The sequence below is a fragment of the Equus przewalskii genome, chromosome 16 (assembly GCF_037783145.1).
Source record: "Equus przewalskii isolate Varuska chromosome 16, EquPr2, whole genome shotgun sequence".
Classification (NCBI taxonomy): domain Eukaryota; kingdom Metazoa; phylum Chordata; class Mammalia; order Perissodactyla; family Equidae; genus Equus; species Equus przewalskii.
Genome location: NC_091846.1, coordinates 14,801,002 through 15,089,359, shown reverse-complemented (window position 1 = coordinate 15,089,359; position 288,358 = coordinate 14,801,002). Strand labels below are relative to the sequence as shown.

The 288,358-nt window shown below is 38.4% G+C and overlaps 4 protein-coding genes, 2 long non-coding RNA genes and 1 other non-coding gene across 21 annotated transcripts; 3 read left to right on the top strand and 4 right to left on the bottom strand.

The window, feature by feature from the left end:
• Window positions 1-37,899: 37,899 nt before the first annotated feature.
• On the bottom strand, window positions 37,900-49,090 carry CCNA1 (cyclin A1). 6 transcript variants are annotated; one of them, XM_070578761.1, is made up of 9 exons: window positions 48,436-49,090; window positions 47,443-47,631; window positions 43,140-43,386; window positions 42,830-42,954; window positions 42,168-42,391; window positions 40,569-40,773; window positions 39,495-39,608; window positions 38,465-38,598; window positions 37,900-38,162 (listed from the first exon to the last, which is right to left on the bottom strand). In XM_070578761.1, the coding sequence occupies exons 2-9, from the start codon at window positions 47,605-47,607 to the stop codon at window positions 38,111-38,113; spliced, it is 1,266 nt and encodes a 421-aa protein (XP_070434862.1). In that variant the 5' UTR covers window positions 47,608-47,631; window positions 48,436-49,090; the 3' UTR covers window positions 37,900-38,110. The 6 variants fall into 6 exon arrangements, with proteins under 6 accessions (XP_070434862.1, XP_070434861.1, XP_070434866.1 ...); XM_070578760.1 differs by having other exon boundaries at window positions 47,443-47,628; XM_070578765.1 differs by having other exon boundaries at window positions 47,443-47,628; window positions 48,235-48,442.
• Window positions 49,091-49,633: 543 nt separating this feature from the next.
• LOC139076431 (uncharacterized) lies at window positions 49,634-55,591 on the bottom strand. Its single transcript, XR_011528036.1, has 2 exons — window positions 55,468-55,591; window positions 49,634-49,980 (listed from the first exon to the last, which is right to left on the bottom strand). It is a non-coding gene; the product is annotated as an uncharacterized lncRNA (long non-coding RNA).
• Window positions 55,592-61,906: 6,315 nt separating this feature from the next.
• On the bottom strand, window positions 61,907-73,327 carry LOC139076379 (uncharacterized). Its single transcript, XR_011527944.1, has 3 exons — window positions 73,302-73,327; window positions 71,389-71,701; window positions 61,907-62,114 (listed from the first exon to the last, which is right to left on the bottom strand). It is a non-coding gene; the product is annotated as an uncharacterized lncRNA (long non-coding RNA).
• A 37,323-nt stretch (window positions 73,328-110,650) lies between these two features.
• Window positions 110,651-145,689, top strand: SPART (spartin). 4 transcript variants are annotated; one of them, XM_070578013.1, is made up of 10 exons: window positions 110,657-110,976; window positions 113,461-113,595; window positions 120,299-121,110; window positions 124,728-124,925; window positions 127,534-127,686; window positions 130,727-130,850; window positions 135,330-135,524; window positions 136,551-136,709; window positions 136,791-136,881; window positions 144,014-145,689. In XM_070578013.1, the coding sequence occupies exons 2-10, from the start codon at window positions 113,541-113,543 to the stop codon at window positions 144,285-144,287; spliced, it is 2,061 nt and encodes a 686-aa protein (XP_070434114.1). In that variant the 5' UTR covers window positions 110,657-110,976; window positions 113,461-113,540; the 3' UTR covers window positions 144,288-145,689. The 4 variants fall into 4 exon arrangements, with proteins under 4 accessions (XP_070434117.1, XP_070434114.1, XP_070434116.1 ...); XM_070578016.1 differs by lacking the exon at window positions 113,461-113,595 and having other exon boundaries at window positions 110,651-110,976; XM_070578015.1 differs by lacking the exon at window positions 113,461-113,595 and having other exon boundaries at window positions 110,673-110,903.
• A 4,654-nt stretch (window positions 145,690-150,343) lies between these two features.
• Window positions 150,344-248,340, top strand: CCDC169 (coiled-coil domain containing 169). Of its 7 annotated transcripts, none has more exons than XM_070578021.1 (9): window positions 151,724-151,754; window positions 152,364-152,428; window positions 153,476-153,555; window positions 165,714-165,824; window positions 165,907-165,947; window positions 196,059-196,157; window positions 196,371-196,424; window positions 200,933-201,009; window positions 215,926-219,220. In XM_070578021.1, exons 4-9 carry the CDS (start codon window positions 165,797-165,799, stop codon window positions 216,023-216,025), a joined length of 399 nt encoding a protein of 132 aa, XP_070434122.1. In that variant the 5' UTR covers window positions 151,724-151,754; window positions 152,364-152,428; window positions 153,476-153,555; window positions 165,714-165,796; the 3' UTR covers window positions 216,026-219,220. The 7 variants fall into 7 exon arrangements, with proteins under 7 accessions (XP_070434124.1, XP_070434120.1, XP_070434122.1 ...); XM_070578020.1 differs by lacking the exon at window positions 151,724-151,754 and adding an exon at window positions 151,783-151,965 and having other exon boundaries at window positions 152,328-152,428; XM_070578023.1 differs by lacking the exons at window positions 151,724-151,754; window positions 152,364-152,428 and adding an exon at window positions 150,344-150,399.
• SOHLH2 (spermatogenesis and oogenesis specific basic helix-loop-helix 2) lies at window positions 248,132-287,864 on the top strand. The gene is made up of 10 exons (XM_008518623.2): window positions 248,132-248,340; window positions 257,115-257,176; window positions 257,257-257,361; window positions 258,900-258,999; window positions 260,813-260,923; window positions 279,016-279,163; window positions 279,321-279,409; window positions 280,082-280,203; window positions 285,134-285,390; window positions 286,812-287,864. Exons 1-10 carry the CDS (start codon window positions 248,276-248,278, stop codon window positions 286,830-286,832), a joined length of 1,080 nt encoding a protein of 359 aa, XP_008516845.2. The 5' UTR covers window positions 248,132-248,275; the 3' UTR covers window positions 286,833-287,864.
• Window positions 271,914-272,046, bottom strand: LOC139076576 (small nucleolar RNA SNORA31). The gene has a single exon (XR_011528311.1). It is a non-coding gene; the product is annotated as a small nucleolar RNA SNORA31 (small nucleolar RNA).
• Window positions 287,865-288,358: the final 494 nt, after the last annotated feature.

The window sequence follows — 288,358 nt, the reverse complement described above, 5'->3', positions numbered from 1 at the left end:
GTGGAGCTTCCTGGTTAGTGAACACATTGATGGGACAGAAGGGTAATGTATTCCAATTCCACAGGAAAGGGCATGGAATCTCTGCATTCAGGATCCTCCCAGACCTTGCCCTATGTGTCTGTTCATTTGGCTGGTCCTGATTTGTATCCTTTATCAGAAAACTATAATCATAAGTATAGTGCTTTTCTGAGTTCTGTGAGTCGTTCTAGTGCATTATCAAACGTGAGGGGTCATGGGAACCTCCGAATTTGTAGCCATTTGGTAAGAAGTATTGGTGGCCTGGTGACCCCATTTGTGGGTCATATCTGAAGTGGGGGAAGACTTGTTCAACTGGCCTTAAACTTGTGGAGTCTGATGTTAACTCTGGGTGGTTAGTGTCAGAATTGAATTGTAGTACATCAGCTGATGTCAGAATACCATTACAGCAATCCTTAGGGAAATACTTATAGCACTAAACACTTATATTAGAAAAGAAGAAAGATGCCAAACCAATGTCTATAGCTTCTACCATAAGAAACTAGACAAATAAGAGCAGTTAAACCCAATGTAAGTAGAAAAAAAGAAATAATAAATATTGGAACAGAAACCAATGAAAACAACAAAACAAGAGAAAATCAATAAAACTAAAGGTTGATTCTTCTAGAAAATCAATAAAATTGATGACTGCTTAGCCAAACTTATCAGGAAATAAAGAAACACAAATTACTAGATAAGAGTAAGAGCAGTAACATCACTATAGAATCTACAGATATTAAAAGAATAATAGAGAAATATTTCCCACAAATTTATGCCAATAAATTTGACAGCTTAGATGAAATGGGCAAATTTCTTGAAAGACACAAATTTCCAAAGTTCATTCAAGAAGAAACAGATAACCTGAATAGCCCAATGTCTATTGAAGAAAACCCATTTGTATGTTAAAACTTTCCCACCAAAAAATACTTTAGGCCCGGATATCTTCACTGGTAGAATCTATCAAACTTTTAAAGAAGAAATAATACCAATTCTACACAAGCATTTTTTTCAAACTTGAAAAGGAGGAAATACATCTAATTCATTCTCTGAGGGCAGCTTTACCCTGATACCAAAACCAGACAAAGACTTTACCAAAAAAGAAACAAAATACAAGATTAAAAAACCCTCCTGTACATCAAATTTATTAATAACACATTACGACCAACCTAGGTATTTTTTTACTCAATTAGTCTCTGGTCAGGGATGCAAGTAGCTCTTGCCTGTTTAATTCATTTCAATTAAGAAATATCAGAGGTTGTTTGCAGATTTATAGTGTTGAGTCTCAGACTATTGCTTAGTATTAAAAGAATGTATGTGCTTTGATGTGGTAGTTTCTGTGGGCCATAAGTCTGGTAATAGATTTTATCACATTTGAGTTTCCTAGAAAGAACAATTCTATTTTTAACATTCAAAATTCAATGTAATTTGTCTTAATAAACTTTTAAAAAGCACTTGTGATCTAAACAGATGTATATAAACCATTTAACAAAATCCAACATCCATTCCTGATAAAACTCTCAGGAAACTAAGAATAGAAAGGAACTTCCTCATCCTTATAGAGGGCATCTGTGAAAAATCTACAATTAATATCACACTTAATGGAGAAAAATCGAACACTTTTTCCTTAGATCAGGAACAAGACAAAGATTCTATTCTCACTACTTCTATTCAATATTCAACTGATTCTAGTCATTGCAATAATGCAAGAAAAAGAAATAAAAGGCATTCAGATTGGAAAGGAAGAATTAGACTGTCTTTATTTGCAGAAAACATATTGTCTATGTAGAAAACCCAGTAGAGTACATAAAGACTGTTGCAGGATGCAGGATTAATTTACAAAAACCAATTGTATTTCTTTTCAAGCAATGCAATATTCAAAGTTGAAATAAAAAATGCAAATGCTATTTACAGTAGCATCAAAAAATGTTAAGGATAAATCTGACAAAAGATGTAAATGACCTATACACTGAAAACCACAAGGTCTTGCTAGAAGAAATTAAAGAAGACCCAAATAAATGGAGTGATAACACTGTATCTGTGTGTCAGGAGGCTAAATATTAAGACATCAATTCTTAATAATAACATTACGTATATTAACACAGAGAGTTGATTGATATATAGAGTCAACACAATTACAATAAAAATCCCTGGAGGATTTTTAAAAATAAAAATTGAAAAATTTTCTACAATTCATGTGAAAATGCAAATGACCTAGACTAACCAACAATATTAAAAAAGAACAAAGTTGGAGAGCCAACAATACATGATTTCAAGAATTCTTATAAACCTACAGTAATCAAAACAGCATGGATTTGGCATAATAATAGACAAATAGATCAATGAAACAGAATAAAGAGTCCAGAAATACATCTACATATATATGGAAAACCAATTTTTGACAATGTTTCAAAGGCAATGCAGTAAAGAAAGAATAGTCTTTCAACAAATGGTGCTGGGAGACTTGGATATCCAAATTAAAAAATAGGAAAAGAAAAGAGCTTGGACCTGTATCTTGCACTATATACAAAAGTTAACACAAAATAGGTCATAGACCTAAACGTAAATTCTAAAACTTGAAAATTTATAGGAAAATACATAGGAGAAAATCTTTGTAACCTTAGGATAGGCAAAGATTTCTTAGACACAACAATGAAAGCACAATCCATTAAAAAAAAATCATAAATTGGACTTTCTCCAAATTAAAAACTTCTGTTCTTCAAAAGATACTATTAAATCCATTAAGAAAAGATATGCAACAGACTAGGATGTAATTGTTGAAAAGCATATATCTGATAAGGTACTTGTACCCAGAATGTATAAAGAATTCTCAAAATTTAGCAACAAGAAAACAAACAACCCAAAAATAAATGGGCAATAGATCCAAAGATACACAAATGGCAAGTAAATGTTCATTAGCAAAATGCAAACTAAAACCACAATGAGATACCATTACACACCTATTAGAATGGCCCAAGTTAAACAGATTAGACAATCTTTTTAAAATTTTATTTAAAATGTTATTTCAATCATAGTGAAAATGTAGAGAAACTGCAATTCTCATAACCTGCAGATGGAAAACAGGTTGGTAGTTTCTTTGAAAATTAAACGTATCTCTACCATATGACACAGCCATTCCATCCTAGGCTTTTACTCAAGAGAAATGAAAACATCTGTCTGTACAACTTGATATGAACATTCATGGCTTTATATGTAATAGGCAAACACTGGGAAAAGTGTAAACATCCATCAACAGGTAAATAGACAAACTGTGGTATATCCATACGATGAAATACTGCTCTGCAATGAAAAGAAATTAACTCCTGATATATGCCACAACGTGGATGGATCTAAAAATAGTTTTGCTGAGTAAAAGAAGCCAGACAAAAAAGAGTACACACTCTATTCCGTGTATATAAAATTCTAGAAGACATAAACTAACCCTTAGTTTTATTAAGCAGATTAGTGGTGTCCTCAGGATGAGGGAAGGACATGGAAGGATTAAAAAAGTGTTACAAGGAAACCTTTGGGAGTGATGGGATGTGTTCATTATCTTAACTGGGTGATGTTTTCATGTATGTATTCATACTTCACGACTTATCAGATTGTGCATTTAAACATATGTAATTTATTGTGTGCTAATTCTACTTCAATAAAAAATTTTGTCAAACAGTTTCTCAGTCACACTGCCCACATTTCAAGCACTCAATAGTCACATGTAGCTGGTGGTTACTGAGGTGGACAGTGCTGACGTAGAATGTTCCCACTGTCACAGAAAGTTAAATTGGACAGTGCTGCCCTAGAGTCTTGAGAAAGAGCTTTTTGGGAACAGAATAGAGGCAGGTGAAGCAGGGAACCTGAGAGGAGGGGCACCGATGCCAGCAAACAATAGGTTGTGCAGCTTGCCAATCCTGCAACACAGCCAAGTAACGTTACTTACAGTGTCAGCTCCGGGATTTCTGGTTCTTTCTATAATTTCTCAGAACCCACAGATCAGCACTTACGACAGATACCCATGGTCTCTCAGTAGCTAAAAGTACAGCTATCACAATCACTGTAGAAACTAGCCAAGAATTATTAGGTAAAGCTCCATTACTGCAGAGATTGTAAGACAGATACAGGAAGAATGTGGGGTCCTAAGATTTAAGGAGAGAGTTAAACTGCACAAATTGACAAGTCTTAGAAGACATAGCTCAAACAAACACTATTGCTATTAGCACAGTGAATGGATACTGGCAGGAAAACATTTACACACTTTCCCTGTAACAGAATTCCCATATCCCAGAGTCTTCTTGCCAGGTGGCAGTTAGCAGTAAATTGACATGCTGAAAGACTAGCTCAGCCTTTCAATGTATGAGCGATTCTAATAAATCTGGATTTCTGGGCTGCAGCCTTGTTTTGATGTATAGTTTGCTTTCTCTCATCAGTCTCTTGTGCACATTTGCTTTCTGCTTGTCAGTATTTTTTCCCATTACACCAACCTAGAATGTTTTACTGAAACATTGCTACTTAAGGTCTTCCTGGTGTCTGCTACTGTTTGAGAGGTATATATTTTCTCATTACTGTAGAGTGAGGTAAACCCATTTATTTACTCTCTTTCAGAGGGCAACTTTCTCCCTGAACACTAGCACTTTTAGAACCCAAAAATCACTGCTGTTTACCGTCACCATGGCTTCTGCTCTCGACTCAGTCATCCACACAAGAGCTAAATCACCAAACCCTTGAGAAAGAAGGAAGGAGGAACTACACCGCTAGCTCAGTACATGCTACTCTTAAAAAATGCTCACTCTTGGGACTACATCAAACTCAAAAGCTTCTGCACAGCAAAGGAAAGCATCAGCAAAATGAAAAGGCAACCTACTGAATGGGAGAAGATATTTGCAAATCATATATCTGATAAAGGGTTAACACGCAAAATATATAAAGAACTCATACAACTCAACAGCAAAAAAAAAAAAAAAATCCAATTAAGAAATGGGCAAAGGATGTGACTAGACATTTTTCCGAGGAAGACATACAGATAGACAATAGGTACATGAAAAGAATCTCAACATTGCTAATCATCAGGGAAATGCAATCAAAACCACAGTGAAATATCACCTCACACCTATTAGAATGGCTGCTATCAAAAAAACAAGAAAGAATAAGTGTTGGCAACAATGTGGAGAAAAGGGAACCCTTGTACACTGTTGGTGGGAATGTAAATTGGTGCAGCCGCTATGGAAAACAGCATAGATTTTCCTCAAAAAATTAAAAATAAAACTACCATATGATCCAGCAGTTCTACTTCTGGGCATTTATCTGAAGAATATATCACATTATCATATATATATGATGATATATGTATATATATGATATATGTATGATGTATGATACATATATGTGATGGAATATTACTCGGCCATAAAAAACAATGAAATCTTGCCATTTGTGCCAACATTGATGACTCTCAAGAGCATTATGTTAAGTGAAATAAGTCAGATAGAGAACGACAAATACCATATGATCTCATTTACATGTGGAATATTAAAAAAAAACAAGCTCAGAGATACAGAAAACAGATTGGTGGTTGCCAGACAGAGGTAGGGAGTGGGGAACTACACAAAATAGGTGAAGGAAGTCAAAAGGTACAAACTTTCAGTGATAAAATAAGTCAGTCATGAGGATGAATTGTACAACACAGCAACTGTGGTTAACAATACTGTGTTGCACATTTGAAAGTTGCTATGAGTAAATCTTAAAAGTTCTCATCACGAGAAAAAAATCTGTGACTACATAGGGTGATGAACGTTAAATAGACTTATTATGGTGATCATTTTGCAATATACAAATATCAAATCATTATGTTGTACACCTGAAACTGATAAAATGTTGTATGTCAATTATACCTCAATAAAACATATATAATAAATCTTTCAAATGCTCACTCTCATTAATCAACAATAAACACTTTTGGATGTGAGAAGTGATACAGTGTATAAGGGCGAAAAGAGGCAGACAAGAACTGGATAATCGTGATTTTGTTCTAATTAACAGAGATAATAAACTTCCAAATTAAAGTTCTCAGTTTCCTCAAAGCTCTGAGTCATTAGATAAGAATTCAATTAAAGGATGAGTCCTGTTCTGAAGTCTAATGAAGAGACGGTGCTGGATTTTGCTATCTTTCATTTCCTGGGAATGTAAATGTGAGAGAACGCGAATGTAATCCTTGTCTCTTCAAAGTTGATTAGAATGCTAGAGACTTGCCCGCATAATAATGGAAGGGAGACCGTTCTTTGACCCTGTCAACTGAGGTGAGAGCTTTCTCCCCAATGGGAAGACATTAGGAGAACCTTAATCTATTTTTAACAAAATTATTCAAAATTTTAATACTCAGAGTATATCTGAATCTTATTGCACTGAAAAGTAGATTCAAATTTTTCCTCTGTGACTTTACTACTGTCAGCAATAGCAGGAAATGTAACTTCTGAGGCGTCTGAAGTAAAAATTTTTAAAAATACATATAACTAACATTTATTGAATACTTAGCACTAGGCATCATTCTAAATACTTAAATATTAACTCATTAAATCCTTATGCCAATTATTTTTATTGTTATTCTCATTTCAAAAATGAGAAAACTGAGGCACAGGAAGGTTAAACAACTTACCCAAAACCACACAGCGAGTGAGTGGTAGAGCCAGGATGAATTAAATCCTCAGTAGAGATTGATGGAGAAGATTTACACATATACTTTAGCTATGGATGGAATTATTTGACCATGTTGTGCTACTCAAGCTCTACTAAAAACCAAAAATTGACAAAGATTGATATTAAGCTTCAGCTGTATTTTATTCTGAAACGTTTGAGACACCATGCCATTTCCCAGGACTTGTCTGAAGTAGGAATCTCCAACTTTAAAAGGCTGATTATTTTTTCTCCAAATACTTGGGGAAAAAATGCATAATAGAGCCAAAGTTTTCTCAGATATTTGCATTACTTATAATTAAAAATTTAATAATGCAAGTGATAAAAGTATTGCATATAGAAAATTACTTCAATTTAGTTCAGAAAAAAATTCATTGAGAAAAAAGATTGGAAATACTTTACAATGTTAGTAAGGATACTTAGATGGTGGGACTATGAGTAACCTCCCAATGTTCTCTAATAAAAGTATACATTTAAAATAAGTTTGAAATATTTAAACCCTTAAAGGACACTACAGGCTTTTTGGAAACGTTTTTTACTCTACCTAAAATGTTTTTTAAAATCAGATATTAATTGGAAAGAAGGAGAATCTTTTGACCAAAAAGAGTCAGAAAATGGTTGGGAAGAATTATAAACAATCTGGGGAGCTCTGTCTATCCCTGGAGCTCTTCAGGAAAGATACAAACTCTTCCTTCTGGTTGTTTCAGATCTGAGACATTCTCTTCCAATACGGTGATTGTCCTCCGAAGGCCGTGGACATCAACCGGGAGAGTCATTTTCACATTTCATTGGCTCATGCTGAAAGACTGGTAGAAAAAGATAAACTGTCTGACTGAGGAGCAAATCTGGACCTCATCTCCTACTACTCACCATTACCTCCAGTGACACGAAGCTTCTCACAGTTCTCCAAAGAAACCATGCCCTTTACACATACTTTTTTCTTTCCTTAAAATGCCCTTTCTCTACTTTCACATCCACCTTGAAATTTCTTTCTCATCTTCAAAACCTAGCTCATATGTCACCTCAACCTATGTGAAGTGTTTTCTGCCCCCTCAAGGCAAAGTCACTCACATCCACGTTTAGCAGCCCTCCGCGTCCAAGATCTAGCCAACATCCCGGGAGACGATATACCATGCGGAAATGGGTATGTGGTGTAAGATAGACGGAATCCATGGGTCCCAAATCCAGGAAGTACAGAGAAATCAAGGAAAAATAGTCTATGGAAGCCAAATAGTGGAAATGTCAAAGTCTGTGTATTAGACAATCCTGAGAGAAGTGCAGAAGTTGCAGGAGCAGGGGGACTAGGAACCCACAGGGTCAAAGGGAGCAGGAACAGAGAATGTCAGTTCAGTTCAAACACATATACACACTTTCCCTCCCATGACTATTACACAGACTCTCTGATGGATTCTAACCTTTTATTGAACTCAAAGCCAAGGCCTGTGATTCTTGTTGCCTGAGTCTTTCCCTGCGCACCCAATACTGTCCCTACCATCTGAGTCTCTGAGTCTTTCCTCACTTCCCTATGTCCAGAATAGCTGCCTGCACCTGCCTTAGCAGGTCTTCTTGGACCCAACCTAGGCCTAGACTGGCTTACTGTTTGAAGGATGCTTAGCCAGAACCCCTCCTGACCACCCCTGACTTATTTCCTCCAGGGCCCTGCTTTGTTCTTTGAGAAAAAACAAAACCTAATGTCTGAAAGATCCCTATAATCAGTATGAGATAAATACATAAAGGAAATAAATCCAGAAGCTTCCAGAAATATCTTTGAAAAAGCAAAAATATGTAATCCTCTAGTGACCAAGTTCTGTCACCACGACCAAAATATCTCGCCACTATTCTTGACTCTCCATCTGCATTGCTGTCACCTTTTCTTGAAGATGCAATAACTTACCAACTGGTCTTCTCACCTCCAGTTTGACTTTCTTCTGATCCATGGGTCTAATAATTCAAAGGCTTAAGGAGAAAAAAGAAGAAACACAAATGAGTGAGCAGGGCTGAGTATAATTACATATGCAAACACAGTGCAGCGGTGGGTTGAGGCAAAGGAGAAAATATTTGTGCCATATATAAGAGGAACCCACTCCTCAGCTATAGCTTACCGTTTTCTTCCAGGAATGCAAGCCAGTCTTTCTAGAATATCCTACTTTAAATAAAAGACCAAAAGATTCAGACTTTTTTGTAGAAAAATGAAATGAATGTTGGCTCACCCTTTTTCTTTTTTTGATCTGATAACTTCTCCCATATGCCTGAGCTGTTTGAAGTTGAGTTTCTGTCATGAGCAAGCCAAGAGCCCTGACCAGTATTATTCTTTAATGCGCTGTTTACATGACTGTCTCTTAAACTGAAGGGTGAGTTCTCAGGGTCAGGGACTGTGGCAGAGTCACCTCTGTACCTCTGGGCTGCACAAGGGCTGACACCAAACTGGAATTTAATCATTTACAAATGAATGGATAGATGAATAAATATATATCCTTGAAGACATAAGAGCAGAGAATGAAAATCCCACAATAACAGGCAGTAGTGGATTTAGTTCTTGAAATTGTAGGGAAAGCTCATTGACAGAGACACTTTCGCTTCTTCTTCAGGCTCTAAGTACTTTCAAGGAAGGAGGGCTTGCACCTGATTCCTCAAAGGCTGCCATCCATGCTGACCCTCATGAGAATGGGCAGTCAGCTAACACAAAGGGTCAATGCATTCAAGCAGAATGAACGCAAAACTCCTATTTCCTTAGGGTGCAAATTTTCTCAGAGTAAATAGGGAGATAAGGACTAAGTCTTCCCAGACACAAGGACAAATCAAAGAAGCTTCAAGAAACAAAACAAAACAAAAAGCTCTAAGGTTATTGTTTTGAATAATGCCTTGGGTAATAAGATGCAATTATCCTCTGTGCGTTTGTCAGAAGCCACTTCTATGCCCAAAATTGTTCTTCCACTTTGTTTATTCAGTCATTTCTTGCCCACAAGAAAATGCCTGCTGTATCGGATGACCTGCACGGGACTGACCTTGGACAGTTACTGCCAGATGTGCACAAAGCCTTCCATTGTATGTGTAAGAAAGAAATATCCTCATTTCCTTCCCTAAGCCCCAATCTCCCACACCTGACACCCCAGAATGAATTGACGATCACCTTTGGAAAAGGTGCTGGCATGCAGCTTGTTACAGCAGGAGTACATTTATAAATTACCTGGTTGCAGCTTCTAACTTTAAAACGATGAAACCGAGGTCCAGAGAGTGTAGCATCCACCTCAGGCCCCCAGCTAGTTAATGGCCATGCCAGATCCAGCCTGGCATTTCTCGGTATAGTCACAAAACTGAAACTCAAAGGATGCAGTTTTGCTGACCTTGAGGTATAAAAATGCCATTACTCTAAAGGGCATTAGATATATTAGCCAAATTGGAGCAGTTAATTTGCAAGTGAGCAACTTTGGTTTTCAAATCTCGTTATTGGGGGAAATGTCCGAACCTTATAACCAAATGGTCTAAAGCAGTCAAGTCACGACTCCTCTTTCTCCCATATTCAATCCATGCTTCAGAACACTGCCTTGGGAGGTCAGAAGTCCGCCTTCTCCGCCTGGAGCTCAGATGAACTTGCAGCTGAGGCAGTTCCTGCCTGAGCCTGCTGAACCTTAGGGGTGAGAGACGGAAGATTGCTTCCCAAGCCGAGATTATTGTTCGGCACACCAAGTAATAAGGACAGCTCCGGGGAGGCTTGGGAGAACTTTCCGAAAGCTTTTGTTTGCATGAAACTTGGAATCAGAAGGCACTGGAAAAGACAGCTTCAAAGGCATTCCGCTGCTGCTGCCTTCAGTCTGGGCCAGCTCCCTCTACGAACTTCAGGATTTATTTCCAAAGATGTTATGAACACTTGTAATGTAAACTGGCAGCCAGGGCAGTGCTATTGTCTGCTAAATCCTCAAGCTGCTATTGCAGAAAAGCAAGATGCCTACTCCCCGACCTTGGTCATCATTGAATTCGTATCCATCAGTCTGCCACAGCCATAATGCCTTTGGGGATGCCCGGGCAGCCTTTGCAATAGGCAGGTACCTAAATCATCCCAATCTAACGAGCGTCTGGCTTACTTGCAAAGACATCTACAAAGACATATTCCTTCCTTATGTAAGCTGGCCATTCAGCACCAAAAAGAAAGCATGCCATTCACCACCTCACCAAAACCAGGTCAGCCCTGGACAACTCTATGAAGAAACAAGGACCTTTCTCTCCATGTTACATTTTTGTGGCACTCCTCATTTCCTATGCGCCCCTTACTATGATCTCTGTGCAGATGTATTTTCTCAACCCTCAGGGACCCAGAGACTCAACAGCACCCCCAGGATCCCAAAGTCTCCCAACTCCACCCCTACTATCGTAGAAACATGTCCTCCCTTTCAGTGGGCAAATAACTAGTGAATCTGACAAACAAAATTGGTGTCTCCCAAACTTTTGTCATTTCTCACCCATCCTCACAATTTTTGCTTTCTCTGTGAACCATCTGCACTATTATTAACCTAATATTTTTATTTAAATTAACTCACTTTTTAAATATAAATAATTGCTTTAATTTAATTTTAATCAATAATATCTGTCAAATTGCACATTTGATGTGTATTTATTTCAGTGCAAATTAGGAGAAATATATATGTAAAATTATTAAAATAAAAACTATTCATCCATGCACCACTAAAATTATCTTATGTACCTATGGTGATATCTTTTTCAAACTTTGAAAAACAGCAAATTAAATCAAATTAAATTATTGGCTGATATTGGCCTAATGATTTCCTCTTCTGGATAAGAACTGCATTGTAATGGAGACTTTTAATAAGCTGAACCGAAAGATGGGAGGAAATATGGTATGGTGGAAAGCATACAATTTTTTGAGCTGGCGAGAGCTAAGTTGTTTTCAATTTACACAGATTATACTATTTGGTAACATTTTTGTTGCCCTTCCCTACTGAGCCCATCCCTCCTGGGACTTGGGTATGTCCAGTTGTGCCCTCTTCCGGAGCATGGGTGTCAGTCCTGGAACCTCTGGACTCATCAGGCTAAGGAAGAGAGGTTTGTGCCAGGGAATCCTGAGATTCCACCAGGTATAGCATCGCTGTGCCATGTCCCACTCCAGCCATGCCCCTTTCTATGGAAGGATTATACTACATCCCTGTGTCATTGACATTGGGGTTGGCCATGTAATGTGCTTTGGCCAATAAAATGTGAGAAGAAGGGACATGTACCACTTCTGAGCAGAAGCTTAAGAACTGTCGTGAATCCGTCACCAAGTTCAACAGCACTTTTTTAGAGGCTTGATTTCTACCCATGAGTGATCAGTATGTCCATCGGCCAATGGTATCCACCAGTGTGTTTACAAAGGGAATGGAGTATATCCTCTAATCCAATGAGTTGGTTCAGGGGAAGTTGCTTATGAGAACTTCTGCTCTCATTTCTTCTTACTAAAGGTTACAGCTACAGTATATTTACATATTCTCTTTTTTTAGTTATTATGTTGGATTTCAAAAATCAGATTTTTAACTACCATATTATACAGATTCTTTGAATAGCTTACACAGTATAGAATCAAGTCTTTTTTATATTTACAGAGCAATTCTTCTATCACTTTTCAGCCTTTTGGCTAAGATCAAGTGCAGAGAAATTCTTCTAACATATTCAGTCAGTTAAATTCTATAACATGATCATATTCCACCTTTTTGTTTTTACTAGAACTTAGAGTTTCAATTGGCTTTCTAAATGCAATATAGATGCTCTTGCTTCTGGTCTGCAGATCTCATTTAGAGGTGTTGAGGGAAAATAAATTCAGAAAATAACATTCATTTTAAAGTTACTTTGTGTAAAATACATGAAGTTAAAAATCTAGAAATAAAAATTTGTTCAAAAAGAAAGAAAATATTTCTTAGTCATTATGTACCTACCTCAAACATACCCTGTCAAAACAGAACCTTCTTTTTACTTTTAATTTTGAAACAATTTCAAACATAAAAAATAGTGAAAGAATATAAAGAACTCCGGAATATCCTTCATTAAAGATCCCATTCAGGGGCTGGTCCAGTGGCGTAGCAGTTAAGTTCGCATGTTCCGCTTCTCATGGCCTGGGGTTCGCAAGTTCGGATCCCGGGTGCGGACATGGCACTGCTTGGCAAAAGCCATGCTGTGATAGGCGTCCCACGTATAAAGTAGAGGAAGATGGGCATGGATGTTAGCTCAGGGCCAGTCTTCCTCAGCAAAAAGAGGAGGATTGGCAGTAGTTAGCTCAGGGTTAATCTTCCACCACCCCGCCCCCCCAAAATTCCCATTCAGATTTCCCCAAATGTGCCAATGATGTCTTTCATAGTGGAAGGACCCAATTTGGATCCCACGTTGAACCCAGTTACCACATTTCTCGAATCTCCTTCAGTGTAGAAGAGTTCCTCTGTGCTTCCTTACTTTCATGACCTTTAAGATTAGCGGTAGGTCATTTTATAGAATGACCTTCAGTATGAGTTTTTCTGACATTTTCTCACATTTTAACTTCGATTAATTCAGGAGCAAGGTTTCCTTCAGGCTTCTCCACCATGACATTACATTTCACCCTTAGTAATTAATAAATATTTCACAAGGAGATACTTTGAGACTCTAATAAAATCTCCTTCCTCATCCATTTTCACCCACTAGTTTTAGCATCATCAGCATTTCTAGCCTGAATCAATTATTACTATGATGGTTAACAAACAGTGTTTCTCTAATTCCATGATTCCTTTTACATATATTAGTTGGCATTCTATTATAAAGAAAAGCTTTATCTTCTTTCAGTTATTTATTTATATGAGTGTGGATTCATGTATCCCTTTGTTATTCAATGAATTGTAATCCATCGCTGTCATTACTTACTTTGATGCTCAAGTTGTCCCAGGCTTGACCAGGGGAAGCCCCTTCAAGATGGCCTCTGTGTGTTTTTGACAGTCTCACTATTCTTTGAGCACTTCCTTACTTTCTGGTACAAAAAGATGTTTCAAGCTTATTTGTTCTTTTTCCCTGCCCAGCCCTGTAGTCAGCCAATTCTTTAAGGAGTGTTTCCTTTTACTATGTTAGTGGAGAGGTTTATTTAGAAGTCAAGATCTAAGTGTTAGATGTGTTCATTGCTACGGGGCATCCCTGTTACTAGGTTCTTTCTTGGTATACGGTTGTACTGTTTAATTCTAGCCACTGCTCTGAACAGTATTCCAGTTATTGCCCAATATGGCTTTACACTGGGAAATGTGCGGCTTTTGTTTTGTATTTTTTCAGTGTAGATGTTGAACAGAACTAGGAAATATACATACATATATACAAACACACATACAATGTGTGTATATATGTGTATGTGTACACACACGCACACACATACCGTGAGTTCACACAGATACACCCAATTCCACTCCACCACCACTGGGTTCATTATAACTTTCTCCTTTTCCATATTCATACTTTCTTCTCCAATAGACAGAAATCCGACTCCAGGTGTCCTCGACATTTCTACTCATTCACTTAATCCCCCTTACGGAGCCAATCTCCTGATCCCAATAGGCTGCCTCTCTACAACCTCCTTGTGCAGTCCCTCAGCTCCTTAAAATACTCCCCCATGTGGGTACCATCCTCTGCCCAACTGCCTTCCCACCCTACTTGGAAAGAATAAAGAACAGGAGGGAGGGAGGGATGGAGACGGAGACAGAACTCTTCACTGCACTGTCCTCTAAACTTTCTCCCTTCCACAAACCTTCCCATCTCTTTAAATAGCACCACCGCCATCCAGCTACCCAAACAAATGCTCGAAGTCATCCCTGATTCCTCTCCATTTCTTGCACCATGCCTTCTTAACCGTATCTTGAGTCAGCCTACCTCTCACCATCTCCTATTCTTCCCCTACCATTTCTCCCCTGGATTTCTGCAAAAGTCTCCAAAGTGATTTATCCACTGCAACTCTTGTCCCCTTGAAACTGTTCAGTTTGGGGTTTAACTTCAAGCATTAGAAATTTAATATTACAAAGGAGTCCAAGAATGGATTAAATGTGCCAACATGGAGGAAGTTTAGTATCCGTGCCATGCCAGAAATAAATTACTTTTCAGTGGGATCTACTCTCCAATAAAACGCTTTTTCACATATCCGAATAGCAGACTCAAACTCTTTCACTATCTTCTCTTTTTAAGATCATGTTTCTTTCTGTTGAAATAGTTCCATGCAATTGGGATAAGAACCTAAAAGTAATAGATCAAAACAATAATACAATTCCTGAAGTGAACTGAAAACAATCTGTTCAGAAAACAAAATTAAGTGTGTGTATCGGTTCTAGAAGCACACATTAAATACTGCAGAGTGAAGACATTGTTTCTTATGCTTACACCCTCTTATTAATGTTTATTTATTCTACTAATTTCTTATTTATTCAATTAAACTTGTACAATTGCATGAAGGGAAGGAGGAAAGGATCTATTGTCCAAATAACAGAAGATCTATCAGTTTCTGATTCACTCATGCTCATTTTACCTCAAAGAGAGTGGTTTGGAAGTGGGTGCAGCTATTCGGAACAGAATGGATGGTCAGCTTTGGTGGGTACAAGATGCACTTCTAATTTCCTTTCTCAGTACAAGCATCCTATTTTTAGTAAAACTCCAGAATGGCTTCCTTCCTCTTTCGAATGGTGTTGCAGTGTTTTCACTGTTAGTCTTGTCATCTTCAAAGACAACCCTCCCCACATAGTATTTATATCTGGCAGTACGATGATTGAAATCAGCGTTTAATTAATTGCGCATATTAAGCAACTGCAATCACTCATCGATGCTATGAACCTGGAGTGCTGCTGGGATGCTTAACTATTTCAGATTCTTCGAATAAAAAGAATGCACAGATGTTCCATTTTATTATTTCATTTTCAAAGATAACATTTTAAGTATTTACTAGAAGTGCAGTTTGTGAAATTAGATCAGTTTTGCTCTTACACTGCCTGAGATGGAAAAGGAAAAGAAAAAAGGACTTTGGGCCTCCTGGAATACAAGCTGAATGCTGTATAGAACACGAATGCAATTCCTTATCATGCATATCCCTTGTCTGTACGTCAAGATCTAAAAAGTTATTCAAGGGAAGATACATCCTTTCCTAAGAGGGAATTTTAATTTTGTCAAAATAGCAACTGATCTTCTGTGGCTATGGCGACACCTTTCTTACCTCATGAAATTTCTCTGAACAGCCACATAAGCCTTTAGCAAAGATTTTAGCAGATTTTAAATTGAATTACTATAATTCCCTGGTGTTTCTCCCTCCACAATGTAATTATGTTGAATTATCTGATTGTTGTGTGTGTTAGCAGGTGGCCTCCTTTCGGTTGCAGCCTAGGACTTGAGCAGAGAAAAATTCGAGCAGCCATTTCTGTCGCCAGGGCGGACCCAGGTAATGTCAGAAAAACTTTCCTGAAGATATTGAGGGTCAGAATCCCATGCCCCTGAGGATAAAATTTGTAACCTTGAATCAAGAGGCCAACAATAGGCACAGACAGAGGAGACTGGACCACACACATTTCCCTTTCTCATTTTGTGTGGATACGAAAACGCTATGGTAAGTAACATCAGCCTTGACCCTGGACCATCCAATCCACTCTCTACCCCGAGCCTGGATGCGGTTTCTAAACAGATGCAATCATGTTGCTCTCCAGTTTGAAATTATTCACTGACTCTCCGCTGTCCTCAAGAATAAAGTCCAAATTCCTTATCTCAGCTTAAAAACATTTTGCTATTTGGCATCTGCCTATATTACCAGGCTCAACACTTGCCTCTCCACTCCAGCCAAACACCACAACTTTGGGTTCTTAAACCTAGCCAGGCAGGCTTGCTACCCAAGTTATTCATGCCACCTGAATATACTTCCTCCAATCCCACGTGTCTTGCCTGGAGAATTCCTACTCATCCTCCATATCTCTCTCAATGTTTCCTGACTTCCCAAGCCTGGATTTGGAGCTTCTCCTCTGCGTTCCTCTAAAAACCTGCCTTCATCCCTGTTAGAGCATGGATCACATTGCATGTAATTAAACCTGTTCACTTGTCCATATCCTGGATGGGTATCTTGTCCTGCCTGTGTAGTCCAGCACCCAACATAATATTAGAACATCCCAGGTCCTTAATCAACGTCTGCTGAGCAAACTGAAGAATGACTCCCAAACACAAGTGTGTGCCCACCAGTAGAACCTACAGTTATAGACACAATGCCCTTTTCTTCATTTCCCATTCAAAATGGTCCAATCCCTCTGTCAGAACACTGATGTTGAATAAATGTTTTGCAGACCAACTTTCCAAAGTTTACCAAAACTGCGGAGATTTTTATCGGAAGCCTTGGTCTCTCCTTCTCCCCTCAACTTATCCAAACTCTCCCTGACTTTCAAGTAGTCAGAAAGTACCCCCTCCCCTCTATAGACCCATTCCAGACTACTGACACCATAGTGCTTGCTCTCTTTCTTTCGTTCCAATCTTCACAGGTCTTCATTCTGCATATTATAAGTTAGCTCTTTATAGTATCCTATCATTCTCTTATTGTTTTATGTTGAGGCCATTCCCCAATGAAACTGTGATTTCCCTAAGCATAGTGATCAGTTTTTATGCTTCTTATTAACTGTATCATAGAATCTAGAACAATGCCCATTAAAGTGGCTATTCCTATACCTCTTTTTGTTGAAATTTATGTCTTATCATCTTTGTGCCATATCTAGTTTCCCTACTACAGTCCAGATTTTCATCCTCTGTAGCCTAATCCATAGTTCCTTTGACTCTAATATGGGTAATGTGTGTGTTACACACTCAAAATAAATGTTTGTTGTAGTTGATGGCAATGACGATAATGGTTTGTCTTCAATACAAATTTGTTGATTATTTGGTTGATTTTCCACAGCAAATGCATTTTTAATCTGAGAAGAGAAAACCTATCTTTTTGCCCAATCATCTGATTAGTGGGGCCTCAGGAGCATTAAAATTTCATGTCCCATGAAATCTTTTGCATTTGAGCTTGAGCATCTCTATTTGGATGCTCAGGGACCCCAGGGATGGTACCCTCCTTAATAAATTGCTCCTTCTGGCAGAAAGAGCAACATTTCTACTGTGGAACATTTACCTGTAAAGGATTCTTTTGTAATGAAGAGCACACATTTTGCTTAATTTGAGTCTCTGCATAGCAGAAGGCAAGTGGTATTTAATTACCCCAGCTGCTGATGCTTCTTTATAATTATTATATTTATTTTGAGATTTACAGCTGTAATGAAGACATTGAGAAATGAAATCCTGGAACTCTGCTGCAGTCCCAAGATACAGGATTAAGTTTATAAGTAATAATATGCATACACCAACAGCCTAAGATAATAAACACCATCATCACTCTGTTGTTGGGTTATCTTGGGATCTAAAATTACATGTCCTACATTGAGTAATCAACAGCCACAATCTTCCTCTTCCCGTAATGAAGACCTCACGTTGTCTAGATATATAAGCCCTTTTGTAAAGGAGACAAGCAGATGCAGGATGTGCTTACCCCATAGAACATGACAGCAATGACGACTCTATCCTTCTATTGATAAGAAGATAATTTGTCCAGAAATCTTGGTTAGTATTACTATCAATATACTATAATGGAGATACCTGTTCTGAAAATATTGTTGACGCTTATATATAGCACTGATAATTCTTTTACTTCTTTGATAATTACACTGCAATCTTTAGGTTCCTGGTCTTGCCTAAAACGAGGAACAAAGTATAATGTGATTCCTCCCTAACTCCCCCCCAACATTACGAATCAATCATATAATACCAAGGAGAACAGCAGCAAGTTATCCAATATGGCAGTGTTGCACAGCTCCAGGAAGGACCATTCGCATTGTACTCCTGGTGTACAGCACAGGATACTGTACAATATTAATTGAACCCCCTCCAGTTGTGCAACATGGAAGATGTGGACATTTGTTTTCTCCAGGGAGGTGAGCCTCAAGCTGCTTACCCTGTGATTTGGAACCAGATCCTAAAAATGTGTGCCAAATAAGGACTCTTAATTGTGCCTTTTTTCAGGTTAACAAGTCCATTTTCTCACGTATTCTAGTTAGGTTTATCAGACTTAATGCAAGACTAATAGGTAATAGAAAGAAATATAGAGTTGACCTCAAAAAATAATCAGTACTGGTTAACGCAGTAATATTAAAATATTGGCCATGACAGGTGAGAATGATGCATGCAATGTAGATTTGTGCTTAGGAAGGCAAAGAAACCGGTACTTACCAAGTACCTAAAAGCGTCAGGCAGTTCAAGGTATTTTATCTCTTTAAATAGTCACAACCACCCTGTAAGGAAGGCATAATTATCTCTACTTTAGAGTGGAGGAAACAAACTCAGAAAAGTTGAGAAACTGGCACAAGCTCTCAGAACTCTATCCATGACATCACTCTGTTACTCTAGAAAACAGAGACATTTCAAGGGAGTCATGAGTAAACCATAACAGAGCTGTCCAATAGAAATATAAGGCAAGCCACATATGCAATTTTAAACTTTCCAGTAATCACATTTTAAAAAGTAAAAATAAACAGGTGATAATTTAAATATTTTATTTAACCCAATATATCAAGAATATTATCATTTCAACATGTAAGACAATTATTGAGGGTTTTTTCATACTAAGTATTCAAAATCTAGTGTATATTTTACATTTACAACTCATTTCAATTTGGACCAGTGTATATTTTGGACTTACATCACATTTCAAGTGCTCAGTAGCCACACATGGCTAGTGGTTGCCGTATTGGACGATGCAGCTTTATAATATGCACAGTATGTTGCACTAAAGGAAGATTAAACAACAATAATAATAAGCAGTGAGACTCAATGAAGGGTTGCCTTTGCCATATTTCATTTCTTCATTCATCCATCTGATATTGGCTGAGCACCCAATACACAAGCAACTATGGGGGATCGAAGGAAACCTAATTCATAGTTCATACTTTCAGGGAATTCAGAGTCAAATAGGAGAGAGAAGAGAATGAACAAAATAAAAGTGTTTTGGATGGAGAAAGCCTAAAGTGCCACAAGAGAAGCACGCATAGATAGAATGCCATGAGACTTCAGGAGAGGGAGAGGCTCTTTCCATCTGGGACACCAAGGAAATTTGGGGTCATTTAAACTGAAAAAATAAAAGAAGATAGGTAGAGAGTGGACAAAGAGTTGTGAAGAAAGGCACTCCAGGCAGCGGAAACAACTTGAGCAAAGGCATGGAGGTGAGTCAAGCAGGGAGTGTATATGAAAAATGGTAGAAAGTTCTGTAAGCTTGGAGCTCAAAGTGAGTGAAGAGGCAGAATAGGAAAGGTTTGACGGGTAGGTAGTGGGCAGTCATTACAGCTTGTGAACAAGGGACTGATGCCGTCTTCAGAAGTTTGATCTATCGACACTGTATGTAATTTGGAAGAAATATTGTGATATGGTGAGGAAACTTCTGTGACCATCTGGGTGAGAGGTACTGAAGTCATGAACTAGAAAAAAGAGAATGAAAATAAAAAGGAGAAGGCACAAGAAGTACCATTAAAGAGTAAATTAATAGGATAGGCAACTGTGTGGAATGAAGAAGAGGAAAGAGTACAAGATGCCACAGTGTCTAGCGTAGTATTGGTGCCATTAACAAGAGCAAATAATTGTAAAGAAAATAGAGGAAAAGGAGATATTTGAGGGAAGATGACGGCCCAGTTTGGGACGTATTGAATTTTATTGATAACTTTTTATTGGGGAAATAAATAAGTAAATAATAAAGTATAGATACTTGATCTCCCCAAGTACACACTTACAGAGAAAATGAACTAGTGTTTAGGGAATTTGGAACTCTCTCCTCTCTACATCTGTGACCTTAGGAGACTCACATCTCTGTGTCTCAATATCCTCAAATGTAAAATGATGATGATGGAAGTTCCTTCTTGGGGTTGAGTGACAATCAAATGAATAGGTACAGGTAAAAGTTAAGAACTGTGCCTGGTCCAGAGTAAATACTCAAGAAATGCTAGTTATTATTACTATTATAATTTAAAACAATTTTTCCATTTGGGAGATAAGTCAAGACATACTTATTGCTGTGGTAATAAAGGTCTTCATCATCTCATTTCTGCATAGAATTCAGAATCAGCAAAAGCTTCATAGATGCAAGAGTCAGTATTGGTATGGGAATCTGCGTCAAGAAATGCAGTATGCTCTAGAGTAAGTACTAAGTTTAGTGGTTTGATGGAGCCAGCTTGTACCAACTGGCAGGAGCCAATAGTTACATTTTTTAGAATTTTGTTAATTGGTTGTTGAACATAGCCATTACTAAAAATGAAATTATATAAGCTTACAAATCAATAAATAACATTAAAAATAAGGTAATGAATACTTAATACTCATAATTTCTAATTATTTTACTCCATTTTACTATTATCTATGCTTTTGAGGTTATTCTTATCTATTGCATCTATTGGATGGAAATACTACATAATTGTGTGCTACTCCTAGTCTCTTCCCAACATTCAATGATGTCACATTGGTAGCTTGAAATCAGCCATCATGGGTGTATTTATACCATAGAAATTGGCAAGTGCTATAAATCAGGGCTTGATTTATTGTCTTGTTGATCATCTAGAGGAGGAATGGCAAACTACAGCTCATAGACCAAATCTAGCCCACTGCCCGTTTTTGTATGGCTTAGGAGCTAAAAATGGCTTTTACATTTTTGAAAAAATATAAAAGAAAAAATTGTTGAAAAAATTAAAAGAAGAACAAATATTTCATGACATATGAAAATTACATTAAATTCAAATTTCAGTGGACATAAATCAAGTTTTATGGGAATACTGCCACACTATTTGTTTATGTACTGTCTATGGCTGCTTTCAAACAATAATGGCAGAGTTGCATAGATAGAGATTGAAATAGAGATCATGTGGACTGCAAAGCCTAAAATAGACTATCTGGCCCTTCGCAGAAAAAGTTGGCCAATTTCTGGTTTGGATTTAAGGCAGTGGTAAAGAAAGTGTAAACAATGCAGATTAAACTTCTCAAATGTCTATATGTTTGGTCATTACATTGTGAATATTGTATATAAAAAATTGAGGAAATATTCTTCCAGTATTCAAAGTCACTGATAAACAAGTGAGTTCCAACATACATTGTTGTTGTTTTACTTAGTCTTAGTATTGACTTAAATAAAAATATCCACTAACATTCGTGTAAGAGCTATACTCATTTCTCAGTTGCAATTATAGATTGGTTATAGATACAAGCATTAAGCAAAAATCAACAAAACCATTCTGTAAGAATCAATTAGCCATATGGAATTTGCAAAGAAGAGTATTGTGTATTTCATTATTATTTGTAATTCTGTGCTACATATAGTTTACACCAGTACAGTATGTAATAAATTTGTATATATATATGTTTGTCATATATATATAGTCATATATGCCTATATATATATAGGCACATTTTTCCCCCAGATATCCAGTTGTTAAACGTTTAGTTGCACATCGCTGCCTTAGTTCCTTTCCTCACCTCTTCGTATGCTTACCTCCTGCAGGAAATGGGAAAATCCCAGTTGATTAGGTGAGTTGGTGACCAGCTCTTCTGTAGAATATTATTCTGGTGTTCTACAATGACAACTCAGGAGTCTAGGGTCAGGATGAGTCTAAACTGAAGATTCCATCACCCCCAAGAGTCTTTTTCCTAAGACTAGGCTCAAAAACAATCTATTATTCATACTTTAAACAGAATTCCTGAACTGTACCCTTAACTTCCCAGCAGAGTTTTGGCTTAGATTGTTTTCATTTGGAATTCTTTTTTTTCTGTGTTCTTCTTTCTTCAAACTGGCCTGGAATCCTGCCTGCCAGGACTCTTGAAACGTAGAACTCTTTTGATAGTCCCCCAGCGTAACATAAAAACTTGGACACCTTCTCCTAAACCTGCCTTGTAGAATGCTTCATCCTTCTTTCTTTGTTCCAAACAAAGTTACACAAACTGAGACCCTAGGAGCCCTCACTCAAATCAAATGCAGCCTCTGGGCAAACATTAGGTACAAGACAATGGGAAGGACTCCAAGCACTCCTTGCTCTCATTGTGTGTTTCTCTAACTGCACAATGAAAGAAAAGCACGTTCAAGGCCTGATCCAGAACTCGGGTGTTAAGGCGTTCAGCATTTCTTCTTCTGAGGCTGAGATTATTGGGGTCACTCACAGAAAATTTATGCTTATTTTTTCCTTATAGTGCAGCTAATCCAGCATTAGAAACTGGGTGATAATATATTAACGTAAAGACAAATGCATTAAAGCTTTGCATTGGCAGAATTCATAAGAGAAGAATAGGGGCTGGCCCGGTGGTACAGCGATTAAGTTCGCACATTCTCCTTCAGCGGCAGCCCAGGGTTTGCCGGTTGGGATCCCGGGTGCAGACATGGCACCGCTTGGCACCCCATGCTGTGGTAGGCGTCCCATATATAAAGTAGAGGAAGATGGGCATGGATGTTAGCTCAGGGCCAGTCTTCCTCAGCAGAAAGAGGAGAATTGCCAGCAGTTAGCTCAGGGCTAATCTTCTTTGAAAAAAATAAAAATAAAAATAAAAATTTAAAAATAAGAGAAAAATATATTATCTAGTTATTTCCTAAACTAAAGGAAATATGTGCTGCTCATTTAAAAACTGCTTGTTCCACTCAAATGTGCTTCTTGAGCAAATGTGTTTTAGGCATCAAATCAATGTAACCATTTTAAAATTGGAGAGCCAGTTTAAATTACAACCATAATCAAAATTAATAGCGTGACATTTTTTGAAACATTAAGTGTCTGAGAAAATTATCACTCGACTTCACCATGGGATGGTGTTACCAATTGATTTTAAAACTATGCTGATGATCTCACAGTTAGCTTGGCCTGTCATTTACTACCATGTCACATTCCACCTTTCCTCAGCTAACCATGCTCTTGCCAAAACAATGTGAAGCCAAATCTGCTTATATTTTCTCAAACTAAGGAAATACAGGGAGTGTAATGTTTTAAATTAAGCAAGGTTATTATTCTCATAAGGAAGGAAGAACTTAAAAATTGTTCGAACCAACCCAGAAAGCCCTTATTCGTATAAATAAAGCCCTTATTGCAGATACTACAGTAGCTCTGAATATTATATTCCATCGTTTCGGAAATTTCTAATTAAGTAATCATTTTCTTTTCCTTCTCATGGATGACTTACAAAAATAGTAAAAACTAATCTTTCAATATTGTCCAAAACAATCAGATTTCTAATATGGAAGGAAAAGATAGATTCCTTATATTTAGTTAATGAATTGTTGCCCCAAAATACTCTCTTAAGCTTATGAAATTCCTTCTTAAAACTGCTTAATTTATTAGAATGAAGATCCATTTAGTAAATGGCTAACAGTTACATTATTCAATGTGTTGTATACAACAGCAGTAGCCAATGCTTGACAATGGGTTATGATTACAACCTTTACCATATCATAGCAAGAATTTTGAATAATTTACTTATACTAATATAATATCAAGGCTTTGCTACATAGGATGAAAATTTATAATTCCAGAAAATAAAGACATATGTACATGTATATCCACATATGTTGTATATCTCTGTATATTTGTAGATATGCATTCATTTATGTATAATCTGCAATGAACTTGTTTTGCTCAAGTGTAATTCACTTTTCCTGAATTAGACAGATAAAGCAAAAAAAACACAAGACCTTTGTGGCATCATTCAGTTGTTTAGAGTCTGAGTTTCGCGCTTCCTTTCAAGCACCCGACATTTTTGTCTCATTCTGGCAGCCCCATTTTTCGTTCCTCCCTCCTGTTTAGCCAAAAATGAAACCTTGACAACGTGCCACATTCCCCTGAAATCTGATTATAAATCACATCTGTGCATTTTCTCAGCAGCAGGCAGGAGCTTCATATTGGGCTGTAGAAATCTACACAGCTGGAGCTAAACCATGATTTTATTCAAACTCCGCGTGAGAATTATAGGCATAGATAATAAATAGCCCTCTAGGAGAAGGGATAAAAGACAAAAGGGGGTCGAACAGAATAAAGAAATGCAGGCAGAGGGATACAGCGTGGTCTCAGCTGCAAAGATTGGGCCAGAGACTGCTTCCTATCAAATTCCTGTCAGTAAGCTATCCCGGAGTTCAGTTTAACAAACATTTGTTGTGCTTATTATGTGCTGGCAATGATCTAGCTCCAGGGGTACCAAGACGAATAAGACATGGTCCCAGCCCTAAGGAAGCTTAGGGTCTAGTGGATTGATACACAGTGTAGTGAGCTAGTGATGTGCAGAATGCAACTAGGAAAGAGAGATGAAGCAGTGGTCAGGAACAGGATGGGATCAGAAACATCTCCTGAAGGAGATGATGCCTGAGATGTATCTAAAATCACTCACACTGAGGAATAATGAAAAGACAGTGGGACTTAGAACACGAAGAGGATGGTTCAAGTCCTAGATCTGCTACTCATTAGCTGTGTGATCTCTGGCAGTAACCTTAGTAGCTCACAGGTATCACCTCTTGCCCTGTGCAGGCAGGCACTATGCTGAAGTCTTCAAACATGTCCCACCTGATGGGTGATTTTCATTTCCATTTACAGATGAGGAAACTGTCTCCCAAAGACATTGAGTTACTTCTCATAGTCAAGGAATGAGTGAAGTGAGTGGATTTGAGCCATTGCCATCAACTACCACTGAAAACTCTAAACTTACCAAGAATTGGGTTAGCTTTCTATAAAATGGGGCTAATGATGTCTGTCCTATTTAACCTCGCAGAATCCTATGAGGATCAAATGAGATAAGGTAGTTGAAAGTGTTTGCAAAGTGTGTATTCAAGAAAAATACAAGATACTAATTCTTTTTCCAGCCACTATAGCATTGAATTACCAAGCACAATTGCCCCCTCAGCACATGCAGTGAGTGTTCTCCTCAGCCCAGAGCTACAAAAGCTCTGCTGATAGTGCAGTGTGTTTAACATGCAGAGGATGTACTGATTGTACTTTTCCAACCATGGGGCACGTACCCATGGACACAAACCGTTCTTGCCTAGACCCTCCACTCTCAATACTGCACCACTCTCAACATTGTGATACCTAGAGCTCATATCAGTCACAGGAAACCCCACGAGGGTGTTGCTCAGGGAGAAGACTTGCTGGAGGATTCCGTCTGAGGCTTGTTCACCCTCCAGCTCCCTCACACCCAAGCTCAGGTGCTGCTCCAGGAAGAGCAGCTGAGTGCTCCTGGATACTGAACTGGATCTTTCTACAGTTCCTGGGGTTCCTTTCTAGTTAAGCATCCTGGGCTGAAGGAGAGGGGCAGTTGAGGCTATGGTACTGTGATATGGCCAGATCTAGGTGCTTGACCTCTTGAGTTAATGAGAGAGTGGAAGGAACGGAGGAGAGAAAAGCTTTGCGAGCCTCTCAACTGTAAGCAGAGGCCTCCCTCGTGGTCTCTTCCCCTTCCCTGGTTGTGGGACAGACACCTCAGAGCAGAGAAATGGTAACTAGAGTTTAAATGCTGACTTTTCTGCACAGTTCTCAGAGTTCTACTGCCACATAGAGGTCATTAAGTGGTCAAAAGAAAATGAGACTGTGGCAGAGATGGCTCACTCCTCCCCAAGTTCAGTGTTTGTTCCAAATGCATGGTGGAGGATCAAAGAGAATGTTACTTTTAAAAACCCCACTATAAATTTACATAAAGTTTGGCTCACTATTCACTTCCAGCAGATGTGCAATGGTGAGGTCTAGAGTTCACCACAACCTTTAGAGCAAAGAAGTTGAATGCAGTTATCAATTGTTAAAGACTCTAGTCTGCAGACAAGAGTCAAACTTGATTAAGCTCTCACATTTCTGAGTTAGGTGTGGTGGGGCAGTGCTTCCCAAACTTTAATGTGCACCTGAATCACCTGGGCGTCTTATTAAAATGCAGATTTAGACTCAGTAAATCTGGGGTGAGCTCGAGGTTGTAATTTCTAACAAGCTCCCAGATGCTGTTGCTGTTGCCTACCCATGGGCCACACTTTGAGCGGCAAAGCTGTAGGGGCTGCAAAAGTAGATAAAATAGTATTTCTGCTCTTAAGAGCTTGTATTTTACAAAAAAAAAAAAAGAGGGGGGGAAGGGTCTTGCATTTTGCCACAAGATGGACTAATCTCATATTATTGCTTAAAAGTACCAGTGTGAAGCTTCTCAGATTACATTTTTTTAATTGTGAAAAAATACACATGACATACAACCTACCATCTTAACCTTTTTTAAGTGTACAGTTCAGTAGTATTAAGTATAATCACATTGTTGTGCAACCAATTTCTAGAACTTTCTCATCTTACAAAACTGAAACTCTATATACATTAAGTAATAACTCCCCATTTCCCCTTCCCCCAGCCCCTGTTTCCATGAATTCAATTACTGTAGATACCTCATAGAAATGGGATCATACGGTATTTATCTTCTTGCGACTGTCCTCAAGGTTATTCCATATGGTAACATGTGTCAGAATTTCCTCCCTTTTTGAGGCTGAATAATATTCCATTGTGTGTATGCACCACATTTTGTTTGTCCATTCATACATCAGTGGACACTTGGGCTGCTTCCACCTCTTGGCCACTGTGAATAATGCTGCTATACACATGAGTGTACAAATATTTTTTCAGAGTTCTAGTTTTCAGATAATTTTAAGAATCTTTGAATGATTTTCAAAACATAACACCTGAAGTATTCTCCTCTATGCAATATTTATAAGTACCTTGGGACTCAATTCCTTTGGAAAAGCCAGTGCCATGGATTCATAGATTTTTAGCACTCCATACTGTCAGATGTTAGGAACTAAAACTTTAGTTTCTCCTGAATGTGATAATATAACAAAATCACTAAATGCCTAAAAACATATTAGACATGTCTAAGTATTCCAGAAATCACTCTTGCATCAATATTTAACATACACTAACTTGGTGATTTGCATTGAGAGCCTTCAACAGATGACCCCCAGGGGACAAAAGGAAGAAGGTTGTTGCTCGCCTGGGTTGCCCACTCTGGACACCAGGGCAATAATTATGTTGTCAATTAAGTATGAGAAATTAGGAATCTTCCTTAATAACACCTGAAGGATTCTTTTCATTCATAACACTGAAATAATTGGATAAGACTATTAAAGAATTACACAAAATTTACTAACAGATGATTTAAACATATCTGCACAAATCAAATTATAAATAACATGGAAGTTAAAGTGTAGATCAGTTTAGGTAATAATTAATTAATCCCTTTTCCCTAGGGCAGCATTTCCAATCTGTGTTGTTTGAAACATTAGCATTCTTTTACACATTAACAGGTTTGTGTAAAGAACATTTTCTCCAGACAAGTACATTTGGGAAACTGTTTATTCCCCGCTCTTGGGGTTTACAAGGCTTCTGTGTCAGTTTGGGGCCTCCCAAAAGCAGACCCCAAGATAGGACTAGATGTGCAAGAGATTTGTTGGGGAAAGCACCTGTGAGATAAAACGGGCAGGAACTGGAGGAGGCAGGGAGAACCTTCAGACCACATGCCAGTGTGACCTCTGCGAAGGAGAGAAGGGAGAAAGGAGAGCTGGGTATGAAGAGACTCAAACTACGGTACAGTGCCAAGAAAGTATTCAGAAGAGTGTCTAGGAGTCCTCGGGCCAAAGATATCCACCAGAAAAATCCCACGACTCTTTGGGATGATCCTCCACAGTATCCCTGCTGTGCCGGATCATTAGGAGCATCGAGAAGGAAGCAGGGCCTCCTCCATCCCAACACAGTAAGGGATTTCAGAGCATACAGCCAGGCCCCTGGGTCAATTCTGTTCCCCTCAGCAGGAGATCTGACAGGTGCGTTATTCTGTCCACCACAGCTTACTAGCCAGTCAAAGGCTGTGATAATTGCAATAACAGAGAAATCATTTAAAGTCCTTAACCCAGGCGTATTTGACGACAAATGCCTCACCACTACTCACATACACAAGCTCCCCCCACCTCCAATAGAGCACTTCTCAGCATCTCAAGGAGCACTAGGGTCCCCGAGACCACAGCTTGGGAAACACTGCACCAGCGCAGTGACTCCATTCTTGTTCTGATTCGTTTATTGCTCTTGCCCGCCACCCCTGTCAGCAACTGTTCAAAGTTTAGTGCTTGAAGAATAACCTTTTTGGCTTAATTGTGGTTCAGAAAACACAGTTTTACTGCCCTGGCTATTTCGGTTCCTAACTCTCAAATTCAACAGAGAATCTACAGAGAGATGTTAACTGTTACAACCCATGATATGTATTCATCTGACTGTTTCCTTGCCCTGGGCAAAAAGTTAAGCTACTTTTCCTCAGCCTCTGTGTAAGCAGAAATACATGCAGTTCTGGTCTGTGCTTTCTCCATCTTCTCTTATTCATTAATGTGTCTGAAAACAAAGGCCTCCAACTTGGCAGAGTTGAAAAATGGAAGCAACCTGGGGCCCTGAATCACTGTTTAAAGAAAATGCATGGGCAAGCTGGCCAAGCTGTTTTAAGCCACTGGAATTTGGGCCTTATTTGTTACTTCAGCATAGCCTAGCCTAAACTGACTAACATGACAATCCAAACAACTTAGGGTCCATAGGGAGATGTGAACTCTATAGAGCTTCTTTCAAAAACCCAAAAGCTTAGCTATTTGCTGTGATGGCGAGAAGGCCTTTCTCCATCTCCCTCAATTTAGGCAAGAAAGGGGTATCTCCCATGTTGAATGAGTCCCAGAAGAGTCTTCCCTACAATGTAAAAGTCCCTTTCTCTGTACCTCTTTCCTGCCCACCCCACCTCCCACTCCCCAAATCACTGTCCTCATCACCCTTGCTGCCTAAGCTGAGCTCATTCTGGATGCTTTGGCCTCTGGTACTTAACTGCACCATAAGCACGAATATCCTTGCATTAGCCATTCTGTTTCTGCTGGGCCTTGATGAAGGTGTCCCCCTATCCGTTCTGCCACAAAGCCAAACCTTTGGGCCTTTATGTCATCATAAAGTGATTTTTTTTTTTTTTTAGAGATTAAAGAATGAATCATTCAGTTAAAAGGGCTTTTATTTATGCATTTCAAAAGCAAGTATGATTTATGATACATCACAGCACATAAAAAATAAAGCTGTTGTTGCTCATTATATGACAGCTCAGGAAGACTTCTCTTTTGAAAGCAAGACTCTTCCCTTTAAGGCGGATGGGGAAATATGTAAAGGCCAAAAAGATGGCAAAGCCCTGGATCTATCTCTCAAAAAGCCATTGTATTCTCAACTCTCATCTAAGAAATGCCTTTTGTTTCAAGACCCTAATTAAAGTTTTCCTTTATCTTTTAGTTTCTCATGTTATAATAAATGTAATAATTATGAAGAGAATGAACTTTGTACAATACATTGATACCATTACCTTCAATTGTGAGTTCTCCTTTAACATCATTTTATCCAAATGTACTTTGAAAATCTTTATACTTCCCAGCAATATCACTTTACAATTGATTAAACTGAGGGCTAGTGATTGTCTATAAAAAATGTAGTCCATTCATTCATTCATTCAACAAAATATGATCGAATGTCTAGCATGAAGCCAGATGCTAGGAGAAAGGGAAGAGATGTGTGCTCAGGAGGGACGAGAGACAGGTATTCCTCAGTTGTGGTGAGTTTCACTTGACCTGAGTCTTGGGGGGGTGGGGGGGGCCAAAGACTAGCTCTGAAGAATCATCTCAGAGGTAGCCAAGTGGTATAGGGAAGAGGGAGAGGTTTTTCCAAGAGAGATCAGTATGTGGGAGGGAATAAGAGAAGATGGGGAACAAGGGAATAAGAGAACAAGGCCCTTTTAGGGAACTACAAGTAACTTGGCAGGGTTAACTAAAGCAGAAACTGTTAGTCATGGTGGGCAGGGTCTGGCTAATGAGGCACGTGCACGCCCCCTATTTTATCCTGGTGGTGATGAGGCATTGAAGAGTTAGGAAAGAGAGATCATCAATTTCACTTCAGAATACTCTGGAAACTGGAAAAAGGAACCTGAAGAGCCATTAGGTGATTGATGCATATGAGAAATGACAAGGGGCTAAGCTAAGGCAGTGACAGCAGGAGTATGAGGACAGAGATGGATTCAGGCATCAGGAAAATAACCCCTATTATGTGTTGTTTCTATGAGAAATTCTAATTTGACGTTTCATCTCAACTTTAGGCACCTTTCCCAGCCCTTCTCTTGCCCTGAGTATCAGAACTGCCACATCAAATCGTCCATTCCAAACAGATATGTCAGTCTTCCCACTTCTCTGGCTCTTGCTTTTAGTGCTTGAGGGTGATAAAGAAATGACAAGCAATAGGATATATTGGAGTATGTGAGGAAGCCATTTGGTTTAAAACTAATTCGGCCTGATCTTGTTTTTCCAAAAGGGCCTGATGTGGCCTGTTGAGTATGCATTGTACAAATGCTTTCAATATCTACTATGTCCCAAAGACAAGAATGGCGCCCTTCAAGATAGGGATGTAACTTCCTCCCATATTGGTATTTCAAGGATAAGCATCTTTTCCTGGAAACTAAGGATTAATCACTGACCTGCTGTGCTCAGCTTGTGACCACCGACCTGCTGTGCCAGCTAAACATCTCATGACAATTGTAAAAGGTACATTCCTATCATATGTGATGTGTTCCAAGATGGTATATAACCACTCTGTGCACCCCACTTCTTTGGTGCCCTTCCTTCCTTGGTGCCTTCCTTCCAGTCCTCAGATCTGGCTCATAGAAAACTCAACCCAATTTTGACTTATAGATTGAGTACAGATTATTTGTGTCAACAAGGAGGAGGGAATGGGAGAAGAAATAAGGCTGAAATGAGATTCTATCTCATTATTTTAAAGGCCTAAATCCATATTGCCCCTTTCTGTGGTCCAGAATCATCTGAGATAGTGCTATTCTCAATACAGAATGCAGCTCACGATCAACCTTCAAACTTCCTGCCCAACCACCAAGTTTGAGACGTATAAAGTAAATTCTTATCAGCATTTACTTTTTGAAACATTACAAATTTTCCACAGAATTGGGCAGAATTTCAGATCATTGAATCTGGTGTTTCCCAAGAGGTGACACACATACCTGAAGGGGCACAGAAGTTTAAGTGACTCACATTCAGTAGTTATATATTTTAACGTGCATTAGAAAATATGTAACTAGTATGTCACATTCATTATTTCAGGACTATTGCTTCTCAGACGAGGCTAGGTTTAAAATGTCACTGTAGCATAAGACCTAAGGGTTGGTTTTTCTTTTTTATAATGCAAGTACCTGACTTAAGCTTTGATTGCAGAAGCAACCACATCAAAGAGAAATACACTTCAAAGATGGCTGTCTCCCATAAACACACTGCCAGCTACAGACTAGATGAAGAGCAGGCTGCCACCGACCCCAGGGCTCCTTTGTTTTAGAGATTTTTGTTAATTTCAGTAACTGACATTTGAGCTGCTTGGTTTTTTGTCTTCCTGGGCTTTAAATTCCTGCTCTTAAGTTTTCAATTCACCAAGAAAGAGTGAGCTCACAAAACCCTAGGGCCCCACCCTCCACCCCAATAAAAGCAGAACCTCAGGCCTGCATGCTGTCTCTCTCTCTCTGTACCTGTGACTTCACTATGTGGCCCCAGGTGTGTTGTGTAATTTCCAGGACCTGTATGTAATAAACCTTGTCTCTTTCAAAGTGTCCTGATGGTTATTGCTGAGGGTGTCTTGCAATCATAACAAAGAACCACAAGGGCCAGTCCAGCCACAACATTGATTATCCCTAGGCTGAGATTGGCATACAAAACAGTCATTTTAAAGGACACATCTAAATATGGCAGAAATCGTGACAATGGATACATAACTCAAAATAGACAAATACCGATCCAATCAAGTTCATCATTCATGATGAGATTGAAGTTCAGGACACTAAGTGAGATGCCCACTGGCAATGACTTAATGTTCATCCACACTGAATTCTCCTCTCCTCCCAGAGCTTATAGCTAACTTACATTTCCCAGCCCCTTACAGTAAGAATGGGTGTGCTGTCTCCAAGTTCTTTCACTTTCCTCACCTGCCAAGAACAAGAATCTAGTGGGGGACTCTTAGGCAAAGATGGTCATGTGGAAACAAAAGCTCCCTTTTCCTAATACACATTGGAGAGTGACATGAGAGACCAATCTTTAATGTGATGAACCACAGAGATTTGGGGGTGGTTAAAGCAATTAGCTTACCCAAATGCAACTGGCATCACTTAGTTAATAGCCAAGTTGGAATTAGGACTCTGGTCTCCCAAGGGTCTTTGTTAAGGATAAATTCCTGGGTGAAAAGAGAAAAGCAGCACTGGCCTTCCACTGTGTGTGTTTGCCTCTCAGTTTCAATTTCCTTGAAAGAAAGAGCAGCTGAAAGTCGCCAAAATTTCAGAAGGCAGATCTTAGATAACACTAGTTTGAAACCAGTCCTCTGAAGATTGAGATACTCAACTCCACAAGTTAGTATCTGGATGTAATTCTCTTTCATTGTAGACTAAACTGAGACAATCCTTTCCAGTAGGGGTGAGCTGAGTCAGACGAGCCCAAGTGGACCCCATTTCCTCCCCTTAGCACTTGATCCAGACATTTACCTGACTTCTCCTCTCCAACTCAGTTTGAGGCTGGGACAGCAGAGCAGGCTCCCTGATAGTACTTTCACTCTTGAGTCTGTAACTCCAGCATCAGCCGTTCACAGAAACATGGGGGTGCCTAAGATAAGTACCATCCCTGCAGCTGGCCGTTACAGAATCCAGGCTTCTCCTGCGGAATTTGAATGTGAGGACAAACGTGTCCTGACCTACTGCCTCCACCAGCTGAGTCAGGCTCAGTTGCCTTCTCAGTCTTCTGTACTGTGCAACTTGTCCATGCAATTAATAGGAATTCCATTTGGCATAGGGATAGGTGTGTGTACATGTAACAACCGCCACCCAACAGCAGACTCCCTCTGGGGCTGGGGCTTTCCATATGCTATTTCTCCCTTTGCTTACCGACCAGGGGGAAAAGTTGGTTTTGTCTCTGAATGTGATAGCCCATACACTGATGTAAAGATGAGATGTCAGCAACAGATACAGGTCCCTGCTCCCACAGTAACTCTAGATGATTCAGGGAAAGAGCAACCAATGTGAAGATGAAACCTGGGGGAGGTGGGAGAGCATTTAGGGTAAAAATTTAACATGACTATGAATCAGTCGAGAATACTTACGTATTTGCAGTATTGGCTAAATCTATATAACCAACCAACATTCCACTGTGTGTTTATTGCAATGTGGGACAGGCCTCTCCTTCACCAGTAATCTAGTCAATCAAGTTTATAGTTAGCAAACAAATTGATGCAAACAATAATATCTTGACTGATATAAGGAAACACACTGAGATGCTCAGCAGGAAATTCAGGGTGATGGGGAGGAGACAACTAAGGAGAAGCGAGCACGGTGTGAGCTGGCCTGGGTGAAGGCCTACGCTAGAAGGTGAACAGGACCATGAGCTCAAGTCAGTCAGCTTACCTGCCTCAGGAGACTTCATCTGCATGAAGGACATTCCATCCACAGCCCCTGCTTTGACTCATTTACTCATCTGTGTTACTCACTCTCTCCTTCCCATATCCCCTTTCCCTGATGCTTTTCCACCCGTGCCTCTCCATCATTATGACTCAGGCTAATTGAGCACTGACCATTCAGTTTTTTACGAACATCAAGTCCAGCTTTCACTAATGAAAGACATATTAGCAATAACTTTCTGCGTCAAGTACATTCATACACATCCTATGAGACTGAAGGGAAGTCTCCCCTGAGGTAAAAACCAGAACTGGGGGGGGGGGGGGGGACCTCAGGTTTTACACACTGGCCTCGCCCTGGGGCCAGGAGGCTAAATGAAGTCACAGCCACGAGCCCTGAGGAGAATGTCCCATCCCCTCAATCTGGACACATGGAACAGGAGCCCGACAGGAGCACAGGCAAGGGCAGTCTCAGTCAGTCAGTATGGGCTTCAACTCCAAAGTTTTACAGGTAACATAAGCCTAGATGTTTTAAATCTCTCGTGGTGAAAGCTTACTGGGACAACAGAACAACAGGACAGTTTGGGTACATTCAACCTCTTTCTTGGGCTTTAGCACCTGATAACAGGTAGGTAAATGCCATTTCTACTTCAACAAGGGCCCCGTGATTCATGGCTGTCAGAAAGGCCTGAATCTGTCTGAAGCCACAGGCCAAAGAGCCTACAGAGCAGACAGATGTGGCACTCCCAAACCCACAACCCTGTCCAGACCAATTTCCTTTACTGGCAAGCAAGTAATGCATAGAGGTTGGGTAGGGAGAAAGGTATGGAAAAATCAAGAGAACAGATAAATCATGGAATATTCATATACAATTATACAATAGTATAAATAACTAGGATTCATCTTACTCAACACACATGGTCTCAAAATACAATGTTGCCTATAATACATATCACTGAAGGATACGAAAGATAGTCAATAACCATTAAATTTAAAACAAACATTATTGTTTATGGACACATTCCTATGAAATTTAAAAATCTACAAGAATATCACCAAATTCAGGGAAGAAAAAGAATGGGATAAAGGAGGGACACATCTGCTATTCTCTCTTAAACTGGATGAGAGGTACACACGTGACAGTTACATTTCTTTTTTTTCTTTTTTTTGTGAGGAAGCTAACATCTGTTGCCAATCTTCCTCTTTTTGAATGAGGAAGATTGTCGCTGAGCTAACATCTGTGCCAATTTTCCTCCATTTTATGTGGGATGCTGCCACAGCATGGCTTGACGAGTGGTATTATGTCCGTGCCTAGGATCCGAACCTGTGAACCCCAGGCTGCCAAAGTGGAACACGTGAACTTAACCACTATGCCACTGGGCCAGCCTGAAAGTTACATTTCTATTTTTAAATACAGTCATGTAACACATAATGCCACTTTGGTCAACAACCACTGCCTATAGGACACTGGTCCCATAAGATTAGTACCATATGGCCTAGGTGTGTAGTAGACTATACCATCTAGGTTTGTGTAAGTACATTCTATCATCTTCGCACAACAGTGAAATCGCCTAACAACACATTTCTCAGAACAGGGATCCCCTTCATTAAACAATGCATGACTATATACGTATATATAAATAAATATGTTTATAGAACATGTTAAAATCAAGATGACTTAAATAAAAGGAAAAGTACACAACTGTATGAGTAATCTAAATATTTCAGGGACACAAAAAAGTAATAAGAAAAGGAAGTCAAAGTTGAGGAGCAATTCTTCGCAATCAGTGGGTGTGTGTGTTGAGGGGTGGGAATGGGGTGTGTGCAAATGGCTGGCAGCAAAGAGCAGAAGAGTTATTTGTTCCGACCTCTCTGTCCTGTCATGTGGTTTTGTGACCTAAACTCAAGGCTAAATTTTGTATTTAAAATTTGCAAAATAATTCATAATGAAGGACCTACTTCTACAAGGTCCCTTCTAGCTGAAGCAAAACATTTCAAAACAAGAATATTACTAGTGAAAGAAAATGTAATTGTGTCAGGGTCCAAACTGCCACAGTTGGAGACAGACACATTTCACAGGGAGGTAGTCAGCCAATGGAAGCAGCCAGAGAATGAGGGAGAGCTTCTCCGGTCAGGCCCCTCAAATCTTTAGGGAAAGGGACAAACACAGCACTTCTGCTACTAAAGTCTTAGCCAGAACTGCCCCTCCCCCCAGGGCAATTTTAGGGTGCATATACAGCATGTCTGTTCCATTGCCAAGTGCAAAAGGATAGTTGGAAGGTAAGCATGTGTGTGCAGCAAGCAGAAGCATACCCAATCATAAGATAGACTGTGAGATTACCAATTGCTGATCACATAACATAAAAACAGAAAATTCAGTGTTGATACAGATCCTCTATCTCCTTTGTGAAACTTACACAATAAATCACAAAATACTCAGGGAAATGTTGATTTCTTCAATGGAACCAGAAATGGAAACACTTTGGAAATGTATATCTGCAAGGGGGGTAAAAAGGCAATGCTAAAACCTTTTAAGAGCTTGTGGGTACTTTAAAATAAGTCTTCACAAAATACGTAAAATATGGCTGCATTTTATATTCATAATTTCATTAGAGCTTGAAACATAACATTTAGAGTTAATTTCACCTACTCTCATTTTACCAAAACATACCAGTAATCCTGTCTATGTAAAGTAACCTAGAAAACATGTGTTTCCTCTGTTTCTTGTCTCCACAGAGCCATCCGGGCCAAGCCCTGGGGCAGGCCCAGAAACAGAGGCACCCTCAGCACAAAAGGCTCACGTGCCTCTAGGGCCTACCAGTCCAGGGCTACCAACGCTGAGATTAACAAAATTCATACTCAATGCCCAACAACACCACCCTCCCTCAAGGCCAAGTCTACTCTTGATTTCTCTTCCAATCTTTAAAAGAAAGTTAAGTGTTTGGCTGATTTTTTTTTTTTCAGTTTTCCCCATCTTGTATACTATGAAAGGAGCCATATACGAATGTCTAGTGAAGAGAACTGCAGGATCACGAATAATTTAAAACTTCGAGCTAAAGCAGAGCTTAGTATGGCTATCTCCCAAGGGACAAACAGGAAGGGTTAGCTTACTTATTCTGAAGTCCCACTCTATGGTGAAATTTGCTTTTTCTACATCTCAGAGCATCTTCTAAGGCTAACACATATGCTTGATGGGTGACTAAATCAAAACTGAATATTGACATAATGGTATCTGTTTACAAAATGCACGTCATATCCCTGGATTAGAAGTAAATTTAAGATACCCCTCAGAGTTTCTTGATCACATTTAGTGCTCAATCCACTGTCTTTCCTCCCTAGGGTCCTACAGGGAAGCTAGAACAGATAGTGCTTGTTTACATCCCTTCACTAATAATCTGTCTAAGCTTGGAGTTCCTTCCCGTGCCTATTCATGGAGAGCTAGGTGAAGAGTAAAGAGATAGGAAGGAAAACGTCTCAGTGGCCATTTATCAAACATGAAAATCTCTGGATTCCTCACAATGGTTAATGCTAGTAGTGTGCCAGATTTATAAAACCAACTTAAAAGAATTCTTGAAATAGAGATGACATTTATAATACTCTCAACTAAAATTCCAGGCAAGTGTGTCAGCCATGCTAATCAGTAAAGGAGCCTAACACGTGGTCATAAGGCAAGTTGTTTATTCTTCAAAAAATGTTAGACTCTATTCTAAGCTACTAAAGTCTAAGAGAACCTAAATACCTTTACATTTTTAAAAAATATGTCATCTATATTGTAGCAACACTAGTTGACCCAACCTGCAGAAACCTATAAAAATTAAGACCAGTGCTGGTGACGTGGAAGTCCAGGTCTGAAAGCGCTTCAGTCCTGCAGCTTACTGTAGAGGAAGCACTGCAGGGGGTTCCAGGAGAGACACGTGCATGTACCTGGAACGAGACACAAACAAGTTCAGCGCGAGCCAAGGACTTCGCTTCTACGAAACCTTAGTCAGGCCACAGAAAGCTTTCTGGTAGTTTTAACAGAAAGGAAAGAAACTAGCTGACTGTATGCGCTACAAGCTGACAAATTATAAACCTAGGCCTCTCCAAACTGATTTTCTCGATTTAACATCCAACTTTACTATTCCAACCTAGCACCAGATTCATGATTTGTTCTACTTTTAATTCTGCTATTATGACAACCTATTAAAGCTTTAGTGAGCCTAGATAAGGGAATTTCAGGAACTTACTTCGAAGCCTTATACTTCTCCCGAATTGCTTGCTGAGGTCGATGGGTTATGTCAAGGCACGCTTTGTGTAGCTCACTCAGGCAAGGAACGATTTCACTTAATGAATAGCCTGTAAAGGCAGCAAGGGTTTCTGGCTAATCAAGACAAAAGAAAAAATTTCATCATATAACTCTTAAAAGATATCAGAAATCTAAAGATAAAACTGTGAAATAAAGGAAATTAGTTACTTAGTATGTATCTCAAAAGAAACGGTAATCCTCCTTCAGAGACTTTGGAAATAAAATACTAGGAAGAACAGCCAGAATTCTAAATTTGCTCATATTGTATATTTATAATGCTCAATTTGGGGGCAGGTTACTGTACCTCTTCTCTCATGAGCAGGATTTTTACTGGTTCCTGAAGAGCCTCTACTTGCCTGATTGCCCGATTTACATAGAATATGAAAGATTTTTAGCCAAATTCAGAAGAAGAAATAAGTATTCTACAAAATAAAAGTAGACACCCCAGTTCTTTTAGCAAAAAGAGAGCCTTCAGAACCACATCTAGGGGCCCATTTCCAATCTTGCCACCTTCTTGGGCCAAGAGGCAATGCTAATTGCCCTGTTCCCTTGAAAGCCTGACCCAATCTTCTGACCATCTTTAATTGGACCCAGATTTTTTACACAGAGGGAAAAAATCAATAACTTTTGCTTGAAGTGGTCAATGCTTATACTACAAGAGCCCTCCCTGCATGAGGGTGGGCACTGAGATTTCCAGGCCTACTTCTGTTGCACGAGCCTGCCAGTATCATCTCCCTGACTTCCTGCAATCTCTACTCCCGGGAGACTGGGACTCAAAGCCATGAGTCAAAGCCATGATGGCTGACCTGCAAGACTCAGCAGCATGTTCTAGTCTGTTGGCAAGACAACCAGTTTTTCACTAAACTAACTCTCCCTTATAAGAGGCCAGCCCATTCTAAGCCTTGAGAGTTACTGAACAGATTTTAGAGAGGCCTTGAATTTCATCCAGAAAGAAGTAGTCAGAATCTTACCCAGAAGTGCCTGTTCACAGTATAGTTTGCCAGGCAATAAGCTGCTGCAGCTATCAGTGAAGGAAGATATTTCAAGAATGGGTCAGCTTCAAGTAGACTCAGTTCCGCTACGTACTAAACATGAGAGAGAAACTCTCATTAGAATTACACATTCGACTAAGATTGTTACAAGTAAACCTAGAAATGTCAAGGGAACAAATTGTGTCTTATTTTGTTCAACCTGCATCTAGCGATGAGCACAGAAATAGATGTTCAAAATTATTCACTGGGCTAATAATTGCTATGCCTATCCATAACCAGAATAATTTACATTGTAATAAATTTCAATACACAAGTATTTGGCCTACCTGCACAGTAGATGTGATGGGTTCCTTATCTTATACCAGTAGTACAGGTTTATGCTGGTCAGGAAGGTAGCCTAGCTCTAGCCACTGGAGCAGGACTAGAGCCTTCAGCCAATGGCAAAAATATGACCATTTTAAAGCTATTAATTTATCAGGCAAATGCATGCAGTTCAGAGGCTAGAATGGTACCCATAAGAACTTATCAAATTAAAAGAAAGATATTGGGAAATTTATATAGACATTTTTATTACTCTTTGCATAGCACATAAATACCAGTTATACTAAATCATAGTGGTTGAAAGCCAAGTTTTCCAAACGAATACTTTGGTGCCTTCAACCAAAGTTCTATAACTCCAAATGACCAAATACTGCTTCATTACTTAATATGTCAAGATGAGATTACAAATCAAACTACATTTACTTTGTTCCCATTCTCTAAACCCATGAGTTATGGTTTGCGTGTGGCCTGTATTCAATAAGGGAACAGTTTCTGAGCTTAAATTTCTTTTAAGAGTTGGGTGATTAGACAACCCATGCCTGCCAAACGTGACCAATAGTAATGCCTCATAACCAGAAGTCGTGTTCTTAAATTTAGCTCCCTTCCATCACTAAAAAGTTTTTCTGGGCCCAAGACAAAGAACTGAAAAGGACAGAAGACTGGAAGGATGACCGGGGAAGGCTATTTTTTATCCTTCTTAGCACCGATGTTCCTGGAAATCACAGGGCATACCTTGGCCAGGTTCTCGGTTCTGACACACACTCCTTGCCTCCTCAAGTACTGAAGGAGAAACTGGTTGGTCGTTGGCACCGTCAAATCAAAAGCCAGGACTTTCAGGAGCAGGTGTTCCATTCTTAACAGCTGCCGCTTTGTGTAAGTATCATCAGTTATGTAGACAAACTCGTCTACTTCGGGGGGATATATTTCTTCATATTTCCTAGGAAAGGTAAAGAGTTTTGGGAAATAAAGCTGGAACCTGTGGCCCTCCTTCCTGTGCTATCACAACCAGGCCTCTCACACAGCCCCTGCAGACTTCTTTACTTTGTACCCGTATAGCCACTCAAATATTACTAAACGGTACTGCACCGTGAAAATATGAGAAGCTTGTTTCCAGAACAAGAACATGGCTATTACAAGGATATATTGTATTTATGGCTAGCATAGTAACAGAAATAATTTTCAACTGGGAATTTTAGGTTTTGGCCTCTGACACTCTGAAAGATTCTGAATGACAGACATTCAGATAAATTCCTCTTAATTCTATGGACTTCAAATCATCTTGTGGAAAAGAACGTTATGTTCAGCACAATGCTAGGAAAAAATTCCTTAGGTCTTCGATTTTTTTAAAGATCATGTTCAGCTTTCTCTAGTGAATTAATAAATGATACTATTTATCCAAGAGGAAGATAGTGATATAATTTCACTGTTATTAATTTTTGGCTTTTATTTCTACTTTCAGTAGGAAGAATTTTGGCAAGTTTTAGGCTTTAATAACTGGAATGTCTGAGACCGGAAGAATAGAAAGAAAACTACCACCCACCAACAGATCACTCAATTAGAGGCAGTTCAGCTACAGCCCAACTGTTTTTCCACACGATTAGGTATTGTTATGAATGACTGACAGTAAAAGGAACCAACTAAAATGGTTTACTCACTGTAAACAAATAAACTGTTATTATGGGTCATTTGCTAGATCATGAAGATGGCTTTTTTTTTTTTTTAAAGATTGGCCCTGAGCTAACATCTGTTGCCAATATACTTTTTTTTTCTTCTCCTCCTCAAATCTGCCCAGGACATAGTTGTGTATTCTAGTTGTGGTCCTTCTGGTTGTGCTCCTTCTGGTTGTGCTATGTAGGACACCACCTCAACATGGCTTGATGAGCAGTGCCATGTCCGCACCCAGGATCCAAACCAGCGAAACCCTGGGCCAACAAAGCGGAGTGCGTGAACTTAACCACTTGGCCACAGGGTTGGCCCCAAAGATGGCTTTTATATAACCAAAATCTCTTTAAATAGGACTTTTAGTTGTATTACAATATAGCCAAAAGATTACACTGCAAAATAGTTAAATTGGACCCTGAATTTGAGCTGATGGATGCCTTAGTCATGATATTGAACTTGTTGCTATAAATCTTAAACATCCGAATGGAAGCATGAACATGTGGTAAGATTCAGTTTCTCAGTAACTACTGTAACTATAATGATATTTTACCAAAGGAGGCATGAATAAGTTTTAATTATCAAGCATGGCATTTCTTCAATAAATGGGAAAGAAAATCAAGTGTTTTGACAAGCTGCCATTTCACATTATTTAAGCTAAAGAGCACTTACGAAGCCAGAAGAATAGCTGCTGTTCCCACAAGCTGCAGTTTCCCTCTCAGAACAGACATGCAGGAGAGAAACCTGTCCAGGAAGTTGACAGCCAGGTAGAGAGTCTCTGCTCGAAGCTTATATTCTTCTCCGACCTCCACCAGCCAGTCCACCAGAATTGTGCGCATGCCTTCCGTGATGTCCGGCTGTTTCCTCATGTAGTGCGCTTTGGGCCTGTATCTTATCTGTTGGGGGAAAGAGTTTGGATATTTAAATAGTTGCTATATCAGAAAGATCACTCCACAGCACAGTTGCTATTTTTTAAAAACCTCATGATCAAAGATCAGGAGGAAACTGATCAAGAGCCAAATAAATCTTTACCATGATATGGAAGAAAGTGTGAAATTCTGGTTCTGTAATGCAATTAGGTTATAAATAACTTAAAGGAGGGGAAAACGGCAATATGGGTTATTTCTGAGTGAAATAATATATAAACTCTTTGAGTCATAGATAAGTATTCCAAGTAATTACTACTCACCTCACAACTATTATTTTTCATGATACTCTTATGTTTAGACGTCATAAGAATGCCATTCACCAGTGCTTATGGCTGAGAGTTATAACTATCTCATTATTAAGTGCTTGGGGTGCTGAAAATTGAAGTAGAAGTTGGGAAAACTCACTTCAGCTTCTCTAAGGTACTGATGAATTTCTTCAGCATATTCAGTCACATTTATCACATCTGTACCAAAATCTGATGCATCTTCAGACTGGGAATGGAGAGATGAATCTACCAGCATGGGGGAAACTGCAGGGGGTCAACATTTTCAGTTAAGATATTTAATTTAAAAACTCATTTCATCCACTAACCCTCCATAGACAGTTGTGAAAATAGTCATTATTTCATGGTTTTCTCTTGCTAGTTACATGCTATCAAACACTGCAGGCGATTATGAATAAAGGGAACCATCAGCCGTAGGTGAGTCAGATTACCTGTGCTAAAATCCAGCAAGAAGTGAAGGTCTGACTTGAGTGTGCTGGTGTCTACTTCATACGCATCCTCAAATGCCATCCCCTCTCTTTCTGTACAGCTGTCTCTGTCACCCTGCTCAGGCTCATCCATGTAGATATCAAATCCTTGCTTGGCGGGCACATGGACCCCACAGTCAGAGAGCAGTTTCTTTCCAGTTGAAGGGAAGACATTTTCTGATCCAGAGAAACATCTGAGTGTTGTGATCCCCTAGAAAAGGGTTAAGTTTTTTGTTAGAGGCCACCCCAAAGACCATATAGGTGATGCAAACCTGGGTGACCCAAACCGGTAGGCTGGGAAGATGAGAGGAATCTTAAATTGAAGTATCTATGCCTACAACTGAATTTCAGAAAATAAAGCTCCCAAAGTAGGACCACTCCTTTATCTTTGTCTACATTTGACATTTGGGAAAAGAGCTACCTAAAATTTGTCGTCTGCCCCACATATTTATCAAACGGAACTCAAGATTCTAGAAAAAAGAAAAACTATAGCTCTCCATCAAAACGAAATAGGTACCACATGTGGGGAAATTTGTAAATTGCTTTTCATGCTTATAGCATTACAGGATTTTATTAGCACCCAGCAAAGTTCTTGACACATAGTTACTAAGGTCCTAGAGTCTTCTTCCTTAAATAGTTAACTTTTCATCAGCAGGCCTCTATATAGTTCCCACTTCATACCCAGTTGTTTAGAAATGTAATGATTTTAGAAATTCATACTACTAAATTCTCTTACAAGCCATAGAATCTTATTGCATGACATAATGCAGTTACCCTTGGGGAATCTAACTCAATCGCTCCTCCTTTTTCTTTATTCCTATAGCATTAACAATGGGAACAACCGTGTGTGCCCGCTTAGTGAACAAGCACATTAAGGTGAATCATATTGGATGGCCTGCTATCAGATGAACCTGGGCAGGTAGGCAAGCTCTCTAAATCTGAATTATATTTACACAAATGCTATGTCTAGCTACTGTATCAACATTTTACTGTCTATACTTAATCTTGGTATTTAGTGTCCAGGCTACTTCCAAGTTAGTATGTGTTTCCATAACTTTCTCCTCCATCTAGTTTATGTCTAGTCAGAAAAAAATTCTTTATCATAGTACTGGAAAAAAAAAATCACAGGGACTATACACGTCCAAAATCCCAAGTTATTATAAGCAGGTAACATGACTCCAAGTTACTACAAGTTTGACTTTTGCTACATAGATATCTGTACATGAGATGAGACATATATTCATTAAACAAATATTTTCCAAGCATCTACTACATGCTGGACACTGCTCTAGATACCCAGAATTTAGCAGTGAACAAAAGGCTCAGAAAGGACTGCCCTCATGGAATTTGTATTCTAGTTGGACTGAGAGGGGGAAGACAGACAAGAAGAGATATAGTTGGTCAGATGGTGTAAGTGCTTTGGAAAAGAGTAATACAGGGAAAGGAGAGTCATTGCCATTTTAAATAGTGTGGCCAGGGAAGGCCCCAATGAAGAGGAGAGAGTTGGTCAAAGATATGAACAAGGTAAGGAAGTAAGTCACACAGATAGAGGGGGCAAGAGTATTGTGGGCAGAGGGAACAGCACAGGGAAATGCCCTGATGTTGGAGTGTGTCTTAGAGATACAGCAAGGAGGTGATAGGGAAGAGTGAGAGAGGGGGCAGTGTAGGTCATAAAGTCAGAAAGAAAACAGAAGCCACATCATGGAGGCCTTACCATAGGCCATTTCAGTATTGCCTTCTATTCAGAGGTGGGCAGCCACTGGAGAGTTCTGAGCAAAGGACTGGTATGATCGGATTTATGTTTTAAAAGAATCATCCTGGCTGTGTATAGGTATAGAGAGTAAATAAGATGAGTGAAGATGACCAGTTACGAGACTTGCAAATTCCAGGTAAGACACAATAGGGGTTTGAACCAGTATAGTAACAGTAAAGGATGAGAAGTGAAGAGGTCCCAGACATTTTAAAAAGTAGAGCTGATAGTATTTTCTCAGCAAATAAGATGTAGAGTGGAGAAAAAGAAGAGTCAAGGATGACAAATGTTTTGGGACTGAATCACAGGAAGGATGGATACCCCGTTTACTGAGATGAGGGAGACGTTGGGAAGAGCAGGTTGAGGCCAGGGTTGGTGCTTGGCTTTCCACAAGTTTAATCCAAGTGAAGATGTCAGGTAAGCTGCTGAATATGAGCCTGCAATACAGCTGAGAAGTGCAGAGCAGAGATAAAAGTATGAGTCATCAACAGATAGATGGTATTTAATCCCAGGGGACTTGAAGAGATTGCTAAGGGAGTGACCAGATTCAGATCAAATACTATGCCCCGGGGCACTTTTAGAGATTGGATAAGGGAGAACCACGATGTGGAGGAGGAATGGCCAATGAGCCAGGTGGAAAACCAGGAGAAAGCGGTGTTCTCCAAGCTGAGTGAAAAATTATTTCAAGGAATACAGAATGATCAACTACATCAAATGCTGCTAATCAGAAAAGTAAGGAAAGGACTAAGAATTGAGTCAAAAAAGAACAAGAGAAGAACTAGAGACAGAAGAGTATTCACTCAACACTTACTTGCATGCTACCCTGGCCAGGCACTATTCTAAGCACAGGGAATACAACAGTGAACCTGACATCCCAAATTCTCATCCTGATGGAGTTTATGTTCTAGGGGGATAGACAAACTCTCAAGAAATGTTGCTATAAATGGGACAGTCACTGCAAAGAGCTTTGTAGTTGAAAGGTTTTTAAGATGGAAAAAATTACAATATATTTGTATATATATGGGTTTGACCCAGTAGGGAAAAGAAAACTAAAGAGAGAAAGAAGAGTTGCTGGAATGATATCTTTGAAGAAGCACTAGGGCGTAAGGTTACTGCACATGTTGGGGGTTCACGTTGCATAAGAGCAGGGACACATGAGTCATATAGCAGGACAGGGATGGCAGAGTATAGGGAACATGGGAGCACGTGGAAATTCTCTTCTGGTCTCAGGTTTTTAGGAAAAAGGACACAAAGTCATTAGTAGAGAGCAGGATCGAGGTGGAGGTTTTGGAGGATTAAAGAAAGAAGGGAAGGTGTGAAATAGATTTCTAAGAAGGTTGTAGAGGACAGAGCAGCGGAATACAGAGGTAGTGCCAGGCAACATAAACGCTTACGAATTTACAGTGAGCCCAGCTAGCATAGGCATAACTGACAATTCCTAAGAACCAGGTTTTAGACCTGGTATAAAGTTTAAAGAAGTAAACATTGCTAAGCAAATTAAGTTTGTTAAAACCACTTTCACTCAATTTTTTCCAAAGCTTTGAACACATCACTTTGGGTATTTTCCCCACACTAATCAGAGGCCACCGGAAGGGAGATGACTGGAATGGTCAGGTCAGGTCAGTAGATGAGGGGCTTCTATTCTGGCCTCCACCCTAACTCTTTGTGGGTTTTTTTGTTCTTGGGTTTTCTAGGGTTTTTGTTTTTTGTTTTTTTTTTTTTTGCCTTTCTTAAACCTCTTAAATTTTCTCACCTAAAACATGGGAAGGATGCCCAGCCTACCTACTTCACTTGGACTATTGCTGATGTCATTCCACTACAGATGTAGTGGCTTAAAGCCTTAATGAGGCTTAAAGCATCATTATAAGGAGCTTATCTAATATCAGACTTGAGAAGCTTTTTTCTATCTCAAAATTCATTCTTAAGGATCCAAACCCCTCATTTGCATTTAAGAGTCTCAATTTGTTTTCAATCTGTGAAGGGAGGTACCTATGATCCGAGGGCCCATTATCTATTTGCCTAACTGCCCTTTGTGAATACTTCAGAGAGACGTCTGCTCTCAAAGCATACTTTTTGAAATAATCTGGTCTAGTCTGATCCAATCCCCATTCTAACCCTATCTCCAACGAACAGAGTAAAGGTTATCCAGGATGGCTTCAGGCACAGCCTAGATCAGTCTGAACACTGCTCTGACCTGAAGGAACCCCAGCTCCATAGTTTATTTGAGGGCATTCACACTTCCTTGTAGCCCGGCACTTAAATGACTATACATATACTTAATCCGAATAGTCCCTAGACCTATTTCCTTGATTTTGGAAAAATAACAAAATTATTCACTATTTCTAGCTGGAAAAGGGACCCAACAAGATGATTATAAAAAATTCAGTGTCCCCACAGTCCAGATTCCAGGGTTGGAATACTCAAGGGAAGTTTGTAGGTAAAATTGCAAGAGAAACTCACTTCCCACCATGACAGGAAAGCCTATCTGCAGCTTTCCCGGTGCTTCTCAGTCATTACCTGGCCACAGGTCCTCCTGTACTGCCCATTCTCAGTCAGCACCCCTAGCACTGTTCTTTGGGGGGGATCCTGGCCGAGGTGGGCTCTGGTTATCATCTGACAGGCATCAGGACCTCGGGACACTGGAGGCAAGATCACCCCGCTCTTGGAGCTGCTGCAATGCATAGCCTCAGTCGCCACAGGCTGCTGCTATGGGGAAGGAGAAACAGACAAGCCGGTTAGTCAACCTCTTCCGCCAGGGGCTCCAAGGATGCAGCGAATCTCGAGGAGGGACAGCACTCAGACATATGATCTTCCGTGCAATTGAAGTAGGGCTGAAAGGGCATGAGCCACAGGGCGCAAGCAATCAAAGCAGCTTTGAACCAAAAGTGTGATTTGAATCTCTCCAGGCTTTCTTCCAAGACCTAGGTGACGGCTGGAATGAGAGAGACATCCTGACAAACCTCCAAACCGGGATTCTAAACCCCACGTTAACTAGAGCCGAAACCCACAAGCCCGATTCTTCCCCGGCTGCGACGCTTATCCCCCGCCCCTCTTGCAAACAAAAGACCCAGGATACATCTCTGCGGGAAAGTGCGTCCCCTTCCCAAGTGACAAACAGGATGCTCCTCCGCGGCCCTCCTTCCACCAGACGGAAGGCCCCAAAACCTGCTTGGAACTCACATCGGGCCTCGCTCCTCTCAGCCTTATAGCTTTACATATGTTTCGAACAATCAGCAAGGGCACACGAGGATTGGGAATGGGGGCTGCCCGAGGGGGCGGGGCGGGGGAGGGGCGGGGGTGGGAGGGTACCCAGGTGTTAATAGATTCCAGCGGGAGCGCTGGGCTCCCAGCGGCTGCGGCCCTGGCGCTCAGGGCTAATTACTTTCAACCCCCCTGCGTCTGTTGAATCGGCCAATCAGCGGCGCCCCCGGGCCCCGCGGGGGTCGCTTCCATGCCAACCGCAGCGGGCGTGCGCGCCTCCGGGCTGCATCGCCATGGCGACCTCCTCACCTGACACGCCAAGGGCAGACGCGCCGCGACCCCTGGGCGTTCAGGGCCGGGCGGGGCCAACGGGCGGCTGCCCCCGGGTCGTCCTGCGCGGTCTTGCCCCGGCGTTCCCGGGTGGGCGGCCGCGGTCGGTACACGTGTCCCTCCTCGCCGGCGCCCCCGGCCTGAGAGGGAGGAAGACGGCCCACCCCGCGATGGCCGGGGCTTCGGAAGGGACTGTTTCCGTGAACCCCTTCTCCAACAGCCGCTAACTCCTCCCGCTAACGTCTTTTCCGCGGCCCGCTCCTGAGAACCTTGGCTCGGGAGAGCGACGCGGGGCCCTCGGGGCTGCGCAGGCCGCGGTGCACGACCGCGCCCGCCCGAGGGCGCCTCGCTCCCCCGCCCCAGCTCACACGCCTGCACAGCCTCCTAGAGAGAGGCCAAGAAGTAGGAGTTGGCCGGGGCCTCCTAATCCATGGTGGCAGCGTGCCTCCGGTCATTTTGAGTCCTTGCGCACCAGAGGCCGCGCCAGGCCAGCCAGGGTTGCCGTGCATGTGGCCGGACAGGGCGGGAGAGGAGATCTGGGGTTTTAGGGTCGCACGTGGTGCTCGCAGTCCCCACAAGAGGTTTTCCCCGACGGGTTCCGGCAGCCACGGTGTGCAGGGGGTCCAGGAACGCTGAGATAATGGCTCAGGAAGAGGAAGGAACGCGGGTGGCAGCGATGGGACCTGGGATGTTGAGGGGGACAGTGGCGAGGCCCAGAACCGGGGGCTGGGCAGGCGGCCTGGCCACATGGGGAGGGAAATCCTTGTATCCGGGGGTCCATGGCCAGGTAGGGAGGAAGCAGGGAGTCACATAGAGGGGTGGAAGTGAGTGTCGGGGGAAGGGGCCCTGGCCACGCAGGAAAGGAGGAGAGGGTCCTTGACAGCAGGGAGTCCTGGCACCTCCAGAGGTGACAGGTGACTGGCAACTGGCATGCCAGGTAAAAGAATCTTTAATTTTATTATTTTTTTAAAAGTGTGTGTGCATACACACACATTGCATATATAATATTACTGCTTTTTTTTCAATACACATCCTTCAATCTCTAAAGCAGACCCCAAAGACCATTCAAATGGCCACTTTAAGAAATGGTTAGGTATCCCCGCCTTCTTTATTTTGAATGGAAATGACTTAATCTAACTGCCACCCCCCAAAAGAATCCCTTACATGTTCCTAGTAATGTTTTCACCCAGCGAGCTGAGTATGCATTATTTTAATGAGAAAATCGAAGCGTTCTACAGAAAGTGGTGATGAAAGCGTTTGACCGAGTCAGATGTTAAGCGTCAGATGGGAAGCACCTTGGAAATTAGTGCTGGATGCAGGAGGAGCACAAAAACTGGAAATTAGTTTCTATACGTTTATCACCGACTTTGCATACGTTGGGAGGCAGCAATCCCCTTGCATCCCGGAATTCTTATGCCTTTGAATATGGAGGCAACACAGGAGCTCTGGTAACATCTTGGTTGTGGTAACAGATGAGTCAGAGGCAGGCAGGGACCAGATGCTCCGCTGTTCAAGTGCCTCTACCTGGTGGAGGAAAAGAGCTTCTCTGTCCTCTCGCCTCGAGCCGCCTTTGGAAGTCTCCCTGGAAGCTCCGCCCCCCCCCCCCCGCCCCCCACCCCACCCCACTCCCGGCGACACTGTTGTGATTTCTGGGGACGCTGACAGCTTCAGCGGTGAACTCTGTCAGGGATTCAGGAGCAAGTCCTGCCAAGAGCCCGGGTTTCCTTGGCGGGGACAAGATTACCCTGCACTCATGTGACCTGGCCCCTCTGTAGGTCCCTTTTGATCTGGGTTCCTCGACAAAAATGACTGAAAACTTCACACCCTGTCTTTCCTCCAAAACAAAGGAGGCAGCGCAATGTTTGTTCCTGGAGCCTGTCGTTTTGATCTTCTTTTCTGAGATTGAAACTCAAACTGAGAAAGGGTAGCGCTAGGCTTCTGAGGAAGCAGCTGTTGGTCGCTGGGTGTTCCCGACTCAAATCTGGTCACGAGTAAGGTGTCCAGCGTCTCTCAGCTGTCTTTAGTCTGAACATTGCCTTTGAAAAAGAAAATAACTCTCAACCAGATGAGACCCTCGGATTATTTCATACGCCTTTTCCCATACCTCCTCTCATGTGAATAGCTGTGGCCTAATCCAGATTTAATAGCTATGAAATATTATCAGAACATGTTACCATCTTTCTTCTCTCTCCATCCACTTTGTTAAATTTGGCAAAGGGAAGTGATACGTGGCTTATGACTTTATTGTGCTGACTTAGAATTCAGTATTAAATCATTGTAGTCCTCTGGTCAGATGTTAAATTGGAGAGTAATTCAGATGAACTGATATTTCTGTATATTTTTATATTGTGCACGTATACATTCAGATGTTTGTATAAGGTGTGCAGTACTTATATGGCTTTCTTGACTTTTACAAAAAATTTTCACTAAATATTTGTTTGAATGAATAATGATTTATGGCATAAAAACAAACTCAACTGATAAATAGGTGCACAATTTTTGTTAAAAATTTAAATGAAAAACTTGGCCTTGTAATTAAGAAAAATAGGAGCAGAGACAATAGAAAACACTTTCCCACAAATTATGCAGTTTTAGTGAGATGCATAATTATAATTTTGCTATTATAATAAAGTCAGGGTTAGAACTCTAAGGAGATTTTAAATGTCTGCATGTTTTATATAAACTATTCTGTAATTATATTGAGAAGTGAACAATATATTTACTTATAAATACATCTTTAATGTCTAAAATATTTGGTGTAACTGCCATAGAAATATAACACTTTCTTAGCTTAAAAAATTACTTGGTCAGGGGGCCGGCCCAGTGGCGCAGTGGTTAAGTGCGCAGGTTCCACTTGGGCGGCCCAGGGTTCACTGGTTTGGATCCCAGGTGCAGACATGGCACCACGTGGCAAGCCATGCTGTGGTAGGCATCCCACATATAAAGTAGAGGAAGATGCGCACGGATGTTAGCTCAGGGCCAGTCTTCCTCAGAAAAAGAGGAGGATTGGCAGATGTTAGCTCAGGGCTAATCTTCCTGACCAAATTACTTGGTCAGCACTTCTGCCTGATACTCAGTGCTCAGCTAGTTTTGACATTAGAATTAATTTCCGTAATAGGATGACAGCTGAATTCTTTACTAGAGATTTTTAAAACCCAACAGTCCTATTAAAATCGACTCCTCCCCCCTCCAAATTACAGTTCAAAGACAACCTTTTCTGTTTGCCAGCAATAACCTGGCATTTCAGAAGCTCTTATTACTTCTATTACATTTGCTTATTGTAGCTAGTAATTAACCTCCTGTTCAAACATTTCGGTTTTCATTAATTTGTATGAAATCAGGTTGATTTTCAGCATAGGGCTGAAAAAGAGATGAAAAACTAGAAGAGTCAATTGTTTTTAAGGACAGAGGTCCATTTAGGGACGTGTTTTACCTGTTCATGGACTTGCCTCTGCGATTCCCAAGTATACGCTTAATTTCAGAACATAGCTATATGGTAAGATGAGGGACAGATGTTGAGGGTGGAGGGCAATTTGTGATGTTTTAGCCCACAGCCCCTTCTTAAAGGGAAGATGATGAATGAATCAAGTAAGTCCAATCTGAGAAGTAGCCAACAGTTTACTGCCTCAGGAAGCATATATCCTCAGGTAGTCCAAAGTGGATCCGTGAGTACATAACAGGTGAAGGAAGTTTTTGTGAAAATTTGTAAAGTTCTTGGAAGCAACCTGGGTGTCCATCAAGGGACAAATGGATAAAGAAGATGTATATGTACACAATAGAATACTACTCAGCCATAAGAAATTATGAAATCTGGCCATCTGTGACAACATGGATAGACCTTGAGGGTATTATGCTGAGTGAAATAAGTGAGAGGGAGAAAGTCAAATACCATAGGATGTCACTCATAAGTAGAAGATAAAATCAATGACAAACAAACACATAGCAACAGAGATTGGATTGGTGGTTACCGGAGAGAAGTAGGGAGGGGGGAGGGTGAAAGGGGTGATCAGGCACGTGTGTGGTGATGGATTGTAATCAGTCTTTGCTGAACATGATGTAATTACACAGAATTTGAAATATATTATGATGTACACCTGAAAGTTATATAATGTTATGACTCAATGTTACTACAATAAAAACTAATAATAAAAAAATTCAAAAATTTTAAAAAAGGATATTGTGGGTCAGCCAATGTACCTCTAAAAAAAAAAAATTTCTTCTTTATACCTTTTCTTGTTTTCTAACTTCCTTCTAAATTAAAAATACTTTTAAGCTTCTGACAAATTATTTTAATTTATATATAACTAATTTTATATATAATTAAGCTATATGACATTTATTCTTTTTTCTTCATAACGAAAATCATCTTTATAATAAATAAGTTCAACTAGAGAAAAGAAATTTGTAAAGTCACTTCCTCTAAGTGAAAATAGTTTGAATACATACATGAGAGTAGCGAAAGCCTAGTATTCATTCACCTGTGTTACAAATATGTTTTTGAGCATCCATCCTATACTAGGCAGTAGCCGGCTATGGGGCAACAATTGAAAATAATCCTTGCCTTCAAGGAGCTTTTTGTTCCAGGCAAGGAGAGGGTAAATGGATAGTTGTGGTGCAGCATAATTAGTGTTTATTTCACCATGAAGGACACAGATGTATAAACAGGGAGCAGTTGGAGCTTAGAGAAAAGGAATGATACGTGTTGCCGTGGAGATTTGGAAGCAGTATCCAGATCTGATAATAAAGATGATTAGAGTAAAAAAAAATTGACAAGGCAGATGGTATAGTCTACATATATCCTAGAAAGAGAGAGCCCAAAGAACAAGAATTCTCAGCTGTGTTTATCCAGTACCTTCCAAGGGAGAGCAATAAACTGTGATGTCCAAAATAACCCTCAAGACTGTCTCTCGTGGATCTGGGACAGACTCCACAGCAGCTATCTCATGAAGAAGTCAACCTCCCAGGAAGTTGGGTGAGAAGAAGAAGGTTCTGGTGACTTTAGTTACCATGACCCAGTCCCTAATAATGTGCTCAACTAGAGATGCACTATTAAAAATAGACCCCTGTGACTACACAGTTGAGGCCTCGGCCAGTAGCCTCCCCAAGATTCTGCACCAAGAACCAAACTGGGGCTGATGAAGCAGAGGCGCTGAACTTAACCACGAGGCCATGAGGCTGGCCCACAAACATAGAACTTTTTCTTATAGCAACAGTGACTCATAAAGTTGTCTGCATGTATATGCGTTCTTTTTAGGCATTTAATATATTTTCTGACTAAATGAGGCAGCTTAGGGGTTTGTCTATATTCCCAGAATTGTTTCTTATCATTAATGAACCTTTTGCCTAGTCGATGGTCCATCTGAAGTGCATTGTGTTCTGGATGTGAAGAGCACAGCACATTTTCATTGTTGTGAGAGACATAGAGGTTACATAAACGAGTAAGAAAGAGTCTTACTCAAAGTTCAATCTTATAGAGGAAGAAAACAAATACACAAATGACCAGTCACAAGGTAGAATAAGGCTGTTGTCTAAGTCCAGAGAAAGTTCTAGCTAAAATGCAGGTACATTTTCAGTTAATTAATGAAATCAGGAAAGGTTTCTTGAAGATGGTGGGTTTTTTAGCCTTAAAATTTGGATCCGGTTTTGATAGGCAGGGCTTGAGGACTATTTTAGGAAAAGAATATTGCTTAAACAAAGACACTGTGAATGAAATTGCAAACATGTTCTAGGGAATGCTGGTGTTCTATGCCACTGGAGGTTATACTACAGGATGCAGGTTGGTAATGGTGGACAATCAGGAACATTGGGATAACGTGGTGTAGGGTCTTGAATGCCAGAGTAAGGAGTTTGCTGTCGGGCTTTTGAACAGAGGAATGACAACGTTAGAATTATGTTTATAGAAAAACAATATGAGAGCAATGAATGGTCCAAGATTTGGGAGTAGGAAGTGTGTTAGGAAACAATTGCTAGAGGAAATGAAGACATGAACAAGGAGCGTGCCATGGGCAGAGAAAGGAAAAGAGGCTCCATAAAATCATCATGACCATGGAATCTAACATGACTTAGCAGATGATTATATGTTGGGTTTGAAAGAGAAGATGGAGGCAAACATAATTTTGCGATTTCTAGGTCAGGTTGATAGGGGAATAGTAGGGTTGACAGAAGTAGAAATGCTAGATTAGCTGGATTCAGAGGAAAAAGGAAGTGAAGAATGAGTTTAATTCTGGACATCGTAATGATAGAAGTGTTTTCTAGTAAATGTCCAGGACCAGCAACTTTTCCCTTCACCTCCATCCCTGTCTATGTATGAATTATGATAATATTGAATTATACTTGTTTTCAAGGGTTAATGATGGGTTTAGAGGTAAAGGTAGATTGTAACACATATTTCGAGTGTTTTCCTAGTATCCCCATTTATAAAATAATTAACAGGAAGATGATTTTTTCAGAAAAACCCATGAAGAATAATAGACCAACAGCTTCCTATCTGCTGTTTCAAGGTCACACTCTTCCATTCAGGGCGCCCTCTTCCAGGATGATAAGCCCCTTGAAATCAGGGACTGCATCTTCTTCAACTTTGTAAGATCATTTCCTGGCACAGTGCCTAGAACATAGTAGGCACTTAATAAATGTTTGTTGATTAAATGACTGAATAATAAGATGTAATTTACACTTGTTCCATCCATGAGCCAAAGATGACCCCTGTCTATTGGCCCTATATTGTTTACTTCTTCATAGCAGGCCAGGACCATTAGCTCAAAAGCCCACAGGCACCAAACTCAAATTCTGGCACATCCAGTTGTTTCAAAGATAGCCCAAATAATTATAATTTTTAGTCATGTAGAGCCTACCTGCTTTGCATATCCCATGAAATTGCACCCAACATCTGTTAGCCTTAGATAAACAAACCCTGGGACTATGAAAGCCCCCAAGTCACTGTGCCCTTCAGAGCTCTCTGACCCAGAAACTCCCCATCATGCTGGAGTGACATCACCCGGACGTGGAACCTACCCTCTCTGACTCCTCTATTCCCCAGGAGGCCCCTCACTTTCTTCCTCTTTTGGCTGGTGGCCCCACGCTATTGTCTCTGGAAGGTCTCATGGTTGTGGGGTACTTCCCGTCCACGCCGCCCCACGCAAACTTCTCAACGCACCACCGAATAAAGCTCATTGTGTGCTACCGCCACCTTGTGGGCATATCTTTTCCCCGATCAGCTCCCAAATTCCTGAACTCACTGCAGTACTGTGTGTACAAGAGGAAACACTGATTTCTTAAAACTGCTCTCTCAAGCCTCTGTGTGTTTTTTCCTTCCTTGCTTTTTAGTAACTTAAGATTTGGGCACTCGCTGAAAAAATTCTGAGACCTGGAAAGCTAGGAGAGTGCCTGGAGGCCGTTTCGTTACACCCTGTCCTATATAGGTGAGAACACTTGGGTTCAGACATCTCTGTCTTTCAAAATTCAATTCCTGAAAGTGAAGTTTCAAAAATAAATTAATACCCATAAATTCTAATTCCAGGATTTATACCAAGAAAGTGATCATAAATAGCTTCAAAGGTAGCAGTAGTCCGAATAAATATCATGCAGCCATGTAAAATAATGTAGATTTTAAAAACAACAAACAGAAATGTTCCTAATATATTTTATGAGATACAGTAAAAGTTTTGTATGTTGCATTTTTGTTTAAAGTTTCTAAGGGCTTGGAAAAAGCACCAACAATAAATACCAAATATTAAGTAGTTATTTGTGCATCATAGGATTAGCTGATTACAGTTGAATTCATTTGGCTTATCTGTCGTTTCTAAATTTCCTATAATGGGCAATATTAATTGCCTGATAAGAAAAAAATCATTACTAAAAAAGTAAATTATCATGGCACGTTATAGGATCAGACCAACAGCGCTGTCCAATAGAGTTTTCTGCAATGGTGGAAATGTTCTATATCTTCACTGTCCAATACAGTAATGAATGGCTAGATGTAGCTTTTGAGTATTTGAAATGTAGCCAGTGCAAGTGCAGAACTGAATTTTTAATTCAATTTAATTTATGTAGTCACAGGTAGCTAGCAGCCACCATGTTAGTCAGCACAGGAGAGAATATTTGGCCGTTAAGAGAAGTCATACACATTAAGAGACATGGATAGTCTAATTCTACTGTGTAAGTCAATGTAAATGTTTATCTTGATTGCTTCCTCCTTAGTTACTCTTATACCATAATTTGGGATAAAATGCACCAATAAATAATGATACGAAACCATCTATTCAGTGTAGGTTCTTTGAGAAACATTGACTTCCCCATGCAATTCATAGAGAAGATCCATTTGTAAATGAACAGATTTTACCCAGAAATTACATTTTCCTCATTAAAATGAAATGCTCATCCTTTCCCCTGGTCAAGTAATAGTCCAGAGATAGAACCAGAACAACTGAAGAATCAAGTTGGATTCTGTTAACCTTGTGAACTAATCAAATTTTCACCATTTAGTTTTATAAGTATAATTATTCACTTAGGTTTGCTGAATGCTGGACTTTTATAATAGTTAATGTAAATTGCAGCTTAAGCTTCATTTTTGTTACTAAAGTTGTATGTTGAATTTTGTGACCAAATTCATACTCTCCTTCCCTAATTTAAGAGCTCACCTCTCAGGTTGATACCAGTGTTTGTGAAATCTTCATCTCTCTACCTATACTTCATCAACACCCAAGACCTGTCCTTATTTGGGATCTATTCTTTTGTTTCTTGCTTCCTGACTGAGGAGACATTTTATCTGCGGGAATGAACTTCTGCTTTCCAGAAAACAAGTAGTTAATTTATGCAGCATGTGCTCACAATTCTACTTCTTGATATTATTGAAACAAATAATTTCTATCCCCAGTGTCCTTAATTGATTAGGGTTGATTTTGATGGATTCCATAATGCCTTCTTTCATATATTCATTTACTTGATAAAGCAATAAGACTATAGTGGTTAAAAATTCTAGAGTTGCGCTTGTAATAACATTAGGAACATTATTAAAATGATACATTTTTCAAGTAGAAATTTTCTGGGAGAAATCTTTGCCATGACAATGAATATTGAAGACGTACAGCTAGAATTATGAGCTATTTTGGCTTTCAAATCCAAGAGAATTCATGTAGAGCAAATTTCAAATTTTTACTGAAGGAGCCAGAAAGAGTTGCTAAAAAGAAGAGAAATGGAGAGTTTGTAATTCAGGCTGGAGAGAGAGAAAGGAAGCTAGTAAGCTAAAGAGATCAGTCTAACAGCGTGTTGCTATGCCAATCCTTTGGGAAAATAATCAGGAGACTTATTTACCCAGTTAATGAAAATAAGTTCAAATACACAGTGATGAAGTGATGGGTACTTTATAAATGAGACTTGGAAATAAGGGCATTCTCTGAGCAATATATGAGGTGATGAAAATAGATATTTTCTTTGTATCTGCTTGCTTACTTTGAATCCACAGTCAATATTTTATCCCACTAGAACTGAACGATTTTTAAGTTGTCTTTGTTTTGTAGGAAGCTGGCTTTTGATTCTTTTACTAAAGAAATACAGAAAAAACAAAGACATTTGTTTTGTTGATAAGTCCAGAGGAACAATCAATATAACAAGTTGTGAAATCCTGATTAAAGTTTATATTGCTTTCAAGCAAAGATCAAAGAGATAGATAAGGGAGAAACACTCCAAAAGAATTGAATCCTACTGGGAGAAAGAAAGGAGAAAAGCTTCTGAAGCCGAGAGGAACAGCGTGGGCATGTCCCCCAAAATATGTTGGGGTGCAATGCTCCGCCCTCCTTCTAATGTTAATAAACTGCAATCTGTTGAGGATTAACCATCCGTCAGTTCAGCAATAGCAATGATTTCTGTGTGATAAGTGATGCAAATTCTAACCCACATGAGTGGGTTAATAATCTGCAGCAGTGTATTATTCTAAGGGCGCTCCAGGGTGGAACTGATAAACGTACCCATTTAGATTTTGATTTAAATCATTAATCAGAAAGACTTTGTTTAATCATTTTTTTCTACAAGCCATATATCACCCCGCTCTTCATTTTCACTTTGAAATTGCACTTCTGGGGAGAGATAGGGATCTGAGTTATATAAAAACTAAGTTGCACACTAGTTTTTTTCTGAACATTGTCATGTTCCTTTGGGGGGAAATGCATACAACATGTTATCTTTGGGAAAATCTTGTAATTTAAGAATTGAAATTCATTATATTCTCTATATATAACAAATAGGAATTATTTTACTATTATTAAACACTGTTTTTCAGAACAGAAATAGGTATAAACCCCCCAAAATTCTGATTTTCTCAATGGCTTTCTAGATATGCCTCTAAAATACCCTCAAATCTAGCCCTTACTGCTATCTTTGATTTGTTTAACCTATTTGTAGAACTTTTTAAAAGTTTGGATGACTATATTTTTTCATTTAACAACTTTCCATGTTAAGTTTAAATTATAATTTATAAATTGATTATTTGTTGTAGTTATTAGGATGTTTCACAAAATAATAAATATTACCAAATACTTTGGTTTACATTTTTACATCTGATTTCTAAAAGTTCAGGGCTGGCCTGGTGGCATAATGGTTGAGTGTGTGCACTCCGCTTCAGTGGCCCAGGCATCACAGCTTCAGATACTGGGCACTGACCTATGCATTGCTCATCATGCTATGCTGTTGTGTCGTCCCACATACAAAATAGAGGAAGATTGGCACAGATGTTGGCTCAGGGACAATCTTCCTCAAGTAAAAAGTGGAAGATTGGCAACAGATGTTGGCTCAGCACCAATCTTCCTCACCACCCCCCCCCCAAAAAAAATAAACACCTGATATTTTCCTCTGCTGGGTGTCTAAATTTTTTTTTTTGCAGGGGAAGATTCACCCTAATCTAACATCTGTTGTCAATCTTCCTCCTTTTTTTTTCCTTCCTTTTTCCCCCCTCCAAAGCCCCAGTTGTTACAACTATACATAGTTGTGTATAGTTGTAAGTTCTTTTGGTTCTTCTATGTGAGCCACCACCACAGTGTGGCTACTGACAGACAAGTGGTGTGTTTCCACGCCTGGGAACTGAACTTGGGCTGCTGAAGTGGAGTGCGCTGAACTTTAACTGCTAGGCCATCAGGTCTGGCTCATGGGTGTCTAAGTATTTTTTAGAACGTATTTAGAATGAAAGGAAATAGTGATTGCTATTTTCTCTCTAACAGACTCTCAGACCTCTCTTATTGTTAAGCTGTGAGTAAGGAGAGTTTGGATTCATGGCAAGGCTCTAGGCTGAGAATCAGAACTGCATAAAACTGTACAATTTTGTTGTCCCTTCCTATTTGTGTATACATCCTGTCATTTTTCAGTGAACATTTATTGGGCATCTCCTGTGTGCAAGGAACTTTCTTAGATACCAAGGATGTAACAGTACACAAGAGAGACATAGGTTCCTGTTCTCACAGGATTTACAATGTACTCCCTACCTTTCTAACAGTGGCTGTGAATCAATCCCACCAGTTGTTTTAAATTCTATATTAAACTCTAGATTTAAAACAGTGACATTTTGAAATAAACTTTGCTCTGACACAAGAGCCCAAGCTCATCCCTCTGGAGCACATTTGGTTCCCAAGACAGCGAGCATCCTGATGATGCCCGACATGACAGGGCACTGCAGTGACTTCACTGAATTCACTCCTAGAGAGGAGCCACTTCTACAGGTCTTCTGTGTCCAGCCCGATCAGTTAGGGAGCCATCTCTAGTCTGGATCTAAGGTCTCTCTGGCCAAAATTAGCCAGGGATATTTGGAAGCAGGATAGAGCCAGGGCTGTAACCAGGAGTTTAGTGCAACCATGTCCTCTGTGAGAACAGGACTCAGATTCCCTGCTTTCGGTGCTGTTACTTCTCTCATCCTCCTGCCTCCCCCAGCAGTTATAGGCTCCAGTTCCTGGCTGCCCAAGCCCTACTCTTCCTATGGTGCTCAGAATGCTTTTGTGATAAAACTTAGAATGCTTTTGCAACTTCACAAAATATATGCTTTTTACCTTGAATTTTATGAGGATGTTACTTTTGAAACCGGATCCTTTTTTCTTCATCAACCTAAACGTGTGCATTCTTTTATTCATTCAACATCCTTGAGCTGCTACTTTGTGCCAGGCGCTGTTACAGGAACTAGGATAGCGTAGTAAGATAAAATCAGCAAAGTTCTTGCCCTCAAGCACTTACTTTCCACTGGGGAAAACTGAAAAACAAATAAATATATCATATAATGAGAACGACGGGTAAGTGCTGGGAAGAAAATCTAAAGCAGGGTAAGAGGTTAAGGAGTCAGTTGGGGAGAACCTGCCTTTCATAAGGTGGTCTGGGAAGACCTCTGATGAGGTGGGATACGAGCAGAGATCTGAATCAACAGAGAACAAACCCTGGGGCTACCTGGGAACAGAGAGTTCTAGGGAGAGGGACCAGCAAGTACAAAGTCCTTGACAGGGGACATGTTTGGTGTGTTTATTAGTTTGCTTGGCCCGCCATAACAAGATATCACGGACTGGCTGGCTTAAACAACAGAAATTCGTTTTCTCACTGATCTGGAGGCTGCATCCAAGATGACGGTGTTGGGAGGTTTGGTTTCTCTTGAGACCTCTCTCCCAGGTTTGCAGATGGCCGCCTTCTCGCTGTGGCCTCACACGGCCTTTCCTCTGTGCACACATCCTGGTGTCTCTTCCTCTTTTTAGAAGGACACTCTCCATTTGCATTAGGGCTTCATCTTTATGACCTCATTGAACCTTAATTACCTCTTTATAGGCCCTATCTCCAGATGTAGTCGCATTGTGGGTTGGGGCTTCGATATATGAATTTTAGAGGGACATATTCAGTCCACTCAGTGTGTTTGAGGAATAATGATTCAGAAAGAAAATATATCAGCACTGCCATCCAAAAATGGAAATTGGATTTATTATGACTCATATTCATGTGTTTGTTCATTCAGGAACTCTTTATTAAGCATTTACTCTGTGTAAGATACTCTGTTTAGGACAGGGAGATACAGCTTGAACATAAAGAATTTACTGGGGACCAAGAGATGTAATGCTAACCTGCTGAGGACCATAGGACACATCAGATAAGTGTGGTTTACAAGAGGGAGAGACAGTGCCAGTTTTTAATGCAATGCCCTTAACCTTGTCTTTATTTTGTTTTGTTACTTCCTTATATTACTCTTTTTCACTGAATTATTCTTCAGTTACACCCAATGAAAAATGGGAACAGTTTTATTTTTCCTGATAAGAACAACTTTCAAAAAAAAGATGTTTTATTTTGATCTCTATAACCTTTAACAGAAATTTTATTTCCTTAATATTTACTTATTTTATCATCATCATTCTTTTTGGAGCAAGATTTGTACTCTTCTATAACCCATGACCTGTGGATTTTGGTTATCCACTGCTGCATAACAAACCACCCCGAAACTTAGTGACTTAAAACAACAGGATTTATTTTGCTCTCAAATCTACAACTTGGACAAAGCTCTGCTTGATGTTGGCTGGAACAGCTCAAAGAGTGGAGTCATCTGACGGCTCATTCACTCACATATCTGGCAGGTGATCCTGGCTGTTGCCTGGGACCTTCGTTGGAACTGTTGGCAGAAGAACATATACACATGGCCTCTCCAAGGGGCTGGGCTTCCTCACAACATGGCGACCGGTTCAATGAGAGGTTAGAAAGAGAGAGACAGAGACAGAGACTCAGGCAGACACCATATCACCTTTTCTAACCTAGCCTCAGAAGTCACACAGCATCATTTTTATAACATTTTATTCGTTAAAATTGAGTCACTTAGATTGGTTTGTATTCAAGAGGAAGAGAATTAGATACTATTTTTTATGGGAGTAGAGTCAAAGAATTTGTGGACATGTTTTAAAACCACCATCCCATGTATGTGTTAAATGGTATAGAGCATTTCTGTGGCTTCAATGAGTGAAAAGCCCCACGGTAAGGAATGATAATATCAAAGCCAAGATAATAGCAAAAAGTAAATCAATATTCTTTAAGTCAAAACATAAGGCAGATTATTTGTGAAATATGTTTTGTTTTGTGTTTTACAAAATTGTCCTTCAAGAAAAGAGAGTTACTTAGTATTCAAGTCCTTTTAAAAACTCTCGTATGATGTGGGTGGCATTCTTTCAATTACTGTATTTTAATTACAAAGAACTATTTATAAAGATACATTAACGTGAAAAGGTCCCAAGCAATGTTATATTGGCAATTTTAGGTCTTCTAATAGAACCAGTAAAAAGTAAAAAGAGACAGAGACTTTTAGTACAGATTTGGTCATTATTCTCCCATTTAGGACCTCCCTATTGTAAATGTTGAAGTGTGGATATAAACAAGATTATCAAGATCACTTTCTTATAAAGTAATTCAGTAAGTCATTTATCTCCTCTAAATAAATAAATGTCTTAAAAGACAATGAAAAACAACTGTCTTACTGTTTCACTATTGGCTATTTTGTTGGTGGATAAAATTCCCAATTATTGCATCATATGCCAATTCAAAGGTATTTTTATCTCAAACAACTTAAAAATTCTTTTATTTCAAAAGATTTGAAGTTGGAAAACTGTTAGATGGCTCAAAAAGTGACTCTCCCGAAGATGAAGACACGTGTCAAAATGTAAGTGAAGAATTTGAGTAAAATTGTTTCTGAAATGAAAAGAAATATTTCTAAATTGACATATTCTTATAAAATGATTTTAAATATTATATGTAACCAAATTCATATTACATAGTTCAAGTAAACATTGGCTATCTTATTAACATCCATTATGTTTCTATATTCATGTCAAACTAAAAGCTTTTTGTACCTTTCCATTATGAAAATAGAGAATCAGATCCCATTTAGGGTTGCTTTTTCATCAGCATATATAATATTTTTAAATATCAGCTCTCATTAATTTTTTATTCTTGAGTGTAAATTCATGAATAACATAGTCTGTGTTTTTGCTAAATTGATTTCATTTTGCATTGTATCATTGTGTGAAATCTAATACAGATTTTTGTGGGGTAAATGCATTATCAATATGATTAATCTTTGAACATAAGCAACCCAAGACAGGACCATATACACATTGAGTGGGCATTCAATATAGATTCCCCTGAAGTAATTCAGCAAGTCTAATCTAGATTGTCTCAATAAGTAGCACAAAGAAATGATGGGACCCAAGGCAGAGAAAGCTCTCTTCTCGGTCTATGAGGTGACAGGAGCCTGACAGTGGATGCTCCAGGCCATGTTCACAGCTGCTGTCTAGAAAGGCCAAGATCCAGCACACACTATCTTCTATTGGAAAAGAACTACAGCTTGCATACCTGTGTAAACTCAGTTAACACCATAAGTTCTTCTGTGCAGATTGGCATTTTTCTTATGCTGAATTAAATAGATTGTCATGCTTTTCATGCATTTTAATACATATATTGTCATACACCTATTATAATGAAACTAGGGAAAAATATGGTTCCTTTTCTTTTTCCTTGTAATGTTAGAAATTAAAAGAAAAATAAACCTTTTTGCTCACAGGTAGTGATTATGTCTAATGTCTTATTTGTCCAATACTTGGATTCTTGAGATCTAAGGCATCACTAACACACCATCATTCTACTTGGTTACTGTCCACACTGCCTGGAACATTAGGAAGAGCAGAAGCCCAACAGTCCACTCTCTGTGGACCGACAAAGGCAGTCTCTTATTTCTCAAAACAAAGGGATGTGTGTTTTCTATTGTGGTTAAATGTGACTGTTGACTTACTAATTGGTTTTTACTTAAAAATTATATACAATAATTTACTGAAAATAAGTAGATATCATTACCTCTCTTTGAGATGAAGAATTAAATTGAGATTGAGTACCTATACTGAATGAGGATGATTTTTAAAACAGGCAAGAATAAGATCTCTTTGAAACAGGGAGGTCTTGGTCAAAGGGTACAAAGTTTCAATTATGCAACATGAGTAAGTTTTAGTGATCTACTGTACACCATAGTGCCTATGGCTAACAATACTGTATTGTGTACTTAAAAATTTGCTAAGAGGGTAGATCTTATGTTGTGTTATTGCCACCAGAAAAGAAAAAGGAGAAGAGGAAACTTTTGGAGGTGATGGATATGTTTTTGGCATTGATTATGGTGATGATTTTACTGGCGTGTACTTATTCTCAAACTCATCAAGCTGTATACATTAAATATGTACAGTTTTTTTAATATCAATTATACCTCAATAAAGTGTTCTTCTAAATTGGTCTCCTTTCCCTGTGATATAAGGAACACAAATCAATATGACAGTTGATTTGAGTAATTAAATACTATTTCAGGATTAATTAGATATGAAGCTTTGTCTTCCAGACTATTTTGAACCAGTCTTCTTATGATATTCTGCTGGTACAGTGTGTTGAAATATGTCACCCACTAAGACTGTTGGTCTCACTGATAGATTCAGTGCTGACTGTACTATTTAATTCTGTGTTTTTACTCAACCAGTGTCTAAGGATTACAAGACTTTTATGAAAATTATATATTTATCTTTCAAGTTGTCGGTGGCTGAATCTTTACTGTCTGGGAACATGTCTTCCTCAACAATGAAAATATTGAAAAGATGATTAAAGTTTAATAAAACTACCAAGTCAATGAGATTAATCTCTTTAGAGATAATTTCCCTTGCCTGATTTTACAAATGATAAAAAATTCATTTTCCAACATTTATCTGCAAAGCTTTTCAGATTTACTTACACTAAGGAGATACCATAGAAGCTCCAGGAAAAATAATTTAGACTATTTGTGGGCTTCAGAGATTTTTTCATCGTTATTTATTTGCTAAGGCAAAGAAAAGCTTTCTAAAAAAGGTACCAAGTTACAAACAGCAATGTATTATCTAAATTTGCTTTAAAATTAAAAGGGCATGTGGAGCTGTTTTGCTGTTGTTTCTCTTACACAGTTTTCTTGAAATTCCAAAGTCATAGCACGAACAGAAACAGCAGTTGATAAAATGCATGTATTTGGGATAAACTACCGCTGAGAAAGGAAGCTGATAGTGTCTCTCCCATTTTTGTTTTTAACAATGATATGGTGAACGTGTTTTTTATTGAATTTAACAAAAACCTCACAGGTACCTGCTAAGAATGAAGAATAAGGAATGCAACTTGGTTAAGACAGTCTGCTTCTGGTGATAGGGCAGACTGGTTTTTTTTTTTTTAAATCCTCCTGCCACAGAACACCTAGATGCCAGATAACTTTCACAAAAATTATTTTAAATGTGTAGCTGAGATCATACAAACGTAAGAGAATACGTAGGGATCTTATATAAAGAAGAGACTGACATCTGAGTGCTGGTTTAGCTGCGACCTCAGGGTATCTGCACAGCAGGGAACTAGAGCCTTGTTTTTTTAATCATTCTTCTTCTTCTTATTCTATGGAATTAATTTATTAATAAGCACCCTGAAAATCTGCCTGTGTTTCTGCTTTCATGGTTACAGAGAAGGAGCATTTCACCATGATGTGTCAGGATTCCCCACAGCTCCCTGGTGAGCTCTGCAAACACTGAAATGGAAAAGCTGGCTCCTGGGACTGTCTGTTCCTAGCTTCTCTTTAGCCCAATATGAATGAGTTGGTGGTTCCCCAAAGTGAGTCTAAACTAGATATTCTTAGGAGATTTTTGGTCAAGCTACTGCTAAACTCTATCTTGGAAACTAATGGAGAACTCCTGGACAGATCTACAATCTCTACCAAAATATTTACATGAAAAGTGGGTGGTTTTCTTCCATGTAATAGCAATCTGAAAAACTTAAGCGTTACCATCTGAAAATTGGCATACCCTTCACCAATCTATTGGTAAGAACGGAGTTTGTATGAAACACCACAAATCAGGTATTAGATGGAGTTTGTACTAAATGACCTTTAGGGGACAATTAGCTCCTTTTTAGTGGAATTCTTTGCAAGGAAGATATGTATTGGCTTCACATGGTTTAAACTAACAGTTCTACTGTGGACTACTCTCGATGTACATACATGTACATCACTAGAGCCAATTTCCTTTAACAATATATAAAAAGATACATTTTTAGGTGCTAACAGAACAGTTCAGTCTAAGTAATGATATTTATTAGTAAGTATCAAATTGCACTATTGGTCTTGTCTTATCTAGTCTTACTAGAATAAACACTGTATCTGTATTATCCTAAAATACAACTTTTCTCAGAATTTCATTACATACATCAACTTTTATCATACAACTCATTTGTATTTTTGTTCTTTACCAACAAATGACAAGAAAATTATAACCAGACTTTACCTGGTTTTTAAGTCATCATTCCTGATTTCTTTACATATTTAATATGAAATGGTCCAGGAGCTACGTCCACTGTCAGACTTTAGTTCTTTTCTGTGATATGGCATGTATTGCAAAATTAACTATTCTTGCACAAAAACACCTCAAATATAGTCAAAGGAGTCTTGGGCTTTAATTACTGTTCTGGAATAAGAATGAAAGGCCTTAGGCCTGAGCAAAGCAGAGTTACAGTCAAGGCCCCAGCAACACTGGTACACTCAAAAGACCACACCCTCATTAAAGCAGTGAACTAGAAGAACAAATTTGCCACCAGCCAAAGGGAGAAAACCAGCAAACTTTATATTCTGATTCCTGCTCTGCGTAGAAAAGTAAGATAAAAACTGGGAACTCTCACCTGAGAGTTTTTAACTATGACCCTTTCACTTGGATTTGTGGTTCAAATTACACTACCTACAGCAGCCGGGAACCCTAAACATTTAAAGGAGTATCAGGTCGGTAGTGTCTTGGAGCACCCGGCAGAAGCAAATACATGTCTTCTATGTAGAAATATACCCTCAACCCAGAACTCAGGTTTCCCCAAACTAGCCAAATATGAGCTCCCAATATAAAATTGCAAAACACATGGGGAAATAAGCTATGCTGAGCAATAGTCATCAGAAACTCAAAATGGCTGAATAAGACACCAAAAGAGTTCAGATACTGAAATTATCACATGGGCAATATAAAATAAATGTTTACAGTGGCCAGCTGTCAGTTTTAATGTGGTTCCTCTAAAGGTATCAAAAATATGACTAAAGAATAACAAAGTATCTTAAATTACCAGGAAGTTTTTGGAGAAGACCAAATATAACTTCTAAAAATTAAAATATTATCATAGATGGAAGCAACCTAAGGGTCCATTGGTGGATGAATGGATAAAGATAAATTTGGTATATACATACAATGGAATATTTATTCAGCCATAAATAAGAAGAAAATCTTGCCATTTGTGACAACATGAATGACCTTGAGGGCATTATGCTAAATAAAATAAGGCAGAGAAAGACAAATACTATATGTTGCTGACTTATATGTGGAATCTTAAAAAAAACTTGTGATACAGAGAACAGATTGGCGCTTACCAGAGGCAGGGGTGGGAGGTGGGCAAAATGAGTAAAGGTGGTCAAAAGGTACAAACTTCCAGTTATAAAATAAGTGATGGAGATGTAACATATAGCATGGTAACTATGGTTAATACTACTGTACTCTAATGCGAAAGTTGCTAAAGAGAGTAGATCTTAAAAGATCTCCTCACAAGAAAAAAATATTATCAATTCAGTAGACTGGTTAAACAGCAGAAGAATCACAGATGAAAAGAGATTTATTGAAAGCCGGAGATAGAATGAAGAAATTATACATAGTATAGCACAAAGGGACAGAAAATATAAAACAGAGATAAAAGTCACAGAGAATAGAATCAGAAAATCTAATATAACTTGGAGCTCCCAGCAGAGAGAATAAATAGAATAGCACAGAGACAATATTCCAAACTATAAGAATTAGGCCACTAAATTGTTCACTTTAAAATGGTTAATTTTGTTATAGAAATTTTACCTCAATAAATTATTTTAATATGTATTTCTTAACATACATATTTCTAACATAGGTAAGGAAATGTAATATGTATGATATATATCTTAAGAGAGAGAGATGTGTGTGTGTATATATACACATATAATTTCCAGGATTGATTAAAGACAGGCATCCATCCTCAGATTCAGGAAGCACATTAAATTCCAAGTAGGATAAGTAAAAAGAAATGTACAGTTAGAGGAAAAACAGATTATCTCTGAAGCATTGACAATCAACTGACTTCTTAAAGTAACCATGGAAATCAGAATAGGGTGAAGAATATATATCCTCAGGATACTGAGAGACACTCACATCAAAGTAGAATCATTTCCCCAGCTAAACTGTGACTCTAGATGTGAGCAAAAGAAAGACATTTTCCTAAGGATATACTTCAGAAAGAAGTAAAATTATTCCAGCAGGAAGAACTGAGATAAAAGAAGGAATAGTAAACAAAGAAATCTACAAAAGTATAAATCTACATAAATATTATAATATAACATCATAATTCAGGGGGTAAAAGATGGCAAGATTATCAAAGCATTTAATCTACTTCAGAAATTTCTCCTCCATCGTATTCCTTTCTCGAGTCATAGGAATTTTTCAATATCTGAGCAGTCCTTGGATTCATTCTCCAAAGATGTTAACATGCAGCCTCCCGCTTTCTCCCCTTTTCTCCTTTCTCCTTTCAGTACTATAGACTAAAAATTTATAAATTTAGGACTTTTATTCATGTTTTCAACAAACATTCATTGAACACTTGCTATGTGCCAGGGATTGTGCCAAACACTAGAGATACAAAACATCTTACCATCCAGACAGACGTGTGAATCAGTACAGGAAATACAATGACTAGAGTTGCTGTGATAGAAATATCCAGATACTTGGGAGAACAAAGTGGGAGTGATTGCTTCTGAAACCTGAGGAGATTGAAAAAGATTTCATAGAAAAAGTATTTCCAAGGCAGCTGGGGAAATCATGGGCATTCCAGGCAGAAGGATGCATGCATGTGCAGAAAGGATTGGTGTGAAATCAGAAGACACATTAGAGGAACCTCAGAAAAGTTTCATGTGGCCTTAGCATGAAAAAGAAAGGACCAGAACCACAGCTTAAGACATGGCTGGAGAGAAAGACAGGGGTCAGCCCATGAAACACTTGATCTGCCACCCTAAGAAGTTTAGGATTTGGTACAAGCACAGCATCGAATCACTGAAGGATTTTTAAGCTGGGAAGCTCCATGGTTAGATTTGCCTTTTAGATCTATCACTTGCCATCAATGTGGCAGGTAAACCATAAGATGGGATTTCCAATTAACACTAAGATATATAGCCAGTCTGCAGAGGAGTATAAGGAAATATCCAAAAATTTAGGGATAAGGTCAGAAAATATGACCATCTAATCTGAAAAACATAGAGAATTAACAAAATGCTGATGAGATCAGCCAACCTCAAAATACTTTAAACATGTACGTTTCATCAACCAGATAAGCTTAATAGAGATGTAATATACAAATATCAAGGAGACCAGACAGGCTCTTTAACTACCTGAGAAAGCAGGAGGTTAACAAAGAGGAGCCAATATTTGGATGAGTATGTCTCCAGAGCAGCTAAGAGCATTCCTCACCTGCCTTATTCCACTTCTGCGCTTAGCCTCTGATTCACTCTTCTGAGTGGACTCCAGGACAGAGTGCCCTGAGCCACTGGCAGGTACCAAATCATCCTGCCAGTTATTCCTCCCATTATAAATTGATAACTTAATTTTCAGGTTCATTAGTTTCCCTTTTTGTTTGAATAAATCAACCCTCCAGAATTTCATCAACTTCAAATAAACTGGTAATATTTATTTTTCTGATCCTTACAAAGCTGAGAACTATGGATTCATCCAAGATAATGCTCTCCTGCCAGCAAGTTTCTCCTTGGCAAGATGTCTATTGCAATAATAGGTATGATTATTTAAATATCTTAAGAAACACCCCTCCTCTCTGAGGCCCTCCAGGCTATATCCAACTATGAGGCATGAAGAAAAGCATGAAATGATAGAGCTCTGAATTTCTATTCTCAGAGTACTACGCTCAAATTTTGACTGGTTGAACAGCTAGTTGCCTTTTACCCAACAAACCAATGGGGACATCTTATAACTTACAGGAGATTTTTACAGACATGTATTTTGGATCCATGAGCTTTGGATCTGAGAGCTTTAAAATAAATTAGAATCAGGTTCATTTTAATAATTTATATTCATTGGCCAAGGTCTGGAATTCTGTCCATTAGCGTTTCACAGATTTTAATAAAATGTTTATGAAGGAATTTTAGAATTTCCATTGACTCATACTTTCAAAAATTTTAATATTTATTTTTAAATATCCTCAAATTTGTCATATTATAACAAAAAGCAGATTTTAAAAACTATTGAAAGCATTTCAAACACCTTCAATCAACCTCTCCAAGGAAATTCCAACCTTTGCGTGTAATTACATTTCCATAATGAAACCCACATTTCTCTTTAGTTATATTACAAGATATATTTGGTACCAATTATCAGCTTCAGACTGTCCCTGAATCTTGTCACTTTTCAAACTTGTTAATGAGCATAATATTTTGCAAAACCAATGCTTAAAACAAATAATTATCGGACTCGTCAGTCTTTCATCCTGAAATATCACTAACTTGCTATCACATTTGTTCTTCCTTTTCTTATTTCACAACTATAGTACTAATTAGCAAATACCAGCTGCATAGTTGATCTATGCCTCACTGTCCTTTAATTCCTTCTCCAGCCCACACACCATTTTCAACATTCATTCCCTTACCTACGTGAACCTTTGTTCCATTCTGTTACATCCACCTTCATAGTTCCAAACTGGATCAACTGCTGCTGATTTTAGAACTGGTGGCATGTTGTGACAGTGAGAACAAAAATTTGTTCTGGGATATCTGAACATATTGTGGTTTAAGTAGAAGCCAAAGGATATTTTTTTCTGCTACAACCACATTTATAATCTCAGTGATTTATCACTCACCCCTGACACCTTGACTCCCATTGAACAGGGCTTGATTGTAGAGAAGCAGACGATATGAGCACAAGGAGTATACAATTCCACTCAACTCCAAGTGTGCAATTCCATTCAACTGCAAGCGTTTATTGAGCCCCACTCCCTCTGCAGCTTGTCTTGGCATTATGGGCAGTGAGATGCTCCCCTCTCTTTTTAGGATCAAGCACAGAGCATCCCCACCAGCTTCCTTGGTTACAGCTGATGAAAGTCTCAGGAGAATCTCCAGCTGAGAAGGAATTGCTGTACAAGCAATATCTGCCATTTGCAACAATGGGTGAATCTAGAGGACATTGTGCAGAGTGAAGTTAGCCAGACAGAGAAAGACAAATACTGCATCATCTCACTTATATGTGGAATCTAAAAAAAAAAGTTGAACTCATAGAAAGAGATAATGGTGGTTTCCAGGAGCTGAGGAGTGGGGGAGATAGGAAGATGCTGGTCAAAGGACGAGCCTTCAGTTATAAGATGAATAAACTCTGGAGATCTAATGCACAGCATGGTTAATAATACTAGTGTACTATAATAAGAGAGAGCAGTAGGTATGATGAAGGAAGTTAAAGATTGGAGTGAGGAGAAGAAACAGTTATGAACCAAGGAAGGCAAAAGCTGGAAGAGTCAAGGAATGGATTGTCCCCCAGAGCGTCCAGAAGGAACTAGCCCTGTGGACACTGATTTCAGCCCTGTAAGGCTCATTTTGGGCTTTTGAGCTGCAGAACTGGGAGAGAATAAATGTGTGTTATTTTAAGCCACTAAATTTGTGGCAATTTGTTAGAGCAGCAACAAGGTAACTAGTGTACCCAGGAAATGGTCATGTTCAGTTTTCAGCACCAGGGGAGGACTGATATGCCTGTTACTCAGCACTCACAGTGCTTCTGTTGTTATTGTCTTGCTGACAATTTTCAAACATTTTACATCAAGTAAGTCTTATATCAAGTCTCAGGTTTTTCCTAAAGAGGAGGCAAGAAATCTTTGCAAACTATATGATTTAGAAATTTTCTTTCCAAATTCACAGCTACAAAGGGAAATGTCTACTTTTTCAGTTGCCCAAATAAGCAATCTCTTTGGGCTTGGACAAATTTTTAGTTACTCTTTTACTAATTAGCATTCTCATGTTAAGGATGACTAGAATTTCATAAAAATTATTTTTTTAAAAAACCTCAAGTGGGATAGACTCAGTAGATCCTGAAATTATCCTGCTACTCTAAAATCTTAGTTCCAGCAGGGATTGTTTTGTTTTACACAGTTTCACAGAAAATATAAAAAGCCAAAATATAGTCTAGGTTGTAGTTTCTAACTAGTGATCTCATTTTTGCCTCCAATAAATCCTAATGTGATAATTATAGATTTGCCTTTCACCGAAATCCCTTCAGCCAATTTATAATTCATACGGCTGAGACCAAAAGAAAATTCAATTTTTTTCTACAAGGAAGATTGTAAAGCTAATTTCCCTAATGCTGTATAATTCACATAAGCCAAAGTTAAAAGATTATATATATTCAAATTGCAGAATTCTAGTGATTACTTCGCTTTCCTAATATAGTTTCAGAAAGAGAAAAGAAGAGCAGTTAGTTCTATTTGGGGGCAGACAAGTTGTATTACAGGTTAAAGAAGGCAATTTTTCTCACAAGACTTCACCTATGCACATTGGGGTGGAGGTGGGAAAGTGTGTTAGGAGTCAGAGAAACGCCCTAAGAAAGACAAAAAGGACTGTTTGGACTCAGGATAGGAGGAGGATCCCTATTGTGTCTGGCCTTGTTGGCCATCCTCAAACAAATTCCAGAAACTTAGAGTTTTAGGAGGACCTTGGGTCAAGAGTATTTCAAATGAAAACCAAATATAAACTCCAAGAATAGAAAGGAAAGAGAGAATCTCAGGCTCACCCTCATATGTTTACCATTGTAACCATAGTTCCTAGAACAGTGCTTGACACATAGTAGACACTCAACAGTACTTACGGAATGCATGCATGAGTGCATGAATGAATGAATATGAAAGGGGTAGCTTCTCTGAGTATTTTTCTAATAACTAATGACATGTCCAAATGGCGCTAAACTTATTTATTCCTAGTGGAATCTCCATCGCTCTAAACAAATATTTGAGATGTCAATGTGTGTAGGACTTTATCGTCGAGAAGACTTTCATTATCAAAAGATTTTCTTCTGAAGGCAATGACTTCTCCAACTCAGCATGTAACAGTTTGCTGTTCTTTAGTAATGAAGAATCATATTATGATTTGACATTTTTCACAACAACTTGTCATTTTTGAGGCTGCATTGCAGAATCAATGGTCTAGGAGGGGAGAGAGCAGAGCATTTGGATCCAATGGTTTCTATCCCTGTGATGGAGACACGTCCCTAGGACAAGGATGTAGTTATCTCCAACCAATAGATGTCGCATAATGTTCTTCATCATAAACGAGCTGAGGTTTTTGATTAATATCTGATATAGATGAGGAATATGTGGAAATATATGACTTGCTTAGAAATTTTAAGTATCAATTTTTCTGTAAAAGTCTGAATCTATTGAAAAGAAGAGAATGCTGTTTCAAGCAGGGTCTCCAGCCTGATTCCAAAGATGCAATAAATGTGTGCTAGGATCAGGGAACAGTAATAAGGCAGAAGAAGTGTGTTGCACACGCATCTGTTCTGTCAGCCCTCAATGTTGATGGTGAACAAACAGGGCAGCAAAGTTCAGCCCCTACAGGAAGGAGATCTAAGCTAGAAGGAGAGAGTAGAGCATGATATACAATCCTCCAATCACAGGCAGAGGGACAGTTACGGACACAAATGGAATGTGCAAGTATCAGACAAAGTAACATTCCAGGGGGCCTAGATGAAGGCAGATGAAGAGGAAGGGAGCCTGACTGATCAGGCAGATATGGGCTTAAGCATGATTCTGGCACATGCCTGCTCAGGGCGGGGATGAAGAGCTCAAGACAGACACAAGGAAACCAGCAAAGAACAAATATCAGGAATGACATTTTAGGTTTAGAAATGGCAAGCTGATCTAGAAGAGGACACAATCAAGGTTGATCTTGGTTTTGTGAATTTTTTTTATCGTGGTAAAACAGGCATAACATGAAAGTTACCATTTTAACTGTTTCTAAGTTTATTGGGACATAAGCCCTTCCTAAGCCAAGGAAGATCTGTATATGTCAATTATACCTCAATTTAAAAAAAAATGGTAACAGGAACAAGATAAGCATGCCTACTCTCACCACTCTTATTCAACATAGTACTAGAGGTTTTGGCCAGAGCAATTAGGCAAGAAAAAGAAATAAAAGGAATCCAAATAAGTACTGAAGAAGTGAAACTCTCGCTGTTTGCAGATGACATAATTTTATATATAGAAAACCCTAAAGAATCCATTAGAAAACTATTAGAAATAAGCAACACCTACAGCAAAGTTGCAGGGTATACTGTCAACTTACAAAAGTCAGTAGCATTTCTATACCCAAATAACAAACTAACAGAGCAAGAACTCAAAATACAATCCCATTTACAATCTCCACAAAAAGAATAAAATATCTAGGAATAAATTTAACCAACGAGGTGAAAGATCTATATGAAGAAAACTATAAGACATTACTGAAAGAAATTGAGAATGACATAAAGAAATGGAAAGATATTCCATGCACATAGATTGGAAGAATAGACACAGTTAAATGTCCATACTACCTAAAGCAATCTATAGATTCAATGCAATCCAATCAGAATCCCAAGGACATTCTTCATAGAAATAGAACAAAGATACTTAAAATTCACATGGGGCAACAAAAGACCCTGAATAGCCAAAGCAATCCTGAAAATCAAGAACAAAGCTGGTGGCATCACAATCACTGACTTCAAAATATATTGCAAATCTATAGTAATCAAAACAGCATAGTACTGGTACAAGAACAGGCACACAGATCAATGGAACAGAACTGAAAGCCCAGAAATAAAACCACACATCTATGGACAGCTAATCTTCGAGAAAGGAACCAAGAACATACACTGGAGAAAGGAAAGCCTCTTCAATAAATTGTGCTGGGAAAACTGGACAGCCACATGACAAAGTGTGAAAGTAGACCATTATCTTTCCCCATGCACAAAATTAGACTCAAAATGGACCAAAGACTTTAAGGTAAGACCTGAAACCATAAAACTTCTGGAAGAGAATATAGGCAATATGCTCTTTGACATCAGATTTCAAAGGATCTTTTCAATTACGGTGTCTACTCAGACAAGGGAAACAAAAGAAAAAATAAACAAGTGGGACTTCATCAGACTAAAGAGCTTCTGGAAGGAAACCAAGGAAACCAAGATCAAAATGAAAAAACAACCCACCAACTGGGAGAAAATATTTGCAAATCATATATCTGATAAGGGGTTAATCTCCATAATATATAAAGAACTCACACAAATCAACTACAAAAAAACAACTCAATCAAAAAGTGGGCAGAGGATATGAACAGACATTTTTCCAAAGAAGATATACAGACAGCCAATAGGCACATGAAAAGATGCTCAACATCGCTAATCATCAGGGAAATGCAAATCAAAACTGCACTTAGATATCATCTTACACCCATTAGAATACCTGTAATCACCAAGACAAAAAACAAGAAATGTTGGAGAGATTGTGGAGAAAAGGGAACCCTCATCCACTGCTGGTGGGAATGCAAACTGGTGCAGCCACTGTGGAGAACAGTATGAAGAATTCTCAAAAAATTAAAAATAGAAATACCATGTGACCCAGCTATCTCACTACTGGGTATTTACCCAAAGAACTTGAAATCAACAATTCAAAGAGGCGTATGCATCCTTATGTTCATTGCAGCATTATTCACAATAGCCAAGATGTGGAAGCAATCCAAGTGCCCATTGACAGATGATTGGATAAAGAAGATGTGGTGTACATATATACCATGGAATACTACTCAGCCATAAAAAAAGATAAAATTACCCCATTTGCAACAACATGGATAGACCTTGAGGGTATGATGTTAAGTGAAATAAGCCAGACAGAGAAAGACAAACACCATATGATTTACTCATTTGTGGAATATAAACAAACTTACGGACAAAGAGGATAAATTATTGGTTACCGGGGGGAGGGGTGTGGACGGTGGGCACAAGAGGTGAAGGTGCATGTGTATGACAAACAATAATGTACAACTGAAATCTCACTAAGTTATAAGCTGTTATGACCATGATAATAAAAAATGGTAAGTTCAAGAAACCAACAAAAAGATAGCTTGTCTGTATCACAGTGAGCAAGGTGGAAATGATTTGAGATGAAGTCAGTAAAGTAGTCAGAAGCCAGGTCACAGAGACATTTTTTCCAGGTAATTTTATTGGGATTATAACGGTTTATAACATTGTGTGATTCCGGGTGTATATTATTGTTTATCAAGTCCTGAATACACTTCATCATGCTCACCCCCAGTAGTCCGGTTTTTATCCATACCATACATATGTGCCCCTTTATCCCTTTCACCTACTCCCCCAACCCCCTTTCCCTCTGGTAACCACTAATCTGTTCTCTTTATCCATGTGTTTGTTATCCTCCACATATGAGTGAAATTATGCAGTACTTGTCTTTGTCTGGCTTATTTCGCTTAACATCATATTCTCAAGGTCCATCCAGGTGGTTGCAAATGGGGCAATTTTGTCTTTTTCATGGCTGAGTAGCATTCCATTGTGTGTATATATATATATATATATATATATATATACCACATCTTCTTTATCCATTTTATCCATTCATCTATAGATGGGCACTGGGGTTGCTTCCACGTCTTGGCTATTGTGAATAATGCTGCAATGAACATAGGGGTGCATAAATTTCTTTGTACCATTGATTTCAAGTTCTTTGGATAAATATCCAGTAGTGCCATAGCTGGATCGTATAGTATTTCTATTTTTAATTTTTTGAGGAATCTCCATACTGTCCTCCATAGTGGCTGCACCAGTTTGCATTCCCACCAGCAGTGGATGGGTGTTCCCTTTTCTCCACATCCTCTCCAACATTTGTTGTTTTTGTCTTGGTGATTATAGCCATTCACAGAGACTTTAAAGCTCTGCTGAAGATTTAGGATTTTACACTAAAAGTAATGGGAAGCTAGTGGAAGGTTTGGGCAGGGAAGTGACTTGATCTGATTTATGTTTCAAAAGATCATTTGGGCCACATTGTAGAGATTGTGGGGCAAGAGTGGAAACAGGCCCCCGTGTGAAGACCACTGTAGTGGTGTTAGAGATGATGATGGCTTGGGATAGGTTGGAGCAGTATTGACAGAGGGGAAGGAAGAGATTCAGGTTATGCTTAGAGGTAGAGACAACAGAATTTGCTCCTGAATTAAATGTGGGATATCCAGGAAAGAGAGGAGTTAAGGATCATTCCTAGTTTTTTGACCTGAGACCTGGATGGTACCATTAACTGAAATGGAGATGAGCGGCAGAGAAAGCTTTGGGGGCTTGTTACCAGCTCTTAGTTAATATCAGCCCTGGTATTGGTTCCCCTAAAGTGAACCCAGCATATATGGGTTAAAACTAAAAGCACGCATTTCCAGTTCCCTGGTTCTTTAGTTACGCTCATATGTAAATGATTGTTTCTTTAACCTCTGACTCCCTGAGCTATAGAGCCAAATGGAAGTTACAAACTGGTAAAGTCCAGATGGCCTCACGCTGGGCTCCCACTAAAGTTGTGGCTGACCCCAGGACCTTAGAGTTCTTTTACAGAGAACCTAATGTCCAGAGAATATCAAGAAACCAAAGCTTCCCAGGCCTAACTCCTTGGCTTCCTGACATCAGAACCTACCTTCCACCATGGAGATAAAGGACCAAGAACACTCATCTGAGAAATCCTTTGTCTTCTCTGCTGGAAGCACCCCTAGACACAGCCCGATGGGAAAATGCTGACCAAGAAGACCACAGCCCCCCTCCCCTACCTAAAACCCCAAATAAAAACCTCTACCCATTTCTTAACGGAGCACAAGCAACTTTTGGGGCACTGGCCCTCTGCTTTGCTCCCTCTGCCTGGCAAAGTAAAGCCTTCCCTTTCTCTTACAAGACTCTGTTCTCGTTATTTGGATTGGCATCGGGATCAGAGACCCCAAACTTTCGGTAACAGCTTGACATCAAGTGTCCCATCACAGTCATGTTGTGATGGTGTTGTCTATCAGACTTCAACCTAGACATATCAATCAGGCCGTTAACTACATGAGTATGCAGATCTAGAGAGAGAAAGCTTTTTCATCAGCACAGGTGGTATTTAAAGTCATAGGTCTAAGTGAGTTTACTTCACGAGGATGTGTTACTCCAGAAGAGGATGGCACTCAGGACAGAGCCCTGGAGTGCCTCAATATTTAGAGATTAAGCAGAGATGGAAAGAGCAACAAAAAAAGCTGAGAAAGCAGTGAGAGAAGAGGAAAGGAATGTGAGTGTGATGTCGTGAAAGCCAAGGAAAGAAAGTGTTTCAAGGAGAGTGGTCATTGTGTCAATTGTGCCAAAAAGTCAATTAGATAAGAAAAAGAACTGGCTGTATCATTGGTGAGACCACTAATAGGAGCCATGATGTCTAAGAGGATTCTGGATGCAGTCCACTTTCATGTGGTCCTGCTTTTCATTTCAGTGAACAGTTACAGAGAAGCTACTAATTGCTGGTTAGTAGGCCAAGTGAGGAGGTAGAGACAAAAAGTCCTAGAGCTTCAATTGGAGAAAAATATGGAAACAAATAGCTATAATTCAGTATAAAAGATGGTATGAGAATGGAAGAGCGATTAAGATAGAGATTCATGCAGTCCTGGCACTACTGCTTTATTAGCAATGTGACAATTGCTAATTATGTTATTTTCTTAAGGTGGGCCTAGTAATACCAATCCGAGCACATTGAGCCATAGTAAGCGTTTGTAAAAATCAAATACAAAATGTAGGCCAGACTTGAAAATTCCCTGAGCAAGCAAAACCACTTAAGCAATACAAGGGAACTTAATTTAGCTTATTACGCCAAACAAGTGAAACTGAACTTGGACTGCTTCTTATAAATGCTTCTGAAAATCGTAAACAAAACTTAAATTGTTCCCCAAAGTTGGTATGATGTAACCACTTTTAACCAGTCCCCTATTACTAGTGAAGTTCTAATGTTTAACCAATCATTGTAATGAATAAACAGCCTCTGCATTTTCACTATATAAGCTATCATACAACAGTATACCTCTGAGCCTTGTGGGGGACTAGCATTGGCCACCATAAGATATGTCTCTTTGGCATGAGGATTATTTGGGGCTGGTTACTTTTAATAAACTGCAGACAGGAAAGCAACTCTGAAAAGTAGAATTTACTTACCCTTTGTTAAGAGACATTTACATTGTAAAGGAAATCTCCATCTGTAAAGTTGTCTCCCTCTCTGTACCAGGAAGAAGAGTGTATGACATTATCTCTAGAAACTCTTAACCAATGCCAAAGGCAAGGACTTAAACCTGCATTTGTTTACGGTGCTTGTGTGGTAATCTCCCATGATGGACTCCCCCTCCACCCCCAACATCCTCCTTTGTCGTTAGCTAAAGATGATATTTAAGGTGGTGGTTTCAGCCATTTTGGTGAGTTGCTCAGTTTGCCTGAGCCTCTCCCATGTATAAAGCTGTGTTTAATTTTCTCCTGTTATTCTATCTCATGTGAATTTAATACGTTCTCTGGCCAGAAGAACCCAGAGAGGGTAGAGGAAATGTTTTCCTCCTCTACAGCAGCTTGTCTGGAAGTAGGAGTTCGTGCTGTACTAGAAACACAGCAAGTGAAATAGTTGCTCTTAGTCAAGCTTCTTCTTGTGAAGAGTAACTCATTTTAGTTTGTTCCTCAAACAATGTCATGCTGAGAATAACGAGATCAAAATATGACTTGTATTATTTTCCAGATTTATAGGAGTTCAGGTTTGCTCAATTTAAGTTCCATATGTATATTCCAGTGTTCTGGACTATAGACCAATGTTGTTCAGTAAGAGAAATGTCTCTAAGCTGTTGTTTGGTCTACAGTGTAGACCCAGGACCATGCTACAGGGCTCTGTGCATAGGTCAGACAGATGAAATGAAGTAGAAGGTACAAGCAATGAGATGGGGGAGTGGGACTGTTGGCTCTTTGTTATTAGGTACCTTGCAGAAGATAAAATGTTATTGCTCATGAAATATCTTCTTGAATCACACACCATCAACCACAAGCTCTCAATAGGCACACAGAATGTCTTGCCTTCTAGACGCTCAGAGTCTGAAACAAAGCCTGACATTTGGAGCAAAGTGAGGCATGCTATGATGAATTATAAAAGAAAAAATTGAATTTAAAATAAATCTGCCAGAGAGAATGGTAGAGTTGTTGAATCCTGAACTTTCATACCAGTTGTCTAGTAAGAGAATCCACATGCACCTTCAGGAGAAAGAAGTCCTTCTTTAGAGAAAATGCATGAATTGACATATGAGCACAGAAAGCTATTTTATATACTCTGGTTAGTCTCCTTTTCAAAATTCACTCTTTCATGAAAGTTATAAACAGTGGATCGTTATTTAAAAGAAAAAGAAAAAAAGAACATTTCCCTCTGAAGATACAGTCCCTCAGGAAGGCAGTCTGACCACCAGCAAAAAGGTGATTCTGAGCCATAGAGTGAGCCTGGCTTTGAGTGTATCTTCCCCGCCTTCTCAACAATGCCTCAAATTCCCTTTAGTTTAGGGTCTCCATTTCACTTAAAGAGCAAGGCTTTGAGAATTGACACAGATCTCCCCCAGAGAAGTCGCACTTCAACTGATAGCCAGTCTTTCATACTTGGACAAATATCAGAGTGGTCAGGTGGAACAGGGAAGCGGACAGTAAGAAATGTTCAGTGTCCAATGTTAGAGGAATAGGCCTGAAGGCAATCTGAGCATCAACGTCAGACTTTGCTCATTTACGACTTTGCCTGGGGCTAGCACCACGAGCCTTCAATTTAAACAAGCCCACAGCTCCCCCTGCAGGGCAGGAGAGCACGGGTCTTGGTTGATTTTGTTTTCGGTTATCCCGCTGTCACGTACTATTCTGGTAGAAAACAGGATAGGGAGATGACGAATACAAACTGTCTCAATCTGCCAGAATAATGGGAGTTTAGCTGTGCTAGGCTGAACTTGAGTTTGCAAAGCTTGTGAGCAGCAGAATCAGTACACCCAGGAATGACAATCGCTTTTAAAAGACAAACAAAAGTCACATAAAGTTTAAGTAATCTTAGAGAAAAATATAACCCCCTTCTCTTCACCTTAAGACACATTTTGCATCTCTATGACTTTTATGATTTTTAATTCTGTATATGCTTAGTTTTAGATGGTTATAATGAGACGTATACTAACCTTCATTTGATGTTTTATCAATCATTGTTTTGTATGCTTCAATGGCTGCATGTCTATTAAGTTGCTGGATAATAATTTACTCAATCGTATTCATATCTTTGCACCTTGATGTTTTGACCAGTATTTAATCTAAATGATTTGTTTCCCTTTGAATTAATTCTTTAGAATAACAGGCATAGTGACTGGTGGCAGACGTATAGACTTTGGCAGAAGAAAGGTTTGAATTCAGATGCTGACTTTTCTACTTTTAGGCAATGTGCCCAGGGGAATATTAATTATCCTCTCTAAAGCTCAGACATCTCTTCTTTATAATGGGGCTTGTAAGACTTCAAATGATAAAGCACAAATGCAGCATCTAACGTGGTTGCAATGCAGTAACAGCATAAAGAAGGGCAGCTATTGTGCTGCAGCAAAAATTATAAAATGATAAACACATTTAGAACCTGGTTAAGGATAACCAGTTTCTATTATTAAAGATAAAGACTGGTGGTGCCAGCCCCAGGCAAAGTGGTAAATTAGCAATTAATTATAAAATGATAAAACCCAAATACAGCATCAAATATGTAGTTGCAATGTGGTAATAGAATAATGAAAGGTAGCTAGTGTGCTATAGCAAAAATTATTAACTATGAAAATTATTAAGTAGGATGCCTTTCCTGATCCCCCACTTTCAAAACCCAATCCAGTAATCCAGGGAGCACAATGCCTACTCAGTTGTCCCCTTCTCTCTTTCACTAAAGACGACAATTTTGATTGCTAGAATCGAAGCCAAGGTGTCTACCACCATAAGAGCAGGAAAGAAGAGAAAAGGCTCAATGTAATGCAGAGGCTGGGGGGACCGTTTTAGAGTGTTGCCATAGGAATACCCCGGAACATACAGGAAAACTGGAGAGTGGAGGAAAGGGCTTTTAAAAAGTGTTTTCCCTGTTTGTGAATCATATCCCTTTAACTTTCTTCAATGAATAAAAGTAAAGAATGCAATCACTTTTGAAAATTTCCTGTGGCTGCTAAATTTTGCCTCTGGAATGTGACTTTGCTTTGAAAATAAGCAGTGCAGATCCCTAGATGTATAAAAATTAAGTCATTGTCATCATCGTTATCATTAGTGTCTATTCATAGATTTGAGATTACAGGATGAAGGGGTAAAATCGTTTTCATAACTAATAACATTTTTCTATTTAAAAAGACTGCTCAGATTTGCATTGGTCTGGCTCCCTTTCAAAAGAATTGTACCAAACTCTTCCCCTGGTCCTATGTGCCAGGGCCTCCAGCTGGTTGAGATATGTTAGTCTCCAGGTATCCAATCTCTAGAAATCTGAGTATGTGTCTGGGCTTGCTGGTGATGGACTCAGTTAATCTTTGGGGAAGAGGGATGCTTCTGGAGAATGCTATTTTTTCACAAGCAGCAAAGACAAGGCAAGGACTTGACAGCCATTCCCTCCCAGGCCACCTCCCCTGTCCCCCCGGCAGTCATATCATAGGGGGGCATCCTGAAGGTGTACTGTCCCAGCAACATCACAGTGAGTGTATACAACTGTATCACAAATTGCAGAAAGTCTAATCTAGATCACCAAATGATGAGAACAGCAGTTTCAGCCTTGAAGGCATCTAATCCTTAGAAGCTCCTCAGAGGAATTCTGTTTTCAAGCAGAGTTCAAACAGGAGATGTGGTATCTTCTTGACCTGAATACCTAATGAAAAGGTAAAAACAAACAATTAGTATCTGTATTAGCTCCAGGTTACAATTAAATGGCATGCAAAATTTAGAACACCAGCAAAACCATGAGGCAGATCAGGTAGCAAGAGTCATATAACGTTATCAGCTCTGTAAATAAATAATACCCCTGGCCAGAGTAAAATGGTTAGGAAGTATCTGTCTTTGCATTATAAATGGCAATAGAAATGAGGATATTCACACTCACAAAAGGAATGGCCACTCCAGTACTTTAGTCTAATTAAAGAATAAAATAAAATATAAGAAATTGAAAAAAATAAATGTTTGGGTCACCACCAATCTACCCGATAAAAGTCATGGAGTAATACTACAGCTTCTGCCTGCAGTAACAATTCACAGTACAGCCACCAGAGTCAAGGCAATGTGTTGAACAAGCTTTGTGGGACCTTGAAAGGTCTTTAGTGAGATAAGAGATGTTTCTGGCAATGGGTAGTGTCAAGGATGTCATTAAGTGAGTAGCTTTAAAAACGAAATTATTTGACATATTTAAGCCATTTTAAAGGGAGACTTGAAGTTCTATTGAACAGATTAAATTTAACAGAAAGTTCTAATTCGGAAGCAGTAGATGAAAAGAATTTTGGAAAATCCTGAGGTGGAGGGCAACATCTACGATAGCGAAGCCTAAAGGATAGTGACCCTTACCCTGGATATATACACATATACATACACACACACACCACATGCTGCAAATATACGTGCAAGTTTAAAAATATGTTATTAGGGTCACCCCGGTGACGCAGCAATTAAGTGTGCATGTTCCGCTTCGGCGGCCCGGGTTTGCCGGTTCAGATCTCGGGTGCAGACATGGCACTGCTTGGCAACCCATGCTGTGGCAGGCGTCCCACATATAAAGTAGAGGAAGATGGGCATGGATGTTAGCTCAGGGCCAGTCTTCCTCAGCAAAAAGAGGAAAATAGGCAGCAGATGTTAGCTCAGGGCTAATCTGCCTCAAAAAAAAAAAAAAACACAAAACACAAAATATGTCATAGACGACCACAAAGGGGAAAGAAATGCCTTAGTACCTGCGAGGGCCATTGGGTGGGCTGAACTTGGAAGGGCTGAGATGAGTGCCTGGTTTCAGCAAGCTTGTGTGTAATGAAGCTTGGATCTTTTTAGTACCAGGGTGGAATTACCCCACCGCACGGGATCACCAGCAACAGCAGCCCGCTGCTTCCTGCGCTTCCGCTGGCCTCCTCCTGGGTCACTCCTCCTCTCCCTGCCAAATGCCAAGACCCTCTTTGTAGGCAGGGAGGGAAGTGGGAAGGAGGGGCAGGTAACAGAGGAGTGGATTTTGCTTCATTGTCTTGAAATAGTGCCACTAAATAAACCTCTAGAATTGTTTTGGTTTTTTTTGTTTCAATGCTGGCACTCTAACAAGTCATCAGCTTGATTCCTTATATTGGCAGATGAAAAGAAAATAGGAGATGTGCTTACACCTTTAGCATAGGGTATCCAACTTTTAAGAAATTGTCATATAAGTACCTTTAAAAATTATGGCTTTTATTTCATACAAGTAAACGTCCCTTCTTCTCCTTTATGTGATATGCCACAGACTTCTCAGAATAATTTATTCTCTAGATCCTTCTTAGAAGACAGGGACCTGAGAATACACTGATTATAAGGAAAGCATTCATTGAAGAGCGTTTCCTGCAGTTAGAGTTATAAAGCTGTTTCTGTGGTACTAAGGACTGTCTACCCAAATACTACAAGATAAATTTTTTTAAACAGAATCCTACCTTCTACAATCTTAGGTTATATCCTGCTTCAGGCAAAGATGGAAACTTGATACGATGGACACTACACTGTATCTCTAGGAGCAATAGCTAAAAGCATTGCGAACACTTGTCTCACTCCCCTGACCTGAGTGGCCTCCCATTCTTCCATTTGTTTTGTGTTCTGGGCAGAGCAGGACTTCTGGCAAAGAGTTCTGGACCACGATGGCTGAGGGATTATACAGAGATATGTGCTAGTGGTAGTTCTTAATCTGCTGCAAAAATAAAACAAAACAAAGGGACATTGTCATGCTAGATATTAAAACGCAAGTTTTACAGTGGCTTGAAATCCTTTCAAGGAAATGGTCAAGGGAACAGAGAAATCAGTAGACAGTCGATTAGGAATAGATGGAAAGTGCTTTGACAGGAAGAAAAACACCATTATCGTCAGGACTTGCTGACAATTGACAAATAGCAGAGGGGAGAAACTGTTGCCTGAGGCACATCATGACTTCCAGGGATTTGAAGAGAATCGACACCGAGGATCTGCCTCCACCGGAATGATGCTGCAAGGCAGTGGTTCTCCAAGCCTGGCCCCAGACCAGCAGCATCATATCACTTGGAAACTTTTAGACGTATTAATTCTTGGGCTCTGTTTTACCTACCAAATTAGGTAGGTGATTCTAATGTCTGCTAAAGTTTGAGAACCACTGGAGTTATGTTTCAATTGGGCTCTTGTTTCCATTTTGCGTCATCCATGGGTGTGTGTATGCGTGTGTTTAAAACTTTGGAAGAGGATACTAACCTTTAAATTTTTGCTTGCTTTAATCCTGGGGTGTTAGTGAAGAGATTAATAAACACAAAAGTTGTGTCAATAAATAACAATAAATAATCTAAAATGGTAGAAAAAGGCCAATAGGGAAATATACAAATAGTTTTTTTATATTGTTTTGCTTACCAGTCAAGTGTGAGTCACTTGAACTTCTATTGATTTAAAAATCATATCTGTTTTCATTTACAAGGAAACTTAAGGACGTCTGCTACCACCTTCTCACTTTACAGATGAGGCACTTCACTGGGTAAGGATTTATTGACACACCCAGGTTAAACAGAAATTCATGAGCCTGGGTCTGAGGAAGAAGGATCACAAGTAATAGTTTCAGTTGAGTAGATATTCTTGATTCGGAGGGAAAATAAAATATTTACCCACGTTTTATGAAATTAAATGGCTCATTTAACTGTTTTCCCCATCTCCTGGCTGTTGCCAGAGGCTGCTGGCTAAGACTCGCGTCACTGGAGGAACACGTGTTCTCTCAGGAGGCCGTGGATCAGCAGAGGGGACCGTGGCCCCAGCTGCAAGCCTGCCTTTGCCAGGGGAATGAAAGAGCCCTTTCTCTGCCTGTTGCTTCCCTCCCCCATGCCAGGCGCAGGACCAGCAACAGCCCCCACCTTCCTTCTGTGAATCCTTTCTTCAATTCTGGAAGGAAATCATAAGCGACTTGTCCAGGAGGCTTGCTCTTAGTGAGTGAAGGGATAAACTTTACTATAATTATTAATAACTATTACTTTATTTATGCACTACATCCCTCCTTCTTTCAGAAGGTATTTAAGAGGGGACTTCATTTTTAAGAGCTGGTTAGCTGTGCCACCCTCTCCCTGGTCTCAACATCTTCAGAAGGCAAGGAAATGGAGAGTCAGACCTAGATCCATGTCTCAGTTCTTCCCACAGTGCTGAGTTCACTGTCTTGCACCCTGTAAGGGCACCAGGACTATTTGATGGGTTAGTGAGTCAATGTGAGAGAGGAATGGGGGAGATCGGCAAAGGAAAGCGTGGGGGCAATTTCCCCTTTGCTGGATGAATGGCTAGTTCCTGAGAGTTGAATCCTTTGTTTTCTACTCTACTTTGAGGAGTAAAGGTAGTGAGAGCCCACAGAGTCACGTTAGGATCACCCCGAAGTGAAGCATGGTAAAAGAGATCCTTGTGAGCCTCCATGTCCGGACAAAGAGATCTTCCGTATTTTCTTCGAGGAAAGTGCCTTGGGTTTGGAAATGCTCCCAGCCAGAGTCCAGGCAGCCTTCACAAGCGGGATGAGTTATGGTCCCAGACGAAAATGAAAACTCAGAGCTAACAAAAGAAACAGTGGTGGAATCGCTGCAAGATTTGGAGCCAGATTGTGTCGTAGGCCATCATACAGCTAGGGTATCTGCCAATACTGCTGGTACTAATAAAGGTCAATACCTATCATCCCAACGAGTATAAAACTGAAATGCCAAATAAACTCTCCATTGAAATACTTCCAATAATTCTGTTATTTTTTATACTACAACTTTTGTGATAGTTTTTAAGTGACTAAATGAATTAATGTAAGCTTTTTCATTCTGCCTGGGTCTCTTGCTATTTAAACTCTTAATAAACAGTGAAGTGGACAAGACGTTGACACTTGGGAGAAAAAAAGATGGGAAGTAGATGACCTTGGAAGAAAATCAATAGCTGATTTAATTTAGGGAAAAATAGAAGTATTTAAAGAAAAAATTCTGCAATTTATTTTTTAATCATTATATTTGTGCTCAAAAACTATGATGTAATATATTAGGATTTAAAATTTTAGCTTCAGTAATAACTGATTGGAAAATGTAAAACAAACACCTATAATATATATATATAGCTTGACTTCTCTAAATATTGAATTTGATGCATAGTAACCAACTATTAAATTGACAAGATTTTTTAAGTTCTGACACTTCGGCTATCAACTCTATTAGGAAAGGCATATAAACGACATATTAAAAATAACTTTCTATTGGCAATTTTTCTAAAGTAAGGAGAAATAAAAATATCTTGGCTGAGAATCTTAGAGATTGTGGGGAAGTAATATTCTGTTTCCATGATTGAGAAACATGAACTGAATGCTGAAATTTTCTCCGTTCCTTTTTGGACGGCCCCTCTTCCCCACAAGCTTTCCAGATTGGTTTTTGTTTCTATGTAAGCCCAGTGAGGGCAGGGGACATACCTGTGTTGTTTATTCCTATTATTCCTCAGCAGCTAATGAAGTGCCTGACACATGTTGGTAAAATGGAAGGGAGAAAGGAAGGAACAAAAGAAACAATATTTTTTGTTGACATGTTTAAAATATCCTTCGCTAATCATTTCCTTGAAAGAAAAGCAATAAGCCTTAAAGTTTTATAGCCATGGTCATCTTACTTAGTGACCAGTGTTTATGAATAGTAATATACGTGTATTGAATCCTTTTCTTGTTTGTAATATTTAGACCTAAGGCATGTTGCAACAAGAATAAGGAAGGCACAAATAAATTATGCACTGTAAATGTGCAGAGGCAAATGATTATTTATCCTTATTCAGAGAACGTATTATTTTTTAAAGCTTAATAAAAATAATTTTACTATTTGTGCCTATAGTTATGTTTGGACCCAAAAATTTTTAGGATATATTTAATTGAACTAGAACCCTGTACCAGACGACTCCATCATCACACTGGTGAGAGAGAGGATGTCACAGGGAAGCAGAAGTTCTGCTCCTTCTTTGCCTGCTCAAAGAAAAAGGCTGAGAAAACACTGACATCTGCCTCCCTGTTTGCTCTCAGATACCCTGTTCTAGGAGGAGCTCAAATTACATTATTTTAAAACAAAAAAAGTGCATGTAGGTTTCAGCCTTTTATAGCTAATGTATTTTCAGAACTCAGCTGCTCTCAAAATTTCAGCTGGAAGCTGAGTTGAGTATCTTAAATGGAGTCAGTACTTTGCACGTAAAGTGTACTCAAATATTTGACTGATCCTTTAAAATTCCTCATGCAGAATTCCTACTCAGGCAGGAAGTTGGAATGGGGAGATTATCTTTGAAATAATGGGGAAATGTAAAGGGTTACAGGGAGGTGAGCAAGGCAAGGGTAGTAGTGGTGGCAACAGTGGTGACAGTAGTGTGATAATTTTGGTGGAGGAATAGGACAAGTACTCAAGGAATTTGTGGCGTTTGGGATAGATCTCAAAAGCAAAGAGTTGTGGAAAGCAAAGTCTGTTCTGGAACAGCTGAAAGTGTGTGTGGCTGGAGCCATAGAAGATGTAAAGAGAACAAAAGAAGAGAGAGGAGGCTGAGATAGAAAGTCAGACCAGAGTTTATGGTGGGTCTTGGGTACCTTTCTAAAGAGTTTAGGTTTATTCTCTATGCAATATGGAATCATTAAAGCTTTTTAAGAAGGAAAGTGAAGTGAACAGATTGTGTTTTAGACAACTCTGGTCACAGATGGAGAAAGGATTAGGTTAGAGAGATCAGTGGGAGGAGGCAGTTGCAGAAATCCAGGAAAGAAATGACACTAGTCTGAAGTAGGGTGCTGGTGGTGGGCTATTTAAAGACATTTTGAAGGAGGAAGTCACAGGATGTGGCTGTTGGTTTTGTGTGAGAATGCTAAGGAAATCAGAGGGAGAGACTTTACCCCCAAGACACTGGGCACTCTAAGGTGAGGAGATATGTCTTTCGTCCACTCATTCATTCCACAAATATTCATTCACTACCTATTCTGTGTTAGGTATTGTACTAGACTCTGACGCCACACAGATGAAAAGGTATCAACAGTATATAAAATTATATCATTACAAATTACATCATTACAAAGTCAAAGGACTAAAGATAAAGTTGAAAAACTATTGTAACACATATGACCAATATCCTTAGTATAGGCTCTATGGAGAAGTGGGTAGATATCAATAGGCAGTTCTCGGGAGAAGAAACACCTGAAGAGGTGCTTGGCTTTCTTAGTAATCAAGGAGATTTGCATTAAAACAACAACAAAAAAAACATTTGCGGGAAGAGTCTGGCAGACTGATAAAAATCAAGAAGAATAGGGGCCAGCCCTGTGGCTCAGCAGTTAAGTTTGCCCATTCCACTTTGGCAGTCCGGGGTTCGCCGGTTTGGATCCCAGGTGCGGACATGGCACCACTTGGCAAGCCATGCTGTGGCAGGCATCCCACATACAAAGTAGAGGAAGATGGGCACGGATGTTAGTTCAGGGCCAGTCTTCCTCAGCAAAAAGAGGAGGAATGGCAGCAGTTAGCTCAGGGCTAATCCTCCTCAAAAAAATTTAAAAAATAAAAATAAATCAAGAAGAATAATACTATAGTAACGTATCCCAATTTTATAGGCAAGGACACACACACACACACACACACACACACTGGCATGTAGGAAAAATGGAAAGCGTATACATTAAATTGTTAGGAGTGGTTCTTCCTGGACAATGGGGTTACAGATCTGGTGGGTTTTGTTTAATTTTTTGTGCTTTTTTTTGTTTTGTATAATCTTTTAATTTGAACTCTGTCTTACTTGTATAAGCTAAAAATAACTAATAATGCCATTTTTACTTCGGAAAAAATGATAAAGGGAATCAAGTGTACAGAGGTTGGAAAGAGAGAAGTGCCAGCAGCGGGAAGGGCATGTGGAACAGAGTTGGAAGCCTGAGTGTTGGAGAGAGCCACTAGCATTCAGCATCACACAGCATCAACTGCCAGAGACAGCCTGGAAGTCGTGCAAAAGAGTTTATCACTTCACTGAAAAGTAACAGGGAACTAAGTACAGCTTCTCATCAGGAGAGAGACATGGTCCCATATCCCTCTGGGGTCAGCATGGAGAATGGACTGAAGCGGGGTTGGTTAGAGGTCGGACAATCACATAGAGGCCAAGAGATGATGGAACTTCCCATGGCAGGGGGACCCTGGTCTCCCTGTGCCTCAGTTTTCTCAGTGTAAAATGGAAATAAGAACAGCAGCTGCCTTAAAGGCAGATGCATCATGAAACTAATGGAGATCAATTTTCAGCATTCCTCACTTCCACCAGTCCAAGTATTTACTTTTGTAGGTACTAATTTTGATATTTGTAATTTTATTTCTTTAAGTTTATTTTCTTGCAGTAAGAATACTTAACGTGAGATCTACCCTGTTAATAAGATTCTAAGTGCACAACACAATGTTGTTAACTATAGCCATGAGGTTCTAAAGCAGATCTCTAGAATTTATTCATCTTGCATAACTGAAACTTTATACCCATTGAAAAGCAACTTCCCACTTCCCTCTCCTGCCAGCCCCTGGTAACCACCATTCTACTCTCTGATTCTATGAGTTTGACTATTTCAGAAATCTCATGTTGATGGAATCACATAGTGATTGTCCTTCTGTGACAGGCTTATTTCACTTAGCATAATGTTTTTCTTCAAGGTTCATCCGTGTTGTAGCATATTACAGGATTTCTTGATATTTGTACTTTTCTATTCTTTTTCTTTAAAAGGGCCCCTAATACTGTACAAGTTTCAGGCCTCAGGAAACTTGGAGCCATTCCTGACAATGCTCAGGATGAAATGAGCTAAGCTATGTTGGCTGTATGGCACGTGATCCTTATCTGCCACAGGAGTATCAGCTGTTTTTACTATGTGGCGGTGGACTATGGCTGGTGGATACATCTAGGATGATCCCTGGATATTCTGGTGTGGGTTTCAGGGTGCTATTCACCCATATAGAGACCACTTAGCTTAAAAATGAAGGAATACTGGTCCAATTTTGGATATGTTGAAGTTTAAAGTGTATAAAGTACAAAATATTCAGTGGGTGTCCAGAAGTAGCCCATGAAATAGTTAGGTGTAAGCTCAACAGAGAGGTTAGGTTATCAATTTGGGAATTATCCAAATACAAACGATAGCTGACATCATCATTACGGATGAGAAGGTCCACAGAGAGTATGAAGAATGAAAACCGAATAGGGCGCAGGACAGAATCTTGGGGAACACCAACATTTAACAATCAGTTGGATTGTGATGATGGTTACATGAATCTATATAATTTCATAGTACTGTGGACTCCCCTCTCCCAAAGAAAAGGGTGCATGTAAAACCTGGTGAAATCCAAATCCAGTCTGTAGTTGAGTTAACAGTACTGTACAAGTGTAAAATTCCTGTTCCTGGTAATGTACTATTGTTATGGAAGATGTGATCCTTGGGGAAAGCTGTGTGAAGGTTACATGAGACCAGTATTTTTGCATCTTCATTTGGGTCTTTATTTCAAACTAAAAAGTTAAAAAAAAAAAAATTAAAACTAGGCTGCAGCAAAATCACTGTGGATAGCCTTGGAAACGCCCATTTAGACAAGGCTGATCCAAAGTTGCCGGATAATTTTGAGTAAGATATTGTGTGCTGATATTATTTTATGGTTCTTTTGAACAGTGATCTAATTTCAGGCTAATTTCAAAAGAATGCAACCAACTGCACTAGCTAACACAACTGTGACATTCCTGCTACAATCTGTCTCCGGTCAATAAAAGCCCTAAATCTTTATGGGGAAAAAAATCAGGCAGAGGCAGAGGAGACAAGATGGGAAAATTCCGAGAAGGGGGTGGACCAGGCGGCAGCAGCTCAGCCCTTCTCTGTGGCACTGGGGATGCAAGAGAGAGAGAAATGCCTATTCAACCCAACACCTGGTTTATTCCCAGACACGAGGAAAAAGAATTCTATTTTATTCGGATACTTCCATAGAAAAATCAATAAATGAAAAATAAAATCAGATAGATTTCTTTTTGATTGTTGTTGCTTTCAGGAAAAATAAAAATCATCAATAATCTTTAGATTTATCCTATTCTCATAGATCCTAGGAGCGATAAGGACTGTTTGAAGTGATTTAGTTCCATGCTACTCAAAATCTGGTCTGCGGACCAGCAACATGGGCAACCCCTGAGGGCTTGCTAGAAACGCAGCACTTCAGGCACCATCCCAGACCTCCTGAATCTGAATCTGTAGTTTTTAAAGTATTCAGAGGATGTGTATGCATGATAAAGAATGCAAAGCCCCGTCTAGTCAGTCCTGCCTTTCGATGACATTCATAATCACCAACAGAAAATTAATAAAGGGGACAATCACTTCCAGTACTTGGGAAAATAACCTCACATAACCAAAAAGAGCAGTGGAATAAAATATTAATTTTTAAATTCCCTAGGGAAAAATCTCATTTAGAAAAATCTTCCTCTTCCACATTATGGTCTGCTTTCTTGCTATTGGTTTCAGGTTAGTAGCTGAGAGGCAGCAGGCCATGGAGCTTTCTCAGGCACCAAGCAAGCTCTGTGGATGAGCTAGGTGGAGGGGAAGGGCCCACACTTTGGCCCATGCAGCTTCCCCTTGGCCAAGGGCATGAGCTTCCTCTTCACTGCGGTATGGAGGCCGCCTGAGAGAGACTGGAGTGCAGGAAGAGCCCAAAGAGGAGAGAGCCATTAGGGATTCTCCATCCTGGGATTTGTCCCTGTCTGACAGCAATGCCTCCTTTAGAGGGTGATATGGGAATGCATTTTTTTTTTTCAATAACTGAGTCTTTGACAGGTTGTTTGGCAGAGATGTAGTAAATACATTGCACTCAGTTATGACTCATAAGCTCTGTCTTTAGCCAAGCCCCTTCATGACAGCCTCCATTTCTTCTTCCATAATACATGGGTAATATTTGCACATGTCCTGTGAGTGATAACAATGCCCACCTAAAACTAAGGGTCATAGGGATTGCCAAGGTAGTATCTGCACAAGCATGCTGGCAACCAGGAAGCATCACAGAAGCATAAAATATATTTATTATTGATATTCACAAGATCAAGAATTATCTTAAAAACAAAGAGCAAAAATGTTGATTGTAAATATATCTGTTGTAATCAGTACAGCTGGATTATAAGAATGTTGTAATATTATTTATAAAAGCAAATAGTAGCAATAAATAGTAAAGTTTAGAACATTTTCAGTTTCAGTTTTCCATCAGAATGAAAAGGGGGCTTTTGAAGTACGTGGGAATTTTAAAAATAACTGTGGTAGTTAATGTTCCCTGAGATTTACGAGCTATGCTCTTTATGATCTATTAGGTGGAACCATATGAAAGAACTGGTATCAGCACTTTCATATGGTTCCACCTAACATTTGCACTACAGTAAATTTTAAAAATGAATGGCAATTTCCTCTGGTGATGCTTTCGTTTGAAAACTTCATGGGTTCTATGATTTAGAACTTGTTTCTTGGTTAGAGACTTCAGAAATATCACCCTTAAAAAGACAAGTTCTTTTGACTATTTGAGGTTCTGCTTAGTTTAATGCCTTTTGTTCCCAAAAGTTTGAGGTAATACAGATGGCATGCATTATCCAGAAGATTGGAATAGAAACATGCATACTTTGATTTGCTTCCAGTTGGAACCAATTACGTTATATTAACGTTGAAATTGATATAGACAATTTAACTAGGTTAATGTGCAATATTGTTACACCGTGAATTTTAGCTTCATGATAGTATGTCTGTGCCTAATGTAAGAATTAGAGAAATACAGCAACTCCTATGATATTTCTGGGCAGAATAATCTAACTACTACATATTTTCAAGTTATTACTGAACTTTAGAGCGTGCATGGCGTTTCAAAAGGTTCTTTGTCCACGGAGGTATGAAAGGAACCAGGAATAAGAAAGGGTCACTTGGGGTTGAAAGTGGTGACTACTCTAACACACCAACATATGTATTAATGTGAAAATTCAGAACTTAATGGCAAGGGAGGAGGCGGGAAAAAGAATTCTTAGCACTTTATATAAAAAATTTTTACTTGACAGGTTGATTCACTTGCCTATATGGCACAACACACTTCTTCAAAGACTTTCACAATCTAGAAAATGGAGAGAATAATACCCACAGACAAGTTTTGACCGGGAAATAAGGTGCTTTGTACACAAAGTGCCCAGCACAATACTTGGGACGTGGGAGATACTAAACAATTGTTAGTCTTCTCTCTCCTCGCCTTCCCATATGTGAGTTCCTTCTCCAGTGTCCCCCATGTCATTTGATGGCACCTAGAGACACATCCAGTTGCTTAAACTCCAAATCTGAAAAACACACTAACGCCTTCCTCCCCATCCCTCCTCCCCCTCCCCAGCTCCAGAGAACTTATTACAGTAGCTGTAAGACTAATCATTCTGGGGCTGCTGATTTAGTTTTACATATTTCTTTAACAGCAATGAAGGAATTTTCTCTCCAAAGATCAAAAATTTAAATTGCAGTTAAAAATATATATATATACGTATATGGTTTTTAAATCACCCAGGCAATTGCAGAGAAAAATAGCTACTATTTATTCAGCATCCTGGTATGTTCAAAGTATATTTTTAAAATTTAACAACCTTTTAAATAGTGCTACAATGTGCCAGGCACATTTAACTTAATAGAGACAATTTTTATCCTAAGTACTTTACACATACTGATTCATGAAGTAGTTATTATGGTTACCGCCATTTACCAGCGAGAAAATGATGGCACACAGGGATAAAGTAAATTTGCCCAAGATCACAGAGACAACCAGTGGCAGACTCAGAATTTTAACTCAGGCAGCTGGTTTTAGGATCTCTGCTCTTAACGACTCCAACCTGCTGCCTCTTGGGGGGTAAGAGCGTTGCATACATTATCTTATTTAATCGTTGGCACAGTCCTATGAAGTAGTTATTGTTATCCCAGTTATACAAAGGCGAGAACTGAAGCTCTGAGGGTAAGTTGCCCAAGTTTGTGTAGGCAGTAGGTAAAATTGCTAGGATTCAAACACAAGTCCATTTGATAGTCCATGATTCATGGTACATGTTTATTTTTAGAACCAAACCAAAGAAACCATCAAATTTCTAGTCTTGGCAAAATTTTCTCTTTACTAGAATGTTGCAGATTATTCCAAAGTATGTTACCTCTTGGGAATTGGAAAACAACAATAAGACACTGCATTATAGTAGAAAACACTAAAGTTTTAAAGTTAAAGACTGCAGTTTAAATTATAGCTCTACCACTTACCAGCCAGGAGATTTTGATTGTGTTACTTAATGTTAATAAACCCTATCCATATGGTTTTGGGGAGAATTCAAAGATAAGACGTGGAAACTACTCATACTGAGCATACAGTGGTAGTTATTCAAGAAAACATTAATTTCAACAAAATAATCCTGAAAACAATCTTTGGGAATCCTAGCTTTGTCAGGTACTTGCTGTGTGGTTTGGAATATATTACATAAACTTTCTGAGCTTCCATTTCTTCATCTGGCGATGGTCGCGTTATTGATTCAGTGAGAGGTGAAATAAAATGAGGGAGGTAAAATGGGCAGCAGAGGACCTTCCTTAGTTGGGCTTCAAAAAATCACATTTATTACTATTGCCCCAGATTTAATTTTTCAGAAAATTTAATGGAACCTGTTTTTTTCTCAAAGAGCTAATCAAATTCCAAAAGTCTTTCTTTAACTTATTCCAAGGGAGTAATTTGTAGACTTTGACAGTAGGCTTAATATATACGTAGTTTCTGTGGGCTGTACGAAACTGGATTTTGTTAGCATTTTAATTTCTATCGCTTCAGAGCTGTATAAGAAGCACCCCATTGTTACAATCAAGGCTTATGACTGCATTCAGTTCAGCAGTGCTTAGCTGTACTGTGATCTGACACCATAGGGATTTGTCTACGTGTAAATTATGCTAAGGAAATTTTTTGCGTGGCAGAACTGGCTCTTTTAAAAGAAACAGGTATTCTCAAGATCTACTTCTTTCCTGAGTGTGACTTTTTAATAGCCAATAAACTTTTTGTTTGTAATAACAATACCAATTGTTCCCGACAAGCTGGGAACATGGGGAAAAAATAGACAAATTCAAATTTATTTGATTCCTCGTCTTCATATATTAGTCATGGTACCAACTCTTTGCAGCTATGTTAGGCAGATGGAGGTTTTGTAAAGTTTGTATTGCTCTGGGAAAAGAGACTTTATTTTTAAAGATACACCATCAATTAGAAATCCAAACACACACAAAAAGACTGAGAAACACAGACTATTGAGGAAATAGATATGAATGAACAACAAAGAAAGAATTTCAGGAAAGAATTGTTTGAAAATTTTAACTGTGAAAATGTAACCCTTGGTGTATTTTTACAAAGTCTCATAAAAGAGCAGGCTTTTCTTTTCGTGTTTTCCATGAACAGCATCTTTGCTTGTGAACTCTCTATGAACTGATATATTCAAACCCATGTTGAGTGCTGTGTTTCTGGTCATCTGCTATAACACCAGTTTATTTATTTTGGGATGGGCCAGCCCCAAGAACTGAGAGTGCTGAAGATGGAGTTTCTGGATCTAGATCTTTCCATCCAAATTGCCCAAATATTGCCAAAAAAGTGTTAGCTCTTCTGGAATGGGAATCTCTCCAAGACAATCAGGGATGTCCAGTAATGAATTCCTGGTGTCCAGTGGATTTTGCCAGCAATTCATTACGTATTTTTCTTTTTAGCTTCCCCAACAGGTGATATACTCAAGAAGGGGAAGGGGCTAGTGTCTAACTGGTGTTACAGCCAACCAGCACTAAAGATACCCTCTTCTCTTTATTCTCTTTTTTTTTTCTCCCCAAAGCCCCAGTACATAGATATCTATTCTAGTTGTAGGTCATTCTGGTTCTTCTATGTGGGATACCACCACAGCATGGCTTGATGAGTGGTGTAGGTCCACACCCAGAATCTAAACCTGCGAACCCCGGGCCACCAAAGTAGAGTGTGTGAGCTTGACCTCTGGGCCATGGGGCCGGCCCCTCTCTTTATTCTTTTTTTTTTTTTCTGCTTTATCTTCCGAAATCCCCCCTGGTACATAGTTGTATATCTGAGTGGCAGGTCCTTCTAGTTGTGGCATGTGGGACGCCACCTCAACATGGCCTGACAAGCGGTGCCATGTCTGTGCCCAGGATCTGAACCAGCGAAACCCTCGGCCACCACAGCAGAGTGCGCAAACTTAACCACTCAGCCACGGGGCTGGCCCCCTCTCTTGATTCTTATAATCCCTAATTATGCAGAACTTGGAAAACCTTTACAAGTATACGTGAAATATTTAAATATAACTACCATTTTAATAATGTATAAAATGTAACTGTTTTGCTGTTTTATCAAGGGGTTCTTTTGAATTCTATTTACAGGTTTCTTCTATACAAAGACAAGCAGTGTTTAAACAGAAGTTCAAACTTCAGATATATTCTAGTAGTCTTTGGCTGAAGGGCAGTGACATTTTCTCTGAGCCTTCATCTCCACCTCTTGTGGAAAATCTGATGCTCTCTTCAAAACATCCAAAAATTCCCAAGGGGGTGCATAGTCTCAAGGACACCTTTGGTTCTGAGCCTGTGCTTTCTCTAATTTAGTTCAATTCATGGATTGTCTCAGCATCATTCATATATTTGTCTTGTTCTGGACCATGTAAACAAGGTAGAGATTGAAACTCTTTCTTAAATTTCTAGCCAAAACAAAGCACAAAGTACTTTTTGCAAATGGATTCAGGAAATTTAGGCTTTTTATGTCACAATAGCAAAAACAACTTCAAATACAAAATTAGGCAACTTTTTTCCTCTGAGTACTTTGTCAATCTACCATGTTGCTTGGTTTCTCCTCTCAGTTTTCATTGCGCCTCATTCCCCTCTCCACCTGTTGCCAATCTTTGCTCATTTCTAATACAGTGATAGTATTACAAAACGCTGTAAACATTCTTTCATTTATTTGTCTCTTATTTGCCTGTGTGCTCTGGAACTTACTTCAACTCTAAGTGGCTTACCAAGATTTCCTAAAACTGGAGGCCGGCCCCGTGGCTCAGTGGTTAAATTCGCGCGCTCCACTTAGCCCGTTCGGATCCTGTACGCAGACATGGCACTGCTCATCAGGCCATGTTGAGGCGGCATCCCACATGTCACAACTGGAAGGACCCACAACTGAAATATGCAACTATGTACTGGGGGGGTTTGGGGAGAAAAAGCAATTAAAAAAAGAGAAAAGATTGGCAACAGTTGTTAGCTCAGGTGCCAATCTTTAAAAAAGAAAAGATTTCCTGAAACAATACAATTGCTACAAGAAGAATTTTGGAGTTTGGTATTAAACTCCACCCTACCACTCTGTTATGTGTATAAGTACACGGAATATAAGGTACTTCACTGAATAAGCCATTAGCCTCTCTATAATATAATATAAAAAATATAGATGTGGCTAGAACAAAGCCACAAATCAGGTCAGTAAGAAATGTTAAAAGAATTATCTTCCATACTTCAATTAGTAGATTTTTTTAAAGAGTATACATGTATTTTTGCTAAAGAACAGACTGAATATTTTATATGGAAATATGAGTTTTACGAAGCCTACATATGTATCTCCAACTCTGAGTAAGAAATTACTTTGATCTATTTATTATTCAATTTTTAATATGCTGCATTTGCTCATCATCCATTATTTGGTCTGCAAGAGGAAAATTGTACTGTACTAAGCTCATCACAATAAATTATCTTTTGTTAAATGCTTTTCATATACAAATAGTTTAAGGAAGAAAAATGTAAGGAGATCATGGATTGTACACCTAGCCTCATGTCAAACTTTTAGAAAATTATTACCACATTAGCCCTCAACATAATATACTTACCAGGAGTTTGATTTTACACGGAGTCACCCTATTGATTTCAACATGAGCTTGGAGCAATTAGGTTATCTCACCAGTGATAACCTAGATCAGTTCATGAGATGGATGCACTAAAATCTAACTCAATTCCTGTCTAAAGTAATTTGGACATTTTTCATTTTAATGATATCCATAATTATCTGATACACTCTCTGGGTTTTCTAATCCCCCTTGACAATATTATATAATAGATGAAGAGGAAAAAATACAATTATTTTCAGCATGTGCATAAAACAAACAGGACAACATGGATGAAATTGAATCTAGCATAATTTATGATAAAACTTTTAGTACATTCATCTAACTAAAATGCAGGCTTCTACTCAAGAGTCTTTAACATTATCACCCAGGAATTTTAATTGTAATGACGATTACATGTCTAAATACTTAAATAGAGTATATCATACCTAAAGACCACTAACAAGTAGATTTTTCTTCTAAGAACATTTATATTATCAAAATAATGCTATATGTAATATTACTGTTTTTATTAGTGGCACTGTGAAAGGGTTAAAATAGTATTCGCATTTACTCTTTTTTTGTACTGTGAAGTAAATTCTTGATTAAAAGAAAACTTCATCACTCATGAAAACAAAATTAAGTGTTTAAAAAATTATTCAGATCTGCTTAGAACAAAATCACTCTTTGCTAATCATTAAAGAATTTTAGCATGAGAAGAATAGCAAATGTGATTACTAGTATTTATTGATCACCAACCTTAAATGAGTTATTTCTGTTAATTTAGGTAACTATCCTATGAGGTAGATCCTATTGTCACACCCCCATATTACAGATGAGAAAAGAGGCTCACAGTGGTTAAATAGTAGCCACTGTGAGATGAAGGTGAATTCCAGCTCAGGCACTCGGATTCCGGAACCAGTGGTCTCAGGCACTCAGCTACAGTACGTGATGTGTCTACCCTCTTTAAAGCGGGCATGCATACCACTGGCGGCACGCCAGGACTTTAAAGGACAAAGGAATTTCCAGATACTCAATTTCCAGATTTTAATTTCTTATGTGATATTTTCTGGCCTCTCTTCTCCTACTTCTCTTTTCATATTGAAACTTCTCTCACTTTATACAGAAATGCACAGCTCTCACCTCCCCAAATCTTACTCTAGCTCTTTGCCCAGGGTGTAAAAATCCAAGAATATCAATTAAAAGGAAAATTCAAAGTACTACTTGGGGAGAAAACTCCCCTAAACCACCATAAACCTAACTTAGGCTTTCCTGTCTTTCCCTGTCTTAGACATCCACACTGCAGGTAAAGGCCTTAGAAAAGGAGCGGCATTTTGCGGGGATGTTACTAAATCACTTATATTGTAGAGTGTGGGGAGGGTGTGAAAAATGGTAATTTTCATTTAAAGACCTCACCCACCTCTTCCAATTCTTCATTGTTGTTAGAGAATGCATTATTTTTTGAAAAGAATCCGTTGAGGACAAAAAACAGGGGAAATATGTTGGAAGTTGAACATTAGCAACTGGTCTATAACCAATTCATACTTATGCTTGGATGCCCAGGTGGAAATGACCAAGTCAAATCTCCTTGCAAACGTGCTAATTGGACAAGGTACATACTGGTGGAAGGATAATGGAGAGTCCTTGTCCCTGAAATGCTTTTAGCAGGGCATACCTGGTCTATGCAGATGGTTTAAGGTAACTAAACCTGGAATTTATGGATGCACATGGAATGGCCCACTGGAGAATATCAGTGTCAGCCATATAATTATCTTAGTATAAACTGGAGATAGTTCCTGACTGAAATAGTTTTGTTAGTGTAACTGATACCTGGCATGCCTTCCATAGCGACCTCAAGTGCTAAATCTGGGCCAGAGTGTGTTCTTAGGTGGGATGGAAAAACCTGGGGAGGTGGGTTTCTGGTTTCAGACATCTCCATTATTTTCTTGTGTCTCATGGTCACCTGTATTCTTTTAAATTATTAGTAAAGTTTAATATTGGATAAAAACTCTGATCCTGGTCAGTCTGTTTTGACTGTCTGGTTCTTTTTTTATCTCAGTAAAATATAACGAACGTTGAAAATGGCTTTTTACATATTTTTAAAGATTTTTTTGTATTTTACTTTTTTTCCCCTTTTTCTCCCAAAGCCCCCCAGCACATAGTTGTGTATTCTTAGTTGTGGGTTCTTCTAGTTGTGGCATGTGGGAGCTGCCTCACCTTGGTTTGATGAGCAGTGCCATGTCCATGCCCAGGATCCAAATCAGGGAAACCCTGGGCTGCTGAAGCGGAGCCCTAGAACTTAACCACTCAGCCACGGGGCTGGCCCCTGCATGTTTTTAAATATAAGCAATTATTTTCTGCTTATCTCAAGAACCACTTCAACCTAAGCAGCAGGGGCAGATCCAGGTTGTATGGTGCTTGTTGCTTTTTCAATTTGGTTGGCCTTCTGTAAGAAAATGCAAAATTAGGAACAAAAGCAAATATCTGGGGTGAGCCTGGTGGCATAGTGGTTAAGTTTGTGTGCTCCACTTGGGCAGCCTGGGGTTCAGCGGTTCAGATCCTGGGCGTGGACCTAGCCCCACTCATCACCCATGCTGCAGCGGCGTCCCTCACAGAAGAACTGGAAGGATCTACAACTAGGATATACAACTCTGTACTGGGGCTTTGGGGAGGAAAAAAAACCAGGAAGATTGGCAACAGATGCTGGCTCAGGGCCAGTCTTCCTAAAAGAAAAAAAAAATGAATATTTATTTTGAATGAAAAAATAAAGCACAAAAATTACAAATTTTTAAAAGCTGAGAAATACTACAGACATTACAAAATCCAGAAAAATAACATAATTTATTAATCAAGTGCTTGACAGATCCTATGATACATTTTTTCTTACCTTTCTTGGCTCTATACTCTTTAAGCACTTTTTCATATGAAAATGATTTTGCAATATAGCCCATGGAGAGAGAATTCAGTTTTTCCACTAGCATGGTTTGTCAGGATTAGTTTTTAAAAGATAGTATAGGAAAGTTTATTTCAGTTTCATAATTCAATATTGATACTGTCATACAAATTTTTACACTTATTGTCAAATTTATAAGCGCTAGAAATTTTAAAAACTTATAATATATGTTTTGACTAGACATTGATGAGAACCAAATTATTTGCTTATACTTTTACTAATCTGATGACTACAATAATTTTCCGTAGATTAGTTTCTGGCCCTATATGCTTCAAACCTTGTTTCTCCTCCACCCGTGTTCTTCTGATGCTGTGCACTACAGGACACATTTACAAAGCAATATGACCCCTGGCTGGTATCTTTATGTTATGGCACCAGGAAAGCGAGCAGAGTAGCAATGCCCCTTGAAGTCAATGCTACACCACTGTGACTCACATAATAAAGTTAATTATTCACCATACACTGAAGCGACTGTAAACTCAGATCCCAAAAGTGCTACAGCCATTTCAACACCAAGGACAAAAAGGGAAATCAAGTGTAAAGAGTCAGTGGTCTTAACTGATTGTGGCTAAAATCTTTGTCTTTCTGTGAGTTTTACCAAAAATAACTGTGAGCACATTTCAAGGACTGCCTTGGGAAAAGCCTGTGCAAATAAAGGGCCCTGATGATTAATCAAATAACACATATTATGCTGATCATTTTAAATATAATGGTAATGTTTTTCCAGGCTACCAAATTAATCAAGTTATACGGGATAAAACACAAAGATGAAAATTTTAACACGATTTTTGCTTTGCTGTGCATTTTTAATAAGGCAATTAAAATCTACCTTATTGAGAGTTCCACTTCTAGTAAGCAGGGTGAGGAGCTTGGCAGACCACTCCCCAGAGAAATTGGTGAGTGTTGTTTTTTTAAAAGCCACTTAAAGGGACCGGCCCAGTGGTGTAGTGGTTAAGCTGGCATGCTCTGCTTTGGTGGCCCTGGGTTTGCAGGTTCAGATCCCAGGCACAGACTTACACACCATACATCAAGCCATGCTGTGGCGGCATTCCACATATAAAAGAGAGGAAGACTCACAACAGATATTAGCTCAGGAATGATCTTCCTCACAAAACAAACAAACCAACCAAAAAAACCATTAAAGTCTTTGGAAATGGTGCAAAGAGCATATCGTAAATGAAGAAATATTGATTCGTGAAAGTCTAAAACTCCATAAAAACAGTGAGAATCTGTGGTTCAGTCATGTGCTGCATAACATTTCAATCAATGAGGGACTGCATATACCGTGGTGGTCCCATAAGATTATAACAGAGCCAAAAAATTCCTATCATCTAGTGACATCATAGCCATTGTAATGTTGTGGTGCAATGCACTACTCATGTGTTTGTGGTGATGTTGGTGTAAACAAACCTATTGCACTGCCAGGTTTATAAAATTATAGCACACACAATTATGTACAGTACATAATATGAGATAATGATAATAAATGACTATGTTACTGGTTTATCTATTTACTACACTATACTTTTATCATTATTTTACAATATACTCTTTCTACTTACAAAAGAAAAGTTTACTGTAAAATAGTATTCCATGTTACACTGGCAACAGCTTCATACATCTCGTGTTTACCACATCTCTTGATTGCATCATTTTCTCTTGTGCTTTATTTAATCTTATGTTGTTTTGTTCATCACGGCCCCTAAGTGTACAAAATCCCCTTTAATGTTGCCAGTAAGAGGCCACATTGAGTGATTGGCCTGGAAACAAAATTAAAAGCGATTGAAGGGGCCAGCCCTGTGGCCCAGTGGTTAAGTTTGTGCACTCCATTTTGGCGGCCCGGGGTTTTGCTGGTTTGGATCCTGGGTATGGACACAGCACTGCTCATCAAGCCATGCTGAGGCAGCGTCCCACATAGCACAGCCAGAAGGACCTGCAACTAGAATATACAACTATGTACTGGGGGGGCTTTGGGGAGAAGAAGAAGAAGAAGAAAAAGAAGATTGGCAACAGATGTTAGCTCAGGTGCCAATCTTTAAAGAAAAAAAAGTGATTGAGGACTACAAAGGAGGAAAATGAGTGATGGTTATTGCTCGTCAGTCAGGCATGTCCTATTCCACCATAGCTAGCATCCCGAAGAACAAGAACAAAGTGTTGGAAGCTGTTAAAAGATCTGCTTCACTGAAGGCAATGAGACTAACAAAAATTTGAGAAGGGCCTATTTCAGACATGGAGAAACTTCTAATGACCTACATCAAAGACCAGACACAGACGAGTATTCCTCTCAGCACCATGATGATCAAAGCAAAGCCAAAAATTTGCAATGTTGAAAGAAAAGGCTGGACCTGACTACGATGTTGAATTTATTGCTAGCTCTGGGTGGTTTAAATGATTCAAGAATTGTTATTCATTACATATTGTAATGTGAAAATGAGTGGTGAGTCTGCGACTGCTGATGTGAAGGCAGCTGAAAAATTTTTGTAAACTCTAAATAAGCTGATTGTGGAGGAAAATTACTTGCCAGAACAAATATTCAATACGGATGAAACCTCCCTATTCTGGAAACGAATGCCTGAAAAGACTTTCACTCATAAGGAGGCCAAGTCAATGCCAGGTTTCAAGGCTTTTAAGGACAGGGTAACAGTCTTGCTTGGGGGCAATATTGCAGACTACAAACGGAAACCTTTTGCGATCTGGCACAGTGAGAACCCCAGGGCCTCCAAGCATATCAATAAGCACGCACTGCCAGTGTACTGCAGGAGCATTAAGAAGTCATGGATGACCCAGTGCCTCTTCCAAGTTGTGTCCTGAATTGCTATGCCAGTGAAATGGAGAAGTACCGTTTGGAGAATAACATACTTTCAAGATTTTGCTTATTGTTATAATGCTCCTGGGCATCCTCCTTTTATTGGTGATCTTCATCTCAATATCAAAGCAGTGTTTCTCCCACCAAACACCACCTCCTTGATCCAACTAATGGATTGGATCATTTGCTCACTGAATCCTTGATTGGATCCAACCATTGGTTGGATCAAGGAGTTGTAGCAGCTTTTAGGGCCTACTACCTGAGGAGGATCTTTGCCCAGGCTATTGCTGCAACTAAGAAAGACACTGATGCAGTTCTGGAAGGATTACAACACCCTAGACTGCATCAAGAATGTTGCTTGGGCTTGGGGTGACGACACCAAGGAGTATATGAATGGCATCTGGAAGAAGAAACTCAGGAGGTTCATTCATGACTGCAAAGGATTTGCCAAGGGTGAGGAGGTTACAAAAATCAACAAGGCTGTGGTTGAGATGGCAAACAGCTTTCCCCTGGGTGTGGATGAGGATGACACTGAGGAGCTCCTAGAGATGGTTCCTGAGGAACTGACTGATGAGTGGTTGGAACTGGAATAGGAATGCATAGCTGAAGAAGAGGCAAGAGAAAAGGAAACTGCAGGAGGAGAAAAAGAAGAACCTCCACAAAAATTCACAGCGAAGGGTTTAGCAGAAGCTTTTGTAGACCTCCACAAGCTGCTTAAAAAGTTTGAAAACATGGACCCCAACACTGAAAGGTTTTCATTAATACAAAAGAATGTTCATGGGGCATTATCTGCTTACGAGCAAATCTATGATGAAAAAAAGAAAGAAACCAAGCAAACCACCATGGACACATTTCTGAAAAGAGTGACACCTCCTCAAGAAAAGCCTCAGGCAGGTACTTCAGGAGGTATTCCAGAAGAAAGCATTGTTTTCATAGGAGATGACAGTTTCATGTGTGTTATGACCCCTGAAGACCTTCCAGTGGGACAAGATGTGGACGTGGAAGACAGTGATATTGATGACCTTCAGCTTGTGTGGGCCTAGGCTAATGTGTGTGTTTGTGTCTTAGTTTTTGACCAAAAAAGTTTAAAAAGTAAAAAAATACAATTTTTAAAAATATAAAATAGCTTATACAATGAGGATACAAAGAAAACATTTTTGTACAGCTGTACAATGTGTTTATAAGTTAGCTGTTATTAAAAAGGAGTCAAAATCTTCTAAAAAATTAAGAAGTTTATAAAGTAAAAATGTTACGGTAAGCTGAGGTTATTATTGAACAAAGAAACATATTTTTTTATAAACGTAGCATAGCCTAAGTGTACAGTGTGCATAAAGTCTACGGTAGTGTAATATCCTAGGCCTTCAGGTTCACTCGCCACTCACTCACTGACCACTCTGAGCAACTTCCAGTCCTGCAAGCTCCATTCAGGGTAAGTGCCCTATACAGGTGTACCATATTTTATATTGTATTTTTACTGTACCTTTTCTATGTTTAGATGCATAAAAACTTACCATTGTGTTACAGTTGCCTACAGTATTCAGTACAGTAACATGCTATACAGGTTTGTAGCCTAGGAGCAATAGGCTATACCATAGAGCCTAAGTATGTAGTGGGCTATACCATCTAGGTTTGTGTAAGTACACTGTAGATGTTTGCACAATGATGAAATCGCCTAACAATGCATTTCTCAGAATGAATCCCTGTCGTTAACCGATGCATGACTGAATTTAAATCAAGAGCCATTCCCTTCTTCTCCCCTCCCAGCTCAGCGAGGCAGAAACTCCTCTCCAGACTGGTACAATCATGAACGCAAGACTCCCTCATCCCACAGATAGCAGTGGGACGGCCATCCGCCTGGGCGGAGCAGGGCACCAGCATTTCTCCTCCTGACCCCAGCTACCTATCACTGAAGCTAAGTTCTAGGTGAGTGTGGAAGGGAGGTGAGGGCCCACTTCTGCCCAGCCACCACTAACAGGAGGCAGGCACTACCTTGAGCATGGAATCACTGAGAACTGGGGCCTCCATGGTCCCAAGATGGTCAATCTTAGTAAAGCTTTTTTGGTGTTTTCCCCAGAAATTGAGGAAGTGAATAACTAACCACTTGGTGACAAATTTTTTTTTTTTTTAAGATTTTATTGTTTTTCCTTTTTCTCCCCAAAGCCCGCCAGTACATAGTTGTATATTCTTCGTTGTGGGTCCTTCTAGTTGTGGCATGTGGGACGCTGCCTCAGCGTGGTTTGAGCAGTGCCATGTCCGCGCCCAGGATTTGAACCAACGAAACACTGGGCCGCCTGCAGCGGAGCACGCAAACTTAACCACTCGGCCACGGGGCCAGTCCCTGGTGACAAATATTTTTGCATTCAAGTGATTTCCAATTTCTTAATTGAAAAAAATGGAAGAAGGATCTGTTGGATTAAAAAACAAAATGATATATTGTAAAGTGATTTGGGGCATATGATTTAGAAGTAGCTCAAAGAATTGAGTGACAATGCTCATATAGCAAGTCTACGTATAACTTTTTAAGAAACTGTAAAATTGTTTACCAAAAAATGGCTGCATCATTTTACATTGCTACCAGTAATGTGTGAGGTTTTGAATTTCTCCAAATCCTTGTCAACACTCATTAGTATCTACTTTTTTATTACAGCCACTCTAGTGCATAACTAATGACACCTCATTCTGTTTTTGATTTGCATTTTGCTAAAGATTAATAATACTGAGCAACTTTTTATGTGCTTTCTGGCCATTTGTATATCTTTGGAGAAATGTCTATACAAATCCTTTGCCCATTTTTAAATTGTTATTTATCTTGCTAATTATTGAGTTATGAGTTCTTTATTCTAAATATGTCAGATATAATGATTCACAAATATTTTCTCATAGTTAACAGTTATATTTTCAATTTTTTTTTTTTTTTTTTTTTTTTTGGCTGAAGAAGATTCACCTTGAGCCAACATCCATTGCCAACCCTCCTTTTCTTGCTTGAGGAAGACCAACCCCAAGCCAACACCCACACCAGTCCTCCTCTACCCTGCATGTGGGTCACCGCCACAGCACAGCCACTGACTGGTGCATGTCCATGACCAGGAACCGAACCTGCGCTGCCGTAGTGGAGCACACTGAACTCAAACACTAGGCCACAGGGCCGGCCCCTGTATTTTCAGTTTCTTGATGATGTCTTTTGAAGAGCAAAAGGTTTTAATTTTGATGAAATACAACTTACCAATTTTTTCTTGTATTGCTTATATTTTGGGGGGCATATCTAAGAAATCATTGCTTAGCCTAAGTTTATGAAGATTTACTCCTATGTTTTCTTCTAAGAGTTTTACAGTTTTAGCTCTTACATTTAGGTCTGTGACCCATTTCGTGTTAATTTTTGAGTATGGTGTGAGGTAGAGGTCCAAATTCACCTTTTTGAATGGATTTTCAATTGTCCCATTCGTTGAAAAGACTATCTCTTTCCCATTGAATTTTCTTGGCACTTTTGTTGAAAGTTAGTTGACTGTAAATGCAAGGGTTTATTTCTGGGCTCTTAATTCCACATATGTCTGGCCTTATGCCACAACTACACTGAAATGATTACTTTGCAGCTTTGTAGCAAATTTGGAAATCAGGAAGTGTGAGTCCTCCAACTTTGTTCTTTTTCAAGATTGTTTTCACTATTCTGGAACCCTTGTATTTCCATTTAATTTAGGATTACCTTGCCAATTTCTGCAAAACAGTTACCTGGGATTTTGGTACGGGTTGCATCTGTAGATCAATTGGAGGAGTACTGCCATTGTAACAATGTTAACTCTTTCAATCCATGAACATGGAACATCGTCTCTTGCATTTAGGTCTACTTTAAATCCTCTCAGCAATGTTTTATAGTTTTTGGTGTACAAATCTTGTGCTTATCTTGTTAAATTTATCCCCAAGTATTTCATTATTCTTGATAGTATTGTTAATGAAATTCTTAATTTCATTTTTTGAGTGTTCATTGCTAGTGTATAAAAACGCTACCGATTTTTCTATGTTGATCTTTTATTCTATAACCTTGATGAACCCGATTAGTTTTAGTAGCTTTGTAGTAAACTTTAGGGTTTTCCATATATAATGATATTGTATATAGAAATTTTACATTTTTAAACACCTTAACCTTTATGGCTATTGCAAAATTTTAAAATTAGATTTAAATTTATGTACTTACTTATGATACAGAGAAGTATGGCAGGTGATCAGTCAAAGACTCTCCAGAATAAAAAAATATTACATTGGGATAAAATGTCATGAAGTGATATAGAAATATGAGTTTAAGAAGAAAAGGAAGCTGTATTTTTTTTCCTGATAAAGAAAAGCTTGTTAATGTAGTTTTAAAAATTGATGATGGATATCAGATTGCCTGATATTTAAGTTCTACTGGCCACGTTTAAGAGTGATACAACGATTTTATTTTAAAACGTCAATTTACAATAAAACAATTTGCATCCTTTGCAACTAATTAAGTCAGACGAAAAATTTTGATGGTCAATCTAAAAATGAGGGAGAAGGTACACAGTCACAGTTTTTCAGAATTCTTTTAGGAAGTATAAGAACAAAATTAAAACCCCTGTATTAATGTATACCTCCCTAACAGGTTTTTCTGTTTGGGATGAGTTACCTTTCTGAGATTTGAGGGAACTACCAAGTGACCCCTAATTTTAAATTTAAAAGCCTCTCCCAAGACTCATTCAACGGTCCCCATCACTAATTTTGATTGAAGGAAGTAATAACTCAGCTGGAATTAAATCACTGCCATTCTTAAATCACTTAGTCTTAAATGCTCGGGGCAATATATATAGACATATGTATATATATGTCCGTGTATATAATTTTTCCAAGGCAGGTCTATTCAAAAGTATAAAATCTGTCATCTATAGAATTTTACTAATTTTAAAGAACTCTTGAAGAACAGTAAAGTATGTTCACTTTGATCGTCCCCTTTCAGCCTTCCATAATCATAAATGGTATGAGCACAGCTGCTGTTTAGCAGTAGGAGTTAGGAATTTAACATTGTTTACTACACTGGCACGGATTTCCAGCACGTGCACGCGCACACACACCCAGGCAGACACTCGACTGAGACTTTTATCACGTAGTTTCTGGGGGCTTTCCAGGTAACCGTCCTCTTTGATATGTTAGTCACAAAGGTTAGGTTGCAGAGTTGACTCAGCCTTTGTTCTCCCACGTGCACTGTGCCCACGGCTCCCTCTAGCCGTCACAGCTCCCGGCGCCCGGCACTCTCTCCTAGTCCCTCCAGGTCCTCGGTCGGCGGCGGGAAAGGGATTGCGCAAGCGCGGGGGCTGCCGACGTGGCCGCGGGAGACCCTAGGTGGGGGTCCGCGCTGAGCCGCAGACTCCGTGGTTCTCTCGGAGCCTTTCGCCCCCGCTCCTTTGCTCGCCGCCAGAGACTTTTACGGTGACTCCAGGGCTCGAAGCGGACAGACGTCTCCCCAGACAGCATTTGGAAAGTAAGAGTGGACAGAACTTCGGCTGGGCAGGCGTGTGACAAGTCCGTGGAGAAGACGACTGAGAGGGCGTCACGTGAGAGCAGCCCTGCGACCGCAGCGAGCTCGGGTCCTAGCGTGGGCGCGAGGGCCGGCGGGTGGGGTCGGCGCGTGACGTGACATGGCGTGACGCGGCGCACGGCGGAGCGCGTGGCTGGGCACGCTCTGAGAGTCCCGGCGTGCAGTCGCGCGCGCGGGGAGCTGGGCACCTTGGGGCCGGCCGAGGCTGAGCGCTTCGCAGCGGCGCCGCGTCCGAGGGAGCCGGCCAGTGGGCTGCGGCGGCGGGCGGGGAGGTCTGCGGGCGGCGCCGAGGCGCCCGAGCTCCGGAGGCACAGGTGGGGCGGCTTGGGGGCGGCCGGCGGGGAGGCTCTTGCCCCTGCGTGGGTCCCCAAAGCGGGCGAGTGGCGTGTGCGCCCGGGGCCCCGCGGACTGGGCGGGGTGCGGGGAGGGCCGAGAAGGCCGGGAGCCGTCCCCAGGTCTCAGAGATGAAACTTTCGTTGAAGGGAGCAAATTGCAGAGGGAATAGTTGGAGAAATTGTTCTTAGTTAACGCCTGTCTCACATTTATGGAACCTTCGAGTTCCCTGCGCCTCCTCCCCCTGTTTACAGTTGGGAGGGAGAGCGCTGCCCTTTTCCTCACTTCCACCACCGTCCTTATGCATCGCAGTGACCTTTCTTGCTGCCCTACCCACCCCTGTTTACTTCAGCTTCGAAAATCGCAGTAATTATTCGCCCTTACCAGTGCTGACAGCTTCGTGAAAGTTCGGTAGGCTTTCTTTTCAAAAAGGTCAGCAAGCAGCAGCAGTTTTATTGAGAATGGACAGGGCCCGATTTTACTCTTTCGAATACATTCGTTCGTGTTTATTAGGCATTTAGCCCCGCAGAGGATCCCTCCCACCTAATTTCTGTGTCGGAAAGTTTTTCTTGGAATGCGCACCGTTCCGTGACGCGGCATTATTGCGTTGCTGGAGGGTTGGCCCAGTTTTCCACACTCTAATGGTGCTAATGAATTGCTTTACTTTGTCTCTTGAGGATCCTCGAGATTTGCTTTATTGAATTGTAATTTAATGAATTTGCTTTCAAAATCGTTGCCTTTGAAATATAGCCTTAAATATTTCAGAATTCAACGATTTTTTCTTTGAAATTTCCAAAAGCAAAACAAAACAAAAGGAGTGTAAGAATGTTCCCGATTACAAATGGAGCTATTTTTTGATTCGCTGTCCTTTACAATAGCACAGCTCATTTGGTGACTCTGTGAAAACTGTTTGAAACTGGAAGCTTCTCTCTTACGTGGGTTCCATCTCGTTTGTGGGGCTTTCTGAAACGTCAGTGGGGTGAGATGCTACGGGAGGGAGTCATACAGGTGTTTGCAGCAAGTTTCCTCTCCTTTTTTTGTAAAGGGCCAGATAGGCAGTAGAGCAATTTCTGCTGCTCGCTTTAGGGAAATAAATGCTGCATTATTGAAGACTACTGGTGATGTGGATGTTAGCATGATTCTTACTACTCTTGTGTATGGAATTGAGCTAAGTTGGCAAGTATTTGGTTCAGAATTTTACCTTTGCTCCTGAGTGTTTTTTAAAGCGCGCACACACGCAGATATACTCAAGATTATGTTTGAAACAAATACATTTTACTTATTTTATTCGAAAGTTTAAAAAATAGCTGAAGTGCACCATTGGTATCTGGAACCAGCTTTTGGTTTGGGATTTAAGACGATTATACTGGGGTAGGTGCTGTTTTATTTATTTAATAATTCAAATTGACATTTCAAAGACTTTTTCTCTTCTCACCTTTAAAAATTAAAGCATGTGAAATCATGTAATAATGGTTTTTATCTTGTCAAGATGGTTGATAAGCACTTAATTGTGCTTAGGAATAGGATAGGAATTGTTTAACAAGAAAAGCCACCATCATGTGGTCCCTAGCCCTGTGAAATGCATTTTCTCAGAGGCTGCTGAGAATATAGCAAAGCCCAGAATAAATCACAAAATAAAAATACAATATTTTAATACAGAATTTTTTCTTTGTGTGCTGAGATTCCCGACTACACTTAATGTGCTAGATTTCCAGGCTCTTCTGCTTGCTAAACTTTTTTTTTCTCTTCAAGATGGAGGTGGCCAGCAAGGAATGCTATTCAGCAGCAGCTGACGGGTGGAATCCCCCCTCCCACATACCTTCTGTCTTAATAGCCAGCCCATTTTCTCTAGTGACCCATTAGTTAGGAAATCTTTCAGCACACTATGTAAAATAAGCTTTGAGTAAAGATGTACACAAGGTAATATCGCTTCTATCTAGAGTTCCTTTATAACTTCCTTCTGCCTTCACATGCTTGCTACCTATTCTTTAAGGCTTAAGCCAAATGCCCTTCTCCCTTGAAACACTCCAAGTTCCCATCATCCTTTCCTCACTCTGCTAACTTGTAAGCCTAGTAGGAACTTCAAGTTTGGAATCAGACATTTCATTTCATTGTCTTGACAAGTATCTGTTGAACCTGAGTCTTTGAATCTCTCTTGCCTTTACAGCTCTCTCCTTGGGCAAGCAGTTCGATATTTGTAAAACATTCTCTAAATCTGGTATTCACTTCCAAGCATATGAGGATTAAATGGAGCTTAGAGCAGTGCCAAGCACATCTAATGAGCTGAAGAGCTTAATAAAAGGTAGTAAATTATGGTACTTCTAAGGACCAGAGACCATGTACATTTTATGTTTGCAATATAATATAGTAGTCAGTGGTTTTAGAGCAGTGTTCGGGTTTTTTTTTGCTGAGGAAGATTCACCCTGAGCTAACATTTGTGCCAGTTTTCCTCTGTTTTGTGTGTGGGTCGTGTCCACACCATGGCTGCCTACAGGTGGTGTAGTTCCATGCCCAGGAGCCAACCTAGGCTGCCGACCTGGAGCATGCCAAACTTAACCAACAGGCCGCGGGGCTGACCCCAGTAGAGTAGTGTTTTTAATTCACTTGTGAACCCCAAATAAATTTGGTAAAAGTGACCCCCTTTCACATGTTTACATTGATTTATAACATTTTACATCATACTTTTTAGTTAGTTGCAAAGGATGCAATTTCCCATATGGTATAGATGCTGACATTTTAGTATAAAATTGGTACGTCACTCAACTGTATCCAAAGGAGTGTAATGTTGCACTTTTTTATCCATCACCATTAATTTTAAAAATGCATGGTATTTTAACAGTTCCTTTTTCTTGAAATTATACTTTGCTTTTTATCCTTCCCCCACAGAATGTTATCTTAATTTAACTTATTTATGCTTGAAATCTTTTTATTCTCTATCATAGGTATCTTTAATAAAAATATTTGTATACATTGAAATTAAGTTTTAAAAATTTTCTATGGTGATAACTGTAGGAATTGGTTTTCTTCTGGACTGAGTTATTACAAGTAGTAAAATCGTCAGAAAAGCATGATACTGGATGATTTTGATAAATAATAATTAAATATGAGAAGTTGAGTTTAGTGGAAATTTGTGTCTTAAAGAGATGGATAGTTGGAGTTGTGCGTAAATTAAAATTGACACCTTTTGCTTTGGTTGGGCTGTTCATCCTAGGGGGCTTTTCCATCCTGAGGTAGTGCACCATAATAAGAATAGGAATGGATGAGAGGTATAACTTTATTTTTTAAAGTGAGAAGATTGTGAAAGGAGACCAGGAGAGGAAAAAACAGTGTGATAATTGAACTACAGTCTATTCCCAGCCAAAGCAGTTTTAGTGAGGAGTACTAAATGGAAGGAGAGGGGTCTGGAAGCCTTTTTCTTAGAATTATTCATGTTGTTGGAACACGTTCCGTTGAAAAGTCCTTATGTTCTCCAGGGTACACTTCCCCCATTTGAAGACCGTTTAGAGCATTGGTTCTTGACGAGGATGATTTTGCTGCCCAGGGTATATTTGGCAATGTCTGGAGACATTTTTGGTTGTCACTTAGCGGGGGGCACAGAGGGGTTTGCCGCTATTGGCATTTAGTAGGAGGAGATCAGAGATGCCACTAAACATCCTACAGTGAACAGGACAGCCTCCCATAAACAATTATCCAGCTTAAAATGTCGATCAGAATGAGGTTGAGAAACCCTGATTTAGAAAATTAGTTTTGAAATCAGACTATTTTAACTCTGTAATTTAGGACAATGGCTTGGTAAACATCTTTTGTAAAGTGCCAGTTAGTAAATATTTTAGGCATTTTGAGCCACATATAATCTCTGTTGCATGTCATTCTTTGTTTTTATAACCCCTTAAGAAAGTAATAATTCTTAGCTCCAGGGTCTTTCAAAAACAGATGATCTAGGACAGAAGATCAAACTTTAAAACCTCAGTTTTTCCCTGAAAAGTAGTAGTACTGGTAATAATGCCTCAAGAGTTGTTTATCGGGATTAAATGAGATAAACACCTAGCATAGTGTCCAGCCACATTAAATACTCTATAAATGGTGCCTGGTGATAGTGGTGTCCTGTAGCATGTAGGAAAAAGTAGGTGCTAAGTTACAGTGTTTTTCAAGACCCTGTTCAAGTAGTTGGACAAACTTAATGATGCTAGTTAAGTTCCCAGATCAGCTCACAAAAATCTGTTTAACCTCTGCTATCTTGCTTTCTGAACTTCGAGCCTCTTTGTACCCCAAGGAACGTGGAGTGCAAAATTCCTAGCGCATGGTTTCTGAAGGAAGAAAGGAATGGGATCTGTGAAAAGGGGAGGCATTCTAATGACAGAGAGACAGGATGGAATTCCAGGGAAAGGGATTGTCAATTTTATAGGAGCTTTGGGTTAGGGCAAGTAAGGTAGGTCTGTATATGATCAGTTGTATATGATGTTTTCTAAATTGGGCACTGAGTATATTCCCTTGACTCCCATGAAGTTGCTGTGTGATGGTTTATGTTTCAGTTTAGAAAGTATGGGTATATCACTTAATCAGAAGCTAGACCAGATTCTGTAATGCCTTTATAGTGTAGATTGTTGTTAAAATAGTCTTAAATCATTTAAATTATCCAATCATAAGTTTTAATGAGATCACGGGAAAAGAATCTCCAAAACTGCAGTGGTGGCACATGTGGGTATTGGGCATTTGAAATGGGGCTAGCTGGAATTGAGATGACTCTTCGAGTGTAAAATACACACTAGGTTTCGAAGACTTAATGCAAAAAAGAAGGTAAGATATGTCATTAGTAATTTTTATGTTGAGTACATGTTGAAGTAATGTTTTGGATGTGGGACTGGCCCAGTGGTGCAGCGGTTAAGTTCGCACATGCCGCTTCTCGGCAGCCCAGGGTTCGCCGGTTCCATTCCTGGGTGCGGACATGGCACTGCTTGGCAAAAGCCATGCTGTGGTAGGTGTCCCACATATAAAGTAGAGGAAGATGGGCATGGATGTTAGCTCAGGACCAGTCTTCCTCAGCAAAAAGAGGAGGATTGGCAATAGTTAGCTCAGGGCTAATCTTCCTCAATAAAAAAATAAATAAATAAATAGAAGGCCTATAATTTAAAAAATAATAATATTTTGGATGTATTTGAGTAAATAAAATGTCACTGAAATTAATTTCACCTGTTTCTGTTGTTTTTTAAGGTATGCTTTTGGTGAGGAAGATTGGCCCTGAGCTAATGTTGCCAATCTTTTTTTCCCTGTATTTCCTCCTCAAAGCCCCAGTACATAGTTGTGTATCCTAGTTGTAAGTCATTCTAGTTCTTCTATGTGGGATGCTGCCACAGCGTGGCTTGATGAGCCGTGTGTAGGTCCGCACCCAGGATCCTAGTGAACTCCAGGCCACTGAAGCAGAGCGTGCAAACTTAACCACTTGGCCACAGGGAAGCCCCCATCTTTTTACTTTTTAAATGTGGCTATTAGAACATTTAGAATTACATATGGTTCACGTTATAATTCTATTAGACAATGCTGCTCTAAAGCTTCTGTTTACTTTTTTTAAATAGTAATTTTTTTATCATGCGTGTAGTATTAAGAGTTAAATATTTTTATAAGGCTTGCAGTGAAAATCAGAGGTCTCACCACCCAAGCCTCAACCCTTTCTCCTAAAGGCAGCTTGTATCAATTTTCTTAGCCAGTTCTTTTGGTCTTTCTAAGTCTCTAAACAAGATGCTTATATTGCTACTTTTTATTTTTCAGTTTTAGGCATTGTCCATGAATTTCCTAGTAGGAAAGATGAAGTTTTAGTTCTTTCATCCTATACCACATGCACACGAACTTTCTCTCCATCCATCTTCCCATCTTCTCAATATGGTTGTATCACAGTTTTGCTTGTATCAAGATTCGTTATTTACATTGTTATACTAATTAAAACTAAAACATGCAGTATATTATGATTACTTTTTCTTTCTAGCTCAGCATCTTGTTTTCCCCAGTTAATAATTGTCTTGATTTTTATTTCCTTAGTTTTCTGTGTATTTAACACTGATTAAACCCTGAATCCTCCCACAGTTATGTAGCTCTCTTCTCAAAACTTAGGAACACATTAAGTGTTCTATCTATTTTAGTTGCTTGAAGAAATCTTCTCTGGCATTCTGTCGTTTGCTCCAGTATGGACTGGTTGCCTAATAGTTATCTTGGGAACTCCCGTCATCAGCCTTGTGATTTCTTTCAGCAAATGTGGAATCCAAGAAACAGAAGATGCAATATCTGAGCAACCACTTGGGTGGGTTTGGAAGTTATTTTCACTCCGAATTGCGAATTAATTCTACTATTTGCTTCTAACTTCTGCCTTTAAGAAGTTCCTTAGCAATCTTATTTCTCATTTTTTGTGTAATTCCTGTTAAGATGGTCCATTATGAGCCTCATGTTCTGAAATTTTATGGTGTACTCCTTGGTGTGGGTCTTTTTTCGTTCTTTATCCATTGGTCTTTTTAAATCTTGGAAATCGTGTTTTCTAGTTCTAGGATATTCTTTGAATTTTTTCTTCAACTCTTCCATCCCTTATTTTTTATTCTCTATTTCTGGAAGTTTTATTATTCAGATATTGGCTGTTATACACTGAGTCCTCTACATTTTCTGATCTATTCTTTCCTATTTTTCATTTCTTTGTCTTTTTGCTCTACTTTGCAGGCATTTTCTATGATTTACGACGTTTTCATCTCTCTATTTTGTGTCTAATTTCTAAGAGCCCTTTTAGTTTTATAAATGTCCTTTTTGTGCGTGTCTGTATCCTGTTTTAATTTTATGGATGCAATATTTTGTTTTTTTTTATGTTGATATAAATTGTAGGTTTTAAAGTTTTCTTCTCCTTACGTATTGTCCATTTCACCCAAATTGCATTACTCATTTTTTTCTTTCATACTAGGCATTTCCTCACATGTTTTGTGATCCTTGGCTGTCTGCTAATTGGAGACTCTCGGGTGGACTATCAACTATAGTTTTTCTCAAAAGTTAGTTTCCTGGACAGTTTTCCTTGGGGAACTCTCAGTGTCACTATCTTTAGGTCTTTCCTCTTGGTGATGATCAGATTCTCCAGAGAAGATACTTCTAATCTCCTTTCTGGAGAGGTACCAACCTGCCAGAACTCTAATAACCAAGGTGTGGGGGAGAAGGCTGAGGATCTCAATATTCAGTATGTAATTTTTCATTTACTTCTGCTTTTGATGTTTACCCTTAATTGTGCCTGATAGTCTGCTGTACAGAAACATTTTATTTTATGCTCCTTTGAATTAAAACATCCAACCTTCTTTCAGGGCTGAAATAGTGTCTTCAGTGCCTGGTGTAGGAGAGATCTGAGGGTCTTAATTTGTAAATTAGGTTTTAATCAGTCATGTTTTTCCAGCTCTACCTCTATTCCCTCTTCCAGAGGAAGACTGAATCAGTTCCTGTGGTTTTTGGAAGTTCTGTGATGTAAATGGGGCTGCTTCTCTGATATCCTCGCTGACAGCTTAGGCTTCAGCTTTCACTTGTCTGTTTTGTGAGTTACCAATTGTCTGTCTCGTTTTTCAGTACCAAAGCACTGTTGACTCTTCATCCTCCCTCTTTGTCCTTGTGAGTTATGACTTTGCTGTTTATTCTATTAAGGGGTAACACAAAGTGCATTTGGTGTACTAATATTAAATTTACAGCTTAATGATTTTTTAATATATGTATACACACATGTTATCATCACTCAGTTCAAGACAGTATTTTCATATGCCATAAGGTCCCTTCATGTCCGTTCCAAGTCCGTACCCTCCCCCTGTAATTACTGTCTTGATTTCTGTCATCATGGGCTAGTATTTTGCCTCTTCTTCAACTTCACTTATATAGAATCATATAGTACCTAGTCTCAATATGAACTCATTTGCATCTGGCTTCTTTTGCTCAAAGCATTGGTGAGATTCATCAATGTTACAGGCATCAATATGTATTTTTTTAATTTCTGTGTATTTTTATGTTGTATAAATAGACCACTGTTTATCCCTTCTGTGGGTGGGTATTTGAGTTGTTTTGAGTTTTTGCCTTTGGAATAAAGTTGCTGTAAATGTTGTTGTACATGTTTTTGATGTGCATATTCATTCATTTCTCTTGATTATACACCTAGATTATATTCCTGGATCATAGAGTGGCTGAATGTTTAGCTTTCATAGAAATTGCCAGTTTTCCAAAGTGGCTGTACCATTTTTCACTTCCTCTAGCAAAGCATAAGAGTTCTAGTTGCTGTCTTCCCTAATACTTGTCAGTCTTTTAAATTTTAGCCATTTGATAAGTATATAGTGGTATCATTGTGGATCCCATTTCCCTTAGGGAATAGTATATTCAACTCATTTTTACATGCCGTTTAAATATTCTCTTTTGTGGAGCACCTGTTCATGCCTTTTTCTCATTAAAAAGAATGGTTGTGTGTTTTTAATAATCTTGTTAGAGGCATTTCGGTAGTTTTAGGATGGAACAGAGCTAACTGCATGAGAGTAACCTGCCACCTTTAAATGAAAGTCAGGTAACTTTAAAGCTTCATCTAGATATTTTTTTCTCATTTCTTTACTCTCCAATATGTGATTCAACCTCATTTTTAATTAGCTACCTGTCATCTGAATTTATATTGTAATGAATTTTAGAATGAGACTTTGGTTGTAATCTGAAAGATTGATATATGATAGGAAACTTTTATTTCTTATAAGAAACTGGAACAAGAAAATTATTCAATAAATGTATTCTGATTTATTCACTTCTGTTTTTAATTAAAGAGATGTTTAGGACCAAGAACATTATTTATCCATTTAACAAATGCTTATTGAGTGCTTTCTCTTTGTCACATCTAATAATAGGCTTAGGGAATACAATAGTGAACAAGGCAGACAAGGCTCCTGTCATCTTGAAATATATTCAGGTAGGAGAAATTGATGATAAATAAGTAAACAAGATTATTAAAGATAATGTTTCCTATTTTGCAGAAATGGAGCAAGAGCCACAAAATGGAGAACCTGCTGAAATTAAGATGATCAAGGAAGCGTACAAGAAGGCCTTTTTATTTGTTAATAAAGGACTGAATACAGATGAATTAGGTCAGAAGGAAGAAGCAAAGAACTACTATAAGCAAGGAATAGGACACCTGCTCAGGGGAATCAGCATTTCATCAACAGAGCCTGAACACGTAGGCCCTGGGTGGGAATCTGCTAGACAGATGCAGCAGAAAATGAAAGAAACACTACAGAATGTACGCACCAGGTTGGAAATTCTAGAGAAAGGTCTTGCCACTTCTCTACGGAATGATCTTCAGGAGGTGCCCAAGTTATATCCAGAATTTCCGCCTAAAGATACTCCTGAAAAGTCACCAGACCCTCAGCCCTTTAGTTCACCTCGTCCGCACAGTGAAGAATATGGAAGCACTCCAGCTACAAGTTCAGGCTTGGTTCCCACAGCTAGTTCTTTATCCTTACCATCTCAAAGGCATCCAGCAGAAGCACCTCCTGCTTATACTCCTCAGGCTGCTGAGGGTCACTACACTGTATCCTATGGGACAGAATCTGGGGAATTTTCATCAGTTGGAGAAGACTTTTATAGGAATCATTCTCAGCCACCTCCTCTTGAGACCTTAGGGCTAGATGCAGATGAGTTGATTTTGATACCAAATGGAGTACAGATTTTTTTTGTAAATCCTGCAGGGGAGGTTAGTGCACCTTCATATCCTGGGTACCTTCGAATTGTGAGGTTCTTGGATAATTCTCTTGATACAGTTCTAAATCGTCCTCCTGGGTTTCTTCAGGTAAGCCGAAGAAAAGCATAAACATTATTTGAAATACGTGTGGGATACATCATTTTTGTTTAATACTTACAGTGTGTCCAGGACAAGTACAAAAAGATCATTATAAGTTCTAGTTCCTTTTAAATATGTTCCATGCAATTTATGAGCCTTGAACATCTGTTTGTGTTTGATAGCCTTTCTTTCTTTTTTAAGATATAAAGTCTTGTTTTAGTATTACATTTGTGATGATAGGACCTGAAGGGAATCAGAATATTCATCCTTAAAGTTTTAATTCTTTATCTGAAGAAGAAACTTAACTTTAATTTCAAGAGAGATTTATGTAGCTCATGTGGACATAATAACTGTAAATATCCACAAATGTCAAGCCCTGGTTGAAGGGCTGAAGTGGGCTAGACTAAACTCTGTCTGAAACAGTGGTTCTCAACTGGGGGCAATTTCCTGCAACCCCCCTACTGCCACATTTGGCAATATCTGGAGACGTTTTTGCTTCTCACATTTGGTGGGGGATGGTATGCTACTGCTGCGTATGGTGGAGAGGCCAGGAGTGCTGCTATACATCCAAATAGGATAGCTCCCATCAAAGAAGATATCCAACTCAAGATGTTAGTTGTGCCAAGGCTGAGAAACCCTGGTCTAGAAGTAGAGACTGTGATGATAATTTAAAATGGAATTCTAATGTTCCAAGCAGATAAGTTTACCAGGATAGCCTTTGTCCAAGAGCAAAGACTGATGCTAAATAAAGGTTGTTGTTAGGGCATTGTTGTGGAATTAATAAGGTATTTTGAAGGTGGTGGTCCAATTTTTAGAAGATTGGATATTGGTCCAGGGAGATAGGTTCCGGAAATGTGGGCTCAGTATAAATTGGGTATAATAAAGGAATTTGCATGGAAGGGAGATGGCTATCTGAGCAAGGCAGAGTCCAGATGATATGGTTTAGTTATAGCACTGGTTATCCATATTCATTTTTTTCTTATGGTATACTCTCGTCTCAGTTCCTCTGCAGCTTTTGCATGGAATCAACTTGAAAGTTGTTTGAAGATAGAGACTTACGAGGGGTGTGTGAAGGAGATGTTTTGAGGGCATTGTTGAAAGGAAGACTTCATTATTGGACAGGATGAATATTGTGAATCTCATAGGTGGTTTCAGGAAAGAAACCTTGAGGTTAAAAAGAGAAGGCTTATTGATTGAGATTGGGAGGGAGCTGATAAAAGCTATAACACTTTCTCCTGATCTGGTAATAGTACTGCATCGTAACAATGGAATTTTAAAAACCTTTGGGGCCTGGGCTGCTGGAGGTGCAGGAAATGAATATCAGAAATACTCTACCTCGACACATGAGCCCAACTGTTAAAATGACTTGTCCTCTAGTAAAATTTTGTCCTGTCTTGGTGCTTTCAATTTTGGTGGGTTTGTTTTTGTTTTTGTCTAAGAGAGTCACCTGAGCTAACAACTGTCACCAATCTTCTTTTTATCTTTTTTCTGCTTTTTCTCCCCGAATCTCCCCAGTGCATAGTTGTATACCCTAGTTGTGGGTCTAATTTTGTTTTTAATCTTGCTAATAATCTCTTTTTCTGAGTGTTAAATAAGAAGTAAAATTGTACCCAAAGTCTAATTTGTGTCTTTTTAATGGGCTTGCATTTGCATGTATTCAGATATTTGTAGCAGTGTCCTAAAAGGGAGTTACCATACGTTTACTGAATGTTTTTATTCTAAAAAACAAATGATAAACAAACTAAGTATTAGAAGTTTGTTTTTTTTTTTTTAAGATTTTAGTTTTTTCCTTTTTCTCCCCAAAGCCCCCAGTACATTGTTGTATATTCTTCGTTGTGGGTCCTTCTAGTTGTGGCATGTGGGATGCTGCCTCAGCGTGGCTTGATGAGCAGTGCCATGTCCGCGCCCAGGATTCGAACCAACGAAACACTGGGCCACCTGCAGTGTATCGCGCGAACTTAACCACTCGGCCACTGGGCCAGCCCCTAGAATTTTTATACTGTATTGGTCTATTTAGGAAATTAGAGTAAGATAATTTGGTTTTAAGTAGGCAGACTTAAATTCTAGAATCTCTAAAAGCTATTTTTCTCTTAGTGTTAGTTTTAATATACTTTTTAAACCTATTAAATCTGTAATCTCTTCATACAGAACTTGGTCATGAGATTGCCCTCTGGGGTGAAACTGGGAGAAATTAACCTATGATGGATGAGCTCACCAATCTGCAGTAATATGTCCTAACAAAGGTCTATAGAATAGTTTTGAGAAGATTGGGGGTACTCCAGTTCAGTCATGCTGACCAGGATATATTTAATCTTAGAGACATCATGGAATAGTAAAAGAAACCTTTCCCAAACCTTAGTCATTTAAGTATAACGTTTACAGTTTTTTGTCAAATCCATACCTCTGCTATTACTTTCTTAATATTATTTAAATATCTCATTGTTAATTTCATCCTAAACAATATCAACTGTGAAATGGAAGCATAGATGTTGTATTTTGTCCTAATTCATATTAAAATACATAACTGCTTAAATTTAAATAGTTTGTGTATTACGTGAAGTCATTTCACATGCCACAGATGGTTATATATTATACTTTGGAAAACGGTAATCAGTTTTATTGTAACCTGTCTCAAGTTTGATTTTTATAAAAGATGGAGAGTGGCTTTTGAGACAACTAAAAAAGATATTCTATAAAAGAAAAAGAGTTTGAAAATATTTATTAAGCATTTTCCAGGCAAGAGTCACTTTAGTACTCTGATCCATGCAAGTTTATAGTCTGTTGGTCAGAGATGATGGTAGCATACCAGAATTTTCCATCATTTATATGAAATCTTTCATGCTCTTTGACTGATGTTCACTACACAATGTTTTGATAATAGACTATTCTCCCAAGTTTTTTACTATTAGGAAGACAGTATCCTGGGCAAGGGGCACAATTATATTCTGGTCACTCAGAATTAACATAACAGTTTTCTCTTTTAGCTCTGTCATGTCTCAGATTCTCTTGGGCTTCATAAAATAATTATTCCATATTGTGAGTGCTGGGTTTCTAATTAAAATAATTGTTTGGCTTCTCTGGTGCCAGACTACATGTGTTCATAGCCTAGCTCCACTTTTTAGTTGTTGACTCTGAGCAACTTAATTAACCTCTCTGTACCTCAATTTTGTTGTACGTAAAATGACAGTACTAACTAGCTTCATGGGATTGTTGTGAAGATTAAATCAGTAAATACATGTAGAGTGCTTGAAAACAGTTCGATTTTATTTATTTCCACAAAAGGATTCTAATTTGAATAATAAAGAAAACTTTAATTTACTTTGACCATTTATTTAAAACTAGGCTCATTGGTTAACACTGGAGTATTTAAGGCCACCAGTTTTAAGGCTGTGTAATTAGTAGAGCATTAACATGTTTAGTATAGTTCTTGTCAGTAGTTTATGGGAAGATCAGACTAGCAGCTGGCTAATTTTCATTGGGAATTTGTTGATGCTGATGCTTCTATAAAGGTTTGTAAAACGCATTTCCACCTTTGAAATGTTTATTTTTTGATATAACAGTTTTAAACCTAAGTGGGAACCTAGTTCTATTCATTGATTTTTTTTTTTTTTAACTAATCCCTTCAGGTTTGTGACTGGTTGTATCCTCTAGTTCCTGATAGATCTCCAGTTCTTAAATGTACTGTGGGAGCCTACATGTTTCCTGATACAATGTTACAAGCATCGGGATGCTTTGTCGGGGTGGTCCTGTCTTCTGAATTACCGGAAGATGATAGAGAACTCTTTGAGGATCTGTTAAGACAAATGTCTGACCTTCGGCTTCAGGTAACTTGCATGATCATCTTCAAGTGAAAATCTACATTGACGTAAGAACTTCTGCTTTTAAAGAAACTGTAATAGGCTCTAATGCGATCAAATTAGGAGACTGAGAGTATATAATTTGCTTGTGTGTTCACAATTACAAGTTGGGAATTGGCTGTAAATAGTGACTAAATGCTGTGCACCTGAAACTTACTTAATTTTTAAAAAAGACCTTCTTTGTAATATGTTACTAGAGAACAGCACTGGATCTAGATAACACTTATTAAATACTAGAAACATTGTCAAAACTTCACACCTAAGTAAGGTTTTGAGGGATTTGTGTGTATTTACATGTATGTTTCTAAGGAGAATAATGAAACCCAATGTGAATAGAAATATTTTTTGTGATATTCTGTCAAATACCCCCTCCAAAAAAGTGGTTAAGATTGTGGGCTCTGGAGTAGAATTGCCTGGGTTTGGATTTAATTCGAACTCTTCCACTTAGTAGCGGTTTGACTCAAGTTATTGATCTTCTCTATGCTTTACTTTCTTTATCATAAAATGGGAATAATGACAATATCCACTTCATTGGGCTGTGGTGAAGATTAAAAGTTAATACATTAAGGCACTTATATCAGTGCCAGCAAGTGGTAGTGTTCTGTGAATGTTAACTCTTGTTATCATCACTGCTTTACTGCTCAGTTGGAAAAGTGGGCTAATGGGACTCAATGGGTGAAGTGAAGGTAATTTTAGCATTAACAGATGGGTTATGTTAGATATCTTAGGGGTATGATTGGCATTTTGAGGAATTTGAGGTTTTGGTTGAGGGAATTATCTTTATGCTCATGGTAAATGAAGGCCAAATAAAGAGAAAAGAAAGTGTGATTTAAAATATAGTCGGTCATCTTGTGAACTTTACTTATGTAGCGTTTTTCTTCTCCCACATGCTTATCTGTTATGGAGAGTTGAAATAGAGTATTACAGAGAGGCTTCCTGCAGGTGTTCTTGCCCATCCTAATATAGGACAAAAGGAGAAAAATATTTCTGATTGTGAATATTGACGGTTGAAGGAGGTTGACAGCATGATAGTATAATCTTTTATTCTCTCCTTCAATCAGCAGATATTTAGAATCTGATATTTAACCAGGTACTGTGTTAAATGATGGGATGGGAAGAGTGTGAGAACAGGAGACAACAAAGTTATGTATATAACAGCCCCTATTCTCAAGCACCTTATAGTCTCTTGAATAACTACAATACAGTGTGATAGGTGATGAAATAAAAGTATATACAAAGTGCAGGAATGAGGTCAGAGAGAATTTCACAAAATAGTTTCCTTTGAATTCAGTCTTGCAAGATTTGTTCCTGTTTTCTCAGGAAGTAGAATACACTTTCAATCCATTCCTATATTAAAAAGATCAAAGGTGATGGGAGCAGATTACCAGTTAAGTAAAGGGTCAGAGAGTCATCTTAGCATTAGGTTGTATGAATAGTCATGTACTGCATAACAATGTCTTGGTCAACAACGGACCATGTATACAACAGTGGTCCCATAAGAATAGTACCCTATAGGCTAGATGTGTAGTTGGCTATACTGTCTAGGTTTGTACATGTACACTCTATGATGTTCATACAATGACGAAATCGCCTAACGATGCATTTCTCAGAACATGTCCCCATCATTAAATGACACATGACTGTATATGAGAATGACATGGTGATCAGCATATACTTTAGCATAGCCAATGCTAAACATTTAAGGTATTTTAACAAAACGCATGATCCCCATACAGAAGTGTGCAGCCTCAGTGTGCTCATGGAGAGAAGTTTACGCAGACAGGAACATAGTCAAATGGATAGGGGTTCAAGTCTTAGCTTTACTCTTTGCTAGCTGAATGAAGTGACATTCTTAAGTATCCAGCCCTATTATAGCACCCTTTCTCCCTTCACCCTTACATTCATTGGACCTGTATTCTTTGACTTTAGGAAAGAAATTAAACCCACTTTTAGGTTGTGAGCTTATTTTCTTTGTTCAGTTTTATTTTTTGGTTGCATGTTATTTTTAGTTTGCTCGATTGTCCCAGAACTCCAGCTGTAAACAAAAGCTAGTTACTAGCTATAATTTTGACTTGTCTTTACTCTTGAGCATTTATTCAGCAAAATGTATGTAGCAGAATACCTTTAATATGAAGTGCAAAAACAAAAACCAAAGTCACTGTTCCAGTAATGAAGAGCAGTTAAATTGGACTCGTTTTGTAAATTGCCTTTAAACTCATTCAGTCTTGTATGTGTTTCCTAAAACTTACTATTTGTTGTTTAATTAAATTTAAATGTAGCTGCATCTAATTTAATGGTAACATATACCAACAACTGCTATAAATTTATCTTTTATGCTTTGTCTTTTGAAATTTGCTTTAGGCCATGCGCCGTGAACCAAAGAACTCAAATATTTGACGTTTGATGATGAGATAAAGTAAAAGTATAGGGGAAACACAAGAAAAAGTAGTTGTATTTATACACCATCAAACAGTGACATTTGAACAAGTGTATTATTAGAGCATATGGTGTGCCATAGCAGAAAGTCATCTGAGAAAATTTGCATTTGAGCTAAGCTTAGTCCTTTACTCCCTAGGCCAACTGGATCCGGGCAGAAGGAGAAAATGAATTCCAAATCCCTGGAAGAGCAAGATGTCCCTCTGACCAATTGAAGGAAGCCAGTGGCAGTGGTACTTCATTGGACCAAGGCAATAAGGATGTGCGTCCTAAAGGAAAACGGGGGAAAAAGGTAAGTAAAGTAAATAAAAGAGCAATAAGATGAGTGTGTGTGTTCTACTCTAATGGCACTTTGCACCAGTTTCAGTTACTCATAAGATGTTATCCCCGTTTGCTAAAGTGAAGCAACTTGCAGCATTACAGAGTGATCACTGGTAAAAATAATTAGAATCAGCTTTAATATTTCCCTTTCTGAGTGTTACTTAAACTGTTTTAAAAGACAGTCTATGTTTTTGAGGGTAGATTTTTTTTCCCAACAATTGTAAAGATTTGTATATTTATATTAATGATGCATATACTTTATTTTGTGTTCTCCACCTTCCTACATACACCAAGATCTTGAGGCTAGATATGCTTTTACCCTGCCATTTTTATTGAGTTCCTTATTTCTTCGTGAATGGTCAAGAGGACAGAGATTGGCTTTTTAAAAATATGTTTAGTAGTTTCTTCTTTCGTTTCTTAGATTCTGAGAATACAGTATGCACTAAATGGTAAATGTGGATTATAGCTCAGTAAGTATTTATTGAGTGCTAGAGTGCTGAGTGTAATGGAAAAAGTTTAAATTTCTCATCTCAAGGAATTTACCATGTAGTGGAGAAGATAGATTAACAAAGAGGTAATTTCTATCTAATGTACAGCCTAGCCTCATAGATATGTGTGAGCATATAGGTGGTGTGGGAAGCAGTAAAGGGGCTCCTCCTAAAGGACATTATCTCTAAGATGAGTCCTGAAGGATGAAGAAAAGCCATACAAATAGCAGATTAAAGAGGGTTCTAGGCAGAAGTGGTAATATAAGCAAATGTATGAAGAAAGAAAATAGCGTTGTGTGAGTATTGAATTACAAACAGATTGGTGGTGTTCATTGTGGTATTCCATATCATAAATGCTCAGTAACTAGCTTTGGAACGAATGAATATCACATGAATTTTCTATATTTACTTGCAAAGTGTTACTGTGATTTATGTTGAACGTCCTATACCAGCTTTATGAGGATGTTAGAAGCCCAAAATGGTTCCAAGAAATGTATTTGTTTTTTAAAATTTTTAAAAAGTTAATGCACGAGAAACCAAATTCAAAAAGAACAAAAAATAAGGTAGTGAAAAGCCTACCTTCTGTTCCTATTCACCAGCCACCTAGCTCCCCTCTCCACACTCATTGTTATTAGCTTCTTGCTGTTCTTCCAGATATATTTTATGCATATTCAAACATATGTAAACACACATATATTTATTTTGTATGTGAATATATATGTGTATACACATACATATAATTTTTAATACAAGTGGCAGCATGCAAGGTATACTGATTTGCTTCTTGCTTTTTCATAACAATACATTTGGAAATTTTTTCATTTCATTTTTTAAAATTTAATGTCTTGGTTAAAATCAAATTATATAAAAAGGTATGTACATTGAAAAGCTTTACTCCCACATTTGTCCCTGTCCATGTCATTCCCCCTGCCACTATAATCACTTTTATTAGGATCTTGTGTTTCCTCCCAGGGTTTCTTGAGGCAGATAAAAGTAAATGAAAACTGTTATTATTTTTTTTCCTTTGTTATACAAAGGGTAACATATAGAGTGTCCTGTATATCATTTTTTTATTTGATAATAAATTCTGGGGATCTTTCCATGTTAGTAAGTAGAGAACTTCCTCTATCTTTTTTACAGCTACCTTGTATCTCATTGTATGAATATACCATGGTTTCTTTAACCAGTCTCTTATTGAGAGGTATTTGACATGATTCCAGTTTTTTGCTATTATAAACATTGCTTCAGTGAGTAACTTTGTAGATCCATTGATTCATACATTTGTAGGCAATTCGTCAGATAAATTCTTAGGAGTGGGGTTGCTGAGTCAGAAGTTAAGTGCATTTGTAATTTTGATAGATTTTGCTAAATTGCCTTCCCTGTGATTATACTATTCAGCACTCCCACCAGCAGTGTAGGAGAGTACCTGTTTCCCCATAGTCTGGTCAACAGAGTGGGTGCTCAGTCTTTCTGTATTTTGGCAGTCTTGATAGATGAGAAGTGGTATATTTCAATATCTTAATTTGTATGGATTTTATCATGAGTGATGTTGAGCGTCTGCTTAAGGGTTCCTTGAATTTTTTTTCTGTGTGATGTCTGTTCATGTCTTTTGTCCATTTTTATTACTGGGTTGTTAGTCTGTCTTCTCAATTTCCAGGAGGTCTTTACATATTAGGGACATTGATTCTCTGTCAGAGATAGAAGTTGCAAATGTTTTGTTCAGTTTGTCTTTCGGTTTTACTTATGAGGGCTTTTCCCTCCATATAGAAGTTTTTAAGTTGTTTTATATTTTAAGTGAAGTTCTCTTCGTGTTTCTTTTGGACAGTTTGATTTTCAAGTTAAAAGGGTCTGAGTTAGCCTGCTCCTAAGTTCTTAGAATGAATAAATTTAGCTTTGAAATTTTGAGTGTTGTCCCTAGCTCTCAAAACAGCTGTTAAATTAGAAAATTTCACATATTTCTATGTTCCTCATTTATATTCAAATGGAATAGCAGGTTGTTCTGTGTTTATATATTTTTACTTGCTTTTACTTGATTTCTGTCAAAACCAGTTTATTTGAATACATCCTTCCTTAATGATTGAGTCATTTAACGAATCTTTTAACCTTACTGAGTACCATGTGCATACAGATATCTAGGGGATGGTAGTTGTATGAAGGAACTCATAGTCTAGTCAAGGAAAGAAAAGAGTTAGTCAATTTAAATATGTTTTGATAAATGCTATATTAGAGGTATGTTGGTATTTAAATCTTCGCACTCGGACCTTATATAAGAAGAGAACAGTTTTCAGCTTCCTGGCAGTTATGGTACTGTGCTTTATGTTATAAAATGTGCTGGTAACTAGATTGGCTGGAGATATTTTCATTAATTATATCTAATATTTGTTGGCTTAATGTTTTATTATTTATATTTATATAATATAGATATATTTATATTTTATAAATATATTATTTATATTTATTATCATTTATTATTTTTCTCCCTCTTAGTACTGTTTCACATTTTGAAACATTTTTACTGTTTAGGCTAAAGATACTTCAAGTGAAGAAGTTAATTTGAGTCACATTGTACCCTATGAGCCAGTTTCAGAAGAAAAAACAAAGGAATTACCTGAATGGAGTGAGAAAGTGGCTCAAAACATTTTGTCAGGTATTACAGTAATGTTAACTTTTTTCCCTTATAATGTGAAATCTTTGGAACCTGTAAGAGAATATTTAGAAAGATAATACTTTGTATTTTGGTTCTAAATGATCAGTTTATAAATATTTAAACAAAAATAGAAGGAAAGAGACTCTTAGAACATCACATATTATCATATAGGTGTAAGTTCTTTGTCTGTTATTCGCTGTTTTACTCTTGGGAAAATTGGTAGTAAAAAGCTTCAGGAATCCCCAAACTCTCAGAATAGCTCTGAACATAAAATTAGTTATTTTCCTTTCCCCTTTGAAATTCCCCCTTAGTTGTTTTCTTTTCCCCCCTTCTCCTCTACCACAAAATGATGAGATATTCATCAATCTTTGAAAACAAAGCAGCACTCCTAATCATACAATTATGCAGGCATGAGATTTATAGCCAAGCTATTTGCAAAGTAGGCCCTACTATTTAATTATGGCTAGAAAGAGCTTCAGGTCAATTATTTTAAAACCAAAATGATCATTGCTCATATATATCTTTCTGCTTTAATTGGTTAACATTTTAACTTTTCAGCTATAGTAGCTCTCAGATTTAGACCTTCTATTTTGTGTTTAAAAACATTACCAGTCACTATTCAGTAAGCCGAATTCATGACCTATTAAAGGGATCTTGACCAGTCATTTAAAAGACTGTCAATATAAGTTTCTGTCTCTGTACTAAAAACCCATGAAAATAATAAAGGTGTCTAAAGCACAGGAAATCTTTGGTGTGAAAAACCAACAAGCTAAAATAAGTGAAAAATAATTAGCTAGGTGCTAACAAAATATTTTGCCCAGTATCAAAGAGCTGCTTGAGACAAGAAGAAAAGATAAAGCCAATTTTTTCAAATATAATTGTAATAGTTGAAATGGACCCTTGAAAGGAGATTTTCAAATAAGTTGTAATGAAAAACCTTCACTCTTACTACCATGCCCTCTGACTTTATGCTAAGCTATTGTTAGGTCATTATTCAGAAAACTTGCCCGTATCCACGCGTATGTAGATAACTAAATTCAAAGATCATTTTCTTAAGTTTTTTGAGTTTATACTGCTATAAGATTGTTCCGTTTACTATCGCTGCATAACAAACCATCCCAAACTTAATGGCATGAAACAATAACCATTTCTTTATGCTTAGGAATTCTGTACATCAGGTATTCCAAAAGGTCACAGCAGAGGTGGCTTGTATCTGCTTCACGATGTCAGAGCCTAGCTAGGAAGACTCAAAGGCTGACTAGTGACTAGTAGCTGGGGGCTGAAATCATCTCAAGGCTCCTTTACTCACACATGTGGCATCTGGGTTGGGAGAGCTCAAAATCTAGGATTGCCAAATAGAGTGCCTATACATGGCCTCTCCCTGTGCCTTGACTTCCTCACAGCATAGCAACCTTTAGCTAGTCTGGCTTCTACCTGGTAGCACAGGATTCCAACGGTGAATGGTCCAGCAAACAGGCAGAAGTTGCATCACCCTTTCTGACATATTCTTGGAAATTTCCAGTGTCACTCGTTACAAGCAAGTAACAAGCTTGCCTAGATTCAAGGGGATATGATACAGACCCCACTTCTCAATGGAAGGAATGTCAAGGTCATGTTGAAAGAACATATGGAATAGGAGATAACTGTTTTTGGCCATCTTTGGAAAATACCACATGCCACAAAGTCTTAGGCTCCTAGGTACCACACAGATTCCACACACTGGTTCTATTCAGAGAGGCAGAGCATCTTAGAGATCCAGCTAATACTGGGGAGAGATCTCTTTAGAGGTTGCAAAAGAAATCTCAGCAGTGCATCATTTGAAAATGAGCAAAAGCTACATTCTGGTAGCACTTAGAGACCTTCTTTACTACTTGAGACCTCAGTGTCTTCAGGCTTGTAACTCTGTTCCTTTTCATCCTGTACCCTCAGGGCTAGAGTTCTAGCAGTAGCCATAATAGTGGGTGCCTATCAGAGTATGTCTCCCTATATGCTCTTTAGTGGGTATAATGAAAAACAACTAGCTCACCAAACACTTAAGGTACTGTTACTTAACAGAGAAAGGTGCAGAAAATATCTAGGTCCTACTCCAAGGAGGATGATCTATCGAGAGACTGTTTCTACCTGACCCATGCAGGCTCTGTACAAAGATGAGTAAACAGGCATCTAAATTGAGCTCATTCACCTTATCCTTTGGTTGCTGTCCATTGTCAAAGGATGAGTAAATATCAGCAAAAGCTACAGTCCTAGGTTTTATGAATGTAAAAGGTAAAAAAAGTGAAATAACTGCTTAAAATTTACCTGTGTAGTCTATTGGCTTGAGAAGCCTTAAACTTTAAGAAGGCAGCTGCCACACATTTTTTTTTTTAAAGATTTTATTTTTCCTTTTTATCCCCAAAGCCCCCTGGTACATAGTTGTATATTTTTTAGTGGTGGGTCCTTCTAGTTGTGGCATATGGGATGCCATCTCAGCATGTCTTGATGAGCAGTGCCATGTCCATGCCCAGGATCTGAACCAGCGAAACCCTGGGCCACCGAAGCGGAGTGCATGAACTTAACCACTCAGTCACAGGGCCGGCCCCCTGCCACACATTTTAGATGGAGAGTCTAGTAAGCTAATTTTGGGGGAGGTAGAGGACTGATAACAATAGACTGATTAGAACACCATACTGGGTTAGGTTTATGTTAGATCATTTTCAGTCATCTGCCAACCTCTCATTTATTGAGCAAACATTTGTTGCCTGCTATATCTCAGCAATACTAGGTGCATAGGATGCAAAGATGGACAGAGTAAATCTATATCTGGCACTCACATGACATTTAAGAGACCTTAATAGCTACTGATGAATATTGTATTTCCTTATCTTCTATCGCAGTGTCTGCAGTTTTAATGTATCACCTCTATTCTGTTCTTCCGTAGTGATAGCTTGTTCATAATTTGCATCTAGTATTTCTCTTTATTAGTCTTGTGACTTTTCATTTGTTTAATTTCCATTTATTTTTCTCAGTCATTGATGGACGCCATTCCTCTTGTTACAGAGTTTCGTTATAGCAGTATAGTCTACTTGAGCTCTTCTTTGTTTCATTGTCATTTATTTTATGATTTATCAATCTTCCTTCTTCAAGTTCAGCTGGTTTTTTACTTCTTAGAACTTTTCCATCTGTAAGTTAACTCTAAAAACAATTTTTTTAAATAGACATCTTCAGTTGCTTTGTTGTTATGAGAACTCCTGGCTGGAACCTGTTTGCCTGGGTTTGAGACATGGTCCTTCCTCAGTGGTAGGGCAGTGGGAGTAGGGTTGGCGCTGGAAGTGGACATGTTGACTGAAACAGAAAGAGAAACATCAATTTTTCTAATCAGTTGCTAGTTGGCATTTTATGTTGTTAGCATTTTTAAATAAACAGGGCTGATTTTCACATCATCACTAGATGCCTGCTCACTCATGGGCTGAACTAATTATGTAAAAACCATGCCACAGACATGGGGAAAAGATACATATTTTATATGTTCAGCTTGAAAAGCTCATTGTTTCAGGGTGTAGCCAAAAAGGAAATATTTAAAATTGTAAGTTCTCTCCAGAGGAGGGTAGCACTTTCCTTCTCGTCTTCAGGGAAGCCATTATCCTTATATCTTTTCTTTCTTCTCCCATCTCCTTCCCACTTCTTTCCCCACATGCTTCCTGGCTCAGGGCCTTTTCTCGTCACTAGAGAAGTCTGCCATCCTGCTTTCTCTCTGACAATCTCTCCTATCATTCATGCTGCAGGAAGCATAAGCAAAGCAAAAGACTAGAGCCTGCTTTCATGAGAAATAGCTAAACCATCTAGGCCTCTCAGTTTTCTTCTCTCAGGTTTTTTCTTCTTATGTATTCTTTGGGTGTTCTCCTATCTTTGCCATTCAGGTTTATTTTGCAAGCTAAAAGTTACTGAGATTGAAGGATTTGGGTTTGGGATTGAGGGAGGAACAGGACCCCCTCCCTTATGCCTTTAGCCTAAAGCAAGCAAGCAAGAGTTCAGCCTTGGTGTTTGAGATCCAGGTTTGTTGGTTTCCACTTAAGCATTGTTTGTGTCTGTCCACCTCAGGACTTCATGGGGGACAAGTGGTACCTGGACTAAGGCTGAAAGCACAAGGATACCTGGGTCCTCTAGTCAAATACCATCTTAATGACACCAAAACCCAAAATTAGTCCCTAACTATAGTATACTATGGTAAACAACATATAGAGATAACTACAAGTTGTAGTGGCAGTGTAAAGAATACAGACTTCTATTATTGGGTGACATATGGCCTAAATATTGAGGGATGAATTTTCTTAGAAAAGGTATATATTCTAGGCAAAAGACTATAAGTTGGCTTGAAAGTTTATGGCATTTGGGATCCAAATATTGAACTCCTTGTTTTTCCTGTTGATCAGATATTTATTAAAGAATTTAAAGGTATAATCAGCCATAATATTGTGCAATTTTAAATTTTCCTTTAAAAAGGTGCTTCCTGGGTGAGTTGGGGTTTAGTCAAAGGTGCTGAATTTACTGGCAAAGCAATCCAGAAAGGCGCTTCTAAACTTCGAGAACGGATTCAACCAGAAGAAAAACCAGTGGAAGTTAGTCCAGCTGTGACCAGGGGACTGCATATAGCAAAGCAGGCTACTGGAGGAGCAGTGAAAGTCAGTCAGTTCCTAGGTAAAGTAGATGACTTTACTTCTTTTCAGGTAAATTAACAATAGTCTCTTAATCCAGGTCAACGTAAATGCTCATTTAGGTGATTTAACCTTTAGAGTAAAGAATTAGGACAAAGCAGTTTCACCTTGCTATTCATAGTGTGATCTATAGACCAGCAACATCAACCTATCTGAGAACCTTAGAAATAGTTCAGGCACTTGGCACACCTACTGATTCAATATCTGCATTTTACGAGATCCCTAGATGATTCTTATTTGTGTATTAAAGTTTGAGAAACACTGGTTAAAAGGTTGTTTTAATGTGTTGGAGAGTAGACTGTGCCTTTGAAAAGGAATGGTTCTGAAAGTATTTGCTCTCCTTGAACATGACATTCTTTTAAGGACAGCTCACAGTGCAGTATTTGAGGGTCAAGAGAGAGGAAAGTATTGCTTGAGTAAAGCTGGCTTAGTGATTCCTGTGTCAGCCTTCCCAAGCCATATACTGCCAACCCCTTCTTTGAGAATCACGGCTCTAGAGTTTGCTATAAGACGGTCACATAGCTCCTTAATGGATCATTATATTTAGTAAGATTATCTGTTTGATATTTAGTATTCTTTTGAATTAGATTTTGATTTATTTACTTTTATATAGACTTAAATATCTTATTACTATTTCAATGAGAGATTTGCTGATGTGGAGAGAAAGTATCCAAATACTCTTGGCTGGAAAACAGGAAAGGTGGACTTGCCAGTCTTGCATTGCAGTAATCACATAGAAAAAGTGGATGGTTTTTTTTTTAAGCAAATTGCCAAAAAGAACATTGTATTTAAAAAGCAGAGTTTAGACCCTACAAGCACATCCTTAAACCAAACAATAGCCTCTGTTTAAATAATAGCCAGCCCTGGTTCTCATTCTTAAATAGAAATAGTAACAGCATGCCTCAAAACAACTTTAGATGTTCATGTAAGAATTTTGCTGAATAAGAGTGGTAAAGCCAAGGGAAGAATACATTTTTTCTAAGTGTTTTTTTTTTTATGGTTGTATTAGTTGATGGAGTTTGCACTGTAGCAAATTGTGTTGGAAAGGAACTAGCTCCACATGTCAAGAAGCATGGAAGCAAACTTGTTCCAGAATCTCTTAAAAAAGACAGAAACGGAAAGTCTACCCTGGATGGTGCTATGGTCGTAGCAGCAAGTAGTGTTCAAGGTAACATAAAGGCCCAGAAATTTGATGGGGGAGGTCTGTTTTCTTAGGGCTTGTTTTACTCACTTTTAAATATATTTACAGGATTTTCAACTGTCTGGCAGGGATTGGAATGTGCAGCTAAATGCATTGTTAACAATGTTTCAGCAGAAACTGTACAGACTGTCAGATACAAGTAAGTTGAATTTTATCATTTTAATGACTAAGTCTCTTATAGCATTTGTAAAAATCCAGGACAGTTAAAATGATTATATAGTTAGTTTTGTTAAGTTATCTGATAAAACAAATTTTTTTCACTTGCTGTTTTTCTTAGGTAGGGAGAAGAATAATATTTTTAGAAAATTAATAGAATCACTGTGACTTTGGCTTATATTACTAATTGTTAGAAATATTTGTTCATCATTAATGGAAATGAGTTTAATTTAAAAAAAAAAAAAGCCTGAACTTTCTGTATACCTTTTTAACTGCATGTTCTTGATGGGTGATGTTTACTTATAGTTTTGATGGGAAAAACTTGAATTATAATTAAACTATTGTACCTTGTTAATTTTAGCTCCTTCTGTGTACAAAGAATGTTAAATTTTCTCACATCTTATTGACTCTACCAATTTACGTTTGTATTGGAATGGACAGATGGTATGTCTCCTGTTTCATATGTTAAGAAACAGACAAACAGAAATAAATGACTTGCCCAAGCCCATCTGATAAGTGGTATTAAAGATGAGACTTAAAACAGGATCTTCTGATTTTAGCTGTTTATTCTGTCTTTACAAGTACTAGAGGAATCAAGGTCTAAAAATCTAGTATAGAGGACCTAAGTTGTTTTCTTAGCTTTGAATTAAGGTTAGATCTTAATATTTAATGTTTGTTTAGAAAGAAAAAGTAATACTAATAGTGTTCTCAACTCTTGATTCTTTTGTATTAATTATCCACTCACAACATTTGAGTTAATACTTATATATCAGATATTGTGTTCAGTGCTTTTCATAAGTATTATTTAATCTTTAACACTATCTCCATTTTACAAATGAGGAAACCAAAGCAGAGAGCCATTAAATACCTTATTAAAGACTATATCCCTAATGAGTAGCAGAGCTGGGATGTAAGCCAGCTCTGTCTCTCTCTATCATGCAGTGTCAGAGAACGGTGCTGGGCCACCAACCCCATTGATGGGACAGCTGTGCAAGTTTAGCATCTAGAGTTATTTTCCATCATTGTCTAGCATGTGTTTAGATTCCCTTCCACCACAGTAAATTACCTTTAGCTTAGGAAATACTTAGTTTCTAGCCTAAGTTGATGTGATCTGCTCAGTCTGGGGCATGCATACCTTTAAATCAAAGCAACATGGCATGTCATCTTGGAATGGCAATTTTACCAAAAGATTTGGAAAAGAAAATACAGATTAGATGTGAAATTCTTTTGATGCAAATGTAAAATCCAAGTTTCCCAGCTCACCTCTTGCTACTTGTGGCGTTGACCTCTGACTAATACTAACTCTTTGTTATGCTCTGATGTTAGTACTTGGATGGATCGATCATAATTAGAAAAATAGTTTCTTTTGTTGCAAGAACAGGAGATAGTCAGAAGTGCCTTTTAGGCCAAAACTGAGTTATTTTTAGATTATCAGTGTCTTTTGTTAGCACAGATAATTAGGCAGTCATATTAGGAAGGAGGAAGTGCTTTGTCCATTTCCTACTTCAATGAAAAAAAGTACTTACCTAAGTATAATTATTCAAGGTTTGAGATTCACATAGCTAGGAAGTACAGGATTTTGGTGTAAATTTTGTATTTCTTGTCCTTAGGAAAACTTAATATGATGAATAGGATATTTTACTGGTAGTTATGAGCTAATTTATTTCTATTATGGTATATATTGCTGTTCTTTTTTATTCTTTCCTCCAAAGATTCGTAGAGTGAAAAAAGCAAGTAAGTGAGAATTTAAGTAGGTTTATATTTCTAACTATAAAGATACTTTAGTTTTAGCAGTAATTTAATGAGAAACTTGGAAAGATAGAGGGGCAGTGGAGAATAAAGGGTTTTGTCCAAGTAATACCGTTTTCTCACTTATGAATAATCTGGATTAGAAGCAGAAATTGTCTTTTAAGAGAAGAAACTGTAAGTATTAAACCAGTAATAACTTAGTGATATTTATCACTGAAGAAATTAAAGAGCTACAACTTTCATTTAATTTAGTACTCTCTATTTACATAAATTTATATTTATTTGTATTTGAGTGTAAATGTAATAAATTTATATTTATTTATGAATTTACATTTGTTTACACTTTGAGAAAATATTTGATGGAGTGAGCATTTGTGTTTTTGTACTTGAATCCAACTGATGATGATAAATAAAGAAAATTTGTATTCTTATTGCCTATGATAAATTATTCTTGTAAGTAGTTGTTTTAAATCTGCCTTAAAATAAATGTATAAACTTCCATCTCTGATTTCTGGTGGTAGTAGAAGCCAGTATAGAGGATTATCTTTTCATTTAGGCATATTTAAAAGCACATTTTATTAAAGAAGTATATTCTTTATGCCTTTTATAGTTTTGATTATGATTCAGGATTATGTTCATTGATTATGAATGATTTACCTAAGGATCTATATAATTAATTACATTCTTAAAATTTTTAGGTAAATGGACAGGAGCTATTCATTAAGACTTTATTTTTGTCAGTTACATTAATACTTTTGTCTTATTTTAGATTTAGGAAAATGAAGACCTACAAGAACAATAAAAAGCAATAAGTAACTTTAAACCTGCCATAGCTGATTGCAGTATAGTATCTATTAAATAATTCATCACTCTTCTATGTAGCTTCTAAATATCACCTTTAAGCTTTTTTTCCCCACTTTAAATTGTTTAGAGGAAAATAATATAACTTCAGTTAATTAGGTGTATTTTTGTTTTCCCCTCAGTAATATTTTATCTTAGAACACATTTGTGAAGAATGAGCTTAATAAAAATATTTTCCTATAAGGAATTCAGTCTTTTAAGGCACGGTATTTTATTGGTTTGTTTAGTGAATTTTAATTAAAATTCCCCTTAAGTTTGCACTGGGTAAAGGGACAGATTCAAATCCATTGAGGGTAACTCCTTTGGAAGATATCATATTACTCAAAACCAGTTCTATATAACGTCTACTCAGGAGTTACATAGGATCGGTTTGCTCTTTTCAATATGATAACTAAAGAAATATTTAAACACCATTATTATGTCCTTTGCTTATTTTGTCTTCTAAATGCTACAAGTTCCTTTAACAGTTTCATATATAGTATGATTTCCACATCCTTCATTCATCACTGTTGTTCTCAAAATATGGAACCCAGAGTTGAATCTAATATTCCAAATGTGTTGTGACTGGATTGAATAGTGGGATTTGCCTCCTTTGTTTTGGTCATATTTAGCACTTGATAGATATGGCATACAAGACACAAAATATATCTTTTTAGTAGCTGTTACTTTATTGACCCATATCAAACTTGGGGGGTTATTTTAATTTTTAATGAACCGTTTTTTTAAAAAATCTGGACCATCATCTTATTTTTGGACAATTGCTGTTTACACATAAAATTAAGAACTTGACATTTACCCTTGCTTAATTTTACTCTGTTGATTTTGACACATCATTAAGTCTGTCCTTCATTTTGGCTTCAGATTTTGGTGTTTGTCGTATTGGCCAGCCTTCTATTTTGTGCTATCTGTAGATTAGAAAGACGTGTCTTTTTTACATCTTAGACTTTTCATGGATAAGGTCTAACCACTCGCTTTACTGTAGCCTCTCCCCTGATTGATTTTGCTCCAACATTTAACGCTTATTGAGATTGGAGGGTCAGCTCTACAAATCTCCTAGCAATATCCTCATTTAGCTCACCTTTCAGTTTTGTCTTATCAGACTACTTCCCAAGGTTGTTGTCTTCCACACCCATTCAATAAGTATTAGTTCTAAGGTTTTACTCTGTGCTCTAGTCTTCTCTGCTCTACGTGGATATCATCTCTACCTGTGGCTGTAGTTACCACCTATATGCCAGCAACTCTCAAATCTATGTTTTCTATTAACTGTTCTCTTAATCTTCAGGCTCGTACATCCCAACTACATACCACCACAGCTATTCACTCACTAAGTCCTTTTGTTTTTTACATTCATCTCTTTCTCTCCAGCCTCATTAACACTACCTTAGAAGCGATCCTCACCATTTCTCATCCAGTTCACGGCTTGTTTCCTAACCCATTCCTCTGTCTCCAGTGTTACACCCTTACAGTTTACAGTGCAACCTGAGTTAGATCTTTCTAAAACACAAATATGGTCATACCATTCCTGTTGATTTCAAGATAAGGTTTAAACTCGTCAGCTTGACCTACAAGGTCATTCATAAATTGGCCATAACCCATCTATCTTTGATAGACTAATAAGAATCTATTTTAAATATTTAAGGTTAATATTTCTTCGAATAGTTTTGAAGATTGCATGTAAATTGAATTTTAGGCAGATTTATTTGAAAGTTGTTATGACTGAAATTGTGCTCTAATTAATGAAATCTAAAATCACTGCCAACGTGCTGTCTTTGTAGACATTACTAAATGCATTGGAGAAATTTCTGAAAAGTCTCATTCAAATTTTAAGTTGAACTACATTGACTTACTTAGAGCATACTTTATATTCATTTTTTATTGTTATTCAATTGGAAGTGTTACTCAGTATATAAAATCTAATTTAATAAGCTCTAATTAAGGTTAACTTTAAAAACTAAGAAATCAAAAATACGCTTTATCTTTTTGCCAGAGATAGGCTTTCTATGAGTTTTTAGCAGTGTAGTTTGAATCTAAATGAAGAAAAGAACTGAGCAGTTATTTATCAAGGAAGAAAAGAATAGATGCCTGCCAGGAATACTGGTTCTAAGACCATTTTGGGAAGCAGAGGTGATAGGTGAGGATATATTAAAAACATAACACAACTGCTGAAAAGCTATTTTACAGGGTCTTTAAAAATAATTATACATTTAGTACTATGGAATTTTCAAAGTACTTTAACATATACCTTTCATTTTATGAGGTAAAGAGGAGACTGATGAGGTGCAAAGAGATCGAGACTTTATTGCTTATTGTCATAGTTAGTATTAGAATCTGCTTTTCTAACTCCTAGTTTGGTACTTTTTCCAAATTAACAGAAGTTGCTGCTGAAGTGGGGATAGCATGGAAGAACAAGCAAAATCATCAGAGTACCATAACAGACTCCTTCTTAGTACATTATTAAAAATAAGGTAGCTGTTAAAATTGTGTTATGTATAGAAATATCATGAATGCAGAGGTGTCAAACTGCATCAGTAGAATAGGGAACATTCCAAATATTCAGAAATGGAAGTTTATGAACCTAGAGGATTTCCTGTACTTGAAAACACCACTAGGGGCAAATTCTTAAGTTACCATAGGACTTCATTGTCACTCACTCAGTCCTGGAGAGATGAGTCCTAAGAGAAACCTGCTCAGCCAAGAGTTATGGTCACTCTTCCAATGCTGAAACTGCCCCGGCCCCTTTCTTCTCGTTTGCCTTAGCCATTGGCACCTGATGATGGTATTTGTGACTGGGGCTTGGTTGACAGTGAGAAGGCCGATGTCTTCTGCAACATCAGCAAATCCTGTGGAATGCTGAGGGGTTGCAAAGCAGCAGAGACTGGCAGAAAGCAGTTAAGGAAGCTTTTCTGGTAACTGGCGAGAAAGCCCCAATCAAGAGTGATGTAGATGTAGAGTTTGACAAATTGTAGGTTCTGCCCTGCTCTGGCTTTAATTATTAACATTAGGCAAAGGACAGCATGGAATCATCATTCATAAGTATGATAAGATTACTTCACATTTCTAGCATTGAGGTTGAAAATAACCAAACATGAACAAGCCAGTAGGATCACAGACCACTGTTCTAGACCAGACTAATAGTAATAGGGGACTTGTTAATTCAAAGGACAGATCCACTGTTAATATAAAATGTCCAGATACACATCACAAAACGCCTAGAAAACTTCAGTGTGTCCTGGAGAAAATTGTAAAATTTTGCCGTTTATTGTTATAATCAGTTCTCTATTTGGGGAATCCATGGGCAAAAAAAGGTTTTTAAAAGCCTGGTACTTAAAAAAGGGTAAGATGAAACAAAATAATAGTAGGATAAGTTTTAATATCCTTGGATAGGACTTCAAATTGTGTTTTCTCATAAAAATACTATCAAGCACAGATATTGATTATCATCAATACTAACTACTTTTGTGCAGTGCTTTGTAATTTCTCAAGCACTTTGCTGTACATTTGATGCTCAAGACACTCTGAGATGGACAGCACAGGAATTACTCATTTCACTCATTCAACAAATATTGAATGTCAGGTACTAAGTGCTTAGGATTCATTAATGAACAAAGCAGAGTCCCTTTTCTAGTGGGGTTTATATTCTAGTGAGACAAACAATAAGTGAAACAAAAACAGTGGGCATAAGTAAGTTCTATAGTATGTATCAGGTGACAAGTTACAGAAGAAGAAAGCAGTTTAAGGAGGATTGACTGGCAATGGGTTGAGATGATGGGTAAGGCAATTTAAATAGGTCAGATACTGAGAAGACGATAGTCGACAAGAAGCAGGTGGGGTGGTTAGCCATGTGACTACCTGAAGTGAGAGTAGTTTAGGCAGATACCAGCCAATACAAAAGTTCTAAGGCAGCACACATGTGCTTGGTGGATTCAAAGAACAGCAAGGAGGCTGGTGAGTCTGCAGGGAGTGAGGAAGAGAGTGTTGTAGAGTCTCTGGTTAAAGACGAAGTCCACTTAAGGTAGAACTCAAAACCATATATAGTGACTGTAGATTCTTTGTGTCCTCCAGTTGCTTCAGTGATAATTCTCTTATATTTCCAGAAGGGGTGGATTAAAAAAGGAAATAATGACTGATTAACAACCTTTATTATAATTTACATTTTATTCTTCAACATTTCACCATTTACATTTCCCATTGCCATCTGCTGCACGGGGTGTGGGTGACTGGTATTGCAGTCATCAAACCTATGAAATGTAGGTAGGTGCCCCTGAGGGTGTTCTTCAATCTCAGCTAGCCTGAGTTTATTTTCACACACTGTTTTTGCTGAAGGAGAAAATACAGCCTTAGCACAGTGTGATTTCATTCTTTACTGTTGTAAGCTATTAATTAAATTTAAACCTAACCTTTGATTTTGCTTTCAGGGATAACATGCTAATCATGTGACTAATACTAACTCAGAAGACCTTAATTTATAATTTCATTGTACTTTTTTCCTAATCTTTCTTTTAAAGATATGGGCACACTGCGGGGGAAGCTACACACGATGCAGTAGATTCTGCCATCAATGTTGGTGTAACCGCCTATAATATCGACAACATTGGTATCAAAGCAATGGTGAAGAAAACTGCAAAACAAACAGGACACACACTCCTTGAGGACTATAAAATAATTGATAGTTCCAAGGGGAAAAATCAAGAAGAAAGGGCAAAGGTAAATATGAAAGAGGAGAAGGATGAGCAGGCAGAGGAACTAAAGAAGAATGAGGCAAAGAAGAAAGATAAATGATGGAAGTGCTGTAAATCACCTATACCAAAGCCTTACAAAATGGATGCAGGTTTGCTAAATAGGGAAATGTGGAATTCGCAACAGATAAACCAGTATTTTAAAAATGTGTTCATTCCTACAACATGACTGTTTCATAAGCTTTATGGCATATATCTACTTACAAGGAGAAGAATCAGTATTCTTGCATCTGACCTTTAGAAATACACAGTTATATTCTCAGTAAGTTTATTTTTTTCAAAATGTGGCTAAAATATTTTTGCAATTAAAATAAGACTAATAATACATGTGCTATAAACTTCATTAAACCTAATGTTAAACTATTTTTGTATTTGTTGTCTTTGAAAAAGCAAAGTAGGAAATTATTGTATATTTACATAAAATTTGGCATTTAGTAACCTTAGTTCTATTTTTTCTGGGAAGGAATGAGTTAAAATACTATCTCTTCTTTTTGCACTAATTGTGGATTTTTTTTAGGTGCTTGTCAGAATTTTCAGTGTGTAAGCTAAAAAAAAAATGTAATCCTAAACTGAAAGAATTCTTAGATAACATTTAAAAGACTTTCAAAACAGGGGAATAGACTAATCATGAAAAATTAAGCAAGGTTCTATAAAATTACTTGGTAGCTTACCTCTTTGTTAGGAAATGGGATGGCGCTTTTTATTTTAAATGAATACAAATAGATTTTTAAGTCTTCTGGATTTAGACTGGTATTTGATCTCTTAAGAGGCTAGGAAATTTGGGGATATGACTGATATTGTATTAAAATTTGAAGTGATTATTATCAGCTTAATTGGACAAAAAAGTACTTTAAGAAATCGTTTTACCAGATCTGCTTCTGTAAGTCTTTACAAAAGACTAAAATTTTGTAAAAACTAAACTATAAATGGAATTCAGCTTATGGATAGGAAATATATTTTTATTTTGAGATTCACTCATTGGAATTTTTTATATGAAAAAGCCAATGAAGTAAGTTATTAAAAAGAAAAGTTTCTATTCATAATCAAATTAAAGAATGTGAAGACTTTAGGCTTAATCCATGGTGAGTGGGCATAACAGTTTCCACTTAGGCAGAAGACAGGACATTTACAGACCTATAAGCTACAAATACATAAGTAAATACCAATGGCATTTTATTTTTGTTTAATGGTTTTAAAATATTGGTTTTCATAGCTATTGTCCATTCTAATATTTCTGAACTTCTATTGGCTACTTAGTTTATTGGACTTTATTTCAAACTGTCTAAAAGAGTGTACTTTGTGAATAAACTGTCTCGGAATTACTTGGCCTCAGATGTATTCACAGGCTTGTACTTTGGGAACACACAGAATTGATGGAACCTTCCCATAAGGCCTAGGATAATGTACTAGTTGTTAAAATGGAAATAAAATTGAATTGGTAAAGAGCTTCCAGTCAGTCTCTGCTTTGTTTAGGCTTAAGAAATGGAATGACAGATAGTGGAACCTAAAGTTTAAAGTTACTTTAGGGTCAGCAACATGGCGGCGTGAGCTCACCTGGGACTCTCTCCCCTCCAAAGTACAACCAAAAAGAGCAACTGCTTTCCAACCAAAAAAACAATCCTAATAACGGAAATCGTCAGAGACCCACAGCAGCCAAATGACGGAAGGTGGAGAGGCTGCAGCTGGCCTTGGAGGAGCTGGAACGGGATAGGAGAGAACTTCGCTCCCTCCCCTAGAGACTGGGATCGCTGCAGTGGGTGCAGGAAGGAGTGGGGGAGGGGCCGCGCATCAGGGGATCATCCAGGACTCCCACCACTGGAGCAGCAGAAACCCTCTAACAGGGAAAAGCTTTTGCATGGGGGAGCCCCAGCAAGCCAGGGCCCCGGGAAACCAGAAAGTGAGAGCTGATCCAATACGGGTAGGCGTGAAAGTGCCCCTCCTCCCCAACCCACGCTGGGCTCTGCCATCTTGGCTGAAGGCGCAGGGCTCAGAAAACAAGCCTCTTGACCCCCATGTAGTGGCAACAGGCTGTAATTGCAGCCGAATAACAGCATCATGCGCAAAAACCGCTCCTCTACCATCCAGCAATTTATAAAAGCTCCAGTCCAAAAGGAAAACAATGAAAATACACAAGTAAGTCCTGAGGGCTTGGAAATGGGTAAACTAAGTGAAGAGGAGTTCAGAATAGCTATCCTCAATATATTCAATGATGTAAAGGGAAATATAGAGAAACAAGTCAACAAGTTCTGGAGTTACTTCACAAAAGAGATTGAAATTATAAAGAAGAATCAATTAGAAATACTAGAGATGAAAAATACAATGAATCAGATAAAACAGAATAGGATTCCCTGAATGCTTGTGTAGACACCGTAGAGGAGCAAATTAGCATAATCGAAGATAGACAGGCTGAATGGCTCCAGACAGAGGAAGAAAGAGAACTAAGAATGAAAAAAATTGAAAATCTCAGAGAAATAGCTGACTCAATGAGAAAATGCAACTTAAGAATCATCGGAATTCCTGAGTGCATGGAAAAGGAAAATGGAGCAGAAAGTGTGCTCAGGGAAATAGTAGAAGAGAACTTCCCAAATCTAGGGATTGAGAGAGAAATGTGTGTGGAGGAAGCTTTCAGATCTCCTAGATTTGTCAATGTAAAAAGACCTACTGCAAGGCACATAGTAGTAAAAATGGCAAAAATGAAGGACAAAGAAAGAATACTCAGGGCAGCAAGGCAGAAGAAAATAACCTACAAAGGAACCCCCATCAGACTTTCAGTGGATTTCTCTACAGAAACCTTACAAGCTAGGAGAGATTGGAGTGACATCTTCAAAACTTTAAAGGATAAAAATCTTCAGCCAAGAATACTCTAGCCAGCAAAAATATCCTAAAGATATGAGGGAGAAATTAAATCTTTTCCAGACAAACAAATGCTGAGGGACTTTGTAGTCACCCGACCTCCACTACAAGATATCCTCAAGAAGGCTCTCATACCTGAAAAAAGAAAAAAAGGGAGTAAGTGGTCACAAAACACAGAGTAGAGAGACAGACAGAATCTGAATAGGATAGCAAATATTCAACCAAAGCATTAGGATAAAGGGAAGGAAATCACAAAAGCAGAGACAATCTTATCACTCTAACCACAAACTCACAACACAAGTTGGAATAAGAGATGAAAATAATAATTCAGGAGGGGAGGAGGAAAGGGACTGAAACAGTCTAGGCTAAGGAAGTAAGAGACCACCAGAAAATGGACTATGTTATACACGAGATTCTGAATACAAAATTCAGGGTAGCCACTAAACTAAACAACAGAACAGAAACACAAAGCATAAATAAGGAAAAGTCTAAGAAACCCAGTGTAAGAAATTGCAGGAGTCAATGGGTTGGCTAAAACACACAAGATGAGAAACAAAGGAAACACAGGAAAACTGGAAAACGAGCAACAGAATGACAGCATTAAGCCCTCATGCATCAATACTCACCCTCAATGTAAATGGATTGAACTCTCCAATAAAAAGACACAGAGTGGCAAAATGGATTAAAGAACAAGATCCAACAATTTGTTGCCTCCAGGAAACACACCTCACCTCCAAGGACAAACACAGGCTCAGAGTGAAGGGGTGGAAGATAATACTCCAAGCTAATAGCAAACAAAAGAAAGCAGGTGTTGCAATACTTATATCAGACAAAACAGACTTCAAGATAAGGCAGGTAAAGAGAGACACAGAGGGCCAAAATATATAATGATCAAAGGGACACTTCATCAAGAAGAAGTAATGCTTATAAATATCTATGCACCCAACACAGGAACACCAAAGTTCATAAAGCAACTATTAACAAACCTAAAAGAAGATATCAAAAATAACGCAATAATAGTAGGGGACCTCAACACCCCACTCACATCAATGGAAAGATCATCCAGACAGAAAATCAACAAAGAAACAGTGGAGCTAAACAAAAAACTAAAACGGTTGGACTTAATAGGCATATATAGAACACTTCATCCAAAAACAGCAGAATACACATTTTTCTCAAGTGTGCATGGAACATTCTCAAGGATGGACCATATGTTGGGAAACAAGGCAAGCCTCTACAAATTTAAAAAAATTGAAATAATAACAACCACAGATCAGCAACAGGTATCTAGTTGTCCATTTCACTTCATTCTGCTCTCTTCACTTGGTTGTGGGTTGCCATTTCAGATTAACAGCTAGACAAAATTTTGGTAAGTATAGTTTCCATATTAGAGCTCTCCAGAGAAGCAGAACCAATAGAGGAGATATATCTGTAAAGAGATTTATTATAAGGAATTAACTCACACAGTTATGGAGGCTGAGAAGTTCCAAGGTCTGCAGTCAGTGAAGTAGAGACCCAGGAGAGCTGGTGTGTTATGCCAGTCCAAGTCTGAATGCCTGAGAACCAGGAGAGCCAGTGGTCTGTTCCAGTTTGAAAGCCAACAGGCTCAAGACCCAAGAAGAGTCCGTTTCAGTCTTGAATCTGAAGGCCAAAGACTAATATACCAACTAAAGCTGTCAGGTAGGGGGAGTTCCCTCTTAGCCTTTTTGTTCTGTTGGGTCTTGGATTGATTGGATGAGGTCCACCCACCTTAGGGGATGCATCTGCTTTACTTAGTCTGCTGATGGAAATGTTAATCTCATCCAGAAACACCCTCATGGACACAGCCTGCATTATACCGTCATGGGTTGCTTAAGATGAGGATATGTTCTGAGAAATGAGTTAGGCAATTTCATCATTATGCAAACATCATAGAGTGTACTTACACAAACGTGGACGGTATTGCCTGCTACACACAGGAGCTATATGGTACTAATCTTATGGGACCACCGTGGAATATGTGGTTTGTCCTTGGTGGAAATGTTGTTATAAGGTGCATGTCTGTATTTGGCCAAATGTCTGGACACCTTGTGGCCCAGTCAAGGTGACAAAATTAACCATCACAGCTTCTGGGCCCAGTTTGCATTATCTAGAGGCCTTTACCTAGCTCTGCTTGGCTCTTTGAGACTCAACAGATACAGTATAGTGTATGGAAAACAACACTTCTCAATATTTACTGCTTCCAGGGTTTTTCTTCACTTTGCCTCTACAGACTGTTCCTTCCCCAGGTTGTACTGGGTAGTTTTCTGGGAGTGCCTCCAGGCTAGCTATAAAAATAATGGGAGCTAACTTTTTATAGTGCTTACCATGAACCAGTAACGTTCTAAGTGTTTTTACATAGATTAACTCATTTTAACCTCACAACGTTCCTATGAGGTGTATACTACTACAATCTTCATTTTGTAGAAAGGGAAGCTGAGGTATGGAGAAGTTAACTTTTCCAAGATGGAGGAGAACAGTATGAAAGAAGAGGTCACACACTAGCCTCGAAAAGGAATGACCTACACAGAGTGAGTGTTAGGCCAGTCGTCTTGTCTTTCTTAAACAGGTAGATAGGGAAGGACAAATGATCTTTGTATATTTCCTGATTCCAGCTCCTTAACACTGACAAGATTTTCACATATTGAGGTATTTGGGGTAACTATTTGGGTTCAAAACTGCTTTGGCTTGAACTAAAAAGCCTGACTTATGGGCCATCAAACATACATTGTCCATCTGCTTAACCTTTAAAGTAAGGAACACACTCTGTTAAGAATGCATACTTCCCCTCCTATGCCCTAATGGTAACGCCCTATTGGTAATGCCTGGATTAGTCCCTTTCTCAACGTCAGGGTTATGTTGACCTGCTAATTTGTAACTAAATACCTCTTTGAAACTTTGATGAAAATGTATGCTGGGTGTGTTTAATGTATGTTCTTTATTCTAAAAAGATATGAGACAGTACTGAACACCGTGCTTCTCTGGAACCTTTCTAAGGTCTTACTGGGTTAAATCCTTACTCTGGCTCAAGTAAAACTCACCTTATTTCTCTTATCTACAGAGTGGTTATTGGTTATTTTGCGTCGACAACACTTAGCATTTTTGTATTACAATTCCATTGGCTTAATAGTTGGTAGAAAACTTCCCAAGATATTAGCAAATAGATCATCAGTCCTAGATTTTGGTGATAGTGTGAACTTTTGTCTTTCTCTTTTCTTCATAGGTATTATAGGGTAAACTAAGACAAGCCAGGCTTAAGTCTTGTTAGCCAGAAATCATTTCAGGTAAGTCTGATAAATAATGCTCTGCTCAAACAGAACCTAGTTCTCTGGTCTATCTTGCCAAACTCAAGACTAGGTGTTTTTAAGCAGACTTCTGACAAGAGATTTTTCACATATTGAGGTATATGGGGTAACTATTTGAGTTCAAAACTGACTCGGCTTGAACTAGGAAGCCTGACTTACAGTTTCCATTAAAGTAAGGAATCTCTCTTGAGAGAAACAATGCATACTGCCCCTCCTACACCCCATTGGTAACAACGCCCTATTGGTAATGCCCGGATTAGTCCTTTTCCTGGCATCATGGTCATGTTGACCTGCTAATTTGCAACTGAATACCTCTTTGAAAGTGTATCCTGGGTGTGTTTAATGTATCTTCTTTGTTCTAAAAAGATATAAGACCATACTGAAACCCATGCTTCTCTCGAAGCCCTTCTGAGGCCTTCTCGGTTATAATTGTCACTCTGGCTCATAATAAATTTATTTATAATAAATTTAAATAAAATTGATTTATAGGTTGGTTATGGATTATTTGCATCAACACTGCCTAATGGATTTTGCCATTTTGTATTTAGTTTAACAACAGAAGTGCTTAAAAGAGAACATTTCATTGACTTCTGAATAGCTTGTTTTTCATTAAAATAATTATTTTCAGGGCCAGCCCAGTGGCATAGTGGTTAAGTTCATGCACTCCACTGCAGTGGCCCGCGGTTCACCAGTTCAGATCCTGGGCATGGACCTAGACACACTCAGCAAGCCATGCTCTGGAGGTGTCCCACATAGAAGAACTTGAAGGACTTACAACTATGTACTGCGGCTTTGCGGAGGGGGTAAAAAAAAAGAGGAAGATTTGCAACAGATGTTAGCTCAGGGCCAATCTTTCTCACCAAAAAATAAAAAATTGCTATTCATAATATATTTTAAAGATTCAGAAAGATGAATTTAAAAAATCTGTAAGAACATACATCAGATGAAAAAAATAAACCCCAAATGATGTCTTTAAATGTATTCTATGCAAAAAGTTGTCTTATGTGAAGAAATAGTCTGATCACCAACAGCTCTCGACCCTCTTACACTCAGTCATGGAGCCGGTGCACACCACCACCCCCCCCCGGCCATTCCGAGCAAGTCTCGCCCCCTCCACCACTTTGGCTTGGAAAGAGGAAAGGACGGAATGGACCACAGCCTGTGGGTCTTGCGAGGCGCTGTGGTCGAAGGCCTGTCCCTGGGATCGAGCCCTCTTCCCGTTTTAGCCACACTCGGGGGCCCCGCCTCTGCCCCGCCCCTATACTCCCGGTTGGCCCTCCCCCGCCCCTGGGCCACGCCCTGTGACGTCACCGTGAGGCGCCAGAGTGTGGACTGTGAGTCTGTTCGCCATGGCGACGACGCGTGACAATGCTTTCTGCCTCCCGGCCCCTGGGTGTCCCTTCAGGTCTTGGGTTCTGAGCTGTGTGAGGAGAAGGGCGAGGGAGGTCTCTGATCTGACACTATGGAGGAAGGGAAGGGCGACACCTTCGAGGGTGTCAGCACCGACCGCCTTAAACTGGAGTTACTGGAGGAAATCCACAGAAAGTGAGTTGGGAGCGGCGCGCGGGCTCCGCGCCCGGCGGAGGGTTTGCGTCCAGGCCGCGCGGGCCCGCTCCTGTGGGCGCCCGCCGCGCGACGCTGCAGCCGCCGAGGTCGATGTGATGCCAGGCGTGTGATTACCCCGGCACATCTGGCGACATCTAAAAACTGTTGTATAGGAAGGATTGGTTCATTTGCCTCTGATTAATTAGGCATTTGGTCTTATAAATAGACAGGATTTGAGGTAGGGGGTTCTGCCTTCACGATCAAATCAAGTGGCGTATATTGTGGGCATATACCCAGTGCTAAAATATGTTTTTCATCTTGATGTTCCACTAAATTCAGATTTTCTGTTTCGAATTCCAAAGGTTTCGTTTACTTATGCTTCTCTTTCATCCCTTCAGAAGAACTTAAGAAATGGTGACATTTTGTAAAAATGATGTCTCGCCTATTTGCTTTTTAGAATAGTGTAAGTGCTTCGTATTAAATCTGAAATATTTTACGTTGCATAGCATTTTAATACAATACGTTCTTAAGATAACATTTTTTAAGGTACTGCCAACCCCACTCGCAGGCCCCATGAGAATTAGACTCTGCTGTGTTTCCCTATAGCTTCCTGTGCTTTCCTGTGTTGTAGGCCCAGTCACACTATTTTAACTGCTTGGTTACTTCTCTAGTTTGTAGTAAACTATAAGCAGTCAGAGGACAGGTTCTGTGTTCCCAGAGGCAGTAGAAGATAAGAGCAAGTACTTTAAAGAAATCCTGTATTAGTTCGAATCCCAGGACTACCTTCCTGATCTTGGGGAAGTTAACGAACCTCTTCTAAGCCTCAGTCTTCTCCACTCCAAGACTGGGGTGCAGGTCATTATCTCATACCCCATGTAGTTGCCAGGATTGAGTGAAATGTCTGTAAAGCACATCGGCCCAGAATAATTCAGTGGACCTGTGCTGCTGCTACTGCTATTGTTCTGTTCACTTATTCATTGTATCTTCAAATATTTAGCACAATGCCTTGAACATAATAGGCATTCAAAGATATGTATGGAATAAATGATTCCGTCATCATCATATTTTGGTAATTAATGCACTCTTTGCTGATATCCTAAACAGATAATCTTTGGAATGCTATGGGGGAGGGGTTAAATTAGTGTTTCTTTTTTCTTCTTTGTTTCAAGTTGTCAGTTGTTAGTTGCCCTGGCTGTTCCTTTCTATAATAATTTATGGCCCATTTGCTGGGCTTTGAGAAACAAAGATAACCAACTTCTTGGGATCCTATTTAAGTTAATAGTAAAGGATTTCTAGAGGTGGCCTGGGGGGCTTTGAGCTTTAGTGCATATTAGTGTCTTGGAACTGGGTAATCAGAAGCCATTATTTATCTAATTACTGGTTCTCAACCATGCCTTCAATAAGTGATGTTTCATAAATTGTTCTTGAAGTAGTGGTGGGTTAGTATGTATTATTTTTCTCATATTATTTTTTAATTGAGTCATAATTAACAAATTGTTTTTAAAAATAGGGATATAGTGCAACTCTCAATACTTGAAATAAGAGAGAAGATAGCAGAACTGGAAGCCAAACTCAATACTGACGATGAAGGTATATAAGTAAATACTTTTATACGTGACTCCTGTACAATTATTGTTCGTTTTACGAAGTTACCTATAGTGCATTAAATACGTATATGGAATAATAGTACCAAGATTTCAGTATTGCTTTTGGGCAGCATTAATAATAATTTCAGAGTGTCAAACCTGTTACTGTATAATTATTTACCTACTTATGAGTTCAAAATGTTCATTTATCAATTAGCTAAACCTTTGTTACGTGACATCAATACATTATTTCCTTAGTAAATAATAAAATATCACAACTTTTCTATTTAACTCAAGTCATATATACTTCTGGATTTTGGGATATAACTTTAAAATCTTTATCTTGGTTTTGTCTATTTGTGTTGGAAGAATGTGTGTGTGTAGGGGCGGACCAGTGTTGCACAAACACACATGCATATACCCATATATCCTTAAAATGTATAATATACACAAGATGTTAATTCATTCCACAAATATTGATTGAGGTCCTGCCATCTGTCAACACTTTGAATGGAAGACCTTTTTTTCCCTGTTCCAAAGAGGTTACTGACTATTGGGAGAAACTAAACTAAATATGTCAAACTAAACTATGAATATAAGGAATGATATAAGTCTGCATAAGGAGAAATGGAAACACAGGTCAGGGAACCTAACACAGCTCAGAGGAGGGCATAGAGCCAGCCTTTCCAGAGGAGGCAGAGCTTGAACACAATGCTAAAAAACAGGAGGCGTTTATTAGGGTTATGGGGGTGGGCTTTGGTTCTTAAACCCATTTATTCTCTCTTCTGTTGGGGAAGCCATGAATGAAAAGGATTGGTAGCCATATGAGGAATAAAATGCTACTTTTTGTAAGTACCCACTGCTCTGTTAAAGCTTGACTGGAGAAAACTGCTTTGTCCCAAGGCTGAAGTAGCTTCCTATGTCCCCATATTTACATCTTGGATCTAACTGGCTCTGTGGGGACAGACTGTGAGTACACTTACCAGGTAGTTGCATGGGCAAGGCTAGCTGGGATTTCCTCATCCAACTAGTTACAGACAATTCAGACATGCTCACAGATACATATGCAATACAATAACTACCCACTAGTAAAATGTCAGCCCAACATGTTCTATCAACAGCTCTCATGGGGAGGAGCTGGAATGTTGGTATAAAGAGAAAAGGTAAAATGGTAAGTGAGGAAGTTCTTTCCTCAGTGGGTCAAAGCGAAAGCCTAAGTTGAAGGACAGAAACACTTCCCCTTCCCCTAACATTAACCAAGGCCTGGAACTGTGTCAGGTGAGGTGGTGATTATTATCCCTGTTTATGGAAAAATGGAATTCAGGAATTGAAATAACTTACTAAGATCATATCGCCAGGGAGTGGCAGAGCCAGGATTTCACCCTAGATCGTCTGTCTGCCACTACCACTCTTGCTATGACAACTGCTGTCTACCACATCAGCACTCAACACTTGTGGTTATCTACTGCTGCATAGCCAACCACCCCTATAACTTAGGGGCTTAAAATAACAAATTCTCTTTCACAATTCCGTGGACTGGCTGGGTTCCCTGGGAGATTCTTAACTGATGTCTCTCATGTGGTTGCAGTCAGATGCTGTCTGGGGCTCAGTCATCTGCAGGTTCAGCTGGGCTGGACATTCCAGGATGACTCACTCACATGGCTGGCGTCTGATACTGGCTGTTGGTTGGGAGCCCAGCTGGGACTGCCTATCATAAATGGTGCCTGGGTTTCAAGAGGATGTATCCCAAGAACAAGCATCCCAAAAGGCACAAGTGACAGAAACTTCCAGGCCAGTTAAGGGCTACTCCCAGAACTGGCACACTGTCATTTCCACTATATTCTGTTGGTGAAAACAGACAGATTCAAGAGGATGGAGAAGTGAACTCTACTTATGAAGGTCACATTCCAGCACAGCATGTGGGATGAGATACATTATTGCAGTCATCTTTGGGAAATATGGTCTGCCACAGGGAGCATTAAACTTAATGCCATTTGAGGAGAACCCTTAAGTAATTGATAAAGATGGAACTTAGATTGTAATGAGAATGTAACAGGAGATGAGATTAAGTTTTATGAAAAAGACAAATGAAGAATAGTCTTTAATATGGTGCAAATGAATTTGTATTTCTCCTGAAGGCAATGGGGCAATATTAAAGGAGTTTTAAAGTAAATTTATTGTTTTAACATTGTAAGAGAAATACATGCACAAGTAACAACTGTGGATATGTCTGTTTAGATAATTCTTTCACACTTTCCACTCCTTCAAATCTCTACCACCTCTCTCTCCATCCTCACTCTCAGCTAATGAGCTTAACTTCCTCTTTCAAAGAGAAAAGAGAAGCAATCCGAGGAGAACTTCCACGTTTCCACCAAGAAAGCTACTCACCTCCCTGCATGTTTGCACATGCTCTTCCCTCCTGTTCCTCTGCATGTTCTGTCCTTAGTCTCACCTAAGGTTAGCCCCTCCACTTGTGCCGTAGATCCCATCTGCTCTCGCCCACTCAAGGATGTCACTCCAGCGATTGTCCTCAGTCTTTCCTGCACCGTCTGTTTCTCCTGCTCCACTGGATCTTTCCCAACAGCGTACAGAGATGCTGAATTTACTTTATCTAAAAGAAAATGACAAACCTCCTTTAGCCCCACATTTCCCCTTCTACTGTCATCCCCTTTGACTGTTCCATGTACAGCAAAACTCTTCAAAAGAGTAGTTTTCTATTTCTACTCTTGTCTGTTTATTCTTGTTATTCTATCTGGCTTATAACTGGGTTAATTTTCAGGAAAACACAACCAACTCCAAAGAGCTTTGCATTTCCATAGTGGCCGTTGGAAGCCCTTTAGGATTCATAGGAAACTATTTACAGAAAGAGTGGTTTATGTTTTAATGAAGTCTGAATTTCGTTATCTTAAAGCTCAACTCAGACAAAGAACAGGGAAGAAAACGTGCAGGTGACTTGTTTAAAAAGTGAGAAGAGTAATTGTCTAGACCTTTAAGTGCATTTTTAAAAACTGAAACCTCACAACAACCCTTAGAAAAAAGTATTATTACCCCTTGTATAGATGAAAAAACTGAGACTCAGGGGTTCTAAGTGGCTTTCTCAAGGCTACAGAGGTGATGAGTGACAGCTCTGGAATTTGAATCCAAGCATTCTGGCGTCAAATCCCACCCTCATAGCCTCTATTTCTTTACACCCCTTAAGCTTACATTAGCTTCTCATTTTTTCTCAGATAGAGAATAGAACCTTAATTTACTGAGCCTCTGTGACATATGCTCGTCTAGGGTTAGAAATCGGCTGTATTTGCCCAGCACAAGCATGATTATCTCATGCTTTCTTGAGCTCACTCCAATCAGAAGTCCTCTTGTCGAGGTCACCAGTGCCTTCCAGTTTGTTAAATCCAGTGTCAATTCTCAGTCCTTATCTTAGCAGCGTTGCCACTATTGATCACCCTCCTTAAAACCTTTGCTCACCTGGCTTCTGGGACAGCACATGCTCTTGGTTTTCTTCCTACCTACTGGGTACTCGTTCTCTTCATCTTCCTGATTCCTGACCTGCCCCACTGCTCAGTCCTCTGAATTTTCTTCAATAAATGCACCCACTGCTTAGGTGTTCTTTTCTGGTCATCTGGTATTAAATACCATCTGTATACCCACAACACAAAAATTTACATCTCCATCCTGGACCTCTGTTTTGACCTCCTTTCAGTCTTCATATAGGCTGGTTTCTTTCACCAAACCGCTCTGGCTGTTAAGTAACATATTAATAGATCAAACATTTTTTTAAAAGTCATCTCAGTAAATGCTAAAAAATGTTTTCATAAAATTCAGTTTCTCTTCCTTATGTTGAAACAAGGAATACTTCTATATATCTCAAACTGGCATAATACTTTATGATGAAATATCAGAGGCATTCCCATTCATGGGGAAAAAAGGTGTCTGCTGCCAACATTAAAATGTAGTAATGTTTTGAAAGTTCCAGTCAAGTAATAAAATAAGAAACAGAAATAAGAGTTACAGCTATTAGACATGAAGATATAAAATTATTGTAATTTTCAGATTTTATAATTTGATATCCAGAACTTTCCGGAGTATCAATTGAAAAACTAATATATTAGTAAAGAATTAGAAAATGAGTGGATACAGTAATGGAAGAAATATTCAGTAAAAAACCCCAAAAAACAGGAGCCGGCCCCGTGTCCGAGTGGTTAAGTTTGCTCGCTCGCTGCAGGCGGCCCAGTGTTACTGGTTCGAATCCTGGGCACAGACATGGCACTGCTCATCAAACCACGCTGAGGCAGCATCCCACAAGCCACAACTAGAAGGACCCACAACGAAGAATATACAACTATGTACTGGGGGGCTTTGGGGAGAAAAAGGAAAAATAAAATCTTTAAAAAAAAAAAAAAAAACACTTGCCACCAATAACCAGTTAGAGAATAGGTTTTTTAAATGATCACACCCACAATTCCAGTCCAAACCATAAAATATCCGATAAGATCCTTGATAAGAAATATTCAGGAGGTATTTGAAGAGATAACAGAAGACTATGACTCTAAGGGAATAATTGCAGTTCATGCTGAATTCTCACCTTATTCAACATAAGCGATTTCATACTGGGGAGAACCTTTAGAATAAAATGAAACTGGGAAAGTTTGCAGCCTTGACACGTGCTTTGCTGAGCTTCTGAGAATCTTTATTGGTGGGTGACACACTCAACACCAAAAAAAAAGTCATTATGAACCTTCTTATAAACTTAATGAGCTAAACTTATTCATAGTAGATGTCAGGAAATTTCTCCTGGAGAGATGCTATGTGAGTTAATGAATAAGTAACAGCTTCGGCTGTGCTCAAGTCGCTGAGCATCTGAGAACCTGTGCTAGAGAGAAGAAAAATGCTGGAAGTTAGCCTGTATAAAGAGCATAGGCCTTAGAGTCAGATGGCCTCAGGGCTTAAAACTTAACTGTGGAACTTAAATATGTAACTTTGAATAAGTTGCTTAAAGTCCTTTTGGTCTCAATTTCCCTAAGTGTAAGTTGGTAGAAAAAATACATAACCCGTAGGGTTGTTTGAGAAATAAATTTGTAATGTGTAGAAATTTTTATTATCTTCAGTATTAAGATTTTAAAAAGAAAAGGGACAGATACCTTTCTGATATGGGAGAACTGGATATTATAAATATGCTCATTCTCATCAAATTAATTTATTGATATGTAGTTCTTTTTAAAACGCAGATTTTTTTTCTTGAATAACTTATTCGAAAGTTAACTGGATGAATGAAATAGACAAAGATAACTGCTAAGAAATTTTGAGGGAGGGACTCCCACAAAATGTAAAGCTACAATCATTAAAACTGGAAACAAATCAATAGTACAGAATAGATAGAGTATTAGTTTGCTACAGCTTACGTAACAAATTACCACAGGCAGGGTGGGTTAAACCATAGAACTTATTTTCTTACAGTTCTGGAGGCTAGAAGTCCAAGATCAAGATGTAGGCAGGGTTGGTTTCTTCTGAGGCCTCTCTCCTCTTCACATGGTCTTCCCTCTGTACAGCACTGTTTGTATCCTAATCTCTTCTTCTGATAAGGAGACCAGTCATATTGGATTAGGGTCAACCGTGTGACCTCATTTTATGTGAATTACCACTTTAAAGGTCCTGTCTCTAATCACATTCTGAGTACTGGGGGTTGGGACTTGAACCTATGAATTTAGGGGAAGGAAGAGAGGAAGGGAGGGGACACAATTCAGCCCATAACAGATAGAATAGAAACAGGTTCTAGTTTATAAAACTATGTTATAATGCTGTGAAGCTCAGGCCAGGTTATTGTTAAGTTAATTTAAAAAAAAAAATCTTTTCAGTCTTTTAGCTATGTATGAAAAAAAAAGGAGAAAATCATTTTCATTTATGGGACTGTGGGAAATAGATTATTACAAACAAAATATGCACTGTACATTAAAATAGGAAAGTACCAAATGATCATTGTTTTAGTCTGCTTGGGCTGCCATAACAAAATACCATAGGCTGGGTGACTTAAACGACAGAAATTTATTTTTTCATGTTTCTGGAGCTGAGAAGTCCAGGATCAAGGTGCTGGCTGATTTGACTGCTATGGAGGACCCACTTCCTGCCTTGCACATGGCCACCTTCTCATGTTCTCACATGGCAGAGAGAGCAAGCTGTGCTCTCTCTTCCTCTTCTTATAAGAGCACCAGCCCTATTGGATTAGGACCCCACCCTATCACCTCATTTAACCTTTATCACTTGCTCATAGGCCCTACCTCCAAATAAAGTCACATGGGGGCAGGGCTTCAACATAGGAATTTTTGAAGGACACAAACGTTCAGTCCATAAGAATCATGAAGCTGTCACTTTCTAACTACTATCTACCCCTCTTCTCACCACCAAGAAGTAAGAACTTCAGCCTGTCTGCTCAGGTTTGGAAAAGGGCTTCTGGACAGAGAACTGGAACAAAGAAGTCAGTTACGAGTAATATTTTATTGGAATTTGTGTCATCACACAAACTTTTAAAGGAGCTAAAGGAAAAGTGATGAATTATTCAATAAATTCTGTTTGGAAAATTGATATAAGATTTAGAAAAGAATTCCTTTAGATCTTCACTCTATACTTAATTCTAAAACTTCCCAGATGGATTATAGAGTTAAACATGAAAAAATTAAACAAAAAAATATAGATGAATACATATCTGTTTATGGATAAGGAAGGCCTTTCTTAGTCTAAGAACAATAAAAGAAATCACTAAGGATATTAGGTGTGACTTCAGAAAAAAATAGCTTCCCTTTGATTAAAAGAAAAAGATCAAATGATAAGTCACACAGCAATCTAGGAAAGATATTAGTAACCAGCATGGTGGATAAAAGGTCTATATTTTCTTTACATCTATGTCCTCTGCAATTCAGTTAGAAAACAGTGAGTTCCCAGTACTAAATAAATGTAAGTAGGACATAGAGACAATTCATGAGCATGGAAAAATATCCAACTTGTTTTTTTAGTCAAAGTAATTTGAATTGAATTGAAACAGATACAATTTTGTTGGCTATTGAAGAAATAGAGACTTTTTTTAAAAAGTGAACTAGAAATTTTATACAGTATTGGTAGCAATGCAGTGCTACCATTTTTTGTTTTTTGAGGAAGATTAGCCCTGAGCTAACATCTGCCACCAATCCTCCTCTTTTTTGCTGAGGAAGACTGGCCCTGACCTAACATCTGTGCCCATCTTCCTCTACTTTATATGTGGGATGCCTACCACAGCATGGCTTGACAAGTGGTGTGTAGGCCCTCACCCGGCATCCAAACCGGTGAACCCTGGGCCACCAAAGCAGAATGTGCAAACCTAACTCCTGCTCCACCAGGCCAGCCTCTGGTGCTACCATTTTTAAAAACAATTTCACAGTAAATTTATGATGATCATGATGATGATGAAAATGATCATGACAACTAACTTTTATAGCATTTTCTGTATGTCCTGCACTATTCTAAGCATTTTACATGTTTTAATTAATCATCCCAATAGCCTATAAAGTAGGAACTTTAATTATCCTTATTTCTCAGATGAGAAATCGAGGCACAGAAAAGGTAACTTACTCAAGATCACAAATAAGCTAGTAAGTGGTGGAGACATGACTCAAACCCACTAGGCCTACTTTAGGGGATTTTTTTCCTCATTAAGTCTTCTGAAAATTTGGTGGGGGGCAAATTTACCCACAAGAGATACTCTTGGTACCATTGTATCGCCTCCTTTTTTGACACATTGACATTTTTGTTCACCCTGTTCTCGCTGCTTGAATATACTTTCTCACCTTCTCTATCTTGGAGCATGTGTCATTTCCCCCAATCACACAGGTGCCATTTCCTGACCCTCTTCAATCTTCCTCTTCCCATCTCTCATTCCGTTCTGCCACCTTCCAGATTGGCTGTCCTTCTGTGTATTCCATAGCATCCACTTAACCAAAATTTTTCTCAAATGTTCTGGCTTCATGTCTTTCCCTGCCCCTTGTCTTACTGCTGATTGACACCAGGGACTGTGTCTGGTGTTTTTGTATCCCTGTTGCCTAGTCTAGTGCCACATATTAGGCTTTTTCCTTTCCTTGTTAACATTTTCTTATTTTGGAAAGTCTTTTCAAATTAACATAACTTCATCACTGTGATCATTATAAATATAGCGAATAACAATTAAACATGACTGAGTTATTAAAGTCCATGTAGGATCAAGTTTCAACCATTCAACTGTTCTTTTTAACACTATTATTTGGCATTGTTGTTCAGTGGGGCTTTGTTTATTTGTTTTGTTTTTGTTACTATGCTCTCTCTTTGGCAAAAAAAAAAACAAAAAAATCCATATCTAAAAGATAGGACTCCACCTAATTTTCTCTTGCTTTGTAAACTTCCCCTTCCAAGGTCAATTCATAAGATTGACCATGAATCAAACTTCTAGAATTTTTCAATTTTTGGATTTTTGGTTTCATTTTTGTTTTTCCTTGATCTGATCCTAGCCGAGCTCCTTCTTTGAGATTACAAAGCAATTTGATTTTTCCTTTAAAAGAGTACAGTGCTTGAGTTTTTGTTTGTTTTTAGAGTTACTATAGAAGAAATGGTTTCCTGGAGTTATTACTCAGAGTGTTTTTCCCACAAGAGACACAAGTGTTTCTGCTAAATTTTTATCCTCATAATCTGTATTTTAAATAATGACTTATTATCAGTGTGTCTTAGGCCTTGATAGGTCAGCTATAGGGCTGAAGGTCAGGGGTCATCTTTTTTGGTGTCAGTTTATTGTGGCTGTCTCAAAGACACGTCTTATTTGGGCTGGTTTCAGATGGCTCTGAACTTCCCTTAGTATCAAGACTATTCCAGAAACTCACTAAAGCCTTTTAAACTGCCAGCCTTACTTCTAGTTGAAAACATACTTTAAGCATTATTGCATTTTAAAGACAGATGAAGAATGATGCGAAAATTACAAACTTTAGAATTTTCAGTACTTTTGGGTTATCATAGAACAAAGTGTCATAGGGAAAGTAAAACTGAGTGTGGTCACTTTTAGAAAAAGAAAACAATTGATAACTAGGAAGTTGACTTGATTTGTGGGAGCCAATGTTATTTTGTGAAAAAAACCTATTAATGTCCAGTTTTGTGGGCCTCCATCCGCTTTCTAAGGAATTAGAAATTCCAACACATTTATTTGGTATTAGCCATATAAATCATTGGTGGCTGCAGATTTTGGTAAGTTATATAGTCTTTATTTTTATGCAATTGAATGTTAATTAATTAATTGCTAATTAATGAATTTTTAGTAATGTACACATTATGTTACTATGGATAGAGTCATAACTGACCTGGAATAAGTCAATGATATTGACTTAACTGTTCAATAGCTCTATCTTGTTTTTTTCCATCAGTTTAACAACAGCAACTGATCAGTTGGGCCCAGTTAGTTAATGTCTCTTAAGATTTTTATGAAGTAGAGTCTCCTGTTTTATGTGTATCCCTCCTCATAGTAAGATCAAAACAGCAATGAATGCCTTCTCACGTCAACTTGGACAATGTAGTAATAGTACAGGCAGGATAGATTAGATGTAGATATGAACTATTTCTAAAAATGTCCAACAAAGATATTTCAAATCAACTTTGGATGCCAGTCTCAATCATAGCCTAGATAGCTTAGGAAGAGTTTATTCTTTGCTCTATACTGATCAGTTTGTATTCTTTATTAGGAGTTTGTCGGAACTAATTAAGCTTGCGTTCACAGCTGACCCTAGCTGACTTTATCCATCAGGTACAGTAAGCACATTATGAAGGGCCCATGATACTTTTAGAGACCCATGAGGTGGTTTTTTTAAAGCCTTTATTTTTATTTATTTTATTATTATTATTATTTACTTTTCCTTCCTCTCCCCAAAACCCCCAGTACATAGTTGTATATTTTAGTTGTGGGTCCTTCTAGTTGTGGCCTGTGGGATGCCACCACAGCATGGCTTGATGAGCAGTGCTAGGTCCATGCCCAAGATCTGAAACCCTGGGTTGCCAAGTGGAAGACGTGAACTTAACCACTCGGCCACAGGCTGGTCCCCCATGAGATGTCTTAATTTCTTTTAAAATCAGAAGAAAAAAATGAATATGATTCAGCCTGGACTCTATTTGTCTTTATACCAATACAGTAGTAAAATAGAATTTTTAATATTTTTTTTATGGAGGAAGGGGTCCACAAAGGTAGAAGTACCTAGGGCCCATGAAGTCAGAATGCACACCCACAGCAACATAAGACTATTTTCTTCCTGTTTTTATAGACACCACTGTTTTAAATTTTCTCCTTCAATTCAACAATCCATACGCTTTTCTCTTTGTTCTTTTGTCCTCTACAATCCTGAGCCATCTGTGTACACTGAAGGAATTACACATTTGAGCGTATACGTTGTGCATCAGTTCACCACATTGGGAAACATAAATTTTGATATCATTACCTCCAAGACCTTGCACTCATTAATATTAATACATCATAGTATAATATTAGGCTTATCCATATTTGACAATCTTTAGATTAATAATATTTTAAAGTAAAATAGGGTCAAACATAAACTACTCTCAGAGGTGCTAAAAATAAATTACCTTCCTAATTTTTTGGTAACCTTTCTCATCTTGCTTGAAAGCCCCATTCTCGTGGTGGAGAATGGGGTCCGATTACAAAGAGAGACTTCAGCTAGCCAGTTATAAAGATAACTCTCTCTATTTGGGCTCAATGGCATCTTTTGGATAAGTGTTCAGTCTCTCACAGCTTCTCCTTTCTTCTTATTCCCTAAAGCATTTGGATTAATGACTTCCATCTTCAGTGTGAGAGGGTGTTTCTGCCCCTCTCTTTGGTAGACTATGTTTTTTGCTTAGAGATGAGGGGGGGTAAGGAGACATGTGGCAGGACTGGGGTGGTTGGCAGTGATGTGGGCTAATACTCTTGCTACTTAGACTCCTCCATCAACCGTTATGTAGCAGAAGTTGCCTCAGATATCTAAAGAATCTTTAAAGTTTAGAAACAAGCCATCTTTTTTCTCTCTACAAAGTGTGACTTTCAAGATTCAAAAAAATTAGCTTTGGACCTTGAATTTGAAAAAAATATTTTAATTCTAGGCTGTATTCTCCTCCTGTCCTAGAGCAATAAGACAAATGTTTTGGCCTTAACAGCCAAAGAGGTTTAGTGAAAGAAAGCAGCTTCAGGAGAAGAGAAGATGCCCGAATAAGTACCCAAATGTAAACCGTGTTACCATAGCACAGTGGTGAGAGGATTCGCTTTCCAGTTAGATAAAACTGGGTTGAAACCCAGTTCCCCCACTTACTAGTTCTATCATCTTAAGAATGTTATTTGACACCTCTGAGCCTTGATTTCCTCATCTGTAAAATAGGTAATTAAGTTTTTTAAAATGAGTATTAAATTAGCTAATATATGTAAAACATTGTGTGCATTACACATAACAAACACGTAAGTGGTAGTTATTTAAACAGACTTCAGAATTCTTCTGCAAAGGAAAAAAAAAATGAATGGCATTGGATGGGAGGCTAGTACTGTTTAGGCTGTTATATACGGATATTTCAAGTTCCAAGGAAAGAAACATGTTCCTGATATTCCCTCTAGTAGAATTCCTTATAAAAATACAATGTGGAATTTAAAGGGAGTAAGGAAATCCAGGCATCAGAGGAGTGAGTTAGGTCTGGCTGTGTGGTAATCTGATGGTGAGTCTAGTCTCTGTGCTCTGAAAGAGCCTATCAAGCATAGAAACACACACTTAAAAATCAGTCCATCGTGGGGCTGGCCCCGTGGCCGAGTGGTTAAGTTCGCGCGCTCCGCTGCAGGCGGCCCAGTGTTGCGTTAGTTCGAATCCTGGGCGCGGACATGGCACTACTCATCAGACCACGCTGAGGCAGCGTCCCACATGCCATAACTAGAAGAACCCACAACGAAGAATACACAACTATGTACCGGGGGGGCTTTGGGGAGAAAAAGGAAAAAAATAAAAAATCTTAAAAAAAAAAATCAGTCCATCGTAGTTCCTCTGTATTGCTAATAAAATCAAGTACACTAACAGAGTAAGATTGAGCTGATTCATGTTATTTTAATGACTATGAGAGGTGGGAAGGTGATCTTGATTTTCCCCCTTCTGAACTCAGGTGGTGAGTGGAAGACCCGTTATGAGACACAACTTGAACTGAATGATCAGCTAGAAAAACAAATTGTTTCTCTCAAAGAGAAAATGGAGAAAATCCGCGGAAACCCTGCAGGTACAGAAGCAACTATGTATATGTTTTATAAGTTGAGTTAAAACTGATAAAATATCAACTGCTCATGTTTGTTTTATTGTAGATAGACTATCTTCTATTCGTGTGTATGAACGAATGCCAGTGGTGAGTAAAAGATGGTTAAACAAAAAGAATAATTGAAGGAAACTATGTACATTTTTTCCCCAGACAGATTCCAAACGAAAATTTAAAGACTGTGGCGAGGTCCAGATAAAATATTTGTTGAGTGGAGCTGTTCCTAGGCTGTGATGAATCCTGTAGCAAGGCCTTCAGCTTAATCTCCCCCTTGTAAAGCTGGGCAGGGATCCTGTCACAGATACAAAGTGGAAGAAAACGAATCCTAATAGTCGGCTGGGTGGAAATAGAGTGTGTCTATTCCTTGTCACCTAAAAGAGCCTGTTTAACACACAAATACATATCTTATACCTATCTAAAAACATTTCCATTCCAGTTCCTTTGGAATACATACACATGCATATACGTATATGCACACACATACATTCCTATACACACACAGTCATATAGCGTATATAAAATCCAGCAACAGAGAACCCATAAATTTACCCCATAATGTGAATCCTCATTGAGCTACTCCATGTACTTTTTCTTTGGTTGTCCTAGTGACATCTTTCCTCCTTTGAGAGTTCATTTTAATCCCTGAGAAATTACTTAAACTTATATATTTGATACTTTACAAAGCACATTCATTTGTTTTGCATTCATTCAAATATTTCTCTTTTAAAATGTAGAGAACACCCAAAGCATTACTTATACTGGGCCCAAAACATGCTTAGAAATAGCCTTTTCCTCAGAACTCTTGCTAAATTTTTATTTCAAGAATACTCACAAAAAACGTGGAAATGATGTAAAAAATCAAAGGTACTTTATATGAAAATGAAAATTCAATACTCAGTTAAGTTGGCAGGACTTAACATTACACTAATAATAATAATAACTTGTCCTTAATGAAATGTATATAGTATGCAAATTAATTTCATGTTCATTATCTCAGCTTCCAGCAACCCTGTGAGATAAAATTTAATATTATTCTCTTTAATACATGTGACAATAAACTTAAAGAGATTAAGTGATTTGCTCAGAATCTCACCATCTGGAAGAGTGCAGCCAGATTCTGTCCCTCTAAAAAAACCTTTTCCCATTTGACTACACCATGCTGTGCCAACAGTCCTTCTATCCTGCTTATTAGAAAGGTTTTCTAATAGCTGCACATAGAGCACTAAGCTGACTGCTGTATCCACCAGAGCGTTCATGGAGATTGCTCTTTGAGTAACTGCAGATCTTTAGTGAAAGGTATAGAAAGATCTTGTATTTTTGTTAATAATGAGTCAGGGAGAGAAATAACCGTTTTTGTGCACCTCTCTTTTTCTATTTTCAACCCAGAAACACCTTTATTTCTATGTCTTGGAAAGTCAGGAAAATAACATTTGTTTTGTTTTGTTTTTTAATTGAAAAATTGTAGTGTGGGTTTTTTTCGCCTCTGCCATGGAGTCATATCCCCATCTTGTGGTATTTAGAAATTGCTGCAAGGGCCATTTTAAGCTTAGTGTTTCTTAACTGTAGGTAGAATTTTAATACTACCTGTAGAATATAAAATAGTACCTACAGAATATAAAATATTCTGGCTACCTTCTTCTTGATAACCCACCCCCAGTCCTAGCTGAAGAAACTGGGTATCACTGGCCTCATGGAGGGTGGCAACAGTGCTGGTGTGGCATGGCAAAATACTTTATAGCAGATGTAAGAAGCATTTAGTTAGTTTTCTAGCTGCCACCTCAGGCTCTGTAACATATTCATGTTGGGCAAAAATACGTTTATTTCTTTTGATGAATTTGTGTTATTTTTAAGTAAAATGTGGTTCTCTAAGAGGTTTAGATCTGGAGGCAGAGAATTAAATTTCTCTTCAATAAAGGATTAAAGAAATGTTAGAAGAACTCAGAGTGAGGCCACATACCAAGAAGAAAGGAAAGATAATGAAAGTTCAGGCTCTTAAGGGCCTGGTCCTCTCTGTTCTCTGGGCAGACACCCTGCATGAGCATTTGAGTTTTCTTGCACAGTGGAATCCAGGAGTGTTTTCCTGAACAGCAGGGGTGAGGATTCCAGAAAGGGACTTGGTGATGGAAGCTGCCAGTCAAGAAACCTCTCTCATCTGAGGACAAAAGAGATAGTCTCTCATGCTTTGTATAAAAACAATATTCATGAAATTCAGACATGTACGCTTTGTGTAATGCAAACACTTGCTTTTCTAGGGCTTAAATTAGTTGTTTTTGTGGGATAGAGTATAAATTCAAACACTATTTGTAAATTTACTGATTCCTTATCTTTGTTGTAGATTGTTTAGTCTTTGGGAGTAACCTGTAAAGACATACTTAAGCAATTGATGTCAGATAGTTTGAATACTAATTTTGAGTAACTTCAAATTGCAGGTTTGCTTGTGGGCAACAAAAAGGATGAACACTAGTTTTTAAACAACGTATGTGTTATTTTTTAAAATGTTGTCATTTGAAAAACAATATGAAATGTTAAGTTGTTTTCAATCTGGATCCCTAAAGTGGACTTGATTTTAATATTTTAGAAAAAAATATTCACTTAAATGGGAATGAGGTTCTAGTCCTTGTTCTGATTCAGACCAGCTTCAAGCCTTTGACCTTTTTGAAGTTTCCTTTTCTCAACTGAAGGTGATATGGTTAGATAATCTTTAGAGTGCCTTTCAGTGGTATAATTTGTTAAAATTTAATTTTAGCAAGATGAAACCAACAGTTAACGGTCACCTTTGGCTGCATGTAAGAGGAAAGCTTACACAAGTACAGTATTGTTTTCTTTCCTGTGACAGAAAGTGTTAGAGGTCTGCAGTCCAGGGTTGGTGCAGGGGCTCTATATTGCCTTCAGAAATCCAGGCTCCTCCTGACTTTCCGCTCTGCCATCCTCTGATGATGGGTTTTGTCTCCATGCTCACAAGATGCCTGCTTCACCTTCTCACCAGCTTCATATTCTCATTCAAAGAAAGAAGTCTGTGAAGGGAGAAGGGCAAAGCTGAAGGCTTTCTTTCCAAGAGCTTTCAACATGCTGCACCCAGCAATCTCCCTTTACATCTGATTGGTTAGACCTGCATCAGATGGCCCCCCGTATTTGCAAGAAAGGCGGGGAAATGTAAAGTTTTGCTGAGCACAGTAGGAAGAAGGGGAGACTGGAGTTTGGGGATGCAATTAGCTCTATCTGCCATAAGGTCGTTTAAAATCAATGCCATTTTATTTTTAAGTAATATGTATTCATTTAATATTATTTGGAAAATAAAAGACAGAAAAATAATATTAAGTCAAACATATCACTGACTTCTTTTTTTAGTAATTTTTTGTATGCATATATGTTGATTAAAAAGAACAGGTCAGGGGCTGGCCTGGTGGCACAGCGGTTAGGTTCGCACATTCTGCTTCGGCGGCCCGGTTTCGCTGGTTCAGATCCTTGGTGTGGACATGGGACTACTTGGCAAGCCATGCTGTGGTAGGTGTCCCACATATAAAGTGGTGGAAGATGGGCACGGATGTTAGCTCAAGGCCAGTCTTCCTCAGCAAAAAGAGGAGGATTGGCGGCAGATGTTAGCTCAGGGCTAATCTTCCTCAAAAAAAAAAAAAAAAGAACAGGTCATTTAATAAAGTAGCCAAAAAAATGAGTACACTTCATTTTGGTTTTGTTTTTATTTTTTTTATTGAGGTAACATTGGTTTATAACGTTATATAAATTTCAGGTGCACATCATTATATTTCTATTTCTGTGTAGATTACATCATTTTCACCACCCGAAGACTAATTACCATCATCACCACACACATGTGCTCAGTCTTCCTTCCCTCTTCCCCTCTGGTAATCGCCAATCTAGTTTCTGTATCTATGTGCTTGTTTGTTGTTGTTGTTATTTTTATCTTCTATCTATGAGTGAAAACATATAGTATTTGACTTTCTCTGTCTACTTATTTCGCTTACCATAATACCCTCAAGGTCCATCCATGGTGTTGTAAATGGCAAGATTTCATCTTTTTTTTATAGCTGAGGAGTATTCCATTGTGTATATATACCACGTCTTCTTTATCCATTCATCCTTTGATGGGCACTTGGTTTGTTTCCAAGTCTTGGCTGTTGTGAATAATGCCGCAATGAACATAGGGATTCATATATCTTTATGCATTCATGTTTTCATGTTCTTTGGATAAATACCCAGCAGTGGAAGAGCTGGATCATATGGTAATTCTATTCTCTGCCTGTTTGTCTCTCCCTTCTCCTTCTGGGACACCTATAATATGGATGGTAGTACACTTTATGTTGTCCCAGAGGTTCCTTAGCCTGTCTTTGTTCTTTTTAATTTGCCTTTCTTTTTTCTGTTCAGCTTGGGTAATTTCCTCTAGTCTTTTATTCAGATCACTAATCTGTTCATCTGTATCATTGACTCTGCTATTGAGTCCCTCTAGTGAATTTTTCATTTCCCTTATTAAATTCTTCAGTCCTGATTGGTTCTTTTTTATATTTTCCAGTCCTTTGTTGAAGTTCTCACTGTGTTCATCTATTCTTCTCCCAAGATCAGTGAGCATCCTTATCACTATTAGTTTGTACTCTTTATCAGGTAGATTGTTTATCTCTGTTTCATTTAGTTCTTTTACTAAGGATGTGTCCTGTTTCCTTATTTGGAACATATTCCTTTGTCTCCTCATTTTGCCTCTTTCTCTGTGCTTATATCTTTGTATTAGGTAGATCAGCTCCATTTCTTGATTTTGGAGAAGTGACCTTACATAAGAAATGCCTTATGAGGCCCTGCCTATGTAGACCCCCAAGTTGCCCAATGGCTTGTTGGTGGTTGAGGCCAGTCCCTAGGGCAGGCTGCATGCTGTGGCTGAACTGGATTAAGTCAGTGCTCTAATCGGTGTGGCACACCCCTGGGAAGAACTCCAATGGTGTCTGCCAGCATCTGTGTCAGCATGCCTGTACAAAGTCTCAATAATGGCTGCCACCATTGTCTCAGTCCCTGTGGGGGTGGTCCAGCCACCTCCTGCCTCCCTGAGATGAGTCCAGAGCCTTTCAAGTGAGTCTCTTTCACCAAAAGACTGTGCACCTGTCTTTCTGACCATATTGCATTGCTTTCTAAATGGGTGAATTTGTGTGTGGGCCCTTTAAGAGCAGGCTTTTCTTTCTCTTATGTTCTATAGCTTTTCTGGGAGTATACCCTTTGGTTTTTTTTAAGTATACTTTTTGGTGAGGAAGATTGGCCCTGAGCTAACATCAGTTGCCAATCTTCCTTTTTTTCCTCACCAAAGCCACAGTACATAGTTGTACATCCTAGTTGTGTGTCCTTCTCATTCTTCTTTTTGGGATGCTGCCACAGCATGGCTTGATGAGCAGTGTGTAGATCTCTGCCCAGGATTTGAACTGGCAAACCCTGGGCCACCAAAGTGGGAGTGCATGAACTTAACCACTATGCTACTGGGCTGGCCCCTCCCCCCATTTTTAATAGCCAACCAAGCAGATATTATGACAGTCGTCTCAGTTGTGCTGAGTTCAAAATCTGCTTATTATGGCAAAACTCTCCTGCTCAGATGCTCCACTCCTCTAGGAAAAGTTTCACACTTAAGATTTCTCCCAGCCATGAGGCACTAAATTGTGGCTTTTTCCTCTCCAGAAAGGTATTTCTGCCTCTTCCATCTCAGTCAGTACTGTCCCTTGTTGTTGGAGTGCTCTTTATCCAGTTTCTGGTTCTCCCTCAGGGGTAGCTGTTCCAAGGGTATTTGTAAATTTGTTGTGTCCATGGGAGGAGGTGAGTTCAGAGTCCTCCTACGTCTCCATCTTCCCAGAAATCCTCTGCACTTTAAAAAATGTATAATCGTAACCTTAATTCCTGGACAGTTTTGTATCCTGCGCTAATCCTGGACAATTCAATCAATTATTTCTTATGTTTCCTTTCTGTATATGTTTAAGGGCTACATTATATTCCATTCCATTGGATTATTAATGTTCAATTGCTTTTCCCTATACTTGAATATTTTATGTTATTTCTGGTTTTAATTTTGAATAAAAGAAACCCCACAGAGGATAATATGGCAGTATTAGCAAATCTTCAGATTTTTGTCACTTTTTGACTTCAATGTTTTTTTGTTTTTCTTTTTTTTTTTGAGGAAGATTAGCCCTGAGGTAACATCCATGCCCATCTTCCTCCACTTTATATGTGGGATGCCTACCACAGCATGGCCTGCCAAGTGGTGCCATGTCCGCACCCGGGATCCGAACTGGCAAACCCCTGGCCGCCGAAGCAGTATGTGTGCACCTAACCACTGTGCCACTGGGCTGGCCCCTTGACTTCAATGTTTTAATGAAAACAATTTGTAGGTAGAGTTAAGGTCCCTTTTGTTCCTCTCCCTGTCTCCTTCCATTTGCTTCCTCTTTTATAGAGAGACTATCATGGATTTGGTGTATGTCATTCCAGTTTCTTTTTAAATACCTATCTGCTTATATTGTGTCTAAAAATGCATATAAAGATATCATACTGAACATATTGTTCTATTTGTTTTTTTATTCTATCCATGTTGATATATAAAGATCTAATAAATTTTATCTGTTATATAGTATTCCATTATATGTATATTACTAATTTATTTATTTATTCCCCTGTTTGTGTATGTCAAGGATTTTTCAAAATCTCACTGTGACAGGCATTGCTACAGGGAACATCCTTGTACATGTCTTCTGGTACAAAGTGTTCCTCTGGGGTTGGCTAACTTTTCTGTAGAGGGCTAGGTAGTAAATATTTTCAGCTTTACGCGCTATACCATCTCTGTTGCAGCTACTCACCTCTGCTGCTGTAGTGCAAAAGGAGCCACAGACAACACCTAAATGAATACGCTGTATTCAAACAAATCTGGGTTTACAAAAACAGGGCACAGCTGGATTTGGTCTTGAGGCTGTAGTAGTTTGCTGGCCCTTGCTGGTCTTCAAACTTTGATAGTTTGATAGGCAATGGAATCACCTAGGGAACTTCATAAAAATACAAAGGGCAGGCCCTGTCCTTTAAGCAGCTTGCCACCTCTGTGTTCTTTATTAACTCTCCAGGTAATTCAGATACACAAAGTTTGAGAACCACTGCTCTAGTGTACATACACTTTGAGTGCAATTTTTAGATTATGAGATATGTACATTTTCAAATTTTCAAGTGATAAAGTCTCTCTGGATCAATATATTTGAAGATGCCCTTGGTTTGCAGTTCTTTTAGTATGTCTGGAATTAGTAAGAGAAGTGATGGGAGATGAGGCTGAAAATATATGCAGGGACTAGATAATAAAGGATTTTGTATCCATGTTAGGGAGTAAGAACCTTTTTTATGTGTGATAGGAAGCTATTGAAGTACTTTACATGGAGTTTAAAAGCCTTTTTTTCCACTCGTGAAGAAAGGATTCCCTGGGGGTGGATGAGACTCAAGGCAGAGAAACCAGTTAGGATGCTTTTGTAGTCCAAGTAAAGAAAGGTAAGTTTTTTAGCTTGGGCAGTAGAATATACGGATGGACCAGATGTGACAGATTAAAGAGATATCTAGAAATGGGGATTTCATGAATACTTGGATGCTGGGGTGAGCCTGGGAGAGGATTTGAGTACAATTAAGGGTTCTGGCTTGAATAACTTTGTGGATTACATGAATAGGACTATAGAAATCAGAACTAGTTGGGATGTTAGGAAATGATGAGTTTATTTTTGTGTGTATTACACAGATGATATTGGTCAATAAGAAACGGGAAATAGTTTTAGACTGTGGAAAATTGTCTCTGAAAGTAGAGGTCATGGAATCATCAATGTCACTTGAAGTCATGAAAGTACAAGAGGTTGTTCAGGAAAAAAATATATAGGGGGCTAGCCCAGTGGCATACTAGTTAAGTTCTCATGCTCCACTGCAGCCCAGGGTTTGTGGGTTCAGATCCTGGGCATGGACCTACACACTGCTCATCAAGCCATACTGTGGTAGCATCCAACATACAAAATAAAGGAAGATTGGCACAGATGTTAGCTCAGAGACAATCTTCCTCACCAAAATAAATAAATAAATAAATAAATAAATAAATAAATAAATAAATAAATAAATAAATAATATATATATATACATACTATATATGTATATATAGTATGAAAAATAGGATTAAGGATGGAACCCTGAATAATCCTAACATTTAAGGTGTTAGCTGAGAAGGAGATTCATTGAAGATAACTGAGAATAAAAAATATTGAGAAAGAGTGAGGGGGAGAACTGGAAAAGAGTAGAGGAGAAGGTTTTATTAATGTTCAGCAAAAGAATGTTCTCCAAGAAACTTCTGGTGTAGGGTGGGATAAAGCTCCTGGTCCAAAGTTCGCGCAAATTATTCAAAGGTGAAGAAAGTAAGTAAGTGCCAAGCAGAAGATAGGATATTGGGAGAACATGTGGTGTAGTGGAAAAGTAGGGGTGAGAAAATGGAGTGAGTAGAACCTACCTCACCTAGTAAAGTGGCTTGTGGAATTAGACTGTCCTGGTTAAAACTCAGACTGTGGGGCACTAAGGAAGTTATTTCATCTTTCTGAGGCTTAATTTCCTCATCTGTAAAGTGGAGTTAATTAAGCTCTCTTGCAAGGTTATTGTGAAGATTATTCAAGATAGCCAAAGCAAATAGCAGAGTGCCTGACATAGTAAGCAGTGTGTTAGTTCCCTTCCTCCCTTCCCTTGATAAAGAAGTAAATTCCATTAAAACAAGCTTGTTATGACTCTTACCTTAATCCATTTGGAAGGAATAAGGGTAAGGGTAAGGCCCAAAGATGTGCGGTCTGTTTTCACTTATTCAGCTGGGCTGTTATATAAATTGTGAATCTTCTGGTACCTTCTTAAAACTCTGGTAGAATTTTGTGGTTCTTGGTACCTGTTCAGAAAGCAGGGGCCTCACAAGGGCTTCAGTACTTCTAATAAACAGCAAAGAACCTTTACTTCCCTTGGGCTATCAAGGTGTACATTTTCTAGCCCCTTCTGTTTATGTCCACCAGAAAAGTAACCTAGTGCCTACATACTGTTCCCTCCAGGATTTTCCAGCTGTGTCCAGCAAAGATCTGTAGCCATTCACTGGAAGACTAGAATCTGTTTTAAGCATTCCAAATAACTAAAAGTTACAGCTAATTAGGTTGTGTTGTCTCTGATGAGCAATAACTATTCTTCAGGTTCTGACTCAGCACTCAGACTTCTTCGTTAATCTCCAGTTAGGATAAAAAGCCAAGGATGCAGCTGAGCTCTTTATCAGAACTTCATGGAGCCCCAGTACACAGCCCCACAGATCGTTCCCCAGCAATATTTTGAGTAATCTTTCAGTGCTTTACTGTCACTGTTAGCATCTGGTGGTGCTTGTCTTCTTTCTTAGACTAACTTATTTAGGCCACAAACAGGATGCTGTGCCACAAATAGGAAAGGTGATTGGCACATTTACTTCTCTACTTTCCTGTACTGTCCAGTACTGCCATGTCTTCAGTTGCTGGTCAATATATAGAGTTGTGGTTCTTTAATCTTCAAACTGTTTAAAGAGTCATGGATAATTTATTAAAAGTATACATTCTGAGACTTACCCCCAGAGATCCTCATTTGATAGGTCTGGGGTAAGGCCTGGACATTTGTATTCTTAGCAGGTATTTTAATAGCTTCCATTACACAGTGGTCTTGCACCTCAATGCCAGGAAGAACCTTTCCTGGTTGTTGTATCCTACATTGGAGGGAGAGTGCATTGTTATTGGAAACCATTTAGGCTGCTTTTGAGTAACAAGGAGGGTTGGAGGGAGGGTCTCAGGCATTTCCCATCTAAAGACTATATTTCTCCAAGGTCATAGGTGTTGGAGATCACCTAAAAATGCTGAGGCAGCATCACCTTATTGGTCAGGTCAGTTTTACATAGGTTCAATAGGCAATAGGCACAGAACTTTACAATAAGTATACAGAGTAAGATTAAGAGCAATACTATAAACCCAGTTTGCAAGATGGTTCTAAACCAGGAGCCCAGACCTAGAGGTAACCAGCTGACCACATCAAAAGACAGTGGATTGTTAAGTGAATTTGTTGTAGCCCATGTGCTTCTCTCTAATCTTATATGATTGGGTTTCTACTTTCCCAGAGGCATTTATCTATGTGACACAGGATTTGTTCACCATTGCATAGACACCTCCTTGCTCAGGACTACACGATTATCCAAAACTACCCTGGCCAATGAGTTAAGGCCAATGAGTTAACCACTGCTGAGCTGAAACTCTTTTGGCTGTGGAGGAAGCCATCTCTTCTAGGGTCAGGGAGAAATTCCTGACCATTGGGGTTCACTAGCACTCACTCCAATCCATGAGAAGAAAGCTCTCCCCACAGAGGAAAACCAGAATCACACATGCCTCCTGGAAGTTCTCGTTTAAAGTGACTATGGAGATTCAATGGGAGAGTCCAATGAGAAGTCTTTGTTTGGTTATGCAGAGAGAACAGGACAGTAAATACAGCAAGGGCACACTGTCCTTGTATTCTCCAGCTATCAAAGCAATGAGTTGCCCAAGCATGAAGGCTGTTACTCAAACCTCCACAGATGAAGACAGAACCAGTGTTGTATATAAGGCTCCTGCATAAGTGATATCATTTATAGACTCATTCATTGGCATAAAGGTGTTAGCATTATATAACCAAGGCTCAGCTGCTATCTTTTTCCACAGCAAGAGGTTACCTAAATACATGGACATGTTAAGAAATATACAAACAATTCAACTTACATTATATTCAAATTACATTGATAATTCCACAAAATTTTTCATACAAATATTCAAAAGTTCTTGGTTTCTCATCCCAAGGCTGAGTTAAATTAAAGCAAGGAATGAGTTTAGGCAGGCTTAGCACTCTGATTGGGTAAAATGGGCCAACAGAGCAATTTAGACAAACAACAGCATCTGGAATTCTAGTGAAATCACTTATAGGGTGAACTAAAGGGTCATTACTGTCTTAGACAGACCAAGGTTTCTGATGGCAAATGCAGAAATCAGAGAGGTTTCCCTCTTTTAAAAGGGATTGGAAAATGTGGACAAGAGCATTGTCCTTCCAGGAAAGAGAAGGAGAAAATAAAGAAACAGCAGTGGGAAGAGGGTATACAGGCCTGGTCTCATCATCTTAGGAAAGCTGTCTGCCTCAGATATTAGCTGCTTCTCTTCCTAGCCAACTTGATTTGTATGGTCAACTTGTATAGGTCTAGAGGTCAGGTAGAGCCTTCTTTAGCTGTGAAATGTGTACCCAAGGCTAAAAAGTCCCTGAAGTTTGACTGCCATCTTGGTAGTGAGGAGGGCTCAGTATAGTCCCTTCCAAGGAGATTTCAAGGGCAATGAAATTGGAAACATCAGTTTAGAGAATTGTAGCCAGACCTTTAAGAAAACTAGAAGAATTTAGGATCCAGTCCAGCTTATCAGCATGTAACAAAACCTTAAAGACAATTAGTAGGACTAGAATTTAATATCTACAAAGGTGCAAACATTATTTCTGTTTCCTCAGGTACTCCCATTTTTGTTAAAGATAATCATAGTAAAACTAATTTGTTTATATTAAACTTGGTCTACTTATTTATATAAATGTTGCAAAAATAGTAATTGACCATACAAGCTCCTTTTTTAAGATTGCTTTGCTGAAACCTTATAAGCAAGGTACTAGGCCAATTTTTCCAAGCAGTTCCTTAAAGCTGTCTGGTCATATCTGAGTCTATGTACATCTTTCTCAAATGTAACATTCTAGTCAAACCTGGGTAGTATAACCAATATTTCCAGTTGTGTCCTTTTATAAGGAGAATGTACTCTCATTGCATTTATGCAAATATATATATTGTCATGAAAAGAATACTTAAGTTTCAGAATTCTGGAGGGATCAGGTAGAGAGAAAAAGATAAATGTTTCAACCCTTGTTGCAAAGATACACTTTACCAAATTGCTGTAAGATATAGATAACTTAAAGGAGAGGAGAAAAAGGGGTTCTTCACGTTGGAAAAACAAAATATTAAAGCAATCAGTCCTCCATTGGAGTTCCAGAAACTCCCACCCAATTCAGTGTTATGATCTTAAAGTTATCAAAACCTGTATTCCAGAGTACTTGTCAAAGTCTTTTCCATGAGGGGCCAGCCCCATGGCTGAGTGGTTAAGTTCACTCACTCTGCTTCAGCGGACCAGCGTTTTGCCAGTTTGGATCCTGGGCACGGACATAGCACCACTCGTCAGGCCATGCTGAGGTATCATCCCACATGCCACAACTAGAAGGATCTACAACTGGAATATACAACTGCGTACTAGGGGGCTTTGGGAAGAAGAAGAAGAAGGAGAAAAAGAAGAAAAGATTGGCAACAGATGTTAGCTCAGGGCCAGTCTTTTTTAAAAAAAGTCTTTTCCATGAATCGCTTTGAAAATGAAACAAATTTGTAAAAGCATCAGAGTAAAACAGTAACTGTCTTTAACTGACAAAAGACTTTTTAAAATGATAATAGGTAAATGCAATTGACAAGGAAATTTGGATGTTTTTATGACATACATTTTAGATAGTAACTAGAATTATAGGTAGTAGCATTATATTTGCACATATCAGATGTTTAGGAATTTTAGACAATTTCTAGAGGACTTTTTAGTAATAGTCACCCATACAATATAACCTAAGAAGGCTTATTATCACTTATTCGACCATGCTTCTCATGTAATTTGACATAACAAATAAGACTAATTAGTTTAATATCTCTCTTTTCATAAGGAGAGGGAACAAATTTTTTGAGATGCCTGCAAGTGCCCTCTGGAAAATCTCAAAGTTACATCCAGGTCAAAAAGACATTTAGAATTTAACTATTTGGGAAAGCTTGTAAAAAATATCAAAAGGCTTGGACAGTTGAGCAAATAAGATTGCAGATCATTACAAAATAATACTTAAGTATCTATTTGATCAAAGTAGCAATAAGAGGTTTCAAAGGCAAATACAAAAGGTTACACAGTTGTAAGCAAAAGTTAACAACTCCCTCATTACTAAGAAGACTCAGTTTTCCTAAGTAATTAAATACTTGATTTTTAAAAAAACACACACAGGAAATTATTTTCATAAAACACAAAAAAATCTGTTTTCTAGGCATATTACTGAAGGGTAAAGAAGCTTTCATGATCTGTTTCACCAGTAGACCATTAGCACGAGAAAACTTTGTCCTTTTAACAGAAAAAAAAGCCAATTTTGAACTTTGTATCAGCTTATTTTGATATTAAAATTCATTCATTCCAATCTTAGCCAATCTTGACTGCTTAGAAAATTCTTTTCCTGAGATTCTTTCCATAAACCTTCCAAGACTTTCTTTTTTACATTTAGATGTTGTCCTGTGTTTTCCTCTGTCCCATTACAAAATAACCAGACTCTCTTTAGGACAAAGTTATTTTCTTTTCCCTTAACAAAATGCATTTCCATTCCTCATACCTTTTTTTGTCAAAACACACATCCTACTTTCCTTGCCTGTGGAGATATTTCCCTTTTTATTTCTACTATCTGTAGTTTCATATATTAGAATTCTTAACTTTTAGAATTCCTAATTCCTAGTGAAAACTAAGAAGTAAGCAATTGTGGACTGGCAGATTTATAAATACATTTCCTATTTTCTAGGAGCATATGCCCTTTTGAATAATACAGTTTTTCAGTGTGGCACAAGACATGGCTACTAACAGACCCAAATTTATCTTTAGTTTCTCTGCAATAGGAAGCCAAAAGTAGATAAGCCTATGTTCAGTAACTAATGTTTTAGTATTTTATCTTGTTTGGAAAATAATTTTGGTATTCAATGACTATCCATTAATTTAGTATAAACTTTGATCTTATTTACATGTATTTCAATTACTTGCTTTTAAAATCATGCTTGAGGGGGCCAGCCTGGTGCCACAGCAATTAGGTTCACACATTCTGCTTTGGCAGCCCAGGGTTCGCTGGCCTATGCACCACTTGTCAAGCCATGCTGTGGCAGGCATCCCACATATAACGTAGAGGGAGATGGGCAAAGATGGCACCTCAGGGCCAATCTTCCTCAGCAAAAAAGAGGAGGATTTGTGGCAGATGTTAGCTCAAGGCTAATCTTCCTCAAAAAAATAGTCATGTTTGGATTATATATTAAATAGCCAACCATCATCTTAAGTGATTTTCTTGTGACAAATTCTGAAATAGAGACAGCATGAGCCTACCTGACTAGTAAACCCAGGCAGAGAAAAAAGTTGCACATTTGCATTACACCCAATACTAACAACTCTGAAGACAAGCTTGTCTTTTATTTACACCAACAACCTTAAGCTAGGTAACTTTTATTTACTAAAGATTTATCCTATATCATGTAAACATGAAAAGTATTTGTTAATTTCTATTATATTTCTGAGATTTAAAAATAATTTATAAGCACTTAATTTCAGGCCAATTAAATAGAGCTTTTTATAAATCAATTCTAGCAATACCGTCCAGAGGTAGAAAAATATCACATCTCTATAACACACTTACATAGACATACATAACAGACAGACAGAGCTCTCATAGCTTTTATTTTAAAACTTTAGCTATGTCTCAAGTACAGTAATACAAAACTCAAAAGAATACTCGGATCCAAATTGCATTTCTGGCAGATGAACTAAGTTAAGGTTACTTTTTCAGATGGCCACTATCTCCTACTAAAGATTTTTATTTGCATTCTGTAAAGATCCTTTTAGAGCTGTTTTTGGAGTCATTTTGTCTATTATCAAAAGTCTAGGGCAGAGCCAGCCCTGGTTGCCTAGTGGTTAAAGTTCAGCACACTCTGCTTTGGTGGCCCACATGAGTTCCAGGGCACAGAACCACACCGCCTGTCTGTCAGTAGCCATGCTGTGGTGGCTGCTCACACAGAGGAACTAGAAGGACTTACAACTAGAATATACAGCTATGCCCTTGGGCTTTGGGGAGGAAGAAAAAATAAAAATAAATCTTTAAAAAAAAAGCCTAGGGCAATTGCTATTTAAAATTTTCCTTCTAGTTATTTGTTCCAGTTAACTTAGAAATAGTAATTAGGGGCCCAGCATTTGAATGCTCAGAGGGTCTGATTTTAAAGGGGGCAGGTTTTCACAGATGGGAAAAGAAGATGGCATTGGGGGTGGAGCCTGAGCAAAGATGCTGCCAGAGTGGAGTCTGAAACAAAGGAGTCTGGGAAGACAAACAAGATGGCACCTGAAACAAAGAAGAAAGGGGAGGAGAACATGAAGCTTCAGAAGCCATTTTGTTCTCTCTCAGTTTTTTAGTTGTTTCAGCTAATTTAGACACGGTATCTTGTAGTGAGGTGATTTTAGAGCTTTGTGTGTGTCCAGAAGCCTCCAGGTACCAATAAAAATAGTCATACCATTTGTTTTGCTTAATTTTAGAGCTGTGGTCTTCCAATTTGGTTTTAAGAAAAGTGAGTCTGGGGGCCGGCCCGGTGGCACAGCAGTTAAGTGCGCACATTCTGCTTAGCGGCCAGGGGTTTGGTGGTTCGGATCCTGGGTGCAGACATGGCACCACTTGGCATGCCATGCTGTGGTAGGCGTCCCATATAGAAAGTGGAGGAAGATGGGCATGGATGTTAGCTCAGGGTCAGTCTTCCTCAGCAAAAAGAGGAGCATTGGCAGCAGATGTTACTTCAGGGCTAATCTTCCTCAAAAAAAAAAAAAAAAAAATTAATAAACCAACACAGGAATAAAAAAAAGAAAAGTGAGTTTGGGGAGATTGAAAGTTCTCTATAATGGCCAGTGGAAATGGCATTTTGGACTGCTTTTGGTCTGTTTGGCCCATATAGTTGAAAATGCACATATAGGGGACCCAAAGTTCTTAAACAAAAGCCTGTTTGGGGTCCCTGAAGAAGGGCTGCCCTCAGAACATTTAGATGACTGGGATGCCATTTCTGAATTTTCTTCTGAAAACCCAAGAAATTTGCTAGAGTCCTAGCCCTGATCCCCAAAGGAATCTAAAAACAGAACAAAATTGCTAGAGGGGCCAGCCTGGTGGCATAGCACTTAAATTCACATGCTCTGCTTCAGTGGCCTAGGGTTCACTGGTTTGGATCCTGGGCGCAGACCTACACCACTCATCAAGCCATGCTGTGGTAGTGACCCACATAAAAAAAAAGAAAAAAAGATTGGCACAGATGTTAGCTCCGGGCCAATCTTCCTCACCCAAAAAAAGAGAAAGAGAGAAAGAAAAGAAAGGAAGGAAGGAAGGGAAGAAATTTGCTGGGTTCCTAGCCTTGATTCCAAAAGGAATCTGAAAACCAAAGAAAAACTCCTGGATCCTCAGCAAGCCTGAGCCCCAAAAGGAACTGTGTTACCTTCAGAAAATAACTGATTACTCACCAAGGATGATGCCTTGAACCCAAGGACAGAGCCTTGAACCAGAAGGACAAAGTCCCTTCCCAAAAAGGACAAAGCCCCTCCCAATTCTGAATAAAGCTGGAGAACTCAGAATGCAGAGAGAGCAGAGCTCAAAATCTGAGAGAGGACTCTCCAAACTGAAAGCGGGCGGCAATTCACAGAAGTGATGAACCCAAGGGGCTCAGTGTGGGTACCTCACTCAATTCTGGGGGTTGCCATCTCTTGGAGGTCACCTCCTTCGGGTCCTACTTCTGACACCAAATTTGTCAGCTGAAAAAACAAATTTGTCTGTTATTTTACCCTTAAAATGAGTTTAGGGGCTGGCCCCATGGCTGAGTGGTTGGGTTGGTGCGCTCTGCTTCAGCGGCCCAGGGTTTTGCCTGTTCGGATCTGGGGCGTGGACCTGGCGCCACTTGTCGGGCCATGCTGGAGTGGCATCCCATGTGCCATGGCTAGAAGGACCCACAACTAAAAAATATACAGCTATGTACTGGGGTGCTTTGGGGAGAAGAAGGAAAAATAAAAAATCTTTTTTTAAGAAAAAGGAGTTTATTTGGGAATAGCCAAAACAATTGCAACTTGGGATGTGCATGCTATGGCAAACCATACGCAAATCCAGAAAACAAAGGAGGGGAGCTTACTTTTCTAGACGAAAATCAGGAGTAGGGAAGGGCTGCTCTAAACAAAGTCCACTGGGGGAAGTAACACTTCACTGTGGCAATGACTTCTCATTGACCGAGCAGTGGCATTTCTCATTGGCTGGGTTGTTGTCAGGTGAGGAGAGAAACCTTCCTTCAGTTGTAAAGTAGTTCTACTTCCTGTGAGAGATGCAAGCTTATATCTCTTCCTGTTTGGAGCAATTGGCAATGTTCAATAGGGCATGAGATCTCCCCTTACAGGTCTTCCTGACTCTAATTTAATTGAGGTTTCTCTTACTCATTTCGCACTCCATGCAATTTTCCTGACCGTGATATTTATTTCCCTCCTTTACTGCAATTCAGATTCTCCTTTTAGTTATGCTGCTTCAAGGGCCCCTGGATAAACATCCAGCTCAGTTTGGACCTCCCTGGGAACCCTACCTCACTTACTGCCGCATCCAGTCAGTCGTGCTCCCACTGGGCCCACTCTGGTCATTTCCAACTTCAGAACATTCTTAGAAATTTTGTTTTTTAAGTCATAAATATACATTTTAGAACCTAATAACCAGGCATTGAAATTAATTACCCTAGAGTGCCATTGACACCCGTAAATATATTTGTGATTAAAGTGATTTACCAGCCATATAGTGAAAAGATTAATGAAAGGATCTTGGATTCTCAAGTGGGTGATATAAACAAAGCAAGGTAGGAATTCTCACCAGCCCTCTGGCTGGTAGTAGATCTGTAGAGTCAACGCGAGACTGCCCACTGAGGTATTCTGTCACAGACGTCACCAGGTTTGTGTTCTCCCCAAGGATCGGAATGGTCAGTTTGGCAACAGTTGTAGCCTCAAATCAGAGAAGAGTTAGTTTAAACAGATTTTATGTAGAATTCTAATAACAACATTGTCCACAAGGGGGCACTGGGTATTTAAGCATGCAGAGTGCTGTGATCCTTCATTGTTTGCGATTGCCTTCATTGAAAAGTACTGCATATTGAGGAGCTGTGATTAATTGTTTTCTCATTTTTCTCTTGTAAGCATTCAATAGGGTGATTTTTTTTAACTTGCAGTTTTTATGTGTTCTTTAGTACTATAGCAACTACAATTTGTATACTAAATTGCAATAAAAAAAATAGGTGGCTAATAGAGCACTAGTGTGTGACCATTGAGTCTACAATCAGATGAAATGAACTCCTTAGGAAAAGAAGAACATTAAGTTATGGGTCTCCCAATGAATTAGAAGTGATTAGATGAGAGAGCATGTGCCTCTGATAAAATAATTTTAAAAATAATTAGTTCATTTTGGAGTCAGTAAGATAAAGAATCAAAATCTAGAATGCACTTTAAAGTTATTATAGTATAATTTTATAAATTGTAAAGGATTTCTGATGTCTATAATAATTTTATAAATGGATAATCACAAATATTTTGCTTTTAATGGTTCAAGATATTTAATGACTAATATAGTTTTTACAAAATCCAGGATGTGTTCTCTCCCCAGGACAATTTTTTAAATTAATTAGTTAATTAATACTTTGTTTTTTTAGAGCACTTAAGTTCACAACAAAATGAGAGGAAGGTACAGAGATTTCTCATATATCTCCTACTCCCACACATGCATAGCCTCTGCCATTATCAACATCACTTACCGGAATGAACCTACCACGTTGACACATCATAATCACCCAAAGTCCATAGTTTATCTTAGGGTTTACTCTTGGTGTTGTACATTCATTCTATGGGTTTGGACAAATAATGACCTATAGCCATCATGGTAATACCATACAGAGTATTTTCACTGCCCTTAAAATCCTCTGAGCTCTGTCTATTCATCCCTTCCCCCTCCCTCTTATCCCTGACAACCACTGATCTTTTTATTATCTCCATAGTTTTGCCTTTTCCAGAATGTCAAATAGTTGGAATCATACAGTATGTATCCTTTTCAGATTGGCTTCTTTCACTTAGTAATGTGCATTTAAGTTTCCTCCATGTCCTTCCATGGCTTGATAGCTCATTTCTTTTTAGCGTTGAATAATATTCCATTGTCTGAATGTACCACAGTTTATTTATCATTCACCTACTGAGAGACATCTTGGTTACTTCCAAATTTTGGCAGCTATGAATAAAGCTGCTATAAATATCCATGTTCAGGTTTTTGTGTGGATATAAGCTTTCAACTCCTTTGTGTAAATATCAAGGAGTGTGGTTGCTGGATTATATGGTAACAGTATCTTTAGCTTTGTAAGAAACCACCAGACTGTCTTCCAAAGTGGCTCTTCTATTTTGCATTTCTGCCAGCAATGAATGAGAGTTTCTATTGCTCCACATTCTCGTCAGCATTGACAACATGTCAGTGTTCTGGGTTATGGCTATTCTAATAGATGTGTAGTGGTATCTCATTGTTGTTGTTGTTTTTGCTGAGGAAGATTCACTCTGAACTAACATCAGCTGCCAACCTTCCTCCTTTTATATGTGAGCTGCTGCCACAGCATGGCCACTGACAGAAGAGTGGTGTAGGTCTGCACCCAGGAATGGAACCTAGGCTGCCGAAGCAGAGCACACCAAAGTTAACCACTAGGCTACTGGGGCTGGTGCTATCTCATTGTTGTTTTAATTTGCATTTCCCTGATGCCATATGATGTGAAGCATCTTTTCACATGCTTATTTTGCACCTGTATATCTTCTTTGGTGAGGTGTTTGTTAAGGTTCTTGGCCCATTTTTTATTTATTTATTTATTTTATTATTTTTTTTTCATGGACTTGGAAAAATTTATTCTTGACAATCAAGTTATCCTGGATGGAAATGTATATAAACATTCTTTCAACAACCAGTAAACAGGTGCTTTTTTGTTGGTAAAAATTCAAGAATTTCTTTACTTCGGGGCAGCTTTCAAATCATTGGCCCTTATACTGGTCACTTCTGAAAGTTTATTCTGTGGTCATTTTCCTTGTCTCTCCTCTTTTATTTTATTTATTTTATTTTTTTTATTGAGTTATTGATAGGTTACAATCTTGTGAAATTTCAGTTGTATATTAATGTTCGTCAGTCATGTTGTAGGTGCACCACTTCACCCTTTGTGCCCACCCCCCACCCCACCTTTCCCCTGGTATCCACTAAACTGTTCTTAGTCCATAGTTTTAAATTCCTCATATGAGTGGAGTCATACACAGATTATCCTTCTCTCGCTGGCTTATTTCACTTAACATAATTCTCTCAAGGTCCGTCCATGTTATTGCAAATGGAATGATTTTGTTCTGTTTTGCAGCTGAGTAGTATTCCATTGTATATATGTACCACATCTTCTTTATCCATTCGTCTGTTGCTGGACACTTAGGTTGCTTCCATGTCTTGGCTATTGTAAATAATGCTGCAATGAACATTGGGGTGCATAGGACTTTTGGGATTGCTGACTTCAAGCTCTTTGGATAAATACCCAGTAGTGGGATGGCTGGATCGTATGGTAGTTCTATTTTTAATTTTTTGAGGAATCTCCATACTGTTTTCCATAGTGGCTGCACCAGTTTGCATTCCCACCAGCAGTGTATGAGGGTTCCTTTTTCTCCGCAACCTCTCCAACATTTGTTGCTATTAGTTTTAGATATTTTTGTCATTCTAACGGGTGTAAGGTGATATCTTAGTGTAGTTTTGATTTGCATTTCCCTGATGATCAGCGATGATGAGCATCTTTTCATGTGCCTATTGGCGATCCATATATCTTCTTTGGAGAAATGTCTGTTCATGTCTCCAGCCCATTTTTTGATTGGGTTGTTTGATGTTTTGTTGTTGAGTTGCGAGAGTTCTTTATATATTATGGATATTAAGCCTTTGTCAGATATATGACTTGCAAATATTTTTTCCCAGTTAGTGGGTTGTTTTTTTGTTTCAATCCTGTTTTCATTTGCCTTGAAGAAGCTCTTTAATATGATTAAGTCCCATTTGTTTATTCTTTCTATTGTTTCCCTTCTCTGAGAAGGCATGGTGTCTGAAAAGATCCTTTTAATACTGATGTCAAAGAGTGTACTGCCTACGTTTTCTTCCAGAAGCCTTATGGTTTCAGGTCTCACCTTTAGGTCTTTGAACCATTTTGAGTTTATTTTGATGAATGGTGAAAAAGAATGGTCAATTTTCATTCTTTTACATGTGGCTTTCCAGTTTTCCCAGCACCATTTGTTGAAAAGACTTTCTTTTCTCCATTGTATGCCCTCAGCTCCTTTGTCAAACATAAGCTGTTCTTGGCCCATTTTTTAATTTATTGTTTGTTGTTGTTGAGTTTTAATAGTTTTTGTATAGTTTAGATAACAATCCTTTATCATGTGTGTCTTTTGTAAATATTTTCTCTCAGTCTGTGGCTTGTCTTCTGATTCTCTTGACAGTGTCTTTCACAGAGCAGAAATTTTTCATTTTAATGAAGACCAGCTCATCTATTATTTCTTGCATGGATAATGTCTTTCATATTTTCGTATTGTATCTAAAAAGGCATCACCATATCCAAGGTCATCTAGGTTTTCTCCTATGTCATCATCTAGGAATTTTATAGTTTTGCATTTTACATTTAGTTCTGTGATCCACTTTGAGTTAATTTTTATAAAGGGTATAAGGTATTGTCTAAATCCATTTTTTTGCATGTGGATGTCTAGTTGTTCTGGCATTGTTTGTTGAAGAGACTATATCTGCTCTCTTGTGTTGCCTTTGCTCCTTTGCTAAAGATCAGTTGACAAAGGCTCTGTTTGTCCTGGGGCTCTATTTCAGAGTTCCCTATTCTGTACCAGTGATCTGTTTGCCTATTCTTTTGCCAATACCACACTGTCTTGATTACTGTAGCTTTATTGTAAGTCTTGAAGTTGGTTAGTGTCAATCATCCAACTCTGCTCTTCTCCTTTCATATTGTGTTGGCTATTTTGGGTCTTTTGCCTCACCATATAAACTTTAGAATCAGTTTGTCGATATCCACAATATACTTGCTGGGATTTTGATTGGGATTGCACTGAATCTATAGATCTAGTTGCAAAGAACTGACACCTTGACAATATTGAATCTTCCTATCCATGAACATGGAATATCCCTCCATTTATTCGGCTCTTTGGTTTCATTCATCACAGTTTTGTAGTTTTCTTCATAAAGATCTTGTATTTACTTTGTTAGATTTATACCCAAGTATTTCACTTTTGGGGGTGCATGTGAATGGAATTGCGTTTTTAATTTCAAATTCTACTTGTTCATTGCTGGTATATAGTAAAGCAATTGACTTTTGTATATTAACCTTGTATCCTGTAGCTTTGCTATAATCGCTTATTAGTTCCTGGGGGTTTTTGTTGATTCTTTTGAATATTCTACATAGATAATCAGGTCATCTGCAGACAAAGACAGCTTTTTATCTTCTTTCCAAATCTATATACATTTACTTTCCTTTTCTTGCCTTATTGCATTAGCCAGGACTTCCAGTGCAATCTTGAAAAGGAGTGGTGAGAGGGGACAGACTTGCCTTGTACCTCATCTTAGTGGGAAAGCTTCAAGTTTCTCACCAATGGGTATGATGTTATTATATGGCTTTTTTGTAGATATTCTTTATCAAGTTGAGAAAATTCCCTTCTATTCCTAGTTTACTGAGAGTTTTCATCATGAATGAGTGTTGGATTTTTGTCAAATGCTTTTTCTGCATCTATTGATATAATCATTTGATTTTTCTTTTTTAGTCTGTTGATGTGATAGATTACATTACTTGAGACAATTTATTTTTATGCTTGCATTATTTCCATGAGATTACCACCATGAACTGTCCTAATTTCCTGAGTTATAGCATAATTTCAGAGTATAGTGCATCTAAAACTCAACTATAGGAAGCAGATGTAGGGAAGGAGAGTGAGACAGGTCCCAGGAATTCTACTTGTGGGGGCAGTCTTGAGGCTAACTAGAGAAGATAAAATACCTTATGTCTCTATGCTGAGCCTAGAGGGAACCAACAAGCACAGAGCAGAAGACAAAGTGGTATGTTACAGGCTGGAAGGATAAGAAATCAAGATGTTAAAGTTGAAGATGGTAATGCAGAAAGTCAGAAGGACAAGGCAAGTGGTCCAAATCTGATATGAAGTTACTGCTTAAGACATTTTCCACATGGCATCTATAAGGTTTATGAAATTAGTACATTGCAAAAAGAAGTGTTTTTAAATTTTTTAGGAATTCTTAACTCTAGTACAAGATAGGTGGTTAATGTCTCAAATGTGATCTATTTTAAAATTCATCGTGTTTCAGTATAAAATTATTGACGGGGGCTGGCCCAGTGGCGCAGCAGTTAAGTGTGCATGGTCCACTTCGGCGACCCAGAGTTCACCGGTTCGCATCCCGGGTGCGGACATGGCACCGCTTGGCAAGCCATGCTGTGGTAGGCATCCCACATATAGAGTAGAGGAAGATGGGCATGGATGTTAGCTCAGGGCCACTTTTCCTCAGCAAAAAGAGGAGGATGGGCAGCAGTTAGCTCAGGGCTAATCTTCCTCAAAAAGAAAAAAAAATTATTGACAAAATATTATTGAAGTAATAGTAGTATGGGGCTTTAAAAAATGTGCTTAATTAGAATGGTTCCTATTTTAGTCAAGACTATTTTGACTGTGAAACTAATAAGGGAGAGAATACATGTAGTAGGCTCCCAGGTCTGAGCTCCGTTAAGAAATTTTATTTTATTTTATTTTTTTTGAGGAAGATAAACCCTGAGCTAACTACTGCCAATCCTCTTCATTTTGCTGAGGAAGACTGGCCCTGAGCTAACATCCATGTCCATCTTCCTCTGCTTTACATGTGGGATGCCTACCACAGCATGGCTTTTGCCAAGTGGTGCTATGTCTGCACTCGGGATCTGAACCGGCGAATCCTGGGCCGCCGAGAAATGGAAAGTGCACACCTAACTTCTGTGCCACCGGGCCTGCCCCAGGAAATTTTATTTTAAATGACTACGACAGTTCATTGTTTGGCATAGTCACCCTTACATGCTACTGTCTCACAAACCCGTACTCTTCTTCCCATGTAAAAAATTCCTAAAATACTCTCAAATATCCCATGTGAAATTAGAAAACTATGCTTGGGGGGCCGGCCTGGTGCTGCAGCGGTTCAGTTCGCACGTGCCGCTTCTAGGCGGCCCGGGGTTCGCCGGTTCGGATCCCGGGTGCGGACATGGCACAGCTTGGCAGCCATACTGTGGTAGGCACCCCACGTATAAAGTAGAGGAAGATGGGCACGATGTTAGCTCAGGGCCAGGCTTCCTCAGCAAAAAAGAGGAGGACTGGCAGTAAATAGCTCAGGGCTAATCTTCCTCAAAAAAAAAAAAAAAAAAGAAAAAAAGAAAACTATTCTTGGTACCATTAAAAAACTGAGTTTATCAGGGTACAATTTGTGTAAGTAAAATCATAAAGTTGGTTTTGGAAAAGTTGAGTTTCAGATGTCAAGAAAATGTTAAGAATATGTACCCTGGGCTCTAGTTTTAGATTTAGATATGATATTTATTAGCAGAGAAACATAGTTGATAACTGAAGTGAGTCATAAGAAGAATAGAGACAGAGATCTCAGTGAGTGAGAGATTTAAACAAATATTGGAAGACCCAAAGTTAGAGGAATAGTCACTGACTTGGCAGAGCTGAGGAAGCAACTAAGGGCCTGCAGAGAAGAATGTCAGTGAAAACAAAGCAGTCGCCCTCAGACCTGCTGAGTGCTTTAGGACTGGCAGCACCAGATGCTGAGGAAGGCAGGGTGAGGAAGGAACTGAAAACTGGGCATTCAGTGGAACGTATATACCTAGAGCAGTTGGCCACTGGGACCCCTCTGCTACTCCACATAGCCAGGATGCTCTCCTTCAGTCCATAGTCTATTTTCTGGAGAAATTAAGCTGCAATGGCTCTGGACTTTGGGGCTTCAGGCACAGAGAGATAGAGGTTTAAAAATGATGGAATTAAGGGAAAATATGCAATCTGAATAATGGAACTCTCAGCTCTCTTCCCGTGCCCTACTCCCAGAAAGCCAGAGCCAGGATTAAACCTCACAGGGTAAGAGATTGGCGGATTCTTCCGTTTGTAAAACTGAAATGCCCTTTAGAAAACATAGTTAATATAGTGGCCCAAAGAATGCACTTCACAGACTTCACAGACCAGGCAGGGTAATTGACTGGAGGCCCAGGTGTTGGGCTTTGAAATTCATCACTGCTCTTGCATCAAGACCACACCTCCCACAGGCTATTCCTTGCCCATGATTGAGTGTAGTCAGGATACTAAGGCAGACTCATTCCAGGGAAACAAAGAATTCCATTGTCTGCTGACTTTGGAATTTAAGGATGCCCTGATGGCTTTGACAAACTTTCCGTAGGCTGCATGCCATCCTAAGATGCTTCCACTTCCACCCAACCTTCTTTCTCTCTCCTCTTCACTAAACCTCAGACTTGCATTGCTATCGGACTGCTTTCCCAGCCTTCTCCTGCTCCCTCCCTATTTCCTTTCATACAGGCATTATTTTTTTTTTTTAAAGATTGGCACCTGAGTTAACAAGTGTTGCCAATCTTTTTTTTTTTCCCTTCTCCTTCCTCTCCCCAAAGCTCCCCAATACATAGTTGTATATTCTAGGTGCAGGTCCTTCTGGTCGTGCTATGTGGGACACCATCTCAGCATGGCCTGATGAGCGGTGCCATGTCGGCACCCAGAATCTGAACCAGTGAATACCCCAGGCCACCAAAGCAGAGCACGCGAACCCAACAACTTGGCCATGGGGCCGGCCCGCATGGAGCAGGCATTCACATTTAATCCTGTTTCGGTGTCTCCTTCTCAGAAGACCAAATCTAAAACTAGTGGCACTGAGAGTGATACAAGAAAACAGAGGGTAAGACGGGGATTTGGGACTGGCTCACTTACTGCTTGACAGGCAGAGGATGCTGTCCTGATTGGTAGATGTGGCACCAACAGAACTTGGCCCAGCGTGGCAGTTCAATTGTTAAAGATTTCACTTGTTAATTGTTAAAGATGTTGACCTCAGAAAATGTTCTGGTGGAGGAGAATACTGTGGAAGAAGCCATGATGTGGGCATTTGGAAAATATGGGGTTATTGCTAAATTGTATTGACACCTTGCATAAGGATAATGAGAGACTGAGAACAGTTAACAAGCACTTAATATCTAAGAGTGAAAACCAGAGAATCTTGGTGGTAGCCTCTAAAGAGCCCTCCTATAATGGTAGTGGAAGGGCAGACACAACAGAACAGTAGGCCGAAGACCTGATCGTGAGAGTTACAGAGCTCCAGAGGCCTTTGAATGCTCGGTCCATTCAGGTCTGTTATGTGAAGGGCAGGGCCCTGACAGGGACAATTGGAGATCCTGAAAACTGTGACAGGACATCTGGATGGATGCACCTGAGGATGCTGACTCTACAAGTCCACCTGGACTCTCTGGGCATGCAGAGGCAGCCCACTTCTAGCTCTAGTAAGTGCTAGAGCATTCACTGTCCTGGAAGATGCTGCAGAGGCGTCTCCCCAACAAGGCAACAGGCTCCCTGCCCCGGAGCTGCCCCCACCTCCTCTCCTGGTGCCAGGCCAATTAATGAGGGTGCTGTTCAACATCTATAACAAAAAAAGGCAAGAACAGGGGCCGGCATGGTGGCATAGTGGTTAAGTTTGTGCACTCTGCTGTGGCAGCCAGGGGTTTGCAGGTTCAGATCCCAGATGTGGACCTACACACTGCTCAACAAGCCATGCTGTGGTGGCATCCCACATACAAAAGAGAGGAAGATTGGGACAGATGTTAGCTCAGGGACAATCTTCCTCAAGCAAAAAGAGGAAGATAGGCTACAGATGTTAGCTCAGGGTCAATCTTCTGCACTAAAAAAAACCGAAACAAATGAGAACAGAGGAGTAGGAGGCTGAGGACAATTAACCCAATAGAAAGCACAATTCTTTGCTCATTTCTCAGGCTTGAACCAGTAATCATTGACCAAAGAGCTGACTGGGTTCCCAGGAGGAAGGACCCTGAAATAACAGTCCAAGTATATATCATGACGGTATCTCCAGGCTTCCCGCAAAGGGATCTCTGGCCACTTATACAGGTTACTGTATGCTGTGGAAAAGGAAATAACCAGACATTTTGAGGTCTGAGTTGACATTGATTCCCAGAATGGGATCTATGCTTAAAGTCCCAATCACACTGGGCCCAATGTGCCCACAGACTCCCCTGCCCCACAGAGATAATTTTCCCAGTCCCTGAGCACATAATTGAAATAGATATACTTGGCAGTTGATATTAACTTCCACACTGGGCCCTCATTGCTGAAGGAAAAGCTATCATGTTGGGGAAGACAAAATGGAAACTTTAGAAACTGTGTCCTCTCACCCAAGGCCAAAATTATAAAACAAAACAATTTTGTAACCCAAGGAAGACAGAGAGATTAGTCCCACAACCAAAGAACTAACAGATGCAAAGGAGCTGGTGCCCATCATAGCTCTGATTAATTTGCCAGTCTGGCCCCTGCAAAAACTGGATGCACCTCGGAGAAAGACTGTAGGCTACCACAGACATAACCAGTTAGTGGCCCCAACTGCAGCTGCTTTGCCAGATGTGGTAAAACTGCTAGAGCAGACTAATAAGTCTTCAGGTGTAGGATATGCAGCCGTTGATTTGGAGAATGCATTATTTCCATTCCACTTAGAAAAGAGGATCAAGAAAGGCTTGCACTTTCCAGTTTTAGCTCCAATGTATAAGTGCTTGGAAGTCATCAGTCCTATCATCACAACAAGAAAAAAGGTGGATCACCTGAAAGTCAGTGACTCTTCTTGACTCATTAGAGAACTGAGTTTGCAGGGCAAACTTCCACCTTGAAATCTACATAAACAGACAAATCCAGATGGTCACTGAGAACTGCTTGTCTGGAACTGAAGCTGCTGGAAACATAAACTAGTAGGAACACTTAATTGGTAATTTTGGTGAATTACTGGAGGGAAAATAGGCAAGTACATTATGAAAGTTGGAGACTTCAACACCCCCCTGTCAGTAATTGATAGACCAAACAGGCAGAAAAATCAGTAAAGATATAGTTGACCTGAACAGCACTATCAATCAACTTAGTCTATTGACATTTATAGAATATTCCATCCAACAACAGTAGAATACAGATTCTTCTCAAGCTCATGTCTTATATTCACCAAGATGGACCACATTCTGGCCTCCTGTTAGACTCTCAGCTTCATGAGGACAGGGTCTGAGTTTGTAATTCTTACTGTGGCATCCTAGCACAATGCCTGACACACAGGAGGTGCTTGATGAATAATTTCTGAATAAATGAATGAATTGTAAAATTAGGCGACAAGACAAGGAAACTAGTCAGGATGGGAGTAGCAGCAAGACATAGTCTGACATAAATAATCATTTCTGACGCAAGCCTATAACCAATACATAGCTCCCCTGGCCCCCTCATTTTTGCCCATCCCAATCCTTCCCATGTCGAGGACCTGAGTGCTTTAGCCCACATGGATCAGCCTCTTTTAAAAACTTGTGAAGCGTTTATTATCTGTTTCTCATTTTGGCGTTTAATCGTACATTGCCTTGAATTGTAACTGTTTCATATATACACTTCTCATATGAGCTTCCAGAGTTTGGGATCATATCTCATCAAATCATCTGTAATATAAAAATAATTTGTATTCCAGTAGTTTATTTGTAAGCTAACTTCTTTTAGGACTTAGAGTGCATTTCCCCATTAAAACAATATTAAAAAGGGGTTAGATTCTCTTTAACATCTATAAAAATGTACTTAACGGTGATACAACTGAACCATATCACTACGATAGGCTAAGCTTGGAAGCCTCAGAGCAAGGGTTCATGCAGCAAAATCTGAAGGGCTTCCATCAGTCCCTGATTATCCCTTCAAAAGCTTTCATGCTTGAGCAGTGGTTTATTTCATAAGGTTTTAGATATTTTCTATAAAGTAACTCATTTTAGCCTCTTATATTTGCAGGGCTTTCATTGATTTTTTTCTGGAGCAAGTTCGTACTTGAGGGAGGGGGACTGAAACTCATTGATGATGCCAGTGCATAATTTTCAAAGACAAATAATGCCTGCCTGAGCTATCACCCGATTACGTTTGAACAGGGATGTTAATCAAATATGCATGGTGGAGGATTGTCACTTCCAAGGCATTTGTTTTATCACTGGTGTTATTTTTAGAGACCAGAACTTGCTCTGTTTCAGCTGACCTAATTATCCTGTTGATACAATTTTTTAAATTCTAGAAATTATTAACAAGTACCTAAGAATAAGTAAAGTTTTTAGAGAATTAGCTGTGTTTCAAGAGGAGGCTATGAGCTCTAAAATATCCTGCAGTTTAGCTTTGTGGAGATTTAAATCAGCTGCTTCCGTTTTTCTTTGTTTCTTTTAATAGAGTCAGTGACCTAGATCATGACCAAGAAGAGTTGTATAGAATTCAACTTGGAGATTTTTTTATTTAATGTGTAAGAATATGAGAAATAATTGAAGGCACTGAAAATGATCAGTTATTAGTTTGGGGACTAAAATTTTAAACCAAATTGGTGTACTGCCTTGTCACTCTGGCACTTCGCTAACTCTCTTCTTTACTCAGCTTCAGCTGTTTGTGATGAGGGGTATCTGGATGGAGGTCTTAGTTTCCGGAACTGCCTTGCTCTGCGATATTCTCACAATTCCCCTGGTTATCAACCTTATTGCCTGTTCTACCACTGCACTTCTGTTTCACTGGTAGCAATCGTGCGAACACACACAGAATAACTGTTGAGCACGTGTGGCCTTTTGAGTCAGATAACCTGTGTTCTAATTACAGATCCACCATTTATTAGCTGTGCATCTTTGGCCCAGTTATTTAACCTATCAGATGCAATTTTCTCAACAGTAAAATGGAAATAAATATATTAGCCATCTCAAGGGCTGTAATAAGGATTAAATCAAATACTCTATGGAAACCACTTAGCACAGGATGTGGCATGTTGTTAGGGTTCAAGAAATCTTGTAATTATTATTACTACTATTACTTGAAAGGTACATATTATAACATTATGAAATCACAAATTGTTATGAGGTAGAAGGCATTCACCTGTGAAGAAATTGTTGGTCATTGCTTACTGTTGTTTAGAACATGAGTACATGTAAAACTTTGCTATTTATACTTTCAGGAATCCTTAAATACATTACTTAAACAGCTAGAAAAAGAAAAGAGGAGTCTTGAAAATCAAGTGAAAAACTATGCACTGAGACTGGAACAAGAGTCAAAGGTTTGTTTTTCTTCTATACTAAGAAATTCCTTTGAAACTGCCATAATTTTTAGTATGTTATCTACAAACCTACTATATAATTATTACAAAATAGTTACAAAACTATTTCCTACACTATTTTTTAGAAAACAAGATTGAGACTTAGTAAAAGTCTTGCTAGTATTGTCAATCTCCTCTCATGCTGGATTCTTCACTTTGGTATCTTCCGTATAGGCGTACCACAAGACCAACAATGAACGCCGTATATACCTAGCTGAGATGTCTCAGGTAACATTTTTTATTTTTTACTTCCAAATTCTAAGAGTTTCCTTTTACTTTATGTTTTTCACTTTTCTAGGTTTTTGATTGGTTTGGGTTAGTAGAGAAACAGATGTTGGAATTATGGGAGAAAAGGTACCAAGTTTCTGAATATGGAGGGTGAAAAGGAAAGTACATAACTTTTATGAAAAGGTAAAAAGGAGGTAAAAGTTTCCCAAATTAAGACAATTTTTTGCATACTTGTTTCCTTAGTTATGCTTTTAGTTTGATCTGTGATTGCTAGAATTCAAACAAATAAGCAGTTATCCCTCTGCTATCATGAAATTCAAGGCGCTTCACTTCATAATTATGTGTGTTGAGGTCTAAGATAGAGCATTGCTATTGCTAGAACAAGTGTACTTACAAATGACAGGACAGGAATGTGAACAGTAAATTATGAAAGATGTTGCACATATTTTCCACAGTTTTTCATTTGCCTTTCAGTTTTATTTATGATGTTGATATTAATAGAGTTTTTGTTTCAATGTTGTCAGAGCTATCTTTTATTTATGGCCTCTGATGTCATAGTTTAAAAGACTATCTGCATCTTAATGTTTCACAACATTCATCACATCTCTTTTAGTACTTATATTGCTTAATATTTGACATTTAAATATTTAGTCCTTATTAACTTCATTTTCGTATGTGTTTTAAGATTAGGATACGAGTTCAGTTTTCAATGTGCATTATCCAAATGGACGTGTCCAAAGATCAGTTGGATATGTGAATCTCAGAAAAAAAAAGATAAAGATTGGAGATATAAATTTGGAAATTATTAGCATATAGATAGTAAATCACGCCATGTGAATGAATGAAATATATCAGGGAGAATACACAGGGTGAAAAGAAAAGATAGTCTAGGATATAGCTCTGAAGAGTTTCAACAGTGATAGTCAAGGGAAGAAGAGCCAAAAAGAGGGTGGGAGTCCTTAGGACATAGCCAGGTGAGGCAAAGAGGTAGAGGACCTCGAGGGCTGGGTTTGTCATAAAGGTAATCTGCTAATCACTGATCCAGAGTATCCATTGAATCAACAAAAGGATTGAGAGCGAGTGAGTTAGGTTTGAGAATTGGAGCTGACAAAGGAAGTATAGAACAATTTGAGAATGGAAGTCAGGGCAATAGTGGGTAATGGGAGGCTTGGACTTCTAGTGCTAAGGTGAGTAGGAAATTGAGACAAGATAGGGTCACTCCTTGTGGTCTCTTACCCATAATATGGACAATTAATTCAAGCTTTATGGTCCCAGGTCCTTGGCTGGAAGCACTGCTTCCTCCTGCAGTGCAGGCACCCTCATCCCTTTCCTCAGACCATGTGCTCCACTTGGAATGTGCTGCTTCTCATACACGCCAGTTCTGTTTCCTTCAAGGGTCCAGCACAAATGCTGCCTCCTTTATGAAGCCGTGATGTGATGAAAGGCCACAGACTTTGGAGTCATTGCAAATTTGGATTTGAATCCCAGCTTTGTATTTACTGCAGTGTGACCTTTTTGTGCTTTAGTTTCTTTCCTCCTCTGTATCAGGGAAATAATAGCAGTATCTTGCAGGGGGGTTGTGAATGTTTAGAGATTATATGTATGTAAAGTGCTGAGTGAAATGCCCGGCACGTAATAGGTTCCAAATTCCAGTAAATGGTGGACAGTATCTTCCTGTTTTTCTTTCCTGATCTCCCTAGCCCCTCTCACTGTGACAGGGATGTCAGAATTTCTACTTGCCTTAGCCTTCCTCCTTTGTTTTGATTAGCTGAAAAATTCATGTAGGTGGAATAGTTCCTACCCTGATTATACAGGATCACTGAACATTTAATCAAAGCCTATTTTAACAGCTTCCCAGGAAGATGTTAATCCTGTTCCCCAGTATAAATGTTAATAAGGATTTTCACTCTAGAGTGAATTGTTCATCTTTATAGTCAAAGATGGTTCTGACCATGTGGATACATGGTGACTGGAAAGGTCAATGGATGATTTGCAGTTCTTTCCACGCTGAATGCATGAATAATTGATTCTTTGGTAGATAACTAGAGCTATTTGCTGAGTCTGCTCTTTATACTTCTGCTGTCTTCACTGTTTTGACTGAAACTGAGTTTCTACATCTCCGGATTCTTCTATTTTACACAGTGTGCATAAAGTACAGACGTTATTTTTAAAGAATATTCAGGTAGTGCATTACTTAAAAGTCAGACAGAAAGACTGACTAGAGCTTCTTGCAACACATAATAAACACAACTTCTATTCCCATAAATATAGAATTTTAGCAATGGATCTGAAAGTTTGTTGAATATATTGCTTTGGTTTACAGATAAGGAAACTGAGGCCATTTTGTTTTCGTTGTTAGTTAATTCTAGACGTGGTAAAGCATCTTATGATGCTCGTTATTCTCCTTCCCTGGAGCTTCCTTAAAATCCATTGATTTTATTTCCATCCTCTGAAGAACACAGAACAATTCTACACTCCCCTTCTATATGACAACTTTTCAAAGAATTAAAAGTAACTCTCAGTCTTCCTATAGTTTTTTTTTTTTCTGAACTAAAATATTAAGTTACATTAGCCATTCCTCATAACAGGTTCCAGACTATCCAGCTATTTCTGCTGCCTTTTTTGACAACTCTTATTTTGGTATTGTTCATTTAAAAGTAGAGGTCCCCAGCTTTAAATCTAGACTTAAGATATAATCTCAACAGCATAGCTGTTAACATCTTGTCCTCACCATACTCATTTTTCTTCTCTGCTGCCCAAGCGATCATTCCGAAATACAGACATTATGGTGTTGTTCCTCATTTAAAACCTTCAGTGACTTTGCATTGTAAAAGGATCTCAGCAAAGCTCTTTGGTGTGTTCTTCAAGGTCCTCTCTGACACCAGTGCCTGCCTCTTCAGCCTTGTCCCTACTCACAGCCTGTACTCCAGCTAGACCAACAATATGCGCAATTCTTAGGTCTATCACGGTACTTTATACCCTAGGCTCTTGCTGCTCCTTCTGCCTGGAATGTCCTTTCTCTAGTTCTTCATTGGCTACTCTTCCATGTGGAGCCCCCTATAGCCTGAATTTGTTGTATGCTTACAAAGCACCTATGCAGACCTCTGCCAAGGCAGTGAATTGTACAATCTATTTGTTTTGCTGTTTCCCCAATAGATTGTAAGAACCATGATTTGTCTTCGTACCCCAGTGCCTCATCTAGTGGTGACACATAGTAGATACTCAATAACATTTGCTGAGTAGATAAATGAGCAAATTCCATCTTCTTGTCCAACGTGCCCAAAGTTATCACTCTTAGCCGGTGATCTAGCATTTTACTTCACAAAAAAAAGAGAGTTCATCAGGTGTGAAATCCAACTATCTTCCCTTTTACCTTCAAATGTGTCTATATCTTTATCCACCATTCCTGTTCCCCATCCTGTCTTAAAGAAAAAGCAGCCCAAACTTCTTCCCAAGTCTATCTACTGCCTTTAGGACTCAGTTAATAATTATTTCCTCTTATATTTTTAATCTCTCTTCTGTTGGCTGTGGCTTAGCCCTTTACAACATGCTCATTTCTTCCACCAAAACAAAATGAAAACAAACTTTTATTTTACTCTGACTATCCTCATAAAATTACTACCTTAGCTTTCTTTTTCTCAGCCAAACTTCGTGAAAGAGTGGCTATACTCACTGCCTTTGCTTTTCCCTCCTTCTGACCCCACCATTGGACCCTGACACAGTTTAGCTTTTAATAGCCAAATACATTGACTCCCTTCAAGCCTCCTGGTAGTAGACAACTCTGAGGCATTCCATAGTCTAACTATGCTCACTTTTTAAAATATTCCCCCCTCTTGACTTTCATAACAGTATTTTTTCCTGGGCTTTTCCATTGTTTAGATGATGGCCTTATCTATCTTGACTGATTCTCCTATCCCTTAAAAGTTGCTTTCCCAAGTTTATATCATCAACTCTCTTATTTCTCTGTGTGCTCTCAATGAATGATCTCAGTTACTTGTGGCTTCAATTGCCATCTCTAAGGTCATCAGCCTCAATTGCTCCTGAATTGCAGATTATATTTACACCACCCACAAGCAGTCTCTACTTCTGTCTCCTGGAAGAATTTCAAAATAGACAAACATGAAAATATGATCTTGTCTTTCCATTTCAACATATCTACATTTTCTATTGTCTTATCTACCTTAATGACAGAGTCCAAGTATTATTTATATTTAGTGTCTATTACAAAATCCTTAATAATCTATACCATGTAGACGATATGATTTTCACAGTTCCCTCTATATTTATTTTTAAAATGGTATGGAGTGTGAGCTTGCGATAGAGGGGTTTCTACTATCTTTAGAAGCCTCATACTGCTGGAGAGGGCCAGAATTTCCCATTATTTTTAGCTTCTCTTATACGTGCTACTAACGGACTTGGTTAACAGTTAATTGAGAATTGATTGTTCCTCTTATCTCTGAAATCAATCATGAAATAAGAGGATGAATGCTTAAATGTTTGTATTTCAGGTCTCTGGCTCATACCAAATGTCTAAAAGACAACAGAAGGATCAACTGCCTAGAATGAAGCAGAATCTCGTGAAAACGTAAGTCTAACTGTATCTTTCCTTTCTAATTAGTTATATTTGAAAGTGAGTGGTACTGACAAAACAGGTGTCCATTATATTTTGGAAGTTGAACATCTAGATTTTATAGCAACGATATAAAGTAGCAGATGGTAAGAGAACTTAAAGAAGTTTGTCCTCTCCTTTCGCTATTTATATACATTTTATAGATCACAGGAACATTTTTTGTCCTCCAACATGAAAAGTTTACATTTTCTAAGGTAAAACAATACTGTACCCAAGGAGAGCTTAAAACTACACCATTAACAACAATATAAATACAATTAAATTATCAGCCTTAACCGTTTTAGTGAGGAAATAAATGTAGATGATAGTGCAGTTTAAACTATGTTTTTCTATGTAAACAAAAACAATTTAAGATGAATAAAGAACAGAGGAACGTTTTATGGGTCTAGGAGGTTATATCTACACACAGTTGTTCCTGGTCCTGTATTAAGTACAGAAGAATTACTCAGGCATTCCCTGTCTTATAAAATTTATCCCATGTACGGGAATATATTCATATATAACTTAATATAAAAAAAGTAAACCAAGACATAAATTATCTATAAATCAGAATCCTTTTCAAATACAGGCACTCAAGGGGTATGCAAGATAGTAAGTTTCTTTGGTGGAAATTCATGGGATAACAACATTTTGTCCAATATTTGGCTAGATGGATAAGAGTACTGTTCCTTGAGTAGTCATAATACTTTAAATTATAATTATCTTTGTACATTTTCATCAATGGAAATATAATGTAGTTAAAACATTAAAGTACATTTTGGAAAAGGACTTCCCTTTGAAAACTATTATACCTCTGTGTTGCGGGCCCCAAGACCACTCCCACATTCAGTGATTCCCTAGAATGACTCATGGGACTCAGAATATATTTGTGATGTGGCTAAAATTTATTACAATAAAAGGATATGAAGGAAAAGGTCTATGGGATGAAGTCTGGAGGAAAGTTGGTGCAAGCTTCTAAAAGTCCCCTGTGGAGTCACAGAGACACGCTTAATTTCTCCAGCAATGAGTTGCGACAACACTTGTGACAACGTGTGAAGTTTACCTTCCAGAGAAACTCATTAGATATTTAGTGCTCAATGTTTTTACTGAGGACTGATCATGGAGGTACCTCTGCCTAGCACATACCAAAATTCCAGACTCCCAGAAGGAAAACAGATGTTCAGCATAAACCATGTTATTTGTACAGGTTAAGCACGGCAAATCATTCTTTTCATTTAAGGAAAATTTTATATCAGAGTAAAGAACTGTTTACCACTAAGTTCCCAGACACCAGCAAAGGGCCAACCTTGCCAGCAGGGCTTTCTAAGGATAACAGGCTTGCTATGTTAACTCTTTTCTGCACAATCACCCTAAAAATTTATTTTTTATTTTTACATTTATCTTTCAGTTCAAATTTCTTTTAAAAAGATATCACCTCTGTTATTCAAATTTACTTAAGTAGTGAAAGGAGAAATATTTTGAAAATAAAAATAAAACAGCTTCATTCTAATCATATATTAACATACATATACATATATATATCACTAGATTATAGGACTGTGAGGGCAGTTTGATTTTCTATTGAATACTGTTGTAGGTTGGATCTCTCAGGGAGTGGACTCTGAAATGGAACCCGGCATGCAGGAAGTTTACTAGTGAACATTCTTAGAATCAATGGCAGAAGGGAAGGAAACAGGTTTGGGCAGAGGGACTAGGGTTACAGTGCAGCTGCAGACCCCCGTGCCAAGCTGATTCATCAGTGAACCAAGTGTGGGCCTCCTCTTCCCCTGATGGGATGACCTAGACCTTTCTACAACTGAGAGTCTGAGCCCTGTTTTGCTATGTCCTTTCCAAGCCATGGCTAAGGTTCTTGTCCACTTACTGTCAAAACTGGGAAAGGTAGTACTAAAGGACGATCAAGTAGATCACCCAGGTGCCAAACCCATTCCTCCTTGTCCTCTTGTAGCAGCAGCTGTATATCATTCTGATGATCAGTTGTCTGTGGGGCCCTCCACGCCATAGGTTTGAGCTGAACTTGAGGTGCTGGCACATCAGAGATGGATGATGATCTTGGATACCTGCTCAGTAAGCTTATTTGTGCCCTCTGGCGCTGCTCATGCTTGATCTTGGATATATCACTTCCATCTTTGATAGAACCTGGCGTTGAATACAGTGCCTGGCATAAATAGGTGTTTAGTAATATTTGAATGAATGAATGGTCACACAAATGGACAAAAACTCCTTCACTTTCTGGAAATATGAATAACCCAAATAACTCATATACTAGAAATATTTCTGTATACCTGTAATCTTCCAAATTAGATGTATATAACTGGCACTACATTAAAATGTTGTTCTGAGTTTCTGACTTAACTCTGGAATTTAGTATACTTCTTTAGTTGATGATTCAATCTTTTTGCCTTAAAAACAAGTTTTGGTGTTAGGTTCCTCACAGAAGAGGATATCCAAATGGCCAGTGGGCATATAAAAAGTTACTCAACACCATTACTCATCAGCAGAATGCAAATTAAAATTATGAGATACCACCACAAATTTTAAAGATTGATGATTCCAAGTGCTGTCAAAGATGTGGAGGAATTGAGGACTCTCATACACTGCTGGTAGGAGTATGAATTTGTACAATCACTTGGAATACTATTTACATTACTTTCTACATTTAGCTGATTATACACCTATGATCCAACAATTCCACTTCTAGTTACATCCCTAACAGAATGGTGCATACATTTACACCAAAAGACCTGTACAAGAATGTTCACGGCAGCTTTATTCGTAATGGCTCCAAACCGAAAAAACAACAAATGTCTATCAATAAAAGAATGGATAAAAATTTTTGAGAGATATATATATGAATATTTGTTTTTTATTACTGTTATTATTCATATATATGAATTATTCACATATTATATATTATTTTATATATTATATTATACAATATATTATATTGTATATATTATTCATATATATGAATAATAACAGCAATTAAAAACAAATATTCATTTATTTAAATAAATAATAACAAAAATAAAAGCAAATAAACCACAGCTCACACAACGTTATAAACAGTTATCACAGTGTTGGATGAAAGAGGCCAGAAATAAGAGACTATTTATGTATAATAGGATACTATTCATATAACGTTCAAAGACAGGCAAAACTGTCTGTGGGGTCAGAAGACAGGATACTGGTTACCAAATGTGGAGGAGAAAGGGAATAATAATTGGCGGGACATGAGGACATCTTCCAGTGTGATGACGATCTTCTGTGTGCTGACCTGGGTGGTAGTTACACGAGTATTTGCTTTCTTATAATTCATGGAGCTGTACATTTATGTTTTGTGCACTATTCTGTATGTGTTATACTTAATACAATGTTTGTTTGTTTGTTAGATTTTTAACTTTTTCCTTCTTCTCCCCCAAGCCCCTCAGTACATGGTTGTATATTTTTAGTTGTGAGTCCTTCTAGTTGTGGCATGTGGAACGCCACCTCAGCATGGCTTGACGAGAGGTGCCATGTCCACGCCCCAGGATCTGAACCAATGAAACCCTGGGCTGCCGAAGCAAAGTGCACGAACTTAACCACTCGGCCACAGGGCTGGCCCCTAAAACAATGTTTTAAAAGTCAAGTTTTTATTGGCTTTTAATGTTTGCTTTGGTTAATATTCTCATATACACTAATGTTAAAATAGTGACATTTATTTCTAAAGTTCATAATAAATCAGAGCAGTAGAAAATACCCATTTAACTGAAATTCTATTAAAAAATCTATCAGAGGGATAGTGCCTGATTGACTATTAGCTATTATATTCTTGCTGTGTGGAACTATGGCCACAAATGAACAAGATTTCTATACTGCTATTGAAAGATATATTCTAGAAATCCTTAGATATACTGATTTGAAAAAAGGCTCTTTAAGATAATAGGAGAAATAGTCTTTGTAGGATGAGGTTTGGAAGTTGCCGAAAGCTTCTAGACAAGTTACTAGGTAACCTTATTGATTGTGACCCTTGGCATGTATTAGCAATGAAATATCATATTCCTGTGAGCAAGGAGCTCAAAAACTGATACCAAAGCAGTGGTTCCTAAAAGTAGAAAACTGTAAAATTAATTTTATTCTTCAGTGTGCAGCCTTGTTTTTTTCCTGCTTATGAAGAGTTTTAGAGTTATTAAAGGCCCAAGAGGAAGAAAATAACAAGACAGTCCTTACTGTCCTGAGAGAAATTGATTGTAGGACTCATTAAGAGAGAGGGCGTTAGGGGAACATCCTTTTGATAAGAAAAGCAGCTAGAATGGAGAAATCACAACCCAAATATCAAACACTAACGGAAAAATTCAATAAACTATAATGATATTATGAAGTTACAAAAAATTGCATTCTGGGAAAATATATAGCTGACATGGGAAAATGTTTACCTATAGTAGTAAATAAAAATATAATACAAAACAGTAGAGTGGGATTGTGGATAGCTTATTTTTATACTTTTAGTATTTTCTGTAAGAATATGTATACTTTTAACACAACTTAAAGTACCTAAAGCTCATAAAAGATATTCAAGAAATTGAGGTATTTTTATAAGGTTCTTCTAAGGAAAGAAAAATAAAGATTTTAAGTACGTATAGGAAAAAAGTTAAACTCTGAGAACTTCTTAATTTGGAACTAGATGTATATAGGAAAAGTCACAGTAGTAATTAAGGGAATCCTTGTGTCTAATTGCTTAAGTGTTTGTGTGTTTTTGTAGGATAGTATTGGGGCAGCCAATAACAAAAGAATATGTGTACTTTGTGATCATTTTTAATTACTTTCTATTGAAAGAGAAAAATTAAGAGAAACTCTATCTACTAGATAGACTATGGAAGCCCTGAAGTCAAAATAATAGTGTGAATGCTTGAGTAGCTGCTACAGTACAGCATTTTAAAAAATAGTGAGAAGTGGTAAATGAAAATTTGCATTGGCTTTGAAGCAGGTAGACTCGAATCAATTTTTGCCTCTGGCATTTACTATTTAATGTGGCTTTATGTAAGTAACCCATCTCAGAACCAGTTTATTCACCTACAAAACAGGGTTGATGGAAACCAAACTGAATAGTTAGTATGAAATTTAGAGTTTATTGAAAAATCCCTACCTCGATAAATGTTAGCTATTCTTCTTCAATGTATAGTACTTTGTTGAATATAAAGAATTAGCTAAGCGGGCCAGCCTGGTAGCGAAGTGGTTAAGTTCACATGTTCCACTTCGGTGGCCTGGGGTTCGCCAGTTTGGATCCCGGGTGCAGACATGGCACCGCTTGGCAAGCCATGCTGTGGCAAGCATCCCACATATAAAGTAGAGAAATATGGGCACAGATGTTAGCTCAGGGCCAGTCTTCCTCAGCAAAAAGAGGAGGATTGGCAGCAGATGTGAGCCCAGGGCTAATCTTCCTCAAAAAAAAAAAAGAAGAAGAAGAATTAGCTAAGCAACAAAGAATTGATTTGTGGGAAGAGAATAAGACATATGACAATAATTTGAAACTGCAAGTGACAAATCTACAACACTGTTGTGCTAACATAATCTTGCATGGATCTTAGCCACTATCATTTCTTTAAAAACAACAATACTCAGGAGTGTAAAATGTTTTCCAAACTCTGTTGCTTGGGACTGATAGCATATTGTGACCCAGTATACCCAATATATATTTATATGTAACTGAAACAATTTTTGAAATAACACGTACCCTTACTGTGTGTAATGCATACTTATATTTTCTATTCTGTTCTACTTTTTAATGTTGCTATTGTAATTCACTAAATCAGTCCACTAATGAGTTGTATTCTGCAGTTCAAGAAACACTGCTCTAAAAGATGTCTAGGAGATTAAACATATTTTTAGAATGATGTACCTCAGCTTGATGGTTAGTGTCATCATGTCAGTTAGATCTTTTAGAAATGGTTCATATTTAGGAAGCTATTTAAAACATTCTCAAAGTATCATGTAAGCATTTAGTATGGCAAACAATAAATATCCATAGTGAACTATTAATTAAATATGATATAATTAATGCTTGTGGTTAATTCCATATTACACCTAAAGATGAAATTATTCTAAAACATTATTTAACTAAAAATTTTTTCAACACAGGAAATCGTTTATTCCCCAAATACAACATTTAAAAAAATATTTTCAGGGCCAGCCTGGTGGCGCAGCAGTTAAGTTTGCACATTCCACTTTGGTGGCCTGGGGTTCGCCGGTTCGGATCCCAAGTGCAGACATGGCACTGCTTGGCAAGCCATGCTGTGGCAGGCGTCCCACATATAAAGTAGAGGAAGATGGGCATGGATGTTAGCTCAGGGCCAGTCTGCCTCAGCAAAAAGAGGAGGATTGGCGGCAGATGTTAGCTCAGGGCTAATCTTCCTCAAAAAAATAAGATAAAATAAAAATTAAAAATATTTTCAAGGGTGGGCGGAGCAAAATGGCGGGGTGAGCTGACCTGGGACTCTCTCCCCTCCAAACTACAACAAAGGATTGGAAAATATTGAATTTCAGCAAATAAACCTAATGCCAGGACGTCAGAGACGTACAGTACCACAAAACAGAGGACAGAGACCCTGCAGCAGGCCTCGGAGGCGCTGGAGTGGGATAGGAGAGAACTTCGCTCCCTCCCCTAGAGACTGGGATCGCTACTGGGGGTGCGGGAAGGAGTGGGGGAGGGGCCGCGCGATCAGGGGATCGTCTAGGACTCCCGCCGCGAGTACAGTGGAAACCAGCTGACGGGGAAAAGCTTCCATGCATGGGGACCCCATAAAGCCAGGGCCCCAGGAGTCCAGAGAACAGAGCTGATCTGAATCCAGATCAGCATGTGAGAAAAACAGCCTCTCCCCCCCGTCAAACCGCGCTGGGCGCTGCCATCTTGCCTGAAGGCAGAGAGCTCAGAATGCATGGCTCTCAACCCCCATCTAGTGGCGACAGGCTGTAACTGCAACCAAATTCTACCATCATGCGCAAAAACCACTCCTCTACCATCCAGCAATTTATAAAAGCTCCAGACCAGAAGGAAAACAATAAAAACACAGAATTAACTCCTGAGGACTTGGAAATAGGTAAACTAAGTGAAAATGAGTTCAGAGTAGCTATAATCAAAAAACTCAATGAGGTAGAGAGAAAGGTAGAGAAACAAGCCAACACATTCTGGAGTTACTTCACAAAAGAGATTGAAATTATAAAGAAGAATCAAACAGAATTACTAGAGATGAAAAACACAATGGACCAGATAAAACAGAATATGGATTCCCTGAATGCTGTGTAGACACCATAGAGGAGAAAATTAGCATAATTGAAGATAGACAGGCTGAATGGCTCCAGACAGAGGAAGAAAGAGAACTAAGAATTTAAAAAATGAGGAAAATCTCTGAGAGATAGCAGACTCAATGAGGAGAAAGAACTTAAGGATCATAGGAATTCCCGAGAATATGGAAAAGGAAAATGGAGCAGAAAGTGTGCTTAATGAAATTATAGAAGAGAACTTCCCAAATCTAGGGATTGAGGGAGAAATGTGTGTAGAGGAAGCTTTCAGATCTCCTAGATTTGTCAATGTAAAAAGACCTACTGCAAGGCATATAGTAGTACAAATGGCAAAAATGAAAGACAAAGAAAGAATACTCAGGGCAGCAAGACAGAAGAAAATAACCTACAAAGGAACTCCCATCAGACTTTCAGTGGATTTCTCTACAGAAACCTTACAAACTAGGAGAGAATGGAGTGACATATTCAAAACTTTAAAAGATAAAAACCTTCAGCCAAGAATACTCTATCCAGCAGGAATATCCTTCAGATATGAGGGAGAAAATAAATCTTTTCCAGACAAACAAAAGTTAAGGGAATTTGTAACCAAAATTCCTCCACTACAAGAAATCCTCAAGAAGGTTCTCATACCTGAAAAAAAGAAAAAAGGGAGAAAGGGGTCATCAATAGGATAGCAAATATTCAACTATAGCATTAGGATAAAGGTAAGGAAACTACCAAAGCAAAGACGATCTTATCACTCTAACTACAAACTCATAACACAAGTTGGAATAAGAAATGAAAATAATAATTTAGGAGGGGAAGAGCAAAGGGACTAAATCAGTCTAGGCCAAGTAAGTAAGAGACCACCAGAGAATAGACTATATTATACACAAGATTCTAAATACAAACTTCAGGGTAGCCACTAAACTGAAAAACAGAACAGAGCCAGAAAACATAAATAAGGAAAAATCTAAGAAACCCAGCGTAAGAAATTGCAGTATTAAATGGGTAGGCTAAAGCACACAGGAAGAGAAATGCAGGAAAACCAGATAACGAGTGACAGATTGACAGCATTAAGTCCACATGCATCAATAATCACTCTCAGTGTAAACAGATTGAATTCTCCAATAAAAAGACACAGAGTGGCAAAATGGATTAAAGAACAAGATCCAACAATTTGTTGCCTCCAGGAAACACACCTCAGCCCAAAGGACAAACACAGGCTCAGAGTGAAGGGATGGAGGACAATACTTCAAGCTAATAGCAAACAAAAAAAAAGCAGGTGTTGCAATTCTTATATCAGACAAAGCGGATTTCAAAATAAGACAGGTAAAGAGAGACACAGAGGGACAATATATAAAGATCAAAGGGACACTTCATCAAGAAGAAATAACGCTTATAAATATCTATGCACCCAACATAGGAGCACCAAGGTTCATAAAGCAACTATTAACAGACCTAAAGGAAAATATTAAAAACAACACAATAATAGTAGGGGACCTGAACACCCCACTCACATCAATGGACAGATCATCCACACAGAAAATCAACAAGGAAATAGTGGAGCTAAGTGAAAAACTAAAACAATTGGACTTAATAGACATATATGGATCACTTCATCCTAAAACAGCAGAATACACATTCTTCTCAAGTGCACATGGAACATTCTCAAGGATAAACCATATGTTGGGAAACAAGGCAAGCCTCTACAAATTTAAAAAAATTGAAATAATAACAACCATCTTCTCCGATCATAATGCTATAAGGCTAGAAATTAATTACAAGAAAAAAGCTGAGAAAGGCACAAAGATGTGGAGACTAAACAATACACTACTGAACAAGCAATGGATCATTGAAGAAATTAAAGAAGAAATAAAAAAATACCTGGAAACAAATGAAAATGATAACATGTCATACCAACTCATATGGGATACAGCAAAAGCTGTATTAAGAGGAAAATTCATCGCAATACAGGCACATCTTAACAAACAAGAAAAATCCCAATAAGCAATCTTAAGCTACACCTAACTGAACGAGAGAAAGAAGAACAAATAAAACCCAAAGTCAGCAGAAGGAGAGAAATAATAAAAATCAGAGCAGAAATAAGTACTATTGAAACAAACAAGGTGGTAGAAAGGATCGATGAAAAAAGAGCCGGTTCTTTGAGAAGAGAAATAAAATAGACAAACCCCTAGCCAGACTTACAAAGAAAAAAAGGGAAAAAGCTCAAATAAACAAAATCAGAAATGAAAGAGGAGAAATAACAACAGACTCTGCAGAAATACAATGGATTATAAGAGAATACTATGAAAAACTATATGCCAAAAGAATGGATAACATAGAGGAAATGGATAAATTCTTGGACTCCTACAATCTCCCAAATCTCACTCAAGAAGAAGCAGACAATTTGAACAGACCAATCACAAGAAAAGAGATTGAAACAACAATCAGAAACATCCCAAAGAATAAAACCCCAGGACCAGATGGCTTTCCTGGGGAATTCTACCAAACTTTCAGAGAGGATTTAATACCTATCCTTTTCAAGCTATTCTAAAAAATTAGGGAGGATAGAACACTTCCTAACACATTCTATGAGGCCAACATCATGCTGATACCAAAGCCGGACAAGGACACCACAAAAAAAGAGAACTACAGGCCAATATCACTGATGAACATAGATGCAAAAATTCTAAACAAAATTTTGGCAACCAGAATTCAGCAATTCATCAAAAGGATCACACATCATGATCAGGTGGGATTCATACCAGGGACACAGGGATGGTTCAACGTCTGCAAATCAATCAACGTGATACACCACATCAACAAACTGAGAAATAAAAACCACATGATCATCTCAAATAGATGCAGAGAAAGCATTTGACAAGATCCAACAGCGATTTATGATAAAAACTCTGAACAAAATGGGCATAGAAGGGAACTACCTCAACATAATAAAGGCCATATATGACAAACCCACAGCCAACATCATACTGAATGGGCAAAAACTGAGTGCCAACCCCCTGAAAACAGGAATGAGACAAGGATGCCCTCCATCACCACTCTTATTTAACATAGTACTGGAGGTCCTGGCCAGAGCAATCAGGCAAGAAAAATGAATAAAAGGAATCCAAATAGGGAGGGAAAAAGTGAAACTCTCACTGTTTGCAGACGACATGATCATATATATAGAAAACCCCAAAGAATCCATTGGAAAACTCTTAGAAGTAATCAACAACTACAGCAAAGTTTCAGGGTATAAAATCAATTTGCATAAATCAGTAGCACTTCTATATTCTAATAATGAACTAACAGAAAAAGAACTCAAGAACACAATACCATTCACAATCGCAACAAAAAGAATAAAATACCTTGGGGTAAATTTAACTAAGGAAGTGAAGGAACCATATAATGAAAATTACAAGGCCTTTCTGAGAGAATTGGACGACGACATAAGGAGATGGAAAGACATTCCATGTACATGGATTGGAAGAATAAACATAGTTAAAATGTCCGTTCTACCTAAAGCAATCTACAGATTCAACACTATCCCAATCAGAATCCCAATGACATTCTTTACGGAATTAGAACAAAGAATCCTAAAATTCATATGGGGCAACAAAAGACCCCGAATTGCTAAAGCCATCCTGAGAAAAAAGAGCAAAACGGGAGGCATCACAATCCCTGACTTCAAAACATACTACAAAGCTACAGTAATCAAAACAGTATGATACCGGTACAAAAACAGGTGCACAGATCAATGGAACAGAATTGAAAGCCCAGAAATACAACCACGCGTCTATGGACAGCTTATCTTTGACAAAGGAGCTGAAGGCCTACAATGGAGAAAAGAAAGTCTTTTCAACAAATGCTGCTGGGAAAACTGGACAGCCACATGTAAACGAATGAAAATTGACCATTCTTTTTCACCATTCACCAAAATAAACTCAAAATGGTTCAAAGACCTAAAGCTGAGACCTGAAACCATAAGGCTTCTGGAAGAAAACATAAGCAGTACACTCTTTGACATCAGTATTAAAAGGATCTTTTCAGACACCATGTCTTCTCAGACAAAGGAAACAATAGAAAGAATAAACAAATGGGACTTCATCAGACTAAAGAGCTTCTTCAAGGTAAATGAAAACAGGATTGAAACAAAAAAACAACCCACTAACTGGGAAAAAATATTTACAAGTCATATATCTGACAAAGGCTTAATATCCGTAATATATGAAGAACTCTCACAACTCAACAACAAAAAATCAAACAACCCAATCAAAAAATGGGCTGGAGACATGAACAGACATTTCTCCAAAGAAGATATATGGGTGGCCGATAGGCACATGAAAAGATCATCATCGCTGATCATCAGGGAAATGCAAATCAAAACTACACTAAGATATCACCTTACACCCATTAGAATGACAAAAATATCTAAAACTAATAGTACCAAGTGTTGGAGAGGTTGTGGAGAAACAGGAACCCTCATACACTGCTGGTGGGAATGCAAACTGGTGCAGCCACTATGGAAAACTGTATGGAGATTCCTCAAAAAATTAAAAATAGAACTACCATATGATCCAGCCATTTCACTACTGGGTATCTATCCAAAGAGCTTGAAGTCAGCAATTCCAAAAGTCCTATGCACCCCAATGTTCATTGCAGCATTATTTACAATAGCCAAGACATGGAAGCAACCTAAGTGCCCATCAACAGATGAATGGATAAAGAAGATGTGGTATATATATACAATGGAATACTACTCAGCTGCAAAACAGAACAAAATCATTCCATTTGCAATAACATGGATGGACCTTGAGGAAATTATGTTAAGTGAAATAAGCCAGTTACAGAAGGATAATCTGTGTATGACTCCACTCATATGAGGAATTTAAAAATGTGGACAAAGAGAACAGATTAGTGGCTACCAGGGGAAACGTGGGGTGGGGGCTGGGCACAAAGGGTAAAGTGGTGCACCTACAACACGAATGACAAACATTAATGTACAACTGAAATTTCACAAGATTGTAACCTATCATTAACTCAATAAAAAAATTAAAAATATTTTCAAGATATAATTCATATACCAAAAATTGTACCCTTTCAAAGAATGCAATTCATTGATTTTTAGTATATTCATAAAGTTGTGCAACCGTCATCCCTATATAATTCCAGAATACTTTCATCACCCCGGAAAGAAACCCCATACCCATTAGCAGCCCCAGCCCGCCCTCCTCCCAGCCCCTGGCAATCATTAATCTACTTTCTGTCTCTATGGATTTGTCTATTCTTGTTAGTTCATATAAATGGAAGCAAACAATATGTGCCCTTGCATGTCTGACTTTGTCACTTAGCATAGTGTTTTCAAGGTTCATCCATGTAGGAGCATGTATTAGTACTTTATTCCTTTTTGTGGCTGAATAATCCAGTTTTTGGATATACCACATTTCATTTATCCATTAATCAATTAATGAACATTTGGATTGTTTACACCTTTTGGCTTTTTTGAATAATGCTGCTATGAACATTCCTACACAAGTTTGTGTGCATACACGTTTTCAATTCTGTTGGGTATATACCTAAGAATGGAATTGCTCGGTCAAGTACTAACTCTGTTTATCTTTTTGAGGAACTGCCAAATTTTTTTCCAAAATGGCACACCATTTTATATTTCCACTAGCAATGTATGAGGGTTCCAATTTCTCCACATCCCTGTCAATACTTATTATCCGTTTTTGCTTTTTTTTTCTTTTAGCCATCCTTGTGGATGTGAGGTGGTATCTCATTGTGGTTTTGATTTGCACCTCCCTAAGGACTAATGACATTGAGCATCTTTACATATATTTGCTGGCCATTTGTATATCTTCTCTGGAGAAATGTCTTTTCAAGTCCTTTGCCCATTTCTTAATTGAGTTTGTCTTATTGTTGTGTTATAAGAGTTCTTTGTATATTCTGGCTGTTAGACCTTATCAGATATATGATTTGCAAATATTTTCTCACATTCTTTAGAGTTTTTTTTCTTTCTTGATGATGCCCTTTGAAGCACAAATGTTTTGATTTTGATTAAATCCACCTGATCTTGGCTTCCTAGGATTTTTTTTTCTTATTGTATGACCATATCTAAGAACCATTGCCTAATCCAAGAACACAAAGATTTATACGTATTTTTTCTTCTAAGAGTTTTATAGTTTTAGCTCCTTTTTGATCCATTTTGAGTTAATTTTTGTATATGGTGTGAGATAGGGGTCCAATTTCAGTCTTTTGCATGTGTCTATCCTAGCACCATTTCTGGAAAACACTATTCTTCTCCAATTGAATTGTCTTGGCACCCTTTTAAAAAGTCAACTAACCATGAACAAATGCATTTATTTCTAGACTCTCAGTTCTATTCTGTTGGTTTATAAATCTATCCTTATGCCAGTACCATGCTGTCTTGATGACTGTAGCTTTTTAGTAAGTTTTGAAATCAGTAATTGTGAGTCCTCCAACTTTATTATTTTCAAGATCGTTTTGATTGTTCAGAGTGTCTTTCATTTCCATATGAATTTTAGGATCAGTTTATCATTTTCTTCACAGGGATACCACAGAGCTGGGGAAAGGAGGAGTAGGGCAAGTTAAAATGCCACAAAGCTGTGTTCTTACTGAATTTCAGCTGTGTGTGGGTGGGTGGGTTTAATAAATTCTCCAGGATTGCTGCAAGCCTTTGATTATTTCCAGAGTTTTGAAAAAGTTGCTTCTGACCATTTTTGCCAATTTTCTCAGTGCTTTCTTGAAAGAGAGAATTTTGGGGGGTCTTATTCTGTCATTTTTACTGACATTACTCCCTGATTGATTTAAAAACACATTGCAAGGAATTGAAGCTGACTCTTACCATCTCAAGTAAGAGTGTGGGGAGGTTGGTTTTATAAACATACGTAAGTCAATAAGGGAAAGATTGTCCCACGGAAGTCCAAGAACAGGAATTCCAGTATAACTGGGCCTACAGATATTAGAACTAGAATTCAAGGAAGCTTTAAAAACAGCAGTGGTTCAGTTAAACAGTCCTTGGCGCAGGGTGCTATTATGTGCTATACAGGTGTTGCTATTTTTATTTCTAGTATAATCAACCACTCATTGTCTCTACTTTTACTTCTCATTACTGAATGCCATCTTCACTTTCTATATCTTTTTTATGTCACAGTATGTCATAGTTTCAATTTTATTATAATTTTAGCTAAGTTATATCTTTGGCTTAGTCATGGGTCCTTATTTCCTTATTGTCCCTGGTCTAATTCATGGCTTCTCTGTATATTTTCTTAGCTTCAATTCAAATTTCCATGAGCAAATATTAGAATGGTCCATCTCATTCCTTTTTGGACAGAGATTTCCACATTAGACCACCTCATGGGCTGCTTCCAAGCTTTGGATTATCTGCCCTTGGGTAGGTTGCCTCTCTAGTCGTGGTGAGATGATATAGTATGACATATGGCTGCCTAGGATTGTTCAGTAAGCAGAAAACGTGCACAGGGAGACTTCCGTGTGAAGGACTGTGGGCTCGGGGAACTAGGTACCATACATACTTCTTCCTGTGTGGCGTATGATGACTGGAAAATCACGATTAACACTTATTTTTTCCAGGGGAAGATGCAATCCAGTTAATCAGAAGCTAATGAATGCCAAGAGAGGACCGGTGAAAAAGATTACAAGATCAAACCATCTTCCAAAACTCAATCCATGATTCCAAAACTGGGTGGATTTCTATTTCTTCCCTTTTTCCACCTGTAATATTCAACTTGTGAAGTTAATGTTCAACACGTTTTTCAGGGAGTGAAATAGATAAGAAATAGCTATCAAAATTCTCTTTAGCTCCTTTTCCAGAAGTTTGTCCCTTTGGCTACATGAAAGTAATTTTCTCAAGTGACTCTAAAATATTTATAGCAGTGCTTATGATTTTTAAAATATCCTAGGAAGCCTGAAGGTTGGCATTATTACACTGATCTGCTCTGATAGTGACATTGCTATTATATTTGGTTTCTAGTTGGCTGTTAGCTAAAAATGTGAGTTTATCAAAACTCTTTGCTATTTTAAGCTATATTATTTTTAGTTTTTTTAAACTAAAGTTTTAAACAAAGCTGCAAATCAAATGCATTTAAAACTTTGACTTGAACTATCTTGGTATTGTGGAAACAGCCTTCAATCAGGAATCCACTTGGTTATAGCCCCACCCTTCTTATGAGATCTTGGGTAAATTCCTTCACCTCATCTTTATTTCCACATCTGTAAAATGACTGAGTCAAACTATACAATTTCTAAGGTTACTATTCCAGAAAACCAATACTTATTCAGCCTCAGGGTCCTGCTACTTAGCACATGGTGATTTAAGTCATTTTGTGTTTATTAATTCATAGTGATGGCCTAGTTCTTTGGACCAAACTTTGCAAGTGTTCACAATCCTCAAGTCTAGAAGTGGAGCTAGAATGAGGACAGGAGAAGCGTTCTTTTAATGCATTTATAAAATTTATTGAATTCTCCAATTCATGTTTAGACTGTTTTATAACTATTACTTAAGTCTGGGACATACATATAATTTATTTGCCCAACTTAATAAGTGAAATTATTGGACTTTAAATTTCCAGAAATCACCCAAATTTAAGTATAGTTTCCAGCTAGCGGTGTTCTCACCTTATATCTGGCACTAAAACCTAAATTCTATTCAGTATCACCAGTAATGAACACCCAATGCATTTCTATAACTATCTCTGTAGGCATTTGCTTTCTTTAAGGAAGAATACTTAAATTTCACACAGGAAAATCAGTCTTTTATATGACTTTAAAATGTAATGCAGAGAAATATAAAGTAAGTTCCTGTAAATTATTCTACATGGGAACTGTTTTGAAATATTTTCTCCTGTTCTTAAGCGAACTACAATATCAGGTACCATATTAGAGTATGGTTATTATTAAACACACAGTAGAGTTTTATGTCTTGGATCATCTTTCTTAGCATTAACAGTAAATTGATAATTTAAATATTGGTAATAATTATAACAATCACAGAATCATCCCTGAAAAATAAACAAATTTCTTTCTATCATACAGAGCTAAGCCATTATAGGGGACTGGATTGAGGAACATTTAAAGTTATCTCAATCACGGGGATGGTATATTAGTTGAACATCTTACTACAGGGACTCTATCGCCTTTAAGTGTTAGTTCTACAGGAGCTACTTTGAGATGTTTTCCAGATGTCAGAAAATGTCTGTCTTAAACAGAGTGATGGAATGTTGGTGAGAGTATAATGAAGTGAAATGGGGGCGCTCTAGGACCTGCGTTCTAATATCAGTTTTGCTACATCTAAGCTTCTGACTTTGAGTAAATTACTTTTGCCTCACTCTGATCATTTGTACAGTTTGGAATATTTACCCTAACTACTGCCTTGGGATAGCTGTGCAGGTCAAGGGTGCTTACTACATATTTTTTTATTTACCTCTGTATACCCTATTTCCCTCTAAAAAGAATGTGCATTAGCTTTTACTAAACATAGAGGTAGAAAAACAACACCCACAAGATAAAAGATGAAAATAAAAGTTAAAGTTTTGAATTCTTGATTAAGAAAAGCTCTAGAGCCAGCCCTGATGGCCCAGTGGTTAAAGTTTGGCGTGCTCCACTTCAGCAGCCTGGGTTCAGTTCCTGGGCACGGAACCACACCACTCATCTGTCAGTAGCCATGCCGTGGCAGTGGTTCACATGGAAGAACTAGAAGGACAGCTGTGTACTAGAATATACAACTATGTACTGGGACTTTGGGGAGGAAGAAAAATAAATAAAAGCTCTAGCTATAAGCTTTTTAGCAATCAGTACAGAGAAGGAATGAGTTAGACAGCTGTCATATTTTTGTAGAAGGCATATACAGGTAGAAAAAAACCTTTACGTAGTTCTAAGTTCTGAAGGTAATTTGTCATGTGAAGTTTTATATGAAAATGCAATTATTTATTGAAGTAACCAGAGCAAAAATGATAATTTGAGGTCTTTATTTTGTTTAATACTGAAATATGTATTAATATCAATATTTGTTTTTTTTTGAAGAGTTCAGAATTCATAAAGCAAAAAGTCAGTACAATCATATTTAATATATTTCAAAATTTTAAATGTCTAAAATGTATTGCAAAATATCAAATATTGCTATAATCAAAAAGACGGATAATAACAAATACTGGTGAGGATATAGAGAAATTGGACACTTGTAGACTTCTGGTGGGATGTAAAAAGGCACAACCACTTTGGAAAGCAGTCTGTCAGTTCCTCAAGGTTAAACACAGAATTACTATATGGCCTAGAAGTTCCACTCCTCTGTATATACCTAAGAGAAATGAAAACCTATGTCCACATCAAAACTTGTACGCTAATATTTATAGCACCATTATTTATAATAACTAAAAAGTGGAAACTCAAATGTCCACCAACTTGATGACTGAATAAACAAAATGTGTTACATCTAAACAATGGAATATTATTCAGCAATAAAAAGGAATGAAGTACTGACACATGCTACAGCATGGATGAACCTTGAAAACATCTTCCTGAGTGAAAGAAGCCAGACACAAAAGATCACGTATTGTATGATTCCATTTATGTGAAATGTCCAGAATAGGCACATCCATGTAAACAGAAAGTAGATGAGTAGTAGTTGCCTAGGGCTGGTGGGCACGGGGGAAGGGGGAGTGATGGGGAGTGACTGCTAACACATACAGAGTTTCTTTTTAGGGTGATGAAAGTGTTCTAAAATTAACTGTGTGATGTTTGCACAATTCTGTGAATATACTAAAAACCCTTGAATTGTATACTTTAAGTGGGTTAATTGCGTGTTATGATTTATACCTCAATTAAGGTGTTACAAAACAACAAATGTAAATATATAACATTTTAAGGTAAATTAGCAGATACGTTTTAATGAAATATTATTTTATCTTTCTCAGAAAATATGATCTTAAAAATCAAAATGCATTGTCACTAGTGCTATTGTTGAGTCAAAGCATATTTTTGAGCAGAGTCTTCCAACTAAGAAACGATTTCAGATACTACGCTAGTCAGAAGAAGAAGGATTGTATGCTGCTTTCCAATATTTCCTTGACTTCTTTAACTTTGAATCTTCCCATTTCTTGCTTGATAACCTTGTAAAAATATTTATAAAACATCTTTTGATTTTTGACTAGGATTAGATTTTTAAAAAAATTTGTAGGGGCCAGCCCCGTGGCCGAGTGGTTAAGTTTATGCCCTCTGCTTTGGCTGCCCAAGGTTTCGCCGGTTCAAATCCTGGGCGCAGACATGGCACCACTCATCAGGCCATGCTGAGGTGGCATCCCACATGCCACAACTAGAAAGACCCACAACTAGAAATACACGACTATGTACCAGGGGGCTTTTGGAGAAAAAGGAAAAATAAAATCTTTAAAAAGAAAAATTCGTAGAGAGCCATATTCAAGGACTGGGATTTACTGTATGATATGATTTTTGTTTTTGTTTCAAAGAAATTATTTCCAGTTTTTTTTAATCACTTTCATTAGTTTTATCATGTATAGCTGGAAATTCCAAAGCAGAGTTACCTATATCAATTTTGGCACTATGCTATTCTATTCTACTGGACAAGAAATTCTTTATTTTGGACTAACAATTATTCTTGCAACAGAAGCTTATCAATAACACCGTCTGGTTTCTTTTTCCCCTGTGTACAAGTAAGGACTTGCCTAGACTCATAGACCACATATCATAGGTATTTTTTTTTTCACAAATTGAGTAATATTTATTTCAAAATGCAAATAATTTAGTTTTTTTAAAATACCAGAATAGCAGAATTATGACAACAATGCTAGGATTTTGGTATTTAAAGAGAGCAGAGTATACCAGAATACTAAAAACTGCTATTAAAATCACTAGACATGATTGGGGTATAAAAAACTACCTTTAAAATAATAAAGCACTTCTTAAATGTAAGATCATATCATTATTGACAGTAGGGCACTATTTTTAAAACAAGTTAACACCAGATCAATCTGCCCTATGAATTAGAAAAGTCTTGAATTTATATGCATCCTTTTAACTTTATCAAAGCAATTTCATACTTACTGTCTCAGTTACAAGGAAAGTATTACTCTCTGTAGGACTACCAAACAGCGAGTTTATCATCGTTGGAATTGGTCAAGCAGAGGCTAGGTGACCCTTTGTCAGGAATATTAGAGGATTCATGCAGTGGGTGGAAGTTGGATTCAAAGACTTTCAATATCCCTTCTGATGCTAAGATACTGTGACTCCCTGCTCATTTATCAGATAAGGAAACTAGAGGCAAAAATAACTTCCTAAAATATATGTTGATTGAATCATATAGGCTGTGTCCATATAGGCTGTAACTATGGACTTTCAAACCAAAGTTAGTAGCCAAAACTGACAAAATCAGCTGTCATATTATTAATGGCCATCTATTAAATGTAAACTAAAATTAGATACCATTTTTCATCTATAAAATGGTTTACAAAAAGATAATTTTCAGTGCTAATATATCTGAAGTTAAAAAATTCTAATATGCTGCTGGCTAAAGTATAAATTAATATAATTCTTTTGGAAAACAATCTATTATATTCTTGAGTAGCCTTAATGTTCATACATTGACTCGGTAATTGTACTTCTAGTAATCTATTCTAAAAATCTTGCATATAGGAAACATAGGGCAGTCATTTTATCACCATTTTTTACAATATCAGAACAAAATGGAGATTTCCTCAGCGGATTGTGGTACTTTCATGTGGTTGAATATTATGCAATAATTAACACTTCCTATCTTGTACTAAAATTCTTTGTTCTCATGTATTTCCTACATTCTGAAGCACTTCAGTGTCATTTATCTCCAGCACCTTAATGTAGTGAACAATCTTATCATTTGTCACCAGTTAGCTTAGTACCTAGGATATGACATGCACTTAATGCATTTTGTTTAACTTAAATGGATATTTGCAAAACAGAGTTTATAATATCATGGGAGGACTTATCATTAGAATGTTAACACAGTGGTACAAAGTCACACATAGAATATGATTTTAACTATTTAAAAATGTCTATAGGAGAGGCTGCAAAAAGCAGACTTTAGTCTACTAAGAACACCAAAAGATGTGTTTCTGTTCTACAAATTTGCTGTCCACCTCCACAGAGGAAGGTGAGGTAGGCTCCAAATGATGATCAAGAGATAGGTGGAAGGGAGATGGGGATACTTGTGAAGCAGGAGAAGGGAACATGCTTAACGGGCTGCATAACGTGGGGAAGCTTACTTAACTTTCCTGTCTTAAATTTTTATTCTGTAGAATTAAGACAGAACTAATTGATTTCAAAGATACCTTTCTGTGCGTGTGACGGGCAAGGGGGGGGGTGTCAAAAATGTTTTTATTGTAACAATTCTGATATCTTAATGTAATAAAAATAAGTAATAGAAATCACAAAACATCATAAGGTATCTAGAAAACATATATTGACTTACCAGTGTATAAATAAAGTCTTGAAAGCAGATGACAGCACTAGAGTAATTTGTCTAGATAATGTTAAAGGAATTGGAGCAAAGAATACGTAAATAGTGGGAAGAGGTCAATGAAACAACCACACTAGGATTTGGGAGATTTCAAGGAGAATATTTTCCTTTACCTCTATCCTTTCCTTTTTCTTTTTCTTCTCATTTCCTTTTCTTCTCACTTAGTTAAGGCCTTTTTTATAGTCAGATAGCTAGACAAAGGCGAAAAAGGCGATGAAAATGTCATACTTGGGTGTTGAGAGTCAGTTAATAATACTTACTGATGATGGATGTGGAGAATCATTTAATCTCCCTAAATGAAATTGATGTCTTTCTTAACTGAACACCTATGATTAACTTCCTTGCTTGTGCCACTTCTGTGGTTCTAATCACCTTCTATCCTGAATGATAGGTTTATTTTGTTTTATCTTTTGCGTGTCTTTCTCTGTTACAAGAGAGTTAGCTTCTTGGAGGGTAGAGCCATGTCTGACTCATCTTTGTATCTCCATAAGGACTTAGCCCAAGGACATGTATATTTTGGATGCTCAGTAAACATTTGGAATGAAAAGGTGGACCTACACACAGGTAGAGGTTTTTTAAGGACCCTTAAGGACCTAGAGAATTAGTGACTCATAGTATGAGAAATAATGGAGTAGCAAAGTATGAACTAACAACCCAAGGATCAGAGCCTTAAGAATAGGAACCCCAGCTTGGAAGTAACTCTTATAATGATAACATGCAAAGAGCTAAAGTGAAATGAGAAGTATGGGGACATGGCACTAAAATGATTTTTTATGAGTAATATAGACCTAGTTTGTATGATATAGTAAGCAGAGTACTAAAGAAGTGAAAAGGAAAACCAAGAATGCAGGTAGTGATTTTAGAAGAGAAATCTTCCCTCTTCTCTTGAGATGTGGCAGCAAAAAAGTCAACCATTATGAGAATCTTCCATTTGGTAACTACACTGGGCCTATTTTGATAATCTTAAGCATATAAAATAAGCACATAGTAAGCTGTATAAATGTTTGATATTATCATCCTTTCATTAATCCCCTTTGCGAGAGTTTGGACACCTGAGAAGTTAGAGGGAACAGTAGTCCACAGAAGACTGACCCCATTTCTGACCCCAATTGTAAGTTTAGGGGGTTGCTATACCATCTTCAGATTCAATAATTTGTTAGATGTGGTCATAGAACTAAGAGCCATCATACTCATGGTTACAATTTATTATTGAGAGAGGTAAGGTGAAAATCAGTCGAGGGATGACACACATGGAGTATTGTCAACTAGAGAAGCTCACTTGATCCTAGGTGTCCAGATTTTTTTATTGGGGTTCAATCACATATTCCCAGAATGACCGAGCTTTAATCTCCAGCCTTCAAGAAGTAGAGCTAATATCACGTGGCCCAAAACCCCCATCATAAATCACATTGTTAGTCTGTCTGGTAGCCAAAACCACTAGGTAAACAAAGATACTCCTATCAAGCAAAATGTTCTATGGGCCTGGAAATCACCTCCTAGTAGCTGAGAGCAAAGGCCAGACCTCTCTTTGGGTAAGGTTAATTCTTCACTACACACCCATCCTTAAAATATTAAGATGGTAATATCTATCTGGCATTTTATAAGGATGTAATAAGTTAATGCATGTGAAGCTGCTTGCAAACTCTCAAGTCTGACCCAGTGTGAGGTACCACTGCTGCTGTTTTTTTGATCAACTTTGACCCCATTATTCTAATAAGCCACAGTAACTTTCCTTGGAAACCCATCCATTTAAATTTATATTTACTCACATATTTGTCATTTCTGGCATTCTTCAATCCTTTGTGTAGATCCCAGTTTCCATCTGGTATTATTTTCCTCCCACTTGAAGAACTTACTTTAACATTGCCTGAAGTGCAGGTCTGCTGGCAATAAAATTCCCTCTGCTTTTGTTTGTCTGAAAAAGTCTTTATTTCACCTTCATTTTTGAAAGAGATTTTCACTGCTGTGTACAGCTTAACTGTCAACTCTACAGAGGAACAGGAGTAGGCCCCAAATGATGATTCCAGTTGTTGGAAGCGAGGGGGGAGAGGAATCCTTCTGGAATAGAAGGGAACATGCAAGGTTGATAGTTTTAGTTTTTCAGCACATTAAAGATTCCATTCCGTTGTCTTATGGCATCCACAGTTTCCAACGAGAGGTGTATGGTTTTCTCGGTTCCTTTGTACGTAATTTGGCTTTTTCATAACTGGCTCTTTTGAAGATTTTCTATCATTAGGTTTCAGGAATTGCTTCTAAAGAGCCTTAGTGTGGTTTTGCATTTATCCTGCACAAGGTTCATTGAGCTTTTTGGATCTGTGGGTTTTGAGTTTTCATCAAATTTGGAAAAATTTTGGTCATTTTTTTCAAGTTATTTTTCTGCCCACCCCTCCTTCCAGGACTTTAGTTACTACCTGTGGTACACCACTTGATGTCGTTCCATTGGTTCTTTATTCTTCACACCTTCTATTTCTCTCACTGTATTTACATTTTCCTTTAAATAACTGAATAGAGTTATAATAGCTGTTTTAACTTGCTTATTTGCTAATTCCTTTATCTTTAACTCTATCATTTCTAGGTCTGTTTCTAGTGACTCATTCTCCTGGCTTTGGGTCTCATTTTCTGCTTCTTGTCATATCTACTAATATTTTTATTGATTGTTGGACATTAGTGTTTTCACATTGTTGGTTATAGATTTTTGTTGGGCTTTGTTCTTATAGACGGTTCAGTTACTTGCGGTTCAGTTTAATCTTTTCAGGCCTTTGTTAAGGTGGGTATAGAGTAATCTTTAACCTAGAGATGGTGTAGCCCCATTGCTAAGGCATAGCTGTTGTGGTCTTTAGTAAATGTCGTGAGTGATCACCAAGGACACTCAACTCTGGTTGGAGCTCAAACTCCTCTTAGCACTATGTGAGCGCTCCTCCTGACCTTAGAGAGTTTCACTCTAAGTTTATGTCTTAGTGTCCAACAAAGACCCCAGAGCCCCCGTGTATATTTCTGGAGTTCCGGTTTTGTATAACTCCTTTATCTCCAGTACTCTGCCCTGCAACTTGAGCTACTTTAGCCTCCATGAACTCCAGTCTCTGTCTCCTCAGTTGTGTGAAACTACCATGGATCACCCTCCTGCTCTGAGGTCTGGAATGTACCTCGAGGCAGAGCTCTAGAGTGATACTAGGGCTCACTTCATTTCTCTCAGGGATCACAGTCTTATGGTGCATGTTTCTTAATATCTGCAAACAATTGTTTCACGTATTTTTGCGCAGTTCTCTCTTTGTTCACAGCAAGAGAGTAAATCTTGCCCCTGGCACTCCATGAAGGCCCGAAGTAAAGGATACATCCCATTTAAACGTAAAGCATCAAAACAGCAAAGAAAATGTTTTAAAATCCAATATAAAAATTCATTTTACTTTGAGTCTATAACATTTTCTTATGTTATCTCCTAAGTATATTTTTCTCACCTTAATCCCTGGAATTTGCACTGGATAAAATAACTGGACAGGGTTTTGTCTTGTCTTCCTTGGGGGGGAGGTAAGTGCATTCTGGGAAGAAAGGAGCAAAAGGATATTTTATGATCAAATTGATGGACTGTGGCAAAGACTGCTATGTGCTGTTTCCTTTTTCTGTGGGACACAGAACTAGGCTATGTTTTCCATGTGTGAAATATTTCATGTGCCGGTGCATGGTACACACACTACTTTGTTTAGTGATGTATATGTAAAATGCTCCATTAGTAGTGTATGGTATGTATGCTACTGTGTTTAGAGATAGAGGTGTGAAACACTGTGTGCAGCTAGGTGTGGCCCTGTTACTGACTTCAGGCCAATATAATCTAGGCACACATGGCATGTGTCATTTCTGTGACCAGCCCATTAAAACCTCCCAGGTGATCCTTCTTGGTTGTATGCTTTTTAAATTTTGTTTGATGGGTGGACGTTGAGGGTCTAGAAGTAAACTCCAAGGCCCCAAGCGATGGGAGAAATGGAAGAAAGTTAGGTACTTGAATCACTGCATATAGCAGATCCATTTTTCTCCTTGCTAACCCTCAATTGTGGTATGCGTGAAAAGTAAATCCTTGTGAGTGAGTGTGTGTGTGTGTGTTAAGTTACTGAGATTTGGGTTTTACTTGTTGAGGCAGTTAGCCTATGCTCACTAATATAGTATCAAACAGTATTTTTAGTAAGGCTTACAGGTATTTGGATTTTTTTTTCAGTAGATAATGATACCATTCTTTGAAGCTACATAGTAAACTCAGCTATTCATTGATAGTGATGCCCCTGGCTTGCCTGCATCACTGAGTCACATTCTAGAGTATCAATTTCTATTTTTGAATTGATTCTAACTCAGCGTATTTTCCAGTCTGTTGAACATAACTAGAATCTTTCTTTTTTTACTAAACAGAATTTCTTGCTTTCCATCAATGTCTTTCAAGGATGTTGTTCTTTTAAGCCTTGGTACAAATGCTGTACAATCTGATAACCACATGCAGGCTGGGCCCAAACAACTGTGGAATGGACCAATGGTGTCTGAGTGAGGAAGGAAGCCCATACCCACTTTAACTCAGAAAAGGAAGAATGCACACCATCTCTGGTCCCTAGCGTTTATGGAATCCCGTTGGGCAGACATGATGAAAGCCCTCTGCCCTGGGGAAGGGCTAGGTTCCTCGATTAGGTTTGATTCTGCTTCCAGGAAGGAATGTCCTTGTCTACTTTTCTCAGTGGCCTCTGGCTCTACTCCATGGAAATGTCTTCCTTTTCAATCTTCTTGCCCATATTTGAAGTGGTGCTGGAGGCTCTGCTTTGGGGATACACAGCTTTCAGAGCCCATTTTCTGTTTGAACCAATGTGAGTGCCCAGAGGTGGCTTTATAGTTTAAAAAGTCAAAGCTTTTTAGTTCAAGCTTATGGTTTCTTGAATAATATGATTCTATCAAAATAGTAGTCAGTTCCATATATAATAATGATAATTTCAGAGCATGAGTTGTTTCTTTGGCCTATATCTCTCTCTACCTATTGCAGCTACCTTGCAGCTATTTGAAATAATAGGTTAGGCTGTGAAGTTAACACCCATGGTCTGATCTTTGCCACAAGGCTGACTCTTAGTGGCCTCTTGTTGCTCAAAACCCTTCTCAGTCTTACCTCTTACTCTTTTTTTTTTTAAAGATTGGCACCTGAGCTAACATCTATTGCCAATCTTCTTCTCCCAAAGCCTCCCAGTGCATAGCTGTATATTCTAGTTGTAGGTCTTTCTGGTTGTGCCCTCTTACTCTTTGAGGTCTAGAAGTATTTGGCCTTTTCAACCCTTTAATGCCCTTTGATGCCCCAAATTTCTAGATTCTCCCTTAGACTCTCTTCTCTTTTATTTCTCCTTGCAAACTGGCTAATTATTTCCCAAGCTCATCTTTTTCTTCTGTCTTGTCAAAGGCAGCCAGTAACATCCAGCACACATTGTTATTAGGGCTTTTTCAACATCTTTTCCTTGACCCAAATTTGGTAAGCACTTCGTCTGTTATGACATAACAGGGATCTCCCTGCTTCCACTTCTGTATTTGTTTTCCTGCATCCCACTGCAGACCTGCTAAGTCATGGCCACACCACTTGTGTTAGTATTTTGTTAAAGCAGCACCTAAATTCGAGTAATCAGCCTCTGTATTATAACCATAAGAAACAACTCCAGACCCCAGAGGCTAAAAACAAAGGTTTATTTCTCTCTCACAACACAGTTCATTCAGGTTTCAGCAGTAAAAAAAAGTGTAAATAAATAGTCTTTATATCTTGGGAGAGAGAAAGGGGGATGGAAGAGGCACATAAGAGATTTCAAAATTACTGGTAGTGGCTGTTAGGCTGGGTGGTAGCTACATATACATTCATATACTTTATATTGTACATCTCTAATATGTATATAATATATATTCTTTGATATGTATGCCATTTTTGGTAATAAAAAAATAAAAATTACTCCAGCTGACTTTTTCTATTTTTTTGAGGAAGATTAGCCCTGAGCTAAAATCCACCGCCAATCCTCCTCTTTTTTTGCTGAGGAAGATTGGCCCTGAGCTAACAGCCGTGTCCTTCTTCCTCTACTTTATATGTGGGACACCTGCCACAGCATGGCTTGACAAGCAGTGCATAGGTCTGTGCCTGGTATCTGAACTGGCGAACCCCGGGCCGCCGAAGTGGAACGTGTGAATTTAACTGCTGCACCACCAGGCCAGCCCCCAGCTGACCTTTAACTCATGTTAGTATACATCTAAGAATTCACAAGGAAAGTGTGAACAGTACTTTTTCTCCTTCACCTCATCCCCCACCTTCACAAACCAGAAACTTCTCTTCTTTAAGATTGTGTCACTCGTTTGTGATGTAGAAATTCCTCCTGACTTCAAGTCGGCAGTCATTGTGGCTAACGGAAAATTAGTTAGACTGTAACTCCATGGTCTCCTCAGGTAGTAGAGCCAGAATCAGTGACTCCAGGGCAGCTGCATCTAATGGTTTTGCTGTGTTGTTACCCTGGGAGGATGCCTTTTAAATTGACCAACATGGCAGTGCCTAGCCTCACTCTGGACCTTGTATGACACAGCTCCTCATCCATAGTTACAGTGTCACCTTGATAAAGCTCCAGATTTCCTAGCAAAGACTTGTGGCTAAAATGAGACAGATTTGCCTCATTTTAATTCAGTAGAACTAAACCCTGCTGTTGAAAGTGAATTGGTGTATTGGATGAGGAGAAAACTGTCACTTAGTGCAATCAATTGCGGGGCATCATTAGAAGTTGGTCCTATTTTTAGACCTTTATCACTGCCTACTGGCAATGGTCCCTAACTCATTGGGGAAAACTTGTATTTACTGATCACCCTCTATATACCAGATACTAGGATATAAAGTCTAGCAACACAATCTCTGCCTTATCACGCTACTGAAATAGAGTTCTAATTGCTGAGCAGAGGTGTGAGATGGAATGAGGAATATTTTGAGAATTTTCCTGTTGTCTTCCCAGATGAACCACAAAAGGAAAGTGTGAGTCAGAGGGTAGTGTGGGAGAGACCCCAAGCCAAGACAAATGAGAATGCTCAGTGGTAAGTGTGCTAACCCCTACCCAATGTAGTTGTCAGAACTGAACTTGGAGGTGAGGAGATCTGTGCCAGAGGCAGGAAGGAGGCATGTGAGCAGGAGGTGTCCTATCCTCTTTGATGCAGGGATAACAGGACAGGAAAAGTTTTAGGCTGAGGGCAGAACCAAAGAAGACCAAGGGATAAATGAGTTAGCAGCTGGGGAGGATGAGAAGAAATATCCAGGGCAGTTCCCAAATCACTGAACAATGCTATCCCTTAAAGGTGGCTCAGGACTTCTTAAGGCTTCAGGGAATTCATCCCATCAGCACTACAGTTCCAAGGAAAGAGGTTACTCTCTCTGTGGTGGGCATCCTACATTGGGGCCTGCTGAGGGGAATCCCAGGACACCAGCAGGAAATAGAAACTACTCTACTTAGTCAAAAGCTGAATCTAGAAAGCCAGATTGGCACAAGATAATGTGGGCCCTCATGTCACACTGAGGAATGAGAACTTAATTTGATAAGCAGAAGAGTCCTGCACGTTTTTAAATAGGGAAAGAACATGATTGAAATGGATCTTTCTATCTTTCCTGTGCCAACAACAATACAATTTATTTTAGTTTCAGCCTTGAGATACCAAGCTTGTCATTTTGGTGCATGCAATATTTTATCCTTTCCTCCAAACTTTTTTTCTTTCCACTACAAAATGAATGGAAATATGAAATAGAGGACAGATGGTAGGCCTTGCCTTGGAGCCAGAAAGACTGAAATCTGAGTTCACATATACCAATAAATACTGAAATAACTTTCATTCATTCATTCAAATATTTTAAGTGCCTGCTATGAGCCAGGCACTTTTCTAGACCAAGGTGATGGTAGTAGATAGTTCAGACAAATTCTCTGTTCTAGAGAGGGGAGAAAGAGAAATAAAAACAAATAAATATGTTATATAACATTAGAAAAATGATGTTAAGAAAAATAAAGAAGTTATTCCATTTGACAGGGAGTGTTGGAGGAGATGACATCATAACAGAAATCTAAATGAAATGGAGACGTCTGGGGGAGGGGGAAAATGGGGAAGACCACTCCAAGCAGGAGGAAGAACAAGGGCAAAGTGTAGCTTTGCACTTACTGGTATTGTAGCAAGAAGAAGGCAGTGTGACCAGAGGTTGGGAAAGCTTGTAACAATGGTGAGAGACAAGGCTGGAGAGTCAGATGATAGAAAGTCTTGTGGGACATGGGAAAGAATTTGGACTTTTGTCTGAGTGGATCGTTTTGAGAAAAGGAGTTAATATTCTGATTTGTATTTTAAAAGCTCATTCTGGCTCTTCTACGGTGAATTGCCTGAAAGGAGAAGGGGGAAGATGGCAAAAGTGGAAGCAAAAATCAACTTCCTCAGTTAACATTATGAAAATATCCTTGTTCGTATTCTATAATGGAACTTAATGGTTAGTCAAGTTATGGTAGACTCTTGGATTTAATATCCCAAAGATAGTGCAAGCATGGTGTGTAAAACTGCATGTACAGTAGTCTCCCCCTTATCTGCGAGGAACACATTCCAAGACCCCGAGTGGATCCCTTAAATGGCAGACAGTACTGAGTCCTATATATACTATATGTTTTCCTATACATACATATCTATGATAAAGTCTAACTTATAAATTAGGCACAGTAAGAGATGAACGACAACTAATAATAAAATAGAATTTTTATAACTATACTGTAATAAAACGTACCATAGATCTTAGCAACCTCAGCATACGATTTTTTTTCTTGCCTTATTAAGTCGAGAACTTCCACCTTTTCACTTAAAGGAGGCACTTTACAGCTTCTCCTTGGCTTATCAGAATGGCCAGCATCATACTCTTTCACTTTGAGGCCATTATTAAGTAAAAGGGGTACTTGAACACAAGCACCGTGATACTGCAAGAGTTGAGCTGATAACCGAGATGGCTGCTAAGTGACTAACGGACGGGTAGTGTATACAGCTGGACACACTGGACAAAGGGATGATTCACTTCCCAGGGCGGGATGGAGCAGGATGGTGGGAGATTTCATCATGCTACTCAGAACCCATGCAATTTAAAACATATATTGTTTATTTCTGAAATTTTCCATTTAGTATTTTTGGAACTTGGTTGGCTGCAGGTACCTGAAACTGTGGAAAATGAAACGGTGGATAAGGGGAAACTACTGTATTTAAAAAGTGAGTTTAGTGCATTAGTAAATGTAAAAATATAGTAAGTAAAAAAATGGTTGAAATTAATTAATTCTCTGACCTTCAACTTCCATGGTTATATTCCTTATGAGAGCATTCTCTGGGCCTTAGCATCTTTGAAAGGGAAGACAATTAGGTAATCTCTAGGGTCCCATCGAGTTCTAAATTTCTGTAATTCCAAGAACAAGTCAGTAAGCAACAATTTTGGACATAGCTTATATATAACAGTTCCTGTAAAATAGCTGGATGGAAAATTTGGAAACCATTTATGCATAGGTGCTTGATAAGAGTTCATTTGAACAGACCATGGCTACCATATTACTTACAAGCCTATTCAGAATATAGGCATATTGTGAAAAACAATATTTTTGGGGAAAATAATGTAAAGCATATACAATGAATGCCAATAATTTTAAATTACCAGAAAACTATTTTCTAAGAGATGATTTGAATTGTTAATTTTGAGTGCAAGTTTTAAAATATATTTCTCTATGTAGAATTATTCTTGTCATATTTTGTAATTCATAATATTCAGTTTTTCATCAAGAGCATAAGTAGCATATTTTTACTCTTGGGAACCACAAAGAGCATCCATCTGCACATTTGTATCCAATAATATAACGAGTATGATTCAAGAATGTTAAAGGCTTCACGGAAATCGAGCAAAGAATACTAAAATTCATATGGGGCAACCAAAGACCCTTAATTGCTAAGGCAATCCTGAGAAAAAAAAAACAAAGCTGGAGGTATCACAATCCCTGACTTCAAAATGTACTACAAAGCCATAGTAATCAAAACAGCATGGCACTGATACAAAAACAGACACAGATCAATGGAACAGAACTGAAAGCCCAGAAATAAAACCTCACATCTATGGACAGCTAATATTTGACAAAGGTGCCAAGAACATACAATGGAGAAAAGATAGTCACTTCAGTAAATGGTGTTGGGGAAACCAGACAGCCACATGCAAAAGAATGAAGGTAGACTATTATCTCACGCCATACACAAAAATAAACTCAAAATGGATCAAAGACTTGAAGATAAGTCCTGAAACTATAAAACCTCCTGGAAGATAATATAGGTAGTACACTCTTTGACATCAACTAAAAAGGATCTTTTTGAATACCATGTCTTCTCAGACAAGGGAAACAGAGGAAAAAATAAACAAGTGGGAGTTCATCAGACTAAAGAGCGTCTACAAGGCAAAAGAAACTAGAATCAAAACAAAGAGACAACCCACCAATTGGGAGAAAATATTTGCAAATCATATGTCTAACAACAGGTTAATCTCTGTAGTATATAAGGAACTCACACAACTGAACAATAAAGAAAACCCGATCAAAAAATGGGCAGAGGATACAAACATTTTTCCAAAGAAGGTATACAGATGGCCAATAAACACATGAAAAGATGTTCAACATCACTAATCATCAGGGAAATGCAAATCAAAACTACACTAAGATACCACCTTATGCCTGTTAAAATGGCTATAATCACTAAGACTAAAAATAACAAATGTTAGAGAGGGTGTGGAGAGAAGGGAACCCTCATACACTGCTGGTGGGAATGCAGACTGGTGCAGCCACTATGGGAAACAATATGGAGATTGCTCAAAAAACTGAAAATAGAACTTCCGTATGGCCCAGTTATCCTACTACTGGGTATCTACCCAAACAACTTGAAATCAACAAAGTAAATATGTACCCCTATGTTCATTGCAGCACTATTCACAACAACCAAGACGTGGAAACAATCCAAGTGCCCGTTGACTGAGGACTGGATAAAGAAGATGTGGTATATACATACGATGGAATACTACTCAGCCTTAAAAAAGACAAATTCATCCCATTTGCAATAACATGGAAGGACCTGGAGGGAATTATGCTAATTGAAATAAGTCAGACTGAGAAAGACAAACACCAGATGATTTCACTCATATGTGGAATATAAACAAACACATGGACAAAGAAGACAGTTCAGTGGTTACCAGGGGAAGGAGGGTGGGGGGCCCAGGGGGTGAAGGGGAGCACTTATGTGCTGACAGACAAGAAATAATGTACAACTGAAATCTCACATCAATGTAAACTATTATGAACTCAATAAAAAAATATACGAAATAAAAACAAAGAATGTTAAAGGTGACAAAGAAATTCTATGTTATAATTCAGAAGCTTTATAGTAGAACTTCTCACCCCCAGCACTAATGACACTTTGGGCCAGATAATTCTCTCTTGTAGGGGGCTCTTCGGTGCATTGTAGGATGTTTAGCAACATCCCTGACCTTTCCCCACTAGATGCCAGTTTTGACAACTGAAGTGTCTCCGGACATTGGCAAATGTCCCTTGGGGAGCAAAATTGCCTCCAGTGAGAGTCATTGTTTTATAGTAGATGGCTGCTCATTTATAAAATAAGCTTTCTTTTTCTTTCTTTTAGGAAATTAGAAACTATTAAAATAATTTTATTCCTATGAAGTTTGGAATCTTCTATTCTTGATGCAGAAGAGATTTATTCTCTTTTTCGCTTCTTGCAACACAGGAATGATTATTTCCTCTCACATAAACTTTGGGGTACTGTCCACTCAAATTTGAAAGCAATGAGTCGGCATCAGTTTCAACAATGTCTTTGTCACTGTTAGTGTCAGACTTGCTAATCTAGAACTCTGGAGCAATGCAAACCTGATTACCATATGGGGGAAAATGCTCCAAACTGCCTCAATTCACACCCCACCCTGTGCCTGGGTATGACTTCCCCTTTGTCCTATTTTGCTGAGCTGACAGCCTCACAGACGTTTATCTAGATACTCTCAGTATTAATTAACTCCAATTGATTAATTGGAAAAGCAATCAAGAGTCAAAATTCCTATCTATTAAAACATGTGGGAGCCAACCCTTTGGCCGAGTGGTTAAGTTTGCCATTCTGCCTTGGCAGCTGGGGTTTCGCCAGTTCAGATCCTGGGCCTGGACCCAGCACTGCTCAGCAGGCCATGCTGAGGCAGCGTCCCACACAGAGAGCCAGAAGGACCTACAACTAGAATATACAACTATGTACTGGGGGGCTTCGGGGAGAAGAAGGGGAAAAACAAAAAGAAGATTGGCAACACATGTTAGCTTAGGTGGCTTCCGTGGCCAGGGGTTCGCCAGTTGGAATCCAGGATGCGGACCTACACACCTCTTGGCAAGCCATGCTGTGGCAGGCGTCCCACATACAAAAAGTAGAGGCAGATGGGCACGGATGTTAGCTCAGGGTTATTCTTCCTCAAAAGAAAAAAACCACACACACACACACACATATATATATATATATATACATTTACTGCCAAAAATAATGCAGAATGATCCCATCAGAAATTTATCTGCACCTCTTCTTCCATCAGAATCATAGAGAACCACCATAATATTTTTGGACGCTCTCATGATCTAAATCAGGCCCCCAGAACACACCACCACCTGCTCAGGAAATAGGAGGCTTACCCAGAGGTCAGGTCCCGGGGGTTCAAGGAGAGCACGTTTGTATGACATGTTCAAGTGAGATCAAGAGTCTAGGCAAATCCAATGTGACAGAACGTCAGATACCTCCCTCTCCCTCCCCTCAACTTCCAGCAATAGAAAATCCAGGACGGTAGTCAAGACGGCAAGAGGAAGGATCCGATACAGGTCCTGGCACGCAGTAGGTCTCAATAAAATCTCTAGAGACGGCGGAACGAAGCGGGTTACATAGCCGCGGCGACCAGAAGACTTTCTCATTGCTTCACTGGCTCCGTTGAGAAAATGGGAATACTTGTTCAATCACAGGACAAAATGAAATGCTTCTAAACTTTTTAATTTCTTGGTAGTTTGGAAGGAAAGCACCATGGCAGCACTCTCCTTCCCTATCCTCTACATACATTCCTCTAGTAAAAAGAAATTAATCTGTTTGGTAATTCCTAACATTTAAACTTGAAAGATTTCCACTGATAACCTTAAGATTTTTAGACCAACCTCAGGCGGGACAGGGGCCGTTCTACGTTAGGCCTGGGGCCCCGCGATCGCCCAGGGAATAGGGAATGGAACTTTGGGTGGGCAGCGTGCCAATGACAGGGTCCCCTAAGGACCTCCAGCGCACCTGGGGCAGCCCCTCCCCGGCAGCGCCCCCAGCAGCCCGGGTCCTGCGGGGCCCACTGTCCTGCTCCGCCAGGCGCCCAGGCCGGGGCGGCAGGGCCGCTTTAAGGGCGGCCGGGGCGTGCGCGGCCGCAGCTGCGGGCCACGAGGCATTAGCGCGGCCAGGCGGCCTGGACGCGGCGCCTTTGCGAGCTCCTCCTGCGGGGAGGCTGCCCCAGGACCCGGCACGTGGGCAACGGGCCATGGCGGCCTCAATTATCGGCTGTGAGCTCGGCCAAATCTCTGGCCAGGTAAGGGGCGGAGGACGAGGAAGGGGAGGCAGCTGCGCTGATAGCCGCGCGCGGCCCGGGCGGCCCCCTGAGCCAGCGAGGCGGGCGCAGGCGTCTCCCATTCTGGGGACAGCCCGGGAGGGCGGCGGCAGGCAGGGCCCCCGCCAGGGCGCGGGCGAGCACTGGGCCTTGCCCTCCTGGGGTTGGGGACTGGCTAAATCATCCCAGGAAAGGAGGCCGAAGGAGGAGAGTGGACTGAACCGATGTACCAAGAAATCCCTCTCTAGCTCTTGACTCTTGCCCAACTTAAAATCATGTTTGAAGCTGAAGACCGTTTGCAGAGTTACCTAGGGCCAAAACTCCGTAGGTATTTGGGGCTGATGGCCAGACAAAATGTGAATGACGACAATTTTGGTTTTAGTTTGAACATAGGAAAGTTTATTTTCAGCTTTCTTGTCTATGCACAACTTAGCATGCCCTGCTCAGGTTGTTTACTGACCTGGCGTCCCAAAGTGTCCTCCTACGTCCTTCCTCAGCCTTACACCCAAACAGGCACTTGTGCCTGGAAACCAAAGCCGTGGGCAGGAAGAGGCATCTGCTGGCTTCACACATCCTGCCCCACTCCGTGGAACCCAGAAAGCCCACTGGCCTCTTGTGAAAGCATCTGATTTATTCTCCCCTTAGCAGAAGTACAAGATCACTTTTGTGACTGTTTTAGATAAAAATGAAAGACGATTACTGGCCTAGTAGGAAGAAAGCATACACAAAACCTCACCCACCCCAGAAAGCAAGGCAAGCCGGTGTTGGTTTTCTCTTATTCAGTATTTCACACATCTTGATAAATATGAGGGGGACACTTTTCGGGCTGCGTGAAGCTTTATTGCCCTTTAGAAGGTTCTGCATACTTAAATCTCCTCACTCCTTAAGGACGGGTTTTCTGAAATGGAATTGTTACCACTTTGGAGTGGACCAGTTTAATGTTTTCTTAATTATTTCAAAATGGAGGCACCTGCTTAAACGCAAAGGAAAAATAGTATTTTATGGTGCAGGATTAGGAAAAGCTGCACAAAATGGAACTCGGAATAAAATATTTGATTATCTAGTAGGACGTAAATAATTGTGGTTTCCTGCCCCTAAGAAAGTCCAAAGCCGCAACGGACGCTTTGTTTGCATCCTAAGAGCAGCTTGCTCAGTTCCTCCAGACAGAGCTGTTTAAATCCCTTGACTCCTGGGGAAACTGGAGGCCCTCGATGGCCCCGTGAGAGCGTCAGCCCCTGCAGCTGCTGCTGATTGTCCTGATTGTCAGTGCTGCTCCCGGTGATAAGAGTGACATAAATAACAACTCACTAAAGTGTAGGCGTGGTTTACTTTAAGCACTTCGGCACCTGCTGTTACTAATTAAGGGTTTAGCCTGCCACAGATTGCAAATGGAAATCCAGTGTTTTAAAAACTGTGGAGCCTGGAGTGCCCTGCGTGTTACTGTGATCTCAGCAATCAGAGTGGATAGAGAGCATTGGTGGGGATGATGTCAAGTCGTAAAAAGTGCTCACACTTGAAAGAGCCACACCAAGGTGTTCGTAGTGTTTATCCCTGAGTGGTGGAATTACAGATGCTTTTTATTTTCTCTTTAGGCTTTTTTGAATTTTCCAGTCTTTCCCAATGGATATGGACTGGTTTTGTTTAAAAAAAAATAAGAAAGGTGCAGTAAGCGATTCAAATAGAGAAAAATTTTCTGCCAAATGAAGTTGGAATCAGTTCCAGTTGTGGCGCTTACAGGTGAAAATCAGATGTACTGAAAGGCAGTTTTCCAGAGCAGAATGTGCTAGGAAGTTCTATTCCTTTTCCTTGTATTATTCAGTGGATCCTTCTCATCACCTATGTTCATGTTACGCCATCAACAAGATGTTTTTAACTGAATAAATATTCAGATTTAAGTTGATGAGAAGCTGCTTGGTTAATTCGAGTTACCTTGAGATGGTGGACTCGGACAGTGGACTAATTTGTCTGATTATTAATGTTCCGAGTGTGTGATGGCACTGATTTTGGAGGGCAGGGAAGGAAGACCTGGCAGGAGAGCAAATCAGTTCTTTCCAGAGCTGCTTTGTTTCATGCCCCCTGTCATGCTGTAAGGCACTCTGCAAGACTTCAGACTCCCGCGCTGAATGGCCAGCTAGCGCTGCTGCACCGACTCGTCCCGTCTGGATCTCCTTCCCACCTCCTCTTGGATTTCTTCCCACTCCCCGGCACCTGTGTTCTGCCCTTCAGCGCTCACTCCCAACTGTTCTCCACAAGACTAGCTGAAAGGTTCTGGGGAAATTGAGAAGTGAGCCTGAGGGGAAACACTCAGGCAGTCAGAAGCCCCGGGGCTAGCCCGGAAAGGGTTCAAGTTAGCAGCTGATGTCTGCTGTTCCAGACTTACTTTTGCTCCTCCGTAGGCCATGTTCTCCGAGCCCTATGGCTCAAGTAATGCAGAGAGCAGTTTGATTTTGGGCTGTTTTTGCTGCCTGGCATGGGTGCATTTTCCGCTCTCATTCTGCCTCTCACCTCCTTCTTCCCCATCAGATTGATTTGACGTCTTCTGTGTTCTTTGTGCTCAAGTTCGGTATTATTTGAGAAAACATGGCAGTAAATACCACCTAGAGGGCATTGTACAAACATTTCTCAGTATAACAGTCTTGTGATATAAGTATTGTTCTCCCCTGGATGGAGATCACTTAAGTATCTTACTCAAAGCCATCAGAAAGTGGCTGAACTAGGTGACAGACTGGTCTATGTGCCTCCAAAGCCTTTGCCTTCTTCCTGCTGCATCAGGCTTTTAAACAAGAATCAGTAACAGCTTTGGTAGAACTGAGGCTCATACACCATTCTTCCTGTGTTCCAAGGATTGAAAGCCATCCTTTCTTATCATCAGCAGAAAAAAAGACCTCTAGAGTGTAAGCCCTGTGAGGGCAGGGACCTGTCTGTCTGTTCACCTGTATTCCCAGTACAGGGTCTGCCCTGTAGTAGGGGCTCAATAAATATTCATGTAGAGAATAAATAGATATCAAGCATATTTAAAGAGATGCATAAAGTGCATCTTATGGATGTTTTAAGGGAAAAAGAAATAAACCTTTCTAATAGAAAGTTGTTTTTTGGGGGTTTTTTTGGTTAGGAAGATTGGCCTTGAGCTAACATCTGTTGCCAACCTTCTTCTTTTTGCTTGAGGAAGATTGTCACTGAGCTAACATCTGTGCCAGTCTTCCTCTGTTTTATATGAGATGCCGCCTCAGTGTGGCCTGATGAGCAGTGCCATGTCCGTGCCCAGGATCCAAACCAGTGAAACCCTGGGTCGCAGAAGCGGAGTGCACAAATTTAACCACTCGGCCACAGGGCCGGCACCATTTTTTTTTTTTTTTGATTTTGTCTTTTTTATGGCTAAGTAGTATCCTATTGTGTGTGTGTGTGTGTGTGTGTGTGTGTGTATGTGTACACATCTTCTTTACCCATTCATCCATTGATGGGTACTTGAGTTGATTCCACGTCTTGGCTATAGTGAACAGTGCTGTGATGAACACAGGGATGCATAAATCTCTTTGAATTGTTCATTTCATGTTCTTTGGATAAATATCCAATAGTAGCTAGCTGGATTGTATGGTATTTCTATTTTTAATTTTTTGAGAAAGCTCCATACTGTTCTCCAGAGTGGCTGGACCAGTTTGCATTCCCACCAGCAGTGTATGAGTTCCCTTTTCTCTACATTCTCTCTAACATTTGTTATTTCTTGTTAATTCTAGCCATTCTGACAGGTGTGAGGTGATATCTCATTGTAGTTTTGATTTGTATTTCCCTAAGAGTGATGTTGAACATCTTTTCATGTGCCTGTTGACCATCTGTATATCTTCTTTGGAAAAATGTCTGTTCATGTCCTCTGGCCATTTTTTGATTGGATCTTTGTTTCTTTGTTGTTGAGTTGTATGAGTTCTTTATGTATTTTGGAAATTAACGCTTTGTTGGATATGTGATTTGCAAATATTTTCTCTCGGTTGGTGGATTGTCTTTTCGTTTTGTTTGTGGTTTCCTTTACCTTGCAGAAGGTTTTTAGTCTGATGTAGTCCCATTTGTTTATTTTTTCTTTTGTTTTCCTTGCCTGAGTAGACATGGTATTTGAAAAGGTATGGCTAAGACTGATGCCTATAGTTTCTTCTAGGAGTTTTATGTTTTCAGGTCTTACATTCAAGTCTTTAATCCATTTAAAGTTAATTTTTGTGTATGGTATAAGCTAATGTTCTACTTTCATTCTTTTGCACGTGGCTATCCAGTTTTCCCAACACCATTTGTTGAAGAGACTTTCCTTTCTTTGTTGTATGTTCTTGGCTCCTTTGTTGAAGATCAGGTGTCCATAGATGTGTGGTTTTGTTTCTGGGCTTTCAGTTCTGTGCCATTGATCTGTGTGTCTGTTTTTGTGCCAGTACCATGCTGTTTTGATTCCAATAGCTTTGTAGTATATTTTGAAGTCAGGGATTGTGATACCTCCAGCTTTGTTCTTTTTTCTCATGATTGCTTTGGCTATTCAGGGTCTTTTGTTGTTCCATATAAATTTTAGGATTCCTTGTTCTATTTCCATGAAGAAGATTGTCATTGGATTTCTGATTGGGATTGCACTGAATCTGAAAAAAGGAACAAGGTGCCCACTCTCACCACTCTTATTCAACATAGTACTGGAAGTTTTGGCCAGAGCAATTAGGCAAGCAAAAGAAATAAAATTGGAAAGGAAGAAAAGTAAAACTCACAGTTTGTGGATTACATGATTCTATATATGGAATACTCTAAAGAATCCACCAAAAACTATTAGAAATAATCAAAAACTACAGCAAAGTTGTAGGGTACAAATTCAACATATAAAAATCAGTTGCATTTCTATACACTAATGATGAACTAGCAGAAAGAGAAGTCAAGAATACAATCCCATTTATAATTGCAACAAATAGAACAAAATAACTAGGAATAAATTTAACCAAGGAGGTGAAAGACCTCTATCCTGAAAACTATAAGACATTATTGAAATAAATTGAAGACATAAAGAAATGGAAAGATATTCCATGCTCATGGATTGGAAGAATAAACATAGTTAAAATGTCCATATTACCTAAAGAAATCTAATAGAAAATTTTACAAGTTATTCATGGCCCAGGACACTCTGGGTTTATACATGTTATTTTTGTGTAATTATCAATAACACCCCCTTTCATTCTCAAAAGTGTCTCAGCTTGGAAGGTAAATATGGTTACTTTAGCAGTTGGGTTATTTTGGGACATTCATAGGTTGCTTCAATAAACCAGGTTAATTCAGAAAACTATAATCACTCCTTTTATGACAACTTGTTAATGACTGTTTCAATGTTTGGCATTTGGTTCACAAATGAAGATACTGGTGTGGAAGAAATCCTGTGCTCTGGTGGAGAGTCACAAACAGTCTGCACTCAAAAGTGTCATGGTGGCTGTTGAAAATGAGGAATGTTTATAAAATGAAAAGGAAATACTCTTGAAGGGTGCTGATACTCTCAACTGTAGAAATTCCAAATTTCATAGCTCATGTGAAAGTATTCTGCTGTCTTCTTAGAACACAAGATATTTGAGGGAAGTGGAGGGAAATAAGGCTGGTGATGTGGGTTGATATTAGGCTGTGAAAGGCCATGCTAAGGAGTTTGGATTTTTGTCCTATTTAAAATAGGGGTTGGCAGATGAGTGAGATTGGCTCATGATGGTGAATTGAGCACACATGTCAGCTTCCCCATCCTCCCCAACCTCCAAAGCAGGAAATACTTTAAAATGTGCTGATACCTTCAGTACTTAAAGTAAATATCATGGGGAATAGTGGTGGGGTGGATTCCAAATTAAAAGTCCAAGGGGACATAACAACAAATATAATGCATAGTCCTTAATGGACTCTTGGTCTGAACAAAGCAGCTGCTCTCTGAACATTAAAAAAAAACCCAAAACACAGGAAGACTTGAAATTTAGAAAGCAAGTGGGATCAAATTGCCACTAACACAAAAGCAGAAATCCACAGGTTAGAAGATATGGAGAAGAGAAGAAATGCAAAGGTAAAACAATTCTAGTGATAGTCCAGGCCGAAGGGTAACAGAAACAAAGATGCAAGTGAGCCAGAGGGTGCTCAGCTGGTGAAGAGCTGGCTGTATGCAGAACGCCGCAGCCAGGTGGGCCCCTGGATTCTTTAGCCTTGGACTCTCCCAGCTCATTCCTACCACAGCTGGAGCTATGGTACTTTTAACCCGTGTAAAAGAAAGAGTAAAAAAAAAGAAAGTGTAAAAGAGCAGTAACTGCTCTTTCCAAAGAAAACGAACTATGTGGGGGACATGGGCTCCTCCTATTGATAATTTCCAGACCTCTCTAACTGACAAGAATTAAAAGAAAGGCAGCTCTTCCCAGGAGGGAAATAAACTCAAGTGCTTAGTTTTCAGAGTAAAGCCTGCCTTTTTTTGACAAATAATGGTCCCAGCCTCTTTGCTCCCCAGCCTTTGCTTCCACTGTCCGACCCACTCACACTAAATTCTTGGTCAGTTGTCCCTTTAAAGCAAGCAGCCACTGCAGAAACAGAGCACCCAACTGCTGGGGAAACTGCTTATACACGTCACCTGAGTCCTTGATTCATCATTATGTTTGGATAACCAAGGATGGCCAGATGTTAATGGAACCAGACTGCAGATGTGCAGACACTAGACACAACTATTCCAGAGACAGAGTATTAAGGGGATAGGAAAAAATGTTTAAAATTGTAATTTTTGTCCTCAGAGAGTGGTATCACATTCTAGAAATAATGGGTTATGAAAAATTACCAAAGAAGAAAAAAGTGAGCAATTCACATTAAGTTAACTGAAATTGTAAAAATCTTTAGAAGGACCGAAGACTGAGCTGGTGATATGAAAAATAAAGTTAAGGAGGTCTCTCAGAAGTTGAGACATGAAGGATCAATCTAGGATGTCCAACATCTAATAGAGGATTTCTAAGGAGAGACAAAGACGATAGAGAGGAGGAAATTATCGAAAAAATAAAAGAAGGAAATTTCCAAAGCCAAAGATCCACTGAGTGCCAAGTAGGATGTGCCAACAGACACATCCTAGAGAACTATCAGAACCCATAGCAGAAGAGAAAAGCACCAAAAGAGAAACAAAACAGCTTATTCTTTGCATCTGCCACTCTGAGTGTGAGAAGAAATGGCCCGATATCATCAAAGTTCAGAGACAAAGACATTTTGATGGTAGAAGTTTTACCATGTAAAGTAAGCGCTGGATTGTGGGCCCCAATGCCACTTAAAGAACACAAATAAGATGTTTAACTTCCAGAGTATTGTAGGAGCAGCAGGAGAGAAAGGAAAATTTGATCAGCGTAACAGAAGGTATGGGAAAAAAGAAACAAAATTATAGTAAACAGGAAACCTGAAAGAACAAATGAAAGGAGTAAGACCATTTCTCATTAAGTTGTAAATGTTTCACAATTAATTAATATTAGTTAATTACATCACATTAGTTAATGCCATTAATATAATCAATTACTTAAATTCCTATATTAAAAACTGAAATCTCAGATTGTGAAAAAAACCCCTAAAAATTCAAATCTATGCTATTTACAAAATTCACACAAAATCAAAATATGTAGAAAGGCTCAAAATAAAGAGGTATAAAAAACTAAGTGCCATATATCAGAAAAAATAAAAATTTCAGGTGAAAAGCATTAAAAGGACAAAGAAGTATATTTCATATATATAGTTTTCTCTATATATAATTGTCAACATATGAATTTATATATATTAATATATACTATGTAAATATAGGTCAATATAGAGTATATATTAAATATTATAGTTATATATATGAATATGTATAACTATTATGAACCTTTATGTATCTAACCCATAATTAGAAATAAATGCTAGAGCTGGCCCGGTGGTGCAGCGGTTAAGTGCACATGTTCCGCTTTGGTGGCCCAGGGTTCGCTGATCCGGATCCTGGGTGTGACATGGCACCACTTGGCAAGCCATGCCGTGGTAGGCGTCCAACATATAAAGTAGAGGAAGATGGGCATGGATGTTAGCTCAGGGCCAGACTTCCTCAGCAAAAAGAGGAGGATTGGCAGGAGTTAGCTCAAGGCTAATCTTCCTCAAAAAAAAAAAAAAAAGGAAAAGAAATAGATTCTATAGTTAGACAAATTGATATATTGACAAACCATAATTAGAGAGGGAAGATTTTGACACATCTATCTCATGAACTGAAAGATCAAGTAGACCCAAAATAAACAAGAAAGCAATGAGCAAGTTTGATCTAAAGGATATGTAGAGAATATATGCCCAACAGAAAATAACATTGTTTTCAAATATCCATGGAACATTAATAGAAATTGGCTGTGTGTCAGGCCACAAAGAAAATATCAACAAATTCTAAAATGTAGGAGTTATGTAGGGTGCATCTGCTATTGACAAGGCACTAAAATAAGAAATGAGCAACTAGTCAATAGCCAAAAAAATAGAGAATCAAAACCAAAACCACTATCCTCTTGAAAATTAAAAACATCTTTATATAGGTGTTTAATATAACTCTTTGGTTAAAATGGAAATATAAATAATTACGAACTAGCAATGAATGAACATGAATGCAATGTATATTAAAATCTGTAGGGTACGACAAAGTGCCATTTAGAGGGCTCTGTCGTCCAACAGAACTTTCTGCAACAATGAAAATGCTCTGTGATTATGCTTCCTGAGACGGTAGCCACTTGTCATATGTGGATGTCAAGCACTTGAAATGTGGCTAGTGTAACTGAACTGAATTTCAAACTTTAATTTTAATTAAACATGACTTGAAATAGCCACTTGTGGCCACCATATTGGACCACACAGATACATAGTCTCTAATAAAGCATGTCTAGAAAAAGAAGATGGAAAAAATTTAATTACATTTTCCTCTAGTTACAAAAAAGGATGAACTCAGAACAATAAATATTATTTGCATTTAAAAATTAATACATTTGAAAAGATAGATGAATGGATTTTTAAAAATATAAACAAAATTCACTTTAGAGAAGATAGAAAACTTAAATTTACTAGTAATCACTAGGAGCTGTAAAAGGTAGTCTAAAATCCACTTCTCTAAATGGCTTCAGGCCCAGATTTCACAGATGTTTTACTTAAATCTTGAGAAGCAGGTAATTTCTATGTTTTATAAAATAGTCAAGACCATAGAATAATGTTGAAGCTTTCTCTTTCATTCTTAAAGGCTGGCATAACCCTGATACCCAAACCGGATAAGACAATACAATACAACAAAATTGTATCTGGTTTCACTTATACACATAGATGCAAAATCTAAAATAGAATGAATGAATTGAATCTATTACATATTATGTATAGGTTTATCCCACTAATGCAATGATGGCTTGACATTAGGAAATCTGTTAATGTAATTCACTACCTAACAGATCGAAGGAGAAAAAAAATAATACCATTTTGAAAAAGGATTTGATAAATTTCAACGCTCATTTCTAATTTAAAATTCTTAGCCTGCAAATAGAAACTTCTTTAACTTGATAAAGGGTATTGGCCAGAAACCTTCCATATCATGTTTAGTGGTAATAACCTTTGAAATATTCCCACTAAAGTCAGGAACAAGGTGAGAATGCCCATGGTCACCTCTGCTATCAGCATTGTTTTGAATGTTCTAGCCAATGCTTTAAGATCAATAAATAAAAGGTATAAATTCTTGAAACAGGGACAAAAATGTTATTTTTGAAGTCAGTATGATTACCTACCTAGGAAATTTGGAAGAATCATCTAAAACATATTGGAACTTAATAGAGAGTATTATATAGTACTTGAAGCGAAGTCCTCACAGAGACATCAATAGCATTCTCTATGTCGACCATAATCAGTCAGAGAATGCAATGACAAAAGCCTTCACAGTGACTCCAAAATCTTGAAATATCTAGCAATAAACACATGAGAACACATGCAAAATCTATATGAAGGTAACTGTAAAACTGAAGGACATCAAAAAAGGCCTGAATTCTCTGAGTCATACTTCCCAAATAGGGAGACTTACTACAGTAATGATGTTCCCTAATTAATCTTTAACAGAGATACAACCGTAATCAGAATTTTAACAGGGTTCCTTATGGAACTTGACAAGCTGATGCTAAAATTCTATTGGAAGAAAAATTGTGGGAAAATATCTAAGAACCAAATTGAAAAACGGCAAGGAGGGAAACATATGTTCTATCAAATATAAACATACTATAAATAGCTAGTAGTTAAACAGTGTGGTATTAACGAAGAGTAGGCAAAGAGATCAATGGATCAGAATGAAGCCCGGAAAAACATACAAACGTATATATATATGGCATTTCAAAATACTGAGAGAAGTTTAACCTATTCAATAATTATTCAGTAATGCTGTTGGGCAGATAACTCTGCATTTGAAAAAGATGAAATTAGACACCTACCTCACGTTAATCACCAAATAAATTCCAGATGGGATAAAAAGCTAAATGTAAAAAATAACACCATGAAAATATTAGAATGCACTATTAAAGCATATTTTAATAATACAGAGATGGCTTTGAAAGCGAGACAAAATTCACCAAAGCCATAAAGGAAACTGTTGGTAGATTTGTTACTAAATAGTAAACATATTTGTGACAAGAGACCTTATAATCCAAGTTAAAAGCCCTGACAGACTAGGAAAAAATAGTTGACTTATATCCAGAATATATATATAAACTCCTCCAGAGCAAGAAGAAGAAGTTAAACAACAAATAGGAAGGTGGACAAAGTTAATAAATAGGCAAGCATCATAAGTAGACTATGCAATAAATAGAAATGGAAATCACTAAAATTAAAAGATACTCAGCTTTACTATTAATTAGAAAAATGCAAGTGAAAGGGGAAATTGAGGGGTATTTTTGCTCACATATTGGCAAAAAATAAAAAAAAGTATAATCAGTCTTACTAAGGATTTGGGGAAATAGGTACCCAGATGCACTTGGTGGGGACATAAATTTTTGTATCTTTTGGGGACAACAGTTTGGCATTAAGTTGAAAAGCAAAAGCAAAAACTTACCTTCTGATCTTACAATTTTGTCTCTAAGATATATGCTTATTTGCACAAAGCTATATTTATAAAGGTGTTCATCGCAGCGTTGTAATAACATCAAAATCCAGCACTAGGAGAATGGTTCAATACATTATCATCATCATGAATGAGGGACATTGGATCAAGGCGACAGAGGAGCACATGTTCTCTTTCCTCCTCAGATCACAACAAATGATAAAAAACGTGTTTCAAAGAATAAATCAAAACATCCTGAAAAATGAGAAAGAATGTTCCCGGCGAACCAGCATTTTTGAGGAGTTGTTGAAGTGTATTAAGTGAGAAAAGCAACTCACTTTTAAAAATACAATATCCTATTTATGAAAAAAGCTATCTATGTACATGCACATTATACTTATGTGTTTGACGTAGAAATTATCTGACAGAATATAGACCAAACTCTTGACAGTGGTTGCTTCTAGGGAGGGAACTGAATTAGGATATGAGAGATGGGTACGGGAAGACTCGCTATGTTTTTTTTTTTAACAAAAGAAGGAAGAAAATTAGCAGGTAGATAGAAGTGAGAAGTACACAAGCTTTGCTTACTTTGAACTCACCTAGTTTCTTGCGCCTCACGTTTTCTTTCCAGCAGCCCTTGAGAAACCAGGCTGAAAGGGGAGGTGCACCCCATGGTGGGCCACCTGTGCCAGCATTCTGCCCTGCAGGGTTGTGTCTTTGGCGAGCTGCCTTTCTTTTTGTACAGGTATTTCCAACTCCTTCACCCACTTCTTTTGGCTTCAACTCTGGTCAACTCCCAAATCTGTTTTCTCATGTGGAGCTGTCTATGGCCTGGCATTTCCAACTGTTTCTATTAATTCAAGCATCTCCATTCTTTGACACTTTCAGTGGATTGTGTTCAGTAGCTATAGAGAATAAAACAGAGAGAAATAGAAGATGAAGATGGAAATTATATTTTTCCCAACTGACTATATTTGAAAATATCCCCAAATGGAAATAAAGAGGCTTTTTAGTTCCTAATGTTGGGATGTGAATATCATGTATATTCCATGTAAACAAAGGACTTTATTTGAGAGTTTCTTAGGATTTGGGAATTTAGATCTTACTCTGTTGTATGGAATGTGTATTTCATCAAAATAGTGTGAAAGAGTCCAAAAAATAGTTTGAGAGAGTCACCGGTTTGGTTCTCTCATTAGTAAACGGATTTTCCAGCAGGACAGGGGATTGGGAAACTGGGCCATAAGAATCCTGTGTATTGTTAATAGGACAAGAGAGAAACTTGCAGGAAAGCCACTGGGGAATAGTATTTGTAGGCAGAACTTTTAAAAATAGCACGACCTTCAGATCCATTGACTATCCTAGGTCCTGAGGACTTGAAATTAGTTCCTGGCCTTGAGGTACTTATAGTTGACCATTCAGTCCAGCTACATAGTCAGTCATTGTGTTATTTGTAGCCTTTACTTATGTTTTCCTCTGATACATGACATTTTCTCTGTGCCCAAATAATAATTATGTGGCACTTCTGCTTTTTTTTCTTGTCTTTCAGGCAAAAATAGACCTCTTATTAGTTGGAGACGTCACTGTTCAGTACCTGGCTGACACTGCACAGAAATTCTTTTCGAATACAGCAGAAGTCACCATCACCATCAGTGATGTGAAGAAGGCAGCCGTGCTTCTGAATGACTGCACCTTCAACATGCTTTTCCTGAAGATGACTTCTTTACCGACGGCCGAGGAACTGGAAACTGTCCGACTAATTAGGTAAACTCCAAACACCTTGACTCTGTATCTTTAGGATAGTTTTTATTAAAACCTATTTCTACAAAAATCCGTAAGAGATTATGCTATTTCTACTTTAATTTTTAAGATGAGGGACATTTTCATGGGCAGAATCTACATACGTTGCTTTTATTGCTAGTTTGACATACTATTATAAAAATTATCATTTTAACTTAAAAAGTAATAGGTGTGGGTGAGAATGTAAGGGTTAATTGTTCATTGAAATCTACTTGGTATATAACGCTTACCTTTATGCCATAGGTGCTACTTTTTAATACGTATGTCATTAAAATGGCCCATCTCTTCAGAGTTCATTAGTTGTTATGGCAGATACTAAAGCAGGTGAGCACTCTGAGCTCCATGTCATGTTAACTGTGGCCTGAAGGTGTCTCTTTTAAGATGTGCAAGAGCTCTGAAGCTCTCTGGGTCCACTGAGTCCGGATCAACACTGCTTCCAGTATTCTTGTTTATCTTGCAGCTCCACAGAAGTTCTGCTTCTGTTTGACCCAGTCCACTCTGGAGATCTGGAGTCTAGTGGTGAGAGTTAGGTTCTTCCATACATGACTACATGAGATTTTGACCCATTTGGGGTGTTTCTGAACAGGATTAGGTCAGAATGAATTTGTTCCCCTTCCACGAGAAGACTTGATAGAGAAAGTGTAATGGTAGATAATATTGGGATATGAAGGACTTCTCATAATTATAGAACAGACCCTTCTAGACTAAAGGAGAAAGTTCAGAGGTAACTGTGATCCCTGAATAAATAGGAGCAAGCATATTCTGTTAGGGGAAAAGAAAGGTTGGAATGGCAAGAAGACAAAGCCACTGGTTACCTGGTAAAGAGAGAGACGGACAGACAGACACTGCTCCTGGGATTTCTTAGAACAGATGGTCTTCTGCATTTCTTTTGGCTTTCCACTGGGAATATGAACTCTAGACAAACCAGGCAAACTGCCTCAAAGTGGATTTCACTTCCAAAACATGTTGTAAACTATCCTCCTTCTGAAGATATGCCTATTTTATTGCTTACCTTAAAAAAAAAAACAAACTCCTATAGATAGAGTGCCCCTGGTCGAGGGCTCATAATAATGTCTCATTTACATAATATTTAAAAATTTTTGCAACAGCTTTATGAGGCAGGTAGAGCAGTGTTTCATTATCCCTACCTGACAGATTAGAAAACTGAGGCTGAGGACTTTCCTGAGACCACATGGCTTATTTTCATACAACTCAGACTGGAACTGTTTACTTTTCCCTTCTGTTCTTTCTAGAAGCCTGTAATTGTTTGGCTTCTATTTTGAAGCCCCTTCTTTTCCACCTCTGAGATTCAGTATGTGCCAAGCTTAGGAGGAAGTAAACATACTTATGGTGTTGGGAGAGCCCTGGACAAATCAGTCTGGCTGATCTCTCTCTACGTTCCAAAAGTGGGATCCTAGCTGTGCCTCTCCGAGTGCAGGAAAGGCTTTGTATTTGCTCATTGTTGAAGCTACATTTTCAACAGGATAGCGGTAACGTTCTGTTTAAGAACAAGCTTTATGTCTAGTCACAGTAACTAAAAGCCGGGGGTTAGAGGAGAGAACTTCCTGTCTGATACTCACCTCTGTGGGTTCTCAACACTGCTACTTTCTTTGCTCCGAATAACAAAGCTTAAGATCTCCTAGCATGGAAAAGAAGGTAGGTAAAGGTACTAAATGTACGTACATGCAAATGGTAGTTCTACTATCTTGCTGTAAAAGCATTTGTTTGAAAAGAAAAAAAGGGTAATTTGTGGAGTACACCTGAATTTGTTTTTCTTGCCTCTTATTACGCTATTCCCAATACCCAGCATAGGTCTTGACTGATAGCAGGTATCTGATACCTTGCTGTAGGTGTGACTGTGGATAAGTGGGAGAAATACCATTCTAGGGCAGGCAGTTGAGTTCTAGCTTTTGTGTTCCTCTCTGAAAAGGGGACAAAGCTTTCTTTGTGGAAGCTGTGCCTTTCATGATTCTGGCCTCAGAGGCTAGAAGTGTCTCTGAAATTCCCTTTTTTTTGTCCTCAGAACTGTTATGAGTTTATGATTCATGAATTATTCAGACCCTTGTAGAATATGTTTGTATTTTTGAACCTATAGTTTTTCTTTGGGGCATGAGTCCTATAAACATACTGCCCCATTTATAAGGCAGTTAAACCTGTATCTTTCCTAAAGCACTGTATCTTTTGAGTTTGAGTTAACATTTAATGACTAAACCAAAAGGAAAAGTCTTGGTTCAGCTTTTCTTCTGCTGTATTTTAGATTTTTTTCCTCTTAGATGTTTGTTATTGTTTTGTAATATCTCAAAATCAGGATAAATCTAGGAAAACATGCAGCTGTTTACCTTAGTCTTCTCTCTCTGGGAATTTTATGTGCCCTTCCAGGGAATGAGGAATTTACTGTGGAGTAGAAGTGTCCACACTTATTTTCACTATTAGAGCTCATGATCACAAATCTATCTATCTTAAGATATATGGATTTCTATTGAAAATAAGAATGAAGTATAGCCTGATAACTGTACCATTGGGCTTATTTTGGAATAAAATGTCAGAAACTTTCTTAAAAAGATTCTCAAATTTATTCTTATAGAGGCCAGCCCAGTGGCATAGAGGTTAAGTGCGCACACTTTACTTTGGCGTCCTGGGGTGTGCAGGTTTGAATCCTGGGTGCAGACCTACACCATTCATGAAGCCATTCTGTGGTAGCATCCCACATACAAAATAGAAGAAGACTGGCACAGATGTTAGCTCAGGGACAATCTTCCCCATGCAAAAAGGGGAAGATTGGGGCCGGGCCGGTGGCACAGCGGTTAAGTGCACTCGTTCTGCTTCTCAGCGGCCTGGGGTTCGCTGGTTCGGATGCCAGGTGCGGACATGGCACCGCTTTGCACACCATGCTGTGGTAGGCCTCCCACATATAAAGTAGAGGAAGATGGGCACAGATGTTAACTCAGGACCAGGCTTCCTCAGCAAGAAGAGGAGGATTGGCAATAGTTAGCTCAGGGCTAATCTTCCTCAAAAAAAAAAAGGGGGAAGATCAGCAAAGATGTTAGCTCAGGACCAATCTTCCTCACTAAAAAAGAGAAGATTTCTTCTTCTAGAAAAACTAGTTGATCATTGATCACTTTTAACAATTCATAAAAATATTGGTACTTTACAGACTGATATTCTCAAGAATTATAGTGCATCTCAGTTGTAGGGTAACTTTCTTAATAGTACTCCCCAATTTGGTTTCATTTCATGAACACATTTTTGTTGAGCCAGATGAACTCAAACACTACCCAGTGGTAAAACGTTTTAAGATAGTCTTGGGTTCCTATGCTTGGCTCCAGAATTCCAGAGATAGTTGACTCTTGGCTTAAGTCAGCTCTCGAAATTGAGCCACACTCAAAGGGCAGATACTTGATAATTCAGATACATCCTGACACTTTATCTTCCAAAGACAGGTACAAAAAATTGAAATATGGGGGCCAGCCCCGTGGCTGAGTGGTTAAGTTCATGCGCTCTGCTTCGGCGGCCCCGGGTTTCGCCGGTGCAGATCCTGGCCGCGGATGTGGCACCGCTCATCAGGCCATGCTGATGTGGCGTCCCACATAGCACAACCAGAAGATCTACAGCTAGAATATACTTCTATGTACTGGGGGGCTTTGGGGAGAAGAAGAGAGAGAAAAAAAAAAAGATCGGCAACAGATGTTAGCTCAGGTGCCAATCTTTAGGAAAACAAAATTAAAATACGTTTCAAATCCGTCAACATTGTATGGATCCTGTCTGAAATTGTTATTTTCTGTTCCATGAAACGTCTCTACAGTTCTCAAAATTCTGTGATTCTCACGAGCTCAGAGCAGTTCAGCAATAGGAAAGGAATGTGGAGTGTGGTTCCATCTGCTCAGTCTACAAATCAAATTTGGATCTGATTTCATTTTCCCCATGCAGTTTCCATTGTCTAATCTGTTAACTTATTCTTTCCCTAAGAAAATCCAATCTTGTGAGCCATGGGGATCTAACAAATTGTCCTTTTACGTCCCCAATTCCCAAACATCCTTGACCTGACAGTGCAACTCAGTAAGTCTTATTAGCCAGCTTGCATGACCTAGTCCCCTGAACACTTGACAATAAACACAATAACAACAAAACATCTAAGTAGTTTTACTAAAAACATTATTCTGTAAACCGATGGTGGGTGTAAATAGGAACTGAGGAAAATTCTAGATCTTTGTCATTTCTAGCATCATGTCATGCGGTGAAGCTGACTTAGGAGGCTCACAGAAGGTGTTCTTCTGACAAACAGCATAGTGGGAGCAGGGTGCACCAGCCTTCACTGTTGACCAGAAGACACTCTCAGGACTCACTATATTTTATCACAGGTGTCCTATTAATAGCAAGTGAACTCAGTGTTTACATATTTATGGTAGAACTCTCAATTTTCTTACTGAAAAATTTTTTTTAATTAAGTAAATAACAACATTATTTGTTACAAGTCCCAAATAGGCGGCACCAGGTTATTGTGGCTGCATTGGGTCCACAGACAGCATAATGGGTAACTGTACTCAAGATGGCCGCAACACAAACATGACACTGGCTTTTGTCCCTTGAAGTCTTTTTGCTTCTAGAAATTTCCTCTGGCTTTATAGGGACATATAAGAACGCTTTGGTCCTCTGATTAGATGATAAATTTCAGAGGCAAGGACTTTCCTGAGGTTCTTTGGTCAGCAAAGGGTACAACTCAGCTCAAAAGACTTCTGTGTGATCATTTTTTTTTTTTTTCAGTTACTAGGGACCAAATCTGAGGATGGGGGCAAGACCAGGATTGGGTACTGTTGCAGTTTGAGCTTATGGCTGCCCCCAGTTCCAGAGAGAACGGAGGCAGGCATAGGAATGGACACTAGAATATCAATATCCAATTTTGTATGTGGAGTATAGTCTCAGGAACCACCATGATAGTTAAACGTGTATTCTGTGAAACCTGAGGAGAAATGAGTTGTCCCCCAATGAACTGCGAATTTTTAAAACCCAAGGGACTTCAATTGAGAAAGGTACTCATAAGGTCTCGGAACCTGCAATTTGGTTTTAGTATATGGAAGAAAAAGTGACATTAGTTGAGGTGAATAAAGGGGATTTTTGTTTTGTTTTTGTGTTGCTTAGTTTTGTTTTAAGGAACAATTCCGTTTCATTAGAAAGAGGACCTCTTTTTGGTCATCCTGGAAACTAGAAACTCTTTTAGCTTATTGATTTATAGAGAATGTGAATGAGCAGCTGAGCTTCAGACCAGAGTGTTGGATTCTGGGAACTGCATTGATCGCTGGAGTTCCTGTCCAGCTCTACAGTTAGGGCTCCACTGGCAGGGGAAGTGTTTGGGTTGGTAATTGATTCTGTGCTAATGGCAAAAAGTCCAGGAATTCCAACTCTGTCTGATGTAAGGCTTGAAATTCAAAATTCGTCAGGGCATATAAATCCATATATCCAAATCTAACTTATTTTCATGTCAGTAAAATCAACTTATAAAATTTGAAAAAATAGACACAGGACTATTTCTGAAAGCAAAGAATCGGTTTTTTAAAAAATCTTCTGATTCTAGAGTTTTTAAACTTATGATAATTAATTTTTTTGTGAATCTACAAAGTATTTTTTATTTCAAAAGTCGGACTAAACTACCCAATAAGTTTCTTTCAGTGATCCTGTCTGTTCAGTGCACTTTTCTCTTCTACCTCTTTCCTCATCCTCTTATCCATACCTCCATTATACCCCACACTTTTTTATCACTTAAAAAATATATATGAAATGCTTACATTGTGGTAGGTGTCATTCTTGTCACTCCATTCCCACCATGCCACCCACCCCAACATTCTAATATGACTCTCTTGCCACCACACTCAGTCAAATCCTGTCCTCCCTCTCACATAGGCCTATTTTGATGGTAGTACTTCTGCCTGAGCTTCTCATTTCTTTATAGAAACCATTCATTCTTTCCTTTCTTCTCTTTCAGCCCAAACTCCTCAGAATTCATAGAACAGAATTAAGCCTGAATAGACCTCAATTGGGTGAATTTTAGCAATATCCTGCTTATGTGAAGTAATTAACTTAGTAAATATCCTGAGTTGTTTCCTTTTTAGAGGAAGTTCTTGGTTATGTTACTCCTTTCTACCATCAGCTCTTGCCTGGATAATCACAATATGTTCTCTCAAATCTACCCTGTGCCACCCTTGTCAATCCATCCTACCATAGGCAGAGTGGTCTTTCTAAAATGTAAATATAATCATGTTACTCCCAAGTTTAATAGTTTCATATTGCTCATTTTAATTAAATACCAAATCTTTAATTTGGCCTAAAAGGCCTACTGTAGTCAGACTCCAGCCCTATCTACCTCTCTGGTCTCATCTTAGATGTGTCTCCATCAGACGCTCTGTGCTAGGGCCATCTTGAACATCTTCACTTTCTCAAACTCACCTGTTCTCTACACCCCAAGGCCTATGCACCTGCTCTTCCCTTTGCCCAGAATGTACTTTATTGCTTATCTGCTTCCTACCCTTCTCCCAGTCCCTGACTTTCATGTGGCAAACTCCTAGCCAGCTGCTGAGGCATTTCTGCCTGGGAGCCTCTCTGAGGCGGCAGAGCAGGTTGGTGCCCGTGTGCTCCCATTGGACCGTATGGCTTTCCTTCACAGCACTGGGCACAAATATTTGGCCACTTAATTAATTATCTATGGTAATTTGTTCAATGTCTGTCCTCCCCAAGAAACCGTAACTCCTTGAGATCAGGGACCTTGTCTTTCTGTGTGTTGACGATATTCTCTGGAGCCTAGCACAGGGTAGGTTCTCAATATAGTTGACTCAGATATATAAATTATATATAATGTAATTTATAATACAGAATCATATAAATTTACTTTCAAATGCATATATAAGATAACCTAACAATATTATGCAGTCGGCGTTCTTCCAGGTCTTGCTTTAAAGACTAAATAATAACAATGTATAACCACATACTAATAAATGATGCTTTATAGATTTAAGAATAGTTTGTTTTTCTTAAGCAGTTTTAGCTGTCCTTGTTAAATTCTGGTTCACAGTAATATTCTCCTTGGAAAATCATTTTCTTTTAGCTAATGCCAATGCTCAGTATCCATGAAATTATCAGAAATTCCAACTTATTGGACTCCTAAGTGTAGTTAAAAATAATGCCCCAATTTTTTTTTGTTTTATTTTGGAAATTTTCAAGCATATAAAAGTGGAGACAATAGTATAATGAACTTCCATATACCCATAATGCCACTTTAATAGTTATCGACAGATGGCCAGTCTTACTCCATCTCTGCCCTCTCCCACATCTCCTTCTCCTCCCTCTCACCCCTGCTCACTGGTGGATCACTCTAAAGCAAATCTAAGACTTCATTTCCTTTCATGCATAAATAGTTTAATAGATACCTCTCTAAGATAAGGAGTCTTAAAAAAAATAACCACAATACCAATATCACACCTAAAAATTCATAACAATTCCTTAATATTGTCAAATATCCAATTGTATCCAATTGTATTCAAACTTCTTTTGTATTATCTTACGATTTCTTTTTTAAACTGGGAGTTTGTATAAATCAGGATTTAATGTTCCCTTCCTTCTGTTTTATTCATTTTGTCTTGCTCTTTATTTATATATGTTTTAAAAAAGCAGTCATTTGTCTTATAGAATTTCCCACATGCTGGATTTTGCTGATTTCCTCCCCATAACATTCTTTAAAATATTCTTTTCCTTAAATTGCTTGTAAACTGGTAGGTAGATCAAGAATCTGCTTAAGAGTTAGGCTCATTTTTCTTAAAGCAAGAATAAAAGTGGTCCATCTTACATTCCACCTAATACCTGAGTAGTATTCTCAAAACTGCCAAGATCATCAAAAAACAAGGTCAGCAAAAGTGTCACAGTCCTGGGGAGCCTAGGAGACATGATGACTAAATATAATGGGATCCTGGAACAGAACAAAAGAGTATGTTATGTAAACACTGAGGAAATCTGAATAAAGTATGAACTTAAATTAATAATAATGTATCAATATTGGCTCATTAATTGTGAAAAATGTGCCATGCTAATGTTAGATGTTAGCAATACAGGAAATTGAGTTCAGGATGTATGGGAACTCTCCTATTTTCATATTTTTTTCTGGTAATATAAAATTATTAAAAAGTTTATTTTTAAAACATCGCCTATTCTCTCATTTACTTTTTCCCCGGTTGTAAAGAACCAGGCGTTAGTGGGCCATAGATACGAATCACAGAAAGACTCTTCTTCTTAACAGAGTGAACTTCTGCTCAGGGAAGCCGTGGGTTTGAGTAAAGACTCAGGATTTAGATTTCCTTGCCCGTTAAACTGAAACAGAGAGCCTTAAACATCTATTATAAATAAAGCTTTAAACAGAGTAAATATTAGTTTCAGGAGAGTCTCCCCCTCCCTTGCATTTCTCAATTAATCTGTGACTCTCCTGCCCATCCCAGCCACTCACTTCAGAATTCTCCTTATGCAGTTGTATGAAATAGAAATATAGTCCCTTTCCTTATAAGCTGTAAAAAAAAAAAGAGATCTTTTCCCTCACTGATTCGAGATGCTACTTTTACTAAATTTCCATATTAATGCCATCAGTTTAAATTCTAAGATATAATGAAAATCACTCTAATTTAGTTCCTCATCAGCTAAACTATTGAATCCCAATTTTTGGAATGATGATTTTTCTTTCGTTTTAACTTTTTTTTTCCTCTTAGACTTGGCAAGAAGAAAAATACACATTTGCTGTTTGTTTTTATAATCCCTGAAAATTTTAAAGGTATGTGCCTGCTGGATGCATTATTTGTTTTTCCTCCAAAGAGAAATCATAAGGTCAGTGTTTAACGCAAAGATTCTTAGGTTGTATTTCAGGGCACGGAGCTGATATTACTTTAACTGAACCACTGACAATGGAAAAAATGAGTATTGTGGTAAAATACTGGAAAACATATTTCTCAAATACTGGTGAGTGCAAAACAAATTTCCAAAAGTTTGAAAAATTCTACAAAAACTATATTTATACCTTTTATGGTTGGTTTTCCACGTATGCCGTTCATTTGCTAAGGATTAACTGTTTGCTGTATACTGTAAAGAACATGTAACCCCTGCTATTTACAGTCTGAAGAAAACAAGTGCAAATAAGATAAAGAGAAACATATGTTCTCTACCTGTGAGGAAAAAATTTACATCTTCACGGTTTAAAATGTGTTGCACAAGGACAAATAGAGTAGGGTGGTAGGCATAGATTTTTTTTTTTTTCCAGTGGAGAGATTGTGTTACTTTGTTTTTGGTGGCCTAGCTACTCACCATCGTTTCTTAGTCATTAAGATAGAATCAATCCTGCTATCATCTTATGATTGTCTAAAAGCAAGGGCCACTAACCTTCATTTATATCGTACTTTCTGCTTTGCAAATACTTGCATGTAAATTATTTTACTTCTTTAAGTTAATAAGGTAGTTATCCTTTCTGTTTTAGGTTTTTAGACACAGATAATTAATGCCACTCCTTCAATTAGACCTCACATTTCTAAACTCTTCACCTATATTGTATTATGCGTATCACCAGCATCTAAACACTTAAGCTAATTAAATTAGCTTTAATTTGGTTTGTAAAAGGACAGACTGCAATTTCTAGAATTAAATTCTACTGGAATCATTGTTGGACATTGGCTATTTATGGTCTTATATTATTTATTTATAGGTCTGGGATACCAGCTAGGAAATCTTTTAAAATTAAGATGAAATTTTTCTTAAAATAGGCCTGAAAGACGCTTTCAGGATTGTTCTCTGTAAGTGCATACTCCGGATGATACAGGATTCAGTACACCTCTCCTTTTTTTTTTATGTTCTTTTTTAATATTCAGGGAAGATTAGTGAGTCAGTTTTTCAACATTCCGATGGCTCCCAGCCCTTGCAGTGTCAGAGTTCTTCCTGGAAATGGCTAGTGGTGGTGACCAAAGTCCTTGTTGTCACCTCTTCTTATTTTTCTCAGTGGAAATAGAGCAGCTGCTCATTACCACCTGTCTAGCACCCTTCCCATTGGTCATAACCATGTCTGCTTCCACTCATCTCATCTTTGCTCTGAGGATGAGCAGCTGCAAAAAGAATACCAACAAAACCATCAGATCCCATATTTTAACAAGGCAGCTGCTTACTAAGACTCATACATATTTTCTGTTTCTGCTGTTCGCCTGTGAATAAGAACTTAAGAAGTGAACTCAGTTGAATACGTTTTGTGCACACTTATCGCTAAGTCACTAGAATCTTGTTGAAAGAGGATGTCCTGGGGTAAATAGTATGTATTATTTTAATTTTGCTTTCTAACCTGGGTGGTTTTATGCTTCACAGGCTGAAATCTATAAAATACTTAATGTTTTAAAAATACTGCTTTGTAAAATCTGAGTAAAAAGTGAGAATTGCTTTTAATTGGGGCTTCTATGTGTGATTAACATCATCCCCATCAATGGTTTTAGAATTAAAATGGTCCCTTTTAAAACTTTCAGTGAAGAATGAAAATTCTGTGAAGCCGGAAGAACTTGGATTGTCCCTGCAGAAGTCCTGCAGCGAACACCTGGGATATTTTTCTACTGACCTCTTTGCGTGGTTAGGTTTTTTTTCACTTTTTTCATAATAGCAATTTTTACTGTGTACATTTAATTAAAAAAATTTCTGAAGAACTTATTGATGGTGGAACCCTAGCTCAAGTGCTGGGTGGGGAGGGTGGGGGGTGATACAAAAGAAAAAATAGGCTATTTTGTGGAAGAGGTATGCAAGTTTTCCTGTATTTCAGAATCCTGAGCTGGGACTATGGGAACACATCACAGAAGCATTCAACACACTGTAAGGAAGCACTTCCTAACAATGAGAGTTGACCACAGGGGAGCGGGGTGAATTGTAAGGTAGTAAGTTTCCCATCACTGGGTGTGTTAGAGTCTAGGTTATCACTAATCAAAGTTAAATAATAGTAGTGGTGTTCAAACGTTTTTAAGAGTGGAATCTTCAAACAAAACCTTTACATATAACCTCAGTATTTAAACAGAGAAGAGCAGCCTCAGCTCTTATCCATCTAGCACTAAGCTTCTCCCTGAAGTCTTTTTTGAGCCCATGAACCTGTTCCCTCAGTTATTGAAAACAACCCTCTGTTGGATAGGCAGTTGAACTGGGGGTCAGACCTTCCAATGCTAGCATTGTATGTCTATAAAAATTCAATTTTTGTGAAGTTCTTCACTTCATTTTATGCTGATTTCCAAGGAGGTTTTAAATAGCGCATAACTGCTGAGGATATGAGTGATGATGATGGGAATTTTGAGTCAGTCACTTCCGGAATTTGTAGAATGTGACCAACTATTTGTAGAAATGTGACCATCTACTATTTTGAACAAGGTAGAGACTTGGCAACCACTAAGTATGGTTAAACCAAAGATGCGCTCGTTTAAGTAGTGCAGAGATGTCAACAGCTTTCTTGATTTTATTTAACATTATAACCTCAAAGAGATTTACAGTCACACACCACGTAGCGATGTTTCTGTCAACAGGAGTCCACATATACGACAGTGGCCCCGTAAGATTAGCGCCATATAGCCTAGGTGTGTAGTGGGCTGTGTCATCTAGGTTTGTGTAAGTACACTCTATGATGTTGACACAATGACAAAATCACCTCGAAACACATTTCTCAGAGCATACGCTGCCGTTAAGGGCTGCATGACTGTAGTATATTACACCTCATCTGGGATATGAGGTGGGGAAGGGTTTTGGAAGAGTTGATAATTTTTTTGTATTACTTGCAACTACTTTTTGGAGCCCTCCTCATCTAGAATCTTTCTTTGTTTTTCCTCAGAATCCTACCACTATAAATAAACGTAGATTTTCAAATCAAGTTATGTCCCTTGGGATAAAGGAGATAATATTAGTTTGTAAATTTATTGGGGAAATATTGTTTTTAAAAATCAATCAAAATGCTTGGAGAAGTTCTAGAAAAATGTCCATTAAATGACACATTTTTAAATGGGGGGAACCTGCCCTTTGCTGATCAAGTTGGAATGGTGAATCTTGACCCTCTCGTCCTTTCTTCTTTTTTCCTGTAATTCCTTTAGATGCAATCAGATAATTTGGGATAGTTGTAATCAGTAGGGTCAGAATATTTTACTCCCCTGTATCTGTTATTCTTTTTCAGTATATTTTAGAATTTTGATCCATCATTGAATTTATGAAGATCTTGCTAATAAATTCTTTTGAAATTTTGAAATAAAATATCTTGTCCCAATGTGAAAGGTAAAGTGCTTTGATATTTACTGCACCTTTCTATGAAGCAAGAGACTTCGAGAGGTGCCCTTTGATAGTGTATTTGTGCTTTTGTTTAACATTACCTGAGAATATTCCTCTTAAATGCACAATATGATTTCTCTCTTGTTTCCAGCTCTGAATCTCTAAGAAATGACTTTGGGCTTGAACTAAAGGCTCCATTGTCAGATTTTGAGAAAAGCAAAAAGATTTCTCTTCTTCATTCAAGCAAGGAAAAGCTGAGAAGGTGAATTATGATAAGCCCTTTTTTAGCATTATTCGTTTGTAGGAAGAGATTATTTTGATGAATTTCATAATTTTTTGTAATATTGTTAAAAGTCTATGTGAAACTAGTAAATCTGACAACTAAATACATGCCACTCACTCATTTATTTACTCACTCACCAAATATCTATAAGTATCTACTATATGCCAGAACATGATTCAAGAACTGAGATAAAAAATAAACCCTTGTCTTCAAGGATGTCTTAGTCTAGTGCTCAGACAGACTTCTAAATAGGCTATTTTTTGTTTTAATAAATGTCATCATCAAGACGAACATACAGTAAGCATACCAGGAAAGTTACCTAAGACAGAATAAGGCGGCCAGGAGGGCTTTCTTAAGAAGATGATGGCTAAATTGAGCTTTAAACAAAAAGTCACTATTAATTTGGCTTAGAAGTCGGGCAAGGATGTTTCCTATGGCAGGGGTAGCAGGTACAGAGGCTGGTAATCTAACAAAGTGAATTTATGGAACTGTAAGTATTGCCATATACTATAAGGGCAGAAATGGGGAGAGGCACGAACTGAGAGGTAGTTGGTAAGGGCTGGGTCTGTCATGTTAAGGAATTTGAATTTGAATCTGAACCATTCATTGGGAGGGACACTGAAGGATTTTAACAAAGGAGTGATGAGGTAATGAACACTGTAGCAGGATGTTAAAGAGTGGATTGAATCTGGAGGTCAGTGGGGTCTGTAATGAGAAATGATGAAATCCTGAACTATGGTGTTAGAAATGGGATAGCAAGGAATAAGCCAATCCCAGAGATATTAAGTGGATAGAATCAGTATGAGCATGGCTGAACGAGGAGTCAAGAGTAACATCCAAGTGGATATTGATACCATTGACTGACTGGGAAGTACAGTAGAATGGCAATCTGTTAGTGGGTGGGGGGTGAATTTTTCTCTTGTTGAGTTTGAACACCTCCGGGTTTAAATGGTTCTGTCCAGTCAGGAGTTGGCCCTTAGGTTCTAGAGAAAGATCTAGGCTAGAAATATAGACTTAGAGCTCTCACCATACAGCGTCTATTTGACGCAGTGGATGCAGGAATGGATATGATGACTTTGAAAATCATATAGGGAAGAAATAAGTGGAAAAAAGAACGTTGGGGAAAATCTCAATATTTAAGGTACAGGCAGCAGAGAAGAAATCAGGGGAAAAAGAGTTACTAGGAAGATAAGAAGAAAACCAAGATGGTATGGTATTGAGACTAGGGAAGAAAAGAGTTTCCTAAAGGAAAGAGTATCACATGACACAGAGATCAGGTAAGGTAAGAACTGATAATTGATTATTTGTATTTAACTAAACCTAAATGTCATGCATCTAGGCAAAAATAATTTATTGGCCTGATTAGGGAAGAAGCACCATTGCAGAAAGATGGAAAATGACAGGTGGGAGCATAGATGAAATGAAAGAGAAAATGAAGATGTTTGGTACGTAAAAGGGAATTTAGGGTAAAATGAGAAATTTTGATAAGACTGGGCCAGACTTGAGCATGTTTATATTTATATTCCAGAAGAATATAGCTGGAAGAGAGACAGAATTCTTGAAGATACTTATGTTCTGGTTATCTGTGGCTGCAAAAAAAATGAACCCCAAATTTATTGGCTTGATACATGGTTTTATGGGTTAGCAGTTTGAGCAGAGCTCAGCTAGGCAATTCTTCTGCCTACATGACATTAATTGAAGTCACTTAGTAGTATTCAGCTGGTGGATGGTCTAGTCAGGAAAGTGCAAGGCGTTCCATCTGGAGCCTTTGCAGGGATGGCTGGAAGGCTACGCTCAGCTGGCGCTGTCAACTGAAGCTTCTCCAACATGGTAGTATCAGGGTTGTCAGACTTCTTACATGGCAGCCCAGGCGTCCTAGAGAGAGTGTTCCAAGAGACAGGAAGAAGGAGCTGCCAGTCTCTTAAGGCCTGGAACCAGAAGATGGCCCAGTGCCACTTCTATCATATGCTATTGGTCAAAGAGGTCACAGAGCCTACCCAGATCCAAGGCAAGGGTACTTAGACCCCACTTCTCAGTGGGAGGGATGTCAAAGAATTTTAATCCCCTACTGCTGGGGAGTGGGGTTGGTGATGGATTTAGCCTATTTCTGAGGTGGCAGAAGTCTTCAGAATCTAGAACCAGGTGAAAGAATACCTCTTCTACTGAAAATAGAGAGAAGGAGCTAAAGCTAAGTGTGGATGAAGATGAGTCTTTTGATGGCGACCAGAAAGGAGGAGGAAGTTGAGCGACTTCTGCCAAATGGCCTCTGTTATCTGCCAAAGATTAATGGGAAGATGGGGTTTGGGGCTTGATAAGATGTGCTGGTGAATGGGCTAGTCTGGTGCCAAAGGACTTGACTCACAAGTCTGCTGCTTTGGCCAAGTGAAGACTGCAGGCCTGCTGACCAGTGCTCTTCTGTAGAGGTCACTGATCTGCAGTGAAAGGAGAAAAATGCAGTGCAATGAAGATTTTTAAAGCTACATATTATACAATTCATATTCTAAGATTGTTTTTCATACTTTATTTGGTGTGAAAATTGTGATATTAGTAAGTGATTCCAACAAAATGATGTTGGGAGATGGTACCTTTCTTTCATTACTTTTCATGTCCAGATCTAACTTTGGTGATCCTTTATTGGTCCCGCAAAGCTCTGTGTTGTTTTTATTTTTCAATTTTAATGATTGATGAAAACTAAAATCTGAGAACCACACCTGGTAGACTAAAAAGATACTTTGGGGGTCTCCACCCCTGTTGCATTATTTAAGGGCTGGAAATCTTTGTTTCCCCAAAAGAAAAGCTGTAGCCAGGACCCCCTCTATTCCCCTTTAGAGATTTGCTTGAGAGATACCAGAAAGTGAACAATTCATCCATAATAACTAATTATTTTTTTGCCTTTTCTTCCTCTTAACGCTTCTGATTATGCCTGTGAATCTTGAAATAGATTCTTCTAGTCTGTTTCCTTTCCTGCTCCTCTTCCTCCCAATCATCCGCTTTACATAGGTTTGGTCTTTTTTGTTTTGTTTTGCTCTTTTTTGTTTGTAAGCAGCATAGGGTAACATGATGTTTGCTAATGTTAAGGAAATAATGATACCAGCTGGTGGTTTTGAATATTTGCGTTTGAGAATCTCTTTTTTAAACAACTCTAACATCTCTGTTTTCTTTATCAGAATAGATTAATAAAAATTAGCTACATAATTTCAATATTCTTGGTGAAATCCCTTTCATTATACATTTTAAATACCTAAATATTTCTTTATCTTGGTAAAGTGTGTATTTTTCAAAGGGATGCCATCATTTTGTTTGTGTGACCAGAAGTCTGAAATGATGTGGTTTAATAGTTTTCAGGATGTCTACTCACTTGAAAAGAAGTGAAAGTGAGCTTCGCCATGGTATCTCACAAATGAAGGCTTTTTCAGGGCTAGTCAAGTACTAGAAATTCAAGGAAGGTAGAACAGGAAGTTCTCAGAAGGTGCCAAGTCATATCTGGCCAAGAGACCTTTCTCTGTGAGTTCTTGTTTGCTTGAGACATATTTGTACAGAGGAGAGACCCAAAGACTTAGTTGGGACCAAGACCTTGAGCTTCAGATGTCTTTCTGCCTCTCAGAATCACTCTTAAATGGGAAAGAATGAAACCAGATTGATTCTTTTCCTGACTTAGTTGGATTGGGTCGTATTGAAGCTGGCTTCTGTGGCAGATGACAAAGACAAAACACACTCTGTGAACTGTGTTGTCCGTTGCTGCTTCTATACACAAAGGAAAAAGAAAAGACAAGACCATATGGAGTCCCTGGAGCCTGTTATCCTCCTTCTTTGAGCTGATATTTGAGCTGATCCTTCAAAAAGTTTCACTAAACCTTTCCTTCTCATTCTTCTGTTTTTTCAGTTTTTCAAAAATTGTGACATAATTAACATACAATGAAATGCCATGAAATTAATATACAATAAAATCTTAAGTGTATTTTTTTTCTCTTTTTACTGGATTTTTCTGTTTTTGTTTTGTTTTGTTTTGTTTGAGGAAGATTAGCCATGAGCTAGCATGTGCTGCCAATCCTCCTCTTTTTTGCTGAGGAAGGCTGGTCCTGAGCTGACATCCATGCCCATCTTCCTCCACTTTTTTTTTTATATGTGGGATGCCTGCCACAGCATGGCTTGCCAAGCAGTGCCACGTCCGCACCCGGGATCTGAACCGGTGAACCCCGGGCCGCTGAAGTGGAACATGCGCACTTAACCACTGTGCCACTGGGCCTGCCCCAATGTTTTTGGTTTTTTAAATTGATTTTTAGAAGTTCATTATATATTCTGTATACTAGCCTTTTGCCGGATATCTATGTTGCAAATATCTTCTTTCAGACGTATTACATATTTTTAGCTAATACATAAGACTTGAGTGAAATTCTGCTAGGAAGAGGTCACTTCAAAGGATGAAACTTTACTTACATATTTGCTCCACTATTACTTATTCCCCAGCCTTGTCTTAGCCTCGAGTTCCTAACCTTGATGTTAGAACCAGAAAGATTTCAAGACACAGTGAAAGAGGCTAGATCCATAAGATTTGCTGATACACTTCATAGTCTTGGGAATATTAAAGAATTTAGGATAAAGAGTTACCTTCAATGGGTATCAAGAAGATCAAGTGAGTGTTTATAAGAGATGGGTTGCTTGTGTTTGAGTCTATGGTTTGATGAGTTTTGAAGAGATGGTTTGTTGCTCAGTTCCCAGGAGAAAGGGGTACACCACACTGTGGCTCAGGGCCACATAGGGAAGCACCAGGGTTGGGTAGGAGGGAGACAAATGCTTACACTCATCTAAACTACAACACTTCCATCATATTAAGATATTCCCTTGTATATTAAGTGTCTCTTTTTGTTCTGATGTTTTGACATCTGGGCCCTTACTGACCATGGGGAGACTGCCTCTCCCAGGGCTAGCCAGTTTTTAGAGAGAGTAAATGATTTGCCTGAGAGCGCACCTTGCATATGCAAACTGACCAATTCAGAGGCCGCCCACACCCGCCTCCTCTGTTAAGCTGTTATGCTTCAGGCCAACATTCCCCTGCCCTAATCGCCTCAGGGCTGGGCACCAGACAACTCGGGACAGCCGCTACACCCCAGAGCCTGATGAAGTTATTCAGGCTAGCCAGTCCTAAGCCTGCTTACCCGCCTTGCCCATTCCTTCCCTCAGAAACCACAATAAAGGCTCTTGCCCACGTTTTTCTCCAACTCATTCTGCCTCCTAACTGCCCCTGGTGCTTCTCCATGTGGCCCTGCATGGTGTGAAGTGCCCCCTCCTCTTGCGAACTGTGAGTAACAAACTATCTTTTTAATGGCAGTCTTCTCCTGATCTGTTGGCCCCACCATACCTGACTAATAATAAAACCTACATTTTAAATCACCTGGTGCTCTTTGCTGGTCTATCCTTTCCCATCCCACAGAGACAACTAACCATTCTGTTTTCTATCACCATGGCTTTGTTGTGCTTGTTCTAGAACTTTATATAAATGGAACCATCAATATGTACACTTCAGTCTGGCTTCTTTCACCCATTTCATTAATTCTGTTAGGTGTATCCGTAGTTTGTTCCTTTTTATTGTTGAGGAGTACTACATTTTGGTTATTCATTCTCTGGGTTTTGTCTTTTAAGAAGAAAGCTGCTGTAAACATTCTTTTATATATGTCTTGTGAACCTTGATTTCCATTTCTCTTGACTATGTACCCAGAAATAGAATTGCCTGTCATAGGATTGGGTGTATGTTTCTCTTTTTAGGAGACTTCCAAGCAGATTTCCAAAACTGTAGCACCATTTTGCACTCCCACCAGCAATGTGTGAGAGTACTGTTTGCTCCATATCCTCACTAATGTTTAGTATCCTTAGCCCTTTTCATTTTAGCTATTCTAGTGGTTGCAGAGTGTGATCTAATTGTGGTTTAAATTTGCATTTCCCTGATGATTAATGAGGTTGAGCACGCTTTCATCTGCTTATGGCCATTTGTATATCTTCTTTTATGAACAGTCTGTTCGAATCTTTTTGCCCATTAAAAAGATTTGATTACTTTTGTTTTTGTTATTGAGTTCTAGGAGCTCTTTAATAGTCTGGATTCAGATCCTTTGTCAGATTTATGTCTTGAAATATTTCTTCTAGTCCGTGGCTCACTATTTATTTTTGTAACAGTGTCTTTTGATGAACAGAATTTTTTTTTAATTTATCAGTATTATAAATACATATCTTGCTTTCTCTATCCTGTATTAGAAATCATTGCTTACCACCAAGTTGCAATGATATGTCCCTATGTTGTTTACAAGAAGTTCTATAGCTTTATTCTTTATGATTATTTTATTCATCTTAATTTTTATGTATGTCATGAAGTAAGTCTTAAGGTTTTTTTCTCTCAGATGGATATTTTCAAGATTTTATTGAAAAGACTTTTAATTCTCTAGTGAATTGCTTTGGTACTTTCATAAAAATTAATTGTCATATACCAGAGGCCCCCTTACCCTTGAGGGATACATTCCAAGACCCCCAGTGGATGCCTTAAAACAGTGGATAGTACTGAACCCTATATATACTATGTCTTTTCCTATACGTACATACCTATGATAAAGTTTAATTTATAAATTAGGCACAGTAAGAGATTAACAATAACTCATAATAAAGTAGAACATTTATAACCATGTACTATAATAAAAGTTATATGACTGTGGCCTCTGTCTCACCCATTTAATATTTTTGGACCACAGAAAATGAAACCGTGGATAAGGGGGGACCATTGTCATTATCAGTGTATTTCTGGATTTCTTATTTTATTCCGCTCATCTATTTATCTATCTTCTTCACTCTGGTATTCTACTTTCATGATTATAGTAGCCTTGTATGAAGTCTCAAAATCAGACAAAGTCCTCCAACGTTGTTCATTTTCAAATTGCTTTGTATGTTAAAAGTCCTTTGACTTTTCATGTAAATTTTTACATAAGCTGGTAAATTTTTTTGGAGGAAGATTAGCCCTGAGCTAACTACTGCCAATCCTCCTCTTTTTGCTGAGGAAGACTGGCCCTGAGCTAACATCCATGCCCACCTTCCTCTACTTTATACATGGGATGCCTACCACAGCATGGCTTTTGCCAAGCAGTGCCATGTCCCCACCCAGGATCTGAACTGGCGAACCTCGGGCCACCAAGAAGTGGAATATGTGAACTTTGCTGCACCATCAGGCCGGCCCCTAAATTTTTTTTAAAAAACATCCTACTAAGGGGCTGGCCCCGTGGCCGAGTGGTTAAGTTCGCGCGCTCCGCTGCAGGCGGCCCAGTGTTTCGTTGGTTCGAATCCTGGGCACGGACATGGCACTGCTCATCAAACCATGCTGAGGCAGCATCCCACGTGCTACAACTAGAAGGACCCACAACGAAGAATATAGAACTATATACCCGGGGGCTTTGGGGAGAAAAAGGAAAAAAATAAAATCTTTAAAAAAAAAAACAAAAAAACAAAAAAAAACAAAAAAAATCCTACTAAGATATGGATTAAGATTGTGTTGAATCAATAGATCAGTTTAGGGGGAAATTGGCATTGAATAATATTGATTCTTCCAGTCTTTCTCTCCATTTTTTAATGATTGTCTTTGATTTATTTCAGCTATGTTTTGTAGTTTATTAAGTTTATTCCTGAATGATTTGTGGGTCTTTAAAAATTTTATTGTTAACAATATTTTTTAGTCCTATTTTCAAAATTTTTATTACTAGCATGTAGAATTAAATTTATTTTGTATGTTGACCTAGTATCCTGTGACCTTGCTGTATCTATTAATCACTTCTAGTCATTTTTTGTGGATTCCTTAGGATTTTTTACATATGTAATTATGTCATCTGTGAATAAAAACACTTTACATCTTCCTTTCCAATCTTTGTGGCTTTTATGTTTGTTTCTTCCTTAATCCCCTGGCTAGGTCCACCAGTTTTTTGAATTGGAAGTGATGCGAGTAGACATCCTTGCCTATGTTTCAATCTTATAGAGAAAGTGTGAAGTCTTACCATTACACATGATGTAAGCTGCAAGTTTGTGTCCATGACCTTTAACAGCTTAAGAAAGTTCCTTCTACTCCTAGTTTAAGTTTTTATCATGAATGGATGTAAAATTTTGTCAGTGTGTTTTCAGTATCTGTTAAGTATCTATGATTTTCTCTTTTTTTTCTGTTAATGTAATGATTACATTGTTTTTTTAAAATGTTATACCCTACTTTGTCTTGATGTACAATCCTTTTTGTTTATTGCTGGATTAGATTTGCTAATATTTTGTTAACAATTTTGCATCGGTGTTCATGAAGGACGCTGGTCTGTGGTTTTCTTATAATGTCTTTATCGGATTTCAGTATCAAGGAACTGCTGACCTCATAAAAAGGAATAAAAAGTCTTTCTTTTCGAAAGAGTTGTGTAGGATTGATATGTTTGATAGAACTCAACAGTGAAGTCATCTAGGCTTGAAATTTTCTCTGTGGGAACATTTTAATTAGAAATTCAATTTCCTTAATGATTATAGGACTGGTTTTTCTTTATTTTTCCTGTGAGTTTGGTTTAATTTATGTCTTTCAAGAAATTTGTCCATTTAGTCAAAGTTATCAAACTTATTGGATGACTTTATATTCATAATACTCTCTTAATATCATTTTAATGTCTGTAGGTCTCTGATGATGTTCCTTCTTTCATTTCTGGCATTGATAGTTTGTTTTCTCTCTTTTTGTCTTGATCAGTCTAGCAAGGGATTTATCAGTTGTATTGATTTTTTCAGTGAACCAATTTTTTTGTCTTCTTTTTCTCCCCAAATCCCCCCAGTACATAGTTGCATATTTTAGTTGTGGGTCCCTCTAGTTGTGGCATGTGGGATGCCACCGCAGCATGGCCTGATGAGCAGTGCCATGTCCGCACCCAGGATCCAAACTGCCAAAACCCTGGGCCGCCGAAGTGGAACACGAACTTAACCACTCGGCCACGGGGCCAGCCCCCAGTGAACCAGATTTTTATTCACTGATTTTCTCTATTATTGTCTCATTTTATATTTCATTGATTTTGCTCTTTGTCATTTCCTTTTTTCTATACTTTGCTTTTGTTTTCTCTTCTTAGGTAGAAACTTAAATCATTGATTTTAACCTTTTCTTCTTTTGTAATACAAGCATTTAAAACTATAAATTTCCCTTTATAAAAGTTTCTCTTTTAGTAGTGCTTTAGCTGTGTCTCATAGATTTTGATATATTTTCACTATCATTCGGTTTAAAATATTTTTCTCATATCCCTTGTGATTTTTTCTTTGACCAATGATTATTTAGAAGTATGTAACTTAATTTCCAAGTGTTTGGGGATTTTCCAGGTATTGATTTATAATTTAATTACATTGTCATCTGAGAACATGCTCTGTGAGGTTTTATAAGCTTTGATATTTTCTGAGACTTGCTTTATGGCCCAAAGTTTGGTCTCCCTTGATGAATATTCCATGTGCACTTGAAAAGAATGTGGAGTTTGCTGATTATGGGTATAGTGTTCCATAAATATTAATTAGGTAGAATTGTTGGTAGTTTTTCACATATTCTGTACCCTTATTGATTTTTGGAGGGGGTTAAAATCTTCATGCTGACTATAGATTGGTCGATTTTTCACATTACTTCTGTCAGTTTTTGCTTCATGTATTTTGAAGCTCTGATTTTAAGTGCCTGTCTTCTTAATGAATTGACCGTTTGTCATTAGGAAATGATAAATGCTAATTTATGTATGCTTATACTGTGTCTTAAAATCTACTTTGATGTATAGCTTTCTTGTGATTAGTGTTTGCATGGTTGTCTTGTAACCTACATATATCCTTATTTAAAGAATATCTCTTGTAAACAGCCTGTAGTTGAATCTCGTTTTTCTTTTTTATTTGCCCATTCTGACAATCTCTGCTGTTCATCTGGAGTGTTTAGTCTATTTGCATATAGTTTAATTACTAAGTTTAGTTTTAGGTCCACGATTTTTCTATTTGTTTTCACTAGTCTAATCTATTGTCTGTTCCTTTTTTTTTTCTTATTGTTTGCCTTCCTTTGGATTAATCAAGTATGTTTTAGCATTCCTTTTTATCTCCTCTATTGGATTTTTAGCTAAAACTATGGTTTTTAGTGGTTGCTCTTGGATTATAATATGCATCCTTAACCTCTCATAGTCTACCTTGCGTTGATATTATGCCATTTAACATGTAATGGTAGACTTCCATTTACCCACTCCTATTTTCTTTTATTGTTGTACGTTTTACCTTTACATATGTTATCGACCCCACATTTTTATTATTTTTGCTTTAAACAGTAAGCTATTATTCCAGTTAACTATTTCTATGTAACAAATTGCCCTGAAACTTGGTGGCTTAAAACAACAACCCGTTTATCAAATCTCATAATTTTATGAGTCATCCATTTGAGCAGAACTTGCCTCTGGTTCTTCTCCACGTGGTGTTTACTCTGATTACTCCATGGTGTTCAGCTGGCAAATGACCTGTCTGCAGAGCCCACCGCATTATCATCCACAAGGATGGTCTCTTAGTGGGCATGGTTGGAAGGTGGTGCTCAAATGGGTTGCTTTCTTTCCCTGTAGTCTCAGCAGCTCCCCAGCAAGCTCGACAGATCTCTTACATGACAGCTCAGGGTTTCATGAGGCCAACGCTGAAGCTACATCTGCTTATAAGCTTGTCCTAGAACTGTTGTAGGGTCACTTCTCCAGATAGCTCTTGGTTAAAGCAGACACAGGCCAGCAGAGATTCAAGGGAAGGGAACATAGACCCTACCTCTTCATCGAGGAAATGGTGAATAATTTTTAGTCATCTTAATCTGTAACTATTGTTTGTCTTTTAACTCAAAGTTTAGTTTTTTTTTTTAGTAAAACAGGCTCTCCATTGTTTATGAGGTTATTTCTGAGTTGCAAAAATTCTCTCTTCATCTTTTTTCTGTATTACCATGTCTTTCTCCTCTATTCCCCCTTTCAATCTTGGCTGCCACAGTCAGACACATAGAAAGCACGAGAACACTTTATTCTTGCCTCTCTAGTGGAAACCTTAGCAGCAGATGTAACTGCTCCAGGTCTGTCAGATAGATGTACTGTTGGTTTTTAAGATGTTAATAAGTTAGAAAACTAACCTTTTATGTATGCTACCATATTTATCATGTCTGATGCCCTTCACTTCTTTGTGTGAATCGTATTTCCATCAGTTATTATTTCCCAACAGCAAATAGTAAAATAAAGACATTTCAGATAAAAGACAACTTATAGATTTTGACACAGCAGACCTGCTGGGTAAGAAAACTAAAGGGAATTCTTTAGGCTGAAGGGAAATGATAACAAATGGAAACTTGAATCTCCAGAAAGGACTGAATAGCATCAGAAATGATAAATATGTGAGTAAATATTAGAAAAACAGACATTTTCCCTCTTTATTTATTTAAAATGCTTCAGATTATTATAACTAAAAATATAGCATTAAATTATGGCGATGGTAATATATGTAAATTTAATACGTATGACAACTGTAACCTGAAGAGTGAGTCGGATAAATGTACTTACGTGATCGCAGCATTTATATATTTTATGTGATGTTATAAAATATTAACTCTAAATAGAGTGTGAAAAGTTACCGATATGTGTTGTCATCCCTAGAGCAATCCTAAAGAGATATGCAAAAGGCATAGCTATGAAGCCAACAGACAATTAAAACTGGACTTTGAAAATTATTCAAAAATAAGTCAAGAAAGGAAGAACAGAAGAACGAAAAAGCCAAAGAGACTGCAGGGAAAAAAACAGTAAAATGGTAGACCTTTATCCAACTGTATTCAACTTATAGGCAGGGATTGTCAGAATGGGTAAAAGAAAAACAAAAAACAAGACCCATCTATCTGCTGTCTGTAAGAGACCAAGTAAATATAAAGACACAGTAAAGTGAATTAATAGAAAAATATATACTGTGAAACAGTATGTATAAGAAAACCAGCTTGGCTTTGTTAATACTAAATAAAGTAGACTTCAAGACAGACAGTGTCATTGAGGTAAAAAGCGAACATTTCCTAATGATGAAAGTGTCAGCTTATCAGAATGATAATAACAATCACAAATAACATGTGACTATGTATTGGAAACAAAAATTCACAGGATTAAAGGGACAAGTAGCAACCAACATTGTTGGAGATTTAACATCTCTCTCTCAGCAACTGATATAACAGACGCCAAAAATCAGTAAGATATGGAAGATGTGGATGCGATTAACCACCTTGATCTAATAGATATTTGTAAAACACTATTCCCAAAAACTACTGCAGAATACCTCATTCTTTTCAAAGGCACGTGGTACATTCACTTAGATAAACTCTATGCTGGGGGGTAAAATACATTTCAGTACCTTTAAGAGAGTTGAATTCACAAGGAGTATCATCCCTGACCACAATGAAGCTAAATTAGAAATCAATAAAAATTAGATATAAAGGAAAACCTCAAATATTTGGAAATCTAAAAACACACTTCTAAATAATCCATGGGTAAAAGAAAAAAAATCACAAGGAAAATTAGAAAATATTGCAAACAATGATTATGAGAATAGACTCTTTCAAAATTTGTGAGATGCAGCTAAAGCAAAGCTTATGGAAAACACTATGGCTTTAAGGCAAAATGTATAAAAATCAGTGACCTAAGGGAGCATTTTAAGGAGCTGGAAAAAGTAAATTGAAATATTCCCAAAGGAAATAGAAAGGGAGGCAGGCAGGTGAGAAGAGAGACCAAAAACATTTTACCAACATTGTGAATGAAAGAGGGATTATCACTACAGATCCCATAAACATTTAGATTCATGAAGGGTATATTTTGAATGATTTTATGCCAAGAAGTTCAACCATTTAGAAGAAATGGACAAATTTTTGAAAAACACAATTTACTAAAACTGATACCAGATGAAGCAGAAAATTTGAGTAGCTCCTTTATACTAAAGAAACTGAACTTTCTATAAAAGCCTTATCAAAGAGAAAACACCAAACCCAAATGGTTTTATTGATGAATTCTGTCAAATCTTTAAAGAAGAAGTAATACCAATCTTAAATTCTTACAGAAAATAGAGGAGGAGGGAACAGTTCCTAACCTATTTTATGAGGCCAGTGTAATCTTAAACCTGATAAAGACATTATAAAAAAAGAAAATTACACAGCACCATCCCTCATGAGCAGAGACATAAAAGTACTTAACATAATTTTAGCAAATCAAATTAAGTAATATATAAAGATGTACTGCATCATGGCCACACAGGGTTTATCCTAGAAAAACAAGGCTGGTGTAGCATTCAAAAATCAATGCAATTCACCACATTAAACAGAAAAAAGGAGAAAAACCACATGGTTAACAGATTCTGAAAAATTATTTGACAACATTCAACACTGCTTCAAGATTTTAAAAAAAAACAACCTTTCAACAAATTAGAAGAGAACAAATTGGAAGAGAACCTCCTCAATCTGTTAGAGGGCATCTGTGAAAAACCTATAGCTAATATTACACTAGACAAAATTTTGACCCTTTGTTCCTTGAAAAAATCTGGAGCAAAGTAAGGGTGCCCATTCTTACCACTTCTGTTCATCATTGAATAAGCTGTCATAGCCATTGCAATTAGGTAAGAAAAAGAAATAAAAGACATACAGGTTAGAAAGGAAGAAACAAAACTCTCTGATTTATAGTTTATGTATAAGGTCCTAAGACACCTACAAAAAACTACTAGAACCAAAACGTGAATATAGCAATGTTTCAGGATATAAGGTCAATGTACAAAAATCAATTTTATTTTTATATATTAGCAAATAATTGGAAAGTGAAAAATTTAAAAATAGTTACGTTTACAATAGAGTAAAAAAGCCTTAGGATACTTAGGAACAAATATGCAAAAAGACATATAGGATCTGTACATTGATCACTTAAAATATTGCTGTGAGAAACTGAAGAAAACCTAAATCATGCGTTATACCATAATTATGAATTGAAAGACTCATTATTGTTAAGATGTCACTTATCACCAAACTGAAATATAGCTTTATTTGAATCTAAATCATAATCCCAATGGGCTTTTTTTCGGTAAGAATTGACAATCTGATTCAAAATGTATGAAAAGGACTTCAAACAGAAAAGGACTTAGAATAAAGCAATCTTGAAAAAGCATAACGACGTTGGAGGACTTAAAACTGTCTCAATTGAAGCCTTAGTAGGCGGCTGCAGTAATCAATATGCTGCTAGCGTATAGGTTGACTAGTAGATCAGTGGAACACAACAGCCCAGTACTGGACCCACACGTTTATGGTCATTTGATTTTCAACAAAACCAGAGTAAACAAATTGGGAAACAAAAATCTTTTCTATAAATAATACTGAAACAATTGGATATCCATTTGGAAAAACTATGAACTGTGGCCGCTTATACCATAAAAAAAAGTTAATTCAAGATGGAGCATAGACAGAGCTGTACTATAAAGTTAAAACTGTACTGCTTCTAGAACAGCACTGTTCAATAGAACTTTCTGCAGTGTTAGGAATGGCCTCTATCTGTCCATCGTCCAATAAGGTAGCCGCTAGCGACATGTAGTTATTGAGTAGTATTTGAACTGTGGCTATTGCAACTTAGGATATGAATCTTAAATTTAATTTATATTTAAATAGATTTATGTGGCTAATGGTTACTGTATTGGACAGTAAAGTTCCGGAAGAAAGCATAGGAGAATGTCTTCACAACCTAAGCACAGGCAGTTCTCCCTTAGACAGGACACAGAAAGCAATAACCATAAGAGAGAGTAGATAAATTAGACTCGTCAAAATTTAAAACTTTTGCTATCAAAGGACACCACTAAGAAAATAAATAGGGAAACCACAAACTAGGAGAAAATATTTGCAAAACAGATATACTGGCAAAATACTTACATTAAAGATATATAAATAAGTGCTAAAGTTCAATAATAAAAAGACCCGCAATCCAATTAAATTATAGGTAAAATATCTGAACACTTAACAAATGAAGATATGCTAGTGCCCAATAAGCACCAGAAAAAATGCTCAACATAATTTGTTGTCATGGAAATGCAAATTAAAGCATGAGCTACTACCACATATCCTTCAGAAAGGCCAAAATGCTAAAGTTAGAACTACTGACAATATTAAATGTTATCAAAGATTTGGAACAACAGGAAATCTCATACATTGATGGTGGGAGTGTGCAATGGTACTTATTTTTTGAAAACTTCTGCTGCTTTCTTATAAATTTATAAAATAACCCATCAACTCTATTCCTAGATATTTACCCAAGAGAAATAAAAGCATACATTCACAAAAAGGTGTACAGAATGATCTAGCAGTTTTATTAATAACCCCAAACTGGAAACAGCCAAAGTGTTCATCAATAAGAGAATGGATAAATAAGCTTGGCATATTTATACTATGGAATACTATTACTCAATAAAAAGAAACAAACTGATATACGCAGCCATGAGGATAAATCTCAAAAACGTCCTTTGTGAAGAAACCTTCCATGAAAGGGCACATGCTGTAAGATTGAACTTGTGTGAAGTTCAAGTACAGGCAAAACTAATGTGAGTAGGAAAATATCAGAATGAGGTTGCCTCTTACAGAGGATGAGATTAGAAAAGACTGTAAGGAACTTTCTGAGGTCAGGATAATGTTTCTTAGGGTTTATGTTACATGGTTTTGTGAATTTGTCAAAACTCATGGAATGGTACCCTTAAGATCTGTATATTTTATTTTGTGTGCCTTTTACCTGAAAATGAAATAATCTGAACTTCAACTACTGATAGGTTTAGGGGTTTAGTGTGCTGAAATCTACAACTTACTTTAAATGCTTCGGTGTAATAAAATCGATGGATGCATGGCCAGTGGGATGATTCATATATGAGGACAGAAATCAAGGACAGGAGATGTTCACTATAGACTCTAGGTAATGAGTATGTAAGTGTTCCCTATACAAATTCTTAATTCTCCCAACTTTAATGATTAAGAATTCTTAGTTCTTTAAATCTTTCTGTATATTTGAACATTTTCCTAAGGAATGTTGGAAAAAATGTTTAACATGATTTTTCATTTTAAAAGTGACATATACCCAGCAAAAATATTTGGAAACCATAGAAAATAAAAGAAAGAAAGCATATTTTCCATAGCCCAACCATCCAGAAATAACCGTTACTTGATGTTTTTGCTTTCAGTCTTTTTTTCTGTACTTTATTTTTGCTTTATTTAATAGCTCTGGTCATATTTTATATGCTGTCTTATATCTTACACTTGTCTCCTATAAAAATATCCTATTTTTCCTCAATAAACTTTATGTCATTTCCACTGCCAGATAATATTCTACTGAGCTAATATACTACAGCTTACTTAAGCATCCACTTATTTTGTGTTTAGATTATTTTCATATTTTACTGATATATTGCTATAGTGATATCTTTTTATGAAGTTTTTTCTGTTTTATGTCCTTGTAAGTAGAAGTACCACGTCAAAGGTAGTTAAAAGTTTCAAAGCCCTTCTTTTTTTTTCTTTTATTTTTTTTCTTTTATTTTTTCCTTTTTCTCCCCAAAGCCCCCCGGTACATAGTTGTGTATTCTTCGTTGTGGGTTCTTCTAGTTGTGGCATGTGGGACGCTGCCTCAGCGTGGTCTGATGAGCAGTGCCATGTCCGCGCCCAGGATTCAAACTAACGAAACACTGGGCCACCTGCAGCGGAGCGCGTGAACTTAACCACTTGGCCACGGGGCCAGCCCCTCAAAGCCCTTCTTACACATTGTCAAATTATTGACTCCTCCAACCCTTTCTTTCCAGAATAGTCCCTGAGACACCTCCACAGAATCCCCAGAGCTCAAAGCCCAGTTAAAACACCGCTGATCCAGAATAAGTTTTTTTACTGGCTGTATATCAAACTAGATTTTTTGTTTTTTAAAGATTGGCCCTGAGCTAACATTGGTTGCCAATCTTTCCTCTTTTTTCTTCTCCCCAAAGCCCCCCAAGTACATAGTACATGTATTCTAGTTGGAGGCCCTTCTGGTTGTGCTATGTGGGACGCTGCCTCAGCATGGCCTGATGAGTGGTGCCATGTCTGCACCCAGGATCCCAACCAGTGAAACCCTGGGCCACCGAAGCAGAGTACATGAACTTAACCACTCAGCCATGGGGCCAGCCCCCAACTTAGATTTTTTAATTGATTTTTTTTTTTTGCTATTATGAGGTTCAGCAAGGTTTAATAACTTGCTGAAGGTCCCAGCTCATAATTGGCAGGGCCACCATTTGACCCTATATATGTCAAGGCAGTATTCAGCATAAGACAGGTGTTTAATAATGTTTATTAAATGAACAAATGCATAAATGAAGGTACCAAAGACTTAGATCAATTTACATTTACATTTCCTATGTATTTCCATTCAGAACTATGAAACAGGTTAATTTCTCTCTGATACTAGCCCAGGCGATGTTCTCATTTGCATACTGGTTTATTTGTTCTGTCCATACCTACCTCATGTAAAGGAAGCAGCCTTCTGATTTTCCTTTGGCTCAGAACATAAAGTTACATGTAAAGCCCATGTATTACAAGATGCTAATTGATCTATTGTTGGAAATGTAGTCGAGGTCACAGTGACATGAATATCCTGACTACTCTTTGCCTTCAAGGCTTCCAGTGTGAATTGCAAAAGGATTTATGTACAGTATGCAATCTTCTCCTCTGAGGGGAGCATCGTCTATAGGTTTCTGTAGGCAGGGGTGTGCCTTCTCTCCAGGGTCTAGGTATCCTGCAGCAGGCCTGGAGCAAGTGAGCTGGGGCTGCCGTCAGCACAAACATTGTACTTGGCAGCAGTGTGAGCAGACGCGCCAGGAAGTTGTGATTCCAGGGGCAGGGGGGCTGCTGGCTTGTGGGGACACAGCCTTTCTCTGAAATGGAGACTGGATGGGGAGGGGGCACTTCCTTTATAAACAAGCCTAGGAGGAAGGATTGTTTGTCCTTGTGTACAAGGGAGAAAATGAGACTAATTATTCCTTGTTTATTACAATTCTCTGCTTAGAGAACGAATCAAGTATTGCTGTGAGCAGCTGCGGACTCTGCTGCCATATATAAAGGGGAGAAAAAATGATGCCGCTTCGATTCTTGAGGCAACAGTTGATTACGTGAGGTATATCCGGGAGAAAATCCCTCCAGACGTTATGGGCCAGGTATTGGACTCTCAAGCCCTTGAATTTTGTCCTCATTGACAATGCTTTAGTGCTACAATTTTATTTCTGTTTTTTTATAGTTGGAAATGTACACTTGTTTGTATATATGAAAAAATATCTATAGCTATCTGAATAGATCCCTCTTTCTCTCTTGTAGATTACAGAAGCACTTCAGAGTGATAGGCGGTTTTGTAAGAGACAAATGCCCGTCCAGCTATCCCTCCCAGGCACGATCATGGCACAAAGGTATGAGAGGGCTCTTGAGAATCTGAAGTCGGCTTGTTATTTTCCTCTGATGCTGATGCTAGAAGTGTAGACAGGCACTTAACCCACTCATAATGAAAACTCAGGTATTTATTGAGAATCAGTGAACTTTTCTCATTTCCGATGTGTGTCATTTAATTACAGTATTAGAACATGTAATATTCTCAGACCCATGATCCTGTTATCGTTTGACTCTCTCTTATTTCTTCTTTTGTTATTTCTGAGAATCTTAAAATGAGGCCTTGCCGGTAGTGGTAGTGATGGTTGTGACTGTGGCAACGCACTTGGGGCACAATGAGTTTGAGCTTTTCTCTGTTACAGGAGGTCACAGGCCCTGGAGCAGTCCAGCCCTGCTTCACTTGGGAGTTCTTAAAGAAATTGCTGGTACAAAATGTGATGTGCCCAATGGAAGATTCCTTATTTAAATTTATTAGAATATGTAAACAAAGAAAAACTATAGAGGAAAAGCAAATCATTCCTCCACATCCTAAAGAATTCTCCTGAGGCCTGGCCAACAATTGGTCCTTATATTTAATCCACAGTTTAGGCTCTGTGTGTTTTTTAGAACTTAAATCGTAGAAGAGCAATTGAACTCAGCAATGTTCATATTGTCTTCTTGAGAAATGTGTGAAGTCTTTCTTTCTTCCTTTTAAGGGAAAACAGTGTGTTGGCAAGCACTTGCTCACCTGTGAGAGGGATAAGATTCCTGGCTAATAAGTGCCTGAATGTGTACTCTCTTCCTGCCTCGGGCAGCTCCTTGGATGAAGCTGGGAGAGGTAAGCCCTGCCTGACGCCCTGGGTTGTAGTGGGCTTGGACCTGCGTGGATGTCCTTCACTGCCACAGCAGGAAAAGGAGCAGAGCTGAAAGATTATACCATGAGTCCTTCTGGTGTTGTCTACTTGAAGCACACAAGCTGGCCACAGGCATTTAAACAGTGTCATCCCAGAAACTGGGCTCAAAATTGACCATCATTATCAGAAAGCTCATCTTTTTTTTTTTGAGGTATAATTGACATATAACGTTATATTAGTTTCAGGTGTACAACATAATGATTTGTTGTTTGTCTGCATTATGAAATGATCACCAAAATAAGTCTGCTTAACATCTTTCACAGTACAAAGTTACAAATTTTCTTTGCTTGTGATGAGAAATTTTAGGATCTAGTTTCTTAGCAACTTTCAAATATGCAATATACTATTATTAACTATAGTCACCATGCTGTAATTACATCCCATGACTTATTTATTTTATAACTAGAAGTTTATACCTTTGGACTGCATTTACCCATTTTGCCCACCCCCTGGGTCCTGCCTCTGGCAACCACCAGTCTATTCTATCTATGAGATTGGTTTTGGGTTTTTTTGTGGTTTTTTCTGCCATTCCATATATAAGTGAGATGATATGGTATTTGTCTTTTTCTGTCTCACTTATTTCACTTAGCATAATGCCCTCAGGGTCCATCCATGTTGTCAAAAATGGCAAAATTCCATTCTTTCTTATGGCTGAATAATATTCCTGTATTTGTGTATACATTTTCTTTATCCATTCATCCACTGATGGACACTTAGGTTGTTTCCATATCTTGGCTATTGTAAATAATGCTATAGTGAAATGGGAGTGCATATATCTTTTCAAGTTAGTGTTTTTGTTTTCTTCAGATAAATGCCCAGAAGTGGGATTGCTGGATGATACAGTAGTTCTATTTTCAACTTTTTTTTTTTTTCAAGATTGGCACCTGAGCTAACATCTGTTGCCAATCTTTTTTTTTTTCTTTTTCTGCTTTTTCTCCCCAAATCCCCCCAGTATATAGTTGTATATTTTAGTTGTGAGTCTTTTTAGTTGTGGCGTGTGGGACGCTGCCTCAGCGTGGCCTGACAAGCGGTGCCATGTCTGTGCCCAGGATCCGAACCAGCGAGACCCTGGGCCATCAAAGCAGAGCACGTGAACTTCACCACTCGGCCACGGGGCCAGCCTCTATTTCCAACTTTTTAAGGAACCCCTGTACTGTTTTCCATCGTACCTGCACCAATTTACAGTGCAGAAGGGTTCCCTTTTCTCCACATCCTCACCAATGTTTGTTGTTTGTTGTCTTTTTGCTAACAGCCATTCTGACAGGTGTGAGGTGATGTCTTATTGTGGTTTTGATTTGCATTTCCCTGACTAGAGATATTGAGCATATTTTCATGTACCTGTTGGCCATCTGTATGTGTTTTTTGGAAAAATATCTGTTCAGATCCTCTGTCCATTTTTTATTGGTTTTTATCACTATTGAGTGTATGAGTTCTTTATATATTTTGGATATTAACCCCTTATCAGATACATAATTTACAAATATTTTCTCCCATTCCATAGGTTGACTTTTCATTTTTGATGGTTTCTTTTGCTATACAGAAGCTTTTTAGTTTGATGTAGTCCCACTTGTTTATTTTTTCTTTTGTTACCTTTGCTTTTGGTATCAAATCCAAAAAATCATTGCCAACACCAAGTCAAGGAGTTGACCCCCTGTTTTCTTCTGGGAATTTTATGGTTTCAGGTATTACATTCAAGTCTTTAATCCATTTTGAGTTAATTTTTTTGTATAGTGGTCCAATTTCATCCTTTTACATGTGGCTGTCCAGGATAAAACTCATCTTCCTGATAGCTGACAAGCACACTGGTGACTTTATTATGGGAATAGAATATGAAGGGAGGCGTAGTATTCATATGAATTGAGTACTAACTGTGTACTGAGCATTTAACATATTAGCTTATTTACCTCCTTCCTGTCTTTGCTTAAGTGTCACCTTCTCAGTGAGTCTTTCTCAACCATCCAATAAATACTGCCCACTCCTTCTCGGTGTCCCGTAATGCCTGGGGCTCCTTATCCACTTTCTCTGCTGTATTTTTCTTCATAGCACTTATCACTTTCTAGTAGTTTTTACTTGCATATTTTTCTATTGCCTGTCTTCTCCCACTAGAATATCAACTCCATGAAGATGGGGAGGGTTTTTGCCTGTTTTGTTCATTCCTGTATTTGTAGCACCCAGAGCAATGACTACCATGCAGTAGGGGCTCAAGAAACATTCATTATATGAATATTCATTGTGAAACAAATAGTTATGCACTGTGAGGCATTTTTGTTATTTGTGTTATCAAGTCTAGGCATGCCCATGTGCTTGTAGAAATAAGAAAATAGAAAAAAGCAGAGCCCGGGTAAAAGAACACAGCTCCCAGTGACTTTCAGGGCTCCTGAAGGTTTCTCTTCATTGAGAAACCAGTAAAATATTGAGCTCCTAACCTGCATGTTAGATGCTGGAGGGCAGGACGCCCTACCCATCTCCTCAGCCCCGAGTCTGAGGTCCCCCTTCTGCTGACTTCCTCGAAGGGACTCCACTCTCGCTTCAGCACGTTCCCAATGCTGGGAATGTCCTTGGCCACACTCCACCTGGTTAAGTCCAAGTTCATCCTTCGTTCTTAGCTTAGACACCCCTGCCTCAAAGATGGGGACACAAGGATGAACAAGATCTAGGGTCTTGCCCTTACGGAGCTCACAGATTTGTAGCAGAATATGAGTCCTATGGTATTTTGAGTGCTGCGGTAGAGATACCATGCATATTATGGGGAGATAGTGGAAGCCACGGGGACAAATGAGGTCACTAGGGATGGTGTCTAAAGTCGAAAGAGAAAAGGACCAAAAAAAGAGTATAGCCCTCCTTGTTTATATAACCAAATCAGCCCCAGAGTGTTTTATTACTCAATTTAGACTGTTCTCCTGACTTAGAGGAAAGGGGAGGAGAATAGAAAAAAAGTAGCCATGAGCCATGGTTAATCTCCTTAAAGTAGCTGTGGCTGGATGTCACACGGAATGATTAAATCAGCCCAGATTAAATCAGATGGAGGTCATGCCATAGGCATATGCCTGTCAATGTTACTTCTTGCACATACATTACTTCTGCGCTCTATTTATATCCTGCAGAAACTCTGAAATGCTCTTTCCGTGGTCGTGAGCTCAGGCCTTTCTGTGCCCAGCATCTCTGGGTATCGCATCACCTACAGCAACTGCTCTTGGGAACACACTGTATACTAGGACCACAGACACAGGGCATGGTCACACTGGAGGAGATCTTGGAGGTCTTTGAGTTAAAACCCTCATTTTAATTTTATTTATATACATTTCTCCATTTAAAAAGCAATATTAGGGGCTGGCCCAGTGGTGTAGCAGTTCAGTTCACATGCTCTGCTTCAGGAGCTCAGAGTTCAGCAGTTCGGATGCCAGGCACACACCTATGCACCACTTGTCAAGCCATGCTGTGGCAGGTGTCCCACATATAAAATAGAGGAAGATGGGCACAGTTGTTCGCTCAGGGCCAATCTTCGTCATCAAAAAGAGAAGAATTGGTGGTAGATGTTAGCTCAGGGCTAATCTTCCTAAAAAAAAATAGAATAAATAAAATAAAATAAAAAGCAATGTTAGTCCTTTATTAACTGAGCTAAGATAACTGCGTTCATTTTTTATGTATTTCCTTTGTTTTTTTCTATGTATATTTTTCTATAGTAGTATTTATATTGAACATCCAATTTTGTCTCCTGCTTTTTTTATGTAACATCATATGTACTTTAATTTTTATTATGCAGCCCTCATCACCGTTTTAATGGTTTTAGTAGTTTATCAAATGATTTATAGAATAATCTTCTTAGCCATCCTCCAGCTGCTAGATTTAGTATTTCTGACTGTGTGGGGAGAGTGATTTTATATATAATATGATAGGAAATATTTCCCCAAATATACATTTTTCTATATTCTGGACTTTTCCTTGGGCTGGATACCTGGAAGTCTGTGATGAATGAGTTCCGGAACGTGAGCACACATATAGCTCATAATGCGTGTTGCCAAATTGTTTTTGAAAGAGGATTAGAGCACTTGAAGACACTTAAGTCTTTAGAAGTCCACTTTCACAGCCCAAGTCAGTCAACTGAAGGCTGGAGAAGTTGAATGAGCACCTGAGGTCACCAGGTTTCTGTGCCAAAGTCTGGCCTGTAACACAGAAGGGCTGGCTCATTCAGCGTTTAGACTTTATTAGGTTTCCTTTGCTTGTCCTTTTCCATAAATCTCTGTACACATTTGCTGAAATGATTTTTCTCAAATATTCCAGATAAATTTGTATTTAAACTAGACATGAAATTACATTATTTTACTTTCTGTATTATTAATGTCCAGAGGAAAATAGATATTCACAGTGCTGAGATTACATTAACATTCATTATATATTTAAAAAATTTTTCTGCCTTCTAGTTACTGTGCAGAATATAGTTATATAAGGATATAACCCACTTCATTGATAGAAAATCAACCAAACTTTATTCATTGCTGAATGGCGTTCTTTCCAACATTCTTCCTTGCTTTATAAGGGTAGTCACAATTTTGATTATGGTGAAAGCTACACACACACACACATACCCCGCCTCCCCGCAAAGACACAGAGATCTGATATTCCTCTAAAATCTCTGTCTTTTAAGGATATGTGAACACTAATTTATAGTGTGTGTGTTGCACTAAATGTCACTAGTGAAAAGTACAATTCATTTTTCCATCGGCATTTGAGTGTAGCAGTGGTATAAGTTTGTAACATGAGGAAATGAAATAGAGGACAATTCTTTTTAAATACAATAGTTCAGAATTAAGATTTGTGTATACTGATGGATATTTGTTTTCTTTTTTATTAAAGGCCATTGCAGCGCCACTTCAGAGAATGCTATTGGTGATGGATATAAAACTCGAATTCCCAGCACAGCTCTCTCTCTTAATGCCTTCCATGCTGTCAGATACTATTCTAAAGTCATCCCTGCCTGTGATGCAGCTGCTGTAACAAATCAGAACCTTTCAGTTCATTTTCCATCAGCCATGCCCAGAGTCTCGAAGTTTCTTCCTCAGCACTGCAATTCTGTGTTGGGCCAGACCTGCGCAACACATCCCAACTGTCTGGTAAGTCTTCTCGCGTCTTGGATCAGACTGGACTGTTTCATTCCAGCCAGCAGGAGTCCCTGACTTGCATTTTGTTGTTAATACTCTGGTCAGACACCTCTTAGACTGGGAGCGGGTGCAGTTAACTCAGGCTCTGTTCCCCATGCTGCAGGACTGGTATCAAGATCTCCAGAATCAGTGAATCTGGATGTGGCTCTGCTCGTGTGACCTTAAGTGATCAGATGGAACCTGCTTTTCTCTAGAGCCCCTCCTGTCTTCCCCTCTGCATCTACAATGCCACATCCCATTTCCCCAGCCCTACCCTCAACTGGCCCCATAACTAGCTGCTGCTTACCTCTTAGGCTGGCAGCAGTCATTCACACTATGTGAAAACCTGTTCTTCCAACACCAACCAGGGTGATTTCGGATCCCAGATGTCCTCGTATCACAGATGTCTATTGAGCACCCACTATGGTCTATTGTTGTGCTACCCTAAGAATATAGTGTATAAAGACAGACGTGCTCCCTGCCCTCATGAAGCTTTAGTGTCATAGAGAAGCAGACATAGAAGCAGGCAACTGTGATATGCATTGGGGCACATAGGAGGAGTACCCTAGTTTATACAGTACAGTCTAGATTTGGGAGAGGTTAGGCACTGCTTACCCCTGGAAGAAGTACTGTCTAAACTGAAGAGTAAGATTTAGCCCAGTAGAGGAGTTAGGAGGTGAGAATGAGGAAAGGAAGAGCATTCTAGGCAGATGGGTCAGCGTATATAAACAGTGGCATCTTCATTTTTTAGAACTGTCCAGTTCTAGAAGAAGACCCAAACCAGACTGCCCTGCTTAAAATGGACTTCTGATAACCCTAAGATAGTTGCTAATACTTTTGCATATTAGTAATAGCTAAAATGTTTTGAACACTCCATACGTAATGTGCCACCTACTCTATGTACTTAACGTGGATGATCTAATGAATCTCTGGACAATCTTTTGAGGTTGGTACTATTATTATTTCCTCATGAAATCTATAAAATGGGACTGATAGAGACCTTACCAAAAAAGTTGGAGAGAAATATTCTAAAGGGAATTACAAAGAAATTTTAAAATATGAAGTATCTACAGATATAATATTGTTGCTAATGATCATCAGTCTATCAATAGGAAAACCAGGGTAAATGAAAATACATTACAACGTTATTTTTTTTGTTGTTGACCTATAGTTACTCTCTGTAGTTTTTGTTGGAGAATTGTTGTAAGAAAATAATTACTTTTAATAACAATCAGTAATGCATGTTTTAAAACCTGTAGGTTTATTCACCTCAAGATTTCACATGGTTTTGCAAATCATTTCATATTGCTTTAGGACATAGAAAATATATTTGTGACATTATGAGTAAGAACACGTCAGGATTCAATTAATGTGGTTTTTTTCCCCCTTTGCAGCAACAGTTTTGGGCATATTAATAGCACATGTTTGAAATTCACAGTCTAGACCACCTATTGGGCGCAGTTTGACAATACAGGAAGAATGGGACAAAGAAGGACCTTGAAAGCTATACCCAGAGACGTAATATCAAAAGAATTAGCATTGTATGGCTTGTGATGAATGTGCTCAAAGCTTCTGCAGATAGAAAGACAAGCAGCAAAAATGCCAGCCACAAGCTTTCACTTATCTCCCTGCATTCTTGGATCTCCCCCGACCAGAAAGGTACAAGAACAAATGGCCTAGTGACCTAGAGTCTTTTGTTCCTCAAAAGATATTCCACAATTTATGAAGAAAAAAAGCACTATAGAGAAGATCCCTGCAGCCTTGATAAAGTGATAAGATTGGGGAGGGACATTGATACTCCAGTGTCACTGAGTACAGATACTGCAACTTGATTCTTATTTTTAGTATCACTGTGAACTCCTGTTACTTATTTCCAGGTGGTGTCTTTTCTAGAGCTGACATTTAAGAGAGCTTCCTTCGTTATTCACCATCCAAACTAAGTTATCTTAGTTTGAGAGAGGTGTTTCCCTCCTCACTTGACTACTAATGAATAAATTGATGTGTTTGTTTTTGCATTTCATAATCCCTTGCGTGAAATGATAGCTAACAGGTAAATTTTTCCTTCTAGATCTTAGACTAGCAAGTCTTTCTTTGTTTTTCATCTCCTCTCTATGGGTATTAGAAAAGACTGTTGAAAATAACAGAAGAAAAATGTTTCTTTTATATTTCACTGAAATGTTCTTATGCAATATAAGTTTTATTGTTAAAGAAAGTATTCAGTTTTGACCCTGAAAATGGTAATTCATTTTTGTTTTGGTTAATAAAATGTGTTCCCTCTTTTAGTATTACTATGTAGGGAATTTAATTTTACTAGATTTTTGAGTTTAAAAATTACTTTAGGCATAGCCTAATTTTCATGTCCAATTGTAAAACTTTTCTTTGAGGATGCCATGATGATGGAATCTGTAGATGTTTGACAAACTTTATAAAGGAACTAGAAGTTTTCAGCTAAGATTCTATGCTTATTATTACAAATGTGTGCTTGGCTCTTTATACTCTTGCCTTTAGGAGTAATTGCTTTGACACTTTGTAAGAGAACCTGTTGAGGTATTTTGGGTACTGAGACTGCTTCCTCTGGTCACAGCTGGTCTTCATTGCTGCAGGGACTTTTGGTGCGCATCAGGGTTTCCCTGGATCCACATGTGGGCCGTGAGAGACAGCTTGTGGCTGGGAATTCAACAGAGGACATATAGAGTACAACCCATAGTTCCTGTCTGCTTGCTATTCTCAGTCCCCTTTATCCTTTCAGCGTGAATAGGAGACTAGTGGATCCATTGTTAAAGCTCTGTTTTTGTTTCAAGGCTAGTTCCCATGATCCTGAACTACATGCGAGTGTCCAAATTCATTTCTAATACGAGAATTTCATTTTTAGTAAATCATGCTCTACCAGCTAAGTTCAACTTTCAACCAAGGAAGAAAGACTAGTTGGGCTTCAGCCCAT

Excerpts from the sequence above, each read along its gene's own strand:
- CCNA1 (XM_070578761.1), bottom strand. The coding sequence starts at position 47,607 with ATGCATTGCAGCAGCTCCAAGAGCGGGGTGATCTTGCCTCCAGTGTCC. Across the intron at positions 40,774-42,167 it reads GCAGCTATTCTTCTGGCTTC|GAAATATGAAGAAATATATC; the intron begins GTAAGTGCTCTT and ends TACCTTTCCTAG. Across the intron at positions 38,599-39,494 it reads CTGTGAACAGGCACTTCTGG|CCAGAAACCCTTGCTGCCTT; the intron begins GTAAGATTCTGA and ends TGTCTTGATTAG.
- SPART (XM_070578013.1), top strand. The coding sequence starts at position 113,541 with ATGGAGCTTAGAGCAGTGCCAAGCACATCTAATGAGCTGAAGAGCTTA. Across the intron at positions 113,596-120,298 it reads GCTGAAGAGCTTAATAAAAG|AAATGGAGCAAGAGCCACAA; the intron begins GTAGTAAATTAT and ends CCTATTTTGCAG. Across the intron at positions 130,851-135,329 it reads GGCTCAAAACATTTTGTCAG|GTGCTTCCTGGGTGAGTTGG; the intron begins GTATTACAGTAA and ends TCCTTTAAAAAG.
- CCDC169 (XM_070578017.1), top strand. The coding sequence starts at position 151,883 with ATGGAGGAAGGGAAGGGCGACACCTTCGAGGGTGTCAGCACCGACCGC. Across the intron at positions 153,556-165,713 it reads ACTCAATACTGACGATGAAG|GTGGTGAGTGGAAGACCCGT; the intron begins GTATATAAGTAA and ends TTCTGAACTCAG. Across the intron at positions 165,948-196,058 it reads TGTATGAACGAATGCCAGTG|GAATCCTTAAATACATTACT; the intron begins GTGAGTAAAAGA and ends TTATACTTTCAG.
- SOHLH2 (XM_008518623.2), top strand. The coding sequence starts at position 248,276 with ATGCTTTTCCTGAAGATGACTTCTTTACCGACGGCCGAGGAACTGGAA. Across the intron at positions 279,410-280,081 it reads GGCACGATCATGGCACAAAG|GGAAAACAGTGTGTTGGCAA; the intron begins GTATGAGAGGGC and ends CTTCCTTTTAAG. Across the intron at positions 285,391-286,811 it reads CAACACATCCCAACTGTCTG|CAACAGTTTTGGGCATATTA; the intron begins GTAAGTCTTCTC and ends CCCCCTTTGCAG.